Genomic DNA, 288,358 nt, shown 5'->3' with positions numbered 1-288,358 from the left:
CTCAAGAGCCTTCTCTCACACCAAAGTTCAAAAGCTTCAATACTCTTTCTCTTCTGCTTCTTCAAAATCCAGCTTTTACTTCTATAGAGTGTCTCAGGGAAAATTGTTGCCTCCATCATTCTGACTTTTGTTAAGTGAAGGCACACTTTGGCATCTTTAATATTTTTACAAGGTCTTCATTTGTACTCTACTAAGTAATAGTCTATGGCCCACACCTTTTGGGCACCTGGGACCGGTTCCGTGGAGAGAGGTTTTAAGTGGACCAGAGGGAGCGTGGTTTCACATGCTGCCTGCATTCAACAGATGGGGCTTCGCTAATTTGTGTGGCCCGGTTTCTGGCATGTCACAGTCCGGTGCTGGTCCATGGACCAAGGATTGGGGGCCCCTGGTCTATGGCATTTTTCTTTACTTCTGATTCCTTTACTGTTAATAGTTCATCTAACAGGCAGAAGTTATCCATCACTTGGGCATCTTCACTGTTAACTCTAAGGCTGGTTGCTGTACATGTTGTCATTAGTGTGGTTTTTATATTTAATCTTAATCTCATTTTCATTGTGTTGCTTGATTTTCATTTTTAAATCTTGCAGATCATCTGCATTTCAGCTATCAAGGTAATCTCATTAGTACATTTACTGATTTAAGACCTCACTCAGCTTCTTTCAGTCCAGTTTTCTTGTCTGTTTCTGTGTCCGGGTGTTTGGCCTTGTGTTCACTCTTTGGCTGACCTGGAGTCAATCTGTTTCGCCTTGCTCTTGCTCTTTGGTGTCCTTGCCTGGCTTTCTCAATTTTCCAGCATTTATCAATAATAATGTCTTGCGTTCATTCCTTTGCCTTTTTAAAAGCTAGGCCCGAACATCTGGCATCTCCCTTTTCATGAAAGGCTTTTGTGCTGTCCCAGCCAGTCTACAGGAATTGGATAATTACCTAAGAATTATGAGCTGTCCCCTTAAAGAAATGCATCATGGTAAATGTAGTTAAAGGTATCCTGGGAAATGTAGTTCATATCACATGGCCACATTTGCAATCCTGATTGGTCACTAAATTGACCCTTGAGGGTTAGGGGAGGATTCCCTCCATTCTTTGTCTGAACTCTCTAACTCTTAGCACCTTCTTTCTATCGCTACGAGATGGGTTAGGGAATAACCATCTTTTACCTACAAGACAGATATACAAAGGATTGGTCATAAAAGAAGAACTTCATCACAAACGTGAGCTATGAGGATACCTGATGAACCAATAAATGTTCTTTGTTATGGACGTCTTGTTGAGTTATCTATCTGCATCTGTACAGTTTATGAATCCACCCCTGTACAAGATACAGAAAAGCTTTCATCAGTGTTGGATGATCCTAAGCATCATTTTGCTAGCATGTGAAATTAAGGTTATTGTGCAGTGGTTTGCATGGTCTGTTAAGTCTTTCTTTGGTATTCATATATAGATTGACTTCTTCCAACCTGTTCCAATCTTTTAGCTGCTGTATCGTTTTCCTGAAAATTTGCATTTCATTTGCATGAAATGACAAATGAAATATGGCAAGCAATAGCCATATTCCATTCAATTGCTTGACATATTTCTGAAGATATTCCATCAATTTCTGTAACCTTCCAATTTGGTAGGATATTTAACCAAACTTCATCATGAGCCTCTGTGGCACGAGTGCAGTACTGCAAACTACTTCTGCAGCCAGCTGCCTACAATTTGGCAGATCAAATCTCACCAGGCTCAAGGTTGACTCAGCCTTCCATCCTTCCGAGGTGGGTAAAATGAGGACCCAAATTGTTGGAGGCAATATGCGGACTCTGTAAACCACTTAGAGAGAGCTGTAAAGCACCATAAAGCAGTATATAAGTCTAAGTGCTATTGCTATTTACTACTAGTGGTTCCTAAAAGTAGGTGTTTGGAATGTTTACATCTCTGTTGTATGGAATTTCAAGATACTGCATCCGTCTTTGTTTTTTATTTCCTTGGAATCAGTAATTATCTGTCCATTGGTGTCTTTTAGCTGACCAGCTGAAGGTTGGAACTTCTTTCTGAGTTTGGAGATCTTTTGGAAGACTTCTTCATTTTTCTATGTTTGTTTCCCTCTTCAATGTATTTACAAGTATCATTGCAATATTGCTTTTTAGTAGTAGCTCTCTAAAATTCTGTATTAAAGTCCTTTCTGAGATTGTTGTCTTTCTTAGTTTTAAATTATCTTCTTTTGGGGGGCAATTTCTGTCATTTGTGACATTTAATTTATTTTATTTTTTATGTTGCCTGGTTTTCAATAGTCTCTTTTCGTATTCATCCTTAATAACATCTATGACTTTAGTCCAAAGTTCCTGTGGTGCCTGATTAATGTGCTTCAATGCATCAAAGCAATTCCTGATGTTCTCCTTGAAAATTCTGGGAATATGGTCATACCGTGAAAACTGGTTGGCTTTCTTCTTCTGCTTAGCTTATACGGAACCTGCACCTGGAAAGTTTGTGAACTGTTCCACAGTCAGCCAAAACCACATCTTTGCAGTTATAACTGTACCACTAAAATAGTTAATTTGATTTCTGTGTTCTCTTTCTCTTTCCCTCCCTCCCTCCCTCCTTCCTTCCCTCCATGTATGTATGTATGTATGTATGTATGTAATCCTTGGGTTACAAGAACAATTGGGACCACATGACTGCATTGCTTAGAGATGGAACCTTGGGAATCCTGTTTGCCATTATAACCCCAGAATGCACCAGTCATTAAGTGGGAAGAGTTGGGAGTTCCATGTAAGGAGCACAGAGAAGTTCGTGGATTTCTGGGGGTTGTGGGGGATGCTTTGGGCAAGCACTAAGTAGCATGGACAGATTGTGGCAAAGGCTAGCAGAGGCTTTGGGCAGGTTGGCAGAAGCTAAAGGAGGGCCAGCAATGCTGTGGGAGGACTGGGTGCTGCAAGTGAACAATATGTAGTGCAGATGGATGGGGGTTTGCAAGAAAACAACCAAGAGACCGTCAAGGACCCCTCATTTCAAATATTCTCCTTTGTTGGTACTTGTATAATTGCTAGACAAAAAAAGTTGTCCACAAAGTGTAATCAGTCTGTCACTCCCTTTTAAAAAAATCTTCAAGGGAATACTGGTTACAAGCAGTACTGACCTACTTCCTCACAGTTGAGCAAATATATAGGGAATATTGCATAGTAAAATTGTCCCACAGAGAGACGGACAATATTTTTGATATATTGGTTTCTCTCCAGGCACATGCTCTGTCTTTCACTAAATCTGGTCCACACAATTATTAATAGGAGTACAGGTCCTTGTACATAGCTGTCCACCTTTATTAGAACAATCTGGGAGACACTGAAGTTTGTAATAATAAGCAGCTCCTTCCTGGAAGCTGCTAGGAACCAAGTCAATTATGCAAGTGTGCCATCTGCTGGTCAGAACCACGTATAGCCATAAATGCTTTTGGTGAGAGAGGACCGGCTAAATAACTTGAGCTTTCCAAGATCCTATTTCAAGTTTTATTTTTTGCAATGAATCTATATAAATATTGTATATAGTAAAAGATCAACTGTCTTATTTATATTATAAAAGTCAAGATGATCTAATGAGTCTGCTCAGAAGCAATTTTTTCTTTATATCTCCTTATCATGGAATCTATTAAAACATTATTCCCAAATATTTAAAGACCCTCATTTACTATATTTGGAGGTGGGGCGATATCTATCACCCAACAGTCATTATAATTAGCAAACCTTTTGGAGAAGATCATTGGCCATTTATTTAGACTTCCATAGTACACGCAGTCTAGAAACAGTTTCAAGATCAATAACATTTAAAGACATCTGTCAAAAAACAATCACTAAAGATAGGAACAGTTAATATATATTCCAAAAAGTGAACTATTCCTGGATATATTTTACTCAATTTATGCTGCATACACATCAAGGAAGTTATGATTATATTACCATGTTATTGCTTTACATTTAAAACCAGAGTTAATACCATTATCCATATTTCAGTTGGAAAATAATGTAGTAAAGTCAAGGCTATAAAATAGATAAAATATGCTATCAAAATGTACTTAGCACACATACTATGAATTTTACCTCAAAGCAGCAATAAATTAGTTCCTATTTGACTTTTTGACCTTTGAGTTACTCTTTCTGATATGTTGCATCTCCCACGGGGTCTCGCTTGTAGTTTGAGAATGTTCCTAGATTCAATTTTGCTCTTAGAAACCATGGAATGAGGCTTCCAGAGCAGCTTTTACCAGTTTCTCTTAATATGCCAGCTGACATCCTCCTTGAACAAAGTTTATCTACATATTGTTATTAGATATTAATAACACCTGAAATAGATTCTTACTATTTTTAGACTGGTTTGATTTCTGAACTAGAAATGTTACCTGTAGTCTACACAGATTGAATTGGGATGACATGATAGCAATATTCCGGTATTTGAGGGGCTGCCACAAAGAAGAGGATGTCAAATTATTCTCCAAAGTACCAGAAAGCAGGACAAGAAACAATAATGGAAACTATAAAGCCTTAGTAAGACCGCACCTAGAGTACTGCATCCAGTTTTGTTCACCACATTATAAAAAAGATGGTGAGACTCTAGAAAAAGTACAGAGAAGAGCAACCAGGATAATTAGGGGACTGGAGGCTAAAACATACAACGAACGGTTGCAGGAACTGGGCTTGGCTAGTCCAGTAAAGAGAAGGACCAGGGGAGACATGATAGCGGTCTTCCAATATTTGAGGGGCTGCCACAGAGAGGAAGGGATCAAGCTATTTTCTAAAGCGTCTATAGGCCAGACAAGGAATAATGGATGGAAACTGAACAAGGAGAGATTTAACCTGGAAATAAGGAGAAATGTTCTGACAGTGAGAACAATCAACCAATGGAACAGCTTGCCCTCGGAAGTTGTGGGAGTGCCATCAGTTGAGACTTTCAAGAAGAGATTGGACTGCCATTTGTCAGAAATGGTGTAGGGTCTCCTGCTTGGGTGGGGGGTTGGACTAGATGACCTACAAGGTCCCTTCCAACTCTGATTATCTGTATCTGTTATTATCTGTTAACTAACCAAAGAGAGAAGCAACCTGGAGTTATGGAGAAACTTCCTAACAGTGAGGACAATAAACCTGCGGAACAATTTGCCTCCAGAAATTGTGGGCACTCCTTCACTGGAGGTTTTTAAAAAGAAACTAGACAGTCACTTATCTGAAATAGTAAAGGTCCCTTCCAGATTCTATTCTATTCTATTCTATTCTATTCTATTCTATTCTATTCTATTCTGTTCTGTTCTAGGCTTTTGCTTCCAGCTCTAGCACATACCTGAGATTTGGGGAGGGGGCAAGAACAGTCTTTCTGATACTGGAAACAGTAATTTCATGTACATGTGGTCTAAGTACTTTTTTGTAGTTTTACTGTAATTTTTATCACAGATGCCAAGAAAGTTTAACAGTGTGTTCCCCTCCCCCTCCCCACTATTTGTACTCCTTTCTGTGTCCTTCTTTGCCTGTTCAGGTATCTAGTATATAAACCTGAATCCTCAATATAACACTGGTGGGTATTCATGTGCCTATAAATTTTTCCTCAGTATCTCCCAGATTCTATCCTATTCCATTCCATTCCATTCTACTCTACTCTACTCTACTCTACTCTACTCTACTCTACTCTACTCTACTCTACTCCACTCCACTCCACTCCACTCCACTCCACCCCATCCCATCCCATCCCATCCCATCCCATTCTAATTGTTCTAACAAAAATAGCAAAATGGGCACCAGACACATCCCTTGATAAAAGAGCTATACAAAGTTATGACCAGAGACCTGGCTTTTGTTATGCAGACTTGTGTTTCTTTCTTATGGCCTTTGAAAAAAATGGACTTGAAGAGAAGCAATAGTAGAGTTATTCCTTTCCCCCATACACACCCCCTTGCCAGCTCCACTGGCTGGCTTTTATTAAGACAGTAAAGCTCAACAAACTCCTTTTCAAAATCTTAAGTTTTGTATTTTGAAGAAGTACAGTTTTTGAACCCTTTTTAAGGACATCTGCAGCTTGAGTCTGTACGTCTTCCTCCATAAATGTCCTCAATGCCAATTCCACAATAATTTGCATTGTTGAAGAAAAAGCCCCGAGAAGGGTCTGTTTTTAATTGTTTTGCTTATTGTTTGTTTTGTTTTGCTTTGCTTTGTTTCCTTAAACAATAGTGTTCTAAAGGTATACAGTTGTAAGTTCATCATATTGTAAAACATGCATTCCATATTTATTTTGGTTATATTTGAAGCTGGGAATCATATTCTAAAATTCAGAGAAATGTTTTAGCTGATGTATGGCCAAAGCTCCTTGTTCTTAGTAAGAACACTTCTTACGAAGATAAATCCAGAGAGTGCTGGGCTACAACTTTCAAAAACTTTGGAGAAGATGGACCTGGATAGAGTTGGATCTGTAATTTTCTTTAGTATAGAGCAGGGGTATCAAACTCAAGGCCCGGGAGCCAGATCTGGTCCATGGGGTGCTTAGATCTGGCCCTGGAAACAGCAAAGGACTGGCCCACAGTGCCTGTGCCAGAGAAAACAGAGCTCAGGAGGGCCAGCTGTTTTCTCTGGCAGAGGGTTGCAGGAAGCTGTCACAGCTGAAAACAGAGCTCAGGAGCCCATTTTCATTGGCAGAGCCCTCAGGCCACCACAGGCACTTCCAACATGAGTGACATCAAGCTGGCCACACTCTGAGCCCTGGCCCCCCGAGGTCAAACACAACCCTGATGCAGCCCTCAATAAAATCGAATTTGACACCCCTGCCCTAGATAAAGCACATGAATTATTTCAACACCATTTTACTGCAAAGGAAGAACAGGAAACAGATAGAAGAAAAAGCTCTAGATCAGGGATGTCAAACTCAAGGCCCGCAGGCCGGATCCAGCCTGTGATGTGGGTGGATCCAGTCCACAGGGACGTCACAGTCTACCCGCATAGGGCCTGGTCTACCCAATGAGAAGAGGAAACATGCCAGCAGTTTGGGGAGTGGTGTCAAGTTGACCATGCCCACCTAATCAGCCATACCTACCCAGTCAGCCATGCCCCCTGCCCCCCCAAGGTCAACCACAGCCCTGATGCGGCCCTCAATGAAATTGAGTTTGACACCCCCTACTATACAGCACCTTCCTAAGTTTTTAAATTCATTATATTTTAAAATATGTATGGCTTGTTTCTTTGCAGGAATCAAAATGAAGAAATATGTAAGAACAATAATGGGAAATTAAACATCTAATCTAATCTCTAATTTAATCTAAAATCATTGGTTATCAATCACATTATCAAAGCAAACTCTTAAATTTAGCAGAGATAAGTAATGTAATTAATTTTTATAAATATTTATACTGATGATATAGACTGTTCTTTCTATGAATGTATATTGTTGCTGTGTTAAGTTCATTTTAATTACCATCACATATCTAGAGTTTTTCTCTTTTTTTTCCTTCACAGTATAATCACTATTTAATGTGGAATGTTTGCATGTGTTTAACAATTAGCCAATGCCTAAGTTTTTTTCATTAAATTTACTAATGTCTGGAATGTACTATGTTACAAAGTGTGGGTGAAAAGCATTGAGCAATTGGTTTCTTCCATAGCCATGATCCTTGTGATATGTCTATGGTGATTCTCAGTCATCCAGGTCATGGTTGTCCCAAAGGTGCTTTTTCAAAAGGCAACTGGACTTTTTTTGTTTTTGCTTGAAGATGTTTCCTTTCTCATCCAAGAAGCTTCTTGAATGAAAGATGAAGAATGGAAGGATTTATATTTCTTGCAGTCATCTGATTGTTAGCATTCTTCCATTCCATTCTCCGCCATTCATTCAGAGCTGATGAGAAGCTAAACATCTTCAGGCAAAAACAAAGAAAGTCCAGTTGCCTTTTGGAAAATGAATCCTTGTGATAGTGCTATTCTTTTCTTTCTCTTTTGTAATATTTATTTTTTGTCAGAACTTCACAGACTAAACCACTCTTTTCCGGAATGTGACATGAGGCACATAACCCCCTTCCCTATGATGGAAGTATTTTTTTTAAAGGGACCAAAAGATTAAGATAAATCTTGGACCTTTCTATCCCTGTGTTTCTGTGTCTGTGTCTGTATCTGTGTGTGTTTGACTCCATGATTTATGATGATGAACTATGTACAACCCTTCCTCTCCACCTTACACCTTCCTTGGTTTTCAGCTCATTAATATTCTTTATATTGCATTTGAGAAAAACTCAGCTATTGCATAGGAACAGTGTGGAAACTGTTTTGAAAGGTTACAGGAGTAACCCCATTAAGGGAAAATATTTGTGGTGCACTTTGGTTATAAAGTAGAAGTCTTTAAAGGTACCTATTAAGTACTAGGGTGGATCTATTTAAAGGCAGCACAAAGCCTCTGAGCCAGCTCTTGCGTACTTTATGAGGCAGGGTTGCTGTTGTAAGCACTTGTTTCTCCTTGAATGCTCTTGTGGTTTCATGAAATCCCATGTAAGTGGTCAAGGATAAGTAGGAGAGATCGGTAGGTAGCCTTACCCTATTCATGTGTTCCTTTCCTACTATTAAAAACACTGTTTTTGGCTAACACTCGATACTTGAAATACAAAATCCATGGCTCACCCACTGGGATGTCCTCAGTTGGTGGCTTATTGAGTTTAGCTAAATTGTAAGTCCTCCATCAGTCAGTTTTCCTACTGCATAAACTTGTCACATTTTGCATACAAAAGCAGATGTGATTTTTCAAGATTTTTGAAGCCTTTTCATCCCCCAGGGACTTTAATTGTTTTTTTTAAAAAAAATATTGTTTCTTAATTTGCTTCAAGAACTCAATCAATCCAGAAATCAGAATAAGACACTGCGAGAAAAGGCAGAAAATAGTTATCACTTCAGAACATAGGCGATCACAACACATTGGTTATTCCTTCTGTTGCAGAAAGAGTATTCTTTAATTCAATTAATCTGTAATCCTAAAGAGGTTACAAAGGTAAGATGTAACCCAGGGTTTCTCAATCTTGGAAACTTTAAAATGTTTAAAACGTCCACATATTTTAGATGTGCCAAGGTGGAGAAACTCAGGTTTGATCTAATGAAACTTACTTTTCAGTAAGCCTGAGTTTTTTATTTATGAAATGCTATTTAATCACAGATAATATAAATATAAGGGGTACAGTAAGACATGGGGACAGTATGAATGGCCTACTTTGTTTAGGGGTAAGTAGCTCATGTTGAACACTTGTAAATACCTAAAGTGCATTTCGTTCTCTTTTGTAACCCATTTGATTTGGGGGGAAAAAGAGAGAAATTCAGTTAAAGCAATCCAATCTACAGATACTATTGTTATGATAGCTAATGCAATTTAAAAACAAATATAAAGGCAGTCTATATATACAATAGGTTGTCCTAATATTTCTATTGTGTACAAATTACCTTTTGTTTCAATTACCTGTTCATCATGGTAGAAACTATGTTTATCATCCCCCCATAACAGTTGTCAAGTATGCTTGATATAATACTACCCAGCACAACAGCATTTCAAGGTGTCCATTAGCTTGAGTGAATTTTGTATCTGTATAAGAAAACCACGCATTAGCATTAGTTCTTTGTCCTGGAAGGATGGAAATAAAATGTATTAATTTTTCATTTGTCCATGAATATCAGTTGAAATTCTATTGGAAATGCTTGCAAATATTTCTCAAAACAACCATTTCCTGGCTAGGGATGATGGGACTTATACTCCAACACATCAGGAGAGCACTTCATCAGGAAAGACTGATGAATGCTACTTCCTACAACAGAGTTGGATGTAACAGGAAAACAAATCGATTAGTTAGATCATTTAACATAGTAAAACAATTATGACATAATTATAAAGAATATAATTATATGCTCTCAGTGCCTTTAATTGTATCATCCTCGCCAATCAGCATTAAAAATTCAATCAAAACAAATTAAGCTTTAAAAGTTTAAAAGCAGAAGTTAATGATAAAGATTACTCTTCAAAAAGAAAGATTATAATTATAATTACGAATTTTACCTGTTAACAGACAAACTGTTAGCTTGTTCTCCTTTTCAATTGCTTTCTAAGAGTCTCATATTGATATTTCAGCAGAAAGCTATCACTTCATAATTGTCAGCAATATCACTGACTGTGTTCTAGTGGATGCCTATATTTTTGATGAAAGACAATTTTCCTTTGTGAAAATTGGCAAACCCTGGCAACTTCTATGAATATCCAGAAACTCAGATACCCATCCATAGGCAGTTACCAACTTTGACACTTAATGACTTTGATAGTTATAATATATCCTAAAGGCAGCCACCAGATTTTAGCTGCAGAAATCAAGAAAATCACTAGGTTGCAGCAAAATATGATTTCTGTGCCCACCATCCAGATTTTTGAAGCCTGGATCTGATATCCTTAATATTCTGTTATTTCCCAAAATGAGAAGTGGTCGTTCTTTTCCAACCATTTACAATATTTATTTGGAACTTCCAACATTCATACAAGAGTTTCAACATTCATCAAAATTTGGTCATTTGAATGGGAGATAGAAATCAAATCTTTATTTATTTAAAAAAAATAGAAAAAAAAGAAATCAAATCTGCAGTATTCATAGCTACATTTGGATAGCAACTCAATCCATCTATATTCTTTTTAGACATACTTTAATTAATTTGTGGATTCACAAAGTGTTTCATTCAGAGGCATATTTGTGTATATGAACGCTGCTCACTGTTATTGAGTGCCTAAAATATAAATTGATTCCATCATATGACCCTATATCACGAACCCTTATAAATTAATGAAATAAATAAATAGCAAAATATCTTCAAAGGCTATCTCCAGTCCAGATATTGTAGAGTTAACTTCCTCAATTAAAGGCATACTTGATTGTTTTAGATGCCTACTATAAATCATTCATCTCAGTGCCTGTATGCAATGATATAACAATATATAAGAAAAGCTTTTTAAAAGTCCTTGAACCAATAAATCTTGAACATTGACATAAAGACTTATTTCTATTATTGTGGTCTTGCCTATCAAAATTTGCCCCTACTAATTGAGATAGGATCCTCTATAATTCAACCTTTAGTTAATCAGTCTACCAAGTAAAATTATTAACAACACAATTGTACATTTGTAGCTTATATTATAGTTTGTATGGCAATTTGGGGTGGTGTAATACTAGCTTTTTTTAAATTCTTGGGGAAGACCAAATATGTAAGCTTGTTAATAATTTGGATCTCAACATGCATGACTTACTTCAAATATTGTGCTAAAATCTGCATTTTGGGGACAATATGTTATTGCTTAGATTGAGAGGTAAAATGATGAATGGATTTATTAAAATTACTACATTAAAATATTCACAAACAACAAAGAGTGAATATCTGAATTGGCCCTTGGAAAATAATATCTATTTTTTTCCTTTGCTTACTAAAAAAAAGCAATCTCATTCCAATTGTACAAATGGAAATCCTATCTTGTAGCTGAAGTCAATAATCAGTCAAAGCGTGGGATGAATTAGAGGGGGCAGGTGGTTAAATATATAAATATATACACAAATGCTCTTTTAGCATGAAAGGCATGATTACTATGGGGTCTGAACAAATGATGGCACAAAGCTTGCAGTGGTAAGTGTGAGGAATTGTGGTATTTGGTCAGCACTTTTCAGAAGAGAAACAACTTATAGAATAACTTATTATGATTATATGCTGTCAAGTTGATGTCAGCTCTTGATGTAATCACATAGGTGGATTTTTTCCATCTGTCCCAAAACTGGTCCTTCAGGTGCATCTTTTGCTTATATAATGGAGTGTATGCACTTTACTGCCAATTCTAAAAGGCAGAAGTTATTTTGATATGTTCATTGCCAGTTCTAAGGCTGGTTGTTGTACCTGTTCTCATTAGTTTGGTCTTTATATTTCTACTGCCCAGAAACATCTTGTCATCAGAGAAACACTTTTATTTCCTCTCCTTCCTTCCCTTCCTCCAAAAATTACAAACTGCAGAGGCATTACCTGCAGTCATAACTTTTTACTTGCCTGGGAAATAGGCAAAACAAGCCAGCAGATTCTTAGAAAAAGGTGAAATGAATCAGAAAGTAATATTTTCATTGGGAGAATAGACTTCTGCTGCCACTTAAAGATAAGACCATGGAAAATTGCTGTTGCCAACTTCTTTTACAGTAATAGTATTTAAAAATGGATTAGGATGGATAAGTTACCCTGATAACTACTCACAATTGCTTTCCTTTTTAAAAGCTTTTTAAAGATATCAAATTAGATGGTTAAATCCAAACAAAAAGTATTTAGAATTCTTCTCAGAATGCTATTTTCCAGCATTCATGGGTAAATTTTAGTTTAAAAGGTAAAGCAAAGCAAAGCAAGTGATGCTTTTTAATTTCCTGCCCAGTGCCTGGAGATGATGAGAACCTAGAAAAAGAGAAACAGTCTCTGTTTCTCAACCCTAGTAAAACTGAGGACCTTCAGTTTTAGGCCTCTCTTCAATCTTGAAAACCTCCATTGTCAGTTCTGGAATACCAATCATCCAAACTGAGTCAGTGTGCAATCTGGGTTCCTTCTGGACTGGCTTTTCCTTGAAGAGCAGGTAACAACCATAGCAAAGTCAACCTTTGCATAAATCTATCTTATGAGTCAGTTGCAACTCTTCCTGCATCAGGAAGCTGTATTCATAGTCATGAAACCACAAAAAAGCTCTGAAACCAGGCATGGTCACATGATTATCACAACTTAGGACCATAATTCCAGGCTCAATTACATTCATAAATTGAGGGCTACCTGTTCCAAACATTGTTCAACCTTAACACCTGGAATACAGGGATAGGTTCTATTAATAAGTAAGAGTTCTTATTTGTGAAGGCCAAGCATCTGGAGTAAGAAATTATTCACACTGCTTTATGAGCAGCATGTGGATTAAAATTTAAATGTGTAGAAATTTATATAGAATTGCCTGGATGTATTTGTTTTAGAAACATTTTAGTGAAAATACTTAAATGGGGGAAGAGTGGATTAGTCTTAATTTACTTACTGTTACATAATTTTTTCCATCAGAATTACTAATGAACGGTAACTATTAGTGTTAGCCAAACAGTGGTTTGTGGGTTTCCAGATATTCTCTGATCAACTCCTATGGAGTAAAATTAAAAGGTGTTATTGTATATTTGATACTTCCTAATAGGACAATATTATTAATACAATTTCTTAAAGTACCAAATTCATATTTACTTCCACTGTGCACTATCCTATGCTCTCCCAACATAGCAAAATGTAGGCTGAATATTTTGTTTTAAAAATCTGATATATACATTGTTGTCAAAATATGTTTCAATTAAAATACAAAGAGAGCTTTTAAACATTTAGTTCATCTTGCAAATTATGAATTTTTGGTCTTCTAAAATGCTATGTTAAATTCAAGTTTGTAAAATTTTTAAAGGTTTATCTTATAGAGAGGGTAATATATACTATATAGCAATAGCACTTAGACTTATATACCACTTTATAGTGCTTTATAGCCCACTCTAAGCGGTTTACAGAGTCAGCATATTTCCACAACAAACTGGGTCCTCATTTTACACACCTCGGAAGGATGGAAGGATGAATCAACCTTGAGCCTGGTGATTTGAGCCCAGTAATTTTGAAGTTCAAATACATTTTGCTAGACCCAAATTGTGAAGTCAAAATATCCTGTCATTTGGACTTGATTGACAATAAACTGACCTAAAATATTAATACTCTTATTTGTCCATGACACTTTAAAAATAATGATTTAGTTGCCATTTTCAAACTGAAGTTGTGCTAAATGAAAGTATATCATGTGCGTTAAAGTAAAAATATTACTTCTATTGCAGGATCTTCCAAATAGCTATGCCAGCTTTTAATGGAGAAAACAGTAAAACTGTTGCTTGAATTAGAGCTCTGTTATTATAGCAGATGAATCCTATATTAATTTTCTAAATTTGAAATACTTTCTATGTACATGAATTAGATTTAGGAGGAGTAATATTCCAATCAAATAAAGACTCTAAAATATAATTGAAATTTTCAGCTATAATTATCTGATCCACAGAGAAAGTAAAGAAATGTGGAAAACATCTATTTAATATATCTTTAGAAGGACCATAATAATTGATAAATGCAGTATTTTGATTAAAACTGTCACCAGTATTATAAAAATACTCTTCTGGGTCACTTATTTCTTATTCGACCATAATTGTTAAGTGCTTTTTAATTATAATCATTACACCTTTAGCAAATTTTGAATTTCAACTAATGTATACATGACCAACCCAGACCTTAGATAAAAGTTTTTCCTTTGTGGAAAAATATGTATTTCTTGCACAAAATCAACCTATGTTCTAGGTTATCTAATTTGGTATGTAGATACTTCAGAAATGTCTATGCCTTAAAATATAGATATAGACTGGGATTTCCATTGAAGGATATAAATTTTGAAAAACCAAAAACCCATCAGAAAGTAACATACATCTACCCTCAACTTTTTACTTTTTCATAATAATAGAAACTAGCCATTTCTATAACAACAAATCTATCTAATCGGTAAAACCCAAAATCAAAGTTTATTTTTTCCTCACTCAAACACAAAGTCCAGAAGTGGTTTCCAAATAGAAATGAAGGCATTTGTGGGTTTTTTTTTCTTTAATCAAAACAATCAATGCCTTATTTTACTTCACCAAAGGAGCTGGAAGTCAATGCCTTTGTTTTCTTTTTCCCTTGCTTTCCTGCATTATCCACTTCCCTTTTTCTTTCCCTAATTTCCCTAATATTTACTTGTGCATTCTCTTTGTATGTCATATTATAAATTAATAAAAAAACTATATTTAAAAAAAACACGAAGTAACATACGGGAGCAAAATAAAGCAAAAACTGGGGAAAAAAGACAAAATCTAAAAATGAGTTTAAAACAAAAATTAAGAAAGAAAATTTAAAAATATCAGGCTGGATTCATTCAAGTTGAATCAATTTCTCCTTTCCTTTAAAAGTGAACCATTTGCAACAGTAAATTTCTCAGCAAATGCTGAATCAAAACTCTTTAAGGAAAAAATACACTGCTCAAAAAAAATAAAGGGAACACTTAAACAACACAGTGTAACTCCAAGTCAATCAACTTCTGTGAAATCAAACTGTCCACTTAGGTAGCAACACTGATTGACAATCAATTTCACATGCTGTTGTGCAAATGGAATGGACAACAGGTAGAAAGCATAGGCAGTTAGCAAGACATCCCCAATAAAGGAATGGTTCTGCAGGTGGTGACCACAGACCACTTCTCAGTTCCTATGCTTTCTGGCTGATGGTTTGGTCACTTTTGAATGCTGGCAGTGCTTTCACTCTAGTGGTAGCGGAGTCTACAACCCACACAAGTGGCTCAGGTAGTGCAGCTCATCCAGGATGAAACATCAATGCGAGCTGTGGCAAAGTTTGCTGTGTCAACGTAGTGTCCAGAGCATGGAGGCGCTACGAGGAGACAGGACAGTATATCAGGAGACGTGGAGGAGGCCGTAGGAGGGCAACAACCCAGCATCAGGACCGCTACCTCCGCCTTTGTGCAAGGAAGGACAGGAGGAGCACTGCCAGAGTCCTGCACAATGACCTCCAGCAGGCCACAAATGTGCATGTGGCTGCTCAAATAGTTAGAAACAGACTCCATGAGGGTGGTATGAGGGCCCGACGTCCACAGGTGGGGGTTGTGCTTACAGCCCAACACCATGCAGGAAGTTTGGCATTTGCCAGAGAACACCAAGATTGGCAAATTTGCCACTGGCGCCCTGTGCTCTTCACAGATGAAAGCAGGTTCACACTGAGCACATGTGACAGACGTGACAGGGTCTGGAGACACCGTGGAGAATGTTCTGCTGCCTGCAACATCCTCCAGCATGAGCGGTTTGGCAGTGGGTCACTAATGGTGTGGGGTGGCATTTCTTTAGGGGGCCGCACAAACCTCCATGTGCTCGCCAGAGGTAGCCTGACTGCCATTAGGTACCAAGATGAGATCCTCAGACCCTTTGTGAGACCATATGCTGGTGCGGTTGGCCCTGGGTTCCTCCTAATGCAAGACAATGCTAGACCTCATGTGGCTGGAGTTTGTCAGCAGTTCCTGCAAGACGAAGGCATTGATGCTATGGACTGGCCCACCTGTTCCCCAGACCTGAATCCAATTGAGCACATCTGGGACATCATGTCTCGCTCCATCCACCAACGCCATGTTGCACCACAGACAGTCCAGGAGTTTGGGGATGCTTTAGTCCAGGGGTGGGAGGAGATCCCTCAGGAGACCATCCGCCACCTCATCAGGAGCATGCCCAGGCATTGTAGGGAGGTCATACAGGCACGTGGAGGCCACACACACTACTGAGCCTCATTTTGACTTGTTGTTAACTTGTTAACTTGTCATTTTGACTTGTTGTTTGGATCAACCTGTAGTGTTTTTTTCCACTTTAATTTTGACTGTCACTCCAAATCCAGACCTCCATGGGTTGCTACATTTGATTTCCATTGATAATTTTTGTGTGATTTTGTTGTCAGCACATTCAACTATGTGATGAACAAAATATTTAATAAGAATATTTCATTCATTCAGATCTAGGATGTCTTATTTTTGTGTTCCCTTTATTTTTTTGAGCAGTGTATTTTGATTCCTTTTTATTTAACTGTCAGACTTTATTGAACCCCTTAAACCTCTGAACTCCATGTGGAGGAAGAGCTGGAAAAAAACATTTTCTTATTTGTTTCCATTCAGGCTTCCCATTTTCCAAGTGAAAGTCAGAATATGATCCACTGTAGACAAAACTTAAAATAATGGAATTTGGTATTTTTGCTGGACAAAAATAGAAATTCTCACAATAAGCAGTTTCAATTTGCAGTTTATACTACAGCAGCAGTGATAATATCTGTTGTATCTTTTTTTTTCATGAACACCGCTATATGTTGGTTATGCCCAGCATTATGATGAATTTTAGAAAATGTTGATTATTTCTGAATATAGGTGCTGTAATTAAATGCCTTCAGACTGAGTATCTTTGTTTCAAAACCTTTACCACATTCATACCAAATTGTTTAATCTTTAAGCTGAATCATTCCCACCAGACCCTTAAGCTTGGCTATTTTCCAATCTAAATTAAACCACGGCGGCACAGTGGTTAGAGTGCAGTACTGCAGGCTACTACTGCTGCCTGCCGGTTGCCTGCAATTTGCCATTTCAAATCTTACCAGGCTCAAGGTTGATCCAGCCTTCCTTTCTTCTGAGGTGGGTAAAATGAGGACCCAGATTATTGAGGGCAATATGCTGACTCTGTAAACAACTTAGAGAGGGCTGAAAAGCACTGTGAAACAGTAGATAAGTCTAATGCTATTGCTAAAGCATCACATTTCTGAAGCAAATCTTGGTATTTTTCATTCAAGTTCCTCCCCATGAGTATCATGGGAGATCAATTTCAAGGCAACGAGGAACTTAGTTTTGTTTTCAGGCCAAATTCAGCTGAAGCCCTCATTTGGGTTTCTGCCAGCTGAACAGGCTGTTCTTGTTTAAATGCAGGTAGTTCTCAAGTTATGCCATCACTCAGCGACCATTCAAAGTTGTAAGTTCTGAGCAAGAGGGACTTACAAGCAATCTGCAAACTTGGGGTAGTATCAGCATTCCTGCATTGTGTGAACATGATCCAGGCATTAGCTACCTGGGTTGTCCTTATAATGTTGCAGTGAGTGATTGCAATTTCTGACATTCCCTCCCAACTTCCCCCAAGCAATGACAGGATATCTAAAGTCACTTCTTCTGGCCCTGCTTTTTCACCTGCATACTCTCTGTAGTACCTGCCCATGACCCCCCCATCTCATCCCCATGTACCTTTGCACCTGCTTGCATCCTCTAGTGTCTGCTTGTGATGCATACTCATCTCACAGTGGCACCCATGCACCTACCTGTGCTCCCTAGCACCTATCCTCAATCACCCTCAACCCCCATAGTCCCCAAACCCATGACCACACCATGGTGCACCTGTTGGTGGAACCCTGTCTTCCCCGCCACAACCCACACATTCACCTGCACTCCAGAGCACATGTTTATCTGTTTACAAGACCTTTCTAAATGTCTGTGCACCCATTGGTCTGTTTGTCTTCTCACTTAACAACCCACACAGTTTTGGGGTTATTATTAGGCCAACTCAAAGTGGGGAGGATTGCTATTGCTAAGCAATGTGGTCACCTGACATAATGCTTTATGATTGCATCACTTAGCAATGGAAATGGCTTCAGCCAAGCAAACAACTCCAGGCTCTCTGTTGCACCAGTTGTTCATTCAATTGGGAAATACCGTATTTTTCGCACTATAATACAAACTTTTTTCCACAGAAACAGAGGGTGGAAATATCTGTGTGTCTTATAGAGTGAATGTTGCCAAAGTGCCGCCTGGAACAGGCCGAAAACAGGACTTGTGGAAGCCAAAAATGGGGCGCACGGAGGTGGCGATAGGTGGCAGCAGCAGCGATGGGCGGTAGCAATTCCTGCAGTCTGGAACAGCTGATTGGTGGTATTCTGGGAGGCCAATCCAATTGCCAATCAGCTGCTCATGCTAAATCAGGCTGTGCTGAAGCTGACCAGGCTGATTGCTATTTGCTGCAAGGAGGCAAATTGCTGGGAGGTAAAGGCAGATTTTTTTTTTCTTGTTCTCCTCCCCAAAAACTAGGTGCATCTTATGGTCTGGAGAGTCTTATAGTGTAAAAAATACAGTACTTCCCAAGATTTTCATTGCACTCATAAGATTTGCTCACATGCTTAAATAGTTTAGAAAATAATTCTTTGGATCAATCTTATGAATACAAAAATGGATTGGTACAATTTTTAGCCACAGAAGCATGTAAATCCTTTGCTCCTTCCCATTTTCTCTGTCCAGCTCAGGATTGTATGACTTGTGTTAGATTTGATCTTTGAGCAGCATGTTGGAGACCCACTCCAAAATAGCTGTCATAAGGAAAAAGAAATGAGCAGGGACACGGGGGAAAGTATTTCTGATTTCATTACCTTTTAAATTAAATTAAGTTTAATTTAAAATAAGGGTATATTAGTAATACAATTATTTCCCATATATATGATAAATTTGGTGGCCATGTTTTATAGAGGTCTAGAGCCCACAGCCAAGATTATGGTGACCCACAGCCCTTTGGTTCTCCCCTTAACCCACCCCAGGCTAGTTTTTCTGGGGAGGTTACCTTTTTCTCTGGTTTCTTCTTTGGTTTTACTTTCAGGATTGAAGATCAGTTAAGTAGGAAGGGAAATCAAGAAGAGAACTTCAGTGCAATAAGCTTTGGTGAAGTACAGTTGTCTGCATCATTAACAAGTATACACTGGCCTACCCTTTTGATGTGAAAAAGGATGTGATGGAGTAAACACTTATTATCGCATCACATTTGTCATATGGTTGGTTATGTTTTCCTTGTTTCCACATTCAGATTTTATACTAGGGAAGTACAATACTCTGAAAATTATTCCTCGCTTTAAAATGATTTTCAGCAATATTGGCAGAAAATTTTGTTTGGCAGCTTGATTGTATCGTATTTATGAAGACACAGTGGAGGAAGCAATTGAGCCTGAAATTTATTAGCATACTCAAAATCAAATTCAGTTCCCATAACTACTTCCCTTGTCCTTTCATCACACAATGTGGGTGAGTTTTTTCTGTTATAATGATGAGCAATGAAGCAGCAAGCATTTAGTGCAAAATGTATTAGGGACAGTTTATATAGCGGCAGAAAATAAGGAAGAGAAAAGATATTTCTTATTAGCAATAGAAGTCCATCCCAATTCTCTTTGATCAGAGTATCAGCAGTATGCTCAGTGCCATTGTCAAATGCAGTAGGACTAATTTTTAATACAGTGGGATTAATTTTTAATGCGGTAGGATTAATTTTGGTTGTTTTAAACAGAGGCATAGAATCAAAATCACATGAAGTAAGAGTACCGCTTTATAAATCCTTAGGAAGTTCATACGTCGAATATTGCATCCAGTTTGGGTTACAAAAAAGATGTTGAGAAGAACAACTAAGATGATTAAGGACCTGGAGACAAAAACGTATGAAGAAAGGTTGCAGGAATTGGGTATGGCCAGTCTAGAGGAAAGAAGGACTAGGGATGGCATGATAGCAGTATTCCAGGGGCTGCCACAAAAAAGAGGGTGGTCAACAACTTATTTTCCAAAGTACCAGAAGGCAAGACAAAAAACAAGAACAATGGATGGAAACTAATCAAGGAGAGAAGCAACCTGAAATTTAGCAGAAACTTCCTAACAGTGAGGACAATTAACCGTTGGAACAGCTTGCTTTCAGAAGTTGTAGGTGCTTCATCACTGGGGGGTTTTAAGAAAAGACTGGCCAGCCACCTATCTGAAATGGTATAGGGTCTCCTGCTTGAGCAGGCGGTTATACTAGAAAACCTCCAAGTTCTCTTCCAGCTCTATTCTGATTGATTGATTGATTGAATTTATGGCGGCATCTTAGACTAGATCCATGGATATCAGCAGGATGAAAGTTTAATCAAATACTCCTGCTTAAATCTACCTTATTAGAATTGTAGAGTACAGGTAATCCTCAACTTACGACCACAATTCAGCCCAAACTTTCTGTTGCTAAGTGAGACATTGCAACCATCATAAATATGAGTCAGTTGCCAAGTGGCTGGATTTTGATCACGTGACTATGGGGATATTGCAATTCAATAGAGAGGCACTGAGATATGCATGTGTGTGATAAAAGTCAAGATGGCGGCTGCAACCACATGATCAAGGCCCCACTGCTTTTTTCTTTTTCTTTTTTGTGATATGTGTGGAACTTTGTAGTTCATCATCTTGATTTTTTTTTAAAAAAAAAAACCCTCCCCCTTAAGGACAACCTCAAACCAATTTCTGAACTGAAAAATGATAAGAGTTCATTCTGCTCTATAAAGTCTTTTTCCAAGTCTGAGAGATTTCATTCACTAGGGTTGATCAATGGTAGGAAATGCAATTCTTATGCTCTTGCATAAGAAAAAGTTCAGCCAAGCTAACACAGGAAAGGAAAATATTCCCCTTAGGTCATCCTTTTACACTGCTTTTCTGCATTAATTTCTGTATTTCATTACATAGTTAAAAATTGCAAGTGGCTTCAAGAGATTTGCTGGTTTCTCCTCACATCATATAAATCTTTCACATTTTACTAAGGAGATTTGCTGAGGGAAGAAGCAGTACCTTTAGAAATCTGCAACATGGGCCAAGCTTCAGGTAACTGGGCAGGTATCTCTGTGTTCAAATAGATCATGAAATACAAGTTGTCTTTGATATTTGGGAGGATTCTAGAAAGACACACTTTCATAATAGCAATAGCTATAGCACTTAGACTTATATACTGCTTCACACTGCTTTACAGCCTTCTCTAAGCGGTTTACAGAGTCAGCATATTGCCACCAACAATCTGGATCCTTATTTTATTGACCTCAGAAGAAGGATGGAAGCCTAAGTCAATCTTGAGCCTGGTGAGAATCGAACTGCTGAACTGCGGGCAGCCGGCAGGCAGCAGAAGTAGCCTGCAGTATTGCTTTCCAACCACTGTGCCACCGCAGCTCTAATAATCTAGCAATCATTATTAATAGTCATGCTGTTTAGTACTGACTGCTGGATTTATCAAAAATAAAACTCATCAAACAATTTTTCTAATTGGTTACTTCTTGAAACATGGAAATAGGAGTGGATGGAATATATTTGACTTCAACAAAGCATTGATAAAATTCCTGTACTTTTCTAATTAGCAAGCTAGTTAAATATGGGCTGGATATCATGTCTACTAAATAATCCAGAGCTGGCTTGAAAGCCATACTAAAAAAAATCTGATTGGCAAATTGACAAGGCAGTTGCTATACCGGAATATTCTCCTCAACACTCTTCCCAGTTGCCACAATATTGGCTTGGAGATACCCGTTGTTCCCTCCCTCCCTCCCTCCGTCCCTCCCATTTTGCTGCACTATAACTGAAGGGGTTAAGGTGTAAATTTACTCATTTTCCACTCATCTCTTTACTTGCATGGTCATGAGAGGTGGGGTAGAGGGGAAGAGGAGAGAGAGAGAGACAGAGACAGGTAGAGACAATCTACACTTGGCTCCTGAGAACTGAAAAGTGGATAAAGAGCCCCAAGCCTGAAAAATGTTTATTAAAAGTTAAAACATCTGGGGACAGGCTGTTTAGTCTGTTTTATGCTGTAAAAAAAACCAAGAGTGCTTCTTGTAATGCAGGTTCAGATATTCTCAGGATTCAGTAAAGGTTAGTGACATTTTGGTCTGTGTTTGCTTTCCTTCACCTAATCATATATCCTGCAATGGCAAGAATTCCAACTGGGCTTAATTCATAACCTTTTGCAAGTATAATATTATGTTGCAGCAGGTCTTTTTAGACTAATTTTAGCAAAAACCTGCAAAAACAAAATTACAATATACTGTATTGCAGATTCTAGAATACTTTAAACTATCAATCCTAAAAAAAATATGCCCTCTAACTGTAAGGCTAAATACAGCTATAGATTTACAGTGTATATTACAAGAGGTTGGCTAAAACAGAGCTCCACTTCACGTATCAAAGTGGCTGAATGAAAATTAATGCCTCTATCAACAACATTTGGATGGCTTAAATTAGGATATTTAAAATAAATAAAGCAGGAAAGTGATCCTTGAAATAAGCACTTTTGTTAACTCTATTTAATTCTCTACATAATCACCATAGTTTGCTACAAACTTGATTAATTTCTTAAAGACATTATGAAAGAATTCCATCTTTTACTTCTTTAACAAATCTTATTAAGTCATTTCCAACTCTTCAGTTCAATTAAATAGAAGCCCATGAAGTTATTTTTTCAATTTGGGGAAAGGCAGACATAGTAGAGTCTAGAACAATTCACCATGACCAACTTGCCATGGTCAACACATTGTGACCAAATTGACCAAGTTGCCATGGGACAACTCGCCATGGCCAAATTGCCATGGGACAGCTCGCCACAAGACAAGAGTTACAGTAATATCAAGAAGTGGTGGAATAGAATCATTAAAGAAAAGATGCCAAAGGAAGGACAAAATGAAATGTAAATGGCAAAAATTAAAATATTTTTAATTATTTAAATAATTAAACTGATTTGTTGAATTGTCCCATGGTGAGTTGACCATGGCAAGATGGCTGTGGCATCTCATTCTGGACATGGTATTGCATGATATGGTAGTATGGATAAGACATTGAGATCCAACTTTTCAATTGCCTCTTGGGTGAGCATTGTCATGTTGCAGTAAATTTTTCTTGTGTTTCTGAACTCGGCTTAAATATTTCAAAATTTTGAGTGTGTTCAAAAGCTTGGTTTTGAATTTTTTTTTCCACAGGTGAAGCTTTGTAATACTTCAAGGATTGACACTTTATTTTTAGGATTATAATAAGATGTCCAGTTTCATTGGTTGTCACAATGCTGTGAATAAATTCTTCATTCTCGTAGGGTGAAAACAATTGCTGGCAACTTTCAATTCCTGAAATTTTCATCTCTTCCACAGCATTTTGCACAAACCTTCTATTATTAAATAACATAAATAATGCACTAATATGATCATATATTCCTATGAAGGCCCAGCTCGACAGCAATTTTCTGAGTGATTCCCGATTGTCCTTAATCAGTTTATCAACCTTTCCCATGTGGAACTTGTCAGCTACTGTCACAAACCATCTATTTCATTTTTGCAAATTAGCTCTTTTCTTTTCACCATCTTTACATATTTTTAGAAGATCCAACAATGCACAGGCATTATGACATATGTGATCATCACATATGGTGTCCTAGATTCTGTTGATACACATGTCTTATATACTTATCAGGATAACCAACATTACTAAAAGCACATTATAAATTTAGCACCAATATTTGCCTGTAAAAATAATAAATCATGAGTTTAAAAAGAAACATAGTTGAGCCCATATATATCATAATCATATCTCTCCATACCTTTCTATCTTTCCAAACTATTTTTGATTTGCCACATCCACAGGCTATTTCATATATTGTCTTTTGTTCTCTACAGCCCCAACCCCAAATTAAATAACATTAATTCAATCTGCAAATATTAAATGGTCAAAATTTAAATAAGATCACTAAATTTGATAAGATTATGATGCTTCCACCTGAAAATTGGAAATTTGGGACACACCTGCCAAAATTTCAATGGGACTTCAAATGATGACTTTGAAATCATGCATGATTTGGTGTCTCAGAAGCGTGGATTATTTCAAATTATTATTATGGTTTGTCACACGCAGTAAGTCCGATGTTTAGATTGGATCTGGCATTTTTATCCACCTATCAAATCCTTCCCAAGGACTGAGAAAGGAAGATGTTGTCTGATAATGTTAAAGGTATTCTGGAAAAATGCAAACTGTTCCAAGTAAAGCTGCATTTGCAAATGATTGATAATGATTTTGTCAGTGCCAATGATGTTCAAGTGGTCTCTAGATGTTTTGGGATTTCAGCCAAACCATCTATTACTGTTGACACTGTTTTTGCTTTCTTTTGATACAGTCATTCTACTTCTATTTGCAGGTCTTTGTGTTTTGTGATTTTCTCAAATTATTTCTCTTCTCTTCTGCTGTCTCCAGGTACTGCTATGTCCACTATGCAGACTTTTTGTTTTTCTTATCAATCCTTGTTTAGTCTGAGATGTTTGCTGGCTAGTGCTTGTCTGTTTGAATTCTAAAGTCCCAGAACTCTTTAACTTCTTCATTTTCTATTACTTTGTCTATTTTGTGATCCCAGCAGTTCTTGCTTACAGACAAATGGTATTTCTTGCAAATATTCCAATGTATCATTGTTGCTACTTTCTCGTGCCATTGTTTGTATTCAGTCAGTGTGATCTTCTTGCAGCAGCTGTCTAGGTGGTCCACTGTTTCTTCAACTTCTTTGCGGAGGCAGCATTTGCTGTCTGCTGTTGACTTCTCTATTCCAGCTTTGTGTGTATTTGTTCTTAAGGCTAGGTTTTGTGCAATTAGCCCCTCTGTTCTTTCTTCGGTTATCCTACTCTTGGCCATTACTGTATCAGGTCTTGTTATCTGCTTTGCCTGATTATTTTTTTATAAATGTACTGGCCATTGCCTTGCCATATTTCTTTTCTATTCTTCATTTGATCTTTCTTGTAAGCCAGTGTAGTTTTTCCAGTACTTAATAAACCTTTGTGGTACATTAGCTTTACTACATCTTTTTCTCTGTGCTTCAGATATACAGTTTTTCTTCTTTAATTGTCTGGTATACTTGTAATATTCCACACTCATCTATTTTCCTTATTATTATGTATGAATAATCTATAGTTAGATTCACAATCTAAAACTGGTGGAAATTTAGTAATTTCAGCCCTAATCAAGGACTAAACAATTCTTAAGGTAGTGTTTAAGAACACAAGCAGTTCCAAGTAGGATGGTTTTTTGTAAAATTATGTGTTAAGCTTAATACATTCAATATTTCCAGATATCAAGGACATCGTTTAGATATATTTTACTATTCCAAGACTCATACAAGGGATGCCCTATAGTTCTTTCCTTAGTCATAAGGAACAACTGGTTTAAAATATTATAATGTTAGGCCTAAAACCAAGAATGATGCATAGTGATTCTTCCAAGCTGAATTCTTTACCCTTTTCACACTTATAAACAAAATCCTGCCAGACTGGGGAATCTACTATCTATATCTACGATATGTTCTGTAAACTATTAGAGAGGGGTTGTCTTCATTCTCTTTCTTTCACACATAGTCACGTTCAGATTGTGTTGCTTCATATTCCTCTGAAATATATTCACTCCCTCCTGGGAATCCACCTCCTTATTACATTCCATCATATATGACAAGATAAAGGAAGCAGTTTTTCAAAAACTTTAAAATCCAATCAAAAGTATTTTTTAGTTGCTCTGTCATCTTGCTGCTGGTACATCATTCATTTCATTATGGGTTCTAATTTGGTTGGTATCACAACACTATTACATTGATCTCTGTTTCAGCTTAGACTAATTTAATTGATAGAGTTCTGTGTCCTTGCTATTACAAGGGACAATTAGCTCTCATTAGTTTACATTTCACTCATTTTCTACTGACTGATTGCAGTACATACTGATACTTGCTAATATCAATATGTAATGCAATCAGTCTGAGGAAATGTTGGTACAGTGTCTCTACAAACTATCACACTTATTCTGATTGTCTTTAAAGTACCAATATTTGCCTACAATTTAATAGTTTCATAATGCAATATTTGGTATTAAGAGTTATCATTTGAAGGTCACATCCTTCATCATAATTGCTCAAAGCAAAAACTAATGAAGATTGCAACATATTAATAAGTTATATTTCCAGGATGACCTTCAAAGAAGAGGAAGTGTTTGACACAAGACTTTTTGTTTCTTCCTTCTCTTTCTTCTATTTTCATCCTGGATTCTAATCCACTCCTTTGTCAAGGTCCTACAGACACCCAAATGGAGAGCTTTAGCTGAGCTGGAATAAGCAGCTGATGCTTTGTAATAGAGGTGAAGAGGTCGCTCAAGTTGTGCTACTGTTAATTTGCCCTCTAAGACCTTCCAGCGGGGAGCCTATCATGGCAAGAAACAGAGCAAGGAGATTTGCCTATCAGATTATTACATCAGAAATACTAAAGATTCAAAAGAAAAAAAGGGGCAAGTAGGTTTTTGTAACTAGTTTAGCATAATCCACTGACCAGTCAAGGACATCCTTTAATAAATGCCTTGTAACTTTAGTCCAATCAAATGTATTCTGCGTCCATGTTTCTTAAGGTCATGTTTATGAGACAAATGTGTTGTTGCATGACACCTTTGGTGCACTGCATTCTTTTCCCTCTTTCTCCCTGGGTGTGTATGTGGTGTTGTGTTTGCATGTAGTTGAAAGCTTATCACACTGTATTAGGGATTATGGGGTGAATAATGACTGGAAAATATACCTTTCTTTAATAAGCCATTTCATGATGGCAAATATATTTCCCTCAATCTTCACAGTTGGTTTTGTGCAGGTATATAAAAGTAAAATACTTAGTCCCGAAGAAACCAGAAAGCATAAAATAAAGAGCTTTTGGCTGGAGAACTAAATACATGGTTTCAAACTAACATTTTTCCCCCTTAAGAGCAAGCAAAAATCAGGATGTTTGAATGCCACAGTTGCTAAAATAATCTATGAATCAGGGCTTTCCTCAACTGGGCTAAGCCTTTAGGCAGAAACTAATTGCTTCAAACACTAATTTTCAGCTCCCTTTTGTCTCCTATAGCAGGCACCTCTGGATGCAGAAGGTACCCAATTAGCAGAATTCATGGGCCTGATTGTGTATTGTGGGGCAAGTGTGTGAATAGTATAAACACTGCTGATTACTATTCCACTGTAACACTGTAATGGCTGATTTTTTTTTGTTGATTGCTTAATAAGGCCATCTATTCTACATCAGTCTCTGGCAAAGCTGCTGGGAAATCAGCTAGGTCACTTTTCCTGGTCATACTAGCAGAAGAAGCCTTGTGATGCTAACAGATGACGAAAGGCATAATTACAGGCTATTTAATCACATCTGTTTCCCCACTTAACATTGTTTGCTCAAGTTAGATGTAGTTTTTAGAAAAATCAAAAGGACAATAATGGCATACAGACTAAAAAAATTACCATTGCATGGTTAAAACTCTAGGGCTTGTTATAATTACAGAAAACAGAGTTTACTGTGATTTTAAAAGGCATTAATTTATATTAGTGTGTTTCTATACACATATTGAGGATGACTGGTTGTTTGGGGAGGAGGGAGAGTAGGAGTGTATTTCACTTGTACACAGACTCTTGTGGGTGAAATGAAGTTTTAACAGTGTTATTTTAATGGATGTGCTGCTGAATACATTTCATTTGGAAACTGAAATTAAATTCAAGTTCAAGATGACAGGTATTTCTATTAAGCATTCTGAAAAAAAGTATTCCTTTTTATATCTCATCTAAAAAAGATAAGAGTATAGCCATATATTATTACAGTATAAGAAGGGTCACCCATTGGAGAAGCCATGCCATTTGGGAGGGGTCCTGGAATGGAGCAACTTTCAAGCCCCAGTAGGTAAGTATGTAAATAGTAAAGAAATATATTAACTTCTATATATTCTCCCTCTCTCTTTCTCTCTCTCCCCCTCCATCCCTCCATCCCTCCCCCTCCCCTCTCCCTCTCCCTCCTCTCAACTTTTTTCTCCTTTGCTAAACCAGACATGGCCGTGGCTAGCACGTGATGCGTCCGGCCCAGAGGCCGGGAGTTTTCCAGCCCTGATCTAGAGCAGTGTTTCTCAATCTCGGTGACTTTAAGAATTCCCCAATCATCATGCTGCGAGTTAAAGTCTACCCATTAAGTTGATGTTGAGAAACAGTGAACTAAAAGGCATATAGGAGAGAGATCAAAATAAGCCATTCAGTGAAATATTAGTTGGTGGTGTATTCTGCCTGCTGCACAGATAATTTGTCTATAACACAGATTATTTTGAAAATCACAGAAAAGATGGCACATTTAATTTTATACAAACATCCAGGAAAATAAAGAGATATTTGTTTATAACAGACATTGCTAGATCTCTGTAAAAAATGCACTATAATAAAATGTGGACCAGTGATTCAGATACTTCATAAGGGCATAAACTTATGGCCCCAGCATTACTTTCAAAACTGTCCTTGATAACTGCTTTCAAGTCTTCAAGTCAATTCCAAGTTAAACTAACTGTTCTTTACTGTCCAGATGGCTCATCATCAGAGAAGGAGGGTGTCTGTTTGTGAAAAGTAGAAATGGGTGGTGTCACTCTCTGTTAATCCCTCACTTCCAAATGGACTTCAGGATACATTCTCTGCTCTACTTCCTAAGTATACAATTCCCTGTAATGTTGCCTCAAGCACTCTTGAAGACTTGGGACAAGCTAGCTTACCAATAAACGTGAATATTTGTAGCTCAGATTTGACATGAGTTTGCGTGTTTTCTTGAAGACATTTGAAAACATTTCTTGAAGACAATGTCCTACCTGTCAATGAATACTTCAGCTTCAACCATAACAACACAAGAGCAAACAATAGATACAAACTCAAGGTTAACTGCACCAAACTTGATTGTAGGAAATACGATTTCAGCAACAGAGTGGTCAATGTCTGGAATACTCTATCTGACTCTGTGGTATTTTTTCCCAAACCCCCAAAACTTTAACCTTAGACTGTCTACTATTGACCTCACCCCTTTCCTAAGAGGTCTGTAGTGGGTGTGCATAAGCGCACCAGTGTGCCTATCGTCCTTATCCTATTGTTTCTTTTATATATTTTGTTCTTATACGTATCCATGTATTCATAACTATGTTTTTACTTATACCTATTATCTTGTAAGCAATTGACAAATAAAAATAAATAAATAAATAAACAAACATTTCATTACCCTAACTAGGTAACATCATCACCGCTAGTCATCAGTGATGAAGATACCTAGTTAGGGTAATGAAACATCGGCAAGAAAATAAGCAAGCTCAGAGAGCACCAAGGATCCCTCAAGATATCTTAATTAGTTGTAGTTTAACCTTGGTAGTTGATTGGCTAGTTTGCAGAGGAAGCCCTATCCTTTCAATTGAGTCAATGCTTATCATACTCTGTAATAGGTTCTATACCTCCTTCACCAGCATTGTTCAAATAGCCCATGGATTAAGACCTTTGCTCAATATAGGAAAGGTTGTAAATTCAAAACACAGCAAAAAAAAAAAGTTTTGAGGGTTTTAGTTAGATTTAGGGTTTTTTAAAATTACAATTACAATTTAAAAATGAGGCATTTTAGGTCTTTTTGTTTTTCTTTTAGCTTTTTTATGTCTCTCTTGGATGGTATGTGTTTCCCTGAAAATAAGATCAGGTCTTATATATATATATATATTGCCACCAAAAAAGGCACCGGGTCTTATTTTCCAGGGGGGTTGTCATCATTCACTGACTCAACTCATTTATGCATGTTGCGCCTGGCCTCTTTTTCACTATCACAGGCCTTCAAGAACTTCTTCATCTGGCAAGGCCAGCAAGGCTTTCCTGAAGGTCTCTCTAGCCAATAACAGAGGTCCGGATTAATCAGCTAAAGAGGCCTAAAGAGGCCTTCAGGAAAACCTTGTCAGCTGCAGAACAAATGGGCTGAGATGTGTAAGGCCTGACTATAACTATCCAAAGGTAAGTAGTAGGGCAGTTCCACCCCCCCATCCCTACCCTAGCTTAATTTTTACCTGTGCACCCCAGACTCCAGAGGGTTTCCTTGAGCCTCTCGGAAGGTGAAAACAGCCTCCCAGGGCTCCTGAGGCTCTCTGGAAGCCGGAAATGGGCCTGTCTCTGGCTTTCCCAAATTTCTGGGAGGCCCGTATTTCATCCTCCCTGAGCCTCCGTGCATCCCCTGCACTTACCTGCATCCAAAATGGGCCATGTGGGGACTCCTGGGAGGGGCAGGGTGGGGTTGGCAGGGCCAGCCAGGAGTGGGATTTGTGGGTTCTCTGAACTGTGCAGAATCTTAGCTAGAGAATCTCCCAGCAGCCCACCTGGTGGGTCTAGGACTCTAGGTCTAGGACTCTAGGGCGAGAGCTCTTTCCCCCACCCATAGCAATTGGAATCAGGCCTGAAGGAAGGAAGAAAACTGTAGTAACACTGAGCCTCTCTTTCTCCCTCAATTCCATAAGCTTTATAAGAATAGCTGATGTCATTGAAGACTCCTGATATCAAGCAAGGTCAAGACGGATGCATCACCCTCATCCTGCACCCACCAGAGATCATCAACAAGGGCATTCATCATACTTGTTTAGTAAATTCCCAGATGCTGTGCTCAGCTTTGCAAAAATGACATAAAGAATTTTTAAAAGTAATTATGCAACTGAAGGTTATATGTGGGAAAATGTTGACTCAATTATTCATGGAGATCCATTTTAAATTTCCTTTTACCGGGGTGTGACTCACGTTTCTTCAGTTCATAGCTCATTCTAAATGGCAGAATTGGCCATTACGGCATAATTATTTAGCAATAAGAATGTCTCCCTTCATCCTGTGGACTACAAGAAACTTCTATAAACCAGATTAGTTCCCATTTAAACTTTACTTTATTCTTTTTGTGGTTTCTTCTTTTCTTTTATCTAGTATCTTTAACTTTTATCTACTATGCACTGGTTTTGTGATTTTACGATCGAGTTATTCAATTGCTCCTTTAAACAAACTTTATTCGATTTTTAAACAATTTAAAAACATAGAAAAAATACACAATTATATCAACACTGAAGACATCATTTACATTTCTTAATCTTATTCTTATACTTTGTTTTCTATTACATTACAATTATTACATATTACTTTCCCTATTAATTCCCTATTTCTTATTCCATATTTATACCACTCTTTTAAATGTACTGTGAATGTTTTAATAAGTTTTCTTGTACCCTGTAATCTGCTGAGAGTCATTTAAAACAGGCAGCATAAAAATGTGATACCTAAGGATTAATTGCCTTGAATTCATTATACTTTTAGTTTTAAATAGGGCAATCTCAGGACACCTGCACACAGTGTTACAATTGTGATTTCTTCCTGTCCTTGAGATGGAACATAACAGCTGCTGCTTATACAGCCTACCTTTATCAATCTTTGAGGTCAGCCTGATGAAGGTCAGTCCCTGTTGCAACCCACACAAAGCAGCAATTCCCGCTACGTTCCAGCATATATAGTCTCACTCTCTGCTCCCTCTTTATGCAAGTAGGTCTTTGATCACAACCGGAGTCAGAATTTCCATTGCTAAGAAAGACAGTTGTAAAGTTAGTTGTGCCTGATTTCGCAAGGTTTTGTGTCACTGTTTAACTCACATCGTCATGGGAGGACTTTTTTCTCCTTTTCTAAATCAGGCATGGGCATGGCCAGCACATGACGCATCCAGCATGTGGTCCAGGAGTCCAGACATCCCTGACTTAAGTGAATCACATAGTCATTAGATGAATCTGGCTTCCCCTATTGACCTTCCTTGTTGGAAGCCCTCTGGAAAGGTTGCAAATGGTGATCATATCTCCCCAGGATGCTGAAATCATAATAAAAATATTGGGTATTGCCAAGCACCCAAATTTTGCTTACATGACTATGAGGATGCTGTGATGGTTGTAAATGCAAGGAGTAGTTGTAAGTTACATATTTGGGTGGTGGTGTAACTTTACACAATCACTGAATGAATGATTGTAAATCAATGAGTGCTTTTATTCTTCCAGGTAACAGAGGAAATGTTTTATGCTGCATAGCTTATTTCATCTTTTTGACTAAGCTCTAACACAGCTGCAGCAATTTACTCTAGGAAATGTTGATCTCATGAAAGACCCATATTTGGTCTTCTAAAAAGTTGTTGCTCCCCTAGCAGAAGAAAATTATTGGGAAAAGTTCTGTCTTCAGCAGCCAAAATATAAAGGCCATGGAGGCACAGAGCCCAGTGCCTGGACAGGAGAAGATTTCCCCTCCAGCAATTCAGTTGAAGCTCCTCATGTTGCCAACATTTGAAGATGACTCCTCCATGTTTATCTAGTATATCTTAGTGGAATATTTTCTTTCATTGTCCAAATAAAAATGCGACTTTAAGGCCAAAACTTCTTGAACCATCCCATTCATTCATTCATTCATTCATTCATTCATTCATTCATTCATTCATATTTATTATAAATTTATCTCCCATAAAGTCCCAAAGACCAATACAAGTGGTTTAAGACATATATATGGCCTTCACACTGATTCAGCAGCAGCCTATCTATAAGATGAAGGCTTTGTTGTGAGGATGTGTCCTCAACAAACAGTAAGGAAGACAGGTTAGTAAGGAAGTCTGTGGAAAACCTGAAAGAAATGGATGAGGGAAATTCATAAAAATTTAAATGTTTCAATTTATTATATGGTGTGCTTTCAGATGAATTTCCATTCAAAAGAAATACAATAATCAGTTATCTAGAAAAGAGAAGGCCGAACCAAAACTAATTTCAATTTGATTATAGAGCATCTAATCTATCACTGCAGGGTTTCTGCCAGTATCATTTTAGAAATCCAACAGTCAGGTATAGGATAGAAAATAGTATATGTGAAAAAAAAAACCATAGAATTGTAGTTGATATTACTTAGACATGTGGCCTGGCTGCAAAAAAGGCACACATATAAGTTTAGACTATATCAATAGAACCATAACTTCCAACTCACAAGTCATAATAATTCCACGTCCAGCTCTATTACTATCTCGTAAAAGAGTCAGATAAATTATGTAATCAGTTATCCAGACAAGCAGTGAATTCCTGTTTATCAGAATTGTTCAAGCAAGGGCTGGATAGTTACCTAACTAATGAGATGCTTTAATTTGTATTTCTGCACTGAATGGAGACTTGGACTCAAAACTATGTTTCTTACGCTATACAAAAAGGAAAGGTGATCATAAAAGCCTGAGACCCATTGAGTATAGAAAAACTGAAATGTGTTTGGCAACCATGCAATTTGCAGAATGAAAGTGCCACAGATGAGGAAGGCAATATAAAGGTAACATAATTAATCTCTCGTACTTCAGAAGCAAGAAGACCAGTTCCTGTCCTCCAACAATTCTATCTGCTTGGTTCACAAAATATAACACAAGCAGAGTTCCACTTAAGAGCAAATTTTAGAAGAAGAAGAAGAAAAAGAAGAAGAAGAAGAAGAAGAAGAAGAAGAAGAAGAAGAAGAAGAAGAAGAAGAAGAAGAAGAAGAAGAAGAAGAAGAAGAAGAAGAAGAAGAAGAAGAAGAAGAAGAAGAAGAAGAAGAAGAAGAAGAAGAAGAAGAACTAATATAAGGGGACAGAAAGGATGGATCTTAAATGAATGAAGGGAAGAAAGGACAGGGATCTAAGAAATCAGGTTTGGAAAAGAAGACAGAATCAAAGTTTTAAATCACAAAAGCACTCACAGCCCACTTTGCAACATTGTAGTAATACATTCATGTCCTTAAATATCATTTTAGATAAATTGAAGATGAATAGTAACACAGTACTATAAATAAATTAGATTTGCCCCAGTAGCTTCAGCAAACATTCTCATCATTGACTAAACACAATGCTATACTCAAAGCATTCTGCAGCAGTCAAAACAAAACAAAACAGAAAATAACATGCATGTAAAAAGCTCTACCACACATGATGGTTGCCTAGATTTCTGAGCTATGAAGCTTTTTGGAATGACAGAGGAAAAAGGCAAACTATTCTGTGGGACCACTGGTTTTTCAAACCAATATCAGTTCCTTCTAAAGGGTTTCTTTTCAAACACTATAATTTCCAAAGTCCTTTGAACTCCTAAAATACAACATAATGCAAACACAACATGCAAAGGGGAGGATAAATTGCTTTTTTTTAATACTTAAAAAAAAACTATAGAGAAATGTAGAGCACCTGCAGAAGTAAACCATAATCATAGTACCTAAGTGTATAACATAAGAATAGGGCTGTGGAAGAGAAGACTGCTCTGAAGCATAGAGTTTAAGAGTTGTACCTAAATCAGTTTTACATAATATATTGTTGAACAGAATAACTATATAGGTGGCAGATGACGCCTACACAGTTCTAAGCAAAGAATGAATAGTTTCTTTTATACTTAAAAAGAAGAAGAAAGAAAGAGGGAAAAACACCACTCTATCAATGAACTAAGAAAATACAAAATCCATTAAAAGCATTCAAGTAGAAATTCACAACATGCTTCTATTTAACTGGGAACAGCTAAATAGCTTTCAAATAATATAGGACTCAAATTATAGGTGAGAAAACTTAAAATATTGACCTTGTTGAAATCTATTTTATTTCACAAGTTTATCTTGAAAGATCTGTAGCAGGAAAATCCAAAATGTAGGCCATTCCTTAGACTGGATAGGAATGGAACTTTGGTCCTCTATCAAGATCCAAGTATTTTGCCTGCAAGACATTGCCAGCAGAGACTGAAGTCAGAGATGATCAAGATGATTATAAACACACCAAGGCCAGCATAAAATTGAAAAACTACGAGAGCATCCAAGAGAGGAACATAAGCTACTAATAAAGATAAAACTAAAAGAAAAGATTGAACTATGATATATAATTTAGGAAAGATGATGTAATAAACTAGACAAGAAATGAAAAAAAGACTCAGACAAATCCAGTATCGCTCACAGGGGGTTCCATCTTTAATCCTTCTAGATAATTTCCTTTCCATCTTTAACAGAATAACATAATAAAAGAATATCCATGTTGGAAGGGACCTTAAAGTTGTTCTAGTCCAACCCTGTGCTCAGGCAGGAAACTTTATGCCATTTGAGACTAATGTCTCTTCTTAAAAACTTCCAGTGTTGGGGCATTCACAACTTCTGGAGGCAAGTTGTTCCACTGATTAATTGTTCAAACTGTCAGGAACTTTCTTCTTAATTCTAGGTTGCTTCTCTCCTTGATTAGTTTCCATCCATTGTTTCTTGTCCTGCATTCAAGTACTTTGGAGAATAGCTTGATTCCCTCTTCTTTATGGCAGCCCCTGAGAAATGGGAACAATGCTATCATGTCATTTCTAGTCCTTCTTTTCAATGAACAAACATACCCAATTTCAGTAACCATTCTGTATGTTTTAGCATCCACTCCCCAATCATCTGTGTTGCTCTTCTTTGTACTCTTTCTGGAGTCTCAACATCTTTTTTACATCGTGGCGACGTTACCTTGTATTTATTTATACTATTTTTCTTAATGTTTTTCAGCCACTCAGATTCACATTTGTGAAATGGGCACCCATATGGATTGATATAAGTAAATATACCCCCATGAATCTTCAGAGCAGATTTTGACAACTTAAAATGAGACTTGTGCTGGAAAAACTCTCCCCACCTGGCTAGAATTGCTAATTAGCTATATAAACAATGTCAAGATAGATAAATGAATAAGTGAATGAATGACTAAGCGACTAAATAAATAAATAAATAAATAAATAAATAGTTGTAGTGCAAAAGCTATAGAAGCACACATGCTACTGAATTTCATGTTGTACATTTTTACTCTGCATGTTGCACTATTCGGCTGGTTTTAAGCAAAAACAATTGCAAAGATTCCCTTGCTGACACCCGTTTTGTTCAGCCCAATGGTGTCTATTGATATTATTATATTATTATCCTCCTTTCTCCCTCTCCTGCATCATTAATCCCCTTCCATTCCCATCATGCAAATTGTTAAAACGGTTGGCAGGAAACAAGCCATAGTCAGTGCTTGTTAGGGGGTCAGGTTATAGTGCTAAGTGAGCGGGAGCAGAAGTGGGGAAAATTGAGGCAGTGGGGTTAGAGACGGTGATGTGTGTTAAGTTCGGAGGAAGGAGAGACTTAACCAGTGCATTGCAAGCAACAAATACTTTATTAATAACAATAAAGGGCTGATTGAGCTCGCCAGCCTGGAACGGGCTCGCAACAACCAGCGGCTAACCGAACCCCGCAGCCTGCTTATATAGCCGGCTGCTGGGGTGGTCAGCCAATGGGGAGGCAGTAACGCCCCCCACAACTGGAGCGGACCTGAGTGGGGACTGTGGGTAGTCCCAGGGACATAACACCCCTTCCCCCCAGATGTGAACATGAGTAATCGTTCAAATAAGCCGGAGGTCTGTGCTGGCGCTCTGAGCGTCGTAGCTCGGGTGCATTGACCACTGGTCCAGAGCCCGATAGAGATGGTCGAACTGGTGAGGAAACGCGGGCATGCTCAGCGGGTTGCGTTGGTACGGGGGTAGAACAGCCGACTGGCAACGGTGTGTCCTCGTAAGTTGGTTTGTGTGACATGCCCTCTGCGTGGTCTCTGTCTGGCTCCTCGCTCAGTGATGCACGTGGAGGTGGTGGAGTATCTCCCGGGCCGAAGTTGAAGGGGGTCTGGCTTGGTGCCTGTGTGTTGGGTTGTGCCCATGGTTCTGCGCAGGGTGTAGTGACTAGGCGCTTACGAAGCTGGTCCAGGTGTCTCCTCCAGATGCGACCGTCATCTAACTGGACTTTGTATGACCTGGGACCGGTGATGGCAATGACCACTCCAGGGATCCACAGTGGGTCTCCTGCATAGTTCCTCGCGAAGATGTTCTCCTGCAAAACAAAACCTCTGCTCCCCGCTGAAGAAGCGAGGGTTGAGTCAGGGCAGTAATTAGGGTGTAATCTATCTAACACGGTTCTTAGGCGTCTGCCCATCAGTAGTTCGGCCGGGGATTTATTAGTGACTGTGCACGGGGTTGCGTGTTGACCCAGCAAGAAACGGGATAGTCTATGGTGCCAGTCTTCATTTCCGAATCTGGCCAATGCTTCCTTTGTGGTTCTAACGGCTCTCTCCGCCAACCCGTTGCTGGCGGGGTGAAAGGGAGCCGTGAAGATGTGACGGATGCCCAGGTTTGCAGCGAAACGGCTGAACTCTGTTGAGGCAAACTGGGGGCCGTTGTCCGAAACTATGGAGTCTGGAAGCCCGTGGGTCACGAACAGGCGGGTCAACACCTTGGTGACGGCTTGAGTGGTGGTGGTGGATAGTTGGGCCACATCAATCCACTTAGAGTATGAGTCCACCACCACCAAGAACATTCTGCCGTGAATTGGACCCGCTAAGTCAATGTGCAGTCTGGACCAGGGTGCGTTGGCACTTTCCCACTTTGTGGGGGTGGTGATTGGAGGATGGTCTAGACTCCTGGCAGGATTGACACGAGCTTACCCATTTGCTGATGTCGTGCCGTCGAGGCCAGGCCACCACACGTAGCTGCGTGCCAACGCCTTCATCCTGACGATGCCAGGGTGGCCTCGTGAAGTGCTTCCAAGACTCGGGTGCGCAGTTGGGCCGGGATGACCACTCTGGTGCCCCACAGCAAACAGCCCTGCAAACTGGATAATTCTTGTTGGCGTATTTTAAAGGGTGTGAATTCGTTAGAAATACTCGTGCCCGCCACCCCTCCTCACCCAGTCCAGTACCTGGGCAACCGTTTTGTCCTTTTTGGATTTGGTGGCGATGTCGAGGGCAGTGACCGGAAGGTCGAGCTGGGTGACCTCAAAGATTGCGTGGACTGGAGCCGGATCTTCAGCTGGAGTAGGCAGGGGGCAGCGGCTGAGAGCGTCTGCATGGCTTAAGGTTTTTCCTGGGCGGTGTATGAGTTTATACGAATAGGCTGCCAAGAATAGGGTCCACCTTGTCATTCTTGGAGACAGCACTTGTGGGGTTTGTTTGTCGCCGGCCAGGAGACCCAGGAGAGGCTTATGGTCCGTGACTAGTTCGAAAGAGTGGCCGAACAGAAATTCATGAAATTTCTTAACTGCTGCTACGGCAGCTAAAGCCTCCTTGTCTATCTGGCTATAGTTTCGCTCTGTTGACGAGAGGGTTCTAGAAAAGAAGGCGATTGGTGCCTCGTAGCCATTTGGTAATCTGTGGCTTAAAACAGCTCCAATCCCGAAAGGGGATGCGTCAGCTGCCAACACTAGTGGAAGATGGGGGGTCAAACTGAATAAGTACTGCGTTAGAAGTGAGCAACGATTTGACTGCGTGAAAAGCAGTGTCTTCCTTGTGACCCCAGTGCCAAGGAGAGTTTTTATCTAAGAGCCTGTGGAGAGGCTCAGCTACTGAAGCTTTATGGGGCAGGAATGATGCGTAAAAGTTCAATAACCCCAAGAAGGCTTGTAACTCTGCTTTGGTTGTAGGTGTGGGTGCTTCATGGATTGCCTTAACCTTGGACTCCAGGGGGTGAATACCTGAGGCGTCAATTTTATAGCCCAGAAAGTCTACCTGTCTAGTGGCAATGGCACATTTCTCCCTTTTTAATTTGAGCCCATGCTGTCTAAACCTATCTAACGCTGCTCGAACTCTCTGGAAAAGTTGGGGTCTGTCCCTGGCCGAGATTAAAATGTCGTCGAAGTAGGGCACTACGCCAGGGAGACCCTGGAGTATGCGCTCCATGAGGGACTGGAAAATGCCCGGGGCAACGCTTACGCCAAATTGGAGACGCTTGCAGTGGAAGGCACCCCTGTGGGTGACGATGGTTTGCAGCTCGGCTGTTTGATTGTCAACAGGGAACTGCTGATACGCTTGAGACATGTCCAACTTGGCGAAAATGTTGCCGGGTTCAAAAGTGTGTAATAGATGTTGTATGACAGGGACTGGGTAAGCACTAACTTGTAAGAATTTGTTGATTGTGGTTTTATAGTCCGAGCAAATTCTCAGACTGCCATCCTTCTTAAGGGGGGTGACGATTGGCGTCTCCCACTTGGCGAAGTCTGTTGGTTCAATGACCCCTTGCTTCAATAACTTGTCTAGCTCCGCATCCAGTTTAGGCCGGATGGCAAATGGGACTCTGCGGGTTTTAGTCTAATTGGAACTGCCTGGGGTCTACTGTGAATGAGATGGGGGTACCGTTATAGCATCCCAGCTCATTGCTGAATACGTCTGAGTAGTCAGCGAATAAGGAGTCAGTGTCAGAGGTGGAGACAGCATGGACTCCTGTTAACCCTAGGCCGAGATGGGGAAACCAATCAAGCCCCAATAGAGAGGGGAGGTTGCCTCTAACTACCACTAGAGGCAGGTAACCTTTGAAAGCTTTAAAATTAACATGGAACTTGCCTTTGCCAAGTACCGGAATGTCCTTCCCCTGGTAGTCCCTCAAGGAGAGCTGGCACTTCTGGAGTTGGTTCCTGGATAGCTTGGGCTGCAGCTTCTTGAGGGTGTTCCACGAAATAATTGAGAGCGCTGACCCCGTGTCAACCTCCATAAGGCATGGTTTACCTTCTAATAGGACAGAGAGCGAGATTTTACTAATGGCATTGCAGGTATGTTTAGCAAAATGGCAGTGCGACAGTTTAGTACTTGCCTTTGTGGACCCGATCGTGAAAAGGAGGAGGGGCCCCGTGCGTGGGACAGCGAGCAGCTTGGCAGACTCTGGCTATGTGCCCCTTTTGAGGCAATTGTTGCAGGTGGCCCTTGAACTTGCAGGTGGCCCTCGGATGAGATCCGCCACAAGACAGGCACAGGGTGATGTGCTTAGGCGGATGGCTGCTTTCTTGCCTGGCTCCTACCTGTGGTTGTCTGGTCTGAGCAAGGCGGTGGATGTCAGCCTGGTCGCTGGACTCCTCTGTGTTGACCACCTCTTCTGAATGGATGGTGGCAGCGGGTTGTTTGTGCACGGGGCCTTGGATTTCCGTGGCTGATTGGGTAGCCAACTCTGATGCCAAGGCTTCCTCGACGGCTTGGGCGAGGTTGAGGTCCTTCTTGGCCAATAGACGTCTTTGGAGATGGAGGTCTTTGACCCCGCATACGAGCTGGTCGAGGAGCATGTCATCAAGATAGCTCCCGAACCCGCAATGGAGTGCTGCAGTCCTCAAGGCTGCCATGTATTGGTTGATAGACTCTTTTTCAGTCTGTTTCCTCATGCGGAAGGTGAACCTCCTGGCAATCTGTGAGGTCTAGGAGAATAATGGTTAGTGAGGATTTCTAATAGTTCAGTCCAGGGGACGTTTTTTAACTCACGTGGAGCTACCAGGGCTGTGGCCGTGTCAAAAACGATGGCCCCGCAGTAGCTCAGGAAAAATGATTTCTTCCGGTGCTCCCCCGCATCAGCCAGCCCAATGGCGTCGATATAATGATTAAAACGGTTCCTGTATGACTCCCACTTCTCCTCATCCGGTTTGAACGACGGGAAGGCTGGGTGGGAGTTCATGATGAAATCCTCGTTTGGTGACCTGTTGAGAAAATCTCTCTGGGTAGCAGTAGGAAAGGTTTTTGTGCCTGCAATAGGCTAGTGACTTCAGCTCTGGAGAGGTGTTTTTACAACTCTCACTTCTCTCTCTGGGACTGCTGGTGTTTTGGCTGCAACGGCCGATGGCAGCGTTTTTTGAATTTCGCGCCAAACTTCAGCTCACAGCACCGCGCTGTTACTAGACGGGAAGTTCAACTGACAGCCGTTTGAATTTCCCGCCTTTTAGAATGAGCGGCTGCGGCTCGCAGCGCTTCACTTCCTACTGTAGCAGGCTAGCAAACGGCTACAGGCGTCTCTCTTGCTTTCGTTAGTTCGCTGACCGCTTTCTCTCTGGCTGCGGCTCAGCGTTCGCTGCAGGCTTAGCAAACGGTTACAGCGTTTTTTCACTTTCACTCGTTCGCTTTTGTTGCCGGCTGATCGCTCTCTCTCTCTAGCTGGGATCAGCGGCTAGTGACTCAGCGGTTGCATTATGCCTCTGGAAAGAATCCCATCCTCGTCGCCAGTGTTAAGTTCGGAGGAAGGAGAGACTTAACCAGTGCATTGCAAGCAACAAATACTTTATTAATAACAATAAAGGGCTGATTGAGCTCGCCAGCCTGGAACGGGCTCGCAACAACCAGCGGCTAACCGAACCCCGCAGCCTGCTTATATAGCCGGCTGCTGGGGTGGTCAGCCAATGGGGAGGCAGTAACACCCCCCACAACTGGAGAGGACCTGAGTGGGGACTGTGGGTAGTCCCAGGGACATAACAATGTGCAATGCTTATGACTGAGTGAGACAGTCAGGACACAAACAAGGGAGGATCAGAATTTGACTTAAGAAGTTATGGAGTTTCCCCCCGACTTATTAAATAGATCAGCCTAAGAGTCTTCACCGGGACCCTTGTGGATGATTTTCTAGTTGACATTTAATAAGCTGCCACATTTCAGCCCAGCTTCTTTAACAAAAATAGTGTTTATAAATTGTTATCAAAGAAACTATTATCCAATTTCCATTGAATTGGTCCGTCTGGTTCTTCTTATATTCCCAGTAGTCACTCTGTGGTTTTATTTCATGTGCCCTTCTCTCTCCTTTCAGTCTTCTTCATATTCCTACAACTAAAAGACAAAACAGAACATGTTATTGAGACACATGCTTTTATTGTTTTATAAGCAAATAACAGCAAAGGCAGAAGATAATAGATGCCTGGCTTATTCAGGCTTTCAATAAACATATTTAAATCCGAGTGACAGCTGTCTTCATCACATTAGCATTGCAAATCATGCCTGTTTTTTAATGGCTTTCTATTGAACATGATTTAATTATGTGTGATCCATAGCAAGGCAGAGTTGAAAGGTGTCAAAGTGCCTTTCTTTCGAGGATTCAATTTTCCCGCTGGGAGAGCTCCGGTGCAAGGATACGGACAACTGCTTGAAAGCTGGATCTTTTATTTTTCAAGAAGGCGGAGAACAGCAAGAAGTCTGTGTTCCTGGGCTAGCTAGCTTCTTATGGTAAATCCCTGGTTTTTTATACCCTTTTCTCCCTTTGTAAGTTGATTTTGTGTGAGTGTTTCAAATTCTGTTTGAGTTTGTCTTTATTTCCGCTGGAGGGCAAACTCCATGGGGTGGCCAGATTGTATTATTGGTTTTCTGTAATCTCTTTTAGCTTTAAGATAGTTTTTCATATTTGTTCTGTGGCAATCTCCTGTCTGTCCCTTTTGTAATTTATATTATGTGTCTTTTGTCTGTTTGTTTTGCTTATTTGGTATGTCCTGTGTTTTTAAGGGTTCTCTAAATTATCTTTTGTTTCGTTTTCCTATTTGTCTAGTTTTCTTAATTACTTAGGCTTTTGTCTATAGGGATTCTTTAATACTTTTGATTTGATTCCTTTTCCTATGTAAGTTTGTTGTCTGGCTGACCTGATGTTCCCCTTGGGCTTTTCCTGTTTTTTTGTGACACTACTGCCTTCGTGAAATTCCCTTTCCACAATCCTTCATTTTTTATTTTATTTTTTAGAGGGCGGTCTCTGATCGAGTGTCTGGGTATACTTGGTATTCGTGATCAATCTGGATCATCATCATGGCCACCTGTCTTCCCTTCAATTTTCTCTTCTGAGAGGGAATACAGGCCTTTAGGCAACTAAGGTAGGGTGGTATGTATCGACAGAGGCAACACACGAGGGCTCCAAAGACACAAATAGCGACTATGGTTGTTATAAGGATTTTGAGCAAATGGTGATCTGGTATCCACGAGAAGAGCCATGAAAAGTCTAGGAATGATTGCTCATGACCAATATTTTAGCTATTCTTTAATACTTTTTATTTAATTCCTTTTCCTATGTAAGTTTGTTTTCTGACTGACCTGATGTTCCCCTTGGGCTTTTCCTGTTTTTTGTGACACTACTGCCTTTGTGAAATTCCCTTTCCACATCAGGTTATGGTCTTAATTTCTACGGCTGAGTTTCTGCGAACTGCTGCTCTTTACACTGCTTGCATTTGAGCTGTCTGTTTACAGCACTGCTTTCCTTGAACTAACTGAACTAACTGCACTTTCCAGCTAAATAAAGGAAAATTAATATAATTTGTGAAGCAATTATATGTGTAGACATTGCATGCCTGACATTCTTTGCATAGCCATTCAGACAGAAAACACTTGTTAAACCAATTGACTGTTTCTAGACTAAAAACATTCACCATGTGAAGCTGCTGAAGGGCTTTCCAGATGATTGAAAGGCCTGTATTTTATTCTTCTCCTTGCCCTGATCCTGAGCCCCTCACTGATATCACACCCAGATGTACAGTCACTTCCCCTGCCTCTCTGTGGGTGCATGAGTGTGTATGTGTGTGAGAGAGGGAGTAATACTGAGAGACAACTGAAGAGGCAGAAGATGGGAACAGAAGGGAAAACAGATTTGCTGAAATTAGGTCTACTTTGCTTGCTGTTTAAAGGAAAAAAAACCTAGTGCTGAATCAAACTTTTTGACTGGTTTTGTGTTGCTGTTAAAAAAAAAGGACAGAGGGGGGAAAACTGTTGGGGAACAGAAATGGGGAGGATCCAATGTTTTGATCGGCTAAACAAAACTAAAAATCTTTCCATGTTTTTCTTTATCTTAATAAGAGTTCTAACATCTTAACATTTCAGGTTACTATGCCTCCTCCCAGTGCCTTTGAAATTATATTTAATTATTTCACTGACATTGCAGATTTAAAATAAATTGTAGTTCATATTTTAAAAAATATTATAGTAGCCATCTTTTTTACAGGTAGATCACCATTTTCCCTCACAATACCTCTGAAGTGTCACTACATCCACAAGTATTATTTCTAAAGCATTAGGAGTGGAAATGGTTATGTACATTAATTTGTACCTCCTTCACTTGAAAGGAAAATTGGTTAATTTGTTACAGAAAAACTGTTCCACTTCCTTTTGAAATTCTGTAAGTCTCTTCTGGGGCTTTTTTTTGAATTTTACAAAAAATTCAATATTTATTTTGATCACAGAGAACTGTGGAAAAAAAAATAGCCTTCACAGTTAAGAGTGGACCTGAGGAACAGATTTGAACTCAAACTTTAGAAATATAATTTATGAAATATAATTTGTTTTGATTGCATGATCTGTAATATACCAGATTGCATATCTGTAATATATCTGCAATATCTGTAATAGCTTGAAGTACAAATGTGCCCTTAATTCATACCATCACCAATTAAAATTGTCTTTGTTTATTACAATTAATTTAAAATTAACTAAATTTTGAGCTGAGTAATTAAATCTATTCAAATTTTGATTTCAATTGCCAGGCACAGACATTCAATACATCTCAGAGTTTGCAACAGTGTTGCAGACAAAACACTGAATTCTCCTCTATGCTGCTGCGAGAGCCCAGGATGGGTATGACTCCTCCTGATGACATCATCAAGCTAGATCCGTCTAGTATAAAGTAGCAGCCTGTAGGAGAAAACGCCCCAGCTTTGACTCCGCTTCTTTCGATGACCATAAGCTGGTGTCTCTGAAACCAGTTTAGTTAGCAGCAAAAGCGAAAACTATCTTCATCATTGGCATAGCTCCTGGGGAACTGGTGCAGCTGTGCCTTCAGGAGAGTGGGGCTCCACTCTCCTGCAATGCCGAGGATTCAACCGAGGGAGGCTGTAAGTAGGGAGTAACTCTTGATCCTCCTGCACAGTCTTCCCTCAGCAATTTTGGCCGCCACGATCGTAAAGATCGCATCGGCGATAACAGCGCCTCTCAGCCTCTCTACTTTATTGCCGATTTCACCGTTTGGGGCTGTTTACAGCCTAAGGAGTGATTTAACCCCTGCGTAGCCTGTAGCTCTTGCGAGTGGCCAATTTGGAGGCTTCTTCTTCAACCGCACGTGGCGAGCAGCCATTTTGAAAGTTTCTTCTAAAGAAAGTAGCGAGTGACCATTTTAGGTGGCATCATCCCCTAAAGGCCAGCTTCTACTATTCATAAGCTCCTATTCAGGCTACTGCATAGACAACACATAGTGAGGATCACTTCCAGCACCTTTGTGTCTGTTTATGCATACTATGGATCAAGACAAGGCCCACAAGATCAGCCTTCAGGCCTGATCTCTCAAGGCCCCCTGTTGAGGTAATTCCCCATTAGCAGAATGAGCACATACAGGGATACGTATTTGAGAGTAGTGTTTGAATAATATACATACACAACACACAGAAACACTGTACAGTAAATGTAGGTTTTTACTTCCAGAAAAGGTTTTAAGCAAAGTTCAAAATAGGCAGTCCAAAGTCATTCACAGGTTAAATCAGTCAGTTTTCAATTCAGGGATAATCCAGTAACAGAGTCCAGTGTCAAAAACAGTTCAGTATCAGACTTACATCAAATCCATGAATATCAGTCAATTAGGAAAAATGGAGGAACAGCAATACTTTCCAACAGAAGGAAAGAGATACACTCACACTCTCTTCTGAGACTCAGACTAAACAACCCAGGTTTCTGGCTCCATCTTATGGCCGTTTGAGAAACCACACCTAATTACAGTTTTGCATTTTCTTAAAGATACAGTTTTAAAATGTTTATCCTGGTTTATATATTTCTAACCCAAATAGCTGTTAGGTGACTCATATTCCTAACACCCCCAAGCTGGCAAAAGAAAGAGAAGGAGACAATGCTCCTAGTCTGTTCAAAGGGAGGTGGTGGCCAAGATTAGGGCCAAAGTTTTGGGTCCTAAGAAAACATCCCAGGCCAAATTAAAGGCAGAGAAATGAAGGCATGCAGCCTTAGAAAAGCAGTTCAACAAAACTATTGAGCAAATGAGGGGTCAACTACAACAGGCTTCCCAACCAGCCAATCCTCTAGTTGTTCAGCCGGCTACTTCTAGGGAGAGGGAAGATACCTCAGCTCCTCTTAGCCACCTCCAATCCTGGTCCCCAGAGCGACCTGAAATCCAACCAGGACCTCAAGACTTGAGCAGGTCAGGGCCCAACTTCACCCAGACTCCTTGGGATCTTTCTTCTTCATCTATCCCATCCGTGGCCCAAAGCAGCTCTCGATCAAGACCAGAGGCCACCTTTACTCCAACAGCAGCAGATCTTTGGCCCCCGGATCCTCCATCGAGTGGCAGATCTTCTGACATCAACGAAGTAGTCTCCTTAGCCATCAGACAGGGTCTGGCAGAAGGGCTTCAACACATCTTCAGGCTTTCAGACAGACCTCAGCCTTCCTTCCTGGCTTTTCCTCTAGCGCAGATTCCCCAAAAGGGACTATCTTGCCATGTAGTACAAAGGGCCCAGCTTTCCTATGTGGAAGGAGTGGGCCTCACTCAGGAAAAGTATGAGGAATCATCTGAGTGCAGCCCCTCCCCTGATTCTGATCTGGAAGAGGGTGAAATCTGGGACCCCAACCTCTCAGAGGAAGAGGAAGATCTGAGACCTGATCAGCCTCCTTCAGCTTCTGTATTCAAATCCGCTTTATTCAAACCTCTCCTACACAAGGCACTGGAAACAGCCCAGTTGTCAGCGGAGGAAATTGCCCCCGAGCCTCAAGTGGTACAATCAGGGCATGGGGATTCCCTCTTCTCCAAACCCATTGTTCATTCATAGGTCCTTCCTTCCCCCATCATCTTTCTTGACTTAGTCAAGGAACAATTTGCCTTCCCCCACTACAGGGCCCCTCCCATCATCCCAAGATAGGCGGTTCTACAATGTGGGTCCTTCCTTAGCTATGGCTCTGGCAGTTCCCCCAGTAGATGCCCCAGTTGTTGCCTCTTTCTCCTCAAGCACTCCAAGTGAGCCTGAGGACATACTAAAGGCAGAGGACAAACGCTCCAAACAAACGCTGAAGCATAACCATCAAACCTCGGCTTGGGCCATCCAGGCCTCGACTGCTGCATCATTTTTTACAAGGTCTTCTATCCGCTGTCTACGCCAACTTCAAGGCCACATCTCTCCATCAGACTGTAGGACGCATCAAGACCTCAATAAGATCATAGTAGCAGCAGAGTTCTTGGCGGACACCACCCTCAATACCGCCAAGTTCTCTTCCAGGGCCATGGCATCATCAATGGCAGCTAGTAGACTGCTATGGCTATGAAATTGGCAAGCGGAGCCTCAATGGAAGTGGAAACTAGCTTCTGCCCCATGTACCAGTGAGAAGCTATTTGGAGATGCCCTTGACCCATTTGTTGTTGAAACAAAAGACAAAAGGAAAGTCCTTCCATCAACAGGAAAGAGGTTAGACTTTCACCCTTCCCCATACCAGCATCCCTCATTCAGGCCCAAAAACGCTTCTTGCTTCTCCAGACCTCAGAGAGCATATTCTCAGCGTCGATCAACGGCATGAAGCTACTGGCAGACAACAAACTGGGTAAATGGCCCTTTTGTGGGGGAGGGGGTCGCTCCTTCCGTCGCTCTAAATAATCTCTTGTTCTCCCCTCCCATTGGAGGTCTTTTGGCCTCCTTTGCTTCCAGATGTCGTTCCAGAGTCAACGACAGATGCCTGGGTACTCAATACAGTAAGGTCAGGGTTACAACTAGAAAATATTATAACAACTATATATGATACACAACAAGCTAATATAATAGTGAATCGAGAATGCACTCGCCCAATAAAGATAGAAAAAGGAGTGAGACAGGGTTGTCCACTCTCTCCCCTGCTCTTCATATTAGCATTAGAGACATTATGAACATGAATTAGGCGGAACTCAGATATAAAGGGATTAACAGTGAAGAAAGAGGAATATAAATTGCAAGCATTTGCGGACAACATGATTTTCTTCATTGAAGAACCAAAAGACAGGGGACCAAAATTGATGAGTGAATTAGAGAAATTTGGAGCAGTAGCTGGACTTAAAATAAATTTTAAAAAAACCAAATTAATGACCAAAAACCTAACAAAAAACAGGAAATAGAACTAGAAGAAATAATGCATATACAAGTGACAAAGAAAGTGAAATACTTAGGAATTTGGCTAACACCACACTGTAAGACACTTAAAAAAAACAATTATGATAAACTGATACACCAGGTAAAGAAAGATTTAGAATCGTGGGGGAAACTTCAAATTTCACTACTAGGCCGAATTGCTACTATTAAAATGAATATTCTCCCCAAATTCTTGTACCTATTCCAAATGATCCCAATTAAATTACATAAAAAGTTTTTTGAAGAACTCAATAGAATAACCCTGAAATTTATTTGGCAAGGGAAAAAAAACAGAATAAATGTAAAAGCAATGCAGGATATGAAGAGCAGGGGTGGGTTAGCATTTCCAAACTGGGAGTTATACCATATGGCCACCTCGTTAGTTTGGTTGAAGGATTGGGTGAATTTAACCAATAAAAGAATACTATTTCTAGAAGGCCACGATTTACAAAGGGGGTGGCATGCCTATCTATGGGACGTAGGGAAAACCAATTAAAAATATTTCCATAGACATTTAATTAGAGATGCACTTTTAACAATTTGGAGGAAAATAAGGAAAAAACATTATACAAAAGTACCAGTATGGATTTCAACAATGGAGGCAATGATTCACCCAAACAATTTGGAGCTTACCAAAATGATTAAATACAAAGACTTATTAGACCCACAAGGAAATTTGAAACCGAGGCCGGATCTTCAGGAGCAAGGACATAAAATTGATCAATGGGTTTACCTCCAAATTCAAAGCAGATACAAACAAGACAAAAAAGATTTTGGAATTAATAACAAACTGCAACAATTAGATAAAATTTTATTAGGATCCAATAAAAAAAACAGAACAAAATTTTATAACTACTTATTAGAAACAGAACTAGAAGAAGAAATTGTAAAAGGAAATATGATTGCTTGGAGTAAGAACGTAGGGCGCAGCATCACATTAGCGGAATGGGAGAAAGTTTGGGGCAGAAACAATAAGATTACCAAATCGGCAGCATACAAGGAAAATCTTTATAAAATGTTTTATAGATGGCATCTCCCCCCTTCAAGGTTAGCGAAGATGCACCCCAACATGAGTCCGCATTGCTGGAAATGTAGGAAAAAAGAAGGAACCTTTTTCCATATGTGGTCGTCTTGTGCAGAAACCCAAAAGTATTCGAAGAAAATTAAAACTTGGTTGGAAGAAATCACTAAAGAGCAGATCGAATACAAACCAGAGTCCTTCCTACTAGGGATTTTTGATAAGCAAATCTCCAAAAAAGCCAAATACATAACAATACACATTTTAACAGCAGCCAGATTAGCCTTCTCTCAACAGTGGAAACAACATCAAATTCCATCAGAAGAAATGATTATTGAAAAAATCTCAAAATGTGCAGAAATGGATAAATTGACTTTGGCGCTAAAAAACAAAGACACTTCACTATACTACGATAGCTGGAATTGTTGGTATAATTGGATTGATCAAAGATAAATTATATATCATAAGGCATGAAAGTAAAGTATCAATCTATAATAACAAGGTAGCGATATAAGTTAAAAACAGGTGTGGTTATATGACACAAGTTAAGGTTATGAAAACGAAAGAAGATCTTGCAAACTGTTAAAATAAGAATACTTTTACTTTGTAACCTCTTTCTTTCTTTCTTCCCCCTTTCTTTTTCTTTCTTTTCTCAAAATTCTTTCCCTCTCCTTCTCTCCTCTTTTCTTTCTTTTTTTTCTTTTGCTTATTTGTGTATGTATTGTGATTGGTTTTAATTGTAAAAATTAATAAACTATATTTATAAAATAAAATAAAAAGAATTTCTATCAGCACCCCCAGAAAAATTTCTACTCTGCCCCATTTCCCAGGACAGTTCACGAAGGGCACTTATGGAATCGGCCATTAGTAACCTGGTCAATATAAGGGCCATTCAACCAGTCCCTGAATTACAACGTGGATATGGGCTTTATTCTCAGCTTTTCATGTTCCCTAAGGCCTTGGAGGGGGTGGTGAGACATTCTCGACCTAAAATTTCTGAATGAGTTTATCCCATATAGGCACTTCAAAATGCAGACTCTGCATTCTATTCTGGAGAGCATTCAGGAGGGCGATCTCCTCTCTTCCATTGATCTCATGGAGGCTTACCTCCACATTCCCATCTGGCCTCATCCTTGCCAGTTTCTCCATTTCTGTTACCAGAATTCCCACTACCAGTATCGGGCCCTTGCTTTCGGGCTCTCATCTGCCCCAAGAGGCTTCACAAAGTTACTGGCGGCATTGGTGGCTTCGCTCCGGTCTGTTCCAGTGAGGATCCAATGCTACTTGGACAACATCTTGATCCTATTATCATCCACCCACTCTGCCCATCAAGATCTTCAAACCACTCTTCATTGCCTCCAGTACCATGGTTTTTCCATCAACTCCAAGAAAAGCCATCTCTTCCCAATGACCAGATTGCTCCATCTGGGAGCCATCATCGACACAACTCTGGGCCAAGTTTTTCCGTCTCCAGCCCAAGGGCAGAACCTTATCAAGATCATTCGACAGGTCCAACGTCACACACTGTCTCCCTATCACTGTTGTCCAAACTTTTGAACAAAATGATCTCATGCATAGGCATCGTTCCATGGGCATGGCTACACTCACGGGGTCTACAATGGTTCCTGCTCCCCTTTCAATGAGCAGGAACCAGCCCCACATCTGCCAAGGTTCTGCTCTCTCCAGAGGTCCACCGTTCCTTCAAGTGGTGGCTTTCCCCTGCCTTTTTGAAGGGTCTCCCATTCAAGGAACTGGACAGACTGATCATCACCACTGATACAAGTCTCCTGGGTTGGGGAGCCCACATGGAGGGTCTCATGGCTCAAGGGATCTGGTCCCGGTTAGACAGGATTGGGCCCATAATCTGGCTAGAACTCAGAGCCATTTATCTAGCCCTGAAACATATCAGGGACAGGATAGTGGGGTCCCATATGCTAGTGTTGACAGACAACATGGCTGCAAAGGTGCATGTCAACCGGCAGGGAGGCACAAGGTCCAGGGCCCTCATGAGCGAAGCCGAAAGGTTGGGGAAGTGGTCAGAGAGACATCTGCGGTCTATCGCAGCAGACCACATCTTGGGAGTCAACAACTCCCAGGCTGACTGGCTGAGCAGGAGCCCAGTTGACCACACAGAATGGTCCCTTCCCCGGTCCATTTTCAGGGATCTCTCCCTCAGGTTCAGGAGCCCAGAGGTAGACCTCTTCACCTCTCCCCAAAATGCTCAAGTAAACAAATTTTTCACCAATTTTCCTTGTCAGGGAGTGGAGGGGACCAATGCACTTCAGAGCAGATGGCCCACTGGTCTCCTCTACGCCTTTCCCCCTCTTCCCATCATTCCGGCAGTCATTCAGAAGATGTTGGAGGAATGGGCAGAGCTGATTCTCCTAGCCCCACATTGGCCCAGGAGACCCTGGTTTGCAGATCTGATGAATCTGTCTGTAGCCACTCCCTGGAGGATTCCAGACCACATGATCTCACTACATCAGGGGGCACTGCTCCACCCAGATCCCGAGTGGTTCAAATTGACTGTGTGGCACTTGAGCAGCAACTGTTAAGAGAAGCCAATCTCCCAGACCAGGTCATCTTTACTATCCAGGTGTCTCATAAATCTTCTACGATGCATGTGTACAATGCCACCTGGAGGGTTTTTTGTCATTGGTGTCACACGGAAGGTCTCTTTCCTACAGTAGCGGAGGTACCACAGGTCCTCCATTTCCTCCAGGATGGCCTTGACAAAGGTCTGGCTCCTAACACTTTACGCCATCACATAGCAGCTCTTGCTTCAGTCATCTCCTGGGATTCCTTTCCTTCCTTGTCCCATCATCCTTCAGTTCAGAGATTCTTAAAAGGGGCTCCCAATCTCCGCCCTCTGCTCCCATCCTGGGACCTTCACAAGGTCCTCCAGGCCCTAACAGAACCTCCCTTCGAACCCCTCAGAAAGGTGTCCCTTCAATTCTTGACCTTCAAGGTGGTTTTCTTAATAGCCGTAACTTCAGCTAGAAGGGTGTCAGAGTTGTCTGCTCTATCTATATGGCAGGACATTTGCACTTTTCACGACAATAAAGTTGTTCTTCGTTTAGTCCCTGTCTTTGTACCCAAAATAAATTCTGTATTCCACAGATCCCAAGACATAGTAGTTCCTGATTCTTGTTCCCGTCCACACCATGCCTTAGAGTGCAAGTGGCACACCTTAGATGTTACAAGGGCTCTTAGAATTTATATCAAATGCACTTCAACGTTTAAGAAGACAGAGGCTATGTTTGTATCCTTTTTCCCTTCCCACTAGAGAAACAAGGCCTCTCCTGACATCTTAAGCAGGTGGATCAGGGCTTGTATCTCACAGGCCTACAAAGCCAAAGCTCTGCCAGTACCACACATCTTGACAGCACACTCCACTAGAAGTGCTGCAACTTTGGCTGCCTGGGCCGCCCAGGCACCCCTAGAGGAGATTTGCAGAGAGGCTACATGGATATCCCCGTCTCCGTTCATCAGACACTGCCGCCTGGATTCCTACGCCTCCACAAGCATGGCTTTTGGCAAACAGGTTCTTCAGTGAGTGGTGCCTACTTTGGAGTGGAGACTGGACGAGGACCCTCCCGAGGACATGAAGGCTTTGGTATGTCCCATCCTGGGCTCTCACAGCAGCATGGAGGAGAATGGCCATTGGTAAATTTACCTGAGAACGCCCTTTCTATTTATGCTACTAGAGAGCCCAGCCTCTCCCTTGTTGCATCCGGATTGTGGTGAGGTATGTTATGGTTCAAGATTCTGTTTTGGCTTTCAGAGACATTCACTAAAGTCTGTCAAGTATCTTTGCCAAAGCTGGGAGGTTTCTCCCACAGGAGCTACTTTTATTCTAGACAAACTCAGCTTGATGATGTCATCAGGAGGAGTCATACCCATCCTGGGCTCTCTAGCAGCATAGATAGAAAGGGCGTTCTCAGGTAAATTTACCAACACCCATTTTCAAAATACTATGCTATTAAAACCTTTTTCTTCTGTTTTTTTTTTAATTTTCTACTTACTTGTTAACATTAGCCTCAGATTTAGTAGCTGAATTCCATAACTTCCACCCTTATGCACAAGGCACAATTGTAACCTTCATGCCAGAAGCTACATCAGTAATCTGACTGTAGGGTTTTGATGCAGTAGAGTGAACCAAGCAATGATATTTCAGGTCCAAATTAAAATTAAATTCATCAGATTTCAAACTAGACAAGTAGTGCTAGTATTAACATGTATGATTGAGGAATATTAAAATACTGAATAATAAAAGGGAATACTTGATTCCAAGCATATGACCATAATTGATGCAATAGCTTAAAGCAATTTTTAAATCAGATAAAGGGTGGGGTTAAGCATCCCGCCATGACTGAATCGAGTGGACTTTTTAAACTACACTCCTACCTCAAATCCATTAAGCCAAACATAATTAATTCACAAAAAAACCCATTAACTGTTAGAATCTGATTGAGCTTTTCTAATTCTTTTTTTTTCTTCAAATAGCTTTGTATTTTGAGCTGGAAAGGATGTTAATTCCAGCCTCATTGGCAGGTCCCCTTTTCCCAAGGTTTCTCAGTAAAAGGTAATTATAATAGCCTGAGCCTCCTGACACGGTCTAGGCAGCCAATCTGGGAAACACTTTTCCAGTTGCAAGAAACACAGAAGGAGAGGCACAGATCTTGTGCCAGACCTGAAATAGCAATAGCAAATACACTTAGACTTACAATATATACCACTTCACAGTGCTTTACAGCCCTCTCTAAGTGGTTTACAGAGTCAGCATATTGGCCCCAACAATCTGGGTCCTCATTTTACCAACCTCGGTAGGATGGAGAGCTAAGTCAACCTTGAGCTGGTGAGAATCAAACTGCTGGCAGTGGGCAGAGTTAGCCTGCAATACTATATTCTAACCACTGCAAAATGCAACGATTACATATGCAACTCTTGCACGGGAGAATGATTTTAAAGAAATATAAACTTTATTTTAAAATCAATGGACACAAATCTGTAGGTTACCAAAAAAAAAAAAAGAATTCATTGGGAAACGGGGAATACAGGAAAAATAAGAGACACTTAAAGAATTCCAGATAAAAATCAGTACAATCAGCCTTTAATTTTTTTTAATAATAATCACGTATTATTTGCTTTGGGATTTCAGCACATGATAGAAACAGTCATTGCAGAGAATGGCTCAAGAAAAGTCATCCAGGACTCCCACTTAAATATGGGAAGCAGACTTTTTTCTTTTTTTCCTCTTTCTCTTCCCCTTCCTTGCAATTCAAAAAATGTTCTCGTGGCCTGATCATCTTCCTAACAATCCTATGGTTGAATGATAAAAGGGTTGATTTGGGCAAAAGGTGAAAGCAAAAGAAGAAAAATAAAACAACTTAAAAGTGCAGTTAGTTTATCATATGCATGGCAATTTATTAAGGTGCCAGTCTAGAAACCAGGAGACCATGGGTTCTAATCCTGCCTCAGGCACAAAGCCAGCTGCGCCACCAGCCTTAGCCAGTCATTCTCTCTCAGTCCTAGGAAGGAAGGAATGGCAAACCACTTTTGAAACCTTGGCCAAAAAAACTGTGGAGACTGATCCAGGTAGTGATCAGGAGTCAACCCTGATTCAAAGGCACCAAGAAAAAAACATTGTTTATCAACTTTGGCTTTGTTTTGAGGCAAACAAGGTCACAAAATAGCAATGAGGAATATCTTCCTTTATACACATTTGCCATCAATTCATACAATGAAAACAATGATAATTTGCAAGTACTATTGCCATATTAGAATCTGAAAACATTACATGTTAGAAGAGTTCATTTTGCAAATGTTCAGAATACATCCATATGCTATATGAAGAATAGTAGAAAATAGAAAATAAGTATAAGATAGACTAGCTGCATTTCCATAAGTATTTTAATGAAAACATCTATTTTGTTTTGTCTTGAGATACAAAGTCTCACAGATGTGTTATGTGTGCATATTTAGGTAAGTAACATTGATAGACTAATAACAATATACTGCCAATATACTGAGTTTGCAAGTTTTCATTACCGTACTAGGTAACATCATCAAAGCAAGTGAGTTTGGAGAAATAAGGTTTGTTGGTTGATTCAGGGTTATATTTTCATCTGTCTGCCTGCTTTGCTTGTGCTTGAAGGGGATGGTCCTATGACTAGATATTGTTTGACATTTGATCAATATCTTGTGGTTAATAGATTATTTATCTGGCTAAAGAGGTGAATATTTTTTTTCCTGTGTGTTGACTGCCTCCTGTGTAATTGGTAGTGTCAATGGCTATTGTATACACTAGGAAGGCTTCTTGAGAGGATAATGTTTTTTCCAGTGATTGTTGTAGTTAAGTTTTAATTATTACGCTGCTAAGAAGATGGCTCTAGTTGACCTATCTGAGGTTGATTGCTGTGTGATGAGAAATAATGTTGTGTCTTTGGTTATGTTTTTGACAAGTTCACAATAAGAGTTAAGTCTACATGTCTCTGGGCAAAGAGACAGACTTCAAAAATTCTCTTCCATTTTTTGATCCAGCTCATTTAAAATTCTCCCCAGCCGAAGTTACACCAGGATTTATCTGTGTGAAGGAATATCAGTGAAGTTTTTGACAGTTAGCTGGTGTTCGTGGATATGTTCTACTACTGTAGCTTTACTCTCAGTGGTGGTATTCAGTTTTTTTTACTACAGGTACTGTGGGTGTGGCTTGGTGGGTGTGGTGTGGCTTGAAGGATGTGGTGTGGCTTGGTGGGCGTGGCAGGGGAAAGGATACTATAAGATCCCCATTCCCTCCCCACCCCACTAACCTGCTTTCCAGCTCCGTTCTCCTGTGCAGGGCAACAAAAGAAGACCCAGACGATCAGCTGGGACTCGGGAGGCAGAGAATAGATGGGGGCAGGGCCAGTCAGAGGTGGTATTTGCCAGTTCTCTGAACTACTCAAAATTTCCACTACCGGTTCCCCAGAACCTGTCAGAACTGGTTTGAATACCACCTCTGTTTATGCTGCTTATCCTCTTTAAGGGTTCTCATAGTCTTTGCATGTTATTTTGTAACTGATTTCTGTTTTGTCTTCTTTTGGTATTGGGTTTTTGAGTTTGCTTAGAATATTTCAGAGGGGTTTTGTAAGTTTGTGTGCCACAAAGTAAACACAAAAAAAATCTTGAAAACTCTTGCAAGGCTCTGAAATAATCTCCATCTCTCTATATTACTGTGAAAATTTCTGCAAATTCTTGCAATTGTTTTTGCATGCTTAACAAGCAGGCAGAGCAGAAGTAAAATGAATAAGAATCTATCTGTATCTTTCTTCTCTTTAGAGTATTAGTCGGGTGTTCTCATAGTGACTGCCTTGTGAAAGGGAACAGGGTCCTGCTCCTGGTGTCTTTTAATAGGCATTGTTTAGAATGCATCTTTCTCTCTCCTCTCCTACAGCTGCCACAGCAACATGCAACCATGGTTACAGTTACTGGGAAAAATGCTTTGTTGCAAAATTGCCAGCATGTTCTTTTTTCCCATCACAACTAGCAAAAGTCTTTTAAATGCAACAGATGAATTAGGGTCTGGTGGTTTTACAACTATTCTTCGAAACCAACTGCTCAGAGATAATGATGATGATGATGATGATGATGATGATGATGATGCAGAATCCAATCAGTTAAGTATACATGGTATATTCTGGAAATATAAATGTGAAAATAGGAATTAATTATTCATTTGCTGTGCATGGATTAGATAGAGAATGTGTCTGCAGTAATTTGTGGGGGGGGGACGGATGGGATCCAACTGGTATAAGTACTGGTTCGGTGATTTTACGCTTTGTGTGTGCATGCACGCTGCACGCACATGTATATCGTTGTCAGCTAGCTGCCTGGACAGCTGAGCAGCGCTGTGCGCATGTACGCCATTTTTTCCTGCTTTTTCAACTGCAGCTGTGTCACGCAAAGCAGCTGTGGTTGAAAAAGCAGGAAATAAAGGTCAGGTAAGAGCCTGGAAGGGCGGGTAGGCCAAACAGCAGCAAACACAGAACCAGCTCTCTGTTAGCTGCTCTTCAGAGCAACTGGTTCTACAGAGGTGGACAGAACCAGTAGAATCCCACCCCTGGGGGTGGAGCATTAATTGAATAACTTGGAGTGGAATAGTACTGTTATCTTTTCTCCCCCCAGCCTATTTCCTGCATTACAGATTTCACAGAAGTGTAGACAATCGATCACCAGCTTCAAATTGGCCAGTGAAAGAAAAGGGAATGAAAACTGTGTGATGCCAGAGTTCCCTAATTGACGCGGTAAACCTTTGCCCATCTCTCTAAAGCAAGTTGCATCAAGTTACAAATGATTTCCAAGTAAGTTTATATATGCTTGTTTTCTAAATGACTACAAACTGAACTACTTCTGCACTGCGATGTCTTGACTTTTCTGTGCTCCTTCTCATCCTATTCGGAATAGGATTCTCTCTCTCTCTCTCTGTGTGTGTGTGTGTGTGTGTGTGTGTGTGTGTGTGCATGGCACTATTTTATTGATGGATGCCAGTAATTTTCAATCCTCTCATATGAGTTAGGGGACCCCTGTTATAGCAGATGATCTCATGAAATTGAGACACTACCTTAGATATAATCTAGTCCAGTTTCCTTGTTCAGTGCAGGATTTAGCGATGTAAGTACCATTGATGAAGAAAACTCACATCCCAAGTCTGAGCCATCTTCCACATGGCAGCTTTTGGCTATTGTCTCTTGCTCTCTTTTCTTCAACATAAACCAGTATTTTTCAACTTTGACAACTTGAAGATGTGTGGACTTCAACTCCCTGAATTCCACAGCCAGCAAAGCAAAACTGACTATGGAATTCTGAGGCTTGACACCCATACCTCTTAAAATGGCCAAGGTTGAGAAATACTGACCTAGACTAAACATATCTAAATAATTTCTCCTAAGCTTTGATTTCCAGACCTCCCCTTATCATTATTGTCCCCTTACGACCTACTGTGGCTCTGACAGCTTCTGGGTCCTCTTACCATTTCAAGATAAAACATCAAAGCATTGGCCAGGATAAGGAAGTACAAGGGGTTTTCTTTTTAGGTATCATGGATAACCAAATTGAAAGAAAACACAAGACTTTGTTTCTTTATATGACAAAGGAGAGAGACTTTTGTACACATAGAAATGGAAGGACTTATAAATTCCCACAATGAAAGAGCAGATGGTGAAGTTAATGGAATTGGCTGAAATGATAAAATTGACTCTTTGATGCAAGAAAAGACTTTGTCTAAGCTTTGTTTCTTCCTGGAGACCGCTTTTGGATTTTTTGCTTGAAATCAAAAGAAATTAAACTTTAATTTTGGGATTTGACAATTAGAACTGTGTATAATTATAAAAATAATGCGTACTATACTTACTCAGAGTAAAAAGTAAATGTACTTTATATTTATCTCTGTACTGAAGAAAGCCAGAAGTTACTCTTTTTCTACTTTTTTCTTTATTTTTATTTTTCTGCATTCTTAACTTTGCCTTTTTTATGAGCTTTTCCTTCTCTAATTTTTGTTTGCTTGTTTGTTTATAGCTTATGTTGTAATTTAATTAAGTTTTTTTAAAGATGAGGAAGAACCTATACACGTAGGATAACACCATGAATTACAGCATCCTGAGAATGAGTTGAAAAAGACCAAACGAAACAAAATTCTTAGGTATATACCACTGAGAAAGAAAAACAAGAAATCCAAGAAGAAACCAGCATGGCTATACAAAAATCTCTCTGACAAATTGAAAGAAAAAAGGTCAAAAAATGGAAAGAAGGACATACAACGAAGGCAGAATTTCAGCAGATAGCCCAAATCTGCAAAGACAAAGTCAGGATAGCAAAAGCTCAGAAGACTTGCAACAAAAATCAAACATAATAAAAAAGGTTTCTTCCAACATATAAATAACAAGAAAAAAATCAAGGAAACAGTCGGTCCACTAAAGAAAGAAGATGGCAAGGAAGTAATAGGCAACAGAGAGAAAGCAGAACTGCTTAACTCATTCTTTGTATCCGTCTTCACGCAAAAAGAAACTATAGCTCAACCCACCAAAAACATAACTGTAAAAGATCAGAAATAAAAGTTAAAATAAGCAAAAAATAGCAAGGGAACACCTGTCTGATCTTGATGAAAACAAATTACCCGGGCCTGATGGATTACATCCCAGAGTTTTAAAGGAGCTGGCAGAGGTAATCTCAGAACCACTGCATCATATCTTTCAAAAATCCTGGAGCACCGGGGAACTACCAGAGGACTGGAAAAGAGCCGATGTGGTTCCCATCTTTAAAAAAGGGGGAAAAAACAGACCCAGGAAACTATAGACCAATCAGCCTAACATCAATACCCGGGAAGATACTGGAAAAGATAATAAAAAAACAGATCTGCCAACATCTAGAAACAAGTAAAGTAATAACTAGCAGTCAGCATGTGTTTATTAAAAACAGATTATGCCAAACCAATCTTATTTCATTCTTCAACACATTGACTAAATTAGTAGACCAGCAAAATATTGTGGACATAATATATTTAGATTTCAACAAGGCATTTGACAAAGTAGACCACAACCTACTTCTTAGTAAGCTAGAAAAAAAGTGGAATAGATAGCACCACCACTAGATGGACTTGCAACTGGCTGGCAAACTGTACTCAACAAGTAGTCCTTAATGGGCCTAAGTCTACCTGGAGGGAAGTAAGCTGTGGGGTGCCACAAGGTTCCATCTTAGGCCCAGTACTCTTCAATATCTTCATTAATGACATAGATGAAGGAATAGAAGGGGAACTTACCAAATTTGCAGATGATACTAAGATGGCAGGAATAGCTAACACCCAAGAAGATAGGCTCAAGATCCAGATGGATCTTGACAGACTAGAACACTGGGCCATATCTAACAAAATGAAATTCAATGTAGAGAAAAGTAAAGTCCTGCACTTAGGCAAGAAAAACCAGAGGTACAGATATAGACTGGGTGAAACCAGGCTCAATAGCAGTAACTGTGAGAGGGATCTTGGAGTCGTAGTGGACAACCAGCTAAATATGAGCCAGCAGTGTGCAACAGCAGCCAAAAAAGCTAATGTAATCCTAAATTGTATTAACAGAGGGATACAATCAAGATCAAGGGAAGTACTAATACCACTCTATAAAGCCTTAGTAAGACCACATCTAGAGTACTGCATCCAGTTTTGTTCATCACATTATGAAAAAGATGTTGAGACTCTAAAAAAAAGTACAGAGAAGTGCAACCAGGATGATTAGGAGACTGGAGGCTAAAACATTCAATGAACGGTTGCAGGAACTGGGCTTGGCTAGTCTAGTGAAGAGAAGGACCAGGGAAGACATGATAGCGGTCTTCCAATATTTGAGGGGCTGCCACAGGGAGGAAGGAGTCAAGGTATTTTCTAAAGCGCCTGTAGTTTCCTGGATGGAAACTGAACAAAGAGAGATTTAACCTGGGAATAAGGAGAAACTTTCTGACAGTGAGAACAATCAACCGATGGAACAGCTTGCCCTCAGAAGTTGTGGGAGCGCCATCACTTGAGACTTTCAAGAAGAGATTGGACTGCCATTTGTCAGAAATGGTGTAGGGTCTCCCGCTTGGGTGGGGGGTTGGACTAGATGACCTACAAGGTCCCTTCCAACTCTGATTATCTGTTAAATCAGTATATTCTAATTGAAATGTTCTCTTGCCAGAAACAGAGAAATGTTGTTTCAGAAACATCATTGCTTTGAATACATTTAAGAAATAACTTTCAATTATTTCAATAAAATCTGAACAGTTCTAAATCTTACTTCCATGATTACAAGGTTATAATTCATTTAATTATAGCACCCAATGTGAAGCATGGAATGGAATTGTCATTCCAAGAACAAAAAGTATTTGTGTCCACAACGTAAGTATTGTGCTCATGAAAAAGGTATTCCATAATGCTCCCCCCTTTTTCCATTAATAGAAAAATGTTCATTCACACATTTGATGCCATCGTGGTATTCCATGCTGTCTTCAACAGATCTGGCAATTTCAAATAATTGCTACCACATCAATCCAATTTAGTAGCACACTGCTGATGAATTAGGCTTCCCTTCCCCCCCCCCCCGCCCGGATAGTACCATGTAAGTAAAACATCAGAGCATTACATAAAATTAAAATGATAGGTAATGATCTAGTCACTGTTAATCACTGCTGTCCACTTATGAGGGGTAAGTCATCCTCCCATTGATCGAGAGTCTTTCAAACATGGTTCTGATTCTACACTTCTCTATGTTGAGTGATATTGTATCTTAATACCCAACAAGCTGGAATACAGTCCATCAGCATTGATCTGGCTTTCCCTCCAACAGTATAATTTAGTCTTATTCAGCGATGGGTCTTCCAGATGTACTGTACTACTAGCCCTCAGCCTTCTCTCTTCTGTGAGTATAGAGTTCACAATATATTGAGGGGCCCAAGTTAGAATAGACTTGTATATATTTTGAACTACCTGAAGTTTGATGTCTCAACTGCTTCGATAATCCCAGGAGAGCAAAGAGTAGCAAGATCAAAGTGTGCACTAAAAGTGTGTTCAAACCGTGTGCTGAAGATCTGTGTTTGGCTTATCTTGATCTTTTCTTTGTCAAGATAGGAAAGAGAAACCATTTTTTCCAGCTGAATTTTTCTGAATAGTCTATCCTTTCCTCAGAAATCATTTATAAACTTAAGTTTCCATACAATTCCTACTCAGCTATGCTGATGGCAGATATTAAAATATCCAGTTAGAATAACCTTGTGTGTAGAATGAGCTGCATTGTGCTCTTTAATACAGGTTTCTCTGCATTATTTGGGTGTTAGTGAAGTAGTCCCAATTATAAGGTTCTGTACCTTGCTACCTGTCCTGAATGTGTTGATCACATTTCAAGAGATGGCATAGATCACTTTTTTTTCCCACTGCAGAAAAAATGGCTGTGCAGAAGAGACTAGAAAACACGACAAAACTTCTTCTCTGCCAGATTGAGTTCAGAAAGGTTTTAGATATGGTAATCCACTTCTCTTTGGACCTATTTAACAGGATAAGTAAATTTACTCTTGAAAAGCATGACAGATCAATCCTTTAAAATTAATGTAAACTCCTTTGTATGAAATAAAGGATCACATTTGCCTGAATTGCTGTTCTATGGTTAATTTTTCTGGGAACAACCAGACCATAGTAAATATAATGGTATTTGTAAATACAGTGTGCCAGAAATACATAATAACTTGCTTGTCAAATTAACAAACAAAACAAAGCATCCCAACAAAATTCAACATCATTTAAAGATTAGCTGTCTATAGTCACATATAGCCAGTTTATTTTAAAATGTCCATAGAACTTAATGGAGGGGTCAGTTGACACTCCATTCAGCAGTTACATGTACACAAATATTTGTTAATATATATCATTATGTATGAAGGGGAGTTATTGGGGTTCAATATTATCTTCACTGTAACAGTTCAATTATTATGGTTACAGGAATTGGGTATATCTAGTTTAATGTAAAGGAGGACTGGGGGTTGAGATGATGACAGTGTACCTATATCTAAAGGGCTGTCACAAAGAAGAAGGAGTCAAGCTATTCTCCAAGGCACCTGAAGGCAGGACAAAAAGCAATAGATGGGAACTAATCAAGGAGAGAACCAACCTTAGAACTATAGAGAAATTTCCCGATAGAACCTTGCCTCCAGAAGCTGCGGGTGCTCCAACCATGGAAGTTTTTCAGAAGAGATTGAACAAACATTTGTTGGAAATGGTATAAGCTTTCCTACTTAAGCTGGAAGTTGGACTACAAGACAACTCTTCCAACTCTGTTATTCTATTATTTCTGTTATTTTTGTTATCTAAATTGGTGGAAATACAAAATGGTGGAGAGGAGAGAAATGATCATTGTAGAAAAATAAAAGAAAGCAGGTAAAAGTTTGTCTGTTCCAGAGAAATATCAATCCTAAAGGCTTCTCTTCTGATATAGGTGGAAAAATGGTTAAATTTGTAAAGGAAATTCAGGATGGGTTCTTTTTTCTACAAAATGAGACAGTGTACAAACATGGCACTAATGCCAAGACTGGCAGGATTTGCTAATGTCCATATGTCTCTGCTCAAAAATGTACAAAACAACCTTCATTCATTTGTAAAAGATGTGGCCCAAAACAACATATGTTGGACAGTTGCATAAAAGACCTAAAAAACAAAGAGCTTACAGCAGGCACATTTGCATACCAAAGACCTATTGCCATCTCAATGAGTGTAACCAAAAGCTGCTTCTGTGGAAATAACCCTAAAAGCTATATAAATAAGGGGAAGTTTTGTAACAAGGCATTGTAGAGTCAAGAAGACTTACAAATGTAAATGGTTGCAGATTTTCCTAAGATCTTTTTAGGCAATAAAATACATAGTTGGACCAAAGCACTTTCTTCTTATTACAAATAGTAAAACAGAGCAGGTTTCTTTTTCATCAATACACATATTCCTGATACATATTCCTGATTCCTTGGGGACCAAATAAAAGCAGATCAAACTTTTGGGTGCTAGGTTTTGCACAGAAAGATCATCTGATGAGTTCTTGAAATAATGCATTTCAGCAGCACAGATTTGGAAAGGTCACACAATATCTATGATATTATTATGAATCCCAGAGACAAAAGATTTTGATTTAAAGAGTTTGATTTTAGAAGAATGAAGAAAAAGAAAATAATCGTTGCTTCAAGTGTTTAACTAGAGATGTCTCAGCCAAAAGTTCCTATTATAGGCAGGCTTTCTGACAGATATCAAAAGGGTTACCAAAAACAATAGCAAAACAAGCTGGCAATGACATAGGTAAGGGCCTAGCAGGTGTTTTACCCAGGAGAAAGCATTTTGAGGCAAAAGGATCTCTTTTGATTAAAACATGGCTTAAAGAATGGGACAATCCAGTGCCTGATTCAAAAGCAGTTTAATAGTTTCATGCAACCCTTACAATGGACATAAGTATTCTAGGATTGTGCTTAGGATGGATCAGAAGAAAGGAAACAATTGATGCCTCCAAACAGGGAAAATAATCCTTGATGAAGTTTTATACTACTTGCTTGTTTTCACATGCTTAACAAGGAGCAAGCATCCATCCTGGCGCCTCTTGTGATACTGCCAATATTTGATTTATTGTTTATAGGAGAATGAGAACACATTGAGCTGTCATCTTTTTTTTCTCTCCATCCTCCCAGCCCCCCAATTTTTGCTCTACTTCCAGAAATTATGATAACATCTACATAATAGTTGTAGATGTTAACATCATAGTAGTTTAAAGAGGAATCATCAAGTTTTCATATGATTGGAGCCTCATGAATATTACTTTTTTTTGTGGTTTCCAGCTCCTTCTCAGGCTACTAAAAATAAAAATGTAAACTCCCAGTGAAAGTACTTGAAAAAAGTCAGCATGTTTGAACTATCAAGCATTCATTAAGAAGTAATTTTGACCTATTCCATACCCCACTCAAATGTTACACCTTGGGAAAGTTTTGTGTTGGGAACAAGTAAACCTATGGGAATAACTGATTGTTATCAAAATCATTTTAAAAGAGGAAAAGATAGAAATAGGAGGGAGAATGAAGACAGCTTTGGTATTCATATATGCAGAAATGTCTTGAAAAAATATTCTAGTTCCAAACACAGCAATTTGGAAAATTAGTAGTAATCTCATGGGAATTACTTCAATCTATCAGCAATTTGTTTTTGTATATTCGATGGGAAAACCCCAGTCCATTTTTGTTAGGGGAAAAAAGGGTTTATTTTGTATATCTTCCTTTCTCAAGGTTGTTCAGAAGACAAAATAACCTAAAAGAAATTACTATACTAATTTATCCCCCAAACATTCCAGTAATTGTCACATTGTACCCACCACAATTAGACTGAATGACAGTCTTTTCTCTGTTGATCATAGGAATTTCTTATATACACAAACTGCAGCACACCATCAATCTCGTTCGGATGGTTTTTCAGCCAACAACTGTGGCTGATTGCAAGTCATTTGAAAACACTGAGCCATGCATGAGCATGACAAAAGTCAATTTAGATGGATTTGCGGGAGTACAAAGACCTACAGATGTAACACAATTCAAAACACTGCATTTTGGCAGCATATGGTTCTATCCATAACTCCCGCTATTTCATTAAATGCTGTAAGAAGGTCAAAAGTTTAATAAACTTCAATTTTATCTGCATAGTGAGTAACGTTTGATATCTTGTTCAAAATTAGTGAAGGTTACAGTGACAACAATCAAGATCAACAGAGCAATTTAGAACAGCCTGTAGGTCTGCAAGAAACAAAATTAATCACTTGAGTTTGGATCATATCTTAGAACTATTAGATCACCCTGGAGATATAAATATACTTTTTTAATTTTAAAAAATCTATCCCCATCTCACTAAGAACTGAGACTTTACTTCTCAGATAGCCATTAATGCTTGCATCTTGCTATACCTCTCATTTTATGTTTGAAGTGTCATTCTTTATAGACTGTTCCAAAACACTTCAGAAAGTGTGTCTGCCAAAGGCTAAAAGAAAAGGAAACTCTTTCAGGTCATATATCAATAACTAGTGCTAAGAGGGGGAAAGGAAAAACAGTTCTTAATGGAGGAAGCCATTCAGTGAAGGTATTAAACCAAATGTGATGGAAAGCAATATTGGATGAGGATAAAGATAAACAGGTAAGAACTGTTTTGATTAGAGCAAAAATCCACAGATTACAATACCTGTTCCACTGAACTGTTCTTTTCCATGAAAATCTGATATGTTGAAGATGGGAGATAGTTGGCTGCATTTGGAAGCCCTCGGGTTCTGGCAGAAGTGTTGAAGGATCAAGTACTGAATTAGTTTCAGATTAAGGCTAAGAATTTGGAGAAATGCTGCCCGTCACTACTCAGCTGGGCACCTAAGATGGCATAAAGCAACGTTATGGATTCTTATTATTTCTGGCCTGTAGTGGACAAATTGTAGTGCTCCACCTCTGATAATCTTAATTGTTATGGTTTATAGTCTAATAATTTTTATTTCATTTTATCATGGCTAAAGATAGCATTGGATCTATTCTCCAGTAACCACTGACTCTTTTTGTGTAAATAGACAACAATATTGAGGGACTGGGACAGGAATGCAAAGTCCCAAAGGATTCATTTCCTTTCACTGTTCTATTCTTTGTAAAGCAAGGCTCTCCAGACCATATGATTAGAAGTTATTACAAAGTGGGAGTGTGTCCTTACCTTACTTGAGCTCTTGGTGGCTTTCAGTATTATCAGCCACAGCATCTTTCTGAATCATCTCAAAGGACTGGGGGGTGGGTTAACACAGTGTTATGCTGGTTCACCTCCTGTCTCTAGGAGTCAAATCCAGTCAGTGGTAATTATGGAAGCATAACATGGACCCCTACTATGTGGAGTGCTGCAGAGATCAGCGCTCTTTCCTGTCCTATTTAACATCTACATGAGACTATTGAGTAAGCTCATCCATCACCATGGGATGTGGTATCTTCAGTATGAAATAAATTAGTATTTTTTAGATCAGAAAGCAAGGGAAGCCATAGAGGCTACAAAAAATGGAGGAAATATATTATTATTAAAAATTAAAGAAAGTACTCCCAATAGTACTAGGTACCTTGAATGCAAACAACTGAAACATTACTTGAACACCATCGGCACTGACAAAATCACCATCAGTCAATTGCAAAAGGCAGCTTTCCTTGAAAAGGCTTACATTCTGTGATGATACCTTTAACATCAGAAACCGAGAGCATCTACCTATCTCAGGTCCTAAGTAAGGGCTCAGTCAGTGGATAAAAATACTATATCCCGTGTGATGAATCATAGTCACAACCACCACTACTGCCTTCAAAGAAATCTAACAAAATTGCTGTTATTCGAAAGCATTGTACACAGGGGGAAAATTCTGGAAGACATTTCATTGGTATTTATGTACAGTATGATGCATCAGAGTACTACAGATGACAGATGATTTAGTCCTTGTTCTGTGTTTTATCTTGTTCTGCATTTTATGAACTTGTCAAGACATGATTAATGAACAGCTATGATAATACGGGCCCTAGCCATTATGTCTTCTACAGTTGTGTAGCACTGAGTTGAGTAGCAAGATCTAGATTGAGAAGCAAACAGTTCCCAGATTCATCTCCTTTATCTCAATCTCACTGATGACTCAACCTTCAGCCTTTCAGAGGCTACTCACAGCTGCAATACACACTTGGAAACTATTATATCTTATCTGTGACCTGCTTCCCCTTTTAAACTGCAAGGGAAAAGTCATACTGCCAATTTATTTTATAGAAAGATACACAATGTTCTGGTTTTTCAGTCAATTTCTTCTCTTTTGTTTGGTTCCTTCATTCTATACCCTTAAGGAAAATAAAAGTGTCTTTGATAAAGATGTTCACTGAACCAGTAAGTTGACATTTATGAACTGATCGTCCAAATTCCACAATAACTATTGTATCGACTATTTATTGCAGAGGAGAAAACTATCGTTTAAAATGTCAAAGACTTGACAATAGTACATCATGTAGTTTATTTGAAGGGTCAGACATCCCAAATAACCAAAAAACCTCTGTGGGAAGTGCAGAGGACCAATACAGCTACCTGTTAACTAGATGGCCTGTTTGTTCTGGGTCTTTAGTGATATTCAGGCAACAACAATAACCATAACAAATAAAATGTTTTATTTTTCAAAGTAATAATATTTAATAAAATGCATAGAGTAGACTTGCTTAAATTGGTCTCAGAAGAATTGATGTTGATATGCATGACTGATGACTGGTGACTATGATGTTAAAATGGCATATTTTACACTTCTAGAGTTGTCCATATTTTGCATATTTGCATATTAAATTTTGCAAGTTTACATATTAAAGTAAATTCTACATTTTTCAATTTCAGTCTACACTGAATTATCTCACTTTGTGTGTATTTTATATCTACTAATCATAATGGATGCTGTAATCCAAAAACTGTCCATATCCAGGCCTGCTTATTTTAAATAGATTTACACATTGCATAAAACCATATTCTGATTTATTTGTGATTTAATATAAGCAGTACCCTATTGGATTGGACCCCTAGCCCATGTAGTCCAGCAGTCTGTTTTCAATTGTGTCATTGTAATTTATAACTGCTTTGCCTCAGAAAGATGTAGGTGCTCCAACAATGGAGGTTTTTAAAAAGAGATAGGACCACCGTTTGTCTGAAATGGTATAGGATAGTAATGGCGAACCTTTTTGTTGTGATGTGCCGAAAGTGTGCGTGCACCAGCACCAATAGTGCAACGTGCCCTACCCCCACCCCCTGCACATGCAAAACCACCACCCCATTCCTTACCTGCACTGTGCATGCCTCCCAGCTGATTTTCGGCCCACTTGAGGCTGTTTTCGCCCTCCCAGAGGCTCGAGGGAAGCCTCTGCAGCCTCAGGAGGCAGAAAAATGGGCCTTTCGAAAATACCAAAAGTGCCTGTTTTGAGCCTCCAGAGGGCTTCTGGAACCTGGGGAAGGCCATTTTTACCCTCCCAGATAATCAAGGGAAGCCTCTGCGGAAGGCCTGTTTTTCAGCCTCCTGAAGTTGCAGAGGCTTTACCTCAAGCCTCTGGGCGGGTGAAAACGGCCTTGCGCAGTGCAGTTAAGTTTGGCTGGGGCTTGTGTGCCTGCACAAATGGCTCTGCATGCCACCTGTAGCACACGTGCCATAGGTTCGCCATCACTGGTATAGGATCTCCTATTTGAGCAGCAGGCTGGACTAGAAGATCTCCAAGGTCCCTTCCAACGCAGTTATTCTGTAATTTCTGCTCTTCTGTTTTTATGTGTAAGCCAACCCACTATGGTCTATTCAACAAATGATGATTTAAACAGCTTGGCTGAGAACAATTCTAATTCAACCAGTAACACTTCTGATTTCTAATTTATTTGTATCATAATTAAAATGCAACACGATTTGAAATAAGCATCACTCACAAGGATGAAATCTATTGAAAAGTAATAAATCTAACATTGCTGCTTTATTGTCCATTTTCAAAGACCAATTGTATGAAGTATGTATTCTCTAGAAAAAAGATAAATTGGTGCTACTTTCCAATCAAGATATAACTTCTCCTAAGATTTTTTTATTTTTATTTATTTTTTTATAATAAAATAACTGCAAATGTCAGGTATCACAAAGGTTGAAATTCCTTTCTTCTATTTGGTTGTCTTCAGACCCCCATCTTTTATTCATAACCTCTTTGGTGGTGTTAGAAGACAGACTGTGTTGCTATAGCAATGCCCTGTATATCCTTACAGTTTAAAAAAAATCAACAAAGAGCCATTGATAACATATGTTGCCAAAGGTTACATAAGTTGAATGCTAACATGGAAATATTTTTCCTTTATTTTTTTCCTTTATTTATTGCCCTATAGATGTGTCCTACAAATTCAAAGAAACAGGGAAGGGTATATGACCTCTTTGTGAAGAACGATGAATTGTTTGGTTTCCTGACATAATTCAAAATTAAACACAACCTTGGTTTGGGGTGTTTTTGTTTTTTTTACAGTTTCATTGAACCACGTTCAGTTTTTCAGGATGTCAAAATACTGAAGTATTTTTAAAGGAATGGCGCTAAACTCCTGCTGCATATTTTCAGTCTTCCAAATAATAAAATGTTATTTCAGTATCTAAGTAGGATCTAATGAGAAATACACTTAGGTCAGAAGCAGACACTTAAGAAATCTCTAGTCATGCAGAAAGAAAATTAAACATGTCTGAAGTGGGTCTCCTAAGGTCTCTAAAATATTTTTGCCATCCTAAATTGGTTTCTATTCCTTTGTGTTTGGTTGCCAAAGGATGGTCTGATCTAGCTAACAATTCTATATGTAAGGGGGACATCTTAATTATGGACATGAAGGGAGATGTGTTTTGTTACAGAAATGTGAAATCTATGCCGAACACAAAATCGTACAATCACATATTACACTGACTAGGAATCAGAAATGAGCAAATTAAGACTTAGAGGTGGTTATTTTTCTTCCTTTGCCTCTTATCCTTGAAGCTAGGAAGAGCTCCTGTACTGACCAACTTCCCGCTTTTAAGAGTATGCTATAATCAGGAGCATTTTCTCAAGTGAGTTCTTCTTCACTGTCCACTTGTTTCAGCACAGAGAACCTCACAGAAAGGTTCGAAGGATGCGTCTATACTCCATCGTTAAGAAATTGGACATAGGTTGAGGTAAAAAATATTAAATACAGAGGGATAAACATTGGGGTTAAAACTACTAATTTAAAAATCCCCAGAAATGATCATTGGCATTTCAGAATGGAGTGGGGAAAACACCTATGGAATGGGGATTGGAGATGAAAAGCAAACATTTGTTTTAGGATTGTTAAATTTTTAATGGTCTTTCAAGGTGAATCATTCTCCTTCAGATAAAGTCGCTCCATGCCAGATGGGTAAGCAGGAAAAACAAGCTGAAAGTCCTAACCTAAGTAAATCATTGGGAGAGGCTAATGTCTCCTCATCAGTGGTGGGATTCAATTTTTTTTACTACCAGTTCTGTGGGCGTGGCTTGGTGGGCGTGGCAAGGGAAGGATACTGTAAAATCTCCAATCAGAGGTGGTATTTGCCGGTTCTCCAAACTACTCAAAATTTCCGCTACTGCTTCTCCAGAACTTGTCAGAAGCTGCTGAATACTACCTCTGTTCCTCATGAATTATACTCCTTAAGCACTTTCCTAGTTTCCCACCTTAAATAGGTGACTCAGTACTGTATGATTCCACCACACCTATTGTAAATGAAGAATTATGTTGAATAGAATAAAATAGAAGAGAAGAGAACAGATCAGAACAGAACAGAGTAACTCTAGTGTCACTTTGAATGTACGCTAATTGGCATACATTAAAATGAAATTACAAAGTTCAGAATGCAGCAGATATCTTCTTGTTAGAGAACATGAAATAGTGTCCTGCAGTATGGAACAGCTTCAGTGTCTATAGGATAATGCCTAAACCTGGGCTCCGTATCACCTTCAGACTATGTAAGCATGTGTTATTTTATTTTATATTTTATTATTTAAATCATTTGCTTCCCATCTCACTATCCAAAGCAACTCTGGCCAGCTTACAATAGAATTACAGACTTGCTTGTCCTTGGTCATTGAATCCAGTCATACTTCCCTCAAAACGCTTTTCATTGCTTTGATGCAGCAGTCAGATTTGCTGCATTTCTATTTTCAGTAGAAAATATTGATTCTTCCACAATGCAAACATTGCTTATTCATGTCTTATTTGCGTCTTCCTCTTTTCTCTAAGAAAAGCAGCCAAGGACAACAGAAATACAGCAAAGTGCTTGGCCTTTGATGGGAGCTTGTGGGCATGCATATATTGTGTATACATACATGGCTGTATGGGAGATGAATGCCAAGGATGAACGTCTGCAAGAGAGTCATAGATTGATGCTGAGTTGTGGCTTACACTACTACATGGTCTGGCTCACAAAAGCTTGCCCATTCATATTGTAATTCAATTTGATAAAAATGGGTGTTGGGTGGCAGTAGAGGTTCGCTGTTATTGCTGTAACTATTTTCTGAAACCTCACTATTCAACACTCTCCTCCCCAAGTTTAATACTCTCAGCTATATTAAACTGGTCAAAATGGCTTATATGCATAGAACAAATGGAGAGAAGGGGAAAGTGGCAGTTTTCAGAAATACTTAAGTGGGAAGTCAGCCAAAGGTTCAAAGCAACTACTATAATTAGTAACTCCAGGGAATGGCACACCTCACCATATGCTGAACATTGATTATCAAAAACCTTATGAGTACAGCAGAAATAAGGTTGTGAAACTATGTTCTCCTATAGTTTTCAAACCTGGCAATTTTGCAATAAAGCATTTTTCCCAGTAACTGTAACCATGGTTGCATGTTGCTGTGGCAGCTGTAGGAGAGGAAAGAGAAAGATGCATTTTTTCAAAATTATGCCTGAACCGCAACTGATTTACTATATATTTATATGTACCATTTTTATTGCTCTCAGGGTAAAGTGTTCCTGACATTCATAATTTTGATCCCAGGTAGTTTTATTTATTGGCTTTGCCAACTGAGCCTCGATTGTTTCTGCCAACTATGGACCACTCTAAAGAATTCACTTCAGTGCATGATTGCAATGAGTACCATCTCTGATCTTGTTTCAATTAGAACTCTGAATCATTAGCGTGAGGTACCATTGGAATGTACTGAGGCCATTATCAATATCAGTTTCCTAATAAAGAGAGGAAAAATGTTAAAGGGGGAAAAAGACATGGGCCGAAGAATAAAAAACAGGAGACTTCACTGGCGTTTGTTTTTTCAATCAGGGATGAGGGGTTGCTTGTTAGTCTATCTATATATTACTAAAACTTTCACCATCACAACTCTAACAGGGCAACGTAATCCATCACAGGGCAACAATATTTAAGCTAAGCTACCTTAAATAGGCTAACTTACAGAATGTGTCCAAAATCCAGGAACCATGATTCCCAAGGGAATGAAATTTGGGGAGGTTGTGGCTTTTTCAGTATCACTTATTTTGCTGTACCGCTAGGCAGCTGCTGCAGTCACATGATCTTCATTTTCAATATTCTGTGAACATAGTTTCTCAGCCTGTCTCACAATCCCTCACTCTTTCCCCCGACCAGCAGCAGCCACTTATCTGCTGGATGGGATGGGAAGGCAAGGGAAGGATCCTTGTGCATCCTTTCTGGCCCATGCCACTTCCCTGCCTGCTCCCTTGATCTATGCCACCCATCCAGGACCTTCCCTTTTGTCACAAATTAGAAACCATTGCTTGTAAATCAACACTACCTGAAAACAGTCAATTTCAGTCTACCTGAAAACAGTCAATTTTTTAAAGCTTTGGATTTATTTGTTTGTTTATAAAATGTATTTCTGCCTAACTCATATCCAACAATTACGGGCAGATAAAAGTATATTCGGACTACACACCTATGGGAACTATGTCCCAGTGAATTCACCAACATGCCTACCGTCCCTGTCCTATTGTTTCTTTTATTTTTCTTATATGTATCCATTTCATTCATAACTATGTTTATTCTTTTTTTTTTAATTTTTATTAGTTTTTAAAACAAACATAGACAAACAAAACATAAAAACATCAAGCCATCATCCATATATATACATACAGTGTGTCGGTTGGTTTACAAATTGTTTTGTGCTTCCATTTCGTAGTCTTCAATTATAATTACATTGTATATATTCTCATATTTTCAATCAAATATTAAATACATTATATCATTTTTAATCATTTGACTATACTTGTATTCATTCATGTTTTACGAAATAATCCATATTTTACTTAATTTGTTTTATGACAGTTCATATTATCATCTCAAATCTATCCTACAATCATTTTGTAGATATAATAAGAAAAGAATACATCTTTATATATTTATTATTTTCTAAGAATCTATATATTTCATTACCATGTTTTATTGTCTAACCATTGATAAAATAGATCCCAAATTTTATAAAATTGTTTATCACCTTGTTCTCTGATTTCAAATGTCAATCTACTCATTTCAGCACATTCCAATATTTTCTTAATGATTTCCTCCTGTAATGGTATTTTTTCATTTTTCCAGTTTTTGACAAATAGCCACTGTTAATAGATTTACAATCAGGTATTTCAATTCTTTACTATATATTTAAGTTAAAATTCCCAATAAAAATATCTCTGGTTTCAAGTCTATATGCTTTTTTGTCATTTTTTCCAACCACGTGTGGATTTTAGTCCAATATTTTTTGGCATCCGCACTAGTCCACCACATATGGTAATATGAGCCAGGTATCTGATGACATTTCCAACATTTTTCAGATTTGTTCTTGAACATTCTTGCTATTCTTTTCGGGGGAAATGCTACCTGTAAAACATCTTATACAAATTTTCTTTATATGCTGTTGACATTGTCATTTTATAATTTTGAGACCACAGTTTTTGCCATTTCTCTAGGTCAATCCAAAATTCTTCCCCCAAGCAATCATAGTAACTATGTTTATTCTTATACCTATTATCTTGTAAGCGATTGACAAATCAAATTAAAATAAATAAAAATAAATAAATAATAATAATTTACTGTTAACAGCAAAGCCAAGAAGATGGTTTCATTCTGACAATGTAAAGTTTGATCTAGGCACAGAAGAAGGAGAATTTACTGTTTCCTTTACAAACATCACACACCCAGGCAATCTTGATACTCAAATTAGGGCAAGCATATAGTACATAATTCGGCCCAGCTAGCAAAACTATAGCTTGGTCTTTATTAAACATCAGCAATCATTTCAAAAAACAGTTAACTGGCAAAATTGATTAAAAAGGCAAAAGCAGGGAGACAGAGAAACATGAACCATAGGCAAACATTTACAAATCTATCTATTGATCAATACAGAATTTTCCACAATACTGTGAGGAATTACATGAAAAGTTCCAAAGAGAAGCAAATTTCATTAGTCCAACTTTAACTCTTTTATGTACACAGCACTAGCAGCAGAATAGAGATGGAGAGTTCTGTAAAGTACCGCAAATGTGATCTTTTAGTCTGCACTATTAAAGAAGCAGTTTGGCATATGGGGAAGATCTTAATAGATATGTATATGAAATTGTTTACATCTCACCATTGTAACCATAACAAAATGACTACTAAGCTAGCAAGAATATTTCTTAGAACAGCAACGTAAAAAAACAATAACAACCCTGGATGTGTGTTTTATTTTTAACCTTCATAAAACTGACTCTTTATACTAGGGAATACTTATTAAGGAGGCCTATGGAAACAAATATTTAAACTGAGTTAAAGAGCCACCTCTTGAAACAATGAGAGATGTTCAGGCTGTCAAAGCTGGAATGAGAAATCTTCCATGATTCTTATGCTTACTGTCCCCTCGCCTGCAAATTTGGTTTAATGAAAGAGAGACAAGTTCTGATCTTTAGGAAGAATTCAGCAATGAATAAGGAATGGGGTACGTCTTGCATGTGAAATGTCCATTCACATGTTGCCAAGAGAGATAATATTTAAAAGTAAAAGATGCGCGTTTATGGCTAGCATTTGGCATTTCATAAAAGATTTTTTTTTCTTTTCCACTACTATAGTGCTTCACAGTTTTAATTGTTATTTAATTGTTACATCTATAGATAATTTGCTATTGGTCCTATTTGAGAGATGGGCCATAAAAAGAATTGTTAAAGAATCAATGTACAGCTCAGAGTTAGCTAGTCAGGTCAAATGAACTGTCACCTCAAATGAACCTCACTGGCTCAAGTGAACAAGTGCGGAAAAAACAGAGACACAACAAAATTATTCAGTTGGATTTCTAGGAAAAGAAGAAGCCAAGGGCCAAAGGCCAATATCCACTCTATCCTCTTTATGAGTTAAAAGCCAACCTGACATATCGTTACCACCAGACACTACAGAATATATGCAACCAGCATCTGCCTCTGTATTTGGGGAGGGCTTTCAATTCCTGTAAATCTGAAACATTATCTTTTAGACCCATGATGGCGAACCTATGGCATGCATGCTGGAAGTGGCGCACAGAGCCATTACTGCTGGCACACAAGCCCTTGCCCAAAGCATGTGCGTATGCCACCTGCCCGACAGCTGATTGTCAGGTATCTGGTGTGCATGCACAGGGGGCGGCGGGCACAGGAGACACACATGCCTGCGCAGAGGCACATGTGCATGGGGGGGTCACTCTCATGCACAGAGACATGTGGCGTGCACAGGGGGGTCACTTGCGCATGTGCAGAGATGTGCGGTATGCGCAGGGGGTCGCTTATGCATGTGCAGGGGGTGGGGGGGACCCGCACACATTGCCTTCTGGGTGCTGGCATGCAATTAGCAGCACATGAGCTCAAAAAGGTTAGCCACTACTGTTTTAGACAATTTGTATTTTACTTTCCCAGAAACTTCAGATAACAATGTATTAGGAAGGAAGGAAGGAAGGAAGGAAGGAAGGAAGGAAGGAAGGAAGGAAGGAAGAGGTTTTTGTTTTATAGGTACTCCTTGACTTACAACCATTTGTTTAACAAATGTTTGAAGTTATGATGCCACAGAAAAAAGTTACTTATGACCAGTTTTCACACTTACGACTGTCGTATGCCCATAATTAGCTGATCAAAATTTGAATACATGGCAACTAGAATGTATTTATGACAGTTGCAGCATCTTAAGGTCACATGATCACCATTTGCAACTTTCTCAGCGGGTTTCTGAGAAGCAAAGTCAATGGGGGAAAGGTCCTAAATTTGGGGACCGCTCACTTAGACTACATCATTTAGCGTCAGAGGTTTTGTTCACAATTGTGCTACTAAGCCAAAGACTACTGGTAGTGGAGATATTGTTATCCCTCTAAGTCCTATTGGGATGATTAACTAATGCAATCAAAATAGAGAGCAGAAAATATTGGAATGTGCTGAAATGAGTAGATTGACATTTGAAATTAGAGAACAAGAAGATAAACAATTTTATAAAATGTGGGACCTTTTCTATCAATGGTTAGATAATAAAATATAATAATAGAATACTTAGAATTTTAGAATATAATGAATATATAAAGATGTATTTTTTATTTTGTTATTATATCTATAAAATGTTTCTAGGATAGATTTGGGGATGATTATATGAATTGTTATAAAATAAACTAAGTAAATTATAGTTATCTCGCAAAGTATCAATGAACAAAATTATAGTCAAATGACTGATTAATAGTAATACTAGGGTATTCAATTTCTGATTGATAATATGAGTTATTATGCAATGTAACTGTAATTGAGACTATGAAATGCATGCACAAAAAATCTGTAAACCAACCGATACACTGTTTGTACATTTATGAAAGAAAGTTGGATGTTTTTATGTTTTGTTTGTTTTTGTTTGTCTTTAAAAACCAATAAAAGTTGTTTTAAAAAAAACAAAATAGAGAGCAGAATCATGTGGAGGAAGTAGAACAGGCTGTAACCTTGTTTTAGATAAGATTACCAGACATATCCTCCTTTGTATCCTCATGTCACTCATCAGGCAGGCATCGCCTTAAAATTGTCCAGCTTTTTGTGTATCTTGGGTTGGATTTTGTAAATTATCTGCTCCCCCCCACCTCAGCTATTGATAAACTACGGCCTAGATTTACATTATTTATTTCCTGCTTTCAGTAGTTGGCTTCAAACCTTTCAAATCTATGAGCTTGCAGTCTGCAGATCACATGACTCCTCATATGTTTTATGTTGACATTTGAAAAGCGCATTGTTGTAATTCTATATATTTGCTGGCAAATGTTCTTTAAAATAAAGATTTGTTGGAGAAATACTATGATTCGAAAGTGAGTCTTTCCGATCCTGGAAAAAAATAATTTCATATATATGCAGGCCTGGGTACATAAAGTTGTGCTTTAAAAGCACAACTACAATGACGTGGGAAAATACCCGAACAAAGCTGAATGCCATATATATATCAGGAGGCTTCTGTATTGTGTTCGTCTGTGAGTCAGGCTTTCACAGCTGCTTCTGTTTTAAATTTGGGGCTAGCCTAGAATGGTTTTTTTCTTAATCCTGATTGGTTGGGAGTCTTGGTCTGTGTTTATTGGTCTTGGAGTTTGCTGTATTCTGCTTGATTGGTGTTTCTAATATCTTCTGTCTGTTTTGTGGCTTTTTTTGTCTTGATTGGCTGGCAACATTGTGTTCCTGTATTGGAGGGGGGAGAGAGAGAGAGAGAGAGATACACACACACACACACACACACACACACACGTGTGTGTGTGTCCATGTGTGGGTCCATGTGTGTGTGTGTGTGTGTGTGTGTGTGTGTGTGTGTGTGTGTGTGCATATATTGGTAAAGGCAAGAAAATTAAAGTGTGAGCTCATTTTTCTCTATTTGTTCCCCTTTCCAGGAGTCTCTCTTTGCCTCTTCATATATCTGTAATAGGAGCTAATAGAAGGAGGGAGAGGCTTTCAAATGTGAGGGTGACATTTAAGATGCCAAAGAAATCATGAATTTCTGGCAGCCCAATTTATATTCACTTTAGTCCTCTAGGCAGTTCATCATAGGACTTTTCTCAGAAATCAGATGTAGTTGCGGAGGGACCTTGGATGCAAGGGAGGCAGCTTATGCTCCACAGTACAGTAATCCTCAACTTACAACCATGCCCTGGGACCATGTGATCACCATGTACAACTTCCCAGACAGCTTCCAACAAGCGAAGTCATTGTGGTGAAGCTGGATTTGCTTAACAATCATGGGACTCACCTAACTGAAGAATTCGCTTAACAACTATGACAAAAAGGTCATAAAATCCGTTGTGATTCACTTAACAACTGCTTTGCTTAATAATGGAAATTCTGGTCCCAGTTGTGGTTATAAGTCAAGGACTACCTGTATTAGTGGTCTATCCTACAGCTTTAGCTTAAATAGCAACAATGAATGTTCTTTTCAAGTGGCTTTTCACAAGTATCCGAAATAGCATTAGCATCCATCAACAAGCTTGAGAAGCAGACAAAAGTATTTCCAGAGGGGAAATAAAACTGAACCTCCCTGAGGAGGCATGGCTAGGTGGCTGGTTGCAAGAAGGGCACTCCATACTGCAACCTTATCCCATTTTTTCAATAGCTACTAATCATAAGAGCCAAACAAGATTTTGTTCTGAATAAAATTAGCTCCGAATTTGTAAGCCTGGGAGCAAAGAAAAAAAGCAAAGCTTCTTGTCTCAAAAATCTTGAAGTTTTGGCCTAACCTATTATAAGGCTCTTCTTGTTTTCTTACAGTGAAGCTAAGACTTCACCAAGCTGTACCCAGACTGCACACCACAAAGTGCCAACTAGCTAGCGTAGCTAGTAGGAATTCTGAAAGCGACATCTAAAGGTCACCAGGTCAAAAGACCACCCTAGGTTTATAATCACTTATTCACCTAAATGCACTCAGGATGTGAACAAATTTAAATTTGTGATTATATTTTGCACGTGCTTATTTTTGGTTCAGTAAGCCATTATTTTAGGGAATCATGCTAGCACAACCATATGGAAGACAGAACACATCTCATTCAATGAAATTCACAGGATGTTTGTTCAGCTAATTGCAACTACATCTTGGTTGAATCGCAAAGGATTCCCTGAGTACGGGGTGTGGGGGTTCCCGAGCCTGCAGGTAATGCTGCTGCATAAAAGGACATTGCTTTTAAATCATTTCCACAGCAGCAACCCCATGTTCCTAGATATCCTGCTTTGCATTTGGTAATCAAACAGCTCTGGCTGGTCACAGTCTGCTTTTGTCCAATTGTGACCTATATGTTCCTGTGCTGGACATCTTTGTCTCACTTTTCTTTGGTCACCGAGTTCATGTACATCAATAGGCTGAGACTCACAGTCCATTAACAAGAGTTTTCGGCTCAACCCCAGGCCACCCAGAAGCCCTGGTGCATGTTCTCACTGAATGGCTTCTCTGGTGGCCCATTCAAATGTGCTAATGTCCAGGAAAAAAGGCTTGAATGGGGGAGCCAATGTACACCATTGCTCAGGCAAAGTGACTGCCGCTTCCAACAAAGGCTCCCCTGTGGCGACGTTAAGCAGAGTTATCAATGGTGCTGAGGCCAGGCAAGGGCTAATGCTCCAATCATGCCATCAACAGGTGGCCCAGATGCAGCCACTTCAGTGCAGAAACCACAGGGCAACATTCACAGAGGTCATTCTTTCCTCTTTCGCTTTCTAGTGAGCCTGCCTGGCTCTCTCAATCTCCCCAAGGCAATTTGTTTCTCTTGCTGTTCGCACAGCCTGCAGGGAAACACTCATCTGGGATCTGGCTGGAAAAGCTTGTAGTTTTTCTTTTTTAAAAAAAAAAAAAGCCAAAGAAAACACTGTTAGGACGAAAAACACCATAGTAGATGCCACGTTATGTGCTCTCTTAATGAAGTTCAAGTGAACATGTGGGGAAAAGGATAGATCACATGACCTCTCCCTCACACAGTTTCCTTCCTTCCCCCTTATCTCTCCTGCCCCTGTGCAATTTTTTTTTCCTCTTCACAGGACATAGCCTTCCAACAAATAGGTAATACCTCTTAGGAGAAATTTACAAACCAGAGTAAGGTATGTATAACTCCAATCATAGCATTTCCCCCATCCCTCAATTTATGCCTAGCTATTTTTCCACCTTTCACCTGTCATCTTCCTTGTGCTGTTTTCTAAATTGTAATTGTAATTGCATTGTTTTCTGTCCTGTCTAAATAATACAAAGCCCACCTACACTTGAGAGCTGGGTCAAATGAGGCACAATGATTCAATAACTAATTTCACCAGAAATTAGTAGAATCAAAGAGTTTTCTGGGTTTGCATTCGCACAATATATTTATTTATTCATTTATTGATTGATTTGATTTGATTTGTCAATTGCTTACAAGATAATAAATATAAGTATATACAATTATGAATACATGAAATGGGTACATATAAGAAAAATAAAAGAAACAATAGAACAGGGACAGTAGGCACATTGGTGCACTTATGCATGCCCCCTGCAGACCTCTTAGGAAAGGGGTAAGGTCAATAGTAGACAGTCTAAGGTTAAAGTTTTTGGGGTTTGGGGAAGAAACTACAGAGTCAGGTAGAGTATTCCAGACATTGACCACTCTGTTGCTGAAGTCGTATTTCCTGCAATCAAGTTTGGTGCAGTTAACCTTGAGTTTGTATCTATTGTGTGCTCTTGTGTTGTTATGGTTGAAGCTGAAGTATTCATTGACAGGTAGGAGATTGCAAGGTATGATTTTATATACCATACTTAGATCAGGCCGAAGACGGCATAATTCAAGGTTTTCTAGGTCTAGAATTTCAAGTCTGGTGGCATAAGGTATTCTACAATGAGTACAGGAGTGGAGAACTCTTCTTGTGAAATATTTCTGGACTTTCTCAACTGTGCTAATATCAGATACATAATGTAGGTTCCAGACTGATGAGCTGTATTCGAGTATTGGTCTAGCAAATGTTTTGGATGCTCTAGTTAGTAGTGTGATATTACCAGAGAAAAAGCTACGTAGGATTAGGTTAACAACTCTTAATGCCTTTTTGGCTATATAGTTACAGTGGGCTCTAGCACTTAGATCATTAGAGATGAGTATTCCAAGGTCCTTTACAGAGCTTGGATCATCAACAAGATCCTGACTATTCAGCTTGTATTTTATTTTCTGATTATTTTTTTTTGCCAATATGTAAGACAGAGCATTTATTTGTTGAGATTTGAAGTTGCCATTTGTTTGACCATTCCGATACATAGTCAAGATCTTTTTGAAGGGTAGCAGTATTGTCTGTGGTATTGAACAGCTTTACATCATCAGCAAAAAGAACGCAGTTGCTCTTAATATGATCACAGAGGTCATTTATGTAGAGTATGAAGAGAGTTGGTCCTAGAACACTGCCTTGGGGGAAACCACTATTGACAGGTACAGAATTTGATAGGATGCTCCCAATTTTGACCATTTGTTGTCTGTTTGACAGGAATCCTTCTATCCAGTTATGCAGTTGTCCAGAGATACCACAAGATTTTAGTTTTAGGAGTAGTTTGTCGTGTACCACTGAATCAAAGGCTTTGCAGAAGTGTATGTAGATTGCGTCTATTGCTTTGCCCTGATTGAGTTGTGTAGTCCATATGTTTTTGCAGTGTAAGAGTTGCAGATTACAGGATAGCTTTTTCCTGAAACCATATTGTTTATTGGAGAGTAGGTTGTTTGTCTCTAAGTGGAGGATAATGGATTGGTTAATAATTGATTCCATGACTTTACAGGTGACGCAGCATAAGGAGATTGGTCTGTAATTTTCAACGAGGCTGGGGTCTCCCTTTTTGAAGATGGGATGACCGTGGCTTGTGACCATAGGTTAGGCAAGGAGCTGGTCCTGAAAGATTTTTCAAAGATTAAGCTTAGAGGTTCAGCTATGGCAGTGGATAGCTTCTTTAAGAAGTAGGCACATATTCCATCCGGTCCAATAGATAGAGATGGTTTTAGATTGCGTAGTGCTTTTTCAACATTGTCTTCTGTAAAATCAGTATGTATTAGATCATTGTAGTTGTTGTGGTTCGGATAGGAAATACTGGGCATGATCCATTGCTGTTTACAAATACTGAGCCAAAGAATGTGTTAAAGATGTTGGCTTTAATGGTGTCGTCATTGCAGTCTTTACCATTAGGTCCTATCAGGGGTGGGCTAGACCTTGAGTTTTTTAGTTTGTTGTTTACAAAATTGTAAAAAGCGCAGGTGGAATTGGTGCATAGAAGGTTTTCCTCTTGTTTAATGTGATAATTGGTGCATTCAGTTTTTATCTGGTGGCATAAATTTTTGTATTGGCTTTTGAAATTGGCAAGGTAACCAGATTTGTTTTTCCACCAGAGTGATCTCTTTTTGGATTGAAGTTTCCTTATTGTTATGGGTAATCCATTTTGTTTGTTTGTTTGTTTTGGGAGTTGTTGGTACATATAGTTTGATTACTCTTTTGACTTCAAGTAAAAATATGTTGTAATGGTCTTCAATAGTATTGCATCCAGTGCATAGAGATTGCCAATCAAGGGATGAGAGATTGTTGTCTATAAGATCATGGTTGCCTTTTTTTAAGTTATAATTGGGGATTACATCATTGTGATGATTTTTGTGTGGACATATGTTGAAACAAAAGTCAATCATATTGTGGTCACTGCTGGAGAAGGGTTCTTTAGTTTGTATTCTGTAAATTAAACTCAAACTATTGCAGAAGATGAGATCGAGGCAGTTGTTTAGTCTAGTGTTGTTGGCTAAGCTAATATTTTGCCTATGCACAGGTTGTGACTCGGTTTGCCCCAGGTTTTCCCAAGGCAGTTCAGTTAACACTTCTTCAGTATAAATAATGTGTATGTGCCTTTTAATTTTAAATATATTTTTAAAAATATTCAGATAAATGTTAGACTGGCTTTGAGTTTGAGGGTTTACTTTAATTCTGTTCTTCACCAGTCTTCCTTACAGGTAATCCTTGAGTTACGACCACAGTTGAGCCTAAAATTTCTGTGGTTAAGTGAGTTTTGCTCCCTTTTATGACTTTTCTTGCCACAGTTGTTAAGTGAATCACAATAGTTGATAAGTTATTAACCCAATTGCTAAGTGAATTTGGCTTCCCCATTGACTTTGCCAGTCAGAAGATCTCAAAAGGGGACCGCATGATCTTGGGATACAGTGACAGTCATAAATACGAACCTGTCACCAAGCATCTGAATTCTGATCACATGATCATGGAGATGCTGCTAAGGTTGTAACTGTGAAAAACAATCATAAGCCACATTTTTCAGTGTCATCATAGCTTGAACAGTCACTAAATGAACTGTTTTAAGTTGAGGAATACCTATATTCAAAGCAAAAAAAAGATTGTTTATGCTTTGGAAAAAAATGTTTATAAAAGTAGTAGTGTGGATTAGTGGTCACCAACTGGTGGGCCGGGGACTGGTGGTCTGCGAGAAAATTTTGGTGGTTCGCAGAGAAATGTCCCCCCCACAAGCACTCTCCCCAAAGCAACTAATCCAGGCTGTGTGGAAACACAAGGCTATGCATGGCCCGCCCACCCAGTGGCCCCCACTCTTTGGCCAAGCGCAAACCTTACCTTGAATAGAGCCACATGAGCTGGAACTGGAAAGTAAGACCAACGGCCGGGGTGGGGAATCTGCCCCGGGATGGTTTGCTGACATTGGTGGGAAAGTCGGTCCCATATTCCAGAGCTGCAGTAGTCACAAGACTGGCCCTTTGGTCATCCTGGAGCAGCTCCTCCAGTCCATGGCAGGCCGGCACACCCGGGTGGAGGAACAACTGTTCTGAGATGACCAAAGGGCCAGTCCTGTAACTACTGCAGCTCTAGAATATGGGAACGACTTTCCCACCAATGTCAGCAAGCCACTGTCAGTCAAAATTAATTAGTTGTCTGTGTGGTTTAAAATTATGAGTTTGGTGGTCCCTGAGATCCAAAAGGTTGGCGACCCCTGGTGTGGATAGTATTCAGATTGCCTTTTTAAAAGAAATGTTAACAATGTATTTGCAACTCAAACTATGGATACAAATATGTAATTAGGGAAATGTACATAAAACACGCATTAGTGAGCAATAGGCATAGAGAAATATATTAGGAGAAATTAATGGCACATATTTATGTAAAAATGTGCTAATTAAGATTGGCCAAACCTTGGGCAATGTGGGGTTAGAAACAAATTCCCAAGCTACCTCATTGGGGGATTCCTATAGCTGGTGGTGAACATAATGGTACAGTTGTAATTCAGTGTGGTGAGGCAAAGGAATTAGTTGATGCCAAAATTAAAATCTGTATATTGCCTTCTCTTCATCAGGTGTAATAATTTATCCATGTTTGAAAATAATATGTAATGCAAAGAATTTTTTCATTTTGAGTTTCCATTTCAAAAAGGCTGTCTTTAGAAAGCTATTCATTATGCCTAAGGCCCACTGAAATTGCATTTGTGACTTCAAAATGGATTTTTTAAAAAGTTGCACAGTGGATTGACAAGAAAGCAGCTGCACTGCAACAAATGAGAGCGAAAATTAATAAGAGACCAAGGCAAAAGAAAGACTATTGGTTTTGCACAACCACAGCAAATTGGCTGGATTTAGAAGAGCACACTTTGATCTTTCCTAGACTAATTACTGCTCCATGTTTGAAGGCTTTGTGCATTCATTGCCCTTCATAGAAAAATGAAACTACTCTGAAGCATGGCTGCAACAGAAATGAAAGGGTGACATCCAGCAAATAAACTGTGGCAGAGGTCACCCAGCACAATAACTGTATAATACAATTTTGAAATACCCATTATATGCAAACAATGACGTATTTACAGCACTTTTCAATAGTGAATTGCTGTTAAATGGCAGGCGAGTGTTCCGAAGTAATCAAAAAGAAAATTCAGGTAAGGCTACTGAAGGAAGAATTGCAAATCAAATATTGAGAAGATAATGTTCGTAAGATGATTTGTTCACAGTATCATGTTGACCCAGTTCTCATGTGATTTCTGTGCTGTGAAATGCTTTCTTTCAAAAACTAAGAAAAACAGTTGCCCGTTTTGGCACTGGCCAGACTCAAACCTATTCTACTCCAATAAGTTTATAGAGCAAGATACTTGACATACAGAAGGAGCCTCTCCTCTATCCATCCATTCACAGATTTCACTGATTGCTTGAGATTAGCATCCAGTAAAAGTGTTCATAAAATACTAAATATATCAAGGTGCTTTTTCACAAGCTACTCATCCGGCTACTGTTTTTCTTTAATCATCTTATTTAATGTCAGGAAAAAAAACTACTTTAGCTCATCGTATCTATCTTTTCAACACAAACACAACAGCTTACATTGAAATCCAACCTTTCAACAAACCTAAAAAGTAATCATATATATATATACACACACACACACACATACACACACACGTATGTATGTATGTATGTATACATGTATAGAGTATTTAAAGTGGCATGATGACTCAGCGGTTAAAGACACTGAGCTTGTCAGCTGGAAAGCTGGCAGACCAGGTTTGAGATCTGAGAGCCGGGTAACGAGGTGACCTCCCATTACTTGCTCCACCTCCTGCCCATCTAGCAGTTTGAAAGCATGCAAATGCAAGTAGATAAATAAGTATCACATCAGTGAGAAGGTAATAATATTGTTCCGTGCACCTCAGCATATAGTCATGCTGACCACATGAGCGTGGAAAAGGTATTTCGACATTGCTGGTTCCCTCAGCTAAGAAACAGAGATTAGCACCTCCCCCTAGAATTGGATATGACTGAACAGGGGAACCTTGGGTCCATAGTGGCTCAAGTGGCTAGGACACTGAGTCAAAAGACCATTGAGAGGTCAACAGGTGAGCAGTTCAAAACCTGGGAATGAGCCATGTGACAGAATGAGTGCCCGTCAATTTGCCTTAGTTCCTCCCCACTTAGCAAATCCAAAAGCATGCAATGCAAGTAAATAAATAAGTACCACTTCAATGGGAAAATTAACAGGGACATGAAAGGAGCCCTCTCAAATGTCCCCTGGGCAATGGTGATGTCACCGGCTACTCCCTTCAGTGCTACAGGCAATAGTGAACCACTCTTGAAATCTTGTTGAGAAAACTGAAGGGACTTATCCAGGCAATTGCCAGGAATCAACACTGACTCAAAATCAAAAGTATCAAAATGCATATAGACAAATAAATAAGGGAGTTTTCTAATAATCCTGGATCAAACCGCAGTATATATTCCAATTTCCAAAAAAAATTCTTTTTTGTCAAAAGAAGCTTCTGGTCAAAATTTCATCTATCTCAAAATAGATGAAATAGGTAGTAAATAAAGCATTGTTTCCATTCTGTGCACAAATGAAATTTGTGTTTTCTTTCTCATACACAGGAAATTAAGCTTAGTTTTTATTTAAGCAGTAGGCAGGGAAAACTACCTCATGTACTGTTTTACTATCTATCATCCACCGATTTTTAGAATATCTCGATTGGCTCATTCACCAGATCTAACAGCTCATCTGCATTTAGCAGTTGAAATCTGTTAATCTGGACAAATTTTCTCAAATGGACTTTGAATAAGTGATCCTTGCAGCCAAACATCACCATCATGACATGCGTTTTCTCTATCAAATGAAAGTCAAGTGAAATTAAAATGTAATAAAAAGTATTCAGCATGCATTCCTATGAAGCATCTATTCAACAGGACATTGAAACTGCAAATGTATTCTATGCATTTAAAAGAACTATATAATACTCTTACCAAATAAAGATAAATGTGTACATGTTATTAAGTAAAGTACTGTGATGACATTTATTTTGTCATAAATGCATAGGTCAAGAAGTTGATATTTATGAAAACTATAAAAGGTGAAGCAGCCTTAAAAATTCAAGGACATGGAATATGTGTTCTTCCCAGGATGTATGTGCCTGTAGTTTTGATCCATTAGGATTAACTATTTAATGTAATAATAAAATTTAGGTTAAATTTGAGATGTCAATTCTATTCTTATTCTGGGTTTCTGAGATTTATGCTACAGCAGCAGAGCTGATAGAGCAGGGGTGTCAAAAGTCAAGGCCCGCGGGCCAGATCCAGCCCACAGCGTGCTTAAATCTGGCCCACAGGAAATAGTAAAGGACTGCCCCATGGTGCCTCTGACAGCCAAAATGGGCCGCGAGGGCTGCCTGTGGCCCCCATGCCCCATTTTGGTCAGCAAAGTGGTGCAGGAGGCATCTGTTCTATCTCCCACCCATCCCGGCCTGTGGAGGAGAACTACAGGACTGAACCGTCCCTCAAAGAAATCCAGTTTGACACTCTTGTTATAGAGTGAAAGGCTGGAGGTCTCAGATTTCCTCCCTCAGAAATCCTTTGGCAGCTCCACACATTCTTCCCATCTTCTGCCCTTGCTCTAGCCTTGCCACTGCTTCTCTTCCAAGGGAATATTTATTTATTTATTTAATTGATTGATTGATTGATTGATTTCTATATCTGCCTATTTTAGCAAATGGCTCTGATGGCTCACAATTCAAAAAACATATTACAATTTAAAAATTATTTTAAAATAAAAACAGTAAAAACTATTAAAACAATAAGAAACATTAAAACGTCCAACTCGAACATATACAAAGCAAGACATCTGGCTTATTAACAATATAGACAGGAGGAGAGCCCTTCGGAGCATGTAATGCCTTAAGCTCAGAAGCATAGCCAGGTTTTTAAGGCTTTGGAGAAGGCTAACAGGATTGGGGCCGTTCTAATCTGTAATCAGAAGGGAGGATGTTCCACAGAGCAGGAACTGCTGCAGAAAAAAAACCTCATCTTCTAGTCCCCGTCAGCCGACATTCTTTGGCTGACAGGATCTGCAGCATGCCCATCCTATTTGATCTAGTTGGATGGGTAGGAATTCTGGAAAAAAAGGCACCCTGATTCCAAGTCATGTAGGGCTTCTTAGGTGAACCTTAAATTGCGCCTGGAAACAACTGGTAACCAGCGTAGCTCATGCAAGAGTAGTGTTACATGTGCCATAAAAACAATTACTTTTCTTGGTATCTGTCACCCTAACCCTGGAATTTGACAAGTCACAGGTTCTTGATCCTACATAATATAGTATATAACTAGGTAAATGTAAACCTCAGACCAAGAAATCAATTCTCCATGAAGGCTAAAACTACTTTCACTGAGGTTGGCTGTAATAAAAGAACCTTGCATATTTCAGTGAATTAGGAAGGCACCTGCCTCGGCTGTTTCCAAACATTATCTGGAAATTTTGGTCTTAAAACCAAAGATTATCTTACTTGTTCTCTATAGTAAATCATCACCATCCTGCCTCAACTTTTGAGAGATAGATCAATCTCATAAAGTATAAACAGAAACAAGATTATTATTTTTAAAAAGGAAAAGTTAAACAATTATCTTTTTTTTTCCTCCATGAAGTCCATGGTGCTTTCTGAACTTGGTTGTTTGCTTGCTGACATTTCATTACTCAGCTAGGTAATTTCATCAGTGCTAATGAGCATGGAATTTGATCCTTGTTCATATACAGTAGCTTGCCCTACCATTGTTGGTAGAGATCAGTGGTGGTATTCTACCGATTTGGCCCAGTTCAGCCAAACCGGTAGCTCCAAGAATCATCTGTGAGTGAACTGGTTTGCTCCAATGATCAGTTGCTGGGCCTGCCCACTTCGGCTTTATTCTGATCTTTATTTCCTGGTTTTGAAGATCAGCTGCTTGGTGCGACACAGCAGATTGCTGCACGTCAGCTGTTGAAGACGTAGGAGACTGCAGGATTGCAGGAGAAGGTCAGTAGCAAATACTCTGCGTGTGCGCAAAACGTGCCCATCAAGCCATGTCCAGAGAACTGGTGGTAAAAAAATTTGAATCCCACTACTGGTGGAGATGTTGTTTTCTCTTTTGTAGTTTTTGTTTAGGGAATTGTTTTCTGCTTGGTTTTTTGTCTGATACTAATTCTTGCTTATTTGTGCTGGAGAGGATGTGTTCTGGTCTTTCTGTTTCTTTCTTAGCTTGTTTATTGTCACTTTTGAATGCTGTGTAAATGTGGTTTACCTCTATGTGTAGGAAGTTAGCTAGTTGGGTCATAAAATGTCTGCAAGCAAACAACCAACTTCAAAGAGTACCAAGGATTCCACAATTCAAACCTGGGCTTCCTATATTCTCTTCTATTGGAATTCTTTTTTCAGTTGACTTTGAGTTGTCATGTGCAAGTTATTTAGTGGTGAAGCAGATATAAATACTGTGCTGCTCAAAATTCATACAGCAACTGAAAAGATCAAGTAAAAGAAAAATATACTGGATAGTAAGTGCTTGAGTAGATTGCAGGGTGATAGTTCTGGTATTTAGAGTAGATATGAGTGCTAGATATGAATTCCACACAGGGGTGGGATATGAAAGGGTTAACTACCGGGTTCGGGATTTACAGTTTCCCTGCCTGCTGTGAGCCTTGCGTCATTAGCACATCTTTAGCACACTGGGAGCGGAGAAGCAGCCTTTGAAACAGCCCTCTTTTCTTGTTTTTTTAACTGCAGCTGTGCCTAGTTTGGCAGCTGAAGTTGAAAAATCAGGAAATAAAGATCAGATAAGAGCCCAGGTGGGCAGGTGGGCAAAAACATCATAGAACCGGTTCTATGTCTGCTGCTCTTCAGAGCTACCGGTTCTACAGAGGTGGACAGAACCGGCAGAAACCCACCCCGATTCCACATCTGAATGTGGAATGAAACTCAGATGCATCTCCTTTCAGTGAATGGGAGAAAAAACTTTCTAGCACAGTATTTTTTGAAGGTGGGGGGGATTCCGAATTCGGAACCTATTTTTATTTTTCAATGTGTATCTTTCATTATTCCACTGTATAGATTACTTCTGCGTGCCTATATAATGGGATTCATCAAAGAGGTCCTGTCTTAAGATACTTACAAAATAACTAGTCTGCTTTCCTTACAATAAATCTGACTAAATGACAGTCTAGTTTTCTTAGTTATGAGCCATCATTAGGGACTTGACAAATTATTTGGTACTTATCTTTAAAGACAAATCACAATATATGTTTTTTATTTAGCAGGATGGGCTATCACACATTATAATAAGTTGCTTTTGTCATTTGAGGGTGAGGCTTGGGTTTTTGACATGAAACAGTAACAGTCCAGGAGTAAGGAGCAATGAAGATTTCATGATTCTCCATTTCTTAAAAAAAAGTTAAAAAATAGCTGCTAAAATAGATTCTCTCTCTTGGTAGGAAATCTTAGTAAGAAAAAGGTAAAATAGTCATGGTTATCGCTCAGTGAATTTTCCTCTTGTGTGGAATTACAGTCTGGAGATTAACTGCTTTGGATGAGGCTGCATGTCTTCTGAAGCAAGGAAGAAGTATCATATGGGAGTACTCAAAGAATCATTCATATTGATGGAGACACAAAATAGCTTCCATGTAAAGGAGGGCCTTTTCCAAGTCTTCCTGATGTAGGAAATATTTTAACATATTTCCACTAACTGATCATCCATTGTGGTTTGGCTAACAGTCCCAGATTAGGAAACAGGTTTATTCAACAATAGACACTTGCACACACAAATAAGAATGCATAGGGATAATACATAATTTAGTAAAACGCTATTGATCAACAAAGCAGAAACACTTGTACCAGGAACTTATGTTCCAAAAAGGATATATACATTTTCTTATTACAAATAGTTACAAAGGGCAATTAGACTTTATTTATGTGCCTGTCTGTTTGTTTAATATACTTCTACTTCAGAAAAAAATGAATCCAAGTCGCATACAAAAGGGATATACAATAAATGCATTAACAGCACTCTTATACATCCCAGGAACATCCAGCCTCCATATATCAGTTCCAAATACAATGTTTGCACTGATCATGTAAATATTAGCAACAAAGATGCCTATCTTTATTCTAGGGGGCTCAAGCAGAAGAAAGCAAGAAAGAGCTTACAGGAAATCTGACTTCCCATTGGGGAAACTTAATAAGAATTTCTATGTCACACTGACTCAAAAAAAAAAAGTCAATCAGAGAAAGTATACATTGTGCACTGCAGAATGGGAGGGTTGTGATTCAAAGTAGTTAAAGAGAGGACAAGGTAAAAGATGCTACTTGAAGGTGCTATGGAGAGAGAAATGGAAATTTAAACAGAACTTTCCTGTATGTAGATGGAAGAAACACCTGTACTATATATAACTATATAAGAGAGGTAAGCAGCGGTGGATCTGAAGCAGCCACATCCGTTCCCTGTGCTCCTTCATTTCAAGAATCATGCTAGGCTCAAGTGCAGAACCTGTGTACCTATTTGCTATTGCTTCTCCTACTTCTTCCCAAAGGACAATGTGATATGAGAGGAAGCCAGAATTCTTGAGTTGACTTGAGCATAGAAGGACCCCGCAGGAAGGAATCTAGGAAGAGCCACCCTTAGACCTTAGAAGAGGAAGTGGAACCATAGATTCTGGCTGGATCACCTTGGGCAACACTCAGAAGCAGTGTTGTTGCAGGAACTGTTGTGGAGAGCACAAAAGCCAATGGAGGAAATCCATACTTAGGGAGCACTTTCTGCTAGCAATAGACTGTTATGTGTACAAACCTAGCTTGGTCATCTGCAACTGGATCCCTACCAACAGCTAACTGGTCCTGGAAGAATGGAAGTCCTGCCATTATGTGTCATTCAATGAATATGAGCCCTTAGCAACCACACATAGGCTTTCTCCAGGGTGATCTATATACATGGAGTATAGTCCTAGTTATAGACCAAGCAGCTTCTTTAAGAAAGCACCATAGTTACCAGGAATTCACCTGAGAGGGAATTCTCTCTTGGAAACAAGTCTTCATAATGTGGAATTCCTTCTCTAGTCATAGCCCTGTGATCAGCAATATAAGACAAACCTGTTCACCAGATTTAGAATTAAATTTGGGTGCTGTGGTATTATTATTATTAGAATAACTGAAAGGCTGTATACTGTACTATTCTATGATAACAGATTGTCACCTATCCCCATACAGCATATACAGTATCTTATTCTAAGCTACTATGTCTTTAACGAAGACAAAGACATTATATTGGGCAAAACTCTGGTAAAATCGTAACTCATATGAGTAGTGAGTTAAAAAGCAACCACTGTGCACTGACTCACTCACTCACTCTCTCTCCCTCCCTCTTCCCCCTCCCCTCTTCTCTCTCTCCCTCCCCCTCCCTCCCTCTCCCTCCCCCCCTATATATATATAGGTGTGGGTTACACAGTGATAATAAAACATAATTGCTAGAACAACCAGGCTCTTACTAGAACACATGTATTTAACCTTGACATTATAAACGATTCAATTTCCATATACAAAGCTACAGAATTATATGTGAATTTTCATTGTGAAAATATCTTAAACCTCTTCATTTCACAACTGACAGTGGAAAACATCAAGCTGTGGTTCAAAGCCCTTTTACCATTAGCTCATTCATAGTCTGCTTAGCAAAATATCCAACATTGGTGATTTAAATTTCTTACACTGTACATAATTGGCAATACACTTGAGCCTTCTGGCACTTCCTTGCATTTTGTTCATCAGGTAATTAATTTAAATCACATTTAGGTATAGACTTTGAAAAAGAAATCCTTTTTCTTTACAAAAATAATAATACATGCAAAAAGACTGCTTTGGGAGAAAAAAAACGACTGGATTAAAACAAACAAAAAATATGAATGCTCTTTCTAAATTATATACTTCTTTCTATATGAATGCATTATGCCATTTATAAAAATGAGAAATATCGAAACTCCATTGTTTGTGACAGAATTACTTATATGAATAAAATAAACAAAAATGTATATATTGATAGGGAGAGAGAGAGAGAGAGAGAGAGAGAGAGAGAGAGAATGACTATTACCCTTTTACTGTGTTGATAGTGAAAGTTTGCAGTACAACTACAGCCATACTCATTATAAGTGATAGTTATCTCATTCAATTAAATGAGGTTATTTTACCTGCAAATATTTCCCATTAATTCCAGCACAACAAGGGAATTGGAAAACAGATCCTTGTCTAAGAAATGAAGCTTCTTTTGCTTGGGTAAGGGTCACACAACATCTATTATTTGCAAAACAGGAATGAGGCATTTTACATAGCAGTGATTTTGGCAGGAAATCTTTCGCACTGAAAACTATTACTATGCTGCTGCTGCTGCTGCTAATAATAATAATAATAATGATTGCAATGATACAAAAGTACATGGCAATTTATTTATTACCTGAGGTTTTTTTTTAAATAGCAGAGGTCTTTATTTACTGAAAACATAATAGAACATTATAAGAGAGGTCTCACATGATCAACCACATCTCTTTCATAATTTATGCAATAAAAGATAAAGAGAAACCATGAAATGTCTTTGTCAAATTTGAAGTTTTGTGTTATTTTTCTTCAATTAGGAAAAAATGTGTTCACAAATTCATATTATAGCCATATTTTCAATATACTGCATACCCACAAATATTAAGGGAAATATTAGTTTTAACTAACATGCTATTTGAAGTGGATGACTTGGAATAGCTTTGCCTGAATGAACAAAATAAAAGTGATCAAGAATGAAGTAAAAACTTTTAAGATGAAAGAGATACTGGGAAAACCTATTTTTAGATTTAATGCAGGTTGTGCTCATCCTTTCAAGTGGCAGTCATCCAAATGTGAATCAAGACAATATAACTAGAGATTATAAAATATTGTGTAAAAGAAAATAAAGATGGTAGTTCAAAATACCAAACTCAACAGAGTGAAGTAAAAGTTAAATTATTCTGCTAACATTTCTACATCAAAGCAACAATAATGCTTACTTCTATTGCATGTTGAGTATAATAACATAATACTTTATCAGGGATTACTTCCGTTCTCCTTCAGGAAAACAAACTCATCTTCCTGGCTATGCTTTGATGCCCTTCCCATTGGGAAATGTTCTGGGTGAGAAGTAGGCAAACACACATTAATTGGGAAAAGGAAGCTTTTCTCCTTGCTCAGCAGAACTAGGTTTTCTGGGAATTATATTTCTATATTATTATATTCAGCAGGTTCTGACCAGATCTGGTAGCAGAAATTTTGAGTAGTTCAGAGAACCGGCAAATACCACCTCTGACTGGAGATTTTACAGTATCCTTCCCCTGCCACACCCACCAAGCCATGTCCACAGAACCGGTAGTAAAAAAAAATTGAATCCCACCACTTATGTTCAGTTAGATCATACAAGCCAGGCAGTCCTGAAAAGATGACACTGGGAAATGCCTCCCTGCTACTGTGAACCAACTTCTGGTATCCTTTAAGGATCTATAGTGTCCCTGAAGTTATTTTACATCTTCATGAAACTCCTAGGACAATCCATCAAGGGCTATGAGGCTGGATATCACCAATATGGGATGACACCCAGCAGTGTATTCCCATCAATATTCACCCAACAATATACTGCATACTCACAAATTTTCCAAATTTAAGGACATTGAAAGTAAAACTGGACAAGATAGGGAACTTCCTTCTTACAATAAAGATTAATATACACCTAACTTTATTGTATTCCTTTAACTTCCATGTAGAGTTGCATGCTAAACCCTTAAATTATATCTAAAATGCAACTACTACACTATTAAATACTATCAACACTACTACTAATATTGATAATATTTAACATTGATTCTGTCAGGTGCCTGTATGAGCCTAGGAGCTCAAATATCTCGTTCATTTACCCATTCTGACTGAGAAGGAGGGAAATGCTTCCAAATAACCAAATATTGGAGTTGACCCCGTCATTTCCGTGAGTCCAAAATTTCTTTAACTTCAAAATGTTGTTCACCCTCAATCAAAAGAGGTACTGGAGAGTCGACCTGAGCAGGTCGCAAGTTGAAGGTATGTTCAGGTTTCAATAAACTGTCATGAAAAACAAGGTGAATCCATCCAAGGGTCTTAGGTAATTGCAGTTGTATGCTACAGGATTCACTATTCATGCAATTGGAAAAGATCCAACATATTTAGGACCCAATTTTTTAGACTTTTGTGTGGTTTGTAAATATCTAGTGGACAAGACTTTGTCCCCCACTTGATATTGTTTTTGTGGAGCTCTCTTTTTATCAGCTTGTTTCTTATGAGCTTGAGGAGCTTGATGAACATCATCTACTGCTTTATGGGTAACCGGCCAGGTAAGCTGGAGTTAGGTTATCCACTTGGTTAACGATGGAACATTGGGTTTCTCTTGTGGAAGTTTGAGTATGGGTACAAAGTCTTGCCCTGAAGCTCTTTTAAATGGGGTAAAACCGGTTCTATTGTGAACAGAATTGTTATATGCCACCTCTGCAAAAGGCAAGAGGTCAGACCAATCATCTTGTTGATAATTTATATAACATCTAAGGTATTGCTCCAATACCAAGTTAGTTCTCTCACAAGCCCCATTGGTTTGGGAGTGGTGGGTGGAGTTTAAGCCCTGGGCGGAGCCCAATAGTTTCAGGAATTCTTTCCAAAAATTCAAAGTGAATTGGACATCCCATCTGAAATTATCCATTAAAGAACACCATGTAATCTCTAGACATGTAAAATAAACAGTTTAGCTAAAGTTTTTGCAGATGGGATTTTTGCACAAGGTATGACATTTACCTGCTTAGAAAACAAGTCCATTACCATCCAAATAACTGTATTTCCCCCACTTTCAGGCAATTTCACTATAAAGTCCATAGAATTTTTTTTTCCATGGAGCAGTCGGCCTGGCTACATTCTGTAGTAAACCAGCTGGTTTACCAGGACTCAAAGGAGTATCCTCTGACAGATGAAATTTCTCCATGAGGTTGTTTCTCTCCAGAGAATCTGACCAAATCCAAAACTGTCTTTTGTCTAATCTGAATGTAGATAGCTATTAAATGGAAGATGAAGATTTATCTTTTCTTTCACTGCTTTTGCTCTTCCATTTAATACATTTCAGTGGTTTGAGGGGGGCAGTCTTCTTTTTACCATGCTGTAAAATGTCTTTATAAGGAAATGACTTACAATAAGGCAATTCAATATTGTTTAAATGCTTTAAATATTATGGCTTTTATTCATAATTAGCTGTTTGGAGTGTCTTCTGCAGACCCCCCACCCCTCCCCGCCCAGCAATGGTTAAAAATTGGCACAACAGCATGCAGCCAAACTGCATCTTAATTATTCTAAAATGGATGGCAGTAAGCTCCTTGGTTCTGATGCTCAGCTAAAACTTGAGATTAGGAAAATTGATGGGAAGTTCATAAGAAGTTGTGAAATTTGAGACAAAGAAACATCCACCCACAACAGCGCTTTTCTATTTTGAAAGTATAACATGTTGTGACTGGAAGGTTTGAGCCTGCTATGAGCTTTGAGTCTGATGTATCAGAAGACACAGGTTCGAGTGATGAGGAAGGTTTGGCATTGGAATTGGAGCCTGCTCTAATGAGAGATGCAGACGTGAGCCAAGAGGATGAGGGAGTGTTGGAAACACCATCCTCTCCAGAACCTTCCACTTCAATCATGCCTCAGATGTCAGCAGCTGTTCCACAGAACATACCAGAGTCCTTGAGTGATGACGAATGTTGGGTTGATGCAAGGACTAGACGCAGGTTGAGACGTCAAGCACAATTTGAAAAGAACCGTCAAGTCAGAGACTAATAAGAGAGACTGACACGCCCCTTCAAGGAATATAAGGAGGCATGTTAGTTAACGATCCTTGTCCAGATCAAACTTCGTTAGTTACTGCTTAGCTTTGAAGAAGCCCACTGTTCTTGATTTATCTTGCGGCTTGTTATCTTGGCTAGAAGACAGTTTCTGGGAAACCTGCCAATGACGATTACAGAGAAAAGTTAACTCTGTGGTTTCTGGTATTATTTGTTCATGTTTATTTCTTTGGGAATTTGGACTCTCACTTTGTGGCTACAAGTGAGACAGAATAAAATATTGCAGAATATGTGACCACATGTTAGGCTTGCTCAGCTCATCAACCTTCAATGACCCAAAAAAAACTATGTAGGGTCAAATGTATGAAAACATATCAGGTAATGTTATTGTAGACTGGACTGAAAAATAGAAAAAAAAAACCCAATATTTCTGAAGAAAGCAATGATGCATCCATCTCTCTCATGTTGCCAGTACCTACCACTTACCTCCCATGGATTTGTCCATGAAGCCACCAAGAGTCAAGGAGAACTTGGACACTTTATCTTTACTTCAGCATTGGTGTTACAGCATCAGTTCCTGGATTTCTAATCTTGCAGACACTTAGAAAGACAAAGAACAAAAAACACCCTGACCAGCACTTTGAAGAATTTTCCATGATAAAATATAATTTATAAACACGTGCAAGCTATTTATTGTACATATATCTATATATCGTACATTTAAGGCTTAATAAATGTAAAAAAATAAACCCTGTCTGATATGATTTATATACATAAGTAGCAATAGGGATAAATGTTTAATTCTGAAACAGACTATTTAGCCCATATATTCAAATTCAAATTATAAAATCACAAATGCACAAAGATGGACTTCTCCCACACACACACATAAAAGGTGTCTTTAGTCTAAAGTTTCCAAGCCAGACATACTGCAGATCAGAGGTGTGCAATCTACAGCCTGAGGCCATATGCAGCACTCTAAAATATTGAGTTTGGGCCCCAGAGCTACCATCAAATTGCATTCCCTACAAGTTCTTTTGTTCCTAGACATGTTGATTTTAGAAACTGGGCGACCATGAGTTCTAGTTCCGTCTTACACATGAAGCCAGCTGGGTGATCTTGGACCAATCATTGTGTCGGACTTAGGAAGCAGGCAATGGCAAACTATTTTTGAAAAATCTTACCAATAAAACTGAAGGGGCATGTTCAGGCAGTCACGAGTCAACATTGATTTGAAGGCATCAAAATAAATAAAAATAAAATGATGTCCAGCTGAGTGGCTACACCTAGCAGTTTTGGGTAATCTTATAAAACTAAGCCAGGTAGAACTGAGTTAGCACCTGGATGCGAGATCCTGAGGGCTTTAGGCTAGGTTTGAAAGTAAAAAGGAGACTCCCAGAAAAAAAAAAACAATGGCAAATCACTTTCATATAATTGTGGTAAAACCTACATGGATGTGTCCATGAAGTCACCAAGAATAAGCTCAATTTGAAAGGTACTTTTTAACAGCAAAACAGCAGAAATGAAGTTTAGACGAGTTAGTACTCACCCAATGAATTAAAAATGCCACCTAAGTGATCTGCGTAATAGGAAAGAAAATAGAGAACTCCCTCTTCTGGCTGTTGGTAATAACTGCTAGGAAAATCCATACACAATCACAATCCATTTATGCCAACTAAAGTTTATGAGTTGAATTATACAAATTTTCAAGCATCTGAGTTTTTTTTTCTCAAGTTCAAATCCAAGGAAAAACATCAGAGACTGTAGTGATGATTCTAAGCTGCCCAGACATACCTTGAGGTAAGAAGGGAGGTCCATACATTTTATAAACAAATAAATAAACAAACCAATAAATAAATACATTTATTTCAGCCATGTTTGTAGAATTGTAGCAACAATTGAAATTCCTGCCACCCACTCTATACAAGGCTGCCCTTGAAGAGCATTCAGAAACTTCAACTGGTACAGAACATGGCTATGGAGGTAGTAAATAGTGCTGGATATGTGGCACATATGACACCACTACTACTTGAGCTGCACTGGCTACTGGTGTTTTCAGGTTGAATTTAAGGTGTCACCTTTAAAGCCTTACATGACTTGGACTGGGTTACCTTAGGGATGATCTTTTTCAGGGGCGGGATTCTACCAGTTCGCACCAATTCAGTAGAACCGGTTGTTAACATTCTAAGCAGTTCGGAGAACCGGTTGTTAGAAGAAATTACTGGCCTAATCCTGTAAGGAAGGTAGGAAGGAAACATTCTGGTGTTGCTTACAGAAACTGCCTCTCCATTAACCCTTATTACATTCTTGGCAGGACTAGACTTCCTGTCTCAGGAACCTCTCTGGAGTTTTCTTTCCCTCTTTTGCTGGTACTTTGCTTGTGTGGAGTGACCATTCAAAGTTACAATGGCACTGAAAAAAAGTGACTGATGACCGTTTTTCACATTTACGACTGCTGCAGCATCCCCACAGTCATGAGAGACCAGGCGAGGAGACACGTGCCTCGATGTGAGTGATGTTGAGTTGGCCATGCCTAGCCAGTCACATGACCACCAAGCCATGTCCACCAACTAAGCCACGCCCACAGAACCAGTTGTTAAAAAAATTGAATCCCACCTCTGATCTTTTTCCACTCTCTATTCATCGAGTTTGATCCAACAGATTGAGCATGCTGCAGATCCCATCAACCAGAATGTTGACTGGCAGGAACTAGAAGATAGGCCTTCTCTTTTGTAGCCTTTGCTTTGTGGAGTATCCTCCCCTCAGAAATGGTCCCAATCCTATTAGTCTTTCCTTAAGGCTTTAAACAGTTGTGTATCCAAGCTTGGGGCTCAGAATGTGTTAATGGACACATTACTTGGTTTTACTGTTAGTTGATTAATCACCACAGCTGCTGAATGTATATAATTATTGGATGTTTTTGTTCTTTTCACTGTTTTAACTGTTTTTTTAGAATTGTAAGTGGCCCAGTGACTTGACTGAGATGGTCACCTACAGAAATTGAATAAATGAATAATGAATATAAAGATTTAGAAAGTACCATAAGTCATCTAGTCTAACAGTACAGTTCTAGCCCAGAACATGCTGGTGGGGGCTTACAGGAGGGGGTCAATTACATCAAAATGGGAAGTTAAACCAGGTAATGGAAGACCTTCCCCCTTTTATATGCATAGAATGGCCTTTAAAGGAAAATGAGGTTTCAATTCCTTAATCATGAGCACCTTTGTGACCTCTTTGATATATCCAAGGACACTTTATCTAAGGATTTGTATTCCTAGGAATTCCCCCATATTTCGGGATCACTTTTTGGTTTTCTTCTAATAAATCAGAAATGGCTCTTCTCTGAGTGGAAAAGTTTATTGTTAAGAACAGGGCATTTCTATGCATAATTGAATTCATTGTAATTAAATCCTGTTTTAATATGTGCATGTGTATATAAGATTCAGGAATACTCTACATGGGGTATAGAGGGTAATCAAACCTATTTTTAGAATATCTAATAATAATGATCAAAATTAACTCAAATTCTAGTCACACAAACCTGCAACACCAATTTCGGTCACAGCACAAATAAAGTATTTCCTTAGCATATTAGCAAAAACAGCAAAACAAATTGCCTATCTGTACATTTTTATTGTGTGATTTACAGTATTTCCTCACTCCAATTTTTGGAATTCCTCCATCCCCAAAAATCCAATTATTTTTATTTTTTTAAAAAACCAAAAAAGGAAAGGAAAATAGAACACGGATCAGCCTAAAATGTTTCTTGATTTTTTAAAAATCAGTAGTAGCTGACAGCTGACACTTTCAGGATTTGATCAATTATATCATAAATGTAGAAGAATCTAAATCTATTCTGTTCTTAGATCATCAATGTAGCTATTACAGTATTTTTCTTTTTTAATTACATACTTGTAACTATAGCAACTATAAACATAATCATTTTCAGTTCTTAAGCTTCAACATGGTGATTTCCTTTCAGCAGAGAGCCGAAGAAATCATCCTTCTTTAGAACTCTGGACATTTTGTTTTCTGAATATCCCTTAATTAGTATGCCATAAGATTAAATCCAGTTACGCATCTTTTGAAACTAGGAAGCTAAATAACCGATGTTGAGCAGATATGGGAAGAGACAAGAAGACATGTGAGTATCTATATCTGTTGGCAGGAATTTGCTGCCATCTTCAGGCATCAGTATAAAACTATCCCCTGTATTAAAACTTCTTGTCAGAAGCAGGGTTTAGTAGACGAAGCTTCTGGAGACACTGAACCTACTTGTAAATGGAAGTTTTTAAAAGCATAAAAACCTAGTGGAGATAAAAAATGAAATATGTAGCAGCTATCAGGGGTCTTCAAACTTGACAGCTTTAATATTTGTGGACTTCAATTCCCAGAATTCTTTCTCCAGTCATGTTAGCTCAGGAATTCTGGGAATTGAAGTCCACAAGTCTTAAAGTTGCCAAGTTTGAAGATCCTTGAGCTAGATATTCAGTACCATTCATCTTGCTTTTCATATTTGCTTTTATCATCCTTTTATGTTGCTGTCAACACTTTTTTTTTAGCTCCTGCAACAAAAATCCTAAAATCCTAAACCAAATCAGTAAACATTTCGCCACATTCTTCTTTCAATGCAGAAGAATTCTCAGAGTATAAATCAATGACTTCAACAAGATTCCATTGCGTATATAAAGTTCTTGCTTGTGTTTCAAATTACATAATGAAAGACTTTGCAGTTCTGTCACTTTTATAGCCATGTGAATTCTTTGCATGCATATACAAATGCCTACCAATGCCAAATGCCAAATGCCTACCAATAAAAACAAAGATTAGAGGGGCTAAAATTTTGTACATGTAAACTCTGCATTAATTCAACTTGTACCCAGTTCATGTAGATATTTTTTTAAAAAGTCTAACAGGACACCTGAAGAACTGAGGGTTTACAGCAGTTTGTGGAGGAAACAATAAAGGGGGGAAGAAGGAACCAGTCAAAATGTCAGACCTGAAACTATTTCCTAACTGTAACAATACTTCCTATAAAATACTATTGGCTTGGATTTTACTGATGGCATTGGAAAGTGGGAGAAGGAAAGAAGTTTCTGGAAGAAGTTTTACAGCACTTGTGCTGCACCATACCTTACTTGCCTGCTTGTAAAAACCATCTAATGATTCTTACTTAACTATGGCAACTGGGAATGCCATAGTTGCCATCACTAAGCAATATAGCAAGATCAATAGCACTCAGATTTATATACCTCTTCACAATGCTTTATAGCCTCTCTAAGCAGTTTACAGAGTCAGCCTATTGTCCCCAACAATCTTGGTCCTTGTTTTATCAATCTCAGAAGGATGGAAGGATGGATCAACCTTGAGATGGTGAGACTCGAACTGCCAAACTGCTTGCAGTCAGCAGAAGTAGCCTGCAGTACTGCATTCTAACCACTGCACCACCATGACTTTTAGGGTTGGGACAATATAGTGACATGAGATCCCACTGTAAAACCAGATCATTTAGCAATGGAAATTCTGCTGCCAATTACCATTGTTAATTGTGGACTACCTTTATAAATTGCAAATATTTGGCTGAATGTCAATAAATTGCCATTTATATTATCTCATACAAGGACTTTTAGTTAATACAGGTAGCCATTTTTAGAGGCCACAGTTGGGACCAGCAACTCTGTTGTAAAGGGACATGATTGCTAAGTGAACTGTGATTATGCTTATCATCTTATTTCAGCTTTCCTTTGGTTTATAGACTTGAGAAACTTGTAAATTGCAAGGACTGGCCATTAAGTTTCTTTTCATCAACATGATAACTGCAAACGGTCACAATATGAGGCAGTCACTAACCAAGGACTATCTGTAAAAAAATTTCTAGTCCAGTAGGCTAGAAAATTCAACTTTAGGGTAGCAAACTCAACAGCAGCTTTGGTAAAGACCCCTAAAATAACATTTTCATTTTGCCCATTATCCAGAACTAAAGATATGCAACATTCTTTTTGGATCCCATCAACTATAAGTTGCTGGATAATAACATTATGATATTAAATCCTGTGTTGATGTAACATAATGATATAATATAACACAAAGATAAGCACATGGTCAGTCAAAAAGGACTCAAATGCCTATACACAAATGTACAATGCATGAGGAATAAACAGGGTGAACTAGAAATTCAAGTACATGATGGCAGATATGATACTGTTGCCATTACGGAAACTTGGTGAGATGAAACCTATGAATGGAATATATAGCTAGAGGGATTTAAATTGTTTAAAGAAAAAAAAGACCTAATAAACGAAGAGGTGGAGTTGCACTATATGTAAGAAATAACTATATCTCTATAGAATAATAATGAAAACAGTCTTGAATGCATTTGGGTCAAAATAAAAGGGAAAAAGAACGAAATTGCTAAAGGTGTATATTACAGGCCACCCTACCAAACAGAGAAAATAGATGGACTTTTTGCTAGTCAGTTAACTAAGATATGTGGAGAACACATTACAATTGTAATGGGGGACTTTAGCTACCCTAAAGAGCGTGAAATTACAAAAGCCTAGTCTAGCACAATTCCAGTGAAATAGAAAAATAAGAGATCTCAAAAGAAACCAGCACGGCTGCACAAAAAACACACTGATAAACTGAAAGACACAAAGGGCAAGTATAAAAAGTGAAAAGAGGGGCACAGAATATCAGCAAGTAGCCCAAACCTTAAAAGAGGAAGTCAAGAAAGCTAAGGCTCAAAATGAACTATGGCTTGCAACAAAAGTCAAAAATAACCAAATTAGCTTCTTTCAATATATAAAAAAAGGAAAAGGACAAGGAAAAAGGCCAATGATTGGTCCATTAATGGGAGAAAATGGCAAGAAGGTAATGACCAGCAGGGACAAGCATTGCTTAATTTATATTTTGCATCTGTCTTTACACAAAAGGAAAAAAAGTCCGATCTATCAAAAACTATTGTAAAATGCAGATTAAGAATGCAAGTCAAAATAAGCAAGAAAATGTTATGAGAACACCTATCCATTCTAGATGAGTTCAAATCACCAGGACCAGATGAATTACATCCTGTCAAGTGCCGGGGAAATCGGGAGAATCAGGCAATCAAATAAGTTTAAATATTTATTGCAAGCTTAAGCTCTCTACAAGAATCTGAACTACTAACAGTCAAGGGAAATCACTGGGACTCTTGCTACCGTATTATCTCTAAAGGGGTATACTTGTGTTATTTATTTTTACAGAAAAAAATTAGGCCACATACTTGCACAATGTACTAAAAGTGACTTATAGTAGCCGAGACTGTCACTGAAAGGAGGTGGTAGCATACTCTTTCTTTTTCTAATGTCCTATTTTTATGGGCATACTCATCTCTTTCTCCCATCCAGGGAGCTGCCAGAGAAGATTCTCCTCTCTTGCAGAGGGTTTCTGAAATTAGACTAAAAGCAACATGAAATTAAGTCAGCACATGAGTTCACACTCAATCTAAAACTTCAGTTTGAAGTAGGTTCGCACCATCAAGCATTTCAAGGTTTACTGCTTATTGATTAGGAGTAAACCTGTGAAGAATTGATTGTAAGGAAGCATATTATTCTGCAAATTTGAGACCAAAAGCTTTTTAAAAAGGAACTATTGTGTTTAGATTGCAGAGCAAAAATCATAACAATATCTATATTTTTAATTGATTTAAATCTTCAATTATTTTTCAATTTTCATTGTTCTACTTATACTGTGGAATCAAGGCAAAAATAATGCTGGAAACAATCATTTTGAGCTCAGAGATTTCTAAAGAATGGATGGTCCTCATTTGTTTATAAAGAAAATAGAAGCATGTTTCTTACCTCTGCTGCCTTGAAAATCTATTCCAAATTGTATTGGTGCCAGGACAAAAGCTTCATCTCCCTTGAACACTCCAGGATTTTTTTTTCTTTTAGTATTTTATTTTTATACATCTCCAGTCCCCTTTAGCAAGGCAACTGGATATTCTGACAACTTTCCTTTGACATTTGAAATGTGTTGGCGAGAACGGCCCCTAAGCATCCATTTTTCAACGTGAATTGCCAATTCCCTGCAGCCACATGCTTCATAAGAAGTGGCAATGTCCTAGCCCTGGATGATCTACGGGAAAAGCAAGAAAACAGCTCAAATCTGAATACTGCATCAGTTGCATTAAATACAAAGTGCACAAAGTACTCAGTAAGAGAATAGAAGGTAACACCTTATCTTATTTTTGTTGTAAATCTCCTGTTCCAGCAGGAGGGAGATAATCGGGAAGGATTACAGAAACAGAGGATGGGCTGCATATTCCCCAATCTAACTGTAAGAGATACAATGTATCCATGGTATATTTGATCCAATTATCCTTTTTCCCCAGTCTCAAATAATGTCATTATCCTTGACCCCCTCCCCAAGAAGATTTTGGACTATTGGTGCCAAAATGCATCTTGGCATTTTGGTACCAATAGTCCCAAACTGGATCCTCAACTACAAACAAGCAATTATAAACTGCTCCATTACCCACAAGATATTGTCAAAATACCCCCTGGGTTATATGAACACTATCTGTTCATAGCCCAGAGTGATAGCCATCTTTGAATGGCTTTTGATTTTGGATTACAAGCAGGATTCCTGAGGTAAAGTTGTATAACAGCAATACAAAAGAGTCAGCCTGCCCAGAACTAAATAGCAAATAGCTTTAAATGCCTGTAACTAAACAGTGCACAGTGCACTAAGCATGCTGGACTTTCAAACTTTATGCTTTGCAATTACATTTCAACTAAAAATTCCTTGGTGGGACTCAGCAGGGTGTTCCAGCTTAAGCAACTTTTCTCACTAATACAAATGAACTTTACAAACAAAGACAGTTGGTTAGACAAACATGGTATAATTAAGTTATTAAGCAGGGTCTTATGCTCAGCTCAATCAATAGATTTAAAAATAGTTCACTTGTCTCCCAGTCTTCTTTTTTTCAGAAAATAATTTGGTTATCCTTCACGCAAACTATTCCTAGCAGTTGCTTAAAATGAGATGTTGCTTAAATAAAATTTCAAATAGTTTCAGTAAAAGTAAATTTTTATAGAATGCTCCCTTAACCATTGTGGCTAAAAAGAGCTTAACAAACCAGATAGTTACTAATTCTGAAGATAAACTTAGTCAAAAGAGATAAACAGCACCAGCATGGTAACTGAAGATATACATAAATAGCCCCAACAGGAAAGAAGATAAAAAAGACACCAAGAAAGTAATTTTAGAGGTGGCGGGGAAGAAGATATAGTGGTCAATCTGCCAAAGACTTAATGAGAATAATACTAAATAAAATAAGCGCACCAACTTGCCTACCGTCCCTGTCCTAATGTTCCATTTTATTTGTACTCATCTCATGTAATCATGTTCTAATTATATATTATCTAATACATGCTTGACAAATAAATAAAAAATAAAATAAAAAAAACACTAAGAGATTGTCCTAGACCTTGTACTATGACAAGGCCCAAACCCAAAACCTTATTTCATGGGTTATCCCCATGGCACCAAAAGTATAGCAGTATATAACTATGGAAATATATATCTTTTATAACTCCTTAGAAGAAATAACATGAAAAGTGTGCGAGCTCAAGGAATCACTGCTGATCTGAAAGGGGTTCCTACTGCATACTCTATAGTTTTTTTCCAAGTATTGATAAACATGCTATTTATATTTTTAAGTAGGGTATTGTGTGTGTCTTGCCTCAACTCCAACCCAATTTGCACAGGGTAGGGGTGGTGTTGGGTCAGAAAGAGTACAACCTATCCATCCCAACAAATCTCAGGAGGATCTGCTGCTCTTACATTACACACTTCTAGACTAATAAGTGTAGTAATTGTCTCACTACTGTGAGGAGCTGTTCACACTGTATCCTGGCAGTTAAATGAATCTCTGAACCAGGAAAGAGTGAGCACTATCTGCTCTTCAACTAGAGCTATTCATGTAACTCAATAGCTCCCCAATTTAAGAGGCAGGGCTACTTGTTAAGACTCCTGTGGACTATACTGTAAATTATTCATCTATAGCAGTGGTTCCCAAAGTGGGCAATACGGCCCCCTGGGGGGCAGTGGGATGCCTTAGGGGGCGGTAAGAGGCAAGGGGAGTGGCAGGGGGGCACTACCCCTGGGTGGGGGGCAACGAGGATGAGTTTGTAGCACCAAGGGGGCAGTGGACTGAAAAAGTTTGGGAACCACTGATCTATAGTTTGTCAAAATTTATGTTAAATGTATTTGTCAAAAATTGACATCTTCTTGCAGGAGGGATGGGTCATAAATAAGTAGAACCGCAAGGTAATTCCCAATGAAAAAGGATAGAGATTGAAAGGAGGCATAGATATTCTTACCAGCATAGGTTTCTAGTTCAAACACAATTTTCTATGTTCTCTGGATCATTTCATTGTATGACTTCACTAAAATGCATAGAGCTTGGAATTAATCTTTTTAATATCTATATTCCCTTCATATTGTCTAGTCACACATCAAAATTAAATCACAATAGTGGTACATAGAAAACAGTATTGGGAACTGCACCAATGATCATCCTACAAGTAACCGCACCAAACTTAACCAAACATAACCGCACTTAACCACCAAACTTAACCGCACCAAACTTGATTGCAGGAAATACTACTTCAGCAACAGAGTGGTCAATGTCTGGAATACTCTACCTGACTCTGTGGTTTTTTTCCCCAACCCCCAAAAACTTTAACCTTAGACTGTCTACTATTGACCTCACCCCTTTCCTAAGAGGTCTGTAGGGGACGTGCATAAGAGAACCAACGTGCCTACCGTCCCTGTCCTATTGCTTCTTTTTATTTTTTCTTATATGTATCCATTTCATGTATTCATAACCATGTTTATACTGTACTTATACCTATTATCTTGTAAGTGATTGACAAATCAAATAAATAAATAAATAAAAATTATAATTAGAGGATATTTAAATGTCCAGTTAAATGCCAATAACCACATTCTTTTCAAATGATTTCAGTGTTATTACCAATTGAAAGAAGTTGAGTCTTGTATACTAAGCCAGTCTCAAGATTGTGTTTTTTAATACTCTCTAAGTTTGGCCATCTCTCTAAGTTTTCTTTTGACATGGACAAGCTTTTATTATTTTATTATAATTATGCCCTACCTGAATTTGAAATATGTGTGTTATGGAAATTGCTGGAGTACAGAGCACAACAATGAGGAGAAAGAACATCAATCATTAAGAGTCTAACCTTAGGGAGGAAAAGGAATCCCAAGCAATAAAATAAACATTTTTGCAAATGTTGACAGCAACATGACAGGAAATCAGCAGTCTGATTTGTTGGTCAGTTTGGGGAAGCTATTTAGATCCTTGTTCCCATATTTGGGATTATTTGTATTGTGAAGCAACAGCAGCAGCAGAACAGAAAGGCCATTGTTAAATTCCCAAAGATGCTTTTTCAAAAGGCAACTGGGCTTTCTTGTTTTTCTTTGAAGATGTTTCACTTCTCTTCCAAGAAGCTTCTTCAGCTCTGACTGGATGGTGGGGAATGAAGTTCCTCCTGAGCGACTCAGCCAACATACGTATGTTGTGTTGGCTGAAGAGCTCAGGAGAATCTTCATTTAACTGAAAAGCTCAGGAGAATCTTCAGCCAACACAGCATATGTGTATACTTCAAATCCAAGAATACACTAAGGCAGAAGCTTGTGCACCCCAAGGATAAAACATCCAGACACAAACTGAGCAAAGTGGTATAAGCAGTACAATGCAGTGAGACATGTACATTGGGATAACAAAATAACACTTCATAAATGCACAGCACAACACAGAAGAACAAACCCATAAGGACAAGATTCAACAGTCCATCTGCATTTAAAAGACAAAGGACACTCTTTTGAAGACAGCAAAGTCCACATTTTGGACAGAGAGGAACTCTGATGTGAAAGAGGGGTCAAAAAAGCCATCTATGTCAAAACTGAACAATCCTCTTTCAAAAGATGGGGGGAGAGATGTTTATCTATCTTCAGTCTACAACACAGTCCTTCTAGCAGTTCCAAGAAGTCTCCACAGTCCACACCCATTTGACTACTCAGGTGATCCTGAGGACACAGATCTTCCAAGTGATCTCAATGACTCTCTAAAAGAATGCAAATGACCAGCTGTCTGCAAGGAATATAAATCCTTTCATTCCCCACTGTTGAGGAAATTCCCTGTTAGGAGAATGAGTGTATACAGGGAGACGTATTTGAGAGGAGTGTTTGAATAATACACATACAGTACACAGATACACTGTACAGTAAATGTAGGTTTTTACTTCCAGAAAGTTTAAGCAAAGTTCAAAATGGGCAGTCCAAAATCATTCACAGGTAAAATCAGTCAGTTTTTCAATCCAGGGATAATTCAGTAACAAAGTCCAGTGTCAAAAAACAGTTCAGTATCAGACTTACATTAAATCCAGTAATATCAGTCAATTAGAAGAAATGGAGCAACGGCAATACTTTCCAACAGAAGGAAACAGAGATAATCACTCAGACTCTCTTCTGAGATTCAGACTAAACAACCCAGGTTTCTGGCTCCATCTTATGGCTGTTTGAGAAACCACACCCAATTGCATGTTCTTGCGTTCCCTTAAAGATACAGTACTAAAATGTTTATCCTGTTTATATATTTCTAACCCAAATACCTGTTAGGTGACTTATATTCCTAACACCCACCATCCAATCAGAGCTGAAGAAGCTTCTTGGATGAGAAGTGAAACATCTTCAAAGAAAAACAAGAAAGTTCAGATGCCTCCTGAAAAAGCAGCTTTGGGACAACCATGACCTGGAGGACTGAGAATCTCCATAAACATTCGTTATTAAGAAGTAATCAGGCTGACAGAGGATGGATTGTAGCTCTTGCCTTATTACTATGTTAAAATTTCTCTGTAAGGAATGTCCTCTAAATGCACTGTCAGCTGGTGGGCCAGGCTTCCATTCTTTGCTGTAGATGGGTTTGCAGGCACCTTTGTCTGGGGGCAGGGAGGATTAATCAGGGGATTAAACAAAAAGAGAACCTGGATTTGACTTTGGCCATGTCCAGAAGATGGGGAGGAAAAAAAGGGTGCAACTTCCCTTTTGTTTATTAGATCTATGTTCTTTACCACTCATAGTCAGACACCTATTCTTATCTCCCTCTTCACCTATATTAACTAGACAGGCTATATCCTTGCTGATTAGGAGATAGCAATAATATCAATACTTATGATAGTCAGATCCATCTAACTACAGACCATCAGTCTTAATATATAATACTATACACTAAGCATTTGAAGCAGAACTCCCTAAATAGGATGGCATCTAAGGCAGAATTGGAAAAGAACCACCTTGTAAGCAGGTCACTCAAACCAAATCAAAATTGGCTAATTTAGGTGCATGGATATCAACTCTCTGATATCAGCTTCCTCTCCTGATTTTATTCATCCAATGGCTGCCCTCCTAAAACTTGCTATTCCTCCTTGTAAGTGAACCATTTCCACATCTTTCCTGAATATGACCAACCTTCTGACTTCTAATCCCTACTTTGCCCTTATTTGCTGTGCCCATAAAAATTTCTATGGAATTGCTCACTCAGGACACAAGCCATCCTAACTGGCAGTGAGAAGTCTGCTCTCCAACTTCTCCCTCAAATCACCAGCTTGTTCAACCCGAGTGTTCCTTCTTCTTAACCATTATCCAAAGTCAGCCCTCCTCTTCCCCAAGAAAACCAGCGCATTGACAGCTATATCCTATGAACAATCTCTCTATTCTCTCTTGGAACATATCAGGGTGGGCCACAAAACAAAAAAAATTCTTCAAATTTGTTACAATTTTTTTGGCAGGAGACATGGAGGTTGGGAGAATTTACAGAATTTACAAGTATTTTTTTCTGCTAATCCCTGTATAATATAGCCTGAGTTGGCAAACCCAACAGTTTTGCCTGTTAAAGCTTCCAACCTATGTGTTCAAATCGTAAAACAATTACCTCCGTTTGAGGATGTTATATCAGTTTCGTTAGTTTTTGAGCAATTTTCCTTATAACGTATTGATTTCTAACTTCCTTTTTAACAGCTCCCCAAATCTGGAACCAGGTTGATATCTTCCTTATTCTTTGTCTGAATATATTTCCCAGGCCATACATTCTAGTAAGTGAGGTTTTCAATACAAGAGTAGGTCGTAATGATGAAGTTTTCTATGAACATTTTGAAGCAGCTGAAATAGAGCATATAAAGCACTTTTCATATTTAGCACAGGTCAACAAGTCATATTTAGCCAAGGTCCCAGTTTCCCGTAAGCTTTGCTTAACATAACATTGTGCAAACCCACAATATTGCTGAACTCAGGAACTTGAACTAACCACGTTACTGTAAACAAAGGTGAACATGGAAAATAATTGATGTTATAAGATAACAGAGTAATCAAAAATATACTTGTTATTTCCTTTTTATACTTCCTTTATAGACACGTATACAGTTTTATCCTTATTTGGTAAAATGTAGTAAAAGTAACGCCCAGGTGAGGTCATAATGAGTATAAAAATATTGTCTCTGGAAGAGCTGGGGGTTCAGAATTTGCCATGCTAATGCTCTGAACACTTTGCGCAAATAAAACCTGTACTCTCCAACCTTTCGTGGTCTTGCGTCCTGATTTGGAAGCAAGAATTGCTGCAACATTTTCAATGCCCGTCCCGCTGAAGAAGTATTTGAACTGCCGTTTATGTTCAGATCCTTCCAAGTTACAAAATATAACCTAGCTGGCTTTCGTTTGCTACATCTCCTAAACAGGCTTCCCCTCAAATGTTACATGGCTTTGTCCAGAATGATTCCCCCTTGGTCAATATACATTTGGGTGAACTCACAAATTATCCACCAAAGATTTAATAATATCCAGATATACGGCCTCTTGCCTTAAGCATTTTGGTAAGGCTTCTAAATCTGAAAGTGATTGTCTCTCCTTAACTCTCACTTGCAAAGTTAGGAAAGGACTAATTAGGAACCAAGGCCCATTCCAACGCCTGATGGAAGGGGCTTCTTATAGGATCAGATGGAATAGCCCCCTTGGAGGTAGAATATCTTAAAGGTTCACCCAGAGAAAAGAACTGCATATTTTTAAGCCCTCTGTAGCTTAGGGATATACTCAGGCTAGAAACTAGGAGTGTGTGAATTCTGATACCACCTTAGGGCATGAAGCCACTGTATGATCTTGGGTCAGTTACCAGTCACTTTCTTTCTTTCTTTTCTTTGGGGGAAAGGGCTATTAAAACAGCATTCAAAGCTCTCAAAATCCCACTGTTGTTATTATAGGATTCCAGTGGGTTTTCTACATTTAGGCTCATTCAAACTTAACATATTAAAAAAAAAAGCATGACAGTGACAGACACAAGTGTTGACATACTAAATGCTACACTGCATGGCTAAGTTTAAAACTTTTACTTTCATGAGAGTTTCTTGGATTCAGTTCCATATTTACAGAATAGAAACCACACAGACAGTAGATTTAATTATCTGGATTTTCCATGATGAGTTATTTTATTTATACACTAGGTTAAAAAATACAAATATTTCATCATTACAAAAAAAGCTTTATCAAATTGTGTACATACAGAGGGGTTGTCAAAGCCAACCAGTCATTAATACTTTATATATGTTTGGCTAATATGAAATACACATAGAGTAAGATTACTCCTCTGGGTTAGTTTTCTGCAGACTTTTGGCAATGGTCAAACTGTTTTCCAACATTAGCAAATACATTTTCATAAAAAGTGAAAGCAGTTTTATTGTTTTGAGGCTTAGTAATGGTAACAAAGTAAACTGACAAGCAGGAGAGGTCATAGTTTGTTAACTGGAAACTGGGTCCTAGTGCCAGTTACACAGAAGCAAGCAAACATAAGCAGTTAACAAACCATTTTAAGCAACAATAGACTAGTCCTCCACAATTCCCTGCCACAGTATGCTTGTGGCCTACTTTGGGATGCAGAGTTTGTAACACATTGCAGACAAAATGAGACAGATGTGTTTCCAACCTACAGATGGTACAAAAACAGATGTTGCTGATCCTTCATGCCAGAAACAAAATAAATACATTCCAAGACACACAAAGCCATTTCTGAATAGTGACAGGCACTTTCTGATGAATGAAGGTGATATTCTTCTGATTGCCAAAAATTTGCACAGTAAGGACTTGAAATGAGAGTTGTCAGAATCAAGACCACAGAATTGAGATTTAAGCAACATTTCCCCCCAAGACCTTTTAACACTTAAAAAACGAAACATAAAAATGCTTGCCTGCAGCTGAGTGGCTGATTCATATATAGCCTTCTGGTATTTACATCTTCCAGGGATGACTGTGTTCACATTTCCATTGTAAAAGAAGTTTCAGTTTTCTTTATATAGCTCCCCATTCTCATCATTACAATGTTTGCTGAGATTATTATTAATTTATCCACCCAGCCTCTAGTCAAGACTATAAGAAAGATGGAGACTGCCTATTAACAGTCAGATTTAGCACCAATCTAAGCTGAAGCTTCAAACACTTTTGGCAGTTATTTCCATCAGATAAAGTCCCACTCCTGAAACTTCAACTTAATGGATTTAAAGTGCACAGAAACCACCAAATAATGTCTTCTCCCCACACCCACAACACCCCCGTTCTATTGCTTCAAACATGTAAAGCTAGAAGATCTTACCTCTATATTAAATGTTACAAAGTCAAACCTTTCTAGAATTTTGAAGCAGCAAACATCACATATTTTTTGCCCAATATACAATTTTGAAAGGTTACACTGTGCTTAACTATAGGTACATTTTATTATAGGACAATATGCAGTATATGCAGCAATACTTTTTGTTATTATTTCATCATTTACTGAATTGGCACTTTTAGCTTGAAGAAAAAGACCATTTAGTACTACAGGGTACAGCGCCATTTGCCTTGAAGCAATGTATTTATGGCTACTTTTTATTTCTGTTATCACAAAGAAACTGGTAACACGAATAAAGTAGCATAAATAGGCAAGCTCTTTGAGACCCTTTTTGCTGTTTTCAATTAATTTAAAAATATTTCACTATCAGACTATATCCATGTAACTCCTAAAAAAGGTAATTTACATTTGCAAGACAAGCAAGACTGCTAAAAAGCCAGAGCGAATGCTAGGCAGCAATGGACTTCACAATTACATGATTTTAGATAACTCTGCTACTGTCAATTTTATACAACTGGTTTTTAGAGTATAACTGTAAAAAGAGAGGCGCCAGTATCAGAGGTGGAGAAGCCAGCAGTTCTAGCTCATAGGAGCAATGGAAAAAGATGCTGGGAGTTGTAGTTCAGCAACATCTGGAAGGCACAGGTCCATATGAAGATACAATATCCAGAAAGAATAGTTCCATGCATCCTTTTTTTCAATTCCACCACCACCATCTCTGCAATTAAGCAACTTCAAAATTGGCTCATTGACTGAGTCTTATAAGCTGCTGCAGGAAAAAATATAAATAAAAGTGCCTTGTATCTGTATGCACAATTCTAGCTCATGCATGCACAAAGCTTTACAGGACTGCATGAATCATGAATTCCAGACAATCCAAAGCTATTTTCTGTGTCACGCACTAAACCCCAAATTAGAAACAAAATGTCATGTTCAACATGATAATATGTTACCTATTCTAAAACATCTGCATGAAGATTACCTGTACTACTAAATATACACAGATACAGCCACAAAGATAGATGAGAGCATACAGTAAATACATTTTTCCATCTTATGACACTTCAAGCAGGCTTACACTGTCTGATTAGTTTAATAGTCAGTTGTGATTATGTCTGATGGAATATTTTCCTTTTTGTAGCTGGGAAATATATAGTTTGGATTTGCTTCCATCAGACCTCTTATACCACACTTCATCATGGTTAACTGTTGTAATTGTAGCACTGAAAAGGAAAAGGGAAAAGAGAAATTAGTGTCCCTATACAACTGCACTATAACCTCAACCTGCATGGCAATTTATAAACAGGACTATAATTACTGGTAATAAAACGTACAAGTATTATAGCAAATGTCCGGGAAATGAAGAAAAACTAACAGAATACTGCAATCCTAATGCTAAAAAAAACCTCAATAGTACTGCATTGGTTTGAAAATAATTCACTTTTTTAAAACAGCTTTTCTTTGCCAAGAGAAAACATGTATGGATGTTTTCTACATCTAGATATATAGAGACTAAGTAAATGGGGGAACAGTGATATCCTCAAAGCTGTTATCTGTTTTGTTGCCTATTTATAGAAATTCTGTAATAATAACCTAAGCACAATCATTAGGATTATTTTATTTACAACAATGGCTCAATAAGGCAAAACAGAACAAAACTGGGAATGCTTATTATATTTCATCTGTATTTCTTTTTCCTTGGGATACATATAAAATAAGACAGAGTTATGTATACCGGAGGAAGACATACTTCATGCAGTTCATGAAGGATATTACATTGAGTTTCAAAGACAGTATGTAAGGCTTACAAGTATAGTTTTTGGAAAGCTAACACAAGGACTATGGTATATCATATGAAGAATATTCTTCCCATTATAAACAGATGAATTGGAAAATAAAATAGGAAAAAATGGTTGAAGTGAAAATAAAAAAGGCATAGAGTTGCAAGTTTTCCATATTCTATATTCCATCAGGAGCCCTGGTGGCACAGTGTTTAAAATACAGCGTGTATTTAGTAATGCTTCTACACTGTAAACCACTCAAAGAGTGGTACAAAGCATTATGGGCAGTATATAAGCCTACATGCTATTGCTATTGTGCTCTGGCTGATGCACCTTAAGGATGCTTTTTACTATAAACTCTTAACCTCACCAGCTGCACAATTGTTATGCCCAAATTAGCGACATATGCCTAAATCACTTAATACGGGGGGAATCTTTGAACTGTATTCAATTTATTTTAAAAAGTCATACCTTGTAGGACATTCATCTTTTCTATCAATACATATTGTATGTCCACGTCCATACCATTCCCCATTATAGTAGAGTCTTCCTTCCTCAGATCGTGTGCTGTGTAGATGTTTTTCCAACTTGACAGGTGCTGAAAAGAGGCAGTATAGACAATGCCGATAAAATGAAACAGTTGCTTTAAGAAGTCAACCAATTTCTCTCTATTTTACATCCTGTTAATACATGCATGAGTGATTTTACCTTCCGCATTTAAGCAGAAATAGTTTATAGATTGCTATTGAAAATGCATCTATAAGAATCATTTTTCTTGAGTCAGCTATGTAATAGTTAGCTTGGGATCTAAACTTTGTCTATTGCTGGATAAATTTTATTCATTTTAGAACGTTTAAACAGGTTTATTATTTTCTGTATAAACACATTTATTTTATTGATTTGATCTCAGTACCTCCTGCCTCAGATCAACTCTTAAGTTTCCAAAATAACAAAAATTGATCTCAAATCATCAAGGGCATGAATCCGTTTCCCTTTATTCTCTTTATATTTGAATCTTACATTCAGCTAGTTGCTAGGAACTGCAGCCTAACTTTTAGGGTGGGAAAGGAAACGGAGTGGGAAGGAAGCCATTGTGGATATTGGTACTCTACAAAGGATTACAGCAGAAGAAAGGGGGACTGATGGCATCATCAGTATATTCATGGTCACAGTGCCTTTGCTTTTCAGCAGCAGCAGAGTAGAGCATGATAGTTTCAATAGGCTACTTCTATGAATTAACTGCAAAAGAGTAAAGTAAGTTGCCTTACGTTCTGCTTTCACTCTATGTGGTCCCAACGTAGCCATTGCCTGAAATTTAAAAGTTTTTATTTTTTTTAAAGTCATTCTTTAGCAAGCCATCTTCTAAAGCAATTTCATTTTAAAGAAAAATTTCATGAATTTATCTGTTATCTATTTCACCTGCCTACCTCAGGATATGGGTGATATGATCGAAGAAAATCATGCCAGCTCAGATATCCCCCAGATTAATAAGGTCTGCACCAGATGTTGCAGAACCAGGAAAATCTGATGAAAAGTGGGCTATTGGAACGATGTCATACATGGACAAGATAAGAGAACCTGGAATGCTACTACAACAGTAAGCCAAATGAAAGTGGATGATTATGCTAGATCAGGGGTGTCAAACTCAAAGCCTGCAGGCAGGATGCGGCCTGCGGGGTGTTTAAATCTGGCCCACGGGGTTGGTTTGGAAATAGCAAAGGACTGGCCCATGGTGCCTCTGGCAGCCAAAACAGGGTGAGGGGAGGGCACATGAGGGGGCCCCCGCACCCTGTTTTGGCCTGGACGGGCTCCTGCAACACTCTGCCAGCCAAAATGAGGCACGGGAGGCTTGTGTGGCGCCCCCCCCACGTGCCCCGTTTTGGCTGGCAAAGTGCTGTAGGAGGTTCTGTTCCCCACCCCCAGCCAGCCCAAGGAGAACTACAGTGCTGATCCGGCCCTTAAAGAAATCCAGTTTGACACCCTTGTGCTAGATGATTATTTCCTTTCTTGTTTCAAATATAGTACCTTGGTACACACAACTGCTTCAAAACCTGTTGAATGAGAAACTGCTGGGAAGGTCACCGATATAAGAAAAGGTCCATTTCAGCCAAAACAAAGGGTCATGTGGTAAGTCACATGGTTTGTTTGGCATTTTTAGTACTTGTCGTGCCTCCTGGAACCAATTAACAATTATTCATGTAAGCTGCCTTGAGTCGCCATGGGCGAGTAGGCGGCAATATAAGTTTTCTAAAATAAATAAATAAAATAAATAAAGTACTGAGGTATTACTGTAACTGAATATATACACACATTTTGTATGAGCAACCTATCAACCCACCATCTAGCCAGTCAGTAGGACACACCATCATAGATCTCTCTTCCTACAAAATAGTTACAGGATTATTTGCATAGTCTAAAAATGGACATATAAATATGATGACTTGTAAATATTTTAAAACTAGCCATTAAAAAATGTACATACCTTCCTTATTGTTGTCCAGTCTTCAAGTATATCAAGATCTTGTAGCATATACACAATATAGGGTCGTTAATATATGTTAAGGAAGTTGTACTTTTTCCAAAATGGATCACATTTTTAAAAAAATCTACGTTTCATCCCCACCAAGTAGATCAGACCAGGAATCAGCTGCATAAGGTTAATACTATCTTCTATAAATTCGTAAATTATTTTCCCACATTTATTTTCAAGCACTGAGATTAAAATGAAAAGGGATGCTTTTCATTGTATAACATATAGTATTATATCCTTCAAGCTGGAAGGAAAAAAAGCCTGGAAATCTTTTTCTGGGAAAAAAAACTCTGATCCACACATAAATATATAGTCCTAAACCAGAGAAAAGAAATCTGGGATAAGTGTCGTAATAACAAGATGTCAGCATCAATCTCTTTATTACTCAATGGATGACAATATTTAGAGGGGTTAATATTATGATACTATGTTGCTCACACTAGACATATAGTATAGTAACTACAGTGGTCAAACTTATCCTTAGGCTCTATTAAAATACAATGGTCATGATTTTGTCAGTCTTCAAACTACCATCCTATGTTTCCCTATGCATGTTTTAGGAAAGGTGACAAATAAGCAACAATATAACTGAACTGACTAAACCTAGTAGTTAAGTTATAAAAATTTCGTGTGGTGGTTAAAGTAGCAGGCTAGAAATCAGGAGTCTATGAGTTCTAGTCCCTTCTTAGGCAAAAAAGGCAGCTGGGTGACCTTGTTACAATCAATCTCTCTCAGTCTAGGAATAACCAAATGGCAAATGGTTCTGAAATCTTGCCCAAAATCCTTGCAGGGACTAGCCAAGGCAGTCATCAGGAGTCAACAATGATTCAAAGATATTAAAGGGGAGGGGGAGTTAAGTTTATAAGCATTCTTGATTTGTAACAGAAAGGCACAGAGAGATAGATTGAATAGTGTTGATGCAAGCAAAAATTAATTTGATTTTCTTTTTCTTTAGCCTTATCTCCTGTTTCATTAATTTTGCTTATTGTGTCTTAATCTTTTTCCAATGCTTTGCACAATGTCGTTTATTTTAAAATACAATAGCACAATGAATATTTATGACAGCTGTTAAAGGATATCTGATACAACAACAGGTTTCTTCTTCTCTGGACTAAATAGATCCTTTCTTTTTTTCCTAGATTGAAGTTCATCATTCCATAACTCTAAGAAAGATAAAAAAATGTTGCAATTACACATTTTTAATCCCACACCTCATAGGCTGAGCCCCTCTAAAAAGACAAACTTCTACATTTGGGGGGGGAAAGCAGATTCATACCTTAAATTGTATTTAAGAAATTATGAGGACTATTTTAAAACAGTAAGACACAAAGTTACCCAAACCACAACAAGTGTGTTTATTTTCTCTTATTCCATCATCACTTTCTTCCTCTTTTTCACAAACAGCCCGCCTTCAAATAGGTTAGGTGTTCAAAGAATGGTGAATTATCTTTATTCATGCATCCTTTAAATCAGGGTTCTCCAAAGTAGTCAACATCAATCCCCAAGATTCGATGAGATTATCCAAGGGGCTGTCATTATTGTTATTGATACTACCATTAGTGAAAGTAGTACTTAATTTCTTTTCATATAATAAATATTTGAATGAAACAATCTGAAATTTCATGAAAGGGTCAACAGATTGGGGACCCCTGCTTTAGGTTAATTTTAAGTACCACAAGGTATCAGGGAGCAAATTTGAGGCCTCATTAAGAGGCATTTTTCTTAACCTCAGCAAGTTTAAGATGGGTAGACTTCAACATTCAGCATGCTAGCTGGGGAATTCTGGGAGTTGATGTCCATCCAATTAAAGTTGCTGAGGTCAAAAAACAATGAGCTAGCTAGTTGATCAAATTTTTGAGGTAGAATGTACAAGCAGAAGGTAAATCTAAAAAGATAACTTAAGACTCTTAATTCTTCTCAATTTGTTTTGTAAACAAAATAGAAGCTCCAAAGATAAACCAAGTAAGTGCTATAATTCACTGCAATCTTTATTCAATGGATTCTAATTAATTTGGGCAGTGACTTATTTATTCAAGCTTTTGGTTGAATAATAACTTACCTGAGGTAATGTCAATACTATGTCGGTCTTCTTCAAGTCGTCTGATTTTCTCTTCTAGTTCACTCTGAACAGTGTCATACAACAAGAGCTTTTCACTCTGAAAGAAAACATTAATAGGTAATTCACAAATGAAAGGTCATCATCAACAGTTACGTGAAGCAGATAACATCCTCACAAATACTGTAGAGATGTTCTCTTTCCACAGAAATTCCAAGTGTGTATATGTCATAACCAGCATTAAAAGGGATTTTCTTGTCCCAAGTCCTATTCAAATTCCATAAAATAAACAAAATAAAGTAGACCCTGAAATTTTCTAAACCCCATTTATATGCATAAATAATCCAGATGGCAAACTTTTGTATTTGCTACACTCATTCAGTTCTGTTTTGCCCAGTAATGATCAGCCTTGCCTCAAGACAGTTTTGGCCACTGCAAACAGGAATTTGAGATTCATATAAAAGTTCATATAAAATTTAATGCTGATGCACTGGTATTTCTGACAATAGTTTGAACAAAAATCCATATCACATGTTCAACATTTGGCCTGGGGCTACTTGCCTTTGACAAAGCCCTCTGTTTCCATGCTTGTTTTAATCTGTGCTGTACATCTTTAAATGATTAGGGACTGTATGAGAGGTAATGTAATGGTATTTGGGGATGATCTTGGGAGACAGAGGGAAGAGCCATAGCCAGGGGAGAAGCTGGATAAGAGGAAGGAATGTGGGAATGGCAAATATCTCAGGAGGGACTCTCCTTTGTTCCTTGGGCTATAAAGGCAAGGGAAGGGGGGAAATGCATTTTCAGACTTGCAGGCTTCTGCTGATGTAACTTTATAATAAAGTAGAATTAGTTCACCTAGGCATACTTTTTATTTATTTTTATTTATTTTTGCCAATTGCTTACAAGATAATAGGTATAAGTAAAAAAAAAACATAGTTATGAATACATGGATACATATAAGAAAAATAAAAAAAATAAAAGAAACAATAGGACAGGGACAGTAGGCACGTTGGTGCGCTTATGCACGCCCCCTACAGACCTCTTAGGAAAGGGGTAAAGTCAATAGTAGACAGTCTAAGGTTAAAGTTTTTGGGGTTTGGGGAAAAAACCACAGAGTCAGGTAGAGTATTCCAGACATTGACCACTCTGCTGCTGAAGTCGTATTTCCTGCAGTCAAGTTTGGTGCGATTAACCTTGAGTTTGTATCTATTGTTTATTCTTGTGTTGTTATGGTTGAAGCTGAAGTATTCATTGACAGGTAGGACATTGCAATGTATGATTTTACATATTATACTTAGATCGGACCGAAGGCAGCATAGTTCTAGGTTTTCTAGGTCTAGAATTTCAAGTCTGGTGGCATAAGGTATTCTGCAACGAGTACAGGAGTGGAGAACTCTTCTTGTGAAATATTTCTGGACTTTCTCAACTGTGTTAATATCAGATATGTAATGCGGGTTCCAGACTGATGAGCTATAGTCGAGTATTGGTCTAGCAAATGTTTTGTATGCTCTAGTTATTAGTGTAATATTACCAGAGAAAAAGCTACATAAGATTAGGTTAACAATTCTTAATGCCTTTTTGGCTATGTAGTTACAGTGGGCTCTAGCACTTAGATCATTAGAGATGAGTACTCCAAGATCCTTGACAGAGTTTGGATCATCAACAAGGTCTTGACTATTCAGCCTGTATTTTATTTTCTGATTATTATTTTTTTGCCAATATGTAGGACAGAGCATTTATTTGCTTGACATTCTGATACATAGTCAAGGTCTTTCTGAAGGATAGCAGTATTGCTTCCTTGCAAGGCTCACATTATTTATCAAACTGGCAATAAACTGTGTTCTAACATCTTCCTCACTTATTAGCATCAGATTCTGATTTAGAGGGAGGCTTTAAGCAGTTTCTTGGTTCATTGAAAACAAAAGATTACGTTATCAAACATTTCAACAAACATGTATAAGATCATGGGAAATAAGTGAAATAATGTGACACAATTTGTCCCTGCTCATTTATCCATCAAATGTGCCTGGGCAGCTTCAGCACATTATTGCAGCCTGATTCAGCACGAGCAGCTGATTGGCAGTTGAATTGGCCTCAGGGAATACTGCCGATCAGCTGTTTCAGGTACTGGGGATCACTACCACTGATCGCCACCTATCACCACCGCCGCCGCCACTAGGTAGCGGCCATTGGCAGTGGTGATCCCTGCCACCTGGAATGGGCTGAAAGCAGGACGTGTGGAGGCCAAAAACGGAGTGTGTAGAGGCCTAAAATGCGATACGCGGAGGCTGAAAACGGGGAGCAGAGGCCAAAAAAGGCTGAAGGGTGGGCGGGGCTTCAGCAATATTCGCTCCATAAGACATTTTCAGCCACTTTTTGGAGACAAAATGACACCGTAAGTGTGTCTTATGGAGCAAAAATTACGGTAACTGGGTTTTACCATCATAAATAGAAATACACTAATCTTATAACTACTCTTGGTGTTTCTGAGAATTATTTTAATACTACAAAGACCATATGTGCTACATAAACAACTTTGGGAGGGTGTGTATAGAATTTACTGTTGGGCTTCATGAAAGCTCTATCCTCTTATAAAACAATGTTTTATTTCATTCATTCAGTCATGCATTTATTCCATTTAATTTCTATAGCCACCCATCTCAGCAAATTACACTCAGCAGCTCACAATTCAGAAACATACAATTAAATTCTTAAAAACAATAAAAACAGTAAAACTATTAAAACACTAAAATATTAGTTATATAGTTTTATAGTTGTAGATATAGCTGTACGCCTAAACCTTTTAGAAAAAAATAAAATTTCATCCATTAGTCTTATCTCATTTAATAGTATTAGTTTATAAACAAATTGAAATAAATAATGTTTTAATGATTTTTTCTTCCTGAGTATGCAGTTAATATGCCAGATCACAGAATTGTTTATTGAAACTAAAACTGCACATAAAATATGCAAAAATGTGGTTCAGATGGTGTTATAAAGCTGATACATATCTTAAAATAGCCTGGGTAAAAGTTATGCAGGATGTATATTAAGTATACAAAAGCTGGAACCATTTGATTCATTATAGGCTTTCAACTTAACTGCAAAAACATAATAAACTTTGATCAAGAATTTCACAAGAGCAATTAGTAAGACTGACAAAGTTGTCAACGTATTTTAAAGCAACCTCACTTTTTTGTAGATGTAAGTATATAATATTTTCAAATTGTTCTTCAACCATATAGCTTAGTAAAGTGAGTTTATTACCTCAGAACAAAGTAGAATTACAGACAGATTAAAACATTTACAGTTCAAAACAATACCTCACAATGCTGTCGGGAAGCCTGAATTTCACATTCATACTTGTTTTTCACGGATTCCAAGCAGAGTTCTCTGTAGATACCTACAAATAAACATTCATTTAATATTAATAAAAGAGCATCATGGAATGTATTTCCAAGCCATTCTGAAAATTCCCAACAGGCAACGGTGGGACTTACAAAAAAGATTTGCTTTACATCTCCATTTGTGCAAACCCTAAATTAGTTTTAATCCCAAAGCAATACAATAAATGCCCTGGCTTTACAAGGCTCAAGTGCTGCTTTGAAAATTAAAAATCTAAACATTATCTGTAAGAGTATTTGCTATTTTACAGATGATTTATAGAATTTCAGAACTGGTTGAATTAATATTAACCTATTATTAGACTTGCCCGATGAACATTAATTCAGACCAGCAAGATGGGCAGCTATTAAAGTTTATAGTCCATTTACTTCTCCCCCCATGTTTTTAAAATTCTAGATCAGTTATACATTTGTTGCATAGCCTAAAAAGTCAAAATCAAAAGGAAAGTACTGGTGGTAAAAAGTTTGGAGAGTGTGAGCAAGTGGTATATAATGCAATCTTAATTCTAAAAAGCAAGATTCAGAGAGCTTCCTTCCCTCCCTCTCTCCTATCCTTCCTTGAGATAATAATGATCACAATGAAACCAATGCAGATCGATTTCTGACAGCTCTAAATAGCACCACTGAATTTCTCCAACAACCCTAAAGTGTTTAATCGTTTTGTCTTCTTTATTGCTTGCTCGTTTGTTGCTTGCTCTACACTACACTAAGAGCCGTGGTGGCGCAGTGGTTAGAATGCAGTATTTCAAGCTAATTCTGCCCACTGCCAAGTTTGATCCTGACGGGCTCAAGGTTGACTCACCCTTCCATCCTTCCAAGATCAGTAAAACGAGGACCCAGATTGTTATGGGCAATAAGCTGACTGTAAATTACTTAGAAAGGGCGGTAAAACACTATGAAGTGATATATAAGTCCAAGTGCTACTGCTATGCTATTGAATGGAGGAACCACTTCCTTGTAGAAAGCAATTAAGAAATCAGCCATTGATCCCTGCCTGCTATACACCTGGTAGGCAGTAAAAATAAAACAAAACCAATTCACTGGATTTTTTTCTTTCTGAATGAAGAAATAGGAAACAGACCAGATAGAAGGGAAAAAAGGCATTTTCTGTTTGCAGCAAAACAGAATGGACAACAACAACTAATTTTTTGAGGGTGTGGATACAGTTTGATGAGAAAAACCTTGGTGTTTCTAGAGCCCACACAGATTTCTCTGCCCAGCCTCTGAGCTGTGATTCAAGAATATATTTTCTTCTTGCATCAACTGTAACAAAATAGTATGTAAAAAGTAATACTTTGTATAAAGTAAAAAAAACTTTATTATGATTTAGCAACAATGTGTAAGCAGATATGTGGCAACCAATAAGATATAAACATCAATTTCTAGGAAGTCCTTGACTTACAACCACTCATTTAGTGACCGCTTGAAGTTAAAACAGCACTGAAAAAAGTGACACAACAATTTCTCACATTTATGACTGTTACAGCATTCCCGTGGTCATGTGATCAACATTCAGACGCTTGGCAACTGGAATTTTATTTATGATGGTTATTGTGCCACAGGGTCATCTTTTGAGCATCTTTTCAGACAAGCAAAGTCAGTGGGGAAGCCAGATTCACTTAACAACTATGTCACTAACTGAACAGTGATTCTACTTAGCAACTGTGAAAAGAAAGGTCATAAAATGAGCCATAACTCACTTAACAACAGAAATTTGGGCTCAATTGTGATCATAAGCCGAGGGCTACCTGTAGTGGAGTGCAAAAAATATTTTGCAAATGTATGATCATTAAGGTGGGTTCTATCTAGCCTTTCAACAGCATCTCAGTTACTGAGTTTCCAAATTCTTGTTTTCTATTCTGGTTTGCAAATAGTTCAGTTTGCAAGAAAGAGGAGGCCTCTTTGCTCAAGAGGTATACAAGAAAAGTTAACTTAAAGCATTCAAAGTATTAGGATGGAGATAAAATAAGTATGTTCCATACACATTAAAGTAAATTGTGTCAAAATTATTATTACACTATATTCATTATTCTACTTAGCCCAGCTTTTTTGTATAGTGCACCAATACATTTCTTACAAGCAAATATATTGTATGGACTTGTCCTAATATTATATGTATATGTATGTATACATACATACATATATATATGTGTGTGTGTGTGTGTATGTATGTGTGTGTGTGTGTGTGTATGTATGTATGTGTGTGTGTGTGTGTATGTGTATGTATGTATGTATATATATATATATATATATATATATATTTGTTTTCTGAGGTTCTCGCGGGTATTTATATGTAGATCTTTGGTTGTTCGGGTTTTCTCCCGCGTAAGATTCAAGTATCTAGGCAACGTTTCGATGAAGTCTCATTCATCATCTTCAGGCTTCTGTCTCCGGCTCTGTGCTTCTCAGAGTGATGTGAGATTGCAGCTGCTTCTTCCTTTTAACTGCTAGTGGGGGTGGGATTTGATTGGGTGGGGGCTTGGCTGTGTTCTGATTGGAAGTGTGGTGGTGGCATCTTGTGTGGCTCTCATGGGTGTGGGTCTGGTGTCCTTCTTCATGTTAGGTACCTGTCTGTTCATGAGGGCGGGTTTCCAAATGGCTGGAAGGCGGGAGGTGTCATCTCGTTTGTTCATGCTGTGTGGGCGTTTTTCTATCTCTATGGCTTCTCTGATTATTCTGCTGTTGAAGTGTTCGGTTTTGCGATAGTTCTGGTATTTTTAAAATCAATTTCATGTCCTGTGGCTTTGAGGTGTTGGACCAGGGAAGAGGTCATTTCTTCTTTTTTGATTGAGTTCTTATGTTCTTCAATGCGTGCACTTATTCTTCTGTTAGTTTGTCCAATGTATGTGGTAGGGCAGGCACTGCAGGGGATTTCGTATACTCCTTGGTTTTCTAATTCGATTTTGTCTTTGGGGTTTCTTAGGATGGTGGATATTTTTCTGTTTGTGCAGAATGCTGTTTTGATGTTGTGTTTTTGGAGGATCTTGCTGATTTTGTCTGTAGTGCCTTTTATATATGGGAGGAGGGCTTTGCCGTTTTCTTGTTCTCTGTCTTGGATTTTGGTTGGGGTTTTAAAACAGCATTCAAGCACAACCAAGCCCCACCTGAACAGAACACGCCTCCAACCAATCAGAACACGGCTAACCCCCCAGCCAATCAGAACACAGCCAAACCCCTACCAATGAGAACACACCCCACCCAATCAGAACACAGTCAAGCCCCCACCCAATCAAATCCCACCCCACTAGCAGTTAAAAGGAAGAAGCAGCTGCAATCTCACATCACTTTGAGAAGCACAGAGCCGGAGACAGAAGCCTGAAGATGATGAATGAGACTTCATCGAAACGTTGCCTAGATACTTCGAATCTTACGCGGGAGAAAACCCGAACAACCAAAGATCCACATACAAATACCCGCGAGAACCTCAGAAAACAAATATATATATGGGGTATTCAGCTTTGTTCGGGTATTTTCCCACATCATTATAGTTGTGCTTTTAAAGATGTAGCAACTTTTCGGCAAAATCTCGTCTGCCATCATCAGGCTTCTGTATTGTGCTACATCCATCCCGCCCTGTGTTCCCCAGGCCCACTGGTAAAACCACATCTTCAGGGCCTTATAAAAGAGTGTCAGAGAGGAACAATACAACTATGATTGTTTTTGGTGAAAGATTATACACATACATATATTTGGAAATCAGAATCCTGTCATGAATGACCTTGCACACTACTGTTATTAAAATATGAGGCCAAAAATATACAGTAACAAAAAATTCAACCTCAATTGTTTTAAATTCAAAGGCTTCTGAAGCCCTGAAGCTTTTAATAGCATTTTATTCCTACCATTGCCATGCAGTGATCTAGTACACATAACTGAGTGAACAACAACTATTTCATGGACTCACCCGCCACTTTTGTTCGGATTTGCATATTTTCTTGGAGAGCTGCCAGGGGTTCCAAGTATTCTGGTGCCTTTCCTGCAATGACTTCCTGTAGCTTTGCATCCACTTGGCTTAATCTCTCTTTGTAAAGTCTTAATATAATGAAAATAGAGTACATTATATTAAATGTATAGGCATAGAAAAGTGTATATTGATATTTCTAAGATCTTCTCAACTGGCAATGGCATTCCTATGAAGCCCATCAGCCCAGAAGAAATTAGTAAGATTCAAAAACAGACTGAGATATATATTAAATTACAGTCAACTTTTTATTTAGACATTGTTTGGGCTGTATCTGAAAGTGTTCATCCTATTCACTGAATGGGCCTTTTGACAGAAAAGGGGAGCATTAATTGTTATGATTTACTGTCTTTAAGAAGGGGCTAAACTTTCAGAGTAAAATTAGCTAAAAGGAGGAAAAAAGTAAAAGACATCACCACTACCCTTCTTCAGTAGCAAGGAATGTCTCTTCAGACAAATTCCATCTTGGGGGGATGTCCCATTTGAGGAAGCAATGTCTATATTTAAATCAGTGTCTTCCACATTCTTCGAATAAATCGTTTATAAAAGCCTCACATTACTAATATAAAAATATTAAGCAACTTCAGACTCTACAATGAAACATTTTGCAAAGGCAGGCTATGATCATAGAAGCCAGTCCTATTTACAGACAGAATAAGAATGGACTGCTTTTTATGTGAAGAAGAATGTGGAAATCTTACTTTGCCCAACACATTGGACAATTTCAATTTTCTCATTGCCAGTCTCTTTCAAAATGAGAGCAAGCAATTGTAAGAAGCAGGATACAATTGATAAGGTAAGAAGAAGCTAACTTCTCTTCCTGATCTCCTAAACTTTCCATGACAACAAGAACAAAAATGCATGAACAAAAATCACCCATATACAATATGATTGTCATTTCAAACTTCCATATCAGGCAATAAAGTTCTTTATTTCAGCAGCACTTTTTAGAATAGAGAAGGCACAATAACACGCAATGAGCATTAATGAGTAGGATTTTTTTTTCTACCAGATGTCATTTCAACCTATGTATGAGAGGGGGAGGGGGGAGAGTTTTAACATTTTCTTTGCTTCAGACCCAAGAATGGAATGTTTTTAATTGTAGCAATTCATAAACAACTGTTTAAAAACTGTTGTTCTGTTGTAAGTTACTCAGAGGTCTACCAAAAGCTAATGATCATCCTTCTGCCTACTCTGATTTACATGGATAATTTAAAGTTCAAGACTACAGCTGAATTAGCATCTAGGAGTTCTAGAGCATTGGTTTACTTACTGATCTTTAAGATCTGTAAACTGTTTTTCAAGATCAGACATCTCATCTAAGCACTCCATTCTTCTTCTTTCACAATCCTCATCATCCATTTCTGCAATGAAAAGTATATATTTTTACAAATATGACTAGTTTGTCTCTTCCAATGTACTTTACAGCTGATATTTTCATTAAGAGTGGCTAAAATTCTAAATTAATTAAGTTAAATAAATTAATGGAATTAATTTATATCTGTTTCTGGAAAACAGATATAACATATAAAATTATTTCTCTATTCTTTGATTAATCTTATGAAAGAACTGAACTGATAAGCATTCATTTCATCTTACAGCCAGCTATATTATACAGGTAGCCTTTGACTCAGCTACCATCAGACGTTATACTTACCATCCTGTTCTGAGTTATGATACCCGCACATGCACCCAGGGTCACATGTCCACATTTTGGACACTTGGCAACCAACTCATCTTTTTGCCAGTTTAAACAATGGTAACTTATGGTTCCATAATTTCATAATATAGCTAGTTCTATAAAACAACCTCTGTGCACCTACAACCAACATTTCAATTTGATCTTTAAATTGCATGAAATTGCCATTGCCTCAACTGTTAAAGCAACTTCAAACTGTTGCTATTGTAGGCCTATGGTGTCAAACTCACAGCGTCATATGATGCATCAGGACCTTTTTCCCCTTCACTAAACCAGGTGTGGGCATGGCCAGTGCATGATGCATCCAGCCCATGAGCCAAGAGTTTGACAGCCCTAGCCCAGGGCAACAACAAAACTTCACTTTCTATGGTACAAGGGAACCAAAACACAGGGCTATTTTAGAAGACATTATATATGGGAGTCTTTGTGGCTAAATTGGGAGAAGATAAAAAAACAATGTTATTTGAAAATTCCAGTTTGGCTATCAACGATAGAAGCATTTTCTTATCCTATAATTTATAAGAAGGAACAAACAGTTAGATATGGGGAATTACTAGATGAAAAGGGTGAACTTAAATCGATACAAAATTTAGAGGAACAAGGTATAAAGATGAATTGGTTTTCATATGTGCAAATACACTCAAGGTATGATGAGGATTCCAAAACAGAGGGATTTTATGATAAACAGACTGATTTAGATAAGATTTTGACAGGTACTGATGAAAAGGTGATTAAAAAACTATATGGTTACTTATTGGGAATTAAGCTAGAGGAAGAACAAGTTAAAGAAACTATGATTGCTTGGGGGAGGAATTTTGGATATGGGATTGACTTAGAGAAATGGCAGAAATTATGGTCGCAAAATTATAAAATGACAATGTCTACAGCTTATAAAGAAAATTTGTATAAGATGTTTTACAGGTGGCATTTCCCCCGACAAGGATAGCAAGAATGTTTAAGAACAAATCGGAAAAATGTTGGAAATGTCATCAGATACCTGGTTCATATTACCATATGTGGTGGACTTGTGAGGACGCTAGAAAATATTGGACTAAAATCCGCATGTGTTTGGAAAAAATGACAAAGAAACATATAGATTTGAAACCGGAGCTTTTCTTATTGGGAATCCTACCAGATGTATATAGTAAAGATTTGAAATATTTGATTGTAAATGTATTAACTGCGGCTAGGATTGTATTTGCAAAAAATTGGAAAAATGAGAAAATTCCATTGCAGGAAGAAATTATTAAGAAAATATTGGAATGTGCTGAGATGAGTAGATTGACATTTGAAATTAGAGAGCAAGAAGATAAACAATTTTATACAATTTGGGACCTTTTCTATCAATGGTTGGACGATGAAATACAAAAATAGAATATTTAGAATGTTAGGTAATAAGGAATATTATTGCCTTTTTTTCTTTTTTCTTTTGCTATTTGACATTACATTTATAAAGTGTTTTTTTTTTTTTTTTAGGATAGAATTGGTATGATTATATGATTTGTTATAGAATAAATTACTTAAATTATAGTTATCTCATAAGGCATGAATGAATAAAAGTATAGTCAAATGATTTCTTTTAATAATGATATGAGGATATATAAGTTTGGATTGATAATAAGAGTTATTATGTAATGTAATTGTAATTGTGACTACGAAATGAATGCACAAAACTGATGAACCAACCGACACACTGTTTGTATATAAGTATGGAAGAGAGCTGATGCTTTTATGTTTTGTTTGTTTTGTTTGTTTGTTAAAAAACCAATAAAATTGTCTTCAAAAAAAATAAAAAAAATAAAAAAAACTTCACTTACAAATGAAGATCCACAAAAATATTCATTCATGTATTAGATATTATGTGTCATCCCTAGCAGAAGAGCAGGGAAAACAGATAAAGGAATACTTATTTATTTCATTGTTGCATTCTTCCTTTTCCATCAACACTTCATCATCTCACCTAGATAAAAACATCCACAAACATTTTCTACACAACATCACTTCTTAATTCAGACACCAAGGATCTAAACATGTATATGACTCCAGCTTCCATCAATATGGTAACACACACTCAATTCAATATATACTATACCAAGTTTGCATATTAGAAAATCAAGTTCACTACCTAAGCAGCACCTTTTAGCCATTCAGGATGTTTAGCATACATTTTCCAATTCCATATTTGTAACTTAATACGCTGGTTTTCCCATACAACAATTGGAAAATTGAGGACAATAAATTTGAGCAACCCATTTAAACAATTTGTAGTTTAGCCAAAATTTGAAATGGAAACCACCTCCTGTTGATTTACATATCACTCAAAACAGTATCTGAAAGTATTTTTTCGATGCTGTTTATACACTCCCTCTTTCCCTTCTTGAGTTGTAAAAAAGCAATCAGAAGCTCATCTGAATCCTAATCTTCAATTTATACTGAAACAAGTCACAAATACTGCAATATGTTTCATACATACCATTCTATAATTATTTTATTAAACTAGTATTGTACTATTTTCTCAAGAATTCAAAAAGGCCCACACAATGCTGCCTGTCCAATCAGCATCTCTGTGAGATAGGTTAAGATGAGAAATAATGATTGGACTAAAGACACTCAAATGACCTTTTGGGCACAAGATAGATTTCAACATTTTTCTCTGCACTGAATCAAAGATAGAACATAAAACATGTAGAGAGCAGAAGCAGGTCTTATTCTTGATGCTTTAAAATATGATTTTACAAGTTACTCAATGGCAGCCACCTTCAGCCGAGACTAATGGTCTGTGAGTTAATGAAGTCAAAATAACATTTGGGCAGAAATGAGAATTTATTTAAAACCAAGACACTTTGGATAATTTACATTACTTGCAGGACACTAGCACACCATTATCTGGATGTGGAATCTGTGTCAGCTGCTTATTTGAGGAAGTGCTGTTGGCATGATGCCTAAAAGGCTTAGAGTCCAATAATTTGTTGAACAGCCTCCCCTGGTGTACATCAGCCCAGACTTTATGATCTTGAGGAAGTGGGTTAAATAGGTAGAAGAGCTTACACCTAGGCAGCCTACCCTGTTTCTGGGAAATAGAGAGATTGGTACATCAAGAGCAACCCAACATGTCCATAGTCTTGTCAGATAAGTCTTGTCAAGAGATAAGGGAACTCATCCTCCCACTGTCTTTCACTGTCTCTTCTGAAGTCCCTATAATTACTTTGTTAAATTTATATCCCTTCCTTGCCTAAGAGTTCGTCCATATTTCTTCTCTCAATCAATCAATGTGTAAGGTAGCTGACAGAAAATCAGACCCAAAATTATATTAGTTTTTTTAAAATCTTCAATATTTATTGTATGTTTTGTATGTAATTGTAAGTTTTTTATTTAATGTCTAATGTGTGTCTTATATAGTTTTTAACTGTTTAAGAGCTTATGTCAATTAAATGGATATTTTCCCTGGACCTTTATTTGAAAATTTAATTTTCGTCTTCTCTATCAAATTTGTGGAGTATTAAGAGGTTATACAGTACGTCTTTCTAAGAGAATCAATTTAATATACTAATTTGGGCAGTAAAAGTTCCAATTTGTTTTTCTAAAAAATTAATTCATTTTCTTCCACAATTAAAAATTGGGTTTATCAAGTACATATTAGTTCATTGATTAATAAGTCTTTAAAATATATAATGGAAAAACTGATGTGGAAGGTATTGTTAACAATTAGACATTCTAATAATTTTATTGCATTTATCAATTGTTCTTGACTTATTAAAAACCATCCCAGGGTTTTTCAAAAATGTTTTAGACATCAATTTTATTAAGCTCTGTTCCAGATAATTATACCTCCTGAGCATACCTAGTTTAATCAGTTAATTTAAGGCATCAATGAAAGTCTTCAGAACCATAGCTTTCTGTTTTGTGAGAATGCAGCCTCCAATTTCAAGGGATCTATGTCTGGCTTGTGGCTGATATCATTATGGGATCTTTTCAGAAGTACAAAGAAAATGAAGGGGTGAATCATTCTATCTATTATATATTCCCTCATTCCTCCCTGAAAAATGCTGTTCTGAAGTCTTCTAACAATATATAAGATTCTGTATTTAGATGCATCTTCTGTGGTATAAAGCAGTGGTCCCCAACCACCGGGCCCCGGACCAGTACCGGTCTGTGGAGTATTTTTTACTGGGCCGCAAAGAAGTGGGTGCCGCCATCTTGTTTTGACGGCACTTGAGAAAGTGCTTCCAGGTGAGCTTATCAGCTGTCGGTTGGAAAGCGGCGTTTGGGTGCTGAATCCTCGCGCCTTAGTTTCGAGGGGGGGCGGCTTCGAACAAAGAGCCGTCCCGATGGCGGTGGTGTCTCACGTTAGGAGGAGATTAAGAAAGAGCCTGAAAAGCCCATCGACAAAGGTACAAAGGAGGAGTTGAAGGTGGCGGGGAGAAGCGGGGGACGGCTGGCTGTCCGGTCGCTTGGCTCGCCTTGGTCGTGCGGGCTGATGCCGGTACCAGTCCGTGGATCATTTTGTGATGCCGGTACTGGTCCGTGGGACAAAAAAGGTTGGAGGCCACTGGTATAAAGTGTTATTCCACTGTAACAACTTTTTTTCAGTGGAATTAATTCAAGGTTTCTCAACCTTGGCAACTTCTGTTGACTACAATTCCCAGAATTTCTTAGCCATCATTATCTTAAAATTGCCAAGGTTGAGAAACATTGAGTAGATATAGGCCTAAAAGGATTTCCTCCAGCTACTAAGATTAGATGCCACAAAATATTACTTTAGATGTTTTCTAAATTAATAAAGATAACCCTGTGACCCAAAGATTAAGAAAAAACATTTCCCATTCCAATAGATTGTTATAGATTTTATTCCTATCTGTCTGGATTGACACCAGAATAAAGAGCAGTTAGGAAAAAGAGGGATTTTTGTGCCTCCTGACTATTGAAACTGAAGCGGGAGAAATTTGAGAGCATACTATTATACTTTAATAACTCTTAGGAATGCTGGAGAACAATATACACGAACTGTTTTTCACATACAGAAAAGTATAAACATTAAGTGTAACTAAAGACACACTGATTAAACAAGAAACAAAAACCCTAAACTTCCCAAAGTAAGACATGAAAAGCAAGTAAGGAGCCTGATAATTTCTTCAACCAGCAGAAGCATTTCCATGTGTATTTTTTAATATGCTGCCCTGTTTTATGTTGTCCTATTGTTAGCAGCATACAGGGAAACAAAATTTGATTCCTACATTAGTGGAAGAGGATGCACGTCAACATGTTGCAGCACTGGTTAGGCCGAGAATTCAAGGGTTGTGGAGCAGATTGAGAAACTGGGAAAAAAAATCACCTTCCAACGAAGACCATTCATTGCAACCCTTTTACTATTATTAAAAAACCTGTAAAGGTCTATTAAGTGTTAGAAGACATATCCTTCTGGGTTCAGTTTCAAGTGGGGAAAAAGACACTGGAAACATGGAGGCTGTTTGGAGAGATGGTTTAATGGTGGACAGGATCACATGCCTTGGAGCTCCTGAGCAAAAAAGGGAAGGGATGCTGAGAGTCCCTGGGTTTTATGCCTTCCCTGGACTCTGAATATGAGCTTGTGTTCTGATTGGTTGTCAGACTCTCTTGGGGTCATGCAGGGGTAACTTGGTAGTCATGGGTCCCAGGTTTGGTTGAGCCTTGCTGAAATGATGATGTAATGAAAGGGCTTTGGGATTCCTATTATGGGTCTGCCTGAAGGAGGTAAATCTTTGTTATGTAGAATAGACTGGCCCAGGCCTTAATGGCCCATTAGCAAAGGTAGGGGGGCTGAGTTTCTGCCTCTCTTGAGTTTCTACTTCTCTTTAGGGGAAATATTCTGCCTTTTTAATACATCCTAAAATATTTCATTTTTCTAGGAAGGGTGAGTTTTAACTTTCAACCGAAGTCATCAGGAATCAAACTTGATTTTAAAGAAGGATGTAATGGACAGAAAAATCTCTCTGGAATAGAATCTGTGATGTGAATACATTGTGGGTACAAGAAATCCTCAGAATCCTTCCCACCCAAATATATTGACTCATATGGTATTTTAGCTTAATAAAAATAACCAACACTACAGTAACTAAATAATTGCATTTATTCCTGCAATATCTAAATATATGATATGCACTGCATATAATTTGATTAAATTTACATTCTACCATTCCTCCAGGACTGGTAGACCCATGTTCTACACTCAGTCATGGAAGCTCACTGGTCCCAGTCCAATATCCTAATACCATAGGATGCCATAGATAAAACACCTATAAAATTTTTTTGAATTTTGTATTTATCAGTATAAGTTGATAAAATGGACCAACCATATTCTGAGATGGATCATCATTAAGCTCACTATGCTTTACTTCTAAGTGTCTGAGACACACTTGGTAGAAAAACCCTATGAAGTAAGTTGAGCTTTAGAGCTAGTGACGGAAAGTATTGAATAAAAAGAGAAATACAAGTTTTAAGCTACTGTTCCAGTTTGTTTTATGCTTTATTTATTTGTGCACTGAAACCATTATCATTTAACCTTAACCCTAAAGATAGGATAGAAAATGCCCTGTGAACATTTCTCAGACAAACAAATATGGGACATTCCAAAGATTTCGGGAAAGAAAGAAAAAAATAATAATAGAGGCTTCCACAAACTAATACTCAAGTTATATTGGCACATTCCGTTTCTAGAAGGCAATGGCAATACACAAAATACTTGCTCTTTAAAGGGCAGGAAAAATAGCAAAGCAACAAAACTGCAGCCTTCTTACTAGTTCCATCTTGCAATTTGGTCCATAAAGCCACTGGCCCAGAAATTGTCTGAATGCATTTGTGGCATTTTTTTTCTTTCTTTCTCTTTTTTTGGTGCCACACCAAATCAACTCTTTTACACCTTATAGAAATTCCTGTCTCCCCGCCCGTCCCCGGGGTGGTTGGCTGCAGACAATACACCACACCGTAGGTTTATTATCACCGAATGAGGGAGGTGGGAAATTAGAGGCAAAGAAGAGAATTAGCTCTCCCCAAAGAGCCCGGGAGGAAACTTATTAGGAAAGTGAGGCCATTGCCTTGCCCGCCCAGGTGAGGGGGCGTAAGAAGGCAAGGGGGAAGGGGGCTTTTCTAACAAGTCGCCCGCGGCGAAGGAGTGGGAGGAAATGCCGAAAGGGGCCATAAGGGTTGCAGAAATCGCGGAATCGCCCCGGCACACCGAAAGAGAGGGCGGGGCGGGGCGGGGCCGAGCCCTCCCTTCTGCCCCCATCTAACCCCAAGCGAGGCAGATCCGCTCTAGCATGTGCCGCCCAGGAGCCCTTTCCCCGCTTCACCTGAGCTGTCCCCCTCCTCGGACACGGACGAGCTCTCCGACTCCTCTTCCTCGGAGCTGCTGCCCTCGTTCTCCCCGTAGTCCACCTCCATATCATCGTGATTGTTTTCTTTCTTCTCCCTCGAGTGGACCGGCATCGCGCCCGCTCTCGGCAGACGCCCGGCGTCACCCGCTTGGAGACCCAGGACGGCAGCTTCGCCAGCCCGGCCCTCTAACACGCCGAAGCTCCGCCCCACCGAAACCCCGCCATCCACCTTAGGGCCGCGCCACTCAGCCCGCCTCTCGGTCGCTCATTGGTTGGACGCCCTGCCGGCGGAGCGGGGTTTCGTAGTCGGGCGTGGTGTTGGGGGAGGGGGAGGAGTGTTCTGTGTTGCGGAGGATTTCGGGATATGTAGTCTTTTGAGGGAAGGCTTGTAGATCCGAGTAGGTAGTAGAAGTAGGGCGGGAGAGGGTGGAAGAGAGGCTATCGAAGGGTCTACGTATACATATTTTAAACACAGACTTGGAGCAGCGAGATTAACCCTGTCTTCATCTTGTTTGAAATTAAAAACAAAATTGGTGAGAGGGACATTAGCCGCCAATTGATTTCTCTTCCCAGCAGGAAGCTTTTGGGTACATCCTCCTTCAAGAATTGTTGTATTTAGGTAAAGGAGGGGAAAGAGTACAAGTTGGGAAACGCGTGGGCGAAGGCACCCTCCACTCCTTCTTTTGCCGTTGAGACGCTCAATTTCTCTTGGTTCTGTGGCTGAAAGGATTAAACCCAATAGCGCTCCCAGAGGCCGAAGTGGGTTGCTGCAGCGTCGCCCTTTTGGGTCGACACCCCGTAACATCCCGAGCGAAGGTTTTAAAATCACGATTTACCACTGACAATTGGCTGGTTCGTGCCAAACTTTTAAGGCATAAAACCATGTCTCTCTCACGAGATGTGAGACCCAATCTCAAATGCAGAAAATTTGGGGAGCGACTGAGGGATTGTTTTCCGAAGACTCATTAACTCCTAATTTTTTCAGCAAATTGAAAAAGAATACTCAAAATAATTATTTTTCAAATATTGTCACTTTTAGACCGAGTAAGATGAACTTCACTTCTCAGAATGGTAAAAGATGTTCTTATAAAACAAACACATATTGCAGAATTTAGTGTTTCATTTGATAATCCAGGTATAGGTAGATCTCACTTAACTGCCCTGTTTAGCGATCATTCAAATTACAGTAGTGCTGAAATGACTTATGACCAGTCCTCACATTTACTACTGTCAGAATGTCCCGCTGTCACATGATCACCATATTCTTGAACTGCAATCCACAGCACCCTTGGCTGCAAGGAAAAGAATAGATCTACAATGATTGTAAACAAACATCATTTGTAAAAAATCTTCCATAGCCCATTAAAGTTGGCCTTATAACTGTGGGAAGTATACCCCCCAAAAGGACAATGCCAGAAACCTCACAGCACCAAAAACTTCAAAAAACAGTGCCAAAAAACTCAACTCAGCCCTTCCCCCTTTAAAAAAACCAAGACTCACTAGCTGAAAGAAAGAAAAAACTCAGAGCAGCCTGCTACAAAAGTAACAAAAGCTGACCACAGAAATACTTAAGTGGGGCCATTAAGATAAGGGGAATTGACTAAAAATGAACTCTCCAAGGTAAACTGAAACTCCCTTTTTCCTGCCCCCTGACAAGATTAACAACCCCCCCCCCAGGACAGGAAAGACAAAGGTTCTGGGACAGGATTAACCCATTAAGGCAGGAAGACAGGATCCAGGACAATCACTTTAACTAGAGCCACACAATAATAAACCCATCAAACTGCAGGAGCTTTAAAGGGGAATTAAGCATAAAAGGCTCACACTTCCAATCTGCTTGCAACCCAGGAATGTTTGAGCTGTGTTATACCTGCTTTTTGCCTTCCTTCATTAAAGAATCCCACTTTCTGGAAGCTGGTTGTAATTCAGTTTTTTTCAGAGTCCATAGTTTTTCCCAGCTGGGAATGAACTCAGGAAAATTTCTTCCAACATAACAAAACTATAATCTTTGTTATTTTTACAAATAACTCAAAGCAGCAGGCATGCTGTCCAATTTCTAACTACTCCAGGTAGCTGACAACAATCAAAAAATTAAAATCAATAAAACATTAAAAAGGATAAAAGATGCCAACTTAATGCTAGTACACCATATGAATCAACTCATTTAGAATTGTATTAATATAGCTTACAACTTGAAATGCATTAACAGAAATAAATATGGTAGTTTTGTAGGTTTTTCCATTTAACAACTAAGCTAAGCCAATTTTGGAGGAAAAAGAAGTTATCCCTGCCATAGGGAGACCCCAACTCATTTTTTGTTGGTTTCAGAAGGATTAAAGCTTAAAAGGAGTACATATTGTATAGCCATTTGGGTGGCCACATTCTTTACTGTGATGTGTGTGCTTAGGGCTTTAAATAGGGGGGAATTAGTAGAAGAGGCAATTCCGAAGCAAAAGGAAAGAAATAACCATTTTAGAGAAAGCTGTATTTCTTGTCCTGTATGGATGAGAAATATAATGTATTTATACTCAAACCCCATACATCTTAATCTGAAACTATAAAAAAGTGCTACAGCACTATAATTCATTTCTCCAAAAATTATTTATATAATGAATTGAGGTATTTTGAAAGATGTGCTAAGATTACACAAGTGTTACTAGAGCATTATATGCAAACTTATGAACCAGTGGATGTCACTATTTATTAAAATAAAATAGAAATATTTTAATAAATTACCATCAACCACCTTCAAAACACAAATCTTTTTCTTCTTCTTTACCTGAAAAAACAAACATATTTAGCAATTGTTACCAACAAATGAGCAGGGCAAGTCCCTTTTAACCAAATGCACATGGCACTGTCAGTCAATAGGTAGAGAAAAGACTACCTAGCTTCCCACCCATACACTGCACCCATACACTGGTTATGGATCATTAGCAGGAACTAAAGGAATTAACATTTTGAGGATGAATGAAAGCAATATGAGAGCCAAACATAGACATATGTTGTTAACTGTGATGATACAAAAATAATATGCTTGCATGATGCAGATCCCACATTTTTATACTTATATTGTGATGTCAAATACAAGTAGGAAAGTCACCTTGTTTGTGTAGTGGCATTACTGTATGATACATGTCTTGTCATTTGTCTATCCCCAGCAGATGTCAAACTGATTGATAAGTTGTACAGCAAGTATGCGAGAGAAGTAGCAACAGCATATCAAATAGTGATAGCAAGAATGGTGGGCAACAGGATGTGCCTAAATTGGGCAGAGTGGCAGATAAAGAAAAAAGAAAAAAGTTATTGTATGCAAGTCCCAAGAGGTGGAAAACCAAATTGATATTTGTTTTGCATTCAGATGACATGACAAGCTGCAAAGTTTGGTTAAATAGTAGAATGTCATGCAAATATAGATGAAAACTTTAAAGGGAATGCCTTTAGTCCTATTGAGTTTTGTGGTTAAGACAAAACTAGAATCTTTTGATTGGGGTGACAAATAGTATAGACAAAACTTCCTCAACTTAAAAGGGTTAGTTATGACAAGAAGATATATAATAGCTAGTCAAATGCAAGATTCCAAACTGAATTAAACTTGGCCAGTATGAGACATAGGAAAACAAGTTTGTTATAGTGATTAAGGCACCAGGCTAGAAATCTGGAGGACTTATGACAGCTGGGTGACTTTCGACCAGTCATTTGTGTTATTGACCATCACAGTGTTGTTATGTGGAAAATAGGAGGAAAGTGTTTTAGATATACTCACTGCCTTGAGTTATTCATAAAAACAATAAAGACGGGTAACAAATAAATAATAAGCAATTATTCTTCCCAGGAAAGGAAATTCAAATCTTCACTAAGCAAGATTTGTACATGTCACTATTTGTCATACATAATAGCAAATTTGGTGAGTATCAGGAACCACATTTAAACTTTCAGAATTTAACGAAGCCTGAAAATTGCTCACCCAATTTCTGTTCCCGTTGTAGGAAGATAGAGGACTGATTATACCAGTGCAACAACTATGGTTTGCTGCACTATACTGTATCATTTGCTGTGGGGCAGAGAGGATATATACAGTGAATTCGCTCAGGTGATTTTTTTTACATTTTGGTTTGTTTTTTTTAATATCTGACAAGCCTTTCTTAAAACAAAGGATCTGCCATATGATTGGAGCTCTATAGACTTGACTTGAACAAGATAAATTAAGTCTGAATACATAATCTGGACCATAAGATGGCAGCAAAGCATTTTTCTGGCTCTTTGCTGCCATCGAGTGGTCCGGTAGATTTTTTTGCAACTCCTGCATGGTATTTTGATCACTGACACATCATTTCGATAATAAAAAATAATCCGTGGTTCAATTTTTTCTTTTTCTTCCAAATTTTACATATTGAATTTCGGAGTCATATATCATTACACTTTTGTTAGGCTGTTGTCTAAACTTTTGGACTTCTAAAATAGGCAAAAGTTAGCATAGAATCATAAACCCCTCCCCTCCCACTTGTGATTGTAGGACTGTAACTTTGTTGCTTGTATCCTTACGATTTATATTGACTGTTTCCTAGTATGATTTGATTGTTGATTGTACCCTATGACTATCATCAAGTGTTGTACGTTATGATTCTTGATTCTTTATGAATGTATCTTTTCTTTTATGTATACTAAGAATATTTATACCAAGACAAATTCCTTGTGTGTCCAATCACACTTGGCCAAAAAAGTATTCTATTCTATTTATTAGTGGAGGACCAAAACAGAATTCCAAACTACGCACACCAGTGCTGTATAATAGCTTAATATCCGAGCTACGAGATCGGTCTTCGATGAAATTCCGAAAGAAAACCCCTATTGTCGTCTAAATCAGTTCCCCAAAAAACCCCAAATCCATAAAGACAAGAGGCATCGGTGACCTAAAAGGCAAGCGACGATTCAGGAGAGTCGGATAAACAAGTCTCCTGGTGATGACGACCAAGGAAAGGCGTTGCCATGGGGACCCTCGCATTCGCGCCCGACGGCTGTCGTGAAAGGAGACGAATACCGAGGGCGTAGGGAAGGAGGAGGAGTAACGCGATGTTGCGCGGGGGGGAAGCCTAAAGCCATTCCTCCCCCCCCCACCTTCTCTCCCCAGTCTTGCGTTTCTCTGGGATTGCGCCGGCCGCACCCCCTTTGCTTCGAAGCCTCGAGGCGGCGCCTCGGCTATGTAGGGGAAGCCGAATTGGGGAGGGAGGAGGGGTGCGGATTTCAAGGCCCGCGGCTCTCTCCTCCCGAGCTTTCCGGGCGGCGGGGAAGGGGGCGGGGGGTCGCCGGCGGCGATTGGTGCACCAACAGCCCTAAGAACCAGGAACCCGCGACGACCCGTCCCCGAGCGCTCGGTAGTCGGGATGTTCTCCAAGAAACCGCACGGCGATGTGCGGAAATCCACCCAGAAGGTGCTGGATACCCGCAAGGACCCGCTAACCCGGCTGAAGCACCTGCGCGTGGTTATCGGTGAGGAGGGGGAAAGAAGCGGCCTGAAAGGGCTGAGGGGTGGGACGCAGGGGCTGCTCTGGGTGTCTGTCTGTGTAGTCCGAGGGAAAGATCGGGTCCTCTTTTGCGCAGGGAGCTTTTTCCTCTACACGGCATTTTACTTCTTTTTTGAGGAGAATTGTTTCACCCGACGAGGTGTCAGCAATGCATTGGGATGTTGGAAAAACAGGTGCTTTTTTTCCCTCTCTCCCCCAGATGAGCCCCAAGAAGCTCCAAGTTTTTGTTGGCATGGCAACGGAGGGCAATAAGGGGAGGCCAAAAGCAAGGAAGAGATACCTGAAATGAGCTGAAATCATCTGGGTTGGGGTTTTTTTTTTTTTTTTGGCAAGCATAGGCTACCTTGTTTATCTCCCTGTTTATAGGTATGTCAGATGAGGTAGACTTTGCCCTGCTGCTTCTGAAGCCACAAAATATTTTAGTTTGACTTCCAAGGATGTGCTTTCCTCAACTGGATTTAGGAGCTTTCATTGCTGTGGTTAATGTAGAAGACCCTGTGCAGAAGGTCCTAGTTTGGGAAACTGCAATGCAACTTCTGGCACTGTTGTCTAAGAAAGGGCAGCCCTGCTTTCTGATGCTTCAGACATCTAAAAGAGAAAGGGATACTGTTTGATCTGACTTGTTTGGCTTTTGTGTGTAGTTACATTAAATGACCACCTGAGTAGTCCCTTACATTGAAATCTGTGTGTCTTTGTTTCTCTTTGCTGTTCAATCTAATGAACAGTTTACTGCTTTTCTGGTCTCTGTTTCTGACAATTTCCAGAGAGGCTGCTGTGTTATGCAGTTGGGTCAGACAAGAATATTTTGACATCTTAGAGACAAATACATTTACTAAAACTTTGGCTTCAGTGGCACGGAATCTGCGTAATCTTGAGTCTTCTATTTACAGAATCATAGAATTGGGGGGGGGAGTATTGTGACTTTGCCTTATGATAAGGATTTATACACTATAATTATTCTTAATAGATAAGGAATAGGATAAAGTTGCCTCATAAAGCATCTGATTGTTGGTACAAGAAATTAATACTTCAGATAACTTTTCAGATAAAATTTTGCCAATGTTATCTGGAGATTCCAGTAGCTGCTGTTAGAATTTTTTGAATACAAATCATGTGATCTGCTATTGAATTATAACATTTCCTGTAATGTTACATGTCATTACCAAAAAAATGAATATATTTTGTTGAAAACCTGCCTTAAAGTAGATTCTTCAATCTCTCCTGACAATTGTTTCAATCAATAAAACAATCAGATAAAGAATAGGCCTGTCTAAATGTAGTGTTGTCAGTCCAATTAAATTTACATACTATATTATACCATACCATAAACTGAAATGGTTTGGCTTTTATATTTGGTGGTAAAAGTAGAACCTTTACTTACAATAGCACTGCATTCTAAGACTTGATAGACATTAGTGTTTGAATGAAATAGTTTACTGAATTTCCTGTTAACTTTAAACTGTGCTTCTGCAAATTCCACTTTTAAAAAAGAATGCTTTATAAAATGAATATAATTAAAACAATATATGTAGAAATATGTATGTTTTGTGGTCAATAACTAATTCAGTTTTCTCCATGTTAGGACCTTCGTTATGCAGATAAATTAGCACCAAAGTTGGGGGAAATGTGGCCCTTACTCCAGTTTAGGAATGGATATATACCATACTTATTTCCCATGACTTTTAATGCCATTATTTGTATTCTGCATTATATATCTATTATTACTTATACATATTCTTGAATTAACATTAGTGATACTTTTGCTGTACCTTGTAAACAGCTAAGGCCATTCAGTGTGTGTAAGGTTTACATTTTATAAATAATTAAATAAGAGGCAATATTTGTAACAGAGGTATTCCCTAGGGGAAATTTTATTTATAAAGAATACCATTCAGATAAGCCAAATTGCTGTATTAATTTTAAAATGCAATCTTATTTATTATATTAGTCATGTAATAATATGTATTATTTATAAAAATCAAACACAAAAAGAATATAGCAGTTAGTAATATCAGATTCCTATAACATGAGCATTAGATGTATTTCTTTTAGGAAATTGATCACAAAGCAGAGCCACTAATGGAAAAGCTTTCTTTTCCATACCAGTTCTTCAGATTACCATTTGAGATCCTCTGTGCATGGTCTTAAGGAATAGACATATGGACTAAGGCATTCCTCTAAGTCTTGAAATTGTAAACCAAGTAGGCATCATATAGAAGCTTCTCCTGTTTTTTTATTTTTAATAAAATCTTCAATATTCTGGTCATCAAGTTTTAATATATAGGTAGTCCTCAGTAGCTGCCTCACTTAGAAACCATTCTTAGTTGTTGATGAGAAAGTAACTTTATTATCAGTCCTTGCATTTATGACCTTCAAAGATCTGTAAAGTAAAAGATAGCTGAAATAAGATCATAACAGTAGCCACATTTTTACTTAGTGACCACTTTGCTTAATAGTAAAGTTGGCATTACTTGTGGTTGCTAAATGAGGACTACGTGTATGTGTACACAGCATCAGTTAGAACCTGAATGATTGTGAGTTCTAATTTTGCCTTGGGCACAAAACCAGTTGGGTGACCTTGAGCCATTCACTTTTTCTTAGCCCTAGGAAGATGGTAATGACAAACAATTTCTTTAAAACCTTGTCAAGAAAACTGTAGGGATTTGTCCAGACAATCTCCAATTGAAAAAAAAAGAGATTTTATGTTGATTGTTTAGTTCCACTTTAGAGTCATATGTAATTGAGATGGGCAGCTATACAAATGCAATAAATGTATAAATAAGAAACAGTAGAAGCTGGCATAATCTCTGAATGTACAGAATAAAACATGACAGCTCCAAATTTGAATACATACTTGTTATTTATATTTAGTTTAAAGATTCAGAATAAGAAAAACATACATATGACAGGTATATTAGAATGAATTTTAGTTCCTGAGCTCATTTAAAATAATTATTTGATGGAATTTAAAGATATCACAATAGAAAAGATTTTGTTCTACAAATTTATGGGGGAAAAACTAGTGGAAAACATTTCACAGTGTGCATTCGTATTTGTATTAACATGTATCTTGAGACATTTGTGCTAATATGTATTTTGGCTTATTCTTTAAGAGACTACATGAGGCTTTGTGCTAGTAGGAGCATACATTTTAAATCTTCATACAAATGTGCAAGTTTAATTAAAAAAAAAGACCTGTCCTGCACTTATATAAAGCCTGTCAGTCATTGATATAATAACTGTGCATTCTATTTTATGAGCTACTTTTAAACAAATCTTAATTTTTGCTTATATACTGTATATAGGTTAAAAAAAGAAACACATGTTCAAAGGCATTTCTTTAATTATAAAAATTCACATTGTCTAAATCATATCTACTTTTTAGGGTAGATTTAATCTGGTAGACACTATATTTGAAATATTTATTAATTTTATATTTAGGTGAGTGTCTTTAGTGCTCAAATATTTATGTTAAAAATACAAATTAACATATTGGATAAAACACTCAAGATAAACGAAACGTGCCCTCAAATTTTGTTCCCATTTAGATGATTACCAAAAAATAATTTTAAAAAATCTAAAAGAGATAGAAGATATAAAAATGCTGTACTGCATAAGAAATAGAAACTATAGTTCTGAAAATGGAAATTCCATAAGACGTTTACAGGAGAAGTTTCTTTTCTGTTTTTATTAATTGTGATGTTCCTTTTGTTGAGGAATTAGGTGTTCATGGGTACCACTTTAAAAGCAATCAGGTTAATACAGCAAACATACATTTTAAAACATGCAGAGAATGAAATAAAACTATTTAGGACAGTCCTGCTAAACAGTGTTGTCACCTTTTAAATATTAGTAAAGGTAGAGTTTATATAAATTGAGCCATAAGCTTTTGTCATAGAAAATGCCCCGTTTCCATCAATAAATTCTCTTGATGTTGGGGCATATTGCTAACTTGCATCATAAGAAAATAATTTTAGAAATAGGAAATTCTGATTACATTGAATCTTGGACCAGTTACATATAATGCTACCCTGTTTCTCCAACAATACGGCCTCCCCCACTAGGAAGTCCCAGCATGTTTTATAGGCATGAAATGAAATTAAGCCCCTCCCCCCAAATTAAGGCCTATATTAAAACATGCGAAATGGGGGGGAATGGTGGGGGGGCTTGCCGTTAGGAAGTACTTTTGTTGCACACCTGGATATGGTGCTGCCTGCGTTGACCCCGATACGAAGTGGCCCACCAACACCGAGGTCAACATCCAAGACATCGCCGCCCGCCTGCCCGAAGATGCAAGGGGTGGGAATTAAGTCACCCCCGAAAAGACAGCTTAGCCATTTTTGGGGGGCTCAAAAAAAAATAAGACCCGGCCTTATTATATGAGAAACACGGTAACAGTGAAGGTGAAGGTTTTCAGAAACCTTTATGTCTACACAAGCCTTCTGAATGCAAACAAAGGCTTTTTATAAGTACAGGAAGAGATCTTGTTATCCTCTCCCTAGTCCTTTAATATAAGTCTTGGCCTATTATTTTGTAGTCATGTTGCTCCATCTCTTTCTTATCTCTTCTTACAGATTCTATTTTCTCAATTAAATCTGTTTTTATCTTTGCTTTTAACATAAACTGTCATAAATAATGATATCATATGAACCATAGCTTTTGGATGCTTTTTTTCAATCGGGCTCTGTTCTTAGTAATATTGCCAGATAATAGGCAGCAGGAGAGCTTAGAACTGAGGAAATAGCAAATTTTGAGCTGCTACCCAAGTGCCTTTTCTATAGGGATATATAGGATATTTTTAACTTTCTTCTTCCTATCTAACCCGGGCTGGATCTTGCCCATTTTCAAACACAATCATATTTTCAGTCAGAAGTACATAACTCGGGTCACTGAAAATTTGCACCCATAATGTGACAGAAAGGGAAATTAAAGTAAAACTATTTAGTTTGTCTTAACCATGCCTGTTTTATCAAGAACACTCTCCATCAAAGGGAAAATGAAATCTTCAGCCAGTCCAGACATGCACCTCAATTATATTGCAGGTTTGGCAAAACAAATGAACTTGAGATTTAAAGTTGTTTTGCCTAGTGCTCTTAAATTAATAGGACTGTAGTGTGTTGCTGTTTTATCTACTAAATAATTACTTGGCACAATAACATATTAGAGTGGTGAGAACATGTGTGATAGTCTATCAGCTTATGATTGCTAATATCTGAAATGGTATGTATTAGCTTATCCGTAGAAGATAAAACTATTTTTGCATAGTTTTCCTAATAAATCAGTTCCTGTTGTCCCATGAAAGCCTTGTTTTATATACTGTTAAAATACACCTTAGCATCTTTATAGATTTGATGATTTCTATTTGTGAAAACTTCATGCATTCAACATTGATTAGCTTGCTTTAAAACATTTTATACATTAACATTATGTCCTTATTTTACAGAGAATTCAGAATCTATTGACCTTAAGCAGTTTTTTGAATTGCATTTTTCACACATATATTACGTGTTTTTTGAAAATTTTGTGACTATTGAAATAAGTCTGAAACAGAAAGGTAAGAACAAAAGTTAACTATATAATCTCCATTTGTAGTCTTGATTTTTGAAATGTATAATTTTTTGTATAAACAGAATTTATTGAGAAGATTTACCGAAATGTTTCAGTTTACAACTATTTATTGCTATGATTAATCCTACTGATACACATTAACAAGGAACTATTTCATGGCTGTATTAATACATATTAATAAAACATTACTTATGATATGAACTAATGTGATATAAGTGTTGCATTGGTATCATGATGACCAGATTCAGGTTTGTGGTCAGCCATGAAAACTTAATGGATGACTATTAACCATTAACATACTATTAGCTCAGCCTACCTCATGATGATATTGTTGATATAGGGAAAAATAGGAGAGCTGTGTTCTGATTATTGGTTTATCATGCCCTACTTCTATTTTGTACAACTCTAGATAGTATACATAATGCTCTATCCTTTTAACCTTGAACAACTTCTAAAAGAAAGCAGCATATAAATCTTAACAAACTGTGTTCAGTTTTGTAACTGAGCACATTATTGTGGTTTAGCCATCAAAGGTTCTCTCACTCAGTAATTAAAACCTGATAATTTTATTTTTTTAAAACTGATTTGTGAATATCAGTTTGACTTCAGTTTACTTGTTTTCAGTTCCAGTTGTTCAGACAAACAAAAGTTTATTTTTAAACTGGCTTGACTTTCATGTCAGTTTCATTTCAATACAGGTAGTCCTCAACTTATGACCACAGTTGAGTTGCACCCTATTGTATGACTTTTTTTTGCTTTGTTACATATATATTAGCCTATAGGCCATATCAGTGTACAGGTTCAAACACATATTACCAATTTGTTGTTAAGCAAATTACTGCAGTTGTTAAGTGAATCATGCAGTCACTAAGCAAATCTGACTTCCCCCATTGACTTCGTTTGTTGGAAGCAGGCTGGGAAGGTCACAGATGACAATTCCATGACCCCGGGATGCTGCAACCATTATAAATACGTGCCAGTTGCACCCGAATTTTTGATTACATGACCTTGGGGGGTGCTGAGACAGCTGTAAATGTGAGCACTGGTCGTAAGTCACTTTTTTCAGTGCCATTGTAACTTTGGATGGTTACTGAGTGTATAAGTTGAGCACTCTCTGTATGAACTTGTTTGATCTATCATTAAAAATTCTTATATCAACAACAGTGGGGGGAAGAATATTGAAGCAGATGGATGGCAATCAAGAGTTTGCACTTCTTATTTAAAAGCTTAGTCAAAGTTTGTGAAACTGAAATGGGTATAGAATTGTATAAATTGAAACTTAATTACAAACTTGATTATAGATATTTTTTATCCATTTGTAGAGATTCTTGCTTTTTCATTTTACCTATGAGGTAGTGGAAAGAACAGCAAGCACCAGTACCCATTTTTGTAAGAGAGGATCAGATGGTTGATATGGATCAAGTCTTGCTGTTCTACCGTTTCCTCTAGATAACTGACAAATCTTACACAGTATATTGTAAGAAAATGTTTTTCTGAATGGAATTCATTATGTCATAGCACTAAGCTTATTTTCATCATTTAATCTAAAGTTTCTGTAACCTACACTTTTCTGTTTAGGTCACAAATCTCAAAGGGAAGAACTAGATGCTATACTTTTTATTTTTGAGGTATGGATATAGAATTATTTCCACTGTATCATGAATATAATTTATTTTTGTGAACTTGTAATATATTTTCTCAACTTGTAAAAACCCAGAATTTACTCTCTAATAATTCCATGGTTTTTACACTTTAGGTTTTAATTAAGTTCTCTTTCTTTCTCCTCAACATCGACAGAACTCAAATGCCAAACAAAAGAAGGCTGTAGAGAGTGTTATCTTGGAGCATAGTCTAGATCAAGGGTCTTCAAACTTGGCAAGTTTAAGACTTGTGGACTTCAACTCCCAGAATTCCTGAGCTAACATGACTGGAGGAGGAATTCTGGGAGTTGAAGTCCACAAGTCTTAAAGCTGTCAAGTTTGAAGACCCCTGGTCTAGACAGTTCTTTTAGGTGAAACAGAAACTTGTGCATTCAAAAATACATCCGATTTACTGTTAATCTTCAAATTTGAACACATGTGAAATTAAATCCTAAGTATTTTATTAAAAATGTGGATATTTGCAAAGCAAGCCCTCTGTCTTCTATTCATAGGTTTCTTTGTATTACAATAACAATGTGTGTATCATGCGTAGAATTCTATATTCTCATAACTGTAGATAGCATATATACACTTTTTTCCCTGTTTGCAACTTGCTTGAAAAAGTGGAATTTTTATAATTTGAATAATTTGAGTTAAACAATAAATATTGAGTAATAATTTTTGCTTTCAACATATGAAATTATTCAGATTTTTCACAAACGAAAACTCATACTAGTCTGATTGTCAGTTTGTTTTATCCCCATGGCAGTCATAAATACTTATTGGAGATTGTCAGAGTTTGAGGCCTGAAAGTAGGCAGCTACAGTAGATGTATTTGCACAACATGTTTATATCATTTGTATGCTAATATCCATATTGCCACATATGCCTATATCACAAAATTAATTAGCTATGTCGTGGCTAATTAAAGAGCTGAAAAGAATTCATACATCATGACTAAGCATGGGATAAGAGCAAACTGTAATGTGTGCATTCACAATAACCAGGACAATTTAATGTTTCCTATGAATGCACTTATAAATCTGATCATTCACAAGAGTAGTGCTTTTGTTATTTCAAAATATGTATTTTTTAGTTTGTGAAATGGCATTATTAGTTTTTGCAGTTTTTTTAAGCTGTTCTGTTGAATACTGGGAGGAAAAATTTATTCAAGTAAAAAAGCTTAATAGAATCTAGAAATAAATCTCTACAATGAAAAGCAGGACATAAATGTCTTAATTGAAATAATAAATATGCAAACTATGGTCTTCAATTAGAGTTTTAGATGTAAACAGTTATGTATTACATTATTTAATGGGTTTTATTTAATTTTATTACATTGGCTATTTGTTTCCATTCCTAGTGATTGTGTCATGATTTGTTTTCATTCTGTTTTATAGAAAATTTTACAACTTCTTCCAGAAAGAATTCACCAGAGATGGCAATTTCACAGTATTGGTATGTATTTGCCTTTGAGTCAGGAGTTATTGAATAATAATTTTTCTGTCCTTGGCTCCTGTCTTGAATTTAATGTCAGTGTGGTTTAAAAACTTGATTACACTATCGTCTTGGCAGGAAAAAGGTTGGCAGTTCTAAGAACTGGAGAGATTTCAGAACGAATGTTCTGTATAATAAATCTTATGTGATTTATTGAAATGATTGTATTCATTAAAGTGATTGAAATACTAGACATATATTAATCAATATGTAAAGATAAAAGATATTGTCTTAGAGCAAATAATGGGAGCCTGTGACCCTCTAGGTATTATGAACTGCAATCCTAGATTAGGAAAGTTACATGTAACAATAGCTAAAAGGCCATAAATTACCTCTCGATAAGCTTTTATAGGAATGTCTTTTGTAACTAATTGAAATAGGTTAAGAAAGATTCTGTGAGGTCCTTCCTTGGTGTTCTCTCAGCTTGGGTTTTTTTTCTTGAAGTTATTTCATTACCAGTGCACAGATAATGTTACCTAATTTGATATATTCTCTTCTATAAGATTGATTCGGTATGAATGGTTATTTATATATGGGTTGTATATTATTTATGTTTATGAATTTAATTCAAATTGCAATCTGAACATTTTATAAAGAATGAACCTGCCGTTATTATTATAATGCTGTAATGCCCTTTGTAATGCCCATACAAAGCCTATCAATGCTGCATTTTTTCCTTCACAAAAGACGCATTTTTAAACTGTCAAGAATATACTATTGTGTATATTGTGTTTGTTTGGAAAATAGAGTCATAAAATGATTCAATGGGTAAAAAGGTGATCTTTTGTCACGTCTGGTATATAGCCTATTACCAGTTGGAATTAAGCTCACCAAAAGTAATCTAGAGGTTGCCAAGGACTTGTTAAAAAGACTTTATCAAGTCTGACCGAGAACTCTCACAGTTTATCTTAACTGTAAAGGGATGAATATTAACTGTATTGTTTTCTATTTTTCAGGCTTAATTTTAAAGAAATTACTTCACACAGGGAATTCTTTAAAGGTATGCTTAAAATGTTTTAGGTATAAAATCTAAGAACTGGAGACACGGATATTTTTTGAAATACAGCTGATCCATGATTTACAACTATTCATTTAGCAGCCATTCCAACTTATTACAACGCTGAAAAAAAAGTGACTTGTTGCCATTCCTCATGACTATCATAAAATTCCCATAGTCACATGATCAAAATTCAGGTGGTTGGCAACCAGCAGTATCTTGGGTCATGTGATTGCCATTTGTAACCTTATCAGCTGACTTCTGACAAGCAAAATCAATAGGGGAAGTCAGATTCACTAAATCAGGGGTGTCAAAATCAAGGCCCAGGGCCTTAGATCTGACCCGCGGGTCCGCCCTGGAAACAGCGAAGGACCGGGCCATGGTGCCTCTGCTAGCAAAAACAAAGCTCGGGGAGGTTGCATGCGGCCCTCCCGAGCTCCATTTTTGTTGGCAGAGGGGTGCAGGAGGCTGTCACAGATGAAAAAGGAGGATGGATGGTCTGTATGCAGCGTCCCTGAGCTCCATTTTCACTGGCAGAGGGCTGTAGGAAGCCTTTGCAGCTGAAAATGGAGCCTTGAGTGACATTGAGCTGGCCATGCTCCCCTCCTCCTCCCGAAATCAAATACAACTCTTATGCAATCCTCAATGAAATAGAGTTTGGCACCCCTGTACTAAATGATTATACAATTCATTTAACAACTACAATGATTCTCTGGTCAATCATGGCAAAAAAGATTGTAAAACCATGTGTGACTCACTTAAAAAAACTGACTTGCTTAGCAATGGAAATTCTGGTTCCAATTCTGGTAGCAAATTGATGACTACTTATAATAAGAACCAGTGGTGGTATTCAGCTGGTTCCCACTGGTTCAGGAGACCCGGTAGCAACAATTTAGCGTGGTCTCCAAACCGGTAGCAACTTCTGGCTGGCCACACCCCCGAACTGGTCACCACTCACCCTGCCTGCCTGATGCTTGCCCCGTCCCACCCAATCACTCCTCACTCCACACTGGGTCCTTGTGGCTTGCCTTTTTAACCTGCCTTCCCACATGGTGCCTGTGCCCCAACTGAGCAGCCCTGATCTTCCTGCTCACAGGTAAGCCTGTGAGTCACGCTAGTCCCCCCACTCCTGGAGCTTGCCTTCCCCTCTCCCACCATCCCCCAAGCTGGCCGAGGGTCCCCACACCATCACCAGGCTCACTTGGCTGGCTTCGTTGCTGGTGTGACCCCATCCCAGGTGGCGGCGCTGGCTGTGGCCTAGCTAGCTGTTCCTCCCATCCCCGGGCTCACCTGGCAGGATTGGGAGGGCGGGCAGATGTCCCAGGGCTGCACATGATGTGTGCAATTTGCAGCAGCACCAGGACATGGCTCCTGGAGCAGCAGCACAGCTTGTTTTCTTCCTTCTCCCGGGGGATGAGCTGCTTCCAGCCTAGCCTGGCCAGTGGGTGGGCAGGCGGCCGACCCTTGGGGAGTATCTCCACTGCGCTGGGGCTGAGAGGAGCGGCAGAGGTGCCCATGTGCAGCAGCCCCAGTACTTCTACCTGCCCTGCCCTCCCAGAATACCACCACTGCGGCCATTCGCTTTCTTCATTTCATCCCCCGGGACCACCGCCACCACTTTTTCTTTCTCCTGGGGGCGAAAGGAAGAAAAGTGAGGCTGCAGCATGCTCCGCCCACCGCCACATGCTCTGGGCACCTCGCTGCCTGCTTCTACCTTCTCCTGGGGGTGAAAGGAAGAAAGGTGTGGCTGCAGCATGCTCTGGCCACCGCCGTTGCCATTGCCACCTGCTTCTTCCTCCTCCTGGGAGAGAAAGGAAGAAAGCGAGTAGCCACAGCAGCTGCATGTGGCAGCGGTGGCCAGAGCATGCAGCCGCTGTGGCCGCCTGCTTTCTTCATTCCATCGTCCCCTGGGAGAAGGCATAAATGGAGTGGTGGTGGCAGCTGGAGCATGCTGCCTTCTGCCTTCTCCCGGGGGATGGTGGAATGAAGAAAATGCTCTGCTCGCCGCCCGCTTTCTGCCTTCTCCTGGGGGATGTGCTGCTTCCGGCCCAGGCTGGCCAGCGGGTGGGCATGTGGCCCTTGGGGGGCATCTCTGCTGTGTTGGGGTTGAGGGGTGGAAGATGTGCACATGTGCAGCAGCCCCGGTACATCTGCCCACCCTGCCCTCCAGGAATACTGCTGCCATAGCCATTCGCTTTCTGCCTTCTCCTGGGGGGACAAAATAAAGCGAGTGGCCACAGCATGCTCCAGCCACCGCCATCGCTGCTCATTTTCTGCCTTCTCGCGCCATCCGTGTGTGTGTGTGTGAGAGAGAGAGAGAGAGAGAGAGAGAGAAAGAAAGGTGTGCGTGTGAGAGAGAGAGGGAGGGGTAGGTAATTTACATGCATTCAATGTCTGTAGTCCAGAGCATTTTGCTCTACAAAGGATTGCATTTGGGAAACGTTAAATCAATACTGATTTTCCAGGAGGGATTTGTGAGTAATATGTTAATATTTGCTGGCTCCTACTTATATTTTCTGTTTAGACTCTTGTTCATGTCCTTGGAAAGACTATTAATGCCAGTACTACAGTAGTTTCTCCCCCTTTAGATCTCGAGAGAGAGAGGGGTGGGGGGGAGATGTGGCTTCTTGGGCGTGCATTTTGGAGAAGTATGAAGAGAAATGCTAAAAGGGAAATCATCTTGGGATTAAATTCCAAATGAAATTGGGTCTTCAGGGTAAGGAGACGTGAAGAACTTTCAATTGCAGGTTTCTAAAAAAATTTATTAGGATATTAATCTCATTTTTTCAATAAGATTTTTAGAAACCTGCAGTTGAAATACTGAAATGGTATAGGGTTTCCGCCAAGGTCCCTTCTAAGCGTTATTCTGTTATTCTAACACCTTTCCCAGGAATTCTAATCAGATTTTGGCATCCTCAGTTTTCCTGTCTGAGCAGGGGGTTGGACTATAAAACCTCCAAAGTCCCTTTCAACTCTTTTATTCCTCAGCTAAATAGCTAAGAGTCTGAGGATGCCAAAATTGGAGTAGAGGTCCTGGGAAATGTGTCAGAGCAACAGAATAACACTTAGAAAGGACCTTGGGGGGAACCCTATACCATTTCAGAGAAATGGCTGTCCAGTCTTTTCTTAAAAACTTCAAGTGATTGAACACCCAGAATGTCTGAAGACAAGCTATTCCACTGGTTAATTGTTCTCACTGTCAGGAAATTTCTCCTTAGTTTTAGGTTGCTTCTCTCTTTGTTCAGTTCATCCATTGCTTATTGTTTGCCTCTGGTGCTTTGGAAAATACATCCCTGCCTCTTCTTTCAGCCCCTTAAAACCTGTTGCCTATCACACTCTTGGGCAAAGCATGTGAGCCATTTCCTCCTTTCAGTGGTCCATGAAAGTACATCTGTAGTATGAGATCATAAAGTCAAAAAAAGGTGAACGTTTTTACAGAACTGAGGCTGGATATGACAAGGACTGGCTGGGAGGGGAGGAGCCAGGCAAGGCATCCCTTGACGTGAGTGACATTGAGTTGGCCACGCCTACCCAGTCACATGGCCAACAAGCACACCACCCAATCATATCATCACCAAGCCACGATCACCCAGTCACATGTTCACCAAGCCACACCCACCAAGTAAGCCATGTCCACAGAACCGATAGTAAAAATAATTGAATCCCATCACTGGTAAGAACTTTGAAAATCTTATTCAAGTTGTCTCATTTAATGTATTGGGAGTATCTCTAATTGTTATTTTAGCACTGGAGTAATACTACTGAAGTATTCAAAGTTATTAAATAAATGTCAAATTTAAACTTTTTTTATTTCGTTATTTAAGATTCGTCGTGAAGGTGTCCGTCTATTCCTCTTATGGTTGCAAGCACTTCAAAATAATTGTAGTAAAGAACAGTTGTGTATGTTTTCTTGTTTAATTCCTGGATTTCCGTCACCACAGTCTGAATATGGTCCTCAGACACTAGATAATCTCATAAACCCTGTTCTAAATGTACAAGAAAGTAAGTATGAAATGTGCATTTTCAAAAAAAATAAATTTGTGATGATAGTATAATCCCAAACATACTAACACATGTAATTCCTAGTTTTTATAATGTTGCACCCTCAGAATTGGTGCTCTATTGCAGTATGTCAGTCGTTATGTAAAGTAAAGTACTGTCCCTTCTGAGGGCTGAAACCTCCTCAGTATTCTGGTTCTTTTAAGAAAAAATAAGGACCTCCATGTGTTTCATGTGAACTTTAATTAATGCAAAATATCAACTAGCCAACAGTGACAGGATCATATTATACAGAATACCAGACTCATGTTTGTGCTGTATGATCTGCACAGTTTACTTTTATTTGTTTGCTACTTGGTTTTGATGTAAGCCTGACCATGAACTAACATCAGAAGGCAAATGCCACCTTATAAATGCTCAGAATTTCAGAGGTCAGTTTGTTAAGTGCACAGGAGAGAGCCTTCACATTGCTTTCAAGTTGTGAATTGTACTTGACTGTACTTACCTCTTGCTTTTAGGAACAGTGTCAGGAGACATGCTATGGTTGGCTTGGTTAACAACAAAATCATTACATTTATCTGAGGCTTAATAGATAGATAGATAGATAGATAGATAGATAGATAGATAGATAGATAGATAGATAGATAGATAGATTTTTTTTCAATATGTACCTCCATCCTTCTGTTAGAACTGAAGTGTGTATGTGAGTAAGTGAATGTTGTTAATGGTTTTGATTGATTCCAAGAATGGAAGGATGGAGGTACATATTAAACAAACAAGCATGAATAGATATGCTGAATTATGAAAGATCTCTCTAATCCAATCCCACAGTCACCCATCAAATGTCTGTGCATTGTGTACTTTAATTACTCTTAGCTACATTAACTGCTTATTTGAACAGAAAGACAGAACATTAATTAGATAAAATAAGCCTAAGCAAGTAGGACAGCTTTCTCTTTATGTTCCTCAATAAGTGTTATGAAGCATACTATTTCTGATGTTTGTAATCTGTGCATACTTGAGAGAAACTGGGATTGCCCTAACTGTTACGGATTTATAATATACTGAAAATTACATTTTGTAATTGTCAAAATCATATAACTGAATAATGCTGTATCTAAATAAATTTGTGTGATTATGTATATAAGCTGATAGAAATCAATTTTAGGCTTTTGCCAACTTAATAATATTTATTATTGAACAGCACAAGTGACTGTAGAAGAAATTACTCCACTTGTCCCTCCACAGTCAGGAGATAAAGGACAGGATGATCTGACAAGCTATTTTTTAGAAGCACTTTTAAAATACTTAGTAATTCAGGTAAGTTGGTTATATTGGGGGAGGGATTGGTTTTCCAACATAAACCAAATTGGATAAGATTCAGTTTAATGCAGATATGTTTGTTCTCTAATAAAAGGAGCATATATTTAGAAGTACTTTTAAGGATTAGGAATTGAAATTTGTTTAAAATTAATAAATTTAATGTATATTATGCACAGTACAATATAAATTATACAATAACTATTTTTATATTTAATTATTTACTAATCAATCATATTACTTATGTAAATATAGTTTCTTAAAGAGCAATTTTATAAATGAGGAAGGATATCTTTATTTTTTACAATCATTGGTATTAAGATTTCAGGATAATAGTATCCCCCAAAACAGTTTACAAGTTGTATAAACAATTATAAACCAAAGCAATATATATTACAAAAATAAAACTAAACCTTCACAATCCCTCTGACAGGGAAATTTATGGTAGTAATCCTCTTTCCTGCCCCTGAAGTTATCCTTCTGTTTTTTTTAATTCCTGGAAAAAATGAAATAAGGTCAGAATTTCAACCCCATCACATTGAAAATTCAGTCAAGATGCATCACGCTGAAGAGCTACTACTATATCTTGCTGAAGACCCAGAGATTAAGAAGAAATAAAATCACAAGTCTGGTCAGCTTAAAATAGGATACTAAAATGCAGAAGGAAACAGATGGAAATGAGTGAAAATAACTATTAATAGCATAGATGATACATTTGAAATATATAATTGCATTATACCTGCTTCTGAAATAGATATAAATAATCCAACATTCCTGTTGTAGGTCAAAAGTCTGGAATGGAAGAACAGAGAAAATCAAGAAAGGGGATTTTCATTCTTATTTTCACATTTTAAGAAATATTACTTGCCTTATATTTTCCCAAATATGTGTAAGGAAAACAGCTTGTATAACCCAGTTCTCGGTAAGCATTATTTCAGTGTTTTTAGAAGCATTTTCCTAATTTTAATAGAAATGAAAAACCAGTGCCTTACTGATTTGTGTGGCAGGTATCTCATGCAAAATAATATTTTATTAAGTATCACATTCTAAAGGTCAATATTAGCTTGACTTATAAAGAACCACAGGCACCTATCCCATGGTTTTAAGACTGCAGATGGACAAGGAAAGACACAGCACACAAGTTCCATATTCAGCAAAGAATATTTGAAGAAATTGATTGTGATTATTTTTAAAAATATTAAAATTTAATGAGAGAGTATTTGCTAAATGCAATTGAAAGAGCTTTCTACTACTGTAAGAAGAAGAAAGGAGACTCATTTCAGGGAAGTGGTTGCACATTGAATGGGTAGTTGCAAAGCTCTGGTTGACAATATTGCATCAGAGGTACAGACTATAGCCCAGTAAGATTTTTGGTGTAATCTTAGAAATCCATGGGCTACTAATGAGTATAGAGTATTCTCTTTAGATCAGTGCAACATTCGTTGTCACTTTTTCCGGTACAGCAGGTGTCACATTTGATTATTGTTGTATGTCCATTAAATCAATAGATTTCCCAAAATTTAACCATCCCAAATAGAGAAAGATTGGAGAATTAACTCCTTTCTCTATCCTTTCCTCAACAACAGTTAGCATGGCATATCCGACTGGTTTTTCTGCTCTCTAGTTTTCTAGTACCTTCTGTCCCTCCTCTCTCTCAACTGCTTTTGTAATCCCAATAAATTAAAATAGAGTAATACATAGAATATTAGAATATTTGCAGTTGCTTCATTAAGCCTGTTGTCTTTGTAGATCTCTGATGATAAATGGATTGTGATTTTAATCACTGTCTTAAAACATATACAGGAATTACTTTCTGATCCATTGAATTTAATTCTGAGGAAATATAAGACTACTAAATTAAATTAGAAATGCAAAATATTTACTTGGAAATTTGTCATTGATTTCATCTGAACGCAGTCTTAAATGCCTGTATACAATCACAGTTTTCAGCCTTTTATATTATATTTTTCTCACAATATTCAAACTTGACCAGTTAAACACATTTATATGCTTTGAAGAAAACAATTAGAGTCACTTTGAGATGGGCGGCTATACAAATTGAATAAATAAATAAAATCATTCATTTGTGTTTCATAGAATAGAAGGATTGGAAGGTTTTTCTTAGAGATCATCTAGCTCAGTCCCTTATCTACTGCAGGATTATGACATGTTTGCATTGAAACCTTTAAATATTAGCCATTATGCATTTTTGATCATATTTAGGTGAATAGCAATCCAAAATTAACTTTGGCTTGATATCTTTTTCATCTTACCATACTGTAGATATGCCTCAGATGAGACCAAAGCCACATTATATAATTGTGAAGAAAGATGCTGAAACGAACGAAACAGTATATTGCACAAAGGAACCTTTCCTTAAAGCTCGCGTTATTGTCATCAGATGGTTGGTGTCTTTCTGGCTTGAGCCAAAACCTCCTGCAGGACCTCAGATTCCTGGAATGGAAGGGGAAATTGTGCCAAAGAATATTCAGGTAGAAGCAAAAAAGTGATGCGATCAACTTAATAGGAAAAAGCTGATCCTATTTATTTAATTTTTATTTTCACTTTTTTTCAAAATAATTCTAGATGACAAATATGGTCCCTTCTCTTTTATCCTCATAGCAGTCTGTAACGTAGAGTAAGCTGAGTGACTGGTTCAAAGCTTTGCAACTGAAAATAAATGGCTAAAATATCCTTCTTTCTCCTTACCAGACTTCTCCAAAAAAGAAAAAAAGAGACTTATCTTGTTATTTGTCATTTCATTTTTGGTTTCAGAGAGCAGCTGCTACCTTGGCATCCAGAGAAGACAGCAAAAGTGATGCCACTGATAGATCTGATAGAAATCTAGAAACTGAACAGTCTCATTCTAACACAAGCACACTGACTGAAAGAGAACCTAGTTCCTCCAGCCTTTGCAGTATTGATGAGGAACATCTTACAGACATTGAAATAGTCCGAAAAGTTTTTTCTTCTAAAAGGAGTAATGTTAACTTTCTCACAGAAATATTTCGTCAGGTAAAAAAAAATCCTTTCTTTCTGAAAAGTATTTATGTTTGGATCAATGTTTATCATAAAATCTGTTCTGTGTTTTACATAAGATTCACAAATGTAGATTGATGTCATTTATACCCATAATTAATAGATGGTCAGAGGCAAAATCTCACCTGAATTGAATACATTAAACATAACAGCACAAAATTTTAAAGCTGTAGACATCCCAGATCAGTGGTTCCCAAACTTTTTCAGTCCACCGCCCCCTTGGTGCTACAAACTCATCCTCTGTGCCCCCCCCCAGGGGTGGGATTCAAATTTCTGTGGGCGTGGCCTAATTTGAGGGTGTGACTTGCTGGTCACGTGACTGGGTGGGTGTGGCTTGCTGGTCATGTGATGGTGGGCATGCCACCACTTCCGCATTGGAGGCGCCGGCTCCAGAGCGGTACTAGTCAATGGGTGAACCTGCAGGGCCGCCCAGCACCTTGAACACGACCCTGCCACCTCAACGCCCACCTGCCTGCTCCCTTGCCTCTTAGCACCCCCCTAAGGCATCCCACCGCCCCCCAAGGGGCTGTACCACCCACTTTGGGAACCACTATCCCCGATCATTGAATAAGGATGACAGTTCTATGCACTCAAATTCATTCAGTCTTGCCAGGGTTAAGCCAAAGCCTCTTGTCCCCCATTCAGCCCCCCAGCCTCCAAGCACCTCAATAGGGTAGCAGCATTACTTGAACCACGAGAATGGAGACAGAGAATTGAATATCATCAGCATACTGATACTTCAATCCATGGTGGTGGATGGTCTCACCCAGCAGCTTCATATAAAAGTTAAAAAGGAGTGGAGAGAGCTCTGCAGCCTGCCTGAAAAGAGCAGCCAAGGGTTGGATCTCTCATTCCTTATTAACACTTATTGGAACTGGCCTTGGAGAAGGGAGCCAAACCAATGGAAGACTGTGCTTTCCACAGCAAATCCTGTAGGCAGCCAGAAGGATATTATGTCTGCTAAGATGTCAACAAAAGCAAGGATGGTTGCACTACCACTATTCTCTCACCAGCGATCAACCGTAAGTGTGACCAATACTGTTTCTGTCCCATAACCGGACTTGAATCCTGACTAGAAGAAGTCCAGATAATCTGTTTCATCCAGAACCCTCTGAAGGTGCCAACAAACACTTTTCCCACCACCCTCCCTAAAAAGGGGAAGATGGGAAACTGTATGGGAATTGTCCAGTCAAGTGGGATCAAGCAATGGTATTTTCACCAGCATTATGTTGCTGGTTTCATTATTCCCCCTTCAGATGCCTCTGAGTTCTGCTTTTCTAAGGCATAAATAATAAATTGCAAAACCAGGTGGCAGTTTTTGATTTTTGTTTTTCTTTGCTCTTTTGTTTTCTTTCAAAAACAAATCAAGTGACTTTTGAATTTCTAATGAAAATGACATCTTCAGTATGCTGCTATCACTGAAAGAATTCAGTGGCTTTTAAACAGAACACCTTAAATTTAAACCTAAGACTCCTTTAACTGTAATAGGGAGTTTGTTCCATAATTTACCTTATGAGTCTTTTCTCCTTAATTAGGCATTTTTATTGCCAATATGCGAAGCAGCAGCGATGAGGAAAGTGGTTAAAGTATATCAAGAATGGATCCAACAGGAGGAAAAACCATTATTTATGAAAGAACCAGAAGAAATTGTTACATCTTTGAACATAGACAGTGATGAAAACATTGCAGAACATAATTCATCAGAGAAAGGAAAAGAAAGAGAGGAGGTAAAAACATCAGAAATCATTCTTTGGTTTCTCTTTTTCCATGTTTATGTTACAGCATCTTCATACATTGTAGATATAAGTAAATATATAAAACATATATAATATGTAAATACTGTATATTAAAAATTGTGAAAACCAAGCTTAAATTACCTAGTGTAACTTGTTCCTAGAAAGAAAGAAAAAACAAAATATAAGATTAATATGTATAATGCAGTTTTTACACTTAACAAGCTCATTTGAAGATTAAGTGAGAAAGAACTACTATGTATTTGGGCACTTGGAAAATGTTTTAAACTAAAATATTATGTTCATGGATTATCTTTCCTCCATATTTTGTAAGTCCCAGAATTGATAATAGCTGTTTTTAAATAAAACCCAGTTCTTCAAGAAGAGGGGAAGGTGCAAATTAGTCTCCAGGGATCTTAAATTCTGTTTACATATGATTGGCCTTGAGATTTTCATGATTCTCTGTAATTAGATATCACACTGTGGTTTATAATAGCAGTACATTATTGAAGTTTGATGATGGTAGTAGCAATGGAGGAATTTTCTCCTAGAAGAAACAATAGAGTTTATTGTGATAAAGTAAAATTGAAAAATGCAGTTTGTTTCTTTAATGGTATGAGGTCCTGCTCTTAATTGCAAATATATTTGTACAGTCTATATGGGATAGAGTATAAACAGTGAGGTCAAAGAGAAATGTGATACAAAAAGTACAGTGATAATTAGATTATAATTACTGTTCTACAACAAAAGTATTGTTGGTTGCAGATGTAACCCAGCTATTTATCTGAAGATTTCATTAAAAGAAGCTGACAGTTGTTATGTTGTTACTTTTACTGAATTCTGATAATGTTAAGAGACAAGAAATAATTTCCTAATTTTTTGGCCACTGCTAATCAAAGAGAATTCAGAACAGCAAGAAAATTTAAACTCTGTATGCATCTGTGTATTTCTGTGGATATTTGGAAAGAAATAATTACCTCTGTTTTAGGAAAGTACAGGTAGTTCCTGTCCTATTCGAAATTCAAACTGGACAAGAAACGGTTGTTATCAGGAAGTTCCCTATAAAACATCTGAATTGGACAACCTGGAACAAGGTATACGAGCTGGAATACAAGCAGTACTACAAGTAAGCTCCTATTTCTTTTTTATTTCCTATATAATATTTTCCAGTGTTCTTTTGTTGTGCCTTTTTCAAAAATCTTTCCTGAATATAAATGGATGCAGTTTACACTAGAATTAAAATGTTTATTTTGTTTTGTTGTTCTTGCATGTTCTGATGAGATGTGATTATGATGAACACCTAAACTAAAGCACAAAGTTTTAAGAAGGCAACACATACAGACTGTTACTTCAGTATGGCATTGGAACATTTCCCCTGCTAAAAATATTATATGAGATCATTAATCAATAGTGCTGACCAAGTACATAATACAGCTTGCAAACCAAAATATTTACCACTTGTATAATGCCTTTAGAGACGCGGTGGCTCAGTGGCTAAGATGCTGAGTTTGTGGATCAGAAAGGTCGGCAGTTCGAATCCCTAGCACCGCGTAACAAAATGAACTCCCGTTACTTGTCCCAGCTTCTGCCAATCTAGTAGTTCGAAAGCATGCAAAAATGCAAGTAGAAAAATAGAGACCAATTTGGTGGGAAGGTAACAACGTTCTGTGCACATTCAGCATTTAGTCAAACCAGCCACTGGACAGTGCTGGCTCTTTGGCTTTGTAACAGATTAGCGCCACCCCCTAGAGCCAGAAAAAACTAGAACGTATGTGTTTACCTTTATAATGCCTTTAATAGGAAAAAAAAAAGCAAGAAGAAAATCAGAACAACCAGATGAAGGATTATGAATAGCATAAAGATGTTATTTATATATAAAGTATAATTGGAAGGATGACAAAACTATCAGAACCTCCCAAAATATAGGAGTAAGATTTGGAACAATGAATAAAATAAAAATGTCAGACTTCTTCATCAATTTGTAATAGAAATTATCCATCTAAGGAATTTGTCTCCCTAAGACCAATTTAATAATATTTATTAAAAATATCATAGCAGCACAAGTGTTAGGAATACAAGTCACTTAACAGGTATTTGGGTTAGAAATATATAAACCAGGATAGACATTTTAAAACTGCATCTTTAAGAAAATGCAAAACTATAATTAGGTGTGGTTTCTCAAACGGCCATAAGATGGAGCCAGAAACCTGGTTTGTCTTAGTCTGAGTCTCAGAAGAGAGTGTGAGTGTATCTGTTTCCTTCTGTTGGAAAGTATTGCCGTTGCTCCATTTTTCCTAATCGACTGATATTTCTGGATTTGATGTAAGTCTGATACTGAACTGTTTTTTTTGACACTGGACTTTGTTATTGAATTATCCCTGGATTGAAAAACTGACTGATTTACCTGTGAATGACTTTGGACTGCCTATTTTGGACTTTGCTTAACATTTCTGGAAGTAAAAACCTACATTTACTGTACAGTGTATCTGTGTTCTGTGTGTGTATTATTCAAACACTCCTCTCAAATACGTCTCCCTGTATGTGCTCATTCCCCTAACGGGGAATTACCTCAACAACAAGAATGCCAGTTTTACTTTCAAATGAGAAATATGTACCTAAGAAATTGTGTTCTTCCTGACACTTTTTAAATGCAAAGATAATTTTTTCAAGCACGGCAGCCTATATTTGCAAATTGATTTAAAAACACCTGTTAGCCTTATTACTATGAACAGACTTGCACTAAGACAAGCACTGCCCTGTAATAAGAATAAACTCCCAAAACTGAGAACCAAGGGAGTATATAAATAAATTCCCAGCATTAGGACAGCTATATTGGACAATTTGGTATAGCATAGAATGCAGAATTAAAAAACAAGGGCCAAATCATAAAATAGACATGTAGAGTATCAGTAACCTGGTACAATTTAACAATTGTTTCCCCATACCTATTAAGGAAACAGTACAAATAAACGTCAAAACAATTTAAATAGACAGAAAAGTTATCATCTGTTATCTATATAGTGGCTAGCAATTGGTTGTGAACATTCTATATCTTTGAACCCTGGTGACTTAATGAAAATGTGATATCTGTTAACATACTGAGTTTGAGATCTGGCAATATGTCTACCAAAATATCGGCACATATTCACTCTCTGTGTTTCAGACAACCATTCTAAGTTTGAAAAATTCTGTTTGATATTTCTTTTGGAAGTGTCTTTTTACTCCTTAAACAATGCTCAATTAGATTTTATTCAGTTAATCCAGATGAATTGGTTTCCTCATTGTAATCAGTGTGGTAATACTTAGCTGACTTCTTAAGTATAATTGTTTTTATTTCTTTTAATTACAGGTTTTTATAACAAATTCCTCAAATATATTTCTTCTTGAGCCAGCAAATGAAATTAAAAGTTTGTTAGATGAGCATACAGATATGTGTAAACGCATTCTTAATATCTACCGTTACATGGTGGTACAAGTGACAATGGACAAGAAAACTTGGTAAAGTATTATTTCTGTTTTAATAATATCGTACATGCTTGTCTCCCACTTAGTGTAATACTCCCCCAGTCTAAAAATACTGTTAATAAATAATCGTTAGAAGTTGAAAAAGTTGCAGATAATTTACTTCATAGCCCGTATATCTTTATTTTTTGTTTGTTTTTATTTTCTAGAGAGTGCCCCATATTCAGTAATAAAGTTAATTATTTTACTTTAAATAATACTACCTAATCTTGTTTTTCAGGGAACAGATGCTGCTTGTGCTACTCCGAGTAACAGAATCAGTATTGAAAATACCATCTCAAATTTTTCTACAGTATCAAGGAAGAAAGAATTTAACTTTGGCAGGAAGACTTGCTGGTCCTCTTTTTCAGGCAAATTAACACAATTTAATATTTTACTTATTTTAAATATTATAGTAGAGGTCTTTCATTCATTTGTCTCCTTTATGAAATCATTATTTACATTCTTATGTTTGTTTTCAGAGCAGTTTATCTTATTGTCTGAATGCTCAGTGATAAATATTTTTATTTAGAAATAACAGTAATACCAGATGAAATGTATTCATCTTTAAATATTTCTTCTGATTCCTTTACATAAAAATAGTTAACTATCTGTAATGGAGCTAAAAGTAAGCCACATGGACATCAACATCAAATTAAACAATTGCTGGTGACATGTGTCCTTCATATGAGGGGCTGTGTGTTTTGTCATTAATGCACATTTAAAACAAATAGAATTACTTAGACTTAGACACATTGTCTTTCAATTTGTCAGAGAGTTCTTTAGGCAGCCATGCTGGTTTCTTTTTAAAGCTGTTATTTTTCTTCTTCATTGGTATTGTGCTAGACTGGGCTTTTATAATCTCACTTTTCAAAATTTCCCAAGCTTGAGTTGTTTTCTCCTTGAAAATTCTCACCCATGGAATCCTTCCCAAGCTCTCTCTAAGTCTTAAAAGAAGGAAAACTTAGTACAGAAAGATGTCAGCGACATTTTAGGATGTAGGATGAAGAGAGAGATATGCAAAGAGATAAAAGATTAAACACACTGAAGCTATATTATCAACTCACATCAAAACATTTTTTCACAGCTAATTAACTATGCAGCTTTCATAATTTTAATAAAAATGAATGATTTCCATTCTAAAAAATATGTATTTCATCCTTTTATATGTCTTTTTGTAGACTCTTATTGTAGCTTGGATCAAAGCAAATTTAAATGTGTACATTTCCCGAGAACTTTGGGATGACCTTTTAGCAGTATTGTCATCACTGACATATTGGGAAGAGTTGGCCACAGAGTGGTCATTGACCATGGAAACTCTGACAAAAGTATTGGCTAGAAACCTCTACAGCTTGGACCTCAGTGATCTACCACTCGACAAATTAAGTGAGCAGAAACAAAAAAAGCATAAGGGCAAAGGTAAGTGACATAATTCAGTTGTGATTTAGTTAAAGTTGAAAAGTTGTGATCCCAAAAGAAATGAGTCCAGAGCTACAGAATATGGTACTCCTTTAAAGAAACACTTCTTTTTATGCAATCTGTTAGTAATATAAAATAAATATAATAATAGATACTGTATTGTATGTTCCTTTATTCATTTATATAAAAAAATTATTTCTGTGATTCAACTTTTACTCTGCCCCACTCCAAACCAAATCTTGGCAGTTCACAATATAAAAATAAATACAATAAGATCAATAAAAAATACCATAAGGGAAGTGAACAAAATGGCAGATCTAGACCACTAACTTCAAAATATGACAAACACATCTAACAATCCACCCTACCCTAAGATCTGGGATTGCAGCCAGATCTGTAAGGCCTTCTGGAATGCCATTAGGGTGGCAACTGTCTAGATAAAATATATGCAGTTTCATCATTCTGTAATCTACTTTTTAAAAATAAAATAAGTCAGGGCATGTTCCCATTCTTCTGGGAACAGCAAGAGATCAGCATACAGAGTTGAAACAGCAAGAGGAAGTAGTATTTCAGGTTCTAGTCTGGCTTTAAGAGAGTGAAATCCTCGTTTAAATCAAAGCCATAATTTTTACACAATGTACAGTTTTATGAAGAAATTGAATCTGCTCGTGTATAAGCACTCTTAGTTGCTATGGAAAGTAATCAAAACATGAAAAAGAGGATTACACTTCGCCGTGGAATGTTTTCTTAAGCAGGAAATACACTGTTAAGACCTCTGAGTTCTGTATAGCCACGTAAACAAGTGTCTCAGTTGCTACTCCACAGGCCAGACTGAGATGCTTGAGTTGGTGTCCCCCCACCCCTTCCCCTGTTCTTTGCTATTGCATACTATAACCAGGAATGAACAGAATCTTCAACTGAAGTTTTGGATTACATACACTGTGAGAAAGTACAGTTAGTCCTCGACTTACAATAGTTCATTTACAATAGTTCATTTACAATAGTTCCATTACAATAGTTCATTTAGTGACTGTTTAGGGTTAAAATGGTTTCGGAAAAGTGACACTTGATCATTTTTCATATTTACAACTGTTACGGCATCCCCATGGTCAAGTGATCAAAATTTAGACACTTGGCAGCTGACTATGATGGCTGCAGTGTCCTAGGGTCATGTGATCCCCTTTTGTAAACTTCTGACAAGCAAAGTCAACGGGGAATCCAGCTTCACTTAGCAACCGTGTGATTAACTTTACAGTTATAGTGATTCATTTAACAACTGTGGCAAAAAGGTCGTAAAATGGGACAAAGCTCACTTAACAAATGTTTCACTTGACAACATAAATGTTGGGCTCATAAGTCCATGGACTAAGTTGAGGACTATGTGTATATGCAGTGAGTGTTCAGCTAGGCCGCAGTTTTTACCATTAACAGATTATATGGATATTAAAGTTTTTATAATTTATCAAGACTTAATTTTTTAAACTTTTTTTTTAAAAAAAACTTTTAAAACTTTTGCTCCTGCCTTGTCTCCCTACTTGGTGGTCCCCCCAAATCAAAGTTGACTCAAGAGACTGTAGAAGGGGGAAAACATTCCTTATGGGATTGCAGTAAGAATACATTCAAATTCGAACTGACAGACAGACATGGCAGATTATATACAGGAGGAGGAGCTTTGCTTATATGTCTGAAATTATGCATATTAATTGTGAGGAACTTCTTTTTTCTTATTGAGATAAGTCTTGGCTATAGTTTAACTTCAGTAAATGTGTGATTGAGTCAAAACCATCTGTTAAACTTTCACTATAATAGCATTTTCATTTCTTACAATGTCACTCTAAATTACTATGTATACATAATTCTGGATCTGTGACTGCACCCATATCAGGTATTGGACATGAGTTTCAAAAAGCATCTGTGGACAAGTCATTTTCGAAAGGCTGGAGCCGTGATCAACCTGGGCAGGCCCCAATGAGACAGCGCAGTGCAACAACTACAGGATCTCCAGGAACAGAAAAGGCCAGAAGCATAGTGCGACAGAAAACAGTTGGTATGTTACAGAAAATGTAAATATTGGGGGTGCAAAATTAAAAGAAAAACTAATGGATAAATACTTCCAACCATGCAAAAATGATTTTCTCAATATGTTTTATCTGCATTGTGTTTACATAGTACGTGCATGTTTTAGGGGATTTTATGCTCTGTATTGGATGAAACAGTTCTGACTGCAAAACACAGATTGTTTAACAGATGTATCTAAATATGTAATTGTTATATTCTGGTACTATAAACCAGTATATATATGCATCAACTAATAAAGCTGGTATCTCGATCTGACATTTTAAAAATGCCTATTATTGATATGTCTTGAAGGTTCTGAATTTGGTAATATCATTTCAGTTTTTATTTTTCCTTCCTATAAAGTCTTAGTCTCAGTCACAAGAAACTTTGTGAAAATTTAAATATAAAAACATAAATAACATCAAATATAAAAAGAGTTTTTAAAAATACTGTTTAAAATTACCATAGATAAAAAGAATGTGCAATTAATTGTAGAAGTTACTCAAGGTTTGATTTGTACCATTTTGGAAGAGATGCTAAAAAAACACTGATTGCTTCCATTTTCCGAATTTGATAAAAAAATCAATGCTATGTTCCCTAATATAAAAAAATCAGGAAAATCTAATCTTAAATAATGCATTTCTAATGTAAGTGTTTTCCAGATACAACAGCTCAGTGATATGATCATCATTGTTCTTACATTCTTATTAATAGTTTTTAAGTAACATAATAGCTTGCAGTAATGTTTATTTTTTACAAAAATAATAAGAAAATACTAAATCCTGATTCTTTTTGCACATTGTTAACACATCAAATAGACATATCACAAAGTTAACCAGAAATGTTCTAGCTAATGTTGGAAAACTACTGATACTAGGCTTTAAGAATCATTAAAATAGATTGATAGGAAGCTCAGTTATGAGATATATGCAGGGATGAGATTCTACCAGTTCTCACCTATTTGCTAGAACCGGTTGTTAACATTCTAAGCAGTTCAGAGAACCGGTTGTTAGAAGAAATAACTGGCCTAATCCTGTAAGGAAGGCAGGAAGGAAACATTCTGGTGTTGCTTACAGAAACTGCCTCTCCATTAACCCTTATTACATTCTTGGCAGGACTAGACTTCCTGTCTCAAGAACCTCTCTGAAGTTTTTTTCCCCTCCTTTGCTGGTACTTTGCTTGTGTGGAGTGACAATTCAAAGTTACAGTGGTACTGAAAAAAGTGACTTATGTCCATTTTTCACACTTACGACTGTTGCAGCATCCCCACAGTCATGAGAGGCCAGGCAAGGAGACGCGTGCCTCGATGTGAGTGATATTGAGTTGGCCACACCCAGCCAATAACATGACCACCAAGCCACGCCCACCACCTAAGCCACGCCCACAGAACTGGTTGTTAAAAATTTTGAATCCCACCCCTGGATATATGATATAAGAGTTCTCTTCATGTTCAACATTTCATTTGTAATCAAATGTATTTATCTTATGCTAAACATTTCACCTGTATTGTACTAAGATAAACAAATCTAATACCAAAATTGCTTACTAGGAAGACACACTTAGAGATTTAAATATTAAATTTCCATTTGTCTTCTTTCTCCCTATAGAGCTATAAGCCATAAAAACTTTGAGGAAATAGTGGCTGGTTAGCAAAGATTCTCTGTCTTTCTAGTCATAAAAGCTAGTGAATACACCAAAGTATAGGGTATCTAGAAAGTTAAGGAAGAAATTACCGTTGTAACTTGCAAGATTATCATAGTATTGTCTTCAAGCCTCAGTCTCAAATTAAAGTATTTGAAATGCACAGCAGACAGCAGTTTATCAACTAGGCAATTATCATATTTATGTGAGTAAAGACGAGAAAGAAACTTTAAGCTTTAATGAAAGGGAATATATGATAGGGTAGGCCAATAATCTGAGCCACCAGACTACTTGATAAACTTTGCATATATCTTGTACATCCCATCTTTAAGGTCTCTCCAGCTCCTGCCTTGATGCAACCTCCCTTGCGTGCGAATAATTCAATATCTGGCATCTCAGCATAAGACTGGAAAAGGCTTCACAGCTTCAGTCATTGTAAGCTTAGCCTTTCTTAACTGAATGCTCTCAAATGGTTGTAGACTAAAACTTCCAAGGCATGAAGTGAATTCTAATCCAAAACATCCAGAAGGCATCCATTCAGAACAGTTGAATGAACAGAACTAGTTTCCTGGGTTTCTCTTATCTATCACCTTCCATCTTTACCAAACAAAATTAGTTTCAAATCCCCAATAGATCTCATTTTATATATTTAATAGCTTATTTTAATTTCAGAAATGACCCCATAATAACTTTTATACAGGGCAGTGTACTGGTATACTTTATGCAATTTATAAATAGGTGTATCCAAATATTCCTTTGTATAAGCATAAAGAAGAAAGATACTCTGTTTCCTTAATTTTACATACCTAAATTTAAAATATTTGAGTAGCAGTTCTAAGTATAGAAATATATGCCATCTACATATAATTCTACAGCAACAGGTAATATTATTGCATTTAATCATATTAGTTATTAATATCACTGTGGAAACATTTATAGGACTCTGAAAATAATTCAGAAGAGGTGACTCATGCTACATAGATGAGAGAAGATTTTTTTTTTCATATCATTAAAGCACCTGAATCTTTTGCAGCATTCATGTGCATTGAACACTATTAGAAATTTATTCCGGGAGCACTTGAAATGAAGGGCATATGCGAACACCCATATGCAGAAACATCTGGGAATAGCTTGTCTGCTTTAACAGTTCAGAGAACTGCTTTCTTTGTGTTCCTACACATTACAAAGTACGTTGTTTACATGCTTTGCATATCCCTATTTAGTCATTCCAATTATAATCTATTTTTCTACAGGCCTAAAGCCAAGTTGCAAAGTAGTTTGTGTCTGTTCTCTAAATATATTTCAATTAACTTGATATTATATGTCAGAAATTCTGCTTCTGATGCAAACTAATATTGTGTGATTTTCATTCTTTGAGGGTTGAAAGAACATTTTGGTATTTTGATACCTTGGAACCCTCACTAGGCAGTGTTCTATCTTCCTTATCACACATAATGATCAGGTGTTCATCATTTGCAACATCAGTTGTTAGGCTATTATGGACAGGCATAGGATAAATACTTTATAAGGTCATAAAAGAGTCAAGTTTGATATAAAATCAGATAAAATAATATGCAGATTTTGTGAGGTATACGTATGAGTGAAAGAGCTGGAGACAAGTAGGAATGTGGATCAGATATGCCTGTTGTGGAAGTTAAAGTCCTTTAGCTTGCACAGTGCAATGCATTGCAGTCTTCACAATGTTTTAGACTTTTGCTTTAATCTGCATGCTGTAATGAAACATATTTTTTCAGAGATAACTTTTCAAGAAGATTCAAAATAAAGCTGAGAAAAGTCCCAAAAGCAATATAGAAACTTGCTTGCGTTTATCTGGAAGTCAACCATAGTGTAGAAGGCAAATGTGTTCATTTTTTAAATTTCTAAACTAGCTTTGGGTCAGCAGTAGTCCTGTTGTTTACACTCATCAGTTTGTATGCCACTTTCTAACTTTTGAATGTGAGTGAACAACTGTAGTTGAATATTGAGGAGAAAATAAAGTATCCCTTGTATCTCTTATTTACATATGAAACATAATGGCTGTTTCATCTCATGTGCCACCAGCTAGATCAGGGGTGTTAAACTCAAAGCCCATGGGCCAGATCCAGCCCATGGGGTGCTTCTGTCCCTCAGGGCCAGCCTGGAAAAAGTAAAAGACCGGCCCGGGGTGCCTCAGGAAGCCAACCTGTTTTGGCCAGCAAAGTGCTATAGGAGACCGTCCAAGCCAAAAGCGGGTTGTGCAGGGGCACATGGGGGGGCACAGCCCGCTTGCCCCGTTTTGCTTGGCAAAGTGTTGCAGGAGGCTGTCCAGGCTGAAAATGGGGCACGTGGTGGCCACACGTTGCCCCCTGTGCCCTGTTTTGGCTGGTAGAGTGCTGCAGGAGGCATCCAGCCTGTCTCCTTTCCCCCTGCCCCCACCCCGGTCAGCCCATGGAGGAAGACTGATCCAGCCCTCGAAGAAATCCAGTTTGATAACCCTGGGCGATCTTTCAGTGTGGGTGTAATTTTTTAAAAAAATTCTTGATTCCCCCCACCCCAAATCAGTTTCATGGAGTGCACATTTTAGAACCCTTTGCAGTCATTAATAAGATAATACCTTATATATTAATACCATATATTAATAAGGCAATAAAAATAAGCTGTTAATGTTTATCCCACATGCGTTACTTTGAAACCCAGTGGAAGATAGTTCAGCATCTAGCTCTAAAATCAATAAGAGGAAGCAAGCCAGAGAACAAAGGACTGAGTCCTTTCTTTTGTGGAAATATCAATATAACCAAAGGAAAAAATCCATTATGTTCCTTGCATTTTTTTGTACTGTATAGTTGTGTACAAGAATGATAGTGATTTGATATGGAACTACATTTTCCTAAAAAGTGTTCCTGTTACATAGATCTGAGGAAATCCTTCAGAAAATAAAGGCTAATAGCAATATTGTGTATGAATATTTCTTACCATGTTATTTATAATTTGGAAAAATAATATATGTCATAACCCTGTTTCCTGTTCCGTTTCCCCCCCATACATTCTCAACTTAATGTATGATTCAGAATTGGGCAGTTCATTTTTTGTGATGTTAAGCTTGAACAATTAATGAAACATTGGAAATATTTTTAAATGCTTGATACTATATTATCTTAAAATAGTCCCTTCTCTGAAAAAATAAACACAAAGCATTTAATTTGCATTTTCCACCAGGCAACATAAATAAACAAACAAAGACTTGTTACAAATTTATCATTTTAATGTGTTTTGGGAAAGTATTTTTGCAGTTCATTTCTTGAAAAGTTGTGGTCAGCCCAAGAGCAAAATATTTCAGTGGTATAAAATCATCCCAATTCTGCTTAATTCTTATCCCACTGTTAATTTTCCAGTTATTCCTACATCAAGTGACATTTTTAAGATTTCAGGACAATATTATTTAAAACTTACTAGGCAGCATCTTCATTATAAGTTTAAATCTGAGTAGGATATTCAAAGAGATCTTATGATTTAAAACGTGTTTATATATCAATAAAAATATTTGTTGCTTTGTGACAGGTAGCAATTCAGTTACTCTTTAAGTAATAGCTGATCTATGAATTGTTCCTCATATACTCCTGTTTGTATCTTTTCATCTTGGGAGCATATATCAGATGTTTATAATGACTTGTGTTAGCAAAATTGATTTTTGTTACTTTGCTTACTTTGCGTCCACTGAACATAGGACAGAATATCTAGAATTATACAAAAATGAAAAGCAATTAACAGACAAATTATGGCAAGACACAGAATCACAATGAAAATATGAAATAAAATGGATAAAGGACAATCATAATTAGAAATCACTCTACAAATCTGTACTAGTACCAAATCTTAATAAGTAATATGTCCTCCTTAATTGCCTCCAGTAATCAGAGACAATTTGGTCATTTCAACTTTTTTCCTTCTAGTAGGGAAGGGACTAGAATTATAAATAAAAAAATTGATTACGAGCACCAGTTGGAACATGGGAAGCTTTAACTTTAAGAATGATCTAAACTAAAAATGAGAATGTATAAATAACATGATAAACAAATATAGTAAGGTAAACAAACTTATATTTGTGTTAGTCAGAAAAGATACTTAATCAGATTCCTAATTTTTTGCTTTAGATTTCTATTCAAAAATAGAATGGTACCAGTTTTGTTTTCATCATGCAGAATTTTCGCATCTGGAGTATTAGTCAAAATTCAGTTTGTCAACAAAAATGTAACAAATAGGTTAGAAATAGATGACAAATTTAATCTTGAATTTTGTTTCCCCAAGTGTTTGGGAAAAACTTTTTAAAATTTGCATGCATTTTTGCCCAGTTTGGGAATATAAGGAATCAGCATTTGATTTTTGTCTTTTCCATGAAGGGTCATTCTTTGAGTATTTGTCTAGCTGTGCTACTAAAAATGAACATGAATTTGGGCAAACTCCGGGAGACAGTGAAGAACAGGTGGGCCTGACATGCCCATGGAGCCAAGAAGAGTCGGACATGACTTAATGATTGAACAACAAAACTGCTAAAAGTTGATTCTTATGCACAGTGACAGATGAACCAGGACAGCTATAAACAGCATATAGGACATTTTTAAGGCATGGATTTGGATTTTCAAGTTGTATTTTATAAGTTGTTGAGGATAAGGATTCTGTGAACAAGGTTCCAAACAGCTCCGCTATATTTAGCTTTAAAAAGGTAAATCTTGCTATAAAATGGAACAGATCAGATAACCTTTCAAGTATAAGATTTTTGTCATTTTATTTCATACATCCTAATCTGTTGAGGAACCTTATCTTTTGAAACATTTTTTAATCCATAATTTTATTTTTGCAATCTATTTTTACAAATTAGACATTTATTGTTAGAAGCAGCTTTTGTTGTTTAAATCTATTTTTAATCAAATAGCCTGTTTACACACAGCTCTTTAGATGAGGTATAAATCTTGTTCGCTTGATTGACATTTTTATGAAATGGGGTGTCCCATTTCAACAGAGAGATCATTCCTGCCAATGCTTATTGACTCTAGTATGCCACTGGAACGTGCCTTGAAGTGAAGTAGATATTTCTAGAACATGGATAATGCCCTTTTCACTTAGATCATTTTTCATTTATTCATTTCCTGAATTTCTGACACTGCATATCTCTCTTTGAAAAGAAAATTTGTTGCCGCTTGAAAGGAATCCTTTAACAAGACTAAATAAAATTGACTCGAGTTTTCTGTTGCAAACCCCTTAGTATTTTTGCAAGATCAGGCACAGCCTAAACAAAACCAACTACCCTTAAATCTTAATCTTGATCTTGAAAAACAGCAATTCATTTGCTTTTCTAAAGAACTGAAATTGACAGCAAAAAATAATAATGTATTTAAAACAACAACAAAAAGATTCCCTGATGATTGTAAAACATTAATTCCTTCCTTCCTCCATTCCTCCCTATTTAAAAATCAAATTTTAAATCTTAAAATAGAGTTTAAATCTATTTTAAATGTCATGATACATCATATTGTCCATACAGTTATAGAAAGCAAAATTGGTGTGCAAAACATGCTAAAGAATTTTAATTGAACATGGCACTATACCCATATATTTAACACAAAGGGAGTCTACATTAAAGGTGAAACAACATTTTCATCTAAAATATTATGGAAAACATAGACTACTTTACCAAAACCACACTTTTACTATTTTTACTTTACCTTTGGTCAATTTATTTAAAGCTCATTTTGTCCATTTCAGGTTATTAAATGAATCAAATGTTCAAACTGATATCCATTTTTCTTTAGATGCTCATTGAATTAATATTACAGAAATGAGGAAACTAGTGCAAAGGAAACTAACTGAGTTAGGAAGAGTATGTAATTAGCATTTAAAACACCATGATTAATAATGCAATCTTTTCCAATATGCTTTTTTAAATATCCAAAGCTAAATTAGATTTAACTTAAATAATATATTGTTATGTATTTAATATTTTTCTTTCCATTTCATTAAAAAATGAACTTTAAAAACAATATTTAATTTGCTGTATTGAGGCAAAGAAGTATGGTAATTTAGATCCAAAAAATTAAGCCAAATGTTAGTTGAGATTTCATTTTGTGTTCAAGCGCCCTTTTTGTGTTTTTTTTTTTTTGTCTTATGCTTCCATTTACAAGGCGCATCTTGTAATTTGTTATTGTGGCATGCTTTATATTGTAGTGCTTCAGCGGAACTTTAGTCTTTGATTTGATGATATCAAATGTCTGTAAATATTTCACTGAAGATTAATATTATTCGTTCTTTGAACCAATGAAACAATTCAGAGAATTATTTTTATTGCCAAAGAAAATAATTTTAGGTATAATCACAGGTATTTTTGTGATTAGACTTGCTAAGACTGTCAGAATCATTACCTAAAATTCTGACATGAAGTAAAAGCACCTGAGATATAGTATGAGAAATAATTATTTTTAAAAATAATTAAAACAGAAAATAAGGTTAGGTATAGGACAATGCTTTCTTCTCTTACATGATGTTTATAATAATATTTTTCAAACCCTGATGGAATGAAAAATAGATCATTTTAAGCTTCAATTGTACACAATTTTTCATGGGACTAAATTTCATTCAGTTTGGGGATTTAGTTCTAACATTGGTCTGTCGGTGTTTTACTTTGAATACTGAAGGTTTTTGTACTTATGAAACTATAAGTGTTACTGTTTGTCTTGCATTGAAAGAAATGAATACAAAAATGTTTTATGTGCCCACTGATTATTTTTTCCTTACAGCTCTGCCAATATCTGCCGTGCTGAAATGTTTTAATTTAATTTTTCTTCCTTTTATCTTTGTTTTCTCTGTTGCTGCTTTTTCTGTGACACAATCTTCCGTTATAGTCACTCTTCTTTTTTTTCCTTCCCTACTTCTTTCTTTTCCTTTTTTTAAAGCCATGAGAAGCCGATCCATTGGTGAATGTGCTCTGCCATCAGCCTATATACGCAGTGCTAAAAGTGCTCCTGTCCTGATCCATACTTCCAAACCCTTCTTGCCTGATATTGTTCTCACTCCCCTTTCTGATGAGCTTTCAGGTAGTGCCACCTCTGCTAATTTCTGCACTCCCTTTCCACTTTTTTAATCCTTCTGCTTTCAAAAATCTGCAAAATCAGTACTTTTTCAAAGTAAAACATTTGGGGGGGGGAGAAAATAATGGAGATGCAGCTATTTTGTGACATGCTACATTTTCGGCTCATTTTGGTACTGTGAGAAGCTAGCGCTGTGCCAATTGCGATTCAAAATGCAAATTTTCTGCCTCTGCAGCTACATTTTAAAAATTATTTTGAGTCAAAGATCTGAAATATTTTTGAAGTAAGTTTTCTTTTTGAACAAAGAAATGAGGAATTTTCTAAATACTGTTTGGCAAACTATAATTGCGGTTTATTATTTTGATTTATTTTCTGACATGGTTTTTGCTTATTATACTTAGGGAAATATGGCAAGAGATGCACAATATTTTTAAACAAGTATGAGTTTTACTAAATATTGTACAAATAACTTTAGAGGAAAATAAGAACTAATTATTTATAGCTGGCTTTTAAAGTAGAGCTTTAAACTGATAATTATTATTGAGGTAATAAATCAATTATCATCTGATGAATTTTTTGATAGTCCCAGTAAAGCCATTTTGTACTAATTTTTAATATGTACCTCTGTGTTCTGTGTTAAGTGCTAAATAGTTTTACATGTTTTCACACTGATGATAATTTCTGAAGCAACTCAGATTTATTTCTTAATGCTTCTGAATTGTAAATAGTAGGTGCATTATTCTAATTCAGCTGTACTGAATTATATATTTTTTATTATAGAAAAGGGCAATTTAAATTCTATTTTAGCATTACAAAATCCCTCCTTGCCTGATTTTAGAGTCTTCTAATTAAAATTCGTAAGTAGACAAGAAATTGGGAGGCTGTGAAGCAAGTATCAGCTTCCAGAATAAACTATATTTCGGTGTGTCTTTGATAGTCACATAGATGGCAGTGCACTCTTAAGAAATAAAACTGTACCTTCAGCATAGTGCTTTGTTTAGAGTTGTGCTAACCTGACTAGAAAAAAATAGTTAAAGTGAAAGAAAGAAGCGGCGTTTCAGCCGCTTCTCGGGTGGGGGAGCCGCCTCCATAACTTCCATGGTTTCCGTCGCTGCTGCCGCTGTTGTTGGAGATGGCGCTGGCGAGAGGGACAGCTGCAGCTCGGCCTGGGCACTTGGAATGCAGGAACGGGCTGTGCACTGGGACTTTTGCAAACTTTCAGAGCCCGAGGCTGGAGCACCAAGGGTAGCAGCAGCAGAGACGCTCGCTCGGCTCTTCTCACACCCACCCAGCCGCTCGGGATTAAACCAAAGCGCGGTGCGTGGCGCTCCCAGGTGCCTCAAAATCTTTTTTTTCCTGTTATGGGGACAGGGGAAAAGCGGGAGCGACTCAGATGCTGTTGGAGATGGCGCTGGTGCACGGGGGGGGGGATTAATTCACCCCTGAAAAGACGTCCTAGCCGTTTTTTCGGGGCTCAAAAAAAAAAAAAAAAAAAAAAATAAGGCCCGGCCTTATTTTGTGAGAAACACGGTACTACTGATAGCCATTTTATGTGGATGTTTACAGTAATACCTTAAAATTTCAAATGGATTAATTCACCCAAAATGTTGACTTTGGTATATCAATATTCCAAGTTTAGTAATTCTTGTCATTTGTAAGCATTAAGGGTAGAATTAGTGGGGATAAGCAAAATTGTTTTAGCTGGAATTCTGTATAATATGCATGTTGTCTTCCGAAATATTCCATTCCTATTACGTTTCATTTGTTTTCATCAATTAATATTCATGGGCTTTTTATTCCACTTTTAATTTGTTTTCTGATTTTTTTGATTACTTCTGTACATTGTTTCTCCTGGTCCACTGATAGTTCTTATGCAATGATCATCCTCTTTGGGCTATATAAGAACTAGGAAAATAAAATTATTAAGGTTTAAGGATAGATCGGAAATTTTAATAGAGTTTCAGAATTCTTTGATATTACTGTAGCATTATTTTCAGAAACATTAAGTTCCTGCAAAAGATATGCCTTTACAAAAAGCACCAGGGCATCCAGGACTTAAAATATAAACAAGGGCTAAAATTAACATGAACCCCATTTGGGGTTAAGTCATGTTATGTCTTAAATATGTCATGTTAAAAAATAAAATAAAATGGAATTTTTTCCTCTCAAATATAGTAAGTCAGTTTTTATCATGGTTATTCAAAGAGAGCACATACTTAAATTCTTAATGATGTCATTGCAAAGAATCGTCTTCAAATCTTGACAAACAACTGCAACAAGGTTAATTTGAAATGTGTGTGTATACACACACACACCCTAATTGGTTAGGAGAAAATTCTATACTCCAAATTATTTTACAGGAAAGAAATAGAGCTATTTTGGTCCATCAAAAGCAACTTCAATGATGCTATAGATGTGTTTTTAATGCTTATTTATGAATAAACTAGCCTTCAATTACAATCAGTGGAACTAATTGGGATCAGCAAATAGTTAGATGAGATATTTTGCTTGCAAGTTAAGTGTCCTTTTTGATTTTCTTCTTAAAGCACCCTCTCAAAGGCTCAGCATGGCTACTTCCAGCTAAAGGGAAGTCTTCTGAGTATACTGAGAAAATGTCCAGAGGGGCTCCAAGCAGCCAAGATGACACTTCAAGGGGTTTCATCTGTGGCTACTTTACACCTTCAAGAAATGGATTCAAAGGAGCACTTTGCTCAAAAATAAAACCAGGAAGTCAGATTCTTTTATACTGACCTAGTGTATTTGTAGATTAACATATTGTCATGTTCAGTTTCTTCTATAATCCCATATTTTAAGAATTGACATTTCATTCCATAAATGTTTATTGGCTGCAATACAACACAGAGATATTTATATTTTATTTTAGAATATGCAGTGTATGGTAATATTATTCATGACACGAAAATCCCTTTTTCTTGAAACATTCATCAGACCAGCTAATATCTTTAGCCATTTAACAAAGCTGTTCTGTAAAGAATATATTTTGACAGACTAAAAAGAGTATTTCAAACCCAAAAAGTTTTGCATATGATCTATAATACGTTTTTAACACCATAATACCTTATACAAAGAAATGGAGATGTTGTACATAAAAAAGTCTGTCTCCTTTTAAAGACTGCTTCAGATACATAGGGAATTTTTTTACAGACTTTAATTGATCCATTGGGTAGAGTGTTTTCTGAAATTTCTGTGCCTCCCAAAATTTTGTCTGGAGTATTGGAAGAGCCAAATAATAGCCAAATAATTTAGTAGCAGTTGATTCAAGTAGATTGACATATGTTCAAAGAGGACTAATTTCCAGGTTAGGTCCCAAAGGTGGTTTTTCAGGAGGCAATTGGACTTGCTTGTTTTTTCTTTTGAAGTCATTGTGCTTCTCATTCAAGAAGCTTCTTCAGCTGTGACAGGATCGTGAGAAATGGAAGGATTTATATTCCTTGCAGGATTCCTTCCATTCCCCACTATCCTATCAGAGCTGAAGAAGTTTCTTGGATGAGAAGCACAATGACTTCAAAAGAAAAAACAAGAAAGTCCAATTCCCTTCTGAAAAAGCACCTTTGGGACAACCATGACCTGGATGACTGAGAATCTCTACAGACTTCCAGGTTAGGTATTACAAAGCCCATTTAATCAGTACAGGCAGTTCCCAGGTTAGGAACGTCCAACTTAGGGACAATCAGTACGTACGAACAGGCTGCCTATTCCTAACTTCCTCAAGTGATGAGCCACTGAAGCTACACTATGCTTGTATGAGCCATGCAAGCCATGCATTTTTATATACATTCTGTTTTCAGTGGTTTTCAGCAGTTCATGGAAACATTATGTGGCTTCAGTTTGTTGGCTTGGGGAAGCAGAATGCTGTCCACAATTTTTAATAATAGACAGTCCATTTGTAAGTACAAATTCTACCTTATGTATAAATTCAAGTTAAAGACAGTTAGAAACAAAACTTATTCTTAACCTAGGGATTGTTTGTATAAAAACTCCTTTTTAAATAGGTAAACGTGTAATTTGTATGACCAACACATCTGCTTTTGCTTTTGTTATTAACTTATTGCTTCAAACGGATTTCTAAATTGTGCTTTCTCAGTAACTGATGTTTTGTAAGTTTATATTAAGCAGCACTGATATAAGTATTGTATACTTATCAATAAATGATTATAAATTGGATCATCTGATTCCAGTCATCTATTTAAGGTTATTTGTGGGTTTTGCCATCTCTTTTTCATATCTGCTATGCTAATTTCTTCTTAAGTTCTTGAATCATTGTACACTTACAATGCCCTGTAATTTTTATCCTGTGAAAAGAATCAAATTCACTATTACCATTCTATAGAGCCGTAATATTTTGCCATTTTCTTACCTGCTGTTTTCTTTCAGCTAATATTGATCATGATTGCAAAAGCAGATGCAAATTTCTTGAGTTACATCGAGTATGAGCTTACTTTTGCTCATATATCTTTTTCTTTCTTCTCCCTTTCTGCTGATTGGCCTTTTTCTTAGAGTCTTTTCTACTGTAAGCAAGTTAAGAGTAGAAGAGGGGAGAGGGAATCAGCCACTCAGCACTTATATTAATAGAAACATTCTTCAAGCTGCCCCTTGTTGGATTCTACTCCTTGTTCTTTTTGTTTTGTACTGAGTTGGAAAGTTATTCAACTTGCCTTCTTTCAGGATAAAGTAAAGATAGAAAACCCACCTCTAAACAATTAGAATTATTTTCTTGTGGCATGCTCTGTAAATAGTTTGTTCAGAATTTTTGTTTATTTGGTTGTTGTTGCTTTTTGTTTAATCAATCATTTACTAATTAACTCTAGTACAACAGCTGAGAATTTCAGAAATATAATTTTTCAAAATCCTATTGCATGGACCCAAATGCAGAAAACAATTACTATTAATAATTGAGCTAACACAGCAATATGCAGTATATTTTTGAACAAATTATGTTTGGCTTTTGAAAGTATTTCCAAAGCACTAGTATCATAAAGATCTTATTGGACTTATAATTATAGATAACTTCACTAAAATGTTGCATGTGTTCATGAGTGTCTGACTATATTTTTTCTACTTGTCGCAATAAAGATTTTCTGTGTAAACAATAGAGTAGTACAGTAACTTAAATTAAATTTCAAACAGATGTTTCAGTGAATGCTGTGGCATAACCCTAGCCCCTTCCTTAAAGAAACCATACCTTTCCTGAGGGTATGAAGTTGCCCTATATACTTGCCATGTGATCCTAGGAAAAGATGTAATTACTATACTGTAAGGAGTGGCAAATATATTCATCTACTCCAGAGCATGTTTTTGAGATGAACCTAAAGCATTTGCCAACTTTAGTAGAGAAGAAGATAGTATGGAAGTAAACACTGCTGAAAAAATAGTATTATTGGAATAATATGTATTGGTAATTGGATGCTGAGACATAAAGATCCTTATTGTCCTAGGTCTGCTTTCTCTTCTTCTGAAACTTTTGGGTAAATGTATTTGTTCTAGTCTTCAAGAATCAATGTTTGAAGTAATTATTTGATAAAGCATTGAAGTTTTTTTTAATCAAATACAGAAATCTTGATGAAAAAACCTTTTAGACACTTGTGTATGGAAGAATTGGGAAGCTAATCTCTTGACCTAGGTAATATAGCAAATAGTACTCCAATACTAAGTAAGGCTGTGGAACACTATGTGTACACTAAGAGAGACCTATGCTGACCCCTTTAGTGAATACAATTCCAGAGCTGTTCAAGATGATCTTATTCCCTGTCTAAGAATGAAGCAGACTGTTTTAGAATGGAACCATTCAATTAACAATAGTTTTTCCATACGAAGCTGGAAATGCTTTAAAGCAGTATTGACAAGAATCATGAAGGTTTAGTCCAAAATCTCATTGCATAAAAGAATATATGCAACACAGCTACTGGGAACACACAGCTACTTCTAAAGTGACTAAAAGCTTGAATCAAAACAGGGATCTTCGTTTCAAAAACTTCCATGAAATTAGATAAATGGTAAGCTGTTTTATAATCAGGAAATTAGGCTGCATAACTAAATATTTTCTATTACAATTAATATTGACTCACCAAAATTACATATGAGTCTTTTCCAGTCCTATTTGAGATATCAGGGAGTAAACATGGATTTGCATAAAAATACATGCTATGCCTGTATCCTTCCTGTAACCTTTCCAGTGGGTATTTTTAATAGCAAAGTCTCTATGGAAGTAAATATATAGATGGTATAAAAGATAGAAGTGTTATACTGTAGTAATATTTATATGTGTCTGTAATCAGTTAAGGGTAAAAAGAGAGAAAGCTAGACAGAACAGAGAAAGACACATACTTTTCTCCTCAGTGATACAGAATTTTGTTATTGAGGCAATGCCTTAATTTATATTGTCTTATACGAGGATGTTAAACAGAATGCTAAGCAATACAACAATCCAGATCAGTAATAATAATTTAAAAATATCTTACCCATACTGATGGCATATAGCTTAGGAATCTCTGATAATTCAGTGATAATAAATGGCTTACTGTAACTCACATTTTTCCATGCCTTTCCTTCTATAGAAATGAGAATAGTACCCTCATTATCTGATAGATCTAATGATGATTTAGCTGATCATAGTTTATTTGTGTATTGTGAGATTTATCAAACTATAAAAGGAGCCCAAGAGCCACTTTGATATAACAATTAAGGTACCAGGCTAGAAACTGGGAGACAGTGAATTCTAGTCTCACTTTAGGCACAGAGCCAGTTGGATAATCCAGTCACTCTCTCTCATCCCTAGGAAGAAGAAGACAATGACAATCCATATTGGAAATCTTGCCAAGAAAACAGCGGGGCTAGTTCAGGCAGCCACCATGAAGGAACCAAAAAAGAGAAGAGCCTTGTTAAGTCCAGCCAATTAGCCCAACATTCACATACCAGTATATACAGGGAACTCATAAAAATGGTCAGGAGGGTATTAATCATTATTCAGTGCTTTCCCTAACACTTGTTATTCAAGATACTGTATTGCTGGTTTCAGAGATAATACAAACTGTCAGTAGTAGTCACTCTTGATAGCCTGATCTGTCATGAATGTGTTTGATTCCCTTTCTAAATTGCATTACATAAAAAATGTCTATGGAGATTCTCAGTCACCTAGGTCATGGTTGTCCCAAACGTGCTTGTTTTCAAAAGGCAACTGGACTTTCTGGTTTACCAGAAAGTCCAGTTGCCTCTTGAAAAAACGCACTTTTGGGACATTATATAAAGAAGTACCTCTTATTATGAGTCTTGAATTAGTTTTACTCTCTAAGTCTACATTCTCATACAATGAAAATTTACTCTGTATTTTTCATACCATGCCAAAATCTTACATAAACCTGTTATTCTACCTCTTATTTGCTCCAAGATAAAACCCTTTCTCATAAACTGCTCTAATCTCATCATTTATGGTGGCTTTTTTGCAGGCACTGTAATACTGTAGTCTTCAAATATGGTGATGCTGATTGTACACAGAACTGCCAAGTGCAGTCTTATAATAATTATATAAAGACGTTAGTCTCTTGAGGTATTATATTTTAAGTTCCTCTTCTAATAATTGTCAGGCCATATACCCAAAGTTAGTAGGAAATCATAATTTTTAAAAGAGCATGACCTTTTAGAAAAGCAATTAGAAACTGATATAACTATTCTCAAGATTTAACTTGTATACTTCTTGTTGTCACCCTCTTGAGTTAATACAAGTTGTCCTCAACTTAACAACCACAGTTGAGCTAAAAATTTCCATTGCTAAGTAAGATATTATTAAATGAGTTTCCCCTTTCTTGCCACATTTCCTAAGTGTATCATTTGATCATAAACTAATCTGGCTTCCCCCATTGATTGTCATAAATACATGCCAGGTGCCAAATGCCTGGATTTTGATCACATGACCATGGGGATGCTACAACAGTTATAAATGTGAGAACAGGCCATAAAGGCACTTTTTTCAGTGCTGTGGTAACTTTGAATGGTCACAAATTGTTGGATGTCAAGGACTGTCTGTAAAAACTTAGCTGGTTGCCCATTGACCTTAAGCAATTCAAATACAGTGGCCCATTTTAACCTGGCAATCACTATTTCCTATCCATCCACTACTTATCTCCAGTTTCAGTCCTTACAATAATTCTAAACAGGAGACATTTTTAAGTTGCCTCAAACCTATTCCTTAATCACTAATTGCCAGCTAGTAGTATATCCTAGTGAGATTTTGTGCAATTATGCATTCATGTTCACTTGTTTTTTATCAAACTACATTTGTCACCTTGAGCCCATTCACTAATTGGAAGTTGTTATTTTAGGAGCTTATTGTAATTTACAGGTCCAGATGATTTATAAATAAATTTAAAACTATTGGTCTCAACAATGATTCCTGGAAGCCCCTCCTTAAGCATCTCTCCATTTTGAAAACTGTCCAGTATTTCCTATTGATACCAGTTCTTTGGTTAGTTTTACGTCAGTCACATCCTCTGTCCCATAGCTGCTAGGTTTATTCAGGAGCATTTGTGGGGAATGTTATCAGGTTTTTAAAAAATATACTAAAGATTAAGAAAACAAAAAGTTAATGAGGCAAGAATTACCCTTGCAGAAATCACTCTGCCTCCTTTTCAACAAGAATTAATATATATCTATTTGATTTTTTTTCTTTTAAAAAGTCTGCTTTTTACCAAGCAAAGAAGTGTATAATTATCTGTAGCGCCCTTTCATTAATTATCTTTTTTTTAAAGGAGTCATGCTGTCTATCTGGAAGACAAATGCCAGCTTTTATTGGTATTTGTTCCCAAAACACTGAACCATAGTGGCATAATAGTTAGAATGCAGTACTAACAGCCAGGAGCTCAATCCTAACAGGACTCAGGGTTAGGTTAACTTAGCCTTCCATCTTTCCAAGGTCAGTAAAATGACAACTCAAATCGTTGGGTTTGATATACTGACATTGTAAACCATTCAGAGAGTGCTGTAAAGCACTATGGGGCAAGATATAAGTTTAATTGCTATTGTTATTTTATGCGATGTATATTTTTGTCAGAATGTTAGCAATTTCTCCATTTAGTTGTTTTGAAAATCCTTGTTAATTGTAATTGTGACATTTCACTTAATTCCCCTTTTGAAAAAAATAAGAACAATTACAGTTAGTGTTACTATAGCATTAAATCCTTTTGTCTAATGTTCAACATCCTAGGTTGCTCATCTTTTGAATCTATGTGCTTGTCAGTCTTTAAACTGTTTTTATTTCTTTTAATAAGTTTAAGTTATTTTCATTTTTTGGCAAGACTTCTATTTTATAAAGGATTCTTTCTTGCCTCTATATTATACTGATCCTCAGTTAATGGTAAGTTGTTGAACTGGCATGAGGAAGACTAATTTTCAAGTCTATGCTTAGCAACAGAAGCTCACTAGGTAACTGTGGGCCAATCAGTTTTTTTAATCTTAATCTATGTCACGTGAAATGTACTGTATGTATGGTTCACATATTTCTGCAACACACTAATAAGTAGCTTTAGATCATTTCCTCAATAAATAAATGAACAAGTATAATGTTTTAGACACATTTATTTAATTGAGTTCTCTTTATCTAGTTTTAGGGCTTGTGTAGAGAATAAATCATATTTTATGTTATATTTATGCAGAAATACCGACAATTCAAAAGAAGTGACAAACTTTTAAGCATCTTTATAAATGTAACAAATAGTTTTTCTGGCTTTGCTTATTAGCCTCTCTCATATTCTGTACTTCAAAGCATCTCTCATGGTTTAATGACTATGACTATTATTAAGTGTTGTAACTTAATGATTCTTGACTCTTGACAAATGCATCTTTTCTTTTATGTACACTGAGAGCATATGCACCAAGACAAATTCCTTGTGTGTCCAATCACACTTGGCCAATAAAGAATTCTATTAAACTGCATGTTCTGAGAAGCATCTCTACCACCGTAATGTTGAATAATCTCCATGCATTCTAGAGTCTTGACCTTCTTGTCTCCTATTTTCTAGAACTTTACTTTTTTGAACTGAAATTTGACTGTTGCCTTTTTCAAAAATGTCGGTCTATTTCATTGAATGTAATAGTATTTATCATCACTGTTTCTAATTAGTTTCATAATCTTTATGTCCCAAGCCAGGTCCTAGGCACCACTGACAATTTATTTGAAAATAATATACTTTCTAAAATGGTTTCTTGCTATAGCCACAATGATTCTGTGAAAGAGATTGTTCAATTTATGAGTTCTTTTGTAGAACTCTATTCTTTCTTTGACTTACAGAGAAAAAACTGTCTCCAAGATGTTGTTCCTTGTACTTCTATACAGCTTATATCCTAAGATCATGCGCTGTAGATTGATATCTATCTGCGCTTCTATTAATTGAATCAGGAGTCCCCTCCCTCCTAGAGGCATATCCTTAATCCAAAATTATATGTCTTCAACCTTCAAGGAATGACTCCCTTTTCTTTCTTGCAGTGATAACCTCTTTTCCTTAGAACTTCATTCTAAGGAGCAGTCACACCTGGAGTAGCATTCCCCTCTGTCTGTTGTGAATCCCTCTTTTCTCAGCTTCTCTTTTCCTCCCATGTCTCCCAGGCAGTTACTTTGCTCTTCGAAAAAATAAACTTGCTCCTTCTGTCTTCAGAGATAGAAGCTTTTTACAGTGATTGCATACTCATGACTTCTGCCTACCAAGAGGGAGATATTTTTACACGATACAATATATTATGTTTGGATGAGATTTATATGGTTAGGTTTAGTAAGTTGCTTTTTATAATAGGAAAATAGGACTTAGCTATCCTGGTATATTCTCCTTCTGTCAGATTCACTTGGGTGCTCATTCTGTGGATCTTCTTAACTTGTATTTATTCTCCTTTATCATATTTATCTGGCTAGTTTTGAACTACAGTATGCTTTTTTTGCTGGGAATCCTTTGGATTTGGGGACTTAAACTTCCTTTTCTGTTCTGTCCCATATTTATACCTGTGGCTAATTCCCCACAATTTCTAGCTACAGTTTAGAGGTAAAGGTGTGTGGAGTTTAAAAGAAAATGTATTGTTTGTAAACTTAATGAGTATCAGAATTCTTATTAGTCAGTGATGATTAAAAGAAACTTGACTTGGCATAATTTGGGGGGGGAGGTGTCTATATTATTCTTTCATTAAGAAAGCTAAAGACTCCGCATTGACCTTGATTCCTCCTGTCACTGTATAGTTATCCTAGCAACAGTACAGAACTGATTTGTTGTTGCTTTTCTTCCAGGAAGGTTTTTTTCTTCCTTCTTAGTCTAACCTGCATCTTTGGAATTCCCCGAGATTCACCCATGCAGGTATTAATCAGGTCTAGGCTTGCTTAATTTTTGAGCTGAGAGGAGATACACAAATGTTACTATTTGCTGAAAATTTCTTCTCATAGTTAATTGTTTTTTAATCCTCTTTTTTGTTCTATTATAGATATAATAAAAATATGTTTCTGAAGGGCTTGTGTTTGGAATGAACCTATTTCTCATGATTGAATTTATTTTCTATGCATTATAAAATATGATCTGGAATGTATAATTCTTAGCTGGTTCATTTGCTTGATTGCACAACATACAATTTAGAATGTTCCACTAGCATTGTTTCCACAATATTCAAAAAAATGACAAATATCTCAAACCACTTAGAACACTTTATGACTTACATTCTCAGCAGTCATATACTATGTACTGAAGTATTGTAAAGCTGAATAGAATTCATAGTAACTATTAGAACCAAGTTTCCATATTTATACAGTGCTGTCTGCTGCTGCATGAAGAGGAACATTAAACTAGTCCATTCTATGGGGCCATTATTTTACCATTTATGATCTGCATATTCTTGATATAGACTTAGAACTTCTACCTAGAAAAACTAATCTAATCAAAACCATTGTTACAGTCTAGATCTATCAATTATATTGTTTAACCTCGGCTGGAAGAATATTAGAGGTGTGAGACCCTAAACATAACATTTATGTTACATAATAAAACAGCCTTGTTCCTGATGAATATTTGTCTATAAATTGATTAAAACAATGATTTGAACATTTGCTTAACTTTTTTAAAAAAAAATGTATGTCCCATTTTTGGTGAAATACTTAAGATGTCCTACAGCCAGACTAGGGTAATAGTATTAAAGCTAAATATTTGTAAAAATACCAACACCAAACTAACCAAAAAGTTTAAAAGGAAATAATGAAATGTAGAATTTGAAAACATTGCTGAAATAAAATAACAAAATGATTATCAGAACACTTTATAATATATCTCCACTTATCTCATTGGCCCTTAAAAGCTGCAGGCGTGCTTCTTTGACCAGACTTAATGCTTTAAAATTTATCTCCTGTATTAGATCACTTTGGAAAAAGTTGTAATAGGCAGTTATAATTGTTTTCATTAACCTCTGTGCTGGTCATTAGAGTTAAGCTCCTATGCGGTAAATATTGGCACAGAAAAGTATGAACAACATTGCTTTTGCTGTTCAGTGCTTACTAATTTTCTGTTCGTCTTCATGTATTTTGACTGATCTAAAGCCGCAAACACTAATTCTGTATTAGAAATGCTGATCCCACTTACCTGCAGGGAATAACGAGCTGTCTTGTTAGGATCAAGATACAATCTTGGATATTGAGAAAGAAAAAAAGTAAAATTATTATGAAATTAATATAGGGTATAGGTTCAATTTGTTAGGCTTCAGTGAAATGTTGTGTTTATTTACTATTGTTATTAAAAACTAATTTTTGTATGTTTAGAGGAATATAGGCTGTTTTTGAAGGGTCTGATTAGAAGCTGAAAAGTATTTTGTATATGCATATTTTTAAGCAAACCTGAGAAGTGGGAGGAAAAACAGTGTTCTATTATGCATGATTATAATAATTTAAAGCAATATTTAAAAACAACATCACCCTTTCATTTTTATATTTGTGCTTTGTATTTCTATTTGTATAGATTTGCAATTAGGACTTTTTGTTTATTTATGTTACCCTATATAGAGAGCCATCTAAATTATGACAGACTGTCCATTTCTGCATTGCATTTCCTCTAAATAGGCAAAATAATTAAATATTTGTTTTGAGTCCCTGAATTAAATTACTATTTAATAATTCATTGGCACAGCCCTAGCTTTAACAGTTTCCAAATCTCCCATTATTTTGCTGTTTATTTCTATGAATGTTAGCATTTTAAAAGTGTCCTGATGCACATTGTATACATTTTGTATATGAATGCAAATGTTTAATGAAACTTCAAAAAAACAGTACTTTATTTTACTTAACAAAGTATTTTGGGAACCTTTCTAAATGCTGTATTATTGTACCGATCAATTAAATAGTAGGAAAATAAAAATATGGATATAATATATACTAAGTGCATACTTTTTCTGCAGACATTGATGATGCTCAAATCCTCCCACGTCCACCTCGCATCAGACATTTTTCACAGAGCGAAGAAACTCCTAGTGAAGTTTTTGATGCACTGAATGAGGAGCAGCCACTTCCAAGAAGTAGCAGCACATCTGATATACTGGAACCATTCACTGTTGAGCGAGTCAAAGGTGCAGTTCCTGTCATAGACGATTCATCCCATCATGCTCCAAGCTTACAGAGTTCCACAGAGGCCTCTTCAATATGTAGATCCACTGAAAGTCACATTACCGATACAAATAGCAGAGAGTCCTCTCTGGAAGTTGGGGATAGTATTTATGATCATCTTTGTCAGTTGGTAGGCCCAGTAGAACTTGCAGATGCAGCCTTTGAACAAAACGAGTATGTTGACCTTGAAGGTGAAGATGACCTTCTTTCATCTCTGAGAGAATATCTTAAAGAAAAAGAAGAATTTTTCAGTAGCATTGAGATAGATAAGCATGAGTCTTCTTGTCATGAATTTGTTGCAGGAATAAGTAGGAGTGATAACTTGCCATTGGATGAAGTAGAGTGTACAGACCAGACTGTTGCAAGTAGTACTGTTGTTGCAGAAAATATCAGTACAGAACTACAATTGGAACAAAATCAAACTGGCTTTATAAGTAATATTGCACCTACACAAGTAGATACTTCTACAAGAAACCAAGCTGATAAGGCTAAACAATTAAATACTGATAAACACACCCAAAATCTGCTTGATCCCAGGTCAAATGTCCCTATTGACAAGGAAAGGAAGAGATACTTGTACAGACAAATTGCCACTGATGTAGATGTATCTGTGGAAACAGTGTTAGCTGAAAAACATAAGAGTGCCCTCTTTAATGAAAAAATAACCAACACAAGTGTTATGCATGCAAAGAAAATACCACATAAAGCCTTAGTTAACCCTGAAATGCTTCAACTTACAGGCATGAGCAAAGTGACACCAACTAAGAGAAGCATATCCGAAACAGTAACTCATAAGGCTAAAATCATGAAAATAGCAACTAAAAAGCGAAACAGTGTCCATGTTACTTTTAGGCCATCTACTGAATGTGTTCAGTTTTATAATCCTCTAGAAAACAAAGAGGCCCCATGGAAAGCAAGACTGCGTAAACTCAGTGGTTTCAGTAGTGGGATCAATAGCAGCAGCAGCAGCAACAGCAATACAAGTACAAATACCAGCTCATCCTCTGGGGCTGTGCTGGTCAGACCTGGAATCTATAGGCACCTAGATGCAGTCAGTGCAACGTCTGCTAATAGTAAGCAGAATAAAGAATCAGGAGATGTTCCAGCATTCCCGCTGGAGAAGGAAAGTGTCGGAATAAATCAAATGTCTAATCGTAGCCCACCTAAACCATCAAGTCAGGAGTCGGGACAACAGCAGGGCTCCCTGGGTGGTGTGTATAAATCTGTTGTACATGCTCTTTCGAAGCCGAAGGCAAATGTTTCCCCACAGAGGCAGAACAGAGTGCCAGCAGAGGCTCCACTGAGGGATCTGTACAGTCATGTAATGGGCTATTTTGGAAAGAAAGCTGCAGGTGAGCACTAATACTGTGCAGCGCACAAAAGGAGAAAGGCAGCATCAGTTTGGCTTTATGCACCTAAAGCAAGCTGTTACAAAGCAATCAAAAGGCTTTGGGATGATCAGTGCTTTTTCTTGTTTGGTTTTGCATGCGCAATGGCCAGCTGAATTTTCCCCCCTAAGTGTAAACTATAAACATGCAAACTATAAATTACTAATTATCTTTTTTTAAAAAACATTTAATGAATCACTTTGCTGCTGAACACTTATGGTAGGGAAGAGGAAGAGACAGTAAATCTGCAAATAGATTGTATCTTTGCCATGCTTTTCCTGGCATACCCTGGAACCCAACCATTTAGATACAATTGGCATATATTTGGTTTCTAATAGAAACTGTAGGTGTGATATCTCTAGTACTTCTCCTTAGTTATCACTTACTCCTTAGTTATCACTTGTAGTTGAACTAATTGCAGATGCAATTAGGTTCCTCCTCCTCCTCCTCCTGAAAACAAAAAATTAAAACAGATGTCAACATTTCATGTTTGGATTACTTCATCATAACAGTCCAGTGTGGATTTTGACATTTTATTAGAGCAGTTTCAAAATATGCTTTAGCGCTTTCTTGGTGCATTCACTGAAATGGATGCTCCACTTTCATGGCAACATTTATCACTGCTTTCGTTTTCTGGAATCACAGAAGTGCATAAAGGAACCATGATAGTTCTTCTTGAGCTAACTGTGAGGCCTCTATGTACTAATAAAAATAGACAAGGCTGGCTGTCATTCTAATATCACCATCTTAGTTGACATGCTAAATAACTTTTAAAAAAATAATCAGAATTACATTCATTTTCAGCAGTGAGGTAGGATTTTGGTGTTTTTTTTGTTTTTTGTTTTTTCATACATTGTATGCTGGCATGATTAACAGAATGTTCTATAATGCATCCTGCATTGAGATGTTAATGCCATCTGAGGGCAGTCTTTGTTAGCATATCAACAAATTAGTCTATAACGCAACAAATTATTTCAGATTGATTTATTATATTTAGTGCATCTTCTTGTTGAAGATGTTTGACTTGAATATTAGGGATATTTAGAGAGGGTCTTTAAACTTTAATGCCTTGAAACTGTAATATCAAAATCAAATTTGTATTTCAGAGTAGCAACAAATTTACTCTTTTTTGGGAGAGACAATATTTAATTAACAAAAATAAAGCCAAACATTTGAAACCATCAAAGTTAAAATAACAAAATACAACAGGATGAGTAACAGTGTAATAATGCTTTGCAGTCTTGATCAGCAACTATATTCCGTTTTTTAACATAATTTTTCATTCTCAGTGCTGTATTTTGAATATGCAGTGAATATAATTCAGTCTACTCTAAATAATGCATATAATGTCAACCTACCTGTTTTCATTAGCACGTATTCTCATAGCTCTAGAGCATTATACATTCAGTGAGATGAAGGAGTGAAGTGAGCATTAACAACTTTAATAGTGCTTATCTGTAAGCTTTCTTGCTTTTTTCAAGGTTACACTGGAGATTGACTAACACTTGCTCAGTGGTGATGGGATGGGATGGTTTAATAGGTGGAAAAGCTGTACTAATTCTTATAACTAAATCTGTTTTTAAAGAACATATTTTAACTGCATGTTCAGTAAATAATTATTTGTATTATCTAACTTATTTTATAATGTTTTAAAAATATTTTTTGTTGAAAATGTTTTTTTACTATATACAGTCATTTATTTGCTTTTAGCCAATAGGGAGGATATGAGCCAAAAGCAGATCTCTCTTGGTAATGATAATGGCAGTAGTAATGCAAATATTCCTGACCTCATGGATGAGTTTATAGCTGAAAGACTACGCAGTGGTAGCTCTTTGGTAAGCTTTTAGCATTTTCTTTTATCTTAGAGTATCAGATACAATTATGATTATGATTGAGTTGCATAATTAATTTTAAATGCAAATGCTAATGGGCTGGGAAATAAATAGGGAGAACTAGAGATCCTGATTGAGGAAAACAAATGTGTTGTGATATAATGGAATCTTGATGATGTGATATTCATGATTGACACATAACAATAAAAAACTGCAACATATGCAAAAGGAACATCCCCACACAAAGAAGGGGGATGTTAAATTGTTCTGCAAAGAAAAGCATGCTTGCATAGAAATTCATGTACCATCAAATACTATTGAAAGTGTCTGGATTGGAAAAAAGATAGAAATGAAAGCGGTACTATCTTGTGGGTTTATTATAAGCAGCCTAGCAGTCAGAAGATATGGATGAAGATTTTTGCCATCAGATGACTAATCTTTCAAATATGGTAGCAATAATAGAGATATTTGAATATCTTTACCTATGATAGGAATCTATTAAGTCAGAGGTCTAACATAGGTTAGGTCTTATTTTCTCTCACTGAGATTTTTATTTATCAGAAGGTAGAGCAAAGAATAAGCTATCCCAAACTTACTCCATATGAACAGGGAGAAATTGATTGCAAAGCACTTTAAAGATGCTTTAGAAAAAGAAAAGAATTGTGTTAATTAATATGTGGCAGCAAACATGGAAAAATAGGAGCCATATAAAAAGGCCAGAATCGATTTATGCAGAACTCTTTAAGATGCTGAAGAGAAAAAGAAGTATGAAAAGAGGAACATAGAACTGTTGAAGGATACAAGCTATTAGCCCAAAATTGTAGTGATTGTGGGCTAAGTTTTAAATGAACAGGGACTTATGAGAGATACCAAAAGCAAACAAACAACTAACTATGGATTATATCATAAAAAAAAAAGAAAATCAAGGATCCTATAAGTCAGTTGTAAGCAGAAAGTGGTGAATTGATTGTGTGATAAGATGATAGAATCTCTTATCTCCTATTTTGCATCTGTCTTCTCTCAGAAGAGAATGGAATTCTCACTGATCATTTTTCTACCCACTGGAGAAAGGAAGAAATTGAGGCTTAGATACCTCAAACTACGTTAGCTAATTTAAATGAATTCAGACCTGCAATGGATTACATCCTAGAATACTGAAAAGGGCCAGCTGGACTTCTTTTGTTTTTGCTTGAAGATGTTTCATGTCTTATCCAAGAAGCTTCTTTGGATGATAGTTACTAGTTAGGATATTGTAAAAATGCCATATACATTATGTACTTGGATGTTAGCAAAGCTTTCAGCAACATGAAAGACAGAAATATGGGATGGCAAAGATCTGGCTTAGCTGAACTACATGTGAAAAAGATCTGGGTGTTCTTATTAACCACAGTTGAAACATGAGCCAGCAAAGAGGTGCAGCTTCTAGAAATGGGAAATGCTTCCATGAAGTGCATTAATAGGAGCATAGATTACCTCATGGAATTATGAATGATCCATTTAGACTACCATGTCCACTTCTGGGCTCTCTAGTTCAAAAAGGTAAATTCAAGAAAACGACAAGGGAACTGGAACCATTTTATTGTTGTGTGCCACCTAGCGTATCCTTTGGGGGGAAATGGGCAGCTATATAAATCTCATTAATGAATGAATTAACCATTCAGAAGTATTTTGATTGTGTTTAGCCTACAGAAAAGTTGATTGGGGGAAATATGATCATCTTTAACTATTTGAAAGGCTGTTACACAGAACAGTGAGTAGATTTAGATTACATTGCCTCAGACCAGAATAAGAACCTGTGGATTACAATTGCAAGGTAGGAAGTTCAGGCTACATGTCAAAAAGAATTTCCAGACAGTACTATTATCAGCCAGTGGAACACACTACCATATGTGGAGGTGAGTTCTCCTTTCCAACAGATGCTGGCTAGTTATCTCAGATATGTCTTAGTAGATCCTACGCTAAGCAGGGATGGGATAGATGACCCCTGAGGTTCCTTCCAGCTCTATAGGTTTATGAAAGAAAGTTCTTGTGGGGATGGCTTGGGATGCCGATGTCATAGTGTGTCAATTTTCCCTTCTTTAAAAACTGATAATTGTAAGATTCTTGTCATTTCTAACTATATTTTTTTCTTAAATTACCTGAAATATTATTTCAATTAGAATGTGGCAAGAAGAGGAAGCAGTCCAGGAAGCTTAGAAGTACCAAAAGATCTTCCTGATATACTGAACAAGCAGAATCAAATGCGTCCTGTTGATGATCCCGGTGTACCTTCTGAATGGACATCTCCTGCCAGTGCAGGCAGCAGTGACCTTGTCAGTTCTGACAGCCACTCTGATTCCTTCAGTGCTTTCCAGTATGATGGCCATAAATTTGAAAGCAAGTATATCCTCATTGAATCCTGTATACCATTATATAATAAGGAATTTTAAGGAGACATTATAATTGCCATTTGTGGTATCACTTCATGGGTAGGACATCTTTCAATCAAGTGAAAGCTTGTAACTGTGAAATGTGGAGGGGGGCAGAATTATTTTATTTTCTCTGCAGACTATCTCCTACATATCTATATTCCTATCACCCATGTTTCTGAAGAATGGCCTCAATCATCCAGAGCAGATGGGTAATATGTAGGGTGCTGCAGAGAGGGTAAATTGCTGATAACCATCTTCCCTTTTTCAGTTCATGTAAGCTGCTCCTTTATGAAAGTGTTTTCCATCAACGTAGCAATAGATTTGGGTGTAAATATAAATTTGAATAGGTTAATATCAGTAAATTAATTTTAAAAATCTGGAGTAAAATCCACAAGTAAGACCATTTGTATTAAAATGTACAGTTTCAGAGCAGGAATTTCAGTCTAATAGGTTTACCCTGCATATGGGTAATACACATTTAAACAGATATTTTAAATAGTGTTTTTTGTACTATATGAGTTTATTTGTTTTTCAATAACATTACTGGTAATGTTTCAAGCTACAGGATGCATATGGCATCCAATAAGACTTAGTAAATATTCAGCCAATAGAGAAAATGGTGTGAGCGTATCCTTGGATGTATACCTCTCTGAACGAACGCTCTCAGTCAGGAACAGAGATATAGCCCTTATTCTCTCCTGTCTACAACAGCATGAATTCACAATAATGAGTTCCTTGGGCTTATTTCATCAGAACCAATCCTCAAGAATTATCTTAGTTGGGGAAGGTCCTTATTTTTAGATGTACATATCTTAAATATATTCAGCATTTTGTAGTTGAAATGAAGTTCCCTTGAGAAGGTCTTATCTTGGGCCTTCTTTTTTATACTACTCTAAACCAGTGGTCACCAACCAGTGGGCCGGGGACCACTGAGAAAATTTTGGTGGTCCGCAGAGAAATGTCCCCCCAAAGCAATTAATCCAGGCTGCACAGGAACACAAGGCTGTGCCGGCCACATGGCCTGCTCACCCGCTGCCCCCACTTCGGACGAGCACACGCCTTACCTTGAATAGAGCCATGCGAGCTGGAACTGGAAGGTAAGACCAATAGCGGTGGAGGGTGGCTTGCTGAGGTTGGTGGGAAAGTTGGTCCCATATTCCAGAGCTGCAGTAGTCACGGGACTGGCCCTTTGGTCATCCCGGAGCAGCTGGCCTGCCATGGTGCAGTGGCCTGCCATGGACTGTAGCAGCTGCTCCAGGATGACCAAAGGGCCAGTCCTGTGACTACTGCAGCTCTGGAATATGGGACCGACCAGGGATGGGATTCAAAATGTTTAACAACTGGTTCTGTGGGTGTGGCTCAGGTGGTGGGCATGGCTTGGTGGTCATGTGACTGGGTGGACATGGCTTGGTGGTCATATTATTGGCTGGGTGTGCCAACTCAATATCACTCACATTGAGGCACGCATCACCTCGCCTGGCCTCTCATGACTGTGGGGATGTTGCAACAGTCGTAAGTGTGAAAAATGGTCACAAGTCATTTTTTTCAGTGCCTTTTTAACTTTAAATGGTCACTCCACACAAGCAGAGTACCAACAAAGGAAGGGAAAAAAACTCCAGAGAAGTTCCTGAGACAGGAAGTCTAGTCCTGCCAAGAATGTAATAAGGGTTAACGGAGAGGCAGTTTCTGTAAGCAACACCAGACTGTTTCCTTCCTGTCTTCCTTACAGGATTATGCCAGTAATTTCTTCTAACAACCGGTTCTCTGAACTGCTTAAAATGCTAACAACCGGTTCTAGCAAATAGGTGCGAACTGGTAGAATCCCACCCCTGGGACCGACTTTCCCACCAACGTCAACAAGCCACCTTCAGTCAAAATTCATATTAGTGGTCCGCGGGATTTAAAATTATGAGTTTGGTGCTCCCTGAGGTCCAAAAGGTTGGCGACCCCTGCTCTAAACACATTTATCCCCAGTGGCTAAACTTTCACAATCCTGCTTTTACACATAGATAAGCCTACTGCAAGGGAGCCAATCTGATGTAGTAGTTATGGCACTATGCTAGGAACCAGGAGATTAGGAATCCTAGTGCTCTTTTAGGCACTAAGCCGAATGACATTGGGCCAGTTGCTCTTTTCTCAGTCCTCAGAAGGAGGCAATGACAAAACACTTCAGGAAATAGAAACCCTGCAAGTAAGAGCACATTGCCAGAAAAGTTAGTCCCAGCTTATTGTTTTCCAGGAAAAATAAATGATTTCTAGAACTCAAATGAAACTTTTTTGGTTCCTTTGTCTACTCTTATATATACCGTATCTCCAAAAATAGATAACAGTTCTTTGGCAGTTATCCTTGACTGTACATCTTAATAACATTACAGCAAACATAAAACAAAAAGTAGCAATAGATTGTTTCTGTGAAAGCTTCAGTGTTGGCTGTTTTTATAATGGTAATGGCTGTGTTAGGTCTGAACAATGGCCTTTTTTATTTTTTAGATTTCAGTTTATGTCCTGAAGGTGGCACAACAACTTCTGCTGAATCTGATACAGGTTCCGGTCCTCAGCAGAGTGCTGAAGAACAAGAAGTGGCTAGTTTGACTACCCTACACATTGACTCTGAGACCAGCAGTCTCAATCAACAAGCACTATCTGCTGAAGCAGCTACAATTACAGGTGAATTGAGGGTGGGGGGGTAGCAAATTGTAGGTGCTTCTATCATCCTCCAATCCCATTGCTATCTCTATTTAGCTTTTAATATATTTTGTTTAACCATTTTCTAGATAGTCATTTTATTACAGCAAAATCAAAACAAATTCCAGAACCCTTAATGGTAACATATACATTACAATTTTGTGGATTAAAACCCACTTATCAGATGTTTAATGCTACCCCCATGGCAAATTAAGAGTGCCTAAACAGAACGAGAACAGTTTTCTAACCTTGCATATTATTAATTTGATTGAGAATTACTTGGACATGGAGGATACCATTCCAAATGAAGCAAGCTTTTCAGCATCCTGATGAGCTGCTGTAGTTCAGTCTTCCTATAGTCACCTACTCATTGGTAGGTGTATTCTGGTTCACAATTTAAAAAAATAATATATTTGCAACTCCCATGCCTAGAAAAATAGCCAGATCTTCAAGGATTTCTGAAAAGTGAACAGAGCTGGGGCCATGTTCATCTCAGTCAGCATGGTGCTCCAGAGCGCAGGCACCAGTATGGAAATGACACGCTTATGTCCTGCTAGATGACAATCCCTGTTTGGTGTGACCCAACAATATGTCCCTCCTACCTAACATCATGGGATGAGTAAAATACTATGGGACTAAGACAGTCCCTCAAATACTCCGACCTCATGCTGCGTAGGGCTTTATAGGTAGTAATAAGCACTTTCAGTTGCAAATTAGGAAGCAAATTAGGATGCAGTGTAGATCTTAAAACAAAGGTGCAATATGGGGAGAATGAGGCATATCTATATTTGCCCCTATTGCTGCATTCTGAATTAACTGAAGCTTCCGATATTTTTCAAGGAAAGCTCAATATAGAGTGCAGTAATCTATTGGAAGGTGGCCAAGCACGAATGATCATATGTAGTGCCTCGTGATCAGGAAAGGGTACAATTAAGGAATAGCATAAAGTAAAGCATGCCCTGGCCACAAGTGGTCAAGAGTCCCCAATGCATAAGAACCCACAAATTGCACAGCCATTCTATCTGTGATGGTATATCCCCATCTAGAACTAAGGACCCAGGATTCCCAAAATCCAAAACCACTCCATACAGCTAGGCTTGAGTTGAAATCTGTTTTCCCCACCCAGAACGCCCCCATTCCACTCCATAACCTCCAGGCACTGACAGAAGCATCAGTTGGTTGGCCTGGAGCAAAGATATACAGCTGAATATTGTCAGCTTATTGGTGACAGCTCTCTCTGTGCCATCAAATGACCTCACTCAAAGGCTTCATATAGATATTAAATAGACATAGCAAGAGTGTTGAGCCCTGAGGCACTCCAATCAAGAGGCTCTGTAAGACAGAATCTTCCCCTTTCCATAGCCCCCACATCAGTAGTAATTGGAACTGATCTAAGTGGAAGGAGGAGAATCAGCATAATACTATATATCAGCGTCTTAACTTTTAGAGACAATACAGAAGAATACAGAAGGCTTCTGATAAGATAAAGAGAATAAGAATTGATGCAATTCCCCATCCCATTCCCACTTAAAGCAGGGAGCAGCCCTAGGACACTCTAAGGTAAAAAAATAATAATCTGACCATGATAGTAGAATAATGGAAATCTTCTCCCAACTTCAGGTCCCACTGATATTGCTCAAAGAGGAAAACCAGATCCAAAGTATGACCAATACTGTATGTCAGGCCATCAGTTATTTGGATCAGGTCTGAAAATCCCAGGAGCACAACTTCAAGAGGGGAACTCCTCCCTCAGCACACATCTTTATCACCCGTGATCTTACTTGAACATTACCATAGTTTTATTTCTTTTTTTCTATATTTCTTTTGTTATTTTGTTTCTGTTAATTCTAGGAACTTTAAATGTACAGAAGTATAGAAAACTATCAGTGAAAAGTAAAATATAACTTTTATACTAGCTTAATTAAAATTTGTTAATTCAATATAATGAGTACCATCTTAAGATACTGTATTTTGGTAAATATTTACCTTTCATCACTACTAAGTACAGTATTACATCAGTGTTAAAAAGCATGTTGATGTGTTTACAAATCAGAATAAATATTATATAACTATTCATTTTATTCTGATAGCTAAAATTCTTTTACAGGTTCCGAAAGTGCTTCACCAGTTCAGTCTGCTCTTGGATCACGGTCCCAGACTCCATCACCTGCTACTTTGAGTGCAGATCACAATGAACAAAAGGACCTGCAATTGGATGAGAAGCTCCACCACTCTGTTTTACAGACACCGGATGATCTAGGCAATGCCTTAGATAGCAAACTTAAGACTACCTTTTCTTTCATTTCTTATTTAGTGCAGACTATTTTCAAAAAACTTGTATTTGGGGCCATTTTTTGAAGTTGTATCAATAATAAAGAGGCCTTTATTCTCTTAAATAAAGCAGATTTTTATTTTTAAGTTAATGATTGACTGAAGCTTTCTAACCCATTCATATATCTAATAAGTGTGTAAACTTAAGGTACTGTACAACAGTAGAATTATCTTTCCTATCATGAACTAACTGCCACGTGAAAATTACTTTGCTTACATTGACTGTCCTACTTCTCCAGCTTTCCTCCAGATTAGTGAGGCTAATAAATTGCCTATCCTATGTATGCTAATTTTAGCTAGAATAAACAGGACTATCTGGCCCTAAGGAAGCCTAAAATAGGAAGTTACTATGATTTCTAGGTAGTTCTTAGTGGATATAGCCTATAACTTTATATCTGGACATTTCCCAGCTATGCTGCTGCAAAATGTAGAAGGCAGTAGTTGCAGTGGGCATTAATGTAACATACCGTGGTTCAGGATATAATGCATACAATATGATTTTTGCATCAGATGAATGCCATAATGCACAAAACAGGTTTATATAATATTATGACAAATGAGAATGGAACAGTTAAGGAGAAAGCATGATCCAATGCTTACGCCTTGGCTTCAAGTTTGTTTTCTAGATAAATGCAACACATTTATTGTAAAAAGTTGGACTACATTTTAGGTGTGCACATAAATGCAGTGCCTTCATTTTTCTGAATTTGTTCTAAGGCTAGCGTTCCATAGAATTCTCAATTTGCTTTTTAAACTCCCTCTACCTCAAAACTCTTTTTGGAGGTAAAAAGAGGGGCTACACTAGGCAAATATTTGGGAAGACAATGCAAAGGAAAAAAATTAGTGTTCCTTTGTCCTTTTGTATTAGATTAAGCATTACTCCTGTCTAATCTAACAAATACTTGTACAAATTAAATTTCATAGTATATTTCTTTGCTTTGAATCTCTTCACAAAAAAGAACGGCTGCCTGATAATATGTGTTTTTCTCTTCCTATAGAAACCAGTGATTTTCCATCTGAATGTTGTAGTGTGATGGCAGGAGGAACCCTGACTGGCTGGCATGCAGATGTAGCGACTGTAATGTGGAGACGGATGCTAGGAATTTTAGGAGATGTCAATTGCATTATGGACCCTGAAATACATGCTCAGGTTTTTGATTACCTTTGTGAACTCTGGCAAAATCTTGCTAAGGTATGGAGAGAATCTCAAATTGAAAATACTTTAGAAGAATTATTTTGACAATATCTTACTCATATAAATGTTTGTTATACTTTGTAATATTTTCAGATTAGAGATAATCTTGGAATTTCAATTGATAATGTGATATCACCATCTCCACCAGTCTTAATTCCTCCGTTGAGAATTCTTACTCCATGGCTTTTTAAGGTAATTTTAATTAACATTTGTTTTTGTTTTTTAAATGATGCAATAAAACTTGTTAATATTTTGACTTTCCTTTTTAATGTTAGGCAACCATGTTGAGTGACAAGTACAAACAAGGCAAATTGCATGCTTATAAGCTCATTTGTAATACAATGAAGCGAAGACAAGATGTTTCTCCAAACAGGGACTTTTTAACTCATTTTTACAATATAATGCATTGTGGACTGCTTCACGTTGATCAGGTAAGGCTTTCTACCTTACCTTACCTTCCTAACAAAAAATCCAATTTCCTTTTTTACGGAGTTTACAGGGAGTCATTATCCCTGTAATTAAGGCATCCATAAAAAGTCTTTTTGTTGGTTACGTAATGTTCAAATACTATTTGGCTCCTGCTGCTGAAAATATATTCTACTTCTCCACCAACTTATTTTTGCAGGTTTATGTTTCAGGGGAAGCTCAGAAAAAATAGATATCTTTTTCAGGATATATCCTTGTCATTTTCTATATTATTTAGAAATCACCAATTTTTTAAACAAATCCTAGATTTGTTTGAGAACACATTTTGGGAAAAAAACAGTTTAGATTAGTTTTCTTGACACTGGACACGCTGAGGACATTGTCCACTATTATACAGACTTAAACTTGAACATCAGGGCTTTCCCTTGTTCTTCCGACTCAATACATCTGTTTGCATGCTCCAAATCTACTCCACAGTGCTCTCCCAATTTTCTGAAAAGATCTCCAGTTGTTTAGAGAAATGGAAATGAGAAGAGGAATCTATTATACTGGTGGATGCCATCCAATTACCAGACAAAAAAATGAAGTTATTTTAGGTGTGCTATTTTGAATTGCATATGTGATTTCTATATCAGAAAAAGAAGTTTGTGTATAAAAGAATTAGATGATGGGGAGAAATACTCTAGACAAATATTCTTATTGATGTTTCATTGCCTATATTAAAGAGTTTTTTAAAACCAAAGATTATATTTAATTGGTTGAGTTGCATCTACAGTATAAAACAGTAACGCTATAAACAACTTTGTCTGAAATAACTGCTTTATATTTGTAAAAGTGTTCTAGGCAATCTGCTCAGAATTTGACTGACAAATATCTCGTACATACTGTTTCTATTTCTTGCTAAACAATCTAATTACCATTTTATAACAGTTCTGGTAAAGTTGTATTTTCAGCATAATTGCCAAGAATTTATCATACTGCTGAATAAGATGTCTTCCCAGAAATCTAAGGGTCATTAGCAAAAATGAAACACTGGTTCCTGTAATATTCTTCAGACCTCATCTTGTTTTAAAGAGTTATAAGAGACTTTATATTTCAAAAATAAATTGTGCTTTTATATATTTTATATAACATGATATTACATCCATATTACTAACTAAACATCATTTATAGGTAAAGTTTTAAATTTATTTTTGCTATACATGGTTGGAAAAATGTTGACTTATCCTTAAAATATATTCAGCATCATTAAAATGATTTCATGAACAAAAAAATTAAATTCCAATTTGAGCCTTCTATTTTTTTTTTCTTATTTAGTGAATTATATATTTTGAAAGACTATTTTAGTGGGACAACATAATTTTATCTAGAATAAGATGTTGTTGCTTGTTGGAGAACCAAACACAGATTTGTCTAAATTTTAACTGGCAGTCTATCTATTAACGAGATGGAAAAGTAAACAAATTCTTAGTGACTAAAATCAATGCAGAGCAAGATTTTGGAATCCTAAACCAGCATATGTTGAAAAACATGAGCAAAGGAGATATTAGTTAAGGTGGTAAAATCAATACCACTCAGTGCCAACTATACTTTTAAGGTATTTTTTGCTGGTTTCCAGCATTTTAGTTGGTATGGAAGAATGGGTTTATGCTTGGGACCTTGCTTTTTTGCTTAATGACTGTAGTTTCTTTTAACAAACCCCACAAAAAATGATATAAAATCGGGTCTGGCCACAATGTCTTTTACGACTATAATCACTTACAACCAGAAATCCAGTTCCCATTGTGGTTGCAAGCCAAGAATAGCCATTACGTTGTCAGACTGGCAATACTTGGTTTGTGAGTGTACTTAAGTTGTCCTATGCTTTCTCTATCCTCTAGGACAGGGGTGTCAAACTCATGTCATCACAGCGGCATCACATGACATATCGGGACTTTTTCCCCCTTCGCTAAACTGGGCATGGACTTGGCCAGCATGTGACCCATCCGGCTCACGGGACAGGAGTTTGACAACCTTGCTCTAAGATGTTTTGTAACCTTTTTTCAATTTCAGTTGATTCACCCAAATCTGTGATATCTTTGAAAACAAGGCAACTTAAAACAGATCATGAAATTGTATTTAGTGAACCAATAATTACAATAGATCATAATTTGGATGATATACACACAGTCCTCAATGAATGATTGCCTTATTTAGCAGCTGTTCACAGTTACAACAATAATAACATAACTTTGCGACCAGTGCTCACATTTACAACCTTTGCAGGTCTGTAAAGCAAAGAAAACTGAAATAAGACCATGGATGCTGTCAGTTTCACTTAGCAACTGCTTCATTTAACAAACAAGTTACCAGTCCCAATTGTGGTCACTAAATGGGGACTATTTATATTAAAGTATGGCTAATGTGAAACATTTTTTTTAAAAAAACTTAAGTTCATTTCATTCTGATACTTCCCTGTATTTTATGTCTAACACATTATCTACAGTTTCCTTGATAGACAGTCTGAATCTTGTGTTTCTTTTCCTCCAAGGACATTGTCAATACAATCATAAAGCACTGTTCTCCACAATTTTTTTCCCTTGGTTTGCCTGGTGCTACCATGCTGATAATGGATTTCATTGTAGCTGCTGGCAGAGTAGCAGCATCGTCTTTTCTCAATGTAAGAAAATATTAATTTTTCTATAACAATAAGGGTTATAGTAAGTTGCAAAGTTTATTAGTTAAAATTCTCCGTAGCAAGAAGCTTGTAACACTATCGGCAACGTAGTATATTATGTAAAAAGTAATTACATAATGCTTTGATTATAATATGAAATATTCAATATGTACAGCTGATTATGCCTTCTGCAATAAAGTTGCTGAATTATTTTATGAGTTAGGCTGCCTTTTAATTTAAACTGGCAAACAGTTTTTTTTTACAAAACAATGTTTTCTAAAATGAGGTATGCAGTGCAAGAGATGGTAGATGGAGAGCTAAGAATATTAAACAACAAAGCAGAAGGGACTAGGGGAAGATAATGTAATGAAATTAATATAAAAAGTAAATGCTCTTATTCAACTTTGTTTGTGATTAAATACTAACTCAAATGTTACTAACATCATATTGTTATTTATTACTCAGGCACCAAGAGTAGAAGCACAAGTTCTCTTAGGCTCTCTGGTGTGTTTTCCCAATTTATATTGTGAATTATCAGCATTGCATCCAAACACTCCTGATATTGTTGTGTCTCAGTTTACAGAAGTAAAGGTAGGTTTTGAAATCTGTGTGCTATTTTTATATCTTCTGCAGTATAAATTAACTTTTGTGGCTATGTAGCTACTTAACGATGACACAACAGCATATGAAAAATGCTGCTGGGATACAGGCTATTTATGTTACATTTTCTAGTATATGGTGCCAGTTCTTAAACCAAAATTGAGTAGTCCCTTTCCATTGTCACTTCTCAGAGACCAGTATTTAAAGCACATTCTTTGGATTCAAAGATTTAGCATTAGTAACTGTGATAGCCTAATTCTCTGTAAACCTATCCAGCCCTTTAAAAAAAAAAACTATATTACTTGTCATTACCAATATAGCAGACAGAACTGCTGGCAGCAAAATCCACAGTTTAAAATATCCATTGAGAGAAAAAGTACTTCCTTCTATCCATCCTCCCTGCATAGTTTCAGAAGATGATATTAAGTTCTAATATTGTATGAGAGAGAAATAAATCCCTCTATGAGTTATGTATGCCATGCATTAGTTATATTTATCAAGAACTACTTTTGTTTCAAGCAAAAAAGCCTCAATTTCAGTGGTCTCATAGTGGAGTAAGTTGAAGTCTGTTTTATTAGACTGATTCCACTTATTTTGTTCCTTCAGGATAGGAATAGGATTTTGATATCCTTTAATCCTGAGCCTTAGGTGGTCAGAGCCAAACATCCTGCTTTCTAATTTTCCAAGAATTGGAATAAAGAAAGGAGTCCTGGGCAGAAAAGCTTAGACTTTATCTTCTGGAAATATAGCTTTTTCAAGTTCATCTTCATTGCCATTTGGGAAATGGCTACCGTTTAACATTAATGTCTTGTAGTCCTGCGCAACTAAGAAAAAAGATAATTATGCAGATGCAGTTTGTCAGAATTAGCTAACACCATGGGTCAAGCAATTTCCAGGTATAAAATTGTTAAAGTTAAAGAGGAAAATAGAAAGAATAGGCATCTTTCCTTAATTGTGCTGTTCATTGAAGTTCCCAGACAATGCAGTTGAATCCCTCATGTTTCTTTTAGCTTTTCATCGAGGTCACTTCTCCAGGAAAAAAAAAAGGAAACTAATTGAAATTCCTTTAAAAAGGTGTCTAGGGCAGGGATTCCCAAACTTTTTGACCCCATGTGCACATTTTGAATTTGTATAGATGTGGATACTCTTTTAAAATGAATGACATGAGGAGCATAGTCAGTCATAACACATTCATAAATCAGAAAGTATCATTTTTCAGATTGTTTCTAATTGTTTTTAGTTTCTTACCCTGCCGTCCACCACTTTAATATGCCTTTTACTTCTTTAAAATATAAATGAGTATACTTCCACTATAGCCACTATGGGATATTTATATGACCAAGAGGCATTTTTGGATATTATAATGACTGAGGTGGCCTTCCCCCCCCCCCCCATCATAACAGCTTTCCATTTTCTTAATTAAAATATCTTTTAAAAAAAACAAAAGGACAGGTAACTTACCCTCTGGTAGGTATCAAGGAACAATTTCTAAGAAATATCATGGAAATTAATTAGCTGCCAAAACAGACATATATATAGCCTCCCCTCCCCCTTCCCTCTATTAGTTTGGTATAGTTGTGAAAAATACATCTGAATATTAAGCTATGGATAGCAATGACTTATTAAATGAAACTAGTTTTATATATCATATTTATTGATCATGTTTCTGCTGTCAGCGTACCAAAATTAAGATTAATCATAAAAAATGTTAGCATTTATTATCTCAAGTTATTTATATGACTATTGAGTATAGATTATTGTGTTAAAATTATTTAAATAAAATAAAATTAAAATTAAATTATTGTGGTAATTTTTCCCATGCAAGCAAGAATTTGAAGGCTTTACTCTCGTCCTCTTCCTCACTACTAGAGAAGCAATTCCAGAAGTAACTCATTCCAGCTTAAAAGAAAATATTTTAAAATTAGTTTTAAAGAAGAAAGGTATTAGCTTGGGTGGGGGGATATTATATGAGGAAACAAATAGACAGTGAAAGCATATATGGAGTTTCTCAATTATCCAGGTCATGGTTGTCCCAAAGCTGCTTTTCAAAAGGCAACTGGACTTTGGAGAAACAAAACTTCACAAACCCATGGCATGATATAGGAGAACACATCCTTGAGGACAAGATTCAGAAGTCCATCTGCATTTGTAAGATAAAAGCCATCTATGTTAAAATTGAACAGCCCTCTCTCAACTGAGGGGGAGGGATATAATATCTCCTGTCTACAACACAGTCCTTTCAGCAGTCCCACACCCATTTGCACTCTGATTCAGGTGATCCTGAGGATACAGATAAACCCCCAAAGTAGCCTCAATGATCCTCAGAGAGCTAATGACTTTCAGAGTGCTAATGACCAGATGATTGCAAGGAATATAAATCCTTCCATTCTCCACCATTCAGTCAGAACTGAAGAAGCTTCTTGGATGAGAAGCGAAATGTTTTCAAGGAAAAGGACTAAGAAAGTCTAGTTGTCTTTTAAAAAGTACTCTTGGGATAGAGAGTGTATCTGACTGGATGACTCAAATTGTCTGCATACATACCTAGCTGAAAGACTTGAAAATATAAATCAATGTTCCATTTTCGATATTTGTAAATTACTGAATTTTTAAATATTGCATTACGTGGTTTAGAGATAACTTATCTTGAATATTTTTACTTTAGGAGCTGGTTATCAAAACAATATTAAGTTCTGCAAAGGAGGAGCCATCAGGACCTGCAAGGTATGGATAAACAAGGAATGTTCCAAAGCATTTTGTGAATTGGTTAATTCAGGTACTTGGTTAAATTTTTAAATAATATATCATGAAATATTTTTTAACATTTCTTAAAATTTTAGTAGCAATAATACATACTTTAAAAGTTGTAGCAGAATATTTAGTGAAGGAAATACCAATATACAGTGAATATATGTTGACATTTGCTTTACTAAATATTCTGCCACAATGTTTTAATTTTTGTTTAAATGTATCCGAAATAACCTTTTACAAATAGTAAGCACAATCCATTGAATCAGAACAGCTAGTTTCTCCTTTTAAAGGATTTGTGTAACCATAGGAACAGAACAAATGTTTAGCATGTTAATGAGATAACTTGTGACAATACCCTTCACCTGATATGTTGATAGAAACTTTTCTTGATCAAAGAGTCTTTACTTAAATTGGAAGACATATCAGGGCATAAGATCTAACTGTGTCTATGAAAACATGATATATCACATGTTAAATTTATATTTACAAAGAAATAAAGAGAGCTAAATAGCTTGAAATAAATCTATACTAGTTTCCCTTTATTTCTTTGTCGGTAAATATAAATTTCATGCAAAAATAGTTTGTCACAAAAGCAACTGCCTGCGAAGGCTCCTGGATTGGGGCTGAAAGGCAAAAACAGAAGCAGTATGCTCCATCCCATATTTGTGTAGACCAGGTTGCCCTGATAAAAAACACATAATATATCACAATATTTCACTCCTTTATATTATCAGATATAGTTAGTTTAATATAAATCTGTAACTTGTTTTGTAGATGTGTTGCTATTTGTAGCCTTGGCATTTGGATCTGTGAAGAACTAGTACATGAAACCCATCATCCTCAGATCAAGGAAGCTCTGAATGTAATCTGTGCTTCATTGAAAGTAAGTATGTAATCATTAGAACACGACAACTAAACTGAGATATGACATTGTTTTTATTATTTTTATTCTTTATGGGCGGTTTTTAGTCTATTTTAGGCATATATTTCAAATGTGTAGCCTATTGAAGCTTTTTCATACAGCTTACAACTTCTCACGAACTTAATGCTTTGTAGCCAGAGCCTGTCTACTTTGTTGCCTTCTTCTATGCATGGATGGATGGTATGCTGCAATGTGTGCCCATAACAGCTCAAAAATTTAAGGTTCTGCCAGAACCCAAGTCCTATCGGAGTGGCTTTGCAAACCCTGTTCTCTGCCACTACCATTCTGCCTTGCTGCTTTGTCTCATACGTAGGCAGTGCACCAACAGCTGATAGCTGTGCAAGCCGATAGAGGAAACATTGCTGGTGGGATTGTTGTTTGTCTATGCTAGTTGGCACTAATGCATAAATAGGTGATAACTGTGACAACAGACCATCAGAGGTTGAATTCATGGAAGTGGAATATTTTACTGTTTTAAAACAGGCAACCTGTTTGTTTTTACTAATCATCAATAATTCTATTTTAATTAAATTTTAGTTAGTCATAAATAATAATGCATTAATTTAATTGTCTATGGAAATTGTCAGTCAACCAAATCATGGTTGTCCCAAAGATACTTTTTCAAAAGGTGACTGGACTTTCTTTGTTTTTCCTTGAAGACATTTTGCTTCTCATTCAAGAGCTTCTTCACTTCTGAAGAGAACCAGCCTGAGAACTGAAAAAGTTTCTTGGGTGAGAAGCAAAATGTTTTCAATGAAAAACAGTTGCCTTTTGAAAGAGCACCTTTGGGATGTTGATTTAATTATTTTTTTATTAATTAAGAATTAACAAATGTTACTTGCATCTTTGCATATGTATGAATTCAGGCTACTGATCACTGTGTTTTATGTTATGTGACTCTATATATTTGAGTTTGAAATCCCTGATTTAGTCTAAATAACACTTTGCATAAATTGTTGTGCTTTGATAGTTTCAAAAAATTGAATTTTAAATTAAAAATAGAGCATAATTTTAAACCAGTATCTACAGTGAGAGAAAATAATTGAGATATATCCTCTTTGTACAGTTTGGAAATTCAATGTAAAGCTCAAAAACAGTTTGTGGGAAACAATTCTTGGGATTTATTTGGAACATATATTATTAAAAGATCATTGGTTCATTTTCTAGTGAAGAAATATTAATAAGTATAAATACCAAATGCTTTGTAACTTGTCAGTTTTATTGACAGGCTATGTGCACTGTTAGAATGAAATGGCAGTTGACAAATGAAAATTGCAGGCTTCTAACAGATGAACACACTTTCTGAACTCCAACCCAGGTGTTCTGTCAAAATAGAGGGAGCCTTTATTTCTTCAAGACAGCGTGAAGTCACAACTTTTGTGATTCAATCGTATTGAAAACCTGGGCAAAAGGATCTAGCCACTCCTATCAACTGCTGCAATTATCAGCTGGGTTGCACACTGCTCCAAAATAACATGTCTTTTAAGTGGGTAGAAAGCCTTACTATGCTGCAGAAAATATCATTCAAACAATTTTTAAGCAATAGGTGAACTCTGTTGAAATTTGATACTTGAGAAAACACAAGGTCACATGAATCACTCTGGATTCTTAACTGCAATTTAACCCAAAAGTGATTTTTTGTCAAAAGGCAAGTTGACTTTCTGGGGTTTTTTTCCCCTTTGAAAATGTTTCACTTCTCATCCAAGAAGTTTCTTCGGTTCTAATGGTCTGATGGGGAATGGAAGATTTTAAATAAATCCTTATATAAATACTCCCATTCCTCATCCAGACTGAAAGAAGCACCTTTGAGACAACCATGAATTGAATGATTGAGAATCTCCATAGACAACTACAATTTGAGTTACTGTATAGAAAATTGTAATAGAAAAGTATATGAGAGCCAGTTTGGTATAGTGGTTAAGGCATCAGGCTAGAAACCAAGTGACTTGTGAGGTCTAATGCCACCTTAGGCACAAAGCCATCTGGATGACTTTGGACCAGTTATTCTCTCTCAGTCCTAGGAAGGAGGCAATGGCAAACCACTTCTGAAAACCCTTGCCAAGAAAACTACAGGAACTTATCTAGGCAGTTGCCAGGAGTCCAAAACTGTCGCCAACCACCAATGCTTTTTTAATGTACAGTTGACCCCATCCAAAATTAAAGCCTGAGATATGTAAAACCAAGAACGAGAAATTATGGCTGAATTTTCAAAACAGGTTCCAGAAAATATAAGGGTACTTTTATGATTGAATTAAATATACACATTTTATAAATAAATGCTGTTATGCTAGTGATGCATCACATGGAGTTAGCAAACTTGTCTTCTATTAGGATAAATATATAACAATATTTGATAGAATGAAAAAAAATGAGTTTAAACTAATATTTGAGGGAATCCCTTGGAACTCTTTAAGCCAGGGTCCCCAACTTGTGGGCCGTGGCCTCTTGGCCACCATGCATACACCTGTGCGCGCATGCACATTTCCCACTCATGCTAACATTGCTGTGAGCGCCCCATGGGCCCTAGTGTCAGTGTGAGCGCAACGCAGGTGCTACAGTTGCCATGAGTGCTGTGTGGGCGTACTGTTGTTGTGACAGCTGCACGGGCACTACTGTTGCCACAAGCATCACGCATGCATTCGAGGCCCTGTTCACACACATGCATGTGTGCATAAAGGTGCCACCCCACCCTGTCTGGGCCACCAACCCAGAAAGGTTGGGGACTCTGCTTTAAGCAGAAACTGAAAATCCATCTAAATTTTTATTGACTCAAAAATTCCTATATCAAGCAACAGCTGGATTTTGAAAGCCTAAAAGTCTTCCATTTTGTGAATCAAAGGTTCAATGTAGAGTATCCAATTACTCTCAGAACATAGAATGAACCTTCTTGGGTCCAACCTTAGATATTGTATGTAAAAATATTGAACTAGTTGCATTTGAGACGCTCCAACCTGAACTGGAGGAAGTAGACCATTCACTTCACAGCAACCAATACTTAAAGTGTGTTATCAGTGATTCAGAAGATTACAGCCACACTTTTAAGTAATATGAATTGATTGTTGTTACCTTACTTAAATTTCACAGTTCAGCTATGCCTTGTAAAAAACAATTATTTCTGTCCATTGGCCCTAAATCTTCCTGTGTTTAATTTCAGTGGATGAGCTCAGGTTTTAGCATTATGGGTGAAAAAAGAAAGTGTAGTCTCTGTCCACTTTATTTATACTAGGCATGATTTTATATGGCTTTGGACCTTCACTTGCTTTTATTCCAAGCTAAATAACCTTAGCTGCTATAGTATTTCCTCGTAGGGCAAACTACTCCAACATCCTAATATTTTTGTAACTTTTTCATTCTTTCTAGCTCTGTATAATTCTATTTAGGATTCAGTGGTACACACTATACCCAGTGACATCGTACCCTGGATTTGTATGAGAATATTATTATTTTTTCATAATGATTATAATTCTATCTCTAATTATTCCAAGCACTGAAATAACCTTTTTAATAGCAGCTACAAAATGAGCTGACATTTCCATTGAGATATCCACAGGGGTGGGATTCTACCAGTTCGCACCTATTTGCTAGAACCGGTTGTTAACATTCTAAGCAGTTCAGAGAACCGGTTGTTAAAAGAACTTACTAGCCTAATCCTGTAAAGAAGGCAGGAAGGAAACATTCTGGTGTTGCTTACAGAAACTGCCTCTCCGTTAACCCTTATTACATTCTTGGCAGGACTAGACTTCCTGTCTCAGGAACATCTCTGGAGTTTTTTCCCCTCCTTTGCTGGTACTTTGCTTGTGTGGAGTGATCATTCAAAGTTACAATGGCACTGAAAAAAGTGACTTGTGACCATTTTTCACACTTACAACTCAGTCATGAGAGGCCAGGTGAGGAGATGCATGCCTCGATGTGAGTGATATTGAGTTGGCCACACCCAGCCAATAACATGACCACCAAGCCATGTCCACCCAGTCACATGACCACCAAGCCACGCCCACCACCTAAGCCTTGCCCACAGAACCGATTGTTAAAAATTTTTAATCCCACCCCTGGATATCCACTATGACTTCCCAGATCTATCACTGCCAGCTCAGATTTATTAATGTATAGGCAACATTTAGGATTTTGTTTGTTTGTTTCTTTTGTCAAATTCCTTTTTTTTTTCATTTATTTACATTTAAATGCATTTCCCATTTTTTGTTCCCTTAATTTGCACAGATTCTTGTGGAGGTTTTTTTTAATCCCTTATTGATTTTATTATCCTGAACAGTTTGATAAACAATCAGATCATTCATGTACAAGTTAAAATCACTGGTTCCAAAATGCATCCCTGAAGGACTCAATTTTGCATGTCTCCCCAATATAACAATTATTCATATATTTTTACATTTTATTTCTTGTTTTAATCAGTTTCAGTACCTTCTTAACTAATTCTTGAATCAAAGCATTGGTGTTATAATATTGAAATAGCTGCCTCCAATAGCATAATGAACCATTGCATTTTTCTCCAGTTGGAGTTTACAAAGAGTCTTAAAGGGAAACCATCAGTAGATTGAATTACAATAATCCAAATTCAAGTACTTCCCATTGTAATTATTGCACTGTGATTTATATATATGTGTGTGTGTGTGTGTGTGTGTGTATTTGTTTTCTTAAGTTTTCACGGGTATCTATATGTATGGTATTCAGCTTTGTTCGGATATTTTCCCACATCGTTATAGTTGTGCTTTTAAAGTTGTAGCGACGTTTCGGCAGAATCTCATCTGCCATCATCAGGCTTCTGTATTGTGTTCATCTGTGAGTCAGGCTTTCACAACCGTTTCTGTTTTAAATTTGGTGCTAGCCTACTGCTGTGTTAGAATGGTTATTTGGCCCCATGGAAAAGAAAACCTAAACAATTTCCTAACACACCTAAACAGCACACACCCCAAAATCATGGAAACGGAAACAAACATACAACTACCATTCCTAGATGTACTAATCTACAAAAAAAACAGAAGGCACACTAGGACACACCATATACCTGAAGAAAACACACACCAAACGCTACCTCAATGCCCAATCCCACCACCACCCACCACAGATAAACTCCGTGGCCAAAACACTAATTGCCAGAACCAAACACCTGGCAGAGAAGACACACATAAAGACTGAACTATGCACCCTGAATAAAGTACTGACAGCCAACGGCTTCCACAAAAGCAGAATCACAGGCCTGATCCACAAAAACACACTGAGACATAATGGAGACGTAGAAGATGAACAGACCTATGGAACAGCTGTCCTGCCCTACATAAGAGGTACTACAGAAAAAATCAGTATGATACTATACAGGCATCACATCAAGACTGCCTTCAAAACAGACAGAAATATAGCAGCCATCCTAAGAAACCCCAAAGATGAAATTGACCTGGAAAACCAAGGCATATACGAAGTCCCCTGTGCATCATGCCCGGCCACATACATTGGACAGACCAATAGAAGAATAAGTACCCACCTGGATGAACACAAAAATGCAGTAAAAAAAGCTGGAACACACTTCCTCACTAGTCCAACACATGAAAGCCACAAGTCATAGCATCAACTTCAATGGCACCAAAACCCTAGCCACAATATAAAATCCCAGCTACAGAATTATCAGAGAAGCCATAGAGATTGGAAAAAGACCTGAAAGCATGAATAGAAGAGATGACTCCACCAGATTGTCAATTATGAAAGCCTGCACTCACAAGCAAAAAAATCTCCACACCACAAGCCAAGCAAACACCTGGGAACAAACAGACCCCCGGATACCTCCAGCTAAAACACACCCCAACCAGGCACCCAGATGAAACCTAGCTTCCTAATAAATGATAGCCGTCCTTTTACTTGAAGCCAAGCTACATTAAAAGCCTCCAATACAGGAAACACAATGTTGTCAGCCAATCAAGACAAAAAAAATGCTACAAAACAGACAGAAGATATTAGAAACACCAAGCAAGCAGAACACAGCAATCTCCAAGACCAATAAACACAGACCAAGACTCCCAACCAATCAGGATGAAGAAAAAAACCATTTTGGCATAGCGTAGGCTAGCACCAAATTTAAAACAGAAACGGTTGTGAAAGCCTGACTCACAGACGAACACAATACAGAAGCCTGATGATGGCAGATGAGATTCTGCCAAAACGTCGCTACAACTTTAAAAGCACAACTACAATGATGTGGGAAAATACCCGAACAAAGCTGAATACCATAGATAGATAGATAGATAGATAGATAGATAGATAGATAGATAGATAGATAGATAGATAGATAGATAGACAGACAGACAGACAGACAGACAGACAGACAGACAGACAGACAGACAGACGGTATTCAGCTTTGTTTGGGTATTTTCCCACGTCATTGTAGTTGTGCTTTTAAAGTTTTAGCAACATTTCGGCAGAATCTCATCTGCCATCAGGTGTGTTTGAGTCTTTTCCCGTGTAAGATTAAGAGTATCTTGGCGACGTTTCGGCAAGGTCCCACTCGCCATCCTCAGGCTGGTGCTTTTGACTTCGTGCCAGTGAAAACATATTATTTTTTATTTATATACACACACACACACGCATGTTTTCGTACATTTTCACGGGTACAGGTATGCAGGTCTAATTATAGTAACATTTATTTTGTCATTTATTATTTATTTACATTTGTATGTGCATTGAGAACTTATGCACCGGAGACAAATTCCTTATGTGTTCAATCATACCTGGCCAATAAAGAATTCTATTCTATTCCAATAGCACTTACATACCACTTCACAGTGTTTTACAGCCCTCACTAAGCGGTTTACAGAATCAAAATATTGCCCCAAACAATCTGGGTCCTCATTTTACTGATCTTAGGAGGATGGAAGGCTGAGTCAACCTTGAGCCAGTGAGAATCAAACTGACAGCAGTCAGCAGAATTAGCATGCAATACTGTATTCTAATAATGTGCCACCACAGGTCATCCTACTCTGTTCTGTTCTAAATGTTTTCATTAGCTGATTTTTTTTTCTTGTACATAACAGGGGTGTGGAACTTTTCTTTTAAAAAGATACCCATGTTAACATAACTAAACCTTTTCTCAGTGTGCATAAATCTCAGATATTTTAGACTTTGCTTACAGTGTATTATTTGTATTCTTTGGGTTTGTGTACCTATCTTAGACTCATAGACATAATTAATTTCTGTTTAAAGCTGTTCAACAATTGGAGAATAAGTTTGATTCTTACCTGAGCACTTTTTTTTTACTTTGAATGTATATTTTTCCTCTCAACAAAAAATAGTAATGAAATGAACCATTTTTGTATAGTAGTTAAAGTGCTATGCTGGAAACTAGAAGACCATGGAAGCTGCCTTAAGCATGAAAGCTGTCTGTGTAATTTTAGGCCAGTCATTCATTCTCTGTCAGCCTCTCCTACCCACCTCACAAAATTGTTGTTGAGGTGGGAAAAGGAGGAAGGATGAGCATTAGGAGGAAGGAGGAAGGATGAGCATTAGGTATCTTCATCACCTTGAATTATTTATAAAACTAATGAAGGTGGGGTAAAAATAAATAAAAATTTTACTCTGTTGCATTACTATATTGCATTTAATAATGTTCTTTTTGTGTTTTTTTATAGTTTCCGAATAAAACAGTTGCACACGTGGCTTGCAATATGCTTAATATGCTGGTTCATTACGTACAAAGGCTACAATTATATCAGTCTGATTCACCATTAAAAATAATTCAAGTAAGTAAAAGCAAAAGATATATTTGAACATGGATTTTCATGTAATAATACTTAGTAAAATATTTTCAGAGTGGCGAATGGCACATGTGCCGTGCAAATTTCACAGTGTAACATTGAAATTCACAGCTTATGGAATATTATGTTTTAATGGAATTGGTCAAGAAGGTCAGTTCAAATATAGATACTATGAGGAAGAATGAAAACAGGGACTAAAAATGTATATAGCAATATAATAAATATTTGTGCATGTGTTAGTAAAGTATAATAGCTTTTTAAGGAATCATACATACTTTTCAGTTATTTACCTAAAATCAGAATATATATATGGATAAAAGTTTAAGATTCATTTAAAATGAATCAATTAGTTGTGGTCATTTACATTAAGATGTTCAATCTCTTCCCTAAGGGAAGCAAAATGCAGTGCCACAATTGTAAACAAAACAAAAAATATTTGATCTGAAGTAATGAAATTACTCAATTAATGAAAATGGGGAGAACATTTTAATGTTTAACATGAAGTATATGAAGATTATTTTAATATCTTTCAATGTCATTTGAATGTTTTGCCATAACAGTAAAAGCTTTTAAGATGCACCAGTACAAAGCACATATTTTAAAATACATTACACTGACTCACACTGAATCAAGGTGACTGACTTCTGGGTAAATGTGATTAATATCAATTTTTACAGAATTAATAGCAATAATTCTTGAATACTGATATTTTGACATTATTCAGTTTCATTAGCAGCTTCCAAACAACAACCTAAGACTTTGAAGAGGTTAATCATTTTAAATAATTGCTAAGTAAGATTACAGTGATTATAAAGAACTGAATGAAATAGCTGTTTTGTATTAACAATGCCAAATTAAAACCACAAATAAAAATTAAATATACAATAATTAATTTACAAACAAGAATCTATATGACTTAAACACTATAAAAGCTATCTCCATACAACGCAAATTTTATTCACCAGATAAAGGCAGTTGCACATACAATATGCAAAAATAAAAATAGTATAATTTTTCTTGTTCAGAAAAAAAATTAAGCTTAGAAAGATAGACCTATATATTATTAAAACTCTCCTTTAAGCAAAATGGTGCATCATAGGCAACAATTTTTGAACCAAGACCAGATAGTCTTCAATTTACAACAGTTCATTTTGTGACTGTTTGGTGTTACAAGTGACTTGTGACCATTTTTCACACTTACGACCATTGCAGCATCCATAATCAGATGATCAAAATGCAGCTGTTTGGCAGCTGACCCATATTTATGACAGTTGCAGTGTCCTAGGTTGATGTGATCTCCTTTTGTGACCTTTTGAGAAACAAAATCAATCACTTCACTTAACAATTGTATTGGTAACTTAACAAGTACAGTGATTCATTTAACAACTATGTCAAGAAAGATTGTAAAATGGAGCAAAACTCAATCAATTTCTCACTTAGCAATAAAAATATTAGGCTCAATTTTGGTCATAAGTCAAGGATTACCTGTACCTCAAACAGGCTAACTTATAGAATGTGTCCATAATCTGGGACCCATGACTCCAATAGAAATGATATTTGGCAAATGTTATAAAATAGGAGTGTCAGACTCGAATTCATTCAGGATCACATGTCAGGGGCACCTGTGGTGGTCAAGTGCTAAGGCAGGACTTCCCTGAGACCCTCTCTCACTCTCATTTTAATCTCGTTCCTTCCTTCTTTCTTTTTCTTCTTTTTCCTTCCCTCTTCATTTTTTTTCTTCTTCCTTCCCCTCTTTCCTTATTTTTCATTCCTTGCTCTCTTCCCATCTTTCCTTTTTTTCTTTGTTGTTTTTCCTCTTTCCCTTTCTCCTTTCCTGTCCCTTCTTGCATGCTCAAATGCAAAAGGGGAAGCATTTCTCCTTTTGTTTTTAATTTGTTTTGATAGCCTTCTGCCAGCGAAAATGGAGCCCAGGGGAGCCACATGTGCCCCCCTATTTTCCTTGGCAGAGGGCTGCAGGAGGCTGTCACAGCCGAAAATGGGGCACGGGTGAGCACCCTAAGCTCCTTTTTCACCGGCAGAGGCACTATGGGCCAGTCCTTTGCTGTTTCCAGGCCAGCCCCACGGGCCAGATCTAAGCATCCCGTGGCCCCCATGTGTTTGACACCCCTGTTATAAAACATATCATGACATAAACATTATCATAAAACAGTTATGACATAAGACAAAATGTCATGAAACTTGTCCTGCTGGTGTTCGACTGTGCTATACAGTTCAACGTTTGCTATTTTTAAAACAGAAACCTCCCTGAATGTATCCCAGCTATTCTGCTGAAGATAGTACACTAGCGGTTTGTCATTGTTGAAGGCATTAAGGAATCTGGTAAAGAAATATTTTTGAAAGGATGGCCCAACAGGTCATTGGTAGTCTAATTTCTTTTTTAAAATATGTTTCATTATCTGTAGGTATTGATAGCTACCATCACTCATCTCTTGCCCAGTACAGAAGCTTCTTCTTATGAGCAAGATAAAAGGGTAAGCAGATTTCTTTTATGTTACTCTATTGCAATGTATATTTATGACAATGCAAAATCAAAGAAGTATCAATAGTTTGGGTTATAAATGAAACCATGAAGTATGGTGCAAATTGCATACGTAGGCTTCAGCTCCATTGTTCCTGGATGGACAAGGAATTTAGGTCCCTCCTTGTGTGTTGCTTCCTCATGGACATGTTCCTACTCTCACCACTATAAATTCCATTTCACTTACTTATTTACAGATTTTTATCCTGCCATTATTTTTTTATTCGGTCAGCTCAAGGCAGGATACCTCAATAATGCTCCCACATGCTATTCTTCCTGAAACTAAAACCCTGTGAAGTAGGTTGGGCTAAAAAACAAGGACTGGCCCAAACTCACCCAAGCTCAAATGTACATTAGAAGAGCAAAAGGTCATTTATTTATTTATCTTTTACTAAACAAGAAATCACCAGAGTTGAGTTTCATCATCTACAATTAGAAGATGATTATAGAATATAGTAATACAAAGACTTCAGAACACACTCTGTAAATTCGGGGTGGTCATGTCAACAGCATTATTAACTGGAATACTGTTAATAGAAGTGTATAAGGCTGCAGAGTCATTGATCTTTGTGAAATATTATAAAATAGATACGTGCAACATAGACACCCAGCCTTTGGTCATGCTGTGTAACAAAAAGTGCTATAAATTGTTACACCGGTTTACCCTGAGAACACTGCTATCGTCTATCCCTTTCCTTTCAGCTCACAGTAGTTGGGCTTCCCTTTCTGATCACTATAAGATAGACTCAACAATGTCACCCTATGTGGAAAGAAGAGAAAAATATATGTAAGAAACCAAGTGACACAAGATTCAGGACTCAAGTTACATCACTGCATTATATTATCCATTAAGTGTTATTCTTCCATTCTATGCATTATAGCAATTACAAGTTTGTTATTAACACACGTAAAGGAAAAGATAGAGCAACTGAACTAAAATCACTACAAGTGAATGAATGGAAAGGATTTCTTCAAAAGGACAAGAAGAAATGATAACCCCTTTTTTCTACCTAGAAGGGCAAAATTGTGCTTCCCAATTTCTGTCCAACACATCCTAGAGAAGAGAACTTTATTTTTCCTGCTAGGTTCATCTTCCACTGACTACAAAGGTATTTCACAGCAGGTTCAATTTCCAATTAGTAACTGATCCAGCAAGGGTCTTTAATGTGAAACAAATTCTTTTCTGTGATATAGGTCCCTTTTATGTTTTAGTTTCATACAAAAGTAGCACAATGACCTGGATCCAAAGCTTGCAGTCTTCAAAAGAAAGTCTGTTTCTATCTATGGAATAGGTGTGATCTGCTAGTTTGTGAGAACATAGAAGGAATCTCCTTTGGCAAGTGATCTTTCCCGTTATAGATTCTTATATAGCCAGAACATCTTCTTCTATAAGTTGGAGTGATTTATATATTAGATTTATACTCTACCTCAAGGAGCTTAAGACAGTGAGAAAGGAAAATTGTGTATTGGCACTGCTATTGTTACTGTTTGAATTTGACTTCAGGACAGCTCAATAGGAATTCAAGGAGAGTGCAGCATATTGGGCAAAATAACATAGCGGACAATTGCCTCATTGAACCAGGAAAAATGGTGGTTCAGAAATGGCTCAAAATTGTGGGGTTTCCCATGTTTGCCTTTTTAAAATGCTAAAACTGTTTAATGTTTTTTTATCCATAATAGTAAAAATTTTAAAAGTTGACATTAGAATTTCAGTGATTGCTGAGAACGTATACCATAAATGATTATATTAGTATACTTTGCTTTTTTTATACTGTATGTCTATGTACAACATTTTGCTTAATCATTCTGCTATACATTGGTTACAAATATAGTCCATCTAAAATTATGTCTCTTCGAAGTTCTGTTGGGTTTAACTCTCCGACTGAAACTGAATGAATTCTCTTTTAATAGGATCAAGCCTTACTTATTTGTTTATGTATTTCTACTATCAAACTGTTGGATAACACATACTGAGCTACAAAGTGCTCCTCTTATGCATTGCTGCTGTAGCATAACCATAAGTTACAGTTAAAAAGGAAGCATGAAAAAGCAAATCAAATAAATTATCCTTCATGGTTATCTGTAATTTAGAAATCTTTCTATACAGCTGGTGGTATCTCTACTTCTTTGTTTGTTGGACTGGACAATGGCATTGCCACTGCGGACATTATTACAGCCTATTCATCCTGCAGCATCTGAAAATGATAAAACTGAAAAATCTGTTCTTAATTACATATATAAGGTATTGGCTACTCCTTTTACTTTTTGTTTGATTTTTTGACAAATTTGTCTTTCAATTTTTTAAACTTTTTCTTTTTGCAAATAAGAGAAGAAGCAAAACTGAACAAAGATAGAAGAGTTATTTTCATGTGTATTTTTCCCCCAGAATTGTAAGAACCGAACAACTTTGATAAGTGCAACATACTTCTCAGTGAATGAGAAGTATTTGCACCCTGTTTCATTCACTTCCACTGATGGCTTTGCTAGCAGATACAGCTAACAAATCCAAATGGTTTTGTCTGAAGCTTGTTTACTGATTGTATAAGTCAGAGAATCCTTATGAAAGGAAAAAGGCAAAATTCCTAATTCATACAAAACACATCATGAGTAGAACCATCTGGATTTCACATCTGTGCCTGTTGGGAAGAGGAACCAGCAGAAATAATTGGAGAATCTTCTCTATTCCCTGACAAGATGAAATCTGAGCATAGATGGACATTCCTAATCACAATGTAGTTTGGACTATTCTCTGAATAGAAATCATATATTAAAAATTCAAAAATACAGTGAAAATAGAATAAAATAAATTATTTTGAAACCTTCAGATTTTATAAATAAAAACAAAGAACTAATGCTAGCAGAATAAAACAATATTAAATATTAGGATAGATTGAAAACGTTTTGGAAACCAGAAAGGCCTTTGCATGGACCCAAGCAGAATATGGGCATTTATAAACCTTTTTATTGATTTAAAACTTTTACATAGTCGCCCATCTTCTAATTAACTCTGGGTGGCTTCCAATCAAAAGTTATAACAGCATATAAAGCCATATTAAAACTATAAAAGTAAACACAGTAAAAATTACAAGCAACAAAAACCTGGTGCCAAGCCAGACTTCTAATCTGCAGTTATCAAATTTTATCCAAAGCTTCATGGAAAAGTAATGTCTTCAGACTTTATAGAAGGCTCAGAGGGTAGAGGCCTACTGAACTTTGTGTGTGTGTGTGTGTTTGTGTGTAGAGTGTTCCATAGGCAGGGGCTGCAATAATAAAGGTGTGCTCCCATCAGATGGCAATATTTAGGGGAAGGCACTACGAACATGTCCATCCTATCTGGCTAATGTTGCACAGTTAATGGAGTGTTTTCATTGACACCTCTGGGGAGGCACACTCAAACATCAGCCTCAGATGAAATCTCAATCTAGATCAGGGATGTCAAATTCAAGGCCCACGGGCCGGATCTGGCCTGCAGGGTGCTTAGATCTGTCCCATGGAGCCGGCGTGGAAACAGCAAAGGACTGGCCCGCAGTGCCTCTGCAAGCAAAAATTGAGGATTCCCCCCCCCGCATGCCCTTTTTTTACTGGCACAGGGCTATCAAAACAAAACAAAAGGAGAAATGTTTCCCCTTTTGCATTTGAGCATGCAAGAAGGGACCAGAAAGGAGAAAGAGAATCAGGAAAGACAAAGAAAAAGATGGAAAGAGAGCAAGAAAGGAAAAAAATTAAGGAAAGAGGGGAAGGAAGAAGAAATTAGAATGAAGAGGGAAGGAAAAGGTAATGGAAGGGAGGGATTATACTGAGAGTGAGGGAGGGTCTCAGGAAAGTCCTGCATTAGCACTTGGCCACCACAGGTGCCCCCAACAGGAGTCCCATGTCATGGCCATGATGGCCACGGCCACCCACACCCAGCCCTCTGAGGTCAAACACAACCCTGATGCGGCCCTCGAATGAAATCGAGTTTGATACCCCTGATCTTGATAAAAACATTGGGGATTTAATTTTTTTAATAACAATGATTTTCCAACCTGAAAACTCCTAAAAAATCAAAACACCATTAACAAGATTCTTCAGTATCCAGCCATATTCAGTAGCAGTTCATTTTAGAAAGCTACTCTTGGATAGGAGTGTGACAGTCAATTTGGATTGAAGAGATCCAGTTGAAGTCACTAATTGAAACACTAACACTGGATTAGCTCAGAATATATTTTTCTTTCTTTCTTAGACCAATGTACCTCATTCAGTTATAATTACAGGAACAAAATGGGAAGTGACCCTCATATATTGCATGAAAGGAAAAGCAAGATGTGAATACAATAATGGATACATTAAATAATAATCACATATCATGAGAACAACATATATCATGAGAAATCAGAATAATATGAAATGATTTTCATCATCTTTTCCTTTGACAAATAAAATTATGTAGTTATATCACAGATTTCAGAAATCTGTGTATCCTAGATGGATTTTATGTCAATCTGAGAAGTATACCTGGTTTCACTTCAGTCTTTCATACTTTTATACATAGATTTTATACTTTTATACATAGATTTTAATACATTTTGGGTTTTTTTAAAGGTTCTTCATGGATGTGTCTATGGATCTCAGTGCTTTAGTAACCTGAAATATTTTCCAATGAGCCTGTCTGATTTAGCGTCTTTGGATTATGATCCTTTTGTGCATTTGGAAAATTTAAAAGAACCAGAACCACTCCATTCACCTGATTCAGAACGGTCTTCTAAACTCCAGCCAGTCACAGAAGGTTTGTTTGCTTTAATTCTTTTTCTGACCGAAAAATTTATTATAATAGTTCAGTTAGAGATTATAGGTAGTATCAGTAATTTTGAATAATTACAACTCCTTTTGGTACAATAAGTACATCTTTACAACACGCATCAACTTCTTAATGGATTTTTCTCTACCCCAGTAAACAAGTAAAACATTTTTTAATTTTTATTGCTAGCAAATATTTACATATGTTATTTAGCAAGCAATCAGATACAACATGTTTAACTTAGTATGCACTATTTTGTAATTCTTAAAATTTGCTTCATCCTTATGAACTTATTTTTTCAAACTATGATTTAATTTTTTCTCTAAAAATTAAATACCTTGAATTTAGTTCAAATAATTTTAACTTAGATTTTTTTTTCTTGTATGAGATATCAAATGGTACTAGTGAAAATAAATTTGGGAGACCTAGGCTTTCATACTGAGGCTAAATATTCTGTGTAGGATCATTCTCCTCCAATATTAAGCTGTTCCCTTTAGGCTTCCTTAAAGGTATTAAGGACTAGATAAATACAGAACCTTTTTGTAGCAGCTGTGTGCTAACAGCAGGTGATTTTGTGGTCTGTAGTGACTCCGTGCTGTTTTTTTTTATGTGGAGAAAATGGCTAATCATTGTGCCCTTGTCTAAGGCATGCTTCATCATTTTCAAGTACTTTTTGGCCAAAGAATTCTGAACACAGAGCTGTCCTCTAATAAGCTCAGTATTGGATTGAATAAATCTGATTTGAGAACTATTGGCAGGAGGAACCGTAATTATTAAATTTACTGAGCAGTGAAGCAAGCTACTGTAGTTGGCTTTTTGTCAAATGGCTGTGGTCTTATTAGTGAAGAGTAATCATCTGTAGGGTCAGAATGAAAGCAGCACCAAAGGATTCATTCCCTCCTAATTACAGTTTCACCTATACATATTATGCAAAGCTAATATTTAAACTAGTTGCCAAGATTAATTTCCTCTACATGTTACATTGCAAGTGTAAAGAATTGTAGCCAGTTTTTGTGCCTTACTGCTTTTGTATGCTGTAATAATGTGTAATTATGGGTTCACAGCAAATACTCTGTGATTTGTTTAATCTGCCTATTTGAAAAGACAACCTTGAATAGTTCCTTCCGCCTCTTCTTAAATTAGTATCTATTGGAGAAAACACCAGCATTGCTGTCCTTTATTTGTGCATTTCCACACAGGAGTAAGTTCTAGGTATTTTTTAAAATCCGAAATGAGATTTTTTTTCCCTTTTATTATATTGTCTTAGGTAAGTTAATAACCTATTTTTAAAAGATCCCTGACAGTCCTGGTTGGAGTATATATAGCAACTATTTTGTCAATTTTGGCACTCCTAATAATATTAAAATTTCTGTATTTTTCATTTTCCATAGGAGCTTACAATTCTAAACGATATGAAGCTGACTGTTGCTGACATAAGTCAGAATGAGTTCATATCAAAAAGCATGACCTAAGTTATATTTGGTACACAACAGTGTTAGCATAATTCTTTGATTGTCTTACTTCTCACTTCCTAAGATTCTCCTTTTATTTTAAGACTTGATATGATTCTAAGTTGTTTATGTCAGAAAGGAATGTTGCTATTATTGGCCTACAAAAATAAGTTATCTTGAACATATGGCAATATTATTATTGTTCTCTAAAAAAGATACATTATTTTCAGATTTAAGTCATTTTTTCCAGCAAAACTGGGAAGTATATTAAATGAAGCTGTGTTGCTTCAGAATGTTTACAGTCTGTAAGGAAATATTAAGAACTCTATAAAGCCATTCACTACAATGTTGAAATCCATAGTTTCATAAATATGTCAAGCTCTCAGAATTAATATTAATGAAAAAGAGGGAACTACAGGTCAAGAGCTGGTTCCCGTATGAGGCAACTGCAATTAAAGGTCAGCAGATAATGAATTAGTTACAACAAAAAATATGCTATATAAACTATACTAAAAGAAAAAGGCACTGTGAGGATTAGAAGAACCAAGTTTGACCACACATTATGGTACTACACTCATCTTTTATAATAACTCTGTACACAGATGTCAATCATTCTTCCCACTAAGAATCTCATAGTCAAGGGAAAAAACATTACATCTAAACCTGGGGGTATCTGTATATCTCTTTCTCTCTGTGTATCTATATTTATGTAATAGCTTGAGGCCTATTTTCTGCACTGAAAACAGCTTTTCTAAAATTTGTAATTAAATCAAATTAAATTAAAGAGTTGTGTTTTTTAATATCTGCCTGTTCGTTTTCAAATCTAAATGAAGACACCATTTGGATTGCTCTATAGCTTCCGGCTTTGGGAATATGCAAGCCTTTTTTAGCAATAAAGATTTGTGCTTATTTGAAAATAGGATTAGAAAAATTATTGTTTTTAATATATTAATAATATTGTTGTTAATTCACAACTGGCTATCATTCTTATCAACTTTTTGAATATTAATTTAAAGCACTATAATTAACTAGGTTCAGTAGAAAAATTATTAAAGTCTTCTAATGAATAACAGTAGAAATCTATACACATTTATTTAGTGTCTTCAGTAAATTCAGTAAAAATTACTCCCAGCAAAACATATTCAAGATTTCAGATTTCAACCTAACATCAGGACTGTAATTATTTCTTTTCAGTTTTCTTTTCTTGAAAACAAGCAATTTTCTTTGTAACTATTTCCATTGTTAAATATTTTTAAATATATAATTAAAATGAAATTAATTTACTAGAACTGTTAACAGTCATAATTTTTCTAAAATAGTGTTGTCTATGAGAAAACATCTCTCAGTATCATTTCATCTGTGAAATATCAGTTTCCTTCTTAATGTGCTGACCATGTTTGCTGCTTCTGTCTTTGTTCTGTATTTGCCATAATCTCGACAGTGGCCTTCTCCTTTTCAAGAAGGAAAACTAATAGCTTCTGTTCATATTTTTCATTTCTCTGTGCTGTTGAAATGTTAAAATATTTTTACGGTTATTTGTATGTTGAAAGTTGTATTCTCTGTAAAATTGCTTTCGTTATGTTGTTGTTTAATAATTGTTTTTATTTTATTTGAAATGCATATTATCCATAGTTAGCAGTATTTTTCTTACCACACTTTATGAATATGATGTCATGCATCTTTTCAGAGTCCTTTAACATTTAAATAGATAGAAATTACATTTTGAATGCTATCAGTGTAACCTAAAGTATTGAATTTTTTTTGTGTGTTTTTCAGTAAAATCTCATATGCAGCAAGGACTGATCTCTGTGGCAGCTCGTACTGTGATAGCTCATCTGGTAAACCACTTAGGCCATTATCCAATGAGTGGGGGGCCTGCTATGCTAACAAGTCAAGTATGTGAAAATAATGACAATCCTTTCTGTGAGAACCTTGAACTTTCTCCTGAGCTTTTTGAGAACCCCAATCTCCAGTTCTTTGTATTAAATAATACCACATTAGTTTCATGTATACAGATAAGAGCAGAAGAGAACATGCCTGGAGGAGGTTTGTCGGCTGGACTTCTCTCAGCCAATTCAAATGTCCGAATTATAGTGCGGGATCTGTCTGGGAAATATTCTTGGGATTCTGCCATCATGTATGGGCCTCCCCCTCTATGTGGCCTAAGTGAACCAACCACTTTTATGCTTTCATTGCCCCATCAAGAGAAATCAGAAAATGCCTCAGAACCTCCTGCATATACAGAAGAAATGTATGTAAAGGACGGGATTACTCTTCCACTAAAAAGAAGGCTTAGAGACACTGTGCCAACATGGGATACAATAAAGGATGAAGAAGATGCCCTTGATGAGCTTTTGCAATATGTGGGAATCACTAGTCCTGAGTGTTTACAGAGGACAGGTGTGTCTCTCAATATACCTGCTCTTCAACCTATCTGTGTGTCAGAGAAGCAGGAAAACGATGTAATCAATGCAATCCTTAAACAGGACACTGAAGAGAGAGATTTTATTGAAAAGCACTTCAGTGACTTAAATATGAAGGCTATGGAGCAGGATGAACCAATTCCACAAAAGCCCTATTCGGCATTTTACTATTGCAGGTTACTCCTTAGTATTCTTGGAATGAATTCTTGGGATAAAAGGTAAAATGATAATATTATTTGCTGTTAAAGTCAAAATAATTTGGTCTTTTTCAGAACTGAGAGAGATTTTAAGTGACATACATGCTACTACTAAAAACCATAGCAGTATATATCTTCTTCTTCCAGGACAGCCTCTTCTCGTTTAGCAACTACCTCGATTAGCAACCACTTGCAAATGAAATAGTAATAAATAATATAAAAATCATTTTCTGTCCAGTGCATACATTTACAACCAATTTTGGGGGGGTCTGAAAAAAATCTTCAGTTTGAAACTGATTAAGGTTTGGTCAATTTCAGGCATCAGGCAGGCTGGACAGAAGGTTTTCATGAACTAATTAAGGTTACATAGTTGTTAACCTGCCACTAGCACTTTTTAGGGAAGTGCTTTGCTACCAAGAAAAGCAGCTCAGGAAGAGAGAGGTTGTTTAAGCAATCTCTCCACCCTGAGAGGAGGCAAAAAAAAAGGGAGGGGGAATCTTGTCAGGTATAGGGCACTGTGTAAGAGAACATTATATGAATGAGGCAACAGCAACTAGTGATCTTCAGAGCATCTCTTTTTTTCTCTCTCTCTGTCACATGTTCACTTAGCAACCTTTTAACAACAAAGTCACAAATGAATTGCAGTCACTAAATAAGAAAAGGATGTAATGAAATTAAATCCAATTATTCTCTCACTTCTGTACTAAGATTTTCTTAGCCATGAGTGTACATAATGTAAATCAGTGCACAACTGTAGGAAGATAGTCATTTTGTTTTGTTTGTATTATGACACATTACAGAAGAGGAACAGCTAAATATATGCCATAATGTATTGATGTATCATCAAAGTCCTATCTACTTCTCACATATTCCTTCCTAGATGCCTGCTAATGTTCACAAATCTCCATCCTAATTTGAGATTAGTTTGGTTTAGTGGTTCATGTGCCAAAGGGAATGTTGTTCAGGCCACCAGGTTAAAGAAGTAGAATGAAATAGGAATTACAGTAAAGGCGATAATAAGGATTCAGAAGATTACCCAGGATAAAAAATATCTTTGTATGTATGTATCTGTGTAAATAAAGATCTTTTCATTTTTTGATGAGAAAAGATTTTTCAAAAGGCAAGAAAACTGCAGGAGATATTAATAAATAGAAATGAAAAGATGTTATTGTTTGCTATTCTACACAGATAATGAAAACATTTTTATTAAATTTCCTTATGTAGGAGAAGCTTTCATCTTCTGAAAAAAAATGAAAAACTACTTCGAGAACTTCGAAATTTGGATTCAAGACAATGGCAAGTTATCTGCTATAAGCAATTTTTATGTGGTCATAATTTCCTATTTTAAATTGCACTTCAATGTAATTTTTTAAAATAATATAGATTTCAAGTTGTTATAAGTTCTACTTATAAGTTATAAGTTCTGTGACAAAATGTAAAAATGTATTTAAAAATTACTAAAAAATGTATCTCTTAGTAATTGTCTTTAGCACCAATCTGACAGTGCCTCTAGTTCTGAGTTAATACAGTCTTATTTAATTTATTAGAACTCTTATGTTCTAAAAACATAAAACAGCTAATATTAATTCTTAACATTTGAATCATTGTTTAAGCCCTTAGTGCTTTAACAAAATGGAAGTGACTAAATATGAAGTACGGACAGAGTATTTCTGTCAGCTTACAGGTAGTCCTTGACTTACAACCGTTCGTTTAGTAGCCATTCAAAGTTAAGATGGATCCCTTAAAAGTTACTTACAATCTGGGTTTCAATATTTCAACATCGCTCCCCCCCCCAAAAAAAAAATCATATAACTGCATGTTGGGCATTCAGCAACTGGCCAATTTACAGCCATTTGCAGTGTTCTGTAATCACATGACTGCGATTTACAATATTTTTGACAGAAACTAGCATTCATTTCCAGTTTCCATAGCAAACAGTGGGCTCGCTTAACAACTACTGCATAAAGAGATAATTAAACCACGTCAGTCACATGATAACCGCTTTACAACCCTTATGACATATAACCGTAATTGCCAGGGTCAGTTACAGTCAAGGGCTACATGTAAATCATTAGTTTTTTAAAAAAGGTCACATTTCAGAAGAACTTTATTTCAACCAGAAAATTGTATTTCTTTATTGGCCGTAAGGCCAGATTTTATGTACTGTATAGAGTCTTTAAGCTTATGGCTAATTGTAGTGAAAAAAATGTATAACTCCATAACTTATGCAAATATTGCTAATATGAATTTTAGCATTGACCTATTTCAAGATATAATAGCAAACATGTTTGATTTGAAACAGTTTGTAACCAATTTTGATTACATTTAGAAATCAAGCTAAGATGTGTCCTCCCACGTTATTTCCCCCCCAAAAATTGAGAAACTGAAACTTATTTTTGCAATGTTACAAATGTTATATAATTAAAAGTAGTATTTCTATAGTATGATAAAGTACATAATTTTGATTATATATTATGAAGAGAGGTTTTTTTAATGCCTTGACAGTGATCCTTGCTTTCGGACTATAAATAAATAAGTAAGGAAACATATAAATAAAAGCTGAAATCTCTTTCAATTCCCTTCAGAACGAAGGAAATTATATTAGCCTTTCTATATATCCACTATGAGTGATGTCAGAGGATATTCTTATATAATTGCAATCATATGTCTTACAGCCGAGAGACACACAAAATTGCAGTATTTTATGTTGCTGAGGGACAAGAAGATAAACACTCCATCCTGACTAACACTGGAGGAAGCCAAGCATATGAGGATTTTGTAGCAGGTCTTGGTTGGGAGGTACACTTCTATCTCATCCCAATCTAATCAATTCATTTATTTTTTCAAATGTTGTGATGCATTAAATATCAGCATTTATTTAATAATTCATATTAGAAACAATTTAAGATTTCTTTCAGCCTGATAGCTATCATCCTATTTCACAAGCTGCTTATGGAACTTATAAGAGGGTGGCTAACATTCCTATCATGTGTCTGAAGCAGATTTGTTTTGTCATATCAAGAGTCTTTTATCAGCAGAAAAAATAGACATCACTGGTATTTGTGATGCATGTGATTTTCTTAAAAGCCAAGTTCTCTTTGGATGGTGGAAAGAACAGGGACGTGTTAGTTTCATAATTATTTTTACAATACCCGGAGATTATGTTGCAAGTTTTCAGAAACGTTTCAATATTTGTGAAATATTGCCAGTTCTATGTTTGGTGATAGGAAGACCAGCTCTGCTTCTTTAGTATCTAGGAACAAGATCAAATCCTTGCTAGCAATAGTTTAGAATTACTCTCTTTAGAAGAGCTCCGTTTATTAAAAGGAAATGTTCTTGCTGAAAGATAAATCTTTCCCACTCACAATTCCAGTGTCCACTGCATTGAGCCTAATGTTGGCTACTAAAATTGTCTGAAATGTCATAGTATAGATCAGGGGTGTCAAACTCACCCACTTGCCGGATCCGGCCTGCTGGGTGCTTAAATCTGGCCGAGGGGGCCTGCCTGAAAATAGCAAAGGACTGGCTTTGGGGGGGCTTTGGCAGTCAAAAACCAGGTGCAAGGGGATGCATGTGGCCCTCCGCACCCCATTTTCAGCCTGGATGGCCTCCTGAAGCCCTCTGCCAGCCAAAATGGGGCGCAGGTGGGGTTCTACAGAAGGCATCCATCCCATCTCCCTTCCTCCCCCTGCCTGGCCTGCAGAGGAAGATTACAATGCTGATCCGGCCCTCAAAGAAATCCAGTTTGACACCCCTGGTATAGATCATCATTAAACCACCAGTATGAGAGTATAGGTAGTCCTCAACTTAAGACCACAATTAGGCCAAAATTTTCTGTTGCTAAGTGAAATGTTTGTTAAGTGAGTTTTGTCCCATTTTATGACCTTTCTTGCCATAAATGAATCACTGCTGTTAGTTAGTAACATGGTTGTTAAGTGAATCTGGCTTCCCCATTGACTTTGCTTGTCAGAAAGTAAGAAGGTGCTGACATGACCCTGAGAGATGCAGCCATCATAAATATGAGCCAGATGCCAAGTGTCTGAATTTTTATCACCTGACCATGGGGAGACCACAACGAACATAAGTGTGAAAAACGGTCATAAATCACTTTATTCAGTGACATAACTTTGAACGGTTTCTAAATGAACTGTTGTAAGTCGAGGACTACCTGTAATATGCTTGAAAATTATCATTCCAATTGCCACTGGAAATAACAGTAGATGGGATTAATGTAGAACAGCTCACTTTTGGGGGTCTGTGTGCTAGATGTGCTAGATGTGCCAAATGTGCTGTTATTTCCAGTGGTTAGATGTAACCACTACAAAGCATGTGCTAGGAAGAATTCTGTGGCAGAGTAAATTAGTTATACAGATTTAACCAGGTTGGACTAACATGTTTTTAGCTCTGTGAACCCAAAATATTTCTTATCAAACAATCTACTAAATAGTTTTGATTTCGAATGGAGTCGGTAAATATTAATGGCAATGAAAAAGAATACATTTTTATCCCCTTCAGCTGGTATCCTGTAGACCTAGTCCAAAAACATCTAATTTATATTACATAGATATTTATGTTGCAATGGCTTTTTATTTTAGGTGGATCTAACAAATCATTGTGGTTTTATGGGAGGACTACAGAAAAACAAAAGCACTGGATTGACTACTCCATATTTTGCTACCTCTATGGTTGAAGTAATGTTTCATGTATCAACCAGAATGCCTTCTGATTCAGATGACTCCCTAACAAAAAAGGTAGGTGTTCCAAAGTAATCTTTCACACTCTAATTAATTAGTGTAGTGGTGATTTAAATTATTGGACTAAAAGCTGAGATTCTCAATCATAAAAGTCACTGATCAACCTTGGGCCACTGACTGTCTCTCTATCAAATCCACCTCGCTGAGTTATTCTGGGAAAACATAGGAAAGGATGCACACTAATAAAGGAAAAACAGGATATTCAGTACATCTAACAACTACAAAGGCTGGTTCATTACATGATTGGAGGCCATTTCAAAGTCCTGCCATTCCAGTATACCCAGCTACCTGGGAAGAGTCACACTGGCAGGAAAGTTTGAAAGGCTTTTTCCTTTCAGGTATTTTTCACTCTTCCATCACAATTGGTAGTGACCCTGTTTAAAGTGACTGGTTCAGTGTGAATATCAGTAACTGTAGGGCATATGAAAAATATTCTATGTATCTGACAAATAAAGTCACTTGGTTACACTATTGAGTTGAACTCTTTTAGGCAAATTCTGTTGAGTTGGCCAAACCATTGTCTTGTTAGATGTGAAGTGTTTCTGTTTGGGAAGCCCTAAGAAGTGGGTTTTACATATTCTTAATACTTTGCTATTATAGTCTGTAATAGTAAAAGGCAACATGAATAATGGAAAGAGTCTTAATGAGCATGTAAAATTATTATGTATTTTTTGTGTACAAGCAATCATGTAGTCTCAAAGTAAACAGTGGGGAAAATGACACATGTCTCTGATGATCTATGCTTTAGGTATATCCTCACCCAAGAAATAACCCAAATTTGTTAATGGTTGATAAACAATTTAAAGCAGCTCTTTCCCAAACATTTTGGCCCCAGCTGACTGAAAGTAGGTGGCTGTAATTATGTTTTTTATTGTGATATGTGTGTGTTTTTTGTTTTTGCTTGCATTTATTGTAAACCGCCCAGTTCTTCAGATCTGGAATGGGTTATAAAAAGAGTTTCATTTTGCGTTAGATTCATTAACATGCATGTTAGCATAGGAGAGACTTTCAGAATACTGTAATTCCATAATCTAAAAGTATTGGGGCAGTTAAATTTTTTTTTTCCTGATCCACTTCCAACTTTGACATTTAGACATTGACTTATGACCAAATAGATAGAGGATGTACACTTTACCATGAACAATCATATCTGAAATACATTATCTAACAATTACATGTATTTGTAGCCAGCATATGTAATCAGCAACTTCAGAGCTTTTATAATAATCTCAAAAATAAATAGCTGTGCACTATTGGTATTTCTTTTTCCATTTAAAATCCAATAAATTCCACATTATTGACATAAATTAAGAGAGAGTGAATATTTGTCTTATTACAATGAATGGTTAGCTATCATTAGATTTTAAAACCTTCTATTCTGTACATATATCTTCATATGTTCTAATCTATTCCGCAGACACATTAATGAGCATTTGTAGAAGTGCAATATTGGAAGAAGTGAGGCAGGTTGACCTCAGCATGGAGTTTAATACCTGCAACTGAATTATATCACCAACAGTTAGTACAGAGAAATAGCTATGCCTCTGGCAATTTTCAGATTTGTTCTATGTTCAGTCTCTAATAATTTCCTGTGTTATTATTTAACAGACTTTGTGCTCTAAAAATGTCCACGGATGCCTTAAAAACTCCCATCAAACAGCCATTTTTCTCCTACAATTCAATGTGCCTATTTATTTAGATGTGTAGACTGACAAACCCAGAGGCTCTAAGCAATATTTCATAACCTGAACTCAGCAATTCTGATTGGGAAATGACTGATGTAGCTCAGGCTGAATTAGATGTGTTTCATCTACCTATAGTTAAGATGCCCAGATTCAGGCATCATAGCAAACTGCAGTTAAAACAAAATAAGCAAATACATCAGAGTTTTTCATAGTTGTAGGAGTGAAACATTATCAAACCATGCAGAATTGAAACTCACAATCACTCATTCTCATGAGAACTGCTTATAGCAATAGCACTTAGACTTATATACCGCTTCACAGTGCTTTACAGCTCTCTAAGCGGTTTACAAAGTTAGCATATTGCCCCCAATAATTGGGTCATCGCTTGGAAAAGCTCAGGTGTGTTCCACTTCTCAGCTGATTACAGATATCTTGTTAAGGGGACATCATAGCAGCATCTATTTTTTAGATTTGTGAAATTGTTAGGCTGTTGGTTTAAGCTCCAAGCTTGGCAATTTGATTGCAACAAACATTTCATCACCATTACTATCAATACTATCAATGCGTTTGAATTGTGAAATGGTCTCCTCTATTAGATATTTGTATAGTTTATTTTGTTCCTGTCTTTGACTTATTTGGCCTCTATCTTTATGTGCATGATGATTTCTGCTAATAGTTGGCAAATCTGAACAAAGAACAAAAAGCTAAGCGATTGTTAATAGCTATCTGAGACAATTAAGACTGCTATCCCTCAGTCTTTGTGCATTTCATTCGAATTTCGATCAGATTTATTTCAATTCTCCATTTGTCTCTAGCTGTTACAGAAACATTCCTCTTCCTTTAAGGCACAAGTGTCAAACTTGCTGCGTCACATTGCCATCCCATGATACATCGCGATGTTTTATTCTCTTTGCAGAACTGTGGTGGACGTGGCCTGTGCCTGATGCATCTGGCCTGTGGGCCACCAGTTTGACACCCCTGCTTTAAGGAGTTAGCATTTCTGTTGTTGAAATACTAATTCAATATATATATATAGAAAATACTATGTAGAGTCGGAGCAAAATAGTACTGCGTTGGATTGAAGTGATCCCAAATCATAACTCCACCCCGCAGCAAAACTTGATCTGTATTTGAGCTGGTTAAAAGTATTTCCCCAATAGGAAGCATATTTTTGAGCCAGCTGAGGAAAAGAAAGATTCAAATGTGGCTCATCTCATTTCTTTCAGCAAGATCTTAGAAATATTGGAGCCTTTGACATAGAAGTGCATCAACTAAAGGAGTATGATTGTCCTGTAGTGCATTTAAGTGAAACATTGATTTTTTTGTATTCCACATTATGTTATTTAGTTCAGCATGTTTTTAAAAAGAAAACAATATCTTTGCTTCCAATTTGATCTTTTTTTTAAAGTAATCCAATTATTTTTAAAGTTAAAAGTTGAAAAGTTAAATCATAAAATTTGCATATTTTACTGAGCAAATAAAGAGAACTTTGCCATGAAATTTAGTAGGGAAAAGAAAGAAGAATGTCACAGAAACTGTTCTAAGAAACTCTTGAGTTTAGCTGAAAAAGTAATCTCTTGAATAGCTGCTGATTTCAAGGAGTATATCTTGATTGCTGATTTCTGAGAGTAGCTGATGGAGTGACTGCTTCCTGCTCAAGAAGCAGAGAGTGCAAGGCAGCCATGCTCCGGGAAGAGCTCACTGGACAAGTACACGCGGAAATGTAATGGGAGTTTGATCTAAGAATTTAAGGAGCATATCCTTAACTATTTTTTCTTTTAAGTCAGGAGTATGCTAACCTGAGACACTGAGGGGAAAAAAATGAAGCCTTTATTGGTAGCACCTTCAATAACGAAAATGAAGGCTAAAGGACAGAAGTCTGGTTGGGATGCACTGCTGGTGAGGTGTTCGTGTTTCTGCCTGTGAGCAGCCTTACAACACTAACTTTGCAACAAATATAGCCTAGCAACCTTATAGCAGTGCTTGGCAAGTCAGAAGACCAAATGAGTAGTGGCTCTTAAGTAATTGTTTTTTATCAGATTGAACAAAGAAAGCACTATGAGAAGATCTGACAGAATGCAACTCTGCATGGTAAAGACAATTAAACAAACTTCATTTGCAAAAAGACATGGAAGATATTCTGCACCATGAATTTTTGATATTCTGCACTCAAATTTTTATTTCTTCAGGCCCTGATAGATAAAACAGGTTCTGAAATTAAGAGGTGGGGGAGTGTATGGATTGGTTCCTGGATAGATAAGCATTCAAATTACTAATGTTGAACTAAGCCAGTATTATAGAGTCCCAGTATCAGAAAAAAGACTGGTCTCCTTACCACCACCACTCTATAAATCAGTGAGAAAAAGAAATCGGAAAGTCCCTAAATAATGCAAATGGATATATTTTAGTTCTAATAAAAAATATTCCTTTGCTGGAATATCTCAAAAGAGCTTTTTTCTTCAAGAGGTAATTAGACTGTTTTTTCTTTGAAGAAGAAGAAAACATCCAAGAAGCGCTATCAGTTCTGATAGCGGAGTGGGGATGGAAGGATAGGTATTGACAGTTGAGACTGGATGTTGGGGGAATGGAAGAATTGTACTGTGTTTCTTTGCAGTCTTCTAGTCATTAGCATTCTCTAAGAGCTGTTGAGGCCACTTGGAAATTTATCTGTGTCCTCAGGGTCACATGAATCAGGGTGCAATTGGTTGTGGAATCTTCTTGGTACTGCTACAAGGGCTGCATGGGAAACTGGAGATGTCTTATTTCTCTTATCTCCCCCCGCTCGGGGTTGAAGGAGGTGTGTTCCATTCTAACATAGATAGATTCTTTTACCCTTCTTTCAAACCAAAGGTCCTCCCTATCCAAAGTGTGAACTTTGCTGTCTTCAAAAGAATGACCTTTGTCTTTTAAATGCAGATGGACCAATTGCATTCTGATTCAGATGACCCTGAGGGAACAGATAAATAGATAGATAGATAGATAGATAGATAGATAGATAGATAGATAGATAGATAGATAGATAGATTTCCATTCAATGCAGTTTAGGCACCCTCCAATTCCAGCTGACTCTGGGTAGCACACAATACGGTATACAAAAGACCAATACAAATCAAAACAAGATGTTATATATACAGAACAAAACAAAAATAAAAAGATGCCCCCAACAAGGGGCTCCACCCACCTCATGACCTGGAAAACATTCAGGGCTTCAAAGTTTCCTGGAATGCCAACTGAGTGAGGACCTTGTGGATTTCAGGGGGGATCTCTACCAAATATCAGGCACCAATTTACATATTGTAGTCCATTATGTAGTTTAAATAGAAATAAATGCAAATTTTACTTGCAAAAAAAATAAGTGCATCCTATATTTATCACTATCTCAAATACCTAAAATTAAAATCAGATGCAGATGATTAGAACATTTTTAGAGAAAATCTGGGAGAACATATCTTATTTAATCCTTAGACATTTCATTTTCTCTTGGTTTTTGAAGTGTGTGGTAACACCATGCTTAGATCAAAAGAATTCTCTGAAGCTTTCAGGAAAAAAAAAGAGTATAAATTCTTATAGGTCTGGAAAGGGATTTTTAAAAATGTCCAAGCAATTGGACATCAATCATTCCATTGTCCACAACTTTATCTGTAAATGGAGATTTCAGACAACCGCCAACTTGCCTGTGACAGGCCATCCCAGCAGGTTCAGTCGGAGAGCAGAACACACAATATGAAAAGAATCCTCTAATGTCATCATGTGACCTACAGAGAGTTCTCACCACTATTGATAGTAAAGCTGTATGAGTCTATCAAAAGAAAGAAACTCTGCATAGGAGATGTCACAGAAGGAAACCTTAACTGTCCTGAAGGAACTTCAGGGACAAACTAAAATTTGCTCATGCAAACACCAGGACTTCTGGAACATTTGCTTTGGACAGAAAGGCAAATACAAAGTTATTTACTTGCAGGACCAAAAAAACATGTTTGACCCCCCCAAAAAAGAAATCTAATACCAATTGTAAAGCATTGTAGTAGAAATGTTATGGTTTGCTTTGCTGCAATAGGGCCTGGGCAGTTCTTCATAAAATCCACTATGAATTCTTCATTGAGTAAGAGTGTGCCTGAGAATAATGTGAGATCGTCTATCAGAAGATCAAAGTTCAACTGAAAATCTTTCAACCTGGCAGTGTTCATCAGCATTCCAGTAAATCCACCAAGGAATGGCTAAAAGGAAACCAAGGGTTTGGGAGTAGCCAGGTTAGAGCTAAATCCCATCATGAGGCTGTATGTAAAATGATTTGAAACCACTTAAATCATCACATAGCTGAAAATAATCTCGATGGAGGAGTAGGAAAAAAATCTTCCCAGCCAATATTTGAGACTGGTAGAGGGTTATAAGGAATGCTTTTTTGCACAGAAGGAAATATGTAATCTAATTTTTTTGTTGAATAAATGATTACAAAGACCATTTTTCATGATTTTTTTTCAATTTCTTTATATACTGTTAGAATGAAGAGAAAGGTATTTATTATGTCCACATATATTTAAAAAAAATCAATATGGGTATATTTACTTTTTCCTTTAGTTTTTTCCCCCTCATTGTTTTTATTCCTATTTTGTGCTCTGCATATCATTATTTATTTATTTATTTATTTATGAATTATGAGTAGATTTGAATATATTCATTTTGAGAGTACGTTTTCCTCTTCCCTTTTTTTTAAAGAAAAAAGGTTAACAATTTAACCAGGATCAGTAAAAAAGTGAAGTGGGTAACAAAAGCAATCCTAAACAAAAGCAGCTAGCTATCAAAAAATTGTAATGTCCTCATCTCTTCTTTTGATCAGTGGGTTCTACACATTAGTGATAATTTTGGCAAGAGTTCAAGGGTTAATGTAATAGATAAATAAAAGGAAATTGAGCCCTGCATTATTTCACTTGTCTTCTCTTTCCAAAACTAACTTGCTTAATTTTTTTAAAGTAAATACTTGAATTCTTCCTGCCAGTGTTCTTTGCTTTTACTATCGTTTATTACTTCAATTATACTTGGTATCACTTAGAATGATCTGCCATTTGGAAATCTCAGTGTAGCCTGCAGCTTAGTATTAACTCTGGCTGGTATTGTAACATATACAGCATATGACATTAATGTATCAAAATTAAATTTGATCGTCCCTTCTGGTTATATTTATTTCACATTTCTTTTGTATTCAGTTAACGTAAACATATTATGAAAGCTGACACATGATGAGGCTATAAAGGAAGAATGTTTTCAACTATTTCGATTTTTTTTAATGAAATTTCAGATATCTCTGCTTTTCCAGTGCTTGGTTTCTTTTCAGTGCCTTATTAGAAAAGTTGTAACCTGGTGCTGTAACTATAGAAATACTTTTAAATGATCATATTGGTTTATGACAGTTCTGTCTACCAATAATTGCAAAACAAAAACCTTATGTTAAAAAGTTGTTCATTTAAACAGAATTATCAAGTATAAAAAGAAAAGTCATAAAAAATAGTTATTAATAGTAACAGTTGTAGTAGCACCATTATATTGTAGGGATATAGTCTGATAGTTTACTAAGATCATTTCATTTATTTATTTATTCATCGTGTTTATATAGCCACCCATTTCATACATGTTACTCTGGGCAGTGTACAGTAAAATAAACAATAAAATAAACATTAAAACTTATAAATAAAATGAACAAAATTAATGTTTCTTAAAAAGACTGGGATATTTGGATATTATGTGCAATGTAGCCATCTTGAATGTTTCTTTAAATTTCTGGGAATTTCTTGATTAATGTATTATATAGGAATTATTATCCCAAAGGTGCTTTCTTTCAAAAGGCAACTAGACTTTCTTGCTTTGCTAGAAGATGTTTTGCTTCTCATCCAAGAAGCTTCTTCAGTTCTGACTGAATGGTGGAGAATTGAAGGATTTATATTCCTTGCATTCATGAAGAACTGAAGAAGTTTCTGGGATGAGAAGCAAAATGTCTTCTAGCAAAGCAGGAAAGACGAATTGCCTTTTAAAAAGTAAGCACCTTTGGGACAACCACGACCTGAACAACGGAGAATCTCCATTGACGTTTAGGAACTACTATGTTATTTCTCTTGTTTCAGCTTAGGCATTTGGGAAATGATGAAGTTCACATTGTCTGGTCAGAGCATACTCGAGACTATCGAAGAGGAATCATTCCTACAGAATTTGGAGATGTACTTATTGTTATATATCCAATGAAAAATTACATGTTCAGTATTCAGATTATGAAAAAGCCTGAGGTATGTTCCAGCTATTCCTATTTAGCTAAGACATTTAGAAAATGATGTTCACATTGTCTAGTCAAAGCATGTTATGGATTTCAGAAGAAAACATCATTTTTATAGAATTTGAAAATATGCTTATTGCTATATATATCCAGTGAAAAATTGATATACTCAGTATTCAGAGTATGAAAAAAAATAAGGCATGCTCTAGTGATGTATGCTATTTCCATCAGTAAGAGATGAGGTGTGCTATGCTGGTTGCTGAGTTGAACACAGATTTCAACAGATCATTTGGGCTATAGAATAATAGCATTAGTATTGTTATTTTTTTAATTAAAGACCCTTGATCAAAGCATATGTTAGTGGGCTTTCTCTGTTGTAGTATCTGCTGTTGTACCATCATCCCTTCTGAAAGTTGTAGCCCTCAACCCACCCACCCCGCACTGTTTAAGAAAGCCTTTAAAACTAGGGTCTGTTTCCAAATCTGTGAGAATGGATTATAAACCCCTTCTGGGATGTTTTAGTTTTTTATTTAATAGGATTTTTTTTCCAGAGCTTCCTTTGGATTATATATTCTGTGTTCTTTACTTGTTTTTATTATTGTAAGTTGTATATTGTATAGTAAGATTTGGATGGCCTTTTAAACATGCATAAATTACTATTACCTCTTTTAAACATATCATTATAGTTTGATATTAATTGAATTTATCAATTAATTGTATGTTAAGATATCCACAAACTATTTATGTTTTTTCATAAACAATCATATCCCACAGCAAATTTACAGCCTGTACATCATTCTTCTATTTTAGCTTTTAAGAGAAATTTTTCATGACATTATTGGGTACATCAGGTTAAGCTTAAAATAAATTTGAATATAAGTAATTATTGAAGCAGATATTAATATAATGAGAATTCTCTCTTTTTGAAAATGTCAGATGATCACATTGGCATCAAGAAGCAATCTTCTACAGTATTTTAAATAATTTATGATTAATGAGAGGTGTAAGCATTTGTTAAAGTTGATTGCTAATTGTTGTAGAAACTACTAATTTATTGGCTGAATTTTTCAACTTTTTGAATTCAGGTCCCATTCTTTGGTCCATTGTTTGATGGTGCTATTGTGAATGGAAAAATTCTTCCTATTATGGTTCGAGCAACAGCTATAAATGCAAGCAGAGCTCTGAAATCGCTCATTCCATTATACCAAAATTTGTATCCTTTAACAAAAAGAAAACATTCGGAAGCATATTAACATAAACTAATTTGCTTTCAAATAATCATGCCTAGGATTATATCATATGTTTGATTTAACTATATGTTTAGTTAAAACATAAGTGAAGTAAATAAGGATTTATACTGAATCTTCCCTTAATACTATCTCTAGTAGAATAAAATCTTGAAAAGTTTTTTTAAAAAGCTGACATTATGACAATGTGAATATGTTCATTAAAAAAAATAGGATAAAGGTCATACATTATCCATTTCATTTAGAGTGCTTCTACTTATTACCAGTATGGATTTTTAAAAACCCTGTTGCCAAGCCACAGTTCCTATCCATCTGTTCTTGCTGTTGTGAAAAGGTTCAATTTTCAGCAAAACCATGCATTTCACAGAAGGTATGTGAGGTGAAATTTCACAGAAGACATGGATCTTGATTCTTAGTGATAAACCAGCAGGGTTGGCATATGGTTCTGCATGATATGAAGGCTTGGGTTCCTTCGCTTTACTTTTGTGGTGTGGAGCTGATAAAAACTGGCTCTGTATTGTTTCACTGAACACCAATCATAAGCAACAGGAACTGCCCATTTTAACTCACGGTGGGAAGGAAACCCAGGCACAGTTCACAATAGTACTATTGTCATGTTGCAAACTACTCTGAACAGCTTGACAGCTTTTAAAGGAGGGGGAGAGAAGTGTTACTTTTTAAATTGGTGCTCAAAAGAGTGGTGGGAAAAAAACACTGTGCCGATTTATTAACATTCTTTCTCTATAATATCAGTTTATAATAATAAACAATTGCCTGGTAAGGCTTTTCAAAACTATAGTAATCATCATATATAGGAATGGCAATATAAAAGGTCAGAAGTTATCAAGTCCCTGAGTGGAATAAATTTTAGTGTAAGAATTTCTAATTAAATCTGTGAAGATATACAATCTGCTATAGTCTATCTATACAGATTCATGAGCAAAAATATGATTTAGAACACTTGGAAATCAGTAAATCAGTCTTCCCCATTCTGTTCTTCGTTTTAGTTTCCTTGATGGTAATTGTAGTTTTACACAGCTTGGAGAACACTGACCTAAGTAACTAACAACATTTCTTTTAATCCTATGAATCAGATTGTATATTCCTATTCTTCAAAATTCAGAAAAGAAATTCCATTAGTCTTTAAACAAATATATAGGAAGGCATATTTTAATGTACTGGAAGGGGAAAGGCAAAGAGATTGGCAAGTCTTTTTAATATTTTAGCCTTTAGTATCTGTACTAACTTCAGTGAGACAAGAGAAGTCTAGATTGACAAAATGCATTAAAAAGACAGAGTTTAAAAAGTAGATACTTTGGCAGCAGAAGTCCCAAAGTCCTATTTACAGTGTCAAATGTAAAAATGTTGAGTATGAATGAATGGTAAATAATATTCTTTTCTTTGATAATTTAGAATATTTTATTACTTTTTAAGGTATAGAAGAGTTGGGTGATTGTCAGAGTGGCTGTCTTCATTCAGATTCAATCGTCTGCCTTTAGCAACATTCATTTCCCAAAATATCATCTACTGACAGAAATGTGTTAAATTCTTGAGCCATGTATAGGTAATGGCTAGTTACAATTTGCCATTGATATTTATCAGTGTTATAGCATCATTCTGATGAAAAGCATCCACGCCTGTTTGAGATAATTTTTCTACCAGAATTCTGCAAAATGGTTGCTTGAACATTATTGATACCTTTAGTACAACCAGTGCCCCATAGGCTCATCAGATGCTCCTTGGTGATACCACACATAAATGATCATTTCAGTAACCATTCACTTCCTGTTATTGTTTCCTATTTATATACACTATGTCTGTTCAGATAAAATATTAATATCCTGGAAAGGTCTTAATTTTACGCTTTTTTCTTAGCCTTCTTTATTATCCATTCTCTCTAAGCCAGATATCCAGTGATCAGGATAAGTCTGTAGATACCTTTCTGAGTCAACAGACAGAGCTTTTCATAGCAAAGTTAGGTAGTTATGGCTCTTAAGCAGTCTTTGAACTTGACGGTCATAACATTTTGAAAACATGTCTTATCCCGGTACCTGGGAAGGGTCTGGATGGGGAACAACAGGCTTCAGCTTCCTGGCAAGACTGAATGGCTTTGAGCTTTGGGGCTTTTAGATTCTGAGGCTATGCCATTTTTGGTGCCGAATGGAGTGGCACTGCCTCAGACAGATCAGATGTGCAAACTGGGGGTCCTCCCAGACTTGAAGAGCAGATGGCTATCGTGTCTAGGAGAACCTTTGCACAGCTTCGTGTAGTGCACAGTTGCACCTATTCCTGGATTGGGGAGATCTGCTCACTGTCACTCATACTCTAATCACCTCTCATTTGGATTTCTGCAATACGCTATACATGGGGCTGTCCTTGAAGACTATCTGGAAGCTCCAGCTGCTGCAAATTGCAGCAACCTGGACAATTGCATGCCCCTGGAATAATACATGTTACAACTGTTCTCCATAGGATTCAGTGGTTATCAATTTGCGTCCAGGTCCAATTCAAGGGGCTATTTTGCCTTTTAAAACATTTAATGACATGGGGTTGGATTATCTAAGGGGGCCACCTCTTCCTGATTACATTGCTCATTAGTAGAGACATAGACATTTTGTGGATTGAACATTCTGGCACATATTTTACCCTAGAGCCTGTTTGACCTTTCTGATCCTGGAGTCAATTTCTTTGTCCAAAAACACATCACTATTACTATCCAAATAAAAACTCTTGACTTCTGATCTTCAAAGTACTTGTTGCATCAAGGCAAGGTGTTTTTTTTTAAGGTAATTGATCATGAAAAGCAGGAGATTTTTGTAGAAGTCTGCTGACTCAGGCTTGTAGGATCAGCTTCATTTTTTACCAGAAGTACATTATTCACCAATTAATTATCATATTTACTCTAATAATTTGTTTAGGCAATCAGACCTGAAAATGATTTGCACAAAATTTTATATCCAGTGCAGCCTTTTTGGGTTGATCAGTATAATTTATGATGTGTAGGAAAGTCCAATTTGCTGTTATTATACATGAGTCAGATTGTAGCTGCCTGGCAAATTATAAAACAATTTCAGAGAATCATTTTTCAGAGAAAAATGATATGCAAGCAGCAAATATAAAGAGCTTCTTGGAATTTCATGGACTTATAGCTTGTTTTTAAACAATATCAAATCAGTATGCTGCATATATTTTACAGTTAGTTAGACTAAGGATACTGGCTGGAGCATGCTTAGAGTAAAATAAGGGTGCAGTTGTAAAATGTGCTGAAATTTACAAGTATTGTGTCTTAGCAGTAAAATGTGACAGGACTGACAAGTATTGTATCTTTAACATTAACAGAGAGAGCAGCATGTTGCTATATTGGGTGATCTTGTCTTGTCTCTATCTTACTAAAAATCATTATACAAAAGCAGTGCTTCCCAAACCTGGATAGATTTTACCCAACATTGGATAAAGGTGTTTTTTCTTTGGATCATGACACACAAAACCATTACCTAGTCGCAATAGGTAATTTTACCTACATTGGGTAAAAAGGGCTTTCTGATAAGTGGTTTTAAGTAATGAAGGAAAATAAATTGAAAACACCATATAAAAACTTTGGTTGGTTGAAGGTAGAAAGTGGAGATCAATATTCATGGGCCCATCTGTTGCCAATCATAGCATATGGAAGATAACAGAATAGTAAACGGACATGATAAATAAATTGAATGAAAACAATATTGTTATGAAAACAGAAAGTCTCTTATCTTATGGAATGGAATTGATGAATGCATACATGGAATAAGAGTAAATATTTAATTATGAATGGAAGAGCTAACATTTATGCCAGAAAGTATGTATTGTTGTGGTCAAGATTATTGCAAGTTTCATCAACTGGGAACATAAAAGCTTGTAGTTGTCACGTATTATGCTCCAATGAATATGATAAGAGAGTAAGTAAAATGAGTATAAGAAGTTATAAATATTGTAAAAAAAATAGTAAGATTGCTTATGGCTGGTGAAACGATAGAGTATAAATCTGAACTGCTTACAGAGTTCTTGTTCAGTATGGACTAAGACTATTTCTGAGCTTGACAATTAAAATAATTGTTGTTTTACCCAAAGAGAACTGAAACAAAAGTGAAGGAAGAAATTGCAGGGGATTAGTTTGTTAAATCTGCCTAAGAAGATGTTTGGCAGAACTCTTATTGAAGTGGTTCAAGAGTTGATAATGAGTAAAATTTGGGAAATGCAGGGCAGCTTTATGCTTGACCCAGGGTATGCAAATCAGATTTTCGTTCCTGAGCAGGTCATGCCACTTACACATATACAAATGTGTTATAGAAATGGTATAATTGTAGACTTAGAGCAAGTGAATAAGGGAGTGTTTTGCATAAATCATGGAGTTGGGATTGCAGTAAGAGTACTGCAATGTATGCTGGAAATAAAGCATGCAGTGAGTGAATAAATGGGATGCTGAGCAATTCATTTACCATTGAGTAAGAGAGGGACACGCAATGTCTATTTAATACATTTTTCAATTAATATATAAGAAATGTTTGTAATGATATTAGAGGTGTATTGTTTGGAAATACCATGAATGTGAGTGCAGCCAATGCCATGTTGTTAGCTGACAATCAGTGTTTTGCAGCAAATGTTAGACCAGGGGTATCAAACGCAAGGCCTGGGGGCTAGATACAGACTGCGGGGTGTTTAGATCTGGCCTGCAAGGTCACACTGGAAACAGAGAAGGACCGGCCTGTGGTGCTTCTGCCAGCGAAAATGGAGCTCGGGAGCTGCACACAGCCCTCCCGAGCTCCATTTTAACTGGCAGAGGATTGCAGGAGGCTATCACAGTCAGAATTGGAGCTTACGAGGGGCACAAGCGACACTTGGGAGTCTGCTTTTGCTGGCAGAGCACTTAGGCCACCACGGGTGCCCCCAACCTGAGTGATGTTGAGCTAGCCACACCCACCCCGGTCCCCCAAGATCAAACACAACCCTGATGCAGCTTTCAATTAAATCGAGTTTGACACCCCTGTGTTAGATAGATTGTCCAGTACAGTGAGGAGCATGAGTTTAATGTTAATAGGTTTAATACAAAGATAGTTATTTGGCAAGGAAAATAAAGCATCTACTTCAAAATGGCAAAAAAGAGCCAATAGATATTTTTCTGATTAATATATGATCAGATGCAACAAACAAATGTTTGTTTAAAAATCGTGCTTCTGCTCTCATCTGAGAGTTGCATGTGCCAGGGGAAACAGTAAAGTATATATCATGGAAATTGGTTGTTTAAGAAGGTGGGTAAAAGCAGGGAAGAGAATGAGTGGAGAAAGAGATTGAGTCAAGAATGAAAGGATGTTGTGACTAGTACATTGACATGGATGATTTGGTCATATAGAGATAATGAATGAGTATTGAATTGCAAAGCAGCTGCATGAAGCAAGAGTGAATGAATCAAAAGGATTTGTAAGACCTAGAAAGTAGAAATCTTTGAATGGAACTGGTGAAATCCTCAAAGATGTGAGTTAAAAAAAACAAAAAAAGCATATGAAGGAAAACACTATAATTGGTATATATTCATGTGCATAGATGTTTAGATAACAATGCAAGAGTCATATATGGTAATCATATGATTTCCTTAATAACTTACTCTGTTGTTTATTTTAAACTTGTATTAGTATTGTGGTTTTAAATGTTTGTTTAATTTAATTCATTAATTTCTATAGCTATCCAGTTTAACCAAGTGCTTCTGGGCAGTTAACAATTCTAACATTATATAACAATTAAAACAATTTTAAACCATTAAAATAATAAAAACTAAAATAAGTATAAGCAATAGCCATGATGATTAATCAACTAATAGTAAATGTAAAGGAACCCTTAACAGAAGCCCCATAGCCAAAATGTTGTGCTTGTTTTAAAATAAAACTAGTACAAAACATTTGTCAATTCGTGCACATACATTTGCATTTGATTTACCATAATTTTTAGGTAACATTGTGACAAGTTGATCTTAAATATAGTATTCCACAACGTTTCTCACTTCTCTGTCATTCACATTAAAGTAGATAAGTGTAGGATGGCATAATAATACTTTAAAAAGTAAGTTGGAATTGATGGGATAGCTTTGTATGGGCACAGTTCTGTGATTCTCTTCAGTTTTTTTCAGTTAACATAAAAACAAAGAAAAACCAAGCACTCATGCACTTGATTGATTACAATGTAGAAGAGATCAAACTAGAATTTCTGCTTATATTATTGAGAAAATATATTACTGCTATATTGCATAATAGTAATTCATTGAATACCCATTCTTCCGCTTACCACAGGGGTAGATTATATTTAAGTCAAGATTAATGGATAGATTTTGATGTTAAAATCCAGTCTCTTGACCTGCCATTCCCTAGAGGCATATAATGCATTAGCTTAAACCAATATGCAGCTTATCAAAGATATTGTGACACAGTCTTAAATGATGGTTTACTGTGCAAAATTACTGCTTTCTCTGATAATAAAATCACTATTTTGTATTCTTGATCATTGCAATATTAAATAGAAATGTAATCAAATTACTGCACATTTAGATACAGATAGCCCTTAAGTAATTGTGCACTGTAAAATTTCTGTATTTATTTTTCTTCATGAAGTCTGTCAGTGTACATGTTCAGTAAAATAGGATATTTGGCTTTATTTAGCTGAGGTAAAACTCTGAGAATTACAGAATCACAGGGCTGGAAGGGACCTTGGAGATCTTCTAATCCAGCCCCCTGCCTATGGCCGGAGACTTTATATCAAACCGGACAAATGATTGTCCAATTTTTTCTTGAAAACTTCCAGTGATGGTACACTGACTACTCCAGGAGGCAAGCTATTCCATTAGTTAATTGTTCTCACTATCCAGAAGGTTCACCTTTGTTCCAGATTGGATCTCTCTTTAATCAGCTTCCACCCATTGCTTCTTTTCCTGCCCACAGGAGCTTTGGGGAATAAAGCAATCCCACACCTCTGTGGCAGTGCCTTATGTATTGGAAGACAGCAATCAGGTCACCCCTAATTCTTCTCTTCATTAGAGTAGACATACCTAGTTCGCTTAACTCATATATCTTCTTTTTCCAATTTCAGCTTTTCCCTCCCAAACTTGTAATTCACCAAGATTTTTTCCTTTTATGTTGTTTGTTCTATCTGTCGTAGATGATGATGTCCCCTCTGTCTCTTCCCTAGGCCAAGCACAGAGAGTAGAAAGGAATTCAATTCCTCATGGGCTTTAATGGGGCTTGGTTGGGCCCATCTAGGTGAAGAAAGGAAAAAAGGTCACATTTTCCTTGCTGATGAAAAGAGAAATAGCCCCAAGTACTTACATTCTGTTGCCAGAATTTCAGGTATGACCAAGTATTATATAGGCAGCATTTAGAAGTTGTTTAGCTAATCTCTTCCTGAGAGCTTTCATGCTTATTTGATAATCTTTGAAACAGTTATTATGACTATGGCTGCTACTAACAATCTCTTATTATCAAGATCAGACCAACTCTTAATAGGATTTAGTATCTATAGCTATTTTCTAACTATTCCACTTATATCAGAATATAAAAGAGGCTTTTGTATAGTAGATATAACCTGCAAGTACATTCCCAAAAGCATATCTTTAGTCAAGAAGACTTCATAACAGATTGTTTTTGTAGTTAATGTGTATATATTCTAATAATAGTACGAAATCAGAAGAGTATGGAATACTGTTACGTCGACTTTGGCTACCATAATATGGTTTAAAGAAAGTGCTGTTTTGGTCTGTCAACTTTTCTCAAATGATTAAAAGACAAGTTCTACAGAATGATCAGGACTCACAGATTTTTCCCCATTTCTTCTGGAGTAGAAAGGACAATTTGTATTTTGTTACTTTCTGTGCCTTTGTAAGAAAAGATAATGCTATCCTTCAATAGCAGCAGTTCTGATGATGATCTATCTTTGCAACCTCTTTACTCAAACTGCAAGCATTGAAAACAAACTTTGCTTCACTTTTGTCCTCTCTGGATCTATGCACATTATGTATAATAAAATAAACCTTAAAAAGGTTTCATTTAGAGACCTCTGAAACAGGAACATTTTGAAAGCAGGTAGGTGTCTCCACCCTGCTTTTCAAAAAGCATTGTACCCATTCAATCAGACTTTTAAAAACAGCTTGTTTTGATAGCAGGCTGTTCTCCTGTGGGCCTTCAGCCTTTGCTTCCTGGCAGCACCTTTGGTGCGAAAAGAGAGTGCTCAATTGGGAGACTATCAGTGCCAGCATGCATAGAGTGATAAGTTAACACACCACTGGGAATTTCTGGGGCCCACCAAGATACTTCACTTCTAATGTGCTAACAAGCTCATTTTTCTACCTCTTGCCTCTTCAGTTATTTTTTTTCTCAGAAGAGCTTAGAAGTTGAGTGCATCAGGCATAATGAAAAGCTCCGTAGGAGGGAGAAGCAATAACCCAATTTTTCCTTTTCAGCCAAATAGAAAATTAGTTTCTGGTAATACACAAAGGCCAGTATTTTTTGTGCAAGGGGCACTGCTGTGAATCAAAGGACTCTATTAACTGCAGAAAATTCAGCAGCTGTGAATCTCCCCCAATGGAAAAAGTGCTTTTCAACAAGTTGTGAGATATGTAGTATTATTTAGACTTCAACCATCAGTTTCATCATCTACCACTTATATGCAGCCTCTTAAAAACAGTACTATATTACTCTTCTATGTTAAGGCTTAATCTTGTGTATGTCCCACAACCTAAAAGCTCCAAAACAAGGAGGTGTTCTATTTCTCCTTGTTCTACTACTTATGCTATTAGTTGTGATTATGTCAAGAAAAAATTGATTTGCAGTCTAATTTTATGGAGACAGTTGAGCCAAAGCAACATATAAATATAGTAATCAGGATTATTATTGCCTTTTCTGATTCAGAGCACTTTTCTCTGTGCACATTTTCTATATATAATTAAAGTAATGATCACTGCAGAATCCAGTTAATTATTTAAATATAAAGGTTAAGGTGGAGGGTTCAGTGTTTATTATTCTTTACATTTCCACTTGCAATCATGAAAAAAAAAATTTCTAGTCTGAATATTAGTGATGGACAAAACCGTAATACCTCAAAAGGAAAAAGTAAGGTTATTTCCACATTTCTAATAAACCATTTGAAGGAATAACATTTTGCAACTGAGGTAATAAAAGCAAAAATAAAACGGAAATATATGAATAAATGAAGACTATTTTACAGGTAAGAGACGAGAGGAATTACTCATTTGATGCTGGAGAGAGGATAGTTAAGAGATATTCTGCTGTTTTTCTGTGGTGGGTGATTTAAGGATATAAAAAAAATACAGGATTGAAGATACATTGATAAACATCAAGTTGGTTTGCTATAACTGTAAAATGAATGCAGCCCTGAGGTTGTGGTTTAGGAATGTGTACATTTAGTTTTTGAAGGTCCCAAAGACAAGGAATGAGTTCTGTATTTTGAGATGAAAATTTTAAGAAAAAGCAAGGAAAAATGAAATGATTATCCCTATCAGACATCCTTTGGTTTGCACAAGAATGAGCAATTAAAGCCCTCTGTGATTATATTCCAGACACAAAGTTGATGACAATTGTTCATGCATATTTACTTTATGTCACGAGGAAAAGAGAGAGGTGGGCCTATTGAAGTTTGAATATAACGTATGAGTCTTTGCAACAGTTTCTTTTCTTGACTTAAAGATTTAAGAAAAGTGGTTTTGTGTTCTATCAAAAGATCTCAAAATGAACAGGAATGGGATTCTAATATCATTCAGTGGCATATATTAGCATCTAATCATTTCTAGCAAGTAGAATATTTTCCAATGAAAATTCCACTGTTGACTTTTCATTTGTTTCACTTGCACATTTTAAAACAGGGCTGCAAATAATCTTGTTTTATTAGGAGAATAAATTTGAGTGATGTTAAGCATCCTTTTGCATAAAAAATAAAAATAAAATACAGGCTGGCAAAGATTTCCTGATCCAATGAATATAGCAAGACAACTTCTGCAAGTTGCATTGAGAACTGATTCTAAGCTCAATAAAGCAGCCTATAACACCAAAGCAGCATGATATTTTTTTTCTTGATAATTGTATGTTGCTGCCTGCTGTTTTACATTTTGACAGCCATTTCCATAGCTGCTTTCATGAACACTAGAAATATTCTCTCTTTTTCTTGCTTTCTCTCTGTTAACAATAAAATCAAGGCCTCTGGAACAAGCAGCCTGGAGAGGCTTCTTCAAAAGCAGTGCTTCAAGGTACCAGCCTCTTGTCAATAAGATCAGAAGGAGGAGGCTGTAGGACAAAGGCAAAGAACAACAGTGCTTTTCTTTTGTCATCCTTGGGATGCTTACTTTCTTAATCAGTGCTCAGGGATGCTATCCGATTGTTTTTTTTTCCCCTTGTCTCATTTGTTTTCCTTATGCAAAATACTTTAATTGGCATTTATAATTGAAATACATGCTTTCATTCTGGATTAAGGTTTGTAAAGTTTGTTCGTTTTGTTATTTATATTTCAGCTGAAGTCCTGCACTCATCTGCTACTAACGTATGAGTAAATGTGTACAGAATTTCAATATCAAATCCTATTTTGAGAGTATGGTGACTTTAAAATAAAACTTTTTAATAAGCTAAGATGGAGGCACCCAAGGTAGTTTGAAAGAGGTTTGGTTATACTTTTATATGCTATATTTTATCTGAAAACTGCTGTGTAATGCAGATATACATATATAGCTTGTCATAATTTGGACAGATTGGATTTGGTCATCTCAACTGATTATAGTGTGCCTCAAGTCATCAATGTGGGATCACTTACCAGAACATTTGTCTGAAAGTTATAGTTACATAAAATCAAAGATTGTATTTTCAAAATTGGCGGCTTCTGATTTGTATTACTGAATGTGAAATATAACCCAGCTTTCTGAACCATTTGTTTTATGTAGATGAAAGGTATTACGGGCCGTATTGGTACAGTAGTTAAGGTACTGGCCTAGAAACCAGGAGACTGTGAGTTGTAGTTCCACCTTAAGCATGAAAGCCAGCTAGATGATTTTGGACCAGTCAGTCTCTCCCAGCCCAATCCATCTCACAGGGTTGTTGTGTGGAAAATAGGGGGAAGAAGTATTATGTATGTTCACTGCCTTGAGTTACTTACAAAGTAATAAAGCTGGGATTAGAAATCTAATAAATAAACCCCATTACCCTACCAAAGCCATAGGACTTTTGTTGTTATCACTTTCATTATCACATTCTATGACTGTGATCACACTTACTCAAAAGATATGGCTCTGCTCTTCCAAAAGCTTTGAAGTAAGAGTGATTATAAAACTGTATGACCATTTAGAAAGGAGTCATGAGAAACTCAGACCTAATTTGAAAATAAAATGCTTATTCAAATATAGAGCTTGAACTAACACATTCAGGATTTAAGTGAATGGAATGATCAGCAGACATTGAGAGACTGTCAATTTTAGTTGGAAAGCCATAAATTAAGCATAGTGTGTCAGAAATCTTAAAACATAATGTTTCTTTTATTTGATCCTTTAGCTTCTGGAGATTGAGAAATAAGCATTTACAGTTCAGTTGTAAAATACTGTGTACATAAATCCATTAAAAGAAAATAACAACATCACTGATTAAGGCTGTGTTTTCTTTGCTTTAAAATGTAAATTCTCCTTAACATTTAAATTCAACAAGCTATGAGGAAAGAGCTCGGTATCTCCAAACAATAATTCAACACCACCTAGATCCTTCAACGTTTGAGGATTATGCATCTCAGGTCTTCTGCCCAGCATCCTGCCACCATTTGCCCCCTGAAACTGGTAAGAATATAATAAAAATAAAGGGCTTTTTGTTAAACGATACCTAAAATGCAGTATTTGCAGGTAACCATGTATGTATATGTGTGTATGCGTGTATGCATCTGTGTGTATATATAGCATCTCAAACAATAAAATTTTATTCTTTCTCTAAAAATTTAAAACTTTTCACTTTATACTCTATAATAGAACTTTTAATATTTATATTATTTGTGAATGTTTCTGAATACTTAAGATTCCTAAATATAGAGACTGATCCATAAGCCTAATTGATCTACATTGTTTTAAAGAAAAAAATCATTTCTAGTCTTGGTCGTTAGACCAGAAACAATATCAATCACCACCATTATCCTGTTAAAATATGTTACTACATTGTCATTTTCACCAATAAATTAGGATACATTTTTGAAATCTTCTATAAAGATACTGCATTTTCAGTTATTAATAAAACAGTAATCACTTAAGAATATGAGTGGCTCTCAAGGCCTATCTGTACAAATAATTTGAATTCCTGATGATTATTTCATTTATTTCCCCTTTAGATCATTAAATATCAGTTCTGTTTATCAGAAGGTAAGACAAAGTGTCTAAAAAAAACCCCTCTGTTTTATTAATCTGTTACTAAAGCACTAAGCGTGTAACCTTGTTGTATGCAAACTTTCCTGACTGCCCTTATTTTTACTATTAAACGAGAGAGAAATTCACACTGTGAAATTTCCACTACATTTTATTCAAGTTTAGTATTTTACTAACTCCAGGTCTGCATGAAACGCTAACACTGTGGTTCTGGGATTAAGGTAACTGGAGAGACATCTGTTGAGCAAGTCATTCTTGATTGTGTCTGACCTTTTGTTTCTCAGCATGAACAAATAGCACTGGATGGCAGTGGTGTGACCTGTCCCCTGTTCCTGTCTTTCTTGGATGTCAACAGATAGATTATGATTTCAGTAAAGATGAATGATAAGAGAAAAGTCATTTGGTTTTTGGTGACAAAGTTTCATACTGTAATGACGTGAAAGAAATTGAAAACATTTCTACTGTTATTATCATCACCTACTTGCAATAGAGAAAAAATCTCAGCAGGTTTTTTTTTTTCTGAATACAATAGATGGAAATTTGGTCATCAGTGAAACAGAAGCTTTGAAACCATATTTGGATTTTTATTTAAAATGTAAAGATAGCGCAAAATATATGGAATATGAGCATGACCACTCAAAAGAATACTTTATTTATTCTGGTACCGACAGGTTTTAAATGAATAGCGAACAATCAATAGTGAACAATGAAGTGAAAACTGAACAATAAAAGCATATGTCTGAGTGTAATAAACATCTGAATGAAAAATAAGAATAGTTCTGTAAATAAATATATATACGTAGAAAAAGGTAAAGAAAAAAATTAACATTGGAAAATAACTTCTTAAAATAAACACTTTGCTTATGGTCTGGTCAGTAATTATAATACCTAATGTTAAACTTTATCATATAAAACATCTCACTATGCAAGAATAGTGATTGCAGGAATTGACTGCTGTATTTTTTGCATGGAAATAATTTGTGGGCCTAGATTTATTTTTCTGTCCTAACATGTCTAAAGCACAAAGCAAACATTCTCCTTGCGATAAAACATTTTATATTCGTGTAAATATCAGTGATGCTCCAGCTCAATCTGAACCCTGAAGAAGATCAGGGTTCTGATCAATTCAAACGAAATGGGCATGCAGTTCTAATTTTCCCCCATCCCCAATTCAGAATCCTGCATGGAACTCAACAGTCAGCCATTAATAAATTTTAAAATTATTTTGGTACATGATCCCATGACTGTTAAGTTTTGTGAGGGCTCATTTATTTATATTGAATGTGAAATATTCTTACTGAAGGTTTCCCTACCATTTAATATAATGCATGGTACAGAGCGAGAAGTAAATGTTTGGAATGACTAATGTAAGCCCCATTGATTTTGGGGGAAGCACTTTAAGCATGTCTAAATTCATATCTGGTAGAGTAAATTCATGGCTTAATTTATTTCTTTGAGGAATTCATTCCCATCACACTGAATGAGTGATGTGTTCTAAAAACCTCAGAATTCTGGGAAAAATAGTAATGGTAACACACAATTAATGAAAGCAGCCATTTAAAATAAATCAGAAAGGTTTCTAAAAGATAAAGTTCATTAACACATCATATACAGACATAATGAATCAATAAATGCCCTGACAGAATACACAAGTATTGCCAGGCAGAAAAAACAATAGAGTAGATTCAAAGCAGACATTTTAGAAAAAGCTGTTTCCCAGACTTCATTAAAAATACCTACTCTTAGTACTTAGTTATCTTATTATCTGAAGGAATTTTGTTCAAGTGATTATGTCAGAGTTTAAGATAGCCATGCATGGGAAGAAGCACTCTTTCAGATATTGTGAAAGATTTTGTGAATTAACACTAACAGTCTAAATTGAAATAAAAAACATGCTGAAAGCCAGAAAATAAACTGTACTGTCCTGGATCAGACCCCCACCCCCCGGCCCATCTTCTAGTCAGAAACCTGTTTTCACAGTAGCCAACCAACTGCACACTAATCTCAGTGAGGCCAGGAACAGTTCCTCATTAAATTAATAATGTGTGCATGTTTGTCACTATTGTGACAAATAAACTTTTCAGCCTCAGATTGTCAGTTCAGGCTCTCAGCCATATCTGATACCTTGTAGTGGACTGAAAAAAAAGCACTAATTCATGGAGGATTTGTGCTCAAGTATCTTCTCCAGGTGGATGCATAGATGCTATGTTTATTCATTAATAATGAAGAAAGGAATAAAGGAAATGCCAAACTGCATTACATTCTAAGACACATAAAACAGCACATAAATCTCAAGGATGCTTTGGACTATAATTTTCAGGATCTCTGACCATACGCTGGTGGAACCATGTTCCAAAAGGTTTCTACTGTCTTCCTCTAATCCTTGCATTCCTGTTTATTCCTTGAAAACCTTCTCTCGAAAATGGTAAGACCCACCTAAACAGTATAAAAGGTGCCTTGGGCAGCTGTATTGAAAAGGAAAAGTTAACATAATGAGAGTCTTGCAGTATCAATAAAAGATTCAGGAGACTCTCCCTAAGACAGTATTTTTAAAATCCTCTCTTGTCCTCTCTAGAAAGGTTCCTCGTGGGATGGGAATTAAAGTTACAGGAAAAGAAAGATCGTTGGGTGTCTGATCTTCTACTTGGCTATGGAAAGATGAAATTACAGGGGAAAAAAAACCCTTAAAAATGTCAGGAAATGGTTTTTTGGAGGGGGGGGGTGGCAAGACAGCAATGATAAACCTGTCTTGTTTACAAAGGATATTACATGCACCTGTCCATGTAGCCCACCAGGAATCCACCTCAATTTGAAGGAGATCTTTTACTTCTTTCCTGGTTGAATATTCAGACAGTCGCAACAGAATTCTTGTAACTCAAATATTAAACTGATTTAAAATTGATTCAGAAATTCAAGTAATGTCAGATTTATGATCATTTGGAGCAGGTTTAATGAACTAGTTATCATATACATTCCCCATATTACAGAAGAGAAATTAGTGGTTTATAGTAGACACCTCAAAAGTTAAGATAAACAATGTCACCCTTAATACATCTACCAGAACTAAATCTCTGTATTTAACAGAACTTATTCTTAGGCCAATGCACAGAGGTTTGCAGCTTATCTATCTCCTATAATAAATCTATCTCTTGTAATGAAACTTCCAGATAAACCATAATGCCTCCTGAATTATTTCTACATTGCTATCAGTGCTAACTTTCCATTTTGATGAGATTGTTTACATGCATAAATGATGTTAGTAAGAGTCCCTGGAGAATGTGAAGCGATTCTAATTGTATATTTAGAAAGAAACACAAAAACAGCCTTGGGTCTTTTCAGCCCCATAATATGTTTAGATGTATCTTCTGTATCATTTGCCAGTTACCTGTTGAATAAATTAAACTACCAAGCCAAAAGTAATTTGATTAGAGGAAGAGAACCTTTTAGCAAAGCTCTATTTTTACGTGTACAAAGTCCCCTCTCACTTCTAAAATAAAATGCAGTGCTAACATAGGCAATCCAAAAGGTTCTGTTTCTCTTCAATGTAAAATTTATACCAGCCTTCCCCAATCAAGTCCCACAAGATGTGATGGCCCTAAGATTTGTTGACCAAAAATTCTGGGAGCTGTAAATGCGCGATTGTGAAGGCTGATTCATTTATGAACAGTTACTGAAGTAAGACATGGGTATTAACTTTTATGTTAATTGTAGATATTTTAGCAAAGAAAAATGTTAGGTATTTTTCTGAATATCTAATTTAGGTCTAAAACTTTAGATATTTCATCTATCAGCAAGATACTATATTTCAAGGCAGTTGTATAGTTTGTCAATGAATCCTCTTATTACCATTAATCAAGGAACACAGGACTGTCAAAGACAGTTTTTAAATTTAAAGATCTGCATACAGTAAAAGTAACCCGGAAAAGATGCTTCATGCCCCTTTTGCTAGTCATTAAAGCAAACTGGCTTTTGTCACACTTTTATATGAGCCTAGGGAAAAAAGTCAAAGTTCTTTAAGAAATATGAACTTTAATGAGTGAATTCCTTAAAACACGCATGCCCTTTTTAAATGGAAAACAGCAAGCTGCTGAGCTGCCGCAGTGTATTATTGTACAATGTATAATTGAAGCACTTCTTCAATGTAACTTATAATGAGTCTCCAAAGTGCAGTATTCCAAGTCTGTTGTGCTCACCACAAAAAGTTTTTTAGAGGAAATAGAATAATTTTTAAAGTATTAGTATTTTACAAGTGAGCATTTAGCAACTAATTTTCAAAAATGTTACCCAGCCAGAATAATACCCAGTATGTATATTGATAGAACCAGAATATTGCTGGCTTAAAGTAGGCCTTAGACCACATATAATATTTAGTCTTTCAGAAGTCCTTTACACTCAATTAATTCTGACTAATTAACTCTTGTCAGGAACAATCTATCCCAGTTGCTAAATGAGATACAGGAAAGACAGTATGCAAAAAAAGGGGGCTGGGGGGAAGCATGTTTAAATCAAATGTTTGTTTTTTTTAAAGACTTTTCCCCTTTGTTCCCAAAGTGACTTTTACATTGGGTTCCAATATATTCTTACAGCAAATGGTTTATGTCTAGCTTTGCTGATCATTGACCTTTTATTTTATTTATTTCGGAAGTGAGCTAGGATCAGATGGAATTCACTGGTTCTGGAGAAAGAACGACAAAAGATTTCATTCTGCCTTCTCCAGTTCCTAGCATCACTTTTCATGCTATTCTGGACAAATATCTCACCCTTCATAAGCAGGTGATAGAGGATGCTTTGGACAGAGGATCCAAATGAAGAAACAGGTCTTACCTCTTTCCTTACTTTGGCAGTGGAATTCAGCTAAGCTTATGTCTGAATCTAGTGAAAATTATTTCTGAACTCTATTTTTAATTTATGCTTATCGAGAATTTTACATAAAACAGAAAAATCCAAAGAAAAAGGAAACGAAGAAGAAAAAAAGAATGCAAGAAAAGAATAGAATAGAATAGAATAGAATAGAATAGAATAGAATAGAATAGAATAGAATAGAATAGAATAGAATAGAATAGAATAGAATTTTATTATGGTCTTAAACCAGCAATAGACATCACTATTTACAATATACATAAAAATACTGATACATTATAATACATTAATAGTGGATAAAAACATCTGTTAAGAAAATACATGTTCTCAAATAGTTAGGGGCAGTCCCTGGTTTATATGAGTGGAGAGCCAATAAGTATGTGTGTAAATATCATTTTCCAAAGTTTGTTCTATCTCCAAAAATTGTCACAAATTGACAGCTATAATTCTGTAACCAACTTTTTTTCTAGTAGACATTGCAGCAACACAGAATTTTGCCACTGCACGCGTAATAGCTGGGTTTGAATCCTGAAGGAGAAAGTCTACATAAAAATTGTTTGCCTTCCCTGGCAATCTCTCTAGTAAGGGGAGAATATACAATGACCTATAAACTCTGTATAACTCACAGTACAGTAAAACATGTGAGATATCTTCAACTTCTCCTTTACCAGGAGAAGTTCTGCTATTGGTGTTTTCTTATACCTGCCTTGAAGGAGTGCTGATGGGAAAATATTAAATCTGGCTCTGAAGAATGCTATTCTTTGTTTTGGGAAGATCAGATCATTTAGATATCTTGCTGATTCCCATACTCCCTGTTTAATTCTGTCCCTGCTGTGGCGAGCCAACCTATTTAGTTCTTCTTGGTACTCTATGTCCTTCATTCTATTGATTACTACTTGCTTTGCTTGGTCAAAGCCTAGGGACATTAAGAACACTGGTGAGAGCCCATAAGAGCCCAGCTTGTGGTCTGTTGCCTGTTTCCAGGGGGAGGGGTGGTTATCAGTCAGTACTAGAGGGGTCAGTCCCTCTGGGAAGAAGGTGCATTTTTAGCCAATGAATGATCATCATCTTCCAGGCTCTTACCTGAAGAAAAGAAAGAAAACTAAAGTTATGAAACATTATGATTTCCAATTTTAAAAAGAGTCTTGTTTTGAAGAAATTCAGTGATCATTTGAATGAATTAAAGAGCAAGGTTGTTTTATGTAAAAAGAAGGAACATAAAGTTGGTTTATTTGAGCATTATTAACATCAGATATGTTATTTGGGGGCGGGTCTTTTTGAACTTGTTGACATCTGGATTGGAAAAGATATGTATTGGAATTCCTTATAGTTAGGAGTTGAGATGTGGAATGATGAGTTTTATATTTGTTAATAAATATGATTATTTCAGAGCTCCATTTGGACATCTTGCCTATTCCTGGACTGGAAAAGATGTTTATTGGAGTTGCCTACAAATAAGAGTTGAGTTATCAGAAGAGGAGTTTTATATTTGTTAACTAAGAGGAAGTGAAGAAGACAGGAGGTTGCTTTCTCAGTGGGGTTTTTTTCCTATTTTTTTCTTTTTGTTTTCTTGCATTTCTTTTCTTTTTAGTTTGTATTACATTTCATTCCTGTATTTAAAACTTTCAATAAAAATACTTTTTTTAAAAAAAAGAAAACTTATGATTTCCAACTTTTTCTTCAACAGATATTGACAACCCCATCATCTCTCCTCCCTCTTATCTCTTCCAGAAATCCCTTCAACCCTATATTAAATTCTCATCCTTTTCTGTCTTTAAATCTGTAAATCTTCATTTCACCCTTCTGTTAGTAAAAAAAAAGTCTATAAAAATTTTCCAGTCTTAAAAAGAACACTACTTTTTCCCCCTGATAAAACAGGTCAGTTTCTCCTAATTATGACAGTTTCTGTCCATTGTGGGAATTTCAATATTCTTCCATCTTTATGCACATAATAATCTTGCTGATGTTACTATATACAAAATTAATCTTCCATGAGTCTACTTTTTTTTTTTTTGAGTTGACAATATTGGGTAAAACAGGCATGACAGCTGGGACCAAAGGTACTTATTAATTCACCGTATGTTATTATGTCTGAATTCTCTACATCATTTCAGATCTTGGCTGGTAGCACCTGAAAGGACATAATGAAAACATTTTATGATATAGGAAATATTTATTTGAACTGTTGGAATGTACTCAACATAAATAGCTGCATTTCTATTTCTTTTTCAACCACCTTCAAGTTAAATAAATGTGAAGAATGATAAAAAGGGGGAATCTTTTAGAAATAAATGGATTGTACTCCATGTATACTATAGGTTTACTTGGCTTCTATTTTCATAAAAGCTAAAAAGTATTGCCAGTTTTGAATTCTTTAGACATGTAAAATGTATCATAACCATATATACTTCCTTTTGCAAGTTGGTGATTTTTAATACCAAATGTTTTTCAGTAAACGTGTTAAAACTACACGTAGCAGAATTTTAGAAAATTTTATTTTTTATGTGAGCTGAAAAAATTGCTTTTAGGGAGGGGTGTTAATATTTTGTTGTTTTATCGATTGCAGAGTATTTTTTTAATTTATAAACAGTTTCTAAAACACTATAATTTATGTCATAATGGTTGTATCAATGAGGCTGTTGGATCAGAATTATTTTTATAGATTCTTTTTCTTTTTTTCTGTTCTTTTTTTTTCTTCTTTGTTTTTGTAACCTGTAGTCGGTGAGTATTCTTCTGATTGTTAAGCTGTTGGTTCATTTTTACACATTAATGCATCCCTGTTTAACCGTAGCTTGCATGTTAGCAACATAACAGATTCTAACTTTCTCCTTTCTGTACTCATCTGTAAATGCCCTCCAACCTCTACTGTTCACGTCTCATGTCTCACACCTGTTATCTTTTTTTTTTTATCTTTCTTCCTTTTTCCTTACTTCTGTCCACCTCTCCATCACTTCTTCATTCTCAACAAAGAAAGAAATGGTGTGATATTTCTTCTCCTTCCCAAGCCACCTCTAGAAAGAATTGGCCACTTCAAGGTAAAGGGCTCGGAGGCTTGAACTGGAAGATCTTTCACACTTAACTGTGGATGGTAGGCTGTGCAGGGCACCAGCCTTGACTTTTTATGCACCACCCTACCATTGAGAGTAGGGGTTTCCAAGCTTGGAAACTTTAAGCCTGGTGGACTTCAACTCCCAGAATTCCACAGCCAGCTGCTGGCTGTGGAATTCTGGGAGTTGAAGTCTGCCAGGCTTAAAAGTTGCCAAGATTGGAGACCCCTGATTTAGAGTGCTATGATTCCTTGTAAAATGTGAACAAGATGTCTGAATATTGATGTGTGCTGGGCAGGTGGGGATGAATTTAAAGAAACAAACAAACAAAACTATTCTCCCATGTGGAAGAGGCTTTTTAAGGCAGAATAAATTTTCTTTTACTGCGGCTTTATATGCTCCATGCCAAATCAGTTGAAAAATCATGTTTCTTATGGATGACCTTGAAAAGTATTTGGAAATTGAAGCAATTAACTTGCTTTTTGACACATCCCTTGTTTATTATGTTATCAGTTTCCTGTAGATTGCTTTGACTACCAGCTTGTTTCCAAACACAGTTCAAGATAGCAGTTTTTATATGTAAAGTTACTAATCTTTTTCCTAAGGAGAGGAGTTTGAGAGACTAAAATATTTGCAAGAGCAATCCTCCCATTATAAATTTCCCATATCAAATGGCTTAGGAGCTAACCTTCCTAACCATCAAACTGAGCAATATTGGTAGGAACACAAGAGAATAAACTGTTTTGGAATATAAAAGTTGAATTACATGTGGGATCATTTCTAGGCCAAAAGATAGCTTATATCTACCTATCTATTGATTGATTAATTGATCAATCTATGTATATGCAGGGGAAAAAAAGAGAAAAGCTATTTCAGAAAGTGCGTGGCCAAAGCACAAACTACAGGTATTCCTTGATTTACAACAGGTCATTTAGTGACCGTTCAAAGCTACAAGAGCACTGAAAAAAGTGAGGACCATTTTTCACAGTTACAATCTTTGCAGCCTCCTCACAATCACATGATCAAAATTCAGATATCAGCAACTGGTTCATATATATGATGGTTGCTGTGTTCCAAAGTCATGTGACCTGACAAAGTCAAGGGGGAAGCCAGACTCACTTAACAACATTTCTGACAAGGAGTGTCGTAAAATGGGGCAAAACAACCTAACAATTATTAGGTTAGATTCATGACATTCTGGTTTTAAAAGCAGTTCCTTTCGTGAGGTAGTCAACATGGCTTGCTGCGATCACCTTGCAGTAGTGTTTCAAAATGAAACCAAAAAATATGCCTTCAGATTTGGAAGGAAGGAAGAACTCTTGAGATTCTCAAAAATATTTTATTAAAATGGTTTCATAAACATGTATTTTGTAAAATGGAAACACTAAATACATCATTTTAAGGGTGTTTGTGTTTTTCAGAAGAATCTGTTCATTAAATTATAAGGTAACTTTGAGATTTAATATAATTGTCAAATGCAATCCATAGAAATACACCAGGGTGTATTTGCAAAGTGTTCTTGTCATAGCATCCACTCATTCTCTGAGAATATAATGCCTAAATCTTAGAAAACTCTTTGCAGTGTAATGCAGCACCAGATCCCTCAATTCCGATACTTTTCATATTAATGAAAGTCTCTTCCACTTGCAAATAGTTTCCTTTTATTTCGTGTCATTTATAATTGGGTCCAAATAGTTCTTGAATTATTTTGCTGTGGTATTATTCTTGGAGAAAAATATTTTTATTTTAAGCTGAATAAAATATAAATATACAAACATAAATCTGAATACTTTATGATGGAGGACCATTAAAATAACTGTAGGGTTTTGGTTTCGTCATCTTTGACTACACTTTATATGTAAATGCACATATATAAGGCAGATAATAAAAAAATGGATTTATGGCCACATTCAGTTTTGTAATAAGAATTTTGTTTCTGAGCATTTATTAAGTGCAACATAACCTAGTATTCTATTAATGAATCAGAAAAATATTATGAATAATTTGGATTAGTTGAAGAAAGCCCACATTTTATCATCTTTCAAAAACGTTTTTCACATTTGCAGTGGGAAAATGTAGCATTATTACAGAATTATAATTACAGAATTAAATTATAAATAGTAGGATCCAAATATAGGGCTGTGTGCATGTAGTAGCCAACTGATACCTTGAGCATTGATCTCTGCTAATATCAGCCATGTCGTATAATTTTTTTATAAAAAAAAAATTTGCAGGTAAATGTGACATAACCTGTATGATCTGTTTTGAACTACAGTTTATTTTAAAAGGTACAATAAAGAAAAACCTTTCTTTTTTGGCAAATGGAACCTTACCTGTAACTTATAGAAATGATCATATCCTGTACATACAATCTGGCCTGTTCTGCATGCCTCTGAATTTTGGCTTTTGCAATAACCGTATTAACCTAACCTATTGCTTCTGCTGTTTGCCTTGGGGCCAATCCAAGGAAAATAAATGTGCTTTGGGTCAACAATACTACCAAGTCCTGTCAAAATTATCTTGTTCCTTTTACAAAGATAATGAGCCACTTAGTATATTCGGCTAGCATGATTTATTCATACTTCTTTACCATTGAATCTTATCAGAATACATACTGTATGTATAACACCAATTAGATGCCACCCTAGTTTAATTTTTAATAACTTCCCAGTCCTTTATTATTAGTTAGTTTGTGTGAAACTGTCCCCTAACCACTCATAATCTAAAATAGATGGGTTTGTTAATGTTTCTGACAGATGGGTTGCTGTTGATGGGACAGATCAAAAGAGAAGATGCTGTTTTAGGGCTTGCACTTTGCAAATCTTCTTCTGTAATCAGATGGTTTTAATACGTGAGGTCCTTCTGTTTTCTATAGGGCCCTACCCAGAGACTCAGGCGTCCGAAGTTCCAGCAGCAGCGCAGATGGACAGGTCCGATCTAGCTTTCCCCATTTCTCCACGGACTAGCAAGAGTCGTATGTCCATGAAACTGCGGAGATCCTCTGGCTCAGCCTACAAGACTTAGTGAGGGGCAAAGCCTCCAGCCTCTTTTATCAAGACATAAATCTCTCCTTTATGCTGAATATTGTTCCTTCATTCCTCTGCTCTTATTTTTATTTTAAAGAAACATGAAATTTTAATTCAAAATGAACATATTTTAGCTTTTGTGTTAGAATATTCAGCTTCCTGCTAATCATAGTTTATCAATGCAGAGTATTTCCTGTTTCACTGTTTTGTTTTTATATACTTTTCCTTGAGAGGAAACTTTTAACATCTGTGATTAATTACTACCCCGCCCCCCCAAGCTGGAAACTGCAGGCATGTTCCACTCTTATTTATTGTATAACCCTTTCAGAATAATAAAGATGTCATCTTCAAAGGGATGCATGTGTACTTTTCAAACTAAGATGTATTTCCAGAGTTCTCTGCAAATATCACTAGAATTCACAGAATTATGTACAGTTATTATATTATAAGAATAAACCAAGTTAACAGAGACTCTTCCTCAGCTCCATTATTCTCATTTACTGTTGGGCAGACTTAACAGCGAGCATTTACTGTTAAGTATCAGCAGCTTCCAACTTCCTTGCTAAACATTTGCTTTTCTCGTGGCCCTCTTGGCACAATCTTTCTCTTCCAAAAGTTGAGATCATCCCTTGATATATCTGTATACATGTGTACAATCACCTATTTTCAAGCACTTTGCCACTTCAGTCATTTGCTTTCAATCAAGTAATGTGGGGTGGGGGGAGGCTGTGCCCTCATAATAGCAAATAGATACACAAATACATTCCACTCCAATTCGTCACTACTACTCAGAACTATTTTCATAATGAAGAAATTCAACTGTGTCGTTTGCCATATTCTGCTTTAACAAAATATAGCATGCCACTGGTACTAACTGCATGTGTAAATATATGTTCCTCACCTGGGCAACTATAGAAATATATATTGATGTATTTGTTCGCCATGTAGTATATACAAATTTGTAATGGTTGAAGAAAAGACATGCTATTTAATAATACAATAAAATTATTCTTACCACTTCGGGTGTTTTTTATTTCGTTACAAAAAGGGATTCATGCAAACCTTTTTGGTGCACCAATATCACGAAAAGAACGGCATGGAATGATGATTTAGTTGTTCAAATACAAAATCTTTTTGATCAGTTTTTTATTTCATTGTCTTGTTCCAAACATAATTTTTTTAATGGTTTTGCTTCATGTAACACATGTTCTGCTTAGAACAGTATTCATAAAGTCACAAAGTACAGCATTTAATGTTGGAAGCAACTAATAATGTTTCCACATTTGCCCCTGCTTAGAGGTTTTTAATATTTTAAGCTAAAATCATTGTCTACTGTTTTAAGCAAATTGTATATTGGAATTATTGTGTATATAGTATGTTGAATTTTTAAAGTTTTAACTGCATTTGAGAAATCTCAAGCAAATGCAGTTAGAGTGAAAAGAAGTTGTATTTTGCCAGATGTAATATTTCATTGAATCATACCTGTTGGCTAGCATTGCTAAAATATTAATACATTACTGTATAAAAACTAAAACCCAAATTAGAAAAATTTTAAATCTTTAGAAAACTATATTGAACATCCTGCTAGCTTAGTTTCCAAATATTTTGTCAAACAAACTGCAACCTGGAAGCAAAGGAGTTTTAGCTAGAGGTCCAGTTCAATTTGGAAAAACTGATACCTAAATGTTATTCTAAATAGTTGTCATTTGTATTTTTTTAACATCCAACTGGGAATTTTCCAGTGATATAGTTTCTGATGAAGAGTCCAGGACAAAGAGCTAGAGGTGGTAATTTTACAAAAGCACTTTCATGGATGACGGAGACCCCTGAAAAAGCTAACAACCTTTTGTGTTTATTATAGTTATCTCTACCCAACAGTCAAAATCTTAAAGCAGCCCTCCCATCCCATGTGTGTGTGTTTGTGTCCTTTTTATCTATTTTAGTGAGCTTGAAAATTTACACAATATACTCAGAAAGCAAACAAAAATTAATGCTGATTTTAATAGCCAGTAATGAGCAACAGCAGACAGAAGGAGCATTTTGTAACAGACATTGACCTGCTATGAATAACTGACTATATATTGTTATATTACAGAACACAACAGAACAGTTACAAAATCTAATTTTTTAAAGCTTAAAAACTGGAGAGACAACTTCCCCTAATTGAATATATAAATCTGACTACTACTTCCCAGTTAAGCTTTAATTAAACAGTGTTGGAATGTACTTAAGCTCCTAGGGACAAGAGTAACCAGAATTAAATATTCACAGTCCCACTTTCCCCAGATGACTTACTCACAGGTAGGCACACAGTTGGTTCTAGGTTTAGCTACAGTATTAAGCACAGCCAGAAAAGTATGTTTCATCTCTCAATGTAATGCCACGTTTTTAGTCCTAAAGCAGAAGGTAGGCTTCTATATGGTAAAGAGTTCACTCATGAAAACAGTTAAAAGAGTTAGGTATGTCACAGAATATACAGTGCACTCTCGTCCCACTATAAGGCAGCAAGGAAAAATTGTCAAAAATAATTGGACTAAAAATATTTGACACAAAATATGGCAATACCTTTTGGTTATGATTTTCCATTGGAATTATACTTTGGAGAGGATTTTTTGGGGTCACCAAAGAAAAAAGTACAAAGCTTAGGGACAAAGGAAATATCATATAACGCAGTTTCAGACAATGGGAAAATAGTCTGAGCACCTGCTCTGTACAGTCGGGCAAATGCTTAGCCTTAATGTGTGCAATTTCACAGTTCAGTCTGGAGAAAAGGATCAACTCGTTGCCGGATGAGTCTAGCAGCCGGGCCTGACGGACATCTGCAATAGAAGCACCTGCCTGTTCTCCGAAGGGTGGCACTTGTTGATGTGTCGGGTAAGGCCGGGCGAGCTGAAGAAAGTCGAGGGACAGTGTTTGCAGGAAAAGATCTGCTGCTCACCATGGTTAAGGCTGCCCTCAGGCTGGCCCAGTGGCAGCAGCAATTCCTCCCGCACCGTGTGCCATACCCGGTGCTTGTCTCGGATGTCCGCCGACGGGAAATGCGCGCCGCACAAATGACAAGAAAAAGCCACCTGTTGCGGGGGTGGGTGAGATGGTGAGGAGTTGCTGGGGAAGCTGGCAATGCCAGCCTGGTGGGTGCCCAGGTGTTTGCGCAGGTATGCCTGGCGCCGGAAAGACTTATGGCAATAAGGGCAAAAGTAGAGCTCGCCAGGAGGAGCTACCAAACCGGAGCCAGGAGTGGCGACAGAGGCGGCGGCAGCTTCGCTGGCCGGACCGAGCTGCGCGGCGCGAGGAGCCGGCTGGTCCCGGCAGCAGGAGCTGTCCGCAGCGCCGTGGTGCTGTTCTCGGCCGGCCTCCCCGCGGCTGTTTTCTTTGTCCTGTGTGGGACCGGCAGAGGTGGTCGGGCGCGGCTTGTGCCACCGGCGGTGAGAAGCCAGGTTGGCCGGGCAGCTGAAGATTTTGTGACACTCCGGGCAACGGTATTCGACGCGCACAATGCGGGAGCAACGGTGCTGAGCCAGAGCCAAGGGATCGGCATAGGGTTCCTTGCACAGCTGGCAGACAAATTCACCGAGCAGCGTCGGACGAGCCACGCGGATCCCTTCGCTGCCCGCCTCGGAAGCAGCTTTGATCCGCAACCCCAACACGGGCGATGTGGTCACCTCGTCGGCAAAGCTCAGCTTGCGCACGGCCTTGGGCTTCTTGGCGGGCGTCGCCTTCGCTCGGGGGGGACGCTTGAGCGGGATAGCCGGGCAAAGCGGGGCAGCAGGCAAGGGCAGCGGCACCGGCACCGGCAAAGGCACCGGAGTGCGCGGAATCAGGGGCAGCTTTTCTGTCAGGGCCAAGGCGGGGCCCAGAGGAGAGGATTCGGCAGATACGGAAGGAGGGACGCAGCGCCTGGGCTCCTCCGCGGCGGGGGCTACGTGGTCCGAGCCTCCCGCGTCCCAGATCGCCATCACTGGGGAATTGGGCTGAGGCAGCTGCTGGGGCTGCTGTTCCGGCGCCTCTGGCAAAGGCGTTGCGAGGCGGGGCGCTTCCTCCAGGCGGAGCGCCGAGAGTCCGCCTGCGGGGCGCATCCTATAGGAGCCCCCCGGCCTCCTGCTCCGTTTCACCAGGAACCCCCGCGGCATCTTCCGGGTACACCGGATGGCAGCGCTCCACTTGCACCGGCGCTGCGGGCCCGTCGAGCGTTTATACCCCACGTCCCTCGGGGAGCGAGTGCGTCACCGTTCCCTCGGCCCAAGGCTGCCAATGAGGAAGTTGAGAGGACAAATGTGGAGGGAGGGGAGACGTGAGTTGGAAAAGGCGGGAGAATCTGAGCTTGGAGAGCGCCTGGGCACTTTCCCAAACGGCGCTGGCGGGGGGCGGGGCCGGCAAGGCGAACTGCTTACCTCCGGAGCAAGCAACTGCCTCACCGCCCAGCCAACCCTCACCTGCCCGCTTGTGCTAACCTGACTTTCCACCCGACCGTCCCAGGCAGGATCCTCTCTCTTTCCAAGCATCCTTGGAATAATTAGGTTCGGCTCGCCCGAGGTTTCCCTCTTCAAAAGCCAAGGCGAAGTAGAGAGGGCCTCTCAGGGCAGCAGACGCTGGCCAGGAGGTTCCAGGTGCTTTGGGCAGAGAATTCAATAAGGCGACGGCACCTTACCTGTAAAACAAAGTTTGGCCCATTCGATAAATAAGTTCCCATAGGGGCTGAAATGACCCCTGAAGGAATGCAGATGTCCCTATCCTCTGCTAAAATGCAAACAATCCGAAGCATGCATGCATGCATGCATACATACATACATATATATATTGGCGAAACTCATCCATGACACGATAATTTAACCTCTTCCCATTATCAACCAGACACACAACATGGAAAGATGAAGATTAATGGGCATCTCACCACTGGACTGCAGCAGACTGGGGTGCTCATTAGTTCTAATAATCCAGAACTGGGAGAACTGGCTTGGAAGCTACATTAATTTTTCAGTAAAGGTAGTAATGCATTGTATTTGCATAATGCTATCAAGAGTGCAATGACTTTGCCAGAAACATCAGCATTGTTGTCTCTATTCATGCTGATTGAGAGGGAAGGATAAGGATAATTTTACACAATAGCCTTAAACTGCTTGTCTTTTGTGCTAATTCCACCTAGAAATAAATGGCTTAAGAAATCACTGTTCAGATTTCAAGTTTTGGTAATTATGCTGGTCATAAAGTTTGGGCAATCCATTAATTCAGCAAATCGTGTAAGAAAAAAAGATGTTGAGACTCTAGAAAGAGTACAGAGAAGAGCAACAAAGATGGTCAGGGGACTGGAGGCTAAAACATAAAGAAAGGTTGCTGGAATTGGGTATGTCTAGTTCAGTGAAAAGAAGGACGAGGGGTGACATGATAGCTGTGTTCCAATATCTCAGGGGCTGCCACAAAGAAGAGGGAGTCAAGCTATTCTCCAAAGCACCTGAAGGCAGGACAAGAAGCAACAGGTGGAAACTAATCAAGGAGAGAAGCAACCCAGAACTAACGAGAAATTTCCTCACCGCTAGAACAATTAACAGTGGAACAACTTGCCTCCAGAAGTTGTAAACGTTCCAATACTAGAAGTTTTTAAGAAGAGATTGGATTGTCTGAAATGGTATAGGGTTTCCTGCCTGAGCAGAGGTTTGGACTAGAAGACCTCCAAGGTCCCTTCCAAACCTGTTATTCTGTTACATAAGCTCACATCAGGAAGAACATACAGCCAGCATTGTTATCAAATCCTGGTTCCCCATCTTGTGCCAGAGAAAGAAGCATCAATCATTTTACTTATCTGAGTGTATCTTTGAAGACATGTAGTTTTCCTTTGCAGGGAAACAAATAACATCTACCAATCATAGAATTGTACTGTTGGGAATTTAGAAGCCATACATTCCAATGCTCAGGGCAGGACTTGCTTGCTTATGGCAAACACAACATTAGACCACCTCTGGATGAGGGGAGTACACTTCATTGTTTTATGATTTCACTATACCTGGTAGCATTTGAGCTAGGAGGGAAAACTAATTCTTGTCAGTTTCCCAGCAGTTCTTGTGTCTAGTCTGAACAGATATCTTATGCCAGGTTGTGGCTTTACAGGATCCATTAGAAGAATTTCAACATCATAAAAACGTCATTAGATTCTAGTCCAAAAGAATGGGGAGGTTCTTCTACATTGGGAGAAGGGGAAACCTTTGTTGTTGCTGCTGCTGTTGTTATTGTCACTTTTTTATTAAGAGTGCCAGAAAGCAGTTTGGGATTTTCACACTTTCTTGTTGTGCTGATATACACAAGTATATCCAAATACACGATTCCGCCCCTTTTCTTTCTTGCAGTCTTTTCACCATTACCTCCAAATAGTCACACTGTGATCTTTTGCCCATCCAATATTTCACTGCTTTTAAAGCAATTTCTATAGCACTGATTTAAGAAAACAAAAAATTATCCTTTTAGCTTCATTGTTTCACTAGTTCCACTAGCCTAGGATAAAATGAATATGGAGGATTTAAACAGGGAACTGCAACACAAACCAGCAATGGTAACAGAGATACCACCTACAATGAACTGAGTAAGACAGAGCTTCCAAGGCTATTTGTGCCATTAGAGGTTGGATGATAGAACTTTTGCTGTGAAGCAAGAAAAGGCAGGGAAAGGTTGCCTTTACAATTGGCTAAGGACAGATTCAGGATGATGTTATATATTCATGTCCTCCAGAATTGGTAAGTAGGTTGCTCTAACTAAAGTTTTGAATGTATAATTAGCCATTGACTGACATAAATTCTCTAGGTCCACAAGATTGGAGAAGTTACATGGCTAATGGAAGAAGATTTTATCTTACTCTGGAGCTCCTAATGGCATGCCATTGTTACCATGTCCTAAATAACACCAAATAATTACTATGTACCATTGATAGAGCTGGTTTTCTTTGTAAAAAAAATTAGCTAATATTTTCTCCAAAATATTTTGAGAACAGTTAAGTGTTGTGGCTCCGGGCTTGGATTCAGCTCCTGTGACTGATATGAGTTCAAGTGAGGAGGTCATGGCAGAAAAATATGAGCCGGCCTGGCTTAGTGATTGGACTGATAACCAGGATGAGGAGATGGACGTGACAAAGGACGACAGACCTGATGTATTAGAATTGTCAGGACCTTTGACCTCCTCTGGTTCCTTATCTGATCAACAGCCGGGAATGGCTGACAGGGAAGTTTTGAGAGAGTCTTCTAGTAGAGATGAGAACTTGGAAAATTTGTGGTTAAATGTAAAAAATAGAAGACGGTTGAGAAGGCAAAATCAGCTGGAGCGAATGAGGAGAGCGAGTCAGTAAATTAGCACGTTGCCTCAATGAGTATAAAAGGACACAGCTGGGCTGGTACATTTTGCCAGGAACAAAATGACTATTTGAGTGAGGACATTACAGCAAGAAGCTCTGAGACTGGAGATTTATTGCCAGGACTGGTTTGCCGGACAGAGTAAAGATTTATGCTGTGGTTTCTGCCAGCCGTTATCTTGTAAGACTCCTTTCCGTTTGATTTAATTGTGAAACGGCTGCTTTCTGTTTTGTTCATTTGAATTTTGAAGGGGAGTCATAACAGTTAAGTATCCAGGATGACTATTTCGTGACTAGTTACCCCTAAAATAGTCACCTGCTGATATCTTTAATATCTTCAATCTAGAAATCAGCTACTAGTCACAAACTTACCACAAGGACCGTCATCTGAAGGCAAAGTATAAAGGTTGCTACCATTTCTTGAAAAAGCAGACTGCTAGAGTTCAGCATCTGATAAGCAATAGTTAGCCACAAACAGCTTTAGCTCAAAACGCTGAAACAAGAAATTTTTGGATGGGTAGCTCTAATACTTTCAAATGAATACCTTCAGGACAAGAAAGCAGGAAGATCTGTCTCTCTCCCTCTATCCATTCATCCTTTATGGAGCAGAATAACAAGACAATTAAAGGTAAAGGTTCCCCTCGCACATACATGTTAGTTGTTTCTGCTCTAGGGGGTGGTACTCATCTCCATTACAAAGCCGAGGAGCCAGTTCTGTCTGAAGACATCTCCATGGTCATGTGGCCAGCATGACTAAATGCCGAAGGTGCATAGAATGGTGTTACCTTCCCACCAAAGTGGTCCCTATTTTTCTACTTGTATTTTTACATGCTTTCGAACTACTAGGTTGGCAGAAGCTGGGACAAGTAACGGGAGCTCACTCTGTTACGCGGTGCTAGGGATTCGAACCACCAAACTGCTGACCTTCCTGATCGACAAACTCAGCGTCTTATCCGCTGAGCCAAGATGATTATAGATGACTGTAAAGAGTTAAAGCCATACGACATATGAATTGAATTTTAGACATTAATACCTTAATAATATACTAACCAACCAATTCTATGATTTATTAGAACACCTGCACAAATATCTTTAAGTTGGCTTGCACCTATATTGAAGGCATTTTATATTATGTCTGTCTATTAATGTGTTTGGAAACAAACCACTTGTTGCAGCAAACTTTTCTGGCCTTGCAAATTATATTTTGCTGTAAATTACTGGCACTGTTTCTGCTGATAGTCTTCATAATCAAACATTTGTAAGCAGACTGTCTCTTCAATCTGTTCAGTTGATGCACTTTACCTGATCTTTCATTAAAGTAATCAAAACACTTGCTGTGCTGCATCTAATGAATGTTGCATGTATGATTAAGTACTTTCATTCATATTGCAAGTTTGATTTAATGTAAACTGCCTTTCAGCCAGCCATCAGCTTAGCTCCTGTGTGAATTCGATTAATTGGCTGAATTCTTCCAGATGTCCATTAAGTATTACAGGAATTTCTATGTGAAAACAGCGGGGACTGTCAAGCAAAGAACTAAACAATCATAGCTTATATTACTGCCATGACTTACAAAAAGCTGGATTCATTTTCATTAATAAAACATCTGTACTCCTGCACAGTTATGCATCAAGATACATTTATTTTATGTGTATGCTTCTTATGATGACCATAAATGATTTGTTAAATAGGAGCCCAGTAGCTCTACAACATAGCACACCAACCAAAAAGCATTTAAAATGAAACCAGGGGAAATAGATATATATTCATACATAAGAATACTTTGAGGAAAAATATTTGCACAAGGCTAATATGGCTTAAATATGCTTCTCCTGTTGCTTAGACATCCATCACCCATCTTTCTATTTGAACTTTAAGTAGACCATTCTCAGCCTTTCCATCCATCAACAAGAACTAGGGAAGTTGCAATGGCACTCTTAGAAAGTATCATTTCATACAATTATATTAGACCTTTCATACACATACACAAACATACTTATTTACCAATGTATATGGCTTCCCGTCTCACATAAAGTGACTCTGGGAGATGTACAATAAAACCAACTACTAAAACAGAATATAAAAACCAGTTCAAACAAATAATTAACATGAGTAAAAAAGAAAGATTGAAAGAGATTAATTAAGATGTTATATGTGGCGCAACCAGCATGCAGGCTTTCTGCTGCCAGGGGATCCCCAAGCCTGATAAAAGTGTGTGTGTGTGTGTGTGTGTGTGTGTGTGTGTGTGTGTAATTGCCTAGATCTCATAGTTTAATGAGCCCCAACATTTAACAATAAGATAGGTTTCAATTATCCCTAACAAAAAACATTTAGGTCTTATTTCTTACCATTGGTTGTGTGCTCTTAAATGGGGTCTTTTTTTTTTACTTCTGAAACGAGAAGGTGCCTCAGTATAGTTAAATTGAAACACCACATAAGTGTTTTTCTCTTGTAGATATCAAGAGGAATCATGTTCCCATAGCTACATGAGTTATCAGGTAGACACGGCGTTTAACTAATGACTTTTCAGATGTTTTTGTCAACGTTTACCTTTAGTTAATTCCATTCTGTAATTTTAACTTTTTAGAAAAGAAGTAAAATTCATTAAAGCCTACACAGCCATTCTAGAATTAAAGAAGGCAGATTTTACCACTTCAATTGTTTCCTAGTATCAGGCCATATAGCAATTTTGCTAATATTTATTTGCAAAAAAAATAGCAGGAAAGAGAAGCTTTGGAAAGGATAGAATTGCAGGTTTTAGACTGATTTCCCATAATTTTTCTTGACTGTTGCACTTCAGATGTGAAAGTCAGAGAGTAGTGCATCTTCCTAGATCTATTGACTTGAGAACTTCCCTTAGTTAGTAATTTCAATTCTTTGAAGAAGTGAACAAGATAGCTGTCTGGTTGCAGGAAGGAAACAAATTCGGGTAAGAAAATAAACTGATCAGAGTAGGAGCCACTGCTGCTGCTGCTGCTGCAAATAGACTTTCTAACTTGCAAATGAAGGCTTTAAGAAATATAGGGCTAGTGGGATTTTTTGATTAAAACAGTTGAAGAATAATTAACATCTCTGGTTTATTACCAAGATGCTTAGGAAGAACACATCTCAGACCCATCTAGAGTAGCCCCTTATAATGCCTCTCTGTTGGGATGTGGTGATGGTCATTAGCTTTGGATTCATGGTCAATCATGGCTCTGAGCCTGGATGGCTGTATGCAAGAAAGGCCAACTGCTTCATTTGTGGGCTTCTCACAAAAGCATCTTGAAGGCTGTTGTGTGAAACCGGAAGCTAGATTAGATGAGCCTTGGGCCTGGTCTAGCAGGGCTATTGTTATGTGCTTAAATCCCCATAAGAAAGCTTAGTATTTGGATCAGTTAAGAATTTGGTCACAAAGAACACGCCTTGCTTGATCCTTGCTCTGATGTATTCTTGTCTCCTTATTTATGATATATATGACATATAAATGTGATACACAAATAGATACACAAATAAATATAACTTTATTCTGAAAGATCAAACATATTGTAGCATGACACTATTGAGACAGGAAGGAAAAAAAGAGATTCCTTCCTCTTGAGAACATATGTGTGAGAATTTCTCCTGGGCCAGTAACATTGAAAGCTGCTAAGCTGTAAAAATGCTTAAAATGTTGCAATTTTACCATTCTGCCAAATGCTTCGTGCCTTGACCTGTATATTAACAAATTGTGTGTGTGTGTGTGTGTGTGTGTGTGTGTGTGTGTGTGTGTGTGCGTGTGTGTGTATTAACAATATCTAAATATATACTGTACATTGCCTGTTGAGGCAAGTCATGCTCCAGATCAGGGCTGTCAAACTCCCAGTCCGCGGGCCAAATGCATCACGTGCTTGCCACGCCCATGCCAGGTTTAGCAGGGGGAAGGGGAAAGTTCCGATATGTCACGTGATGCTGCCATGACGAGGTGAGCTTGACACCCCTGCCTTAGAACATTGTTTCTTAAAATGTAGACCTAGAAACAAACCCTCAACACTCTCTCAGGAGTCTGCAAAATCAAAATGATTTGTCAGCCTATGCTGAAAAACAATGCAACATTTAAATCTCATCAAACAATTTGAAAAATCAGCAAATGCATCAATTTTATATTTTAATCCAGTAAATAATGATAAATGTTACCCATACAAACATGAACTTGTTTGGAATCCTCCATGGTTTTTAAGAAGGGGGAAGGGGTGTTGAGAGAGAGAAAACTTAAGAAACACTGCTCTAGAAAAATACCTTCTACTGAGACAGAGTTTTGCTAGTCAGCTACATGAGGGATAAGCTGAAAAGATCTGACATGTTATTCTTTTTTAACCACAAATGCCAAACCATTTATGCTGTTGACCTGTAGTTTAAGGTTTTGCTAAGTGTGGTCTCATTGACAATATCCTAAATGGATATTTTAGTATTGAGAGGCAACCATTAATGTATCTTTTGAGTCTCCTGGTGTTCAAAAAATTGCCCCCAAGTGCCAGTAAAGATACAAATTACTTCATAGGAGAGAATAATTACCCTACTTAATGTTGAACTGCTTTAATGTACTAATACTTCTGAAAATCCCTATTGATTCATATGATTAATCAATATTTATTGGTTAAGCGGCTACCTCCAATTCACCATATGGCCTAGCATGATATTGTGCAAAACGTTTTAAAAATATTTTTGTCAGTTCCCATTAAGAACATATCACGTTGAGATAGCCGCGTGTTATTTTTGTTCAAGATTTGTATGCAAGACTTCCTAGTGTAAACTTCAGTTGCTTTAGAAATTAACTAAAATGAATATTATGATATATTTTTCCAGATACTGACAGTAGTGAGCCTTGAAACTCTAGGTTTTCAGACAGGCAGAATAAAGTGAGCCAAGTAAGAGTGCATTGAAAAGTCTGTCTGTGTGTGTGTGTGTGTGTGTGTGTGTAAAGGAAGCCAGTAGAAAAAGAAATAAAAAAACATCAAGTGACAAGATTAATGATCAGAAAGGTTAGATATAACAAATCAATCTTCTGGGTAATCTGTAAATTGATGTTTTTTGGGTTGCCATATCTGAAATGCAAAACTCTAGATGACAAGCAGGTGTCAACAGAGAGTAACAGAAAGCAATTTCTGTAGCTCAGAATGAATACCTTTAAATATAATAGTAAACCAGGATTCATATCAATGGATTTACAAACAAGCAAACACGGTTGATGGCAATTGATGGCTAATGTCCCCAATATCAGTTGAAATCAAGTCCCACCTTAGCCATAAAAAGCTATCTGGGGAATTTGAGCTAGTTATTCTCTCTCAGCTCAGCCCACCTCACAGGTTGTTGTGGTGGGAAAAATAAGGGGAGGGAGGTAGATGCATATATTCACTGCCTTAAATTATTTGTAAATATAATAAAGGTGGGGTACAAATAAATAAGATAAATAAGATAAATAGAAAGGGAATTATAATACCTGATAGGACATCTCTGCTTATATATTTCTAGGAGTTCATCGTACAATCTGAGTGTTCTCTGTGTAGGTAAGAGAGAGCCTTGTGGAGTGAATCTGTGTTTTGTTTGTTTGACTGTGGGCATTTGCAACTGTGCTTGTGTTATCCTTTTTAATGGCTTTTGATGTCTGCATTTTGCCTCTTTTTGTGGGAGACAGTTATAGGCCATTTCCCCTGTGTGAGGTCAGTTCATTTCCCCAGTGGGTTTACGGGAGGATTTGTTTGGGAAGTTCTATGGGTTCTCTGAAGGAAGTGCAAGCCTTTCCCGAGCCAAACTATTTTGCCTTTTGTGAAATGGAAAATTGGTTGTGTTTTCCTGGAAACAAACCTGTGATTTGGCATTTAGAGGTCAGATCCCTATCGCTTTCTTATGTCCAGGGAGGGTTTAGATGTGAACAGAAGAGTGTTGCCATGGTGATTAAAGAATGAGGAGAGCCTGAAGAAGGAGCCCTTTTCAGCAGCCCTCGCCTTCTTCTATGGGCTGGCAAGAAGTTTGGGATGACATTAGGAATAAGCCAATATGCCAGCCAATAAAGATAATACATTGTTTAATCCAAGCAGAATTTTAAAATCAGTTCTGAGCTTTGGCTTCATAACATAGTTTGTACCAAACCAAAAAAATCACAATTTGCTTCCTGAGATATAACCAAATATTCAATTGAATTACAATTAGGCAAAACAAGTTCCAATTTAGCATTTTCTACAAACAAGGCAAGACAGTATAAATGTAGCAGTCAAAGTAGTTAAATTTTCCCTAGATATCATAAAACCATATTCTCTTCAATTAAAACACTAAAATATCCCACTGCATACTTTCTTCCATGTGGACATAAATCAATTAAGGACCATATTTTGGTTACAATTGTTTGCCAACTATGAATCCATCCAATAATGTTGTTTAAAAACCTTCCAAGAAGAAGGTTATGGTCTACTTTATCAAATGCTTTGCTGAAGTCTAAGTTCAGTACATCTATAGCATGCTTTGATCCACCAATTTAACATGTTGTTATAGAAAGCAATAGGATTTGACCCCTTTTTAAGAAATCCATGGTAGCTTTTGTTGTTCACTCTGTTCATTTCTAAATGTTTCTAAACCCACTGCTTGATTCCCTTTTCTAGGACTTTTTGAAGTATTGATGTCAAGTTGATTGGTCTGTTTCCTGGATCTCATTTGGTCCCCGCCCCTTTCAAATATGGGATCAATCTTGATTTTTCTGCTTCTTCAGGGCATTTCTCCTGGGCTTCATGATTCCTCTGAAACTTTAGTCAGTGGCTTTGAAATGGCATTCACCAGTTCCTTTAATTCCTGGAATGTTATCCAGATGGTCCAGTACACTTGAATTCATTAAGTGCAAACAGGTGCCCCTCTCACCAATTCTTTATCTATTTTGATCTATATTTCACTTCTGCTCCTCCGAATGCTGCTTCTGACAAGGCAGACTGCTATATTCCATTTCTGAAATGGTGGGTATGATATAGGAATTAAGCAATATAGCCTTGTCATTGTTGCCTGGCACCATCTTGTTATCCTCTCCAAATAATGGATCAACTGTTTCTTTGACTTACCTCTTCTTCTAGACTAATCAAAAAATGCTTTTGGTTGTTTTTTGGCAAATATAGCAAGCTTATCTCATGCTGAAACTTAGCCTTTCAAACCCTTCTTTTCAGATTGAGGCTATTTCTGTATATTCTATTTTGTTATGTGGCCCTCTTTTCATTTCTTAAACTTGTCCTTTTTGTTTCTTAGTTTATCAGAGAAGACATGCAACCACACCTGTCATGTCCCTTTCTTTGGTACTGATTGTGTTTGGGCCTTAATTATCTCATTTTTCAGAAATTCCTAAGTTTCCTGATCTTTTTTTTTCCATCACGATTTCCATCTATGGGAACCTTCATAATTTTTCTCTTATCTTGTTGAATATGCAGCATTCTCTACTGACTGTGAAGTTAAACTATGTAATTTTTCTTTGCTTTCTTCTCTTTGCTTTACTGCTTCATATTCTTGTTCTAGTCACACTGACCATTACCATGATATTCCAATAATATGAGACATGCTGATTAGCAAAGTTGAATGTTATTTCCACTGAACTATAAAAATCTTCCTTTAAAAATTGAAAAAAAAACTATGAACAAAGAAGCAAATATTAATTGAAAAAAGAAATGACACGCTTATCCTAAAATGTCATTCCATTTGAGATTATGTATATTAGTGACTATATTCAGCTTTTAAAACAGTAGGCTTTTAATGTATGTTTTGAAACACAGATGTTGGTACTGAAAATGTATTTGTATATGAAAAGAAAACAGTAAATCAAAAATATATAATATAGTATTGTGTACTGTATCAAACTATGATTAACCATTGTATTCACTTAAATGAAAAGTATTTTTTTGTAGAATTATTTGTGTTTTTTTAACACAAAAATGCCCACAATGAATTTTTAAAAATAAGTCAAACCAGGCAAGGAAAGCCATGGTAATTTGTAATTTATAACAGTTTTCTATTTCACTGAAAGCAAAGCTACAAAAATCACAACTTCTTTTGAAGCCTGAGGTACTGAAAAATTAAATCAGCAGGCCTTGTTATTGATGTTTTTTCTAGCATAAAATGTTTTGAAATCCCTGCCTTTCATATGTCCCTGAGAAATAAAAGGAATTGTGTGATGAATCATTTGAGCTATTAATTCCTTTAACAGATTCCTATCCAACACTTTCTTTCGTTATTATATTGGTCACTATTTGTCCTCTCAACAACCTTTTCTAGATGCTGATTTTAGGTCCCACCTCACACTTTGTAAGCCTCAGCAGTGATTCTTTTTCATACAGAATAGTAATGGGTGGGGTGGGGTGTCAAAAGTGTGTAAATTAATTCCAGCAAGGGCTATGCCGTCATTTCTTTAGATTTTAAGTAACATCAGTCTTCTTACCTCTGGTGTTTAGCAGACTGCAGAAAGGAAAGATTCCTTCACTGATCCACTGCAAAGGAGCTCATTCTCTTGTTATACCAATTCCCTTTTCTTGCTCATGCCATTGGAGCTGTCCCAGGAATTCTGAGTTAAGTGAACATGTTCCTTGGCACTACGTGGAAAGCTTGAGCAAGGACTGTGTTTACTTATTATTTATTAATTTCTGTAGACCCATCTTAACTCAGAGAGCTCCTAGTAGTAAACAAAAAAAAAATTAAGCTACCCAAATAAATTAAAACAATAATTGAAACATCCACAATTAAATCATATTTTAAGAACAACAATAAATGCAGGAGCAAAACTCAGTATGTCCTAAATTATTCCCTCAACACTCTTCAAAACAGTTGTTTTGATGATTTATAGAAAGCTAAATAGAAGAGACTAATCTCACTTCTGGAAGAAAATTGTTGCACAAAACTGGATCCATCATCAACAACAACAGCAAACTGTTCTTAGACCTCAAACCACTGCATTCCTCAAAAGCAGGGAACCATATGAATTCTTCCAGAAATCATCTTTCAGGCAGGCTGATTTCAGTCGGAAAGTTGGTCCTTGAAGACACTAGGTAACAATCCTAATTAGGGCTATACAGATTATAGGCTACAACATTTTGAACTGCAACCACAAATCTTTTGATGGTCAATAAAGGATCCGTAATAGCGATTTGTCATTGTGGCTCATACCTGCCCACAAATGAACCTACATGTTCTGTACCAACTGCTGTTTCCAAATGGCCCATGTAAAGTACATTGAAGCCATCCAGTATCTTGTGAGAAGGCATTGATTATCACTGTAAGGCCATTCTATTTCAATTAGGGCTACAACAGTGACATCCATCAAAATAAGGCAAATGACCTCGGAGCATAGCTGCCCACCGAGCAGTAGCCATGAGCCCAGAATAGCCCTCCGTTCCTTGCACTTCAGTCCAGAGTCAATGCTGGAGTTGGAAAAGAATTTCTATGTAGAAACAATATCATCAACAGAATTACTTCAGCCTGTTTCATCAGTCCAGACTTCAACAGCCATCCCAAACTAGGCAGAATCTATTGTTATATTAGATCAGCCTGGGATCAGCTAGAGAGATGTAGTTGAGTACAATCAGAATACTGGTGATATTTACCTGAACTAGAAATTACTCTTCCCCAGGTCTGTTACAAGAGAAAGAACAAAACCCTGAAGTCTCACATAAGGACATTGTCTCCAGGTTGACCACCCACCTGCTACAATACCATCTGCAACCATTTCCTAAGAAAAGTTCAGAACCATCGTAAAATAGTGTTTCCAATCCTTAATCTCCATGAGTAGTCCAGAGGAACATCATGCTACTAAATACACCAAGAAATCAGATTGGATCAGGAAAAATGCACCATCCTTGGTTCTGACACAGAACATTGGACCAGAGCAACAAATGCTATTTTCATTTCACACCTAGGACTGAACTGTAACTGAAAAGGATTTGCATATTTTAATCTAGATAGCTCAAAAAAAGTCATACAGGAAACTTTTAAAAACTACCTATAATTTTTCCAAGAGCCCCACACAGTGTAAAAAGGATAGCAATGAGATCACTGAATCTTGTAGATTTCTGTGCCTTTGCATTTATCCAGATACTTACGCCATCTGCTGTGGGGGAGGGAAAACTAGGTTGAATGATGTAAGGAATGTTGAATTAATCTGTGCATTAATTTCTGACAAGCTACTAGAATTTATACTTGCTTCACAATCCCAGACTCTCTTAAATGAAGTTGATTATATTGATACATTTCAGCTAATTTGTAAGTCAGCTAGGGTTAGGAACAGTACACTCCTCACTAACTCAACGCTCAAGGACGACAATGGAGATATCAATAAAGCTGCAGGTGTTGTAGGCTAGATATAATTCCCCAAATGAACTGAAAGATTGTGGTGACCATTTTCTGTATAAATGAAAATCCAACTGGTTGCTTGCTTAGTTTATGTGCGTATTGTCAACTCATGAAACTTTCTGACCTGTTCCCAAGTTACCATAGACAGGGGGATGGGAAATTCCGCCTCACAGCTGCACCGAGGAATTCACACCTCAGCCAAAACAAAACACATCCTAGAAGTCAAGGCCATCTCCATGGAGACCTGTAACAGCAGGAGGGAGTGACTTCTACAGCCCACAAAATTGTTTCTTTCAGGAATGTGACTGGTGCCACACTTTGGGGGGAGGGGGAAACAGGGTCAGAGGCAAGGCGTGAACTGGGTAAAGTCAGAGCTGGCTTCACTTAGGTCATGCCAACATGGTACTCCTAATAAACAACTGGATTTTTTTTAATGAAAAATGGCTTGAGGCTCCTGAGTTTATTAGGGCATTGGTCGGAACCCCGACATATATAATGGAAGGGCCACAACCTTGTATTACATGTTAGATAGCATATCAACTTCAGCCAGATATGGTCCTTTTCTCAACTGCAAAAGTACTAATATTGGAGACAAATTGATAAGCTGGTGAATAAATAATTATTGAATTGATCAAAAAATATAAGTGCAATCAACCATCCCATCAAAAACATTACGGTTATCATAAAACTATTCCTAACTAAGAAAAAATTAACTTTACTTCAAAAACCATCAATTCATTTAAGTTCATTTCTTCAGAAAGATGAAAGTTTACTAAATTGTAAGTCCACTTCTTCTAAAGCAGCATGGCACCCGGGAATTCTGGAAGTTGAAGTCAATGCATCTTAAAAATGCCAAGTTTGAAAAATACTAATCTAAGGACTTGTGAAAAATGCAGTATGCTTGGAATATCTAATATATACTTTAAGAAATTAATAAACTCTCACTTTCTTTTCATGGTTCTTAACCAGGACATACATAAGGGTCTTATAATGTGGCCAAAAAAGATTTCAAAACAATCTTGATGCAATCTTTTTGACAGATCTTGGGCAATGCCTACTAGTAATAAGACTTGTGTGTTACGGTAATAAATAGATGAAGATGATGCCTGTATTTAAAAAAAGGCCTTGTAACAGAACAAAACAGAATAGAGTTGGAAGAGACCTTCTAAGTCATCTAGTCCAACTCCCCCCTCAAGCAAGAGACTCGACACCATTTCTGACAGATGGTAGTCCAGTCTCTTCTTGGTAATTTCCATTGATGAAGCTCCCACAACTTCTGAAGGCAATTGGTTGATTGTTCTCACTGGAACAGCTTGCCTTCAGAAGTTGTGGGAGCCTTAATTGTCCTATGTAATCATATCTTAATTGATAATGCTAGAAGTAAAATAAGTAACGCACTTAATAACATAATTGTTTTTGACTATTTATTTAATTATACAACTTGGGTGCCCATCCCATTTCATATGTGGGAAAATCACATTGAATATGAGTGGTATTAAAGCAGCAAGGGGATCAGCAAATTGCAAACAAAATATATAGAGCGAGGACTCTCCCTTCCCCACCAACTGGGCTTTTTAGAAACTCTCTGTTGATAGAAACAGGAAGCTTTCTCCTACTCCTCCAAAAGTCAAAACGAAGCAGCACAAAGAGTAGTTTCACAGAGGGACAAGGGCTAAATATCCTTTCCATGCAAGCTCCTCTTATGAGGTTTAGGCCAGGAAACATCTCTCCACTGGAACTAAGATAGAATTCCTCCAGTCCAGAGCAATAAAAGAGATAAATGTGATAAATGAGAATTTCTTTTGGATTGTATTACAATGTACCTCAACATGGGAAAGGTTGTAATGGTCAATTATTATCATTAAGAAAGAAGATAGATAGATAGATAGATAGATAGATAGATAGATAGATAGATAGATAGATAGATAGATAGATAGATAAAGATATGGATATGGATATGGATATGGATATGGATATGTAAAGGGAATTTATGTGCATCATACCAAAGTTTCCTTAGAAGGGTCATGGTTTTCAGTAAGGGATAAGATCTATAAGCAAAGAAGGGCCCAAGGTTTGTGAAGTACATCCTTCCATTCTCCACCATCCAGCCAGAGCTGAAAAAAATTTTTGGATGAGAAGCAAAATGTTTTCAAAGAAAAAAAGAAAAACCAGAAAGTCCAGTTGCCTTTTGAAAAACACCTTTGGGACACCTGGATGACTGAGAATCTCCATAGACATTTGTGGAATACACTCTCTTTTTGGGGGTACAATAACAAAATGGAAAGGGTTTTTCAATCAGGAGACAGTAGTTTTCTAAAAACAGGTTGAGAGACAGTTATAATTAATGATTCAAAGATAGTAAAGCACTTAAGGAAGGACAAACATAAATGCTTTTTACCATTGTTAAAAGGAAAAAAGATTTTACAATAGCAAATTGAAATGAATGATGACAATAAAGCAAATAGAAAAGCTAAAGATTATAATAACAATTAAAAAGAAAATCTGGAGCAGACATTTTAGTAAAATACCCTTAATTGACATCCTAACTGTTGGGAGGTTTCTAAATGCGCTTGGCTAGTGTGATATATTTTATTTAGCCAAAGAACATGATTAAAAGCACATTGTCCTCTAAGCACTGAAATGTGACTTTTGAAAATGTGGCCCATTATCCTTTTCCACTGTTTCTCAAAGAACCAGGCAGGAAACAAGACGTGAGCTGTTCTGGGCCTGAAATGTCTTCTTACATAGCAATTCCAAGGCAATTATGTCAATTTCTCTTAACTATAAATCTATTGATTGCAATTTTATGTGGAGTTCGTGTTAGTACTGGGTTCTTTTCTTTTCTTTTTTGAACCATAACTTCAATCCCATTTGCACTATAGGAAAACTTTTGAACTGGAATCTTTTGCCTCAGTATATTTGATTATATAGCTCAGATAATAGCATTAATTGCATTGACAGCAATGGGAAGATTCTGGCTCAAACACTATGATATTTATCATACACTTTTCATTATGCTGATCACAGGGAATATGAAATCTATAATGGAGTGATCTTTTTAACACATTTTATTTGGGAAATAAACACAGAGGTTGCATATTCAACTAGAGATATACTGATCAAGAGGTAATTTGAGTCCCCAAACTTTCGCTAAAAAAGACTGGACAACATTATTGTAAATTAATAGCTTTTTAAACTATGTGCATAGTTTGGCTTATACAAACTGGGGTTTGGGGGTTTGATTTAATACAATAGTATAAATTCATCAAATTTTGGTTTATTAATTGTTCTCTGATTAAACAAATCGTGGCTTTGTACAGTGTGTATATTCAGATTTCATTTAACCTATTTATACCACAGAGTTGAAAGAAAGAAAAAAACATGCAATATTTTATTTATTATTTATTTGTTATTTATCTATTATTTAGATATACTATAATCATGCAGTTCTTCCCCTCAGCAAAGTCTTTTTCTAGTCGGAAATTGCCAAATCTATAATAAAGGTAGTAACACCAAGAGCTTCAGAGATATTAGTCAAGGTGTTTGTTTTATATTAAAATATGAATAAAGTAGTATATTGAAATAGTTCATAATAAGTTCCTGACACAATTCCATTTTTATGGCTTTTCATTGTTTTACTGTTAAATTTTAGGGAGATAAAAAAGAAAACTGGGTAATTATATCTCGACAATACAGGTAATCTTTAACTTACAACCATAGTTGAACCCAAAATTTCTGTTGTTAATGAGACATTTGTTAAGTGAGTTTTGCTTCATTTTACAACCTTTCTTGCCATAGTTGTTAAGTGAATCACTGCAGTTGATAAGTTAGTAACCCATTGTTAAATGAATCTGGCTTCCCCATAGACTTTGCTTGTGAGGAGGTCACAAAAGATCACATGACCTTGAAACACAGCAAAGATCATAAATATGGACCAGTTGCCAAGCATCTGAATTTTGATCACATGATCATGGGAATGCTGAAAGGGTTGTAACTGTGAAAAATGGTCATAAGTCACTTTTTTTCAATGCCGTTGTAACTTTGAACGGTCACTAAGTGAACTGTTGTAAGTCAAGGAGTACCTGTATAGG

General features: G+C 37.1%; 3 protein-coding genes across 10 annotated transcripts; 1 reads left to right on the top strand and 2 right to left on the bottom strand.

The window, feature by feature from the left end:
- Window positions 1-112,373: 112,373 nt before the first annotated feature.
- Window positions 112,374-136,570, bottom strand: BRMS1L (BRMS1 like transcriptional repressor). The gene is made up of 10 exons (XM_026711206.2): window positions 136,338-136,570; window positions 128,587-128,677; window positions 127,257-127,384; window positions 123,272-123,351; window positions 119,949-120,045; window positions 118,969-119,052; window positions 117,842-117,906; window positions 116,628-116,667; window positions 115,831-115,957; window positions 112,374-114,801 (listed from the first exon to the last, which is right to left on the bottom strand). The coding sequence occupies exons 1-10, from the start codon at window positions 136,471-136,473 to the stop codon at window positions 114,678-114,680; spliced, it is 972 nt and encodes a 323-aa protein (XP_026566991.1). The 5' UTR covers window positions 136,474-136,570; the 3' UTR covers window positions 112,374-114,677.
- A 4,794-nt stretch (window positions 136,571-141,364) lies between these two features.
- Window positions 141,365-267,628, top strand: RALGAPA1 (Ral GTPase activating protein catalytic subunit alpha 1). 8 transcript variants are annotated; one of them, XR_015741081.1, is made up of 43 exons: window positions 141,365-141,851; window positions 147,330-147,440; window positions 149,033-149,082; window positions 150,495-150,552; window positions 151,548-151,591; window positions 155,413-155,590; window positions 156,792-156,907; window positions 157,691-157,829; window positions 159,191-159,399; window positions 159,683-159,922; window positions 161,482-161,673; window positions 162,668-162,805; window positions 165,029-165,177; window positions 165,422-165,551; window positions 166,362-166,599; window positions 168,485-168,646; window positions 177,222-177,362; window positions 190,779-192,335; window positions 194,082-194,206; window positions 196,363-196,579; window positions 199,105-199,281; window positions 201,407-201,559; window positions 202,629-202,822; window positions 202,919-203,017; window positions 203,101-203,256; window positions 205,782-205,910; window positions 206,373-206,498; window positions 209,170-209,228; window positions 210,030-210,138; window positions 217,809-217,919; window positions 220,358-220,426; window positions 222,581-222,715; window positions 225,055-225,238; window positions 228,478-229,342; window positions 230,546-230,617; window positions 231,997-232,120; window positions 233,917-234,072; window positions 241,877-242,035; window positions 243,108-243,235; window positions 254,981-255,105; window positions 255,645-255,675; window positions 263,509-263,573; window positions 266,461-267,628. XR_015741081.1 is itself a non-coding variant. In XM_087921913.1 (42 exons), the coding sequence occupies exons 1-41, from the start codon at window positions 141,746-141,748 to the stop codon at window positions 255,650-255,652; spliced, it is 6,249 nt and encodes a 2,082-aa protein (XP_087778039.1). In that variant the 5' UTR covers window positions 141,365-141,745; the 3' UTR covers window positions 255,653-255,675; window positions 266,461-267,628. The 8 variants fall into 8 exon arrangements, 7 of the variants coding, with proteins under 7 accessions (XP_087778039.1, XP_087778036.1, XP_087778037.1 ...); XM_087921913.1 differs by lacking the exon at window positions 263,509-263,573 and having other exon boundaries at window positions 190,779-190,946; XM_087921910.1 differs by lacking the exon at window positions 255,645-255,675.
- A 972-nt stretch (window positions 267,629-268,600) lies between these two features.
- INSM2 (INSM transcriptional repressor 2) lies at window positions 268,601-270,788 on the bottom strand. The gene has a single exon (XM_026705152.2). The coding sequence runs from the start codon at window positions 270,739-270,741 to the stop codon at window positions 269,407-269,409; it is 1,335 nt and encodes a 444-aa protein (XP_026560937.2). The 5' UTR covers window positions 270,742-270,788; the 3' UTR covers window positions 268,601-269,406.
- Window positions 270,789-288,358: the final 17,570 nt, after the last annotated feature.

The sequence above is a fragment of the Pseudonaja textilis genome, chromosome 1 (genome assembly GCF_049901715.1).
Source record: "Pseudonaja textilis isolate UNSWEBS1 chromosome 1, rPseTex1.2, whole genome shotgun sequence".
NCBI classification, from domain to species: Eukaryota; Metazoa; Chordata; class Lepidosauria; order Squamata; family Elapidae; genus Pseudonaja; species Pseudonaja textilis.
This window is presented reverse-complemented; position numbering and strand designations above follow the sequence as displayed.

Coding starts and splice junctions, on each gene's coding strand:
- BRMS1L (XM_026711206.2), bottom strand. CDS start 136,473: ATGCCGGTCCACTCGAGGGAGAAGAAAGAAAACAATCACGATGATATG. Junction 119,053..119,948: donor TAGTATTGACATTACCTCAG/GTAAGTTATTAT, acceptor TATCTTTCTTAG/AGTTATGGAATGATGAACTT. Junction 116,668..117,841: donor ACTGGACAACAATAAGGAAG/GTATGTACATTT, acceptor TTTAAATTTCAG/GCAATGGCTACGTTGGGACC.
- RALGAPA1 (XM_087921909.1), top strand. CDS start 141,746: ATGTTCTCCAAGAAACCGCACGGCGATGTGCGGAAATCCACCCAGAAG. Junction 203,257..205,781: donor GACTGCTTCACGTTGATCAG/GTAAGGCTTTCT, acceptor TTTTCCTCCAAG/GACATTGTCAATACAATCAT. Junction 229,343..230,545: donor ATGAATTCTTGGGATAAAAG/GTAAAATGATAA, acceptor TTCCTTATGTAG/GAGAAGCTTTCATCTTCTGA.
- INSM2 (XM_026705152.2), bottom strand. CDS start 270,741: ATGCCGCGGGGGTTCCTGGTGAAACGGAGCAGGAGGCCGGGGGGCTCC.